We start from the raw sequence: 288,358 nt of genomic DNA on the forward strand, positions 1-288,358 counted from the left end.
TAGTTTGTCTTTCATCTTGTTCATAGAGTAATAGTGCTAAGAATCCTTATCTTCTCAATTACATGTGAGGTTCTTAATCCTGGCATGTGATTTCCTTTTGTTTGCTTTTCCTTTCAGTGTGATAATATTAGACCATCATAAGACTGCAGTTGAAGCTCTTTGTGGCAATGCTTCATTTGGCAAGAATGTGATAAAGGTTATTGATATGGATAAGAGTGGTGCTACAATTGCATTTGACTTCTTTAAAGAAAAGCTTTTAAAAAGAAGTGATACTTTGAAAGGTCTTGGAATCCACAACCATCAGGAGGCAAGTAAAAAAAATTTGTCTGGTTGCAAATTTGAAAGAGTACAGAAACTCTTTGAATACATTAAAGATGGTGACATATGGAGATCCGACATATGGAGATGGTGACAAATTTGAACTAATTGTGTTGTGGGTGATAACGCTTCCAATTGTTGGTTATGTAGATCCGATAGATTAGTATGAATGGATAAGAATTCAAGTCATAGTTGTGCAGTAAATAATCTTTTCATTTAAGAGGTCACTTAATATTTGATTTATCTCCTTTTATCTCACCTTATGACCAACAATAAAAGGTACTATTACTCCTTTGGTATTAATTGTTATACAGTAGAGTTAACAGACTATTACTGAGACTACCATAGATTCCCTAGGTAAAAGATCAATTGTATGCAGAATAAGTGAAGCCCGACAGAATGTACAGAAATGAATCAGAGATCTTGTAGCTACAAATTGATAGAGAGGACTAAAGCTTGGTTTGATATTTCAAACTAATAAGAAGACAAGTCAAAATTAAGATAGGTCAAAAACTTTTAATTGCCCATGGACTGAAGTTAGCAAACTCAAGACAATTACTCTTAAACACCTTTATACAAGCAATCAGAACTTCCTTGAACATTCAAAAAAAGGCCCTATTTATCAACGGTATCAACTATCAATTTCATAGCAATGGTAAATTAAAATATAAGAAGTATCTTGAAGCTAGCTAACAGTTTCTTAAATATATAATACATCCTATTTCACCATAGCAAATAAAAGCTACAAATATCCTATTTCCATTTGGCATGAATAGCATGAGATGTATTCTTAAAAATCCTAACATATGAAAATATCTCAAATGAATAAAACACAAACTAGTTAATATCAAATTGGTTCCAAACACCTTCCTCGTTGATTAAAGACATCACTGAATTAGTTTGTTTCAAATATAATCAATCAAATGACCTCCAGAAGATATGGTTGACAAATCCGTCAATATATAATGCAGTAGTAGCAAATCCGTCTATATCAATCTAATTTGATAAAATTTTAAATGATTTCATTCTTTCTTCGTGCTGACATAATTTTAATTGATTCCCTCCTATGTGAACTAATAATGCAGTAGTAGCAAATTTTAATAAATTTTTAAAAATAATGATACCCTTATTTAACTTTTCAAATGCAACTGAAAAATAAAAATAAATCAATAAAATTAGATTACATAATACTTACTTTTTTCTCCAGCATACATTTCGTCTCACCAGCCCTGTCAAAAACAAATCAATCATATTAATTAAAATAAAAATTAGAGAAGTTAAGAAACTATTAATTAATGTTGAAAACACTAATTAGGAGACATTTAATCAGCGTACATAATTAAAATCAGGAACAACCATCACCACCATCATCGTGATCATCATAGCCATCATCATCGTCGTCATTGGAAGGAACCTGACTTTGAGCGGAGGTCAACTGAAGGTGTCGCATGATAAATTCTTGCTGCCGGCGCAATGCTCTCATATCTTGCTCCATTTTCGCCCTTTCTTGGTCTCTTTGTGATATTATTTCCTTCAGATTGCTAACCTCATCAGTCAAGGTATTTACTTGGGTCCTAAGTGTTGTTGAGGAGGAAGATGATCCAACTATTCTTTGGGTTCTGCTCAAGGAACCCATTCCCAAAATCCTTCCCCCTTTTGGTCCTCCACTAGCCTCCAACCATAAACTCAAATTATTGCCAACAGACTCCTCAGACCCCTGACTATCGACACCAGCTTGTGAGCATGATTGGGCTAGCTCGAGTTCATCATATTTGTCCTATTTTTTTAAAAACATAAAGATATTGATTATATATATTAGAAACACATAAAATATTAAGACATCTACCTAGAGTACAATTAAGTAAATAAATATTTATTCAAGCCTTGACTGCTTTTGCTCTCGCCCCACTCCAAGTGTTATTTTTTTTTTTAAAAGTGCGGGTGAAAGTATCAATGAAAGTGGGCTCCTTCCCTAGCTCCTTGGTCTAAAAACATAATTACAAATAATGAAATAATTTGATATAAATAATTAATTTTGGAAGAGTTAAAAATTACCAATCTCGTCTATGTTCATCTATGTTAATGGAGCCTCCCGCATATATAGCGGATGAGTCACCTAATTGTGAGATTGATTCATTCTATTCAGGTCACTCCTTTGCTTACTCTCCTCCGTTGCCCAAAAGCGGGTGATCCTCTCCCAATTTTCTTTGGTGATGAAGTTTGGTTTTTTTCCCGATGCTTGGCGTGACTTAATACATGTCTGATGTGATCGCCACATTTTTTTTTAAATATTCTGCGGATCTCCATTTCATCATTAGGGTCCCAATTATTTAGCCGCTGAAATGGAAATTTTTTTAATTATATATTAATTTTAAATTTGAATTAAATTCAAGAAAATATACCTTGAACTCGCTCCACCATAGTTGTTTTGTGGCTGGTGGGGTGCTTGAATATGTCATCGACTCTCCTCCCCAATGGTTATTCACAATTCTATTAATCTTGCGAACAACTTGTACAGGATTTTCAAATCTGCATTAAATTACAAACAAATTATGTTAAATAATTAAGATAAATAAATAAAATATTTTATAGTACTTACGAATCTCCGATGGGGACTAAAAATTCTCTATCATTTCTAAACTCAGCAAATGAGCTTCTTGCAGAGTCAGGAAGATTTGTGGGGGCTGGTAAATGCGCTGGGGATGGTAATGGCAGCGGCGAATTTGAAGCCGGTGGAGATGGCACATGTGATGGTCCTGCCTGATCAGGGGGTGACATAGGTACACTGGCAGGTGATGAATTTGTTTGGTCCTGTGAACTCCGTCTACGCCCACCACGTCGAAATATATGCTGAAATTTCCAACAATATAGGATAAAGTAAATTATAGATATGATACATAAAAAAAGGACAATTAAAAACCTTACCATTTTTACGTAAAGCTTATAGAATAAGGAGGAAAAAATATGAGATAATCACCTCTAATGACCTGTAGGAACAAATACAATGTATTAACAAATAAAATAAATAAAATTATAAATGAGACACTATAAAAAAATTATGGTAAATTTCTTTAAATAATCTAACAAAACTTACCCATCATCAAAAATCAAAGTCATCATTATCGTTATCATCATCCTCCCCCTCCTCCTCCTCCTCCGACTCCTCTTCCTCTTCCTCTTCCTCCTCATCATCATCATCGTCAACATCATCAATTTCACATCTATCCACGTTTATCACTACACCGCTGGGATCTCGTAAAGTTGGAATAATAAATTCCTCAGTCTGAAAGGTGTTTGCAACTTCCTCTTGTTGATATGCAATGTTTTCCCAACGTGCCTCAATTTTTTTTCGTGCTTTGGTTTTACAAACAGCCCACCAATCAATCTTATCACGTTTTAAACTCGGGTATGCAGAATAAAATACTTGGATTGCTTGTTGTGCCAATACAAATGGTTTATATCTCTTATAAAATCTCTTATGATTTATTTCAACCAAATTATAATGTGGATGCACCTTCATCCCTCTAACAGGGTCAAACCAGCGACACATAAATAATATAACTTGCATTTGTGGCCCTGGGTATTCTACTTCTATAATTTCATCCAACAAACCATAAAAATCATTGCTTGGACCTCCTTCATTAGATGACGATACACACACCCCACTATTCATGGTATTCTTTCCCATTCCATATTCTTGAGTATGAAAATTATATACATTTATGAAATATGCTGGCCAAGTGCGTGCGAATGATTTTGGACCCCATGACAGATGGAATAGCCATTCTTGCTCAAGGTGAGCTTGATTACCTTGAACCTAAGGTCAAAACACCAATTGTTAAACATATGCATATGATTCAACCAAATAGATATTATTTACTTACATATGATTTGAACCATGCAGCAAATTCTTCTTCGCAAAATGTATCGAACTCTTGTGGCGACAATTCAGAATATAAGTTTTTGAAATATCCTACTTAAAAAAAAACATATTATTACACAACCAATTTACGGCATAAAAAGAATTAAAATATAAATATATACTTACTCGTAATACGACGATACTTCTGGACAATTTAGTAAAATATAGGTTTGGGCTGCCCACCATTCTTTACCAGTTAAATATCTTTGTTTACATGGTCCACTTGGTCGACCAAGGTAGTTAAAGATTGAAAATGAGTTGACATTTGGATCAATAGGACCCTCATCATTTCTGCCCGCTTTTCGCCTTTTGCTAGGGACATGAGATTCAAAATAATATGATGCAAAAGTTGTTACTTCCTCCACAATGTATGCATTAACAATAGAGGCTTCAACACGTGCTTTATTTTTCACTTTTTTCTTCAAATGATATAAGAATCTGTTGAAAATTTAATAAATTATGTTAACTATTAATACATAATCGAGCATAATTAGTAATATTTTTCCATTCAAAGAGTTCAAGTATAGGAAAAAAGAAATTTTACCTTTCAAATGGATACATCCACCGAAAATGGACGGGTCCTCCAACTTTAGCCTCATATGGCAAGTGAACCAAAAGATGTTCCATGGAATCAAAAAAAGAGGGTGGAAATATCCTTTCCAAATTGCACAAAATGATTGGAATGTCTCTCTCTAACTTCTCCATGTGTGAACGTCGTAAAACTGTTGAGCAAATATCATGTAGGAAAATACTTAACTCCGTAATCGCTCCCCATACAAATTGTGGTAAGAGTTCCTTAAAAGCAATAGGAATCAATCTTTGCATTATTATATGACAATCATGACTTTTCAAGCCAAATAATTTGCATTCTTTGATATCAACACATCTTCCAAGATTAGAGACATACCCATCTGGAAATTTCAAAGACTTCAACCATTCACATAGGACACGTCGTTGATCCTTATTTAATGTATAAACTGCCTTTGGCTTTGGTCCCCTACTATTTTCATCAACATCAAGAGTGGGTCTTTTACAAATGAGTCGCATATCTTTTCTTGCATTGAGATTGTCTTTTGTTTTTCCATTGATATCCATCACTGTATTTATCAGATTATCAAAAACATTCTTCTCAATATGCATTACATCGAGATTATGATGTATCAAATGACTAAACCAATATGGCAAATCCCAAAATATACTCCGTTTAGTCCATTTATGTGTATGCCCATAATCATATGTTGTACCATGAGGGTTTTCAATAACAGATGGAAAGTGAAGCACTCTATACCAAATATCTAGACCTGTCAATCTCAAAGGCGGAAGTGTTCGTTCAATCCTATTTTTAGTGAATTCATCTTTATTCCTTCTGAAATTATGATTTGTTGGTAAAAATTGCCTATGACAATCAAAATAACTTGGTTTCTTCCCATATTTCAATTTGATTGACTTTGATCTCTCCATACATATGGGGCATCCCAAGATCCCAGCAGGACAAAAAATTGAATCTCTCAAAATATTAATTAAAAATTATGGATGATGGTATATTTATGATCAGAACAATAATATGAATCCATATAAATTTATTTCATAAAATTCTGATATCTCTAGGTCAATATATAAACTCTCTGTGTTTTTTCCTTTTTTTTTAATATTTTCAATTTTGGGACGAATCCAAAATTCGTCCCAGATTTGGGGACGAATCTAGGATTCGTCCCTAAATTTGGGGACGAATCCAGGATTCGTCCCTAAATTTGGGACGAATCTTTTATTCGTCCCTAAATTTGGGACGAATCTGTTATTCGTCCCAAATTTGGGGACGAATTTAGCAACGAAATATTTTTCTGTTGCCAACTTGAAACGAAATATTTTTGTTGCAAATTTCGTTGGAATTTTGGGTCGATATTTATTTTTGTCGCTAAATTTATCCCAATTTTGGGACGAATTATTTTTGTTCCAAAATTTTGTCCCTAAATTAGTGTTCTTTTGTAGTGTCTCTCCATATTCTTTTTTCTACATGGTATCAAAGTCATCTCTTTTTATCTTCCCTCAACTTCTTGATGCGGAGATCCAATAAATGGCAAATCTTTTTTTTAGAGCAAGTCTCTTCTTCTTTCCTTATACGTATTTTAATTTTCTTATTTTCTCTATTTTCTTCCGCCGCTAATCCCTTTGTTTCTCTTTCCTCTTCCTTAATCTATGTGTTTCTCTTCTAAAAAAAAAAAAATTCCTTAACGATTCTGTCTTTATTATTTTTCTCCACGGTCGTTGACGACAAGGTAGAAGCTCTTTCTTGTGGCATCGTCCAACAGCTACGTACCGTTAGACAAGTTATTTTTACTTTAGATGTCAAATACTCAATGACATCAAAGAGAACAAAAGCAAAGTTTAGATCGATGTCAGATTTGTCACATCGTTGGTCATATTAGAAATATATGCCTTAAAAGACTTGATTGGTATCGAATAAAATGTAAAATTTGTCTCAGAATTGGACATTTTGATATTCAATGTCCTAGCCCATTTGTCTCAAATTTCATTAGTGGTCTTACAGCGTCAAGACAACCATCTATTTCACAAGTATATCCTAAAGTCATCTCATCTGTGCCTACTTGTGGTAAAACCCCAGAGTTTTCATCTACTGATTGATATATTGACACTCGAGCAACTCATCATTTCACATCAGATTATAATATCCTTACAAACGTAATGTCATATTATGACTCAGATACGGTTCAAGTAGGCGATGGTTCAGGTTTGCAAATTACTAATCTTGGAAACACATATGTTCATTTATCTAATCGAACTTTTCACATGCGCAATGTCTTTCATATTTCATCTATCACTAAAAATCTACTTTCTACACGTTAGTTTTGTCTTGATAACAATGTCATTTTTGAGCTTCATCATAATCATTATCTTATAAAGGATAGAGGAACAAATGCTATTGTGTTTTACGGGAGAATAAAAAATGGCCTCTACTATCTTCAGAGTTTTTAATCAAAGATTTTGTTGGTGAACACACAAATAAATCAGCTTGGCATACTCGGCTTGGTCATCCTTCCCTTCGTATTGTTCAGTCAATCATCAATAGGTATGATTTACCTACTTCCATTACCTCCTCTTCATCTCATTCATGTAGGGTCTACTTGGAATCTAAAAGTCATAAACTACCTTTCTCTTCATCTGATCATATTTCTAAATTTCCACTTGAAATAATTCATTCTGATGTTTGGAGCTCTGCACCTATTTTATCTAATCAAGGTTTCCAATATTATGTTACCTTCATTGATCATTTTAGTAAATATACTTAGCTCTATCTTATGAGAAGGAAATCTGATTTATTTGATATATTCTATAATTTTTAAATTCAAGTTGAACGATATTTTAATCGTAAAATACTCTCTTTTCATTCTGATTGGAGAGCGGGAATATCAAGTTTTCCATAGTCATCTTGTCTCTTGTGGAATTGTTCATCGAGTTTTTTGTACTCACACTCTAGAACAAAATGACTCTGCTGAGAGAAAACATAAATATATAGTTGAACCTGTCATAGCTCTTCTTCATCATGTATCGGTTCCGCGTAAATTTTGGGATGAAGCTATTAGCACTGCAGTATATCTCATAAATCGACTTGCTACTCTATTGTTTAATCATAAGTGTCTTTTTGAAAAACTTTATAATCAAACCTCTGATTACACTTTACTTCAAATTTTTGATTGCGCATGTTATCCATGGTTACACCCCTATTCTAAACACAAACTTGACTCTCGTTCACTACAATGTATTTTTCTTGGTTATAGCAATTTACACCATGGTTATCGTTGCTTGCATATACCAACAGGACGAATTTATATTTTATGACATGTTACTTTTAATGAGTCTCTATTTTCTTTTTCGGTAGCTTCTTTGATCTCTCCTCCAGATACAAGTGGCACCTTCTTGATGCCACCTAATATTGTCAGAAGTGATGACATCCTAGCTCCTGCTCTGGAACTCTCTAATAGCTTCACTATACCATCAGAATCACCTCAGGTTGCTGCTCCAATCTTGGAAGCCTCGTCGGTTGAAGATAACATGCTCTCTAGTTCTGGATCCTCGGATAATTCAAGTCCATCATCTACATCACCATGTCAGCCTATTTCTTCGTCTCCATCAACAAGTGATTCAGATGATAATGCTCATTGTCACATGTTTCTCATTAGTGACATTTATGAGCGTTGCCCACCAAATGCAACTTGATATCCCCTTCCACGAACTTTACTGGTCTCTTCAAAATCTATTGAATCAACTTGTTTTACACAAGTAAGGAAGGATACTGGCGTAGTGCAATGGCTACAAAATTTGATGCACTTCTTCGAAATGAAACATGGAGTTTAGTTCTGTACACTCCCTCAATGAATGTTGTGGGCTCTAAATGGGTATTTTGTCTTAAGCATCGAGCTGATGGTTCTCTTACATAACACAAAGCTCGACTTGTAGCTAAAGAATTTAGTCAAGAATCAGGTATTGACTTTAATGATATTTTTAGTCTAGTCATTAAAATTATATCTGTCAGACTATTATTATCAATAGTTGTTAGTTCTAATTGGTCTGTACAACAATTAGAATCATTATGTGCTTGGTGCTATATGTCAACGTCAAAATCCATATGGTCGACTCGTGGCTATACCTTATGGTCAACAATCAGGTAGGTGATTAGTCATTTAAAAATATATTATAAAATTTTAGATCCTAAAATGGAATAAGGATACCACTTATTATTATTATTATTATTATTATTATTATTATTATTATATAATCGAATTACATAGTATTTATTTTTAAATTTAGATTAAAAAATTTCACTATCTTTTATAATCTAGATTATATTATATTACACGTTTAAATTAAATTAAACAATATAATCAGCCTTGTAATATTATCCTGATTATATTACAAGACAAATTACATCCTATCACTACAAAAAATAAGGGATTTCGGGACAAAATTGGGGACGAATTTTGAAAAAAAATTCGTTGCAAAAATTTTTGCGACAAATTTTGGGACGAAAATTTTTTCGTCCCAAAATGGTTGATGCCAACTTTTGGAACGAATTATGGATTGTTGCAAATTTGGGGACGAATTTGGGGACGAATTTGGCGACGAAAAAAATTTTCGTCCCCAAATTCGTTGCAAAAAAGTATAGAAATTTGCAACGAAAACTGTTTTTGTTGCAAACCTAGGAACAAATTTAGGGACGAATTTATATAAATTATCCGCCAAAATTGTCTTGATTTTTGCAACAAATTTGGGGACGAATTCGGTGACAAATTATATTTTGTTGCCAAGTTTGTCCCTAATATTGCAACGAATTTGGGGACAAATTCGGGGACAAAATTATTTTTGTTGCCATCTTTGTTCCTAATTTTGCAACGAATAATAAATTTGTTGCAAAACTAGCAACGAATTTCGCAACAAAAACTTGCCAAGTTCATTGCACACCAGATAAATTTTCGTCCCAGAATTCGTCCCAAATTCTGGGACGAAATTTGTGGATTCGTCCCAAAATTCGTCCCAGAATCTGGGACGAATTTTGGGACGAATCCACAATTCGTCCCAGATTCTGGGACGAAATTTGGGACGAATTTTGTGGATTCGTCCCAAAATTCGTCCCAAAATCTGGAACGAATTCTGGGACGAAAATAATTTTGTCCCAAATTACGATAGAATGGGGACAAATAATTTTCGTTGCCAAATTCGTCCCTATTTCAAATAATTTTTTCCAGCTTCAATCTCTTTCTGCAATACAATCCAAATACATACAAACCAAATTCAAATAACAAATAATATGCATTCAACACAATTTAATTTAACATTCAACACATCCTAATTTAACATTCAACACATACAAATTTAACATTCAACACATCGATCAACTCATAATTCAAGAAGTATAAAGTTTGCAACAAAGTTTACAATATCCATCTTGTTCAAGCTACTAGAAAATATGATACAAAGTTCAACAACCCAATGTTTTATAAATCCATCATCCAACCAACAACACTAAGAATACATATAGTCATCTTCATGAGCCACAAAATCTTTGATCCCCATCAAATCTCTTTTGCCTACATAACAACAAACAAATAAACTAGATCATGTCTAACAAGAAAGATTGTAAATATTATACGATATGACCATGTAAAAAGAATAATTGGAAACAAAACATAAATATGAAATTCCTTAAACATTCTAATAAAAGGCCTAAATATAATAAAAGTCATATTTACCAACGATATGAATCATCTATGTCATAACAACGGTAAAGAAAATTATAAGAATTATTTTGAAGCTAAGTACATGTATCGTAACTACGATACAACCTAATATAATTGACACATCATATAGAGAAAAAGAGAGAGAGATATTGTGAAGTATGATATTAGGGTTTAAATTTTCTCACTTAGTTAACTTTATTTTTCATTTTAATTTGCTGAATTTATAGGTTTGTCTTTGGTTGATATTTAATGTAAACTAAAGGATGTTTAAAATAATTGTTCATTTCATTGTGTTAACTAGTTGACAATTTCATATGAATAAGTTTAGCACATTTTTAACAACTCTTTACAAAATATTAAGGTAGGAGGATGCATCGTTATCTAGTAAAGAATTTTAGAATAGTGTAATGTAATTCTAGATGAAATATAAAACTTTTATGTATCTATATAGTTTTGAAACTATACATAGATCAAATTCAGAACTTTTATGCATCATTATCATTGAAGATAAAACAAGAAAGAGTAACTTATCAAAAAGAATGAACACAATTAAACAACTATTTAAAGTTAATTTTAACATAATTATTTAAAGTTAACTTTATATAATTAAACAACTATAACATAATTATTTAAAGCTAACTTTATATATAGATCAGTCAATGCATATTAAAGAACTTAGGAATACCGAAAAGAGGTGAACAGCTGTCTTCAACTACACTGAGATCAGACCAACTTGAGACCTGCACAAACAACATTATCAAATCAGGAAAAAAATAAAGTCAGAGTATTAGAGACTTCATTCATATTGCCTAATTATGCTTTAATTTTGTTACTGGTACACAACTAAGAATCATATAGATTAGTCTACGTCAAAGATAAGTCATCTCATACATTGACAGTGGAACAGTGCAAGAAGACAACAGACTTAACCTACAAATGGCAGAGTTGAAAAGTTAAAAAACCATTGATTAATGTGTAAAGCAGTAAACATAAGAAAAAAAAATCATCATACATTATTAAAATTATCAAAAATCATCACCGCCATCATCGTTATCATCGTAGGCATCATCATCGTCATCATTGGGAGGATTCTGACTTTGAGCGGAGCTCAACTGAAGGTGTTGCATGATAAATTCTTGTTGTCAGCGCATTTCTCTAATATCTTTCTCCAAATTAGCCCGTTCTAGGTCTCTTTGCACCCTTTCTGGGTCTCTTTGCGAAATTATTTCCTTCAGATGGCTAACCTCATCAGTCAAGGTATTTACTTGGGTCGTAAGTGCTGATGTGGAGGAAGAAGTTCCAACTAATCTTTGGGTTCTACTCAAGGAACCCATCCCCAATATCCTTCCCCCTTTTGGTCCTCCACTGGCCTCTAACCATAAACTCAAATTATTGCCAACAGACTCCTCAGACCCCTGACTATCGATACCAACTTGTGAGCATGTTTGAGCTAGCTCGAGTTGATCATATTTTTCCTGTTTTGTAAAACACAGACGATATTGATTAGATATAATAGAAACACATATAATATTAAGACAATAATGGTAGGTAACTAATTAAATTTAAACCATATATTAAGGTAAAATAAAAATTAATTCCAACCTTGACTGCTTTTGCTCTCGCCCCACTCCATGTGTTATCTTTTTTTTTAAAGTGCGAGTGAAAGCATCAATGAAAGAAGGCTCCTTCCCTGTCTCCTTGGTCTAAAAAAACATTATTTCAAATAACGAAATAATTTGATATATATTAAAAATTTGTGAAAGAGTGAAACTATTACCATTCTCCGTCTATGCTCATCTATGTTAATGGAGCCTCCCGCATATATAGCACTTGAGTCACCAGAATTGTGAGATTGATTCATTCTATTCAGGTCACTCCTTTGTTTACTTTCCTCCGTTGCCCAAAATAGAGTGATCCTCTCCCAATTTTCTTCAGTGATGAAGTTTGGTTTTTTCCGCCGACTCTTTGCGTGACTTAATACATGTCTAATGTGATCGCCACATTTCTTTTTAAATATTCTTCGTATCTCCATTTCGTCATTCGGGTCCCAATTATTTAAGCGCTGAAATAGAAATTTATTTTATTATATAATCACTGTAAAATTGAAGTAAAGTTAAGAAAATTTACTTTGAACTCGCTCCACCAAAGTTGTTTTGTGGCTGGTGGAGTGCTTGAATATGTCAAAGAATCCCCTCCCCAATGGTTGTTCACGATCCTATTTATTTCTCGAACAACTTGTACCAGATTTTCAAAGCTGCATTAAATTACAAAATAATGATATTATATAATTAAGATAGATCTAACAAATAAAATATTTTATAGTACTTACGAATCACCGATGGGGACTAAAGGGGCTCTATCATTCCTAAACTCAGCAAATGAATTTCTTGCTGAGTCAGGAGGATCTGAGTGGACATGTAACTGTTCTGGGTAAGGTACTTGTGGCGGCGAATATGAAACCGGTGCAGAAGGTACATGAGAAGGGCCCGGCTGATGAAGGGGTGGCATAGGTACACTGGCAGGAGAATATGATGCCGGTGGAGAAGACACATGGGATGGGCCTGCTTGAGTAGGGGGTGGATTAGGTTCACTGGCAGGTGATGGATGTGTCTGGTCCTGTGGTCGCCGTCTACGTCCACCACGTCGAAATATATGCTGGAAATTTCAACAATTTAATAAAGTTAATTACAGATCTAATACATAACAAAGGATAATTAAAAACTTACCATTTTTATGTAAAGATTATGGAAAAGGATGGAGGGGAAATTTATAAAATGTGACCTCTGATGACCTGTAGGAATAAATGTTAGGACCTTGACGTCCGCTAGAGGGGGGGTGAATAGCGTCTCACCCAAAACTTTACTTCCTATAATGTTAGTGCACAGCGGAATACAAAAACAAACTAACAAATACAAAAGTTAACCTAAAACAAGAAAGAAGAAGACAACAAACCAAACACAAACCCTAACACAAGGTGTTTACGTGGTTCGGAGATAACTTGCTCCTACTCCACGGCGTGTCCGTAAGGTGGACGATCCCTCAATCCGTCGGTGGATTAGTCCCCGGCAAACTCCGGCTAGCTCAACCTCCTTGTGGGTGGAGAAACCTCACCACAACTCCAACCAAGATCACTTGGACACAAGAGATCCTTGAGCACTTTGGTGACTACTAATTAGGCTTTAACCAAGTCTAATTTCGTCACCTTGGCCGGTCATACCAAGCTCCTTCTTATAGAGCTTGGAACAAATCAAAACCTGATTTGCCCGTTACCAGTCGACTGGTCAATGCACCAGTCGACTGGTGCCAACGGCTCTCTGCTACAGTGCATCAGTCGACTGCTACAATCATCAGTCGACTGCTACAGTACTGCTACAGTAACGCTACAGTACTGCTACAGTAACGCTACAGTGAACCCTGATTTTAGAATTTTGCCTCGAGTACATTCACTCATCACTCGTTCTCTCCCGACCAACCTAGACCTAGCCTTCTAGCCTCCTCCATCAGCCTCGCGTCCCTCGGATGTCTCCCCATCCTTCACGTCTTGCCTTCTGGAGCTTCCTTCGGCCTTGTCCATATTGTCGGGTCTTCCTTTGCCAAGAGGCTCCTCACCTCCGGGGCTTCATCCATTGTCAAGTCACACTTGGACTTACGTTGCCAAGACTACATGCTTGGACTTACACCGCCAAGACCCATTCTTGGACTTTCCTCCTTTGCCAAGATCACACTTGGACTTTTCTTGTTGTACTTGTATCCTGCACACTCACAATGCATATCAAATACAACAATAAACCTAACTTAAACCTTTGCCCAAACATCAAAACCTAGGGCACCTAGATTGCTTCAACAATCTCCCCCTTTTTGATGTTTGGCAACCTGTTTAAGTTAGGGAAACATAAATGTAATACATATGCAAATAAATATGCAAATCAACTCATGCATAAATAATGGAACCTAAATCCCTAGGCTCCCCCTTCACCTAAGCTCTCCCTTGAGCTAGGATTTCCCGCAAAGGTAAACTTCTCCCCCTTTGCCTAAACAATCGCTCCCCCTTCACCTATGCTCCCCTTCGAGCTAGGATTTCTTGCAAAGGTGTATAGGTTTTCCATTTAAACCTTAAAATAAATACAATGTGTTAACAGATAAAGTAAATCAAATTATAAAAGAGACAGTATATACAATAAAATATGGGAAATTTCTTTAAATAAGCTAACAAAACTTACCCATCATCAAAAATCAAAGTCATCATTGTCATTATCATCCTCATCCTCCTCTTCCTCTTCCTCCTCCTCTTCCTCTTCCTCTTCCTCCTCCTCCTCCTCCTCCTCCTCCTCCTCATCATCATCATCATCATCAATTTCACTTCTATCTACGTTGATTACTACACCGTTGGGATCTCGTAAAGTTGGAATAATATATTCCTCAGTCTGAAAGGTATTTGAAACTTCCTCTTGTTGATATGCAATGTTTTCCCAACGTGCCTCAATTTTTTTTCGTGCTTTAGTTTTACAAACAGCCCACCAATCAATCTTATCGCGTTTCAAACTCGGATATGAAGAATAGAATACTTGAATTGCTTGTTGTGCCAACACAAATGGTTCATATCTCTTATAAAATCTCTTATGATTTATTTCAACTAAATTATAATGTGGATGCACTTTCATCCCTCTAACAGGGTCAAACCAGCGACACATAAATAATATAACTTGCATTTGTGGTTCTGGGTATTCTACTTCTATAATTTCATCCAACAAACCATAAAAATCATTACTTGGACCTCCTTCATTGGATGACGATACGCACACCCCACTATTCATGGTATTCTTGCCCATTCCATAGTCTTGAGTATGAAAATTATATCCATTTATGAAATATGCTGGCCAAGTGCGTACGCATGAATTTGGACCCCATGACAGATGGATTAGCCATTCTTGTTCAAGGTGAGATTGATTAGCTTGAACCTAAGGTCAAAACACAAATTGTTAAAAGTATGCATATGTATCACACAAATATAGATTTTTTACTTACATATGATTTGAACCATGCAACAAATTCTTCTTCACAAAATCTATCGAACTCTTGTGCCGATAATTCAGAATATAAGTTGGTAAATATCCTACTCAAAAAAACATATTGTTACACAAATAATTGAAAAAATAAAGAAATAAAAATAAAAATATATACTTACTCGTAATATGATGATACTTCTGGACAATTTAGTAAAATATATATTTGGGCTGCTCGCCATTCTTTACCAGTTAAGTATCTTCGTTTACATGGTCCACTTGGTCGACCAAGGTAGTTAAAAATTGAAAATGAGGTAACATTTGGATCAATAGGACCCTCATCATTTCTGCCCGCTCTTCGCCTTTTGCATTGAACATGAGGTTCAAAATAATATGATGCAAAAGTGGTGACTTCCTCCACAATGTATGCATTAACAATAGAGGCTTCAACTCGTGCTTTATTTTTCACCTTTTTCTTCAAATGATATAAGAATCTGTTGAAGATATATAAAATTATATTAAATATATATATATATATAAATAATCCAGGAGTAGAAATATTTTTTTTTCATTCAAACATTCGAATTATACAAATAACACACTCTACCTCTCAAATGGATACATCCACCGAAAATGAACGGGTCCTCCAACTTTGGCCTCATATGGCAAGTGAACCAAAAGATGCTCCATGGAGTCAAAAAAAGAGGGTGGAAATATTCTTTCCAAATTGCACAAAATGATTGGAATATCTCTCTCTAACTTCTCCATGTGTGAACGTTTCAAAACTGTTGAGCAAATATCATGTAGGAAAATACTTAACTCCGTAATCGCTCCCCATACAAATTGTGGTAAGAGTTCCTTAAAAGCAATAGGAATCAGTCTTTGCATTATGATATGACAATCATGACTTTTCATACCAATTAACTTCCATTCTTTCATATCAACACATCTTCCAAGATTAGAGACATACCCATCTGGAAATTTCAAAGATTTCAACCATTCACATAGGACACGTCTTTGATCCTTATTTAATGTATAAATTGCCTTTGGCTTTGGTCCTCTACTATTTTCATCGACATCAAGAGTGGGTCTTTTACATATGAGTCGCATATCTTTTCTTGCATTGAGATTGTCTTTTGTTTTTTCGGTGATATCCATCACAGTATTTATCAGATTATCAAAAACATTCTTCTCAATATGCATTACATCGAGATTATGATGTATCAAATGACTAAACCAATACGGTAAATCCCAAAATATACTTCGTTTAGTCCATTTATGTGTACTCCCATATTCATAATTTGTACCATATGGTTGTTCAATAACAGAGGGAAAGTGATGCACTCTGTACCAAATATCTTGACCAATCAATCTCAATGGCGGAAGTGTTCTTTCGATCCTATTTTTAGTGAATTCATCTTTATTCTTTCTGAACTTATGATTTGTTGGTAAGAATTGCCTATGACAATCAAAATAACTTGGTTTCTTTCCGTGTTTCAATCTGAATGACTTTGATCTCTCCATACATATTGGGCATCCCAAGATCCCAGCAGTACTCCAACCTGATAGCATACCATAAGCTGGAAAGTCATTTATGGTCCAAAGAAGAGCAGCCTTCAGTATAAACATCTGGTTAGAATGAACATCGTATGTAGGAACACCTTCATCCCATAGTTGTTTAAGTTCTGCTATCAGAGGTTGCATATAAATATCTATTAACTTTTTTGGATTTTACGGACCTGGTACAACCAATGTTAAAAACATATAAGGTGTTTTCATGCACATCCAAGGCGGAAGATTATACGGCATTAAAATAACTGGCCAACAAGAATAATTTCTTCCTGATTTACCAAATAGAGCAAATCCATCAGCACAGAGACATAATCTAATATTTCTAGTCTCCTTTGCAAAATCTGGATATGTTCTATCAAAATTTTTCCAAGCATCTGCATCTGATGGATGACACATTAAACCCTCTTCTGTTTGATGAGTTGCATGCCAAGTCATGTGTTCCGCAGTTGCCTTTGATGCATACAATCTTTGTAATCTAGGAGTTAAAGGTAAATAAAACAACTGGCTGTGTGCTTTACGTCGTTGTTGACTCCTGGTTGTCTTATACCTATCTTGATTACAGAATTTACAAACCTCTACTTCTGCATCATCTCCCCAATATAACATACAACCATCTCTGCAAACATCAATTCTTTCAACTGGAAGACCTAAATCTTTCACCAGTTTTTTCATACTGTAAAAATCAAGAGGCAAACTGTGATCACGTGGCAATGTATCGTCAAACGCTTGAACAACATCATTAAAACAATCTTGCGACATATTATGATCTGCCTTTATATTTAATAATCTGGATGTGAGAGATAATTTAGTCTGACTGTCACAACCGGAATATAATGGTTCATTTGCAACACTCAATACTTCTTGAAATTTGTAATATATTTCATCCAGACCTGGTACATCAGGCTCCTCCAACGGCAATGTATTAGTGGCAAACATTTGTTCACTTGTTGGAGGAAAACTAGAACTTGCACCAAGCGTCTCGGGAATATAATTCTGACAACTTGCATCAATTACCATCCTCTGATATGGATTGAATTGTTCATAATAACTCTGATCCCCACTAGCAGAGGCTTGAAAATTCCGTCCATAATCCTCATCAGATATGAACGGTTCGCCATGACTTGTCCAATTATAATAATTCGGAGTAAAACCAAATCTACAAAGATGTTCTTCAACTTTATCGGTGGATAAAAATTTCCCATTGTGACATTTTCTACACGCGCACCTTATCTTCTTGCCATCCATATACATAACTTGAGTAGATGCAAAATTTAAAAATTGCCTCAGTCCAGTGATAAACTCAGGAGTTAACCCCTGACGATTAGGCAAATTTTTGTTATACATCCAACTTCGCTCATTCTGCATTTTACCTGAATTCAACTGTTTAGTTAAACATTATTAAAAGTAACTATACATAAATCTTATCATTGAAGACAAAACAAAAAACAACAGCTAATTAAAAAGACGGAACGCAATTAATCAACTATAATAAAATTATTTAAAGCTAACTTTATATACAAAGTAAATGCATAATAACGAACTTAAGAATACCGAAAAGAAGTCAACAAATACAGGTCTTCAACTACACTGAGATCACGTCAAAATGAGATCTGCACAAAGAACATTATCAATTCAGGCAGTAATTTTCGCCCACGACCACCGCGTGCTGCAACGGCAGGCGGTGGTGACCGCCTGCTCGGACGTGGCAGCCGCCTACGCGGCCAAGGCGATGCTGTGCGAGGCCGACGGGGTCGTCGACTGGCGGCTGCGGGCGGACACCTGCGAGGTCTGCGAACTCGGCGAGCATGCGGCGTGAGGAGGCGGCGGCGGCAGCATGGCGGCGGCGGCGCTGCCAGCCCGCGCCTGACCGCGGCCAGCCCGCGCCTGCCGGCGGCCAGCCCGCGCCGGCAGGGAGTCCCGCGACGGCGAGAGAGAGAGATCCGAGAGCGTTTTGCTTACCAAACGAAAACCTTCCACCGCCGATCGTCGTAGATCACGCCGTCGTCGGTCGGAGATGTGGCCGAAACCTGGAAATCGCAGATGGGAAGAAGGGGGAACGGGGGAGAGAGAGGAAAGAAAAGAGAGAAGGGAAAAAGAATCGGGTTGGGAATTAGATCTAGGGTTTTTAGGAACAAATATTTTTTGTTCCCAATTTCGTCCCTAAATTTGGGACAAATTTATGGATTCGTCCCAAATTTTGGGACGAATCCAGGATTCGTCCCAAACTTTGGGACGAATCCAGGATTCGTCCCAAACTTTGGGACGAATCCAGGATTCGTTCCAAAACTTAAATTAATTTAAAATAAATTAAATCAAAGACCGAAAGCTTATATCTTGACCTAGATACATCGGAATTTGATGAAAAAAGTTTCTATGCGTTCGTATCGTTGCCTTGATCGTAAATATGTCACCATCCATATTTTTTAAATATTATTTTAAGTGATTCAAATTTTTAATACCAAATTAGGTCAAATTGGAATTAAAAAATTCCAAAAATAAATATATTTGGTAAAAAATATTTTTATGGATATATTTACGATCAGGACAATGATACGAACGCATAGAAATTTATTTCATCAAATTCTGATGTCTCTAGGTCCGTATATGACGCGTCCCATTTTGTTTTTTTTTTTAAGATAATTAAATTTTTGGGACGAATCTCTGGATTCGTCCCAAAACTTAAATTAATTTAAAATAAATTAAATCAAAGACCGAAAGCTTATATCTTGACCTAGAGACATCGGAATTTGATGAAACAAGTTTCTATGCGTTCGTATCGTTGCCCTGATCGTAAATATGTCACCATCCATATTTTTTAATTAATAATTTAATTTATTTAAATTTTTCATACCAAATTAGGTCAAATTTGAATAAAAAATTCCAAAAATAAATATATTTGTTAAAAAATATTTTTATGTATATATTTACGATAAGGACTATGATACGAATGCATAGAAATTTATTTCATCAAATTCCGATGTCTCTAGGTAGATATTTTTTAATACATATATAGGTTGCTATTAACTAAAAAGGTGTTGTGCAGTGAACGGTTGTAAATTAATGTCTGAAAACTTAAATATGGACCTACAGACATCGGAATTTGATGAAAAAAGTTTCTATGCGTTCGTATCGTTGCCTTGATCGTAAATATGTCACCATCCATATTTTTTAAATATTATTTTAAGTGATTCAAATTTTTAATACCAAATTAGGTCAAATTGGAATTAAAAAATTCCAAAAATAAATATATTTGGTAAAAAATATTTTTTTGGATATATTTACGATCAGGACAACGATACGAACGCATATAAATTTATTTCATCAAATTCTGATGTCTCTAGGTCCGTATATGACGCGTCCCATTTTGTTTTTTTTTTTTAAGATAATTAAATTTTTGGGACGAATTCCTGGATTCGTCCCAAATTTTGGGACGAATCCAGGATTCGTCCCAAAACTTAAATTAATTTAAAATAAATTAAATCAAAGACCGAAAGCTTATATCTTGACCTAGAGACATCGGAATTTGATGAAACAAGTTTCTATGCGTTCGTATCGTTGCCCTGATCGTAAATATGTCACCATCCATATTTTTTAATTAATAATTTAATTTATTTAAATTTTTCATACCAAATTAGGTCAAATTTGAATAAAAAATTCCAAAAATAAATATATTTGTTAAAAAATATTTTTATGTATATATTTACGATAAGGACTATGATACGAATGCATAGAAATTTATTTCATCAAATTCCGATGTCTCTAGGTAGATATTTTTTAATACATATATAGGTTGCTATTAACTAAAAAGGTGTTGTGCAGTGAACGGTTGTAAATTAATGTCTGAAAACTTAAATATGGACCTACATCGGAATTTGATGAAAAAAGTTTCTATGCGTTCGTATAGTTGCCTTGATCGTAAATATGTCACCATCCATATTTTTTAAATAATATTTTAAGTGATTCAAATTTTTAATACCAAATTAGGTCAAATTGGAATTAAAAAATTTCAAAAATAAATATATTTGGTAAAAAATATTTTTATGGATATATTTACGATCAGGACAATGATACGAACGCATAGAAATTTATTTCATCAAATTCTGATGTCTCTAGGTCCGTATATGAGGCGTCCCATTTTGTTTTTTTTAAGATAATTAAATTTTTGGGACGAATCTCTGGATTCGTCCCAAAATTTGGGACGAATCCAGAAATTCGTCCCAAACTTTGGGACGAATTCCTGGATTCGTCCCAAATTTTGGGACAAATCCAGGATTCGTCCCAAAACTTAAATTAATTTAAAATAAATTAAATCAAAGACCGAAAGCTTATATCTTGACCTAGAGACATCGGAATTTGATGAAACAAGTTTCTATGCGTTCGTATCGTTGCCCTGATCGTAAATATGTCACCATCCATATTTTTTAATTATTATTTTAAGTGATTCAAATTTTTCACCCTAAATTAGGTCAAATTTGAATTAAAAAATTCCAAAAATAAATATATTTGTTAAAAATATTTTTATGTATATATTTACGATAAGGACTATGATACGAATGCATAGAAATTATTTCATCAAATTCCGATGTCTCTAGGTAGATATTTTTTAATACATATATAGGTTGCTATTAACTAAAAAGGTGTTGTGTAGTGAACGGTTGTAAATTAATGTCTGAAAACTTAAATATGGACCTACAGACATCGGAATTTGATGAAAAAAGTTTCTATGCGTTCGTATCGTTGCCTTGATCATAAATATGTCACCATCCATATTTTTTAAATATTATTTTAAGTGATTCAAATTTTTAATACCAAATTAGGTCAAATTGGAATTAAAAAATTCCAAAAATAAATATATTTGGTAAAAAATATTTTTTTAGATATATTTATGATCAGGACAACGATACGAATGCATAGAAATTTATTTCATCAAATTCTGATGTCTCTAGGTCCGTATATGATGCGTCCCATTTTGTTTTTTTTTTTTAAGATAATTAAATTTTGGGACGAATCCAGGATTCGTCCCAAAACTTAAATTAATTTAAAATAAATTAAATCAAAGACCGAAAGCTTATATCTTGACCTAGAGACATCGGAATTTGATGAAACAAGTTTCTATGCGTTCGTATCGTTGCCCTGATCGTAAATATGTCACCATCCATATTTTTTAATTAATAATTTAATTTATTTAAATTTTTCATACCAAATTAGGTCAAATTTGAATAAAAAATTCCAAAAATAAATATATTTGTTAAAAAATATTTTTATGTATATATTTACGATAAGGACTATGATACGAATGCATAGAAATTTATTTCATCAAATTCCGATGTCTCTAGGTAGATATTTTTTAATACATATATAGGTTGCTATTAACTAAAAAGGTGTTGTGCAGTGAACGGTTGTAAATTAGTGTCTGAAAACTTAAATATGGACCTAGAGACATCAGAATTTGATGAAAAAAGTTTCTATGCGTTCGTATCGTTGCCTTGATCGTAAATATGTCACCATCCATATTTTTTAAATATTATTTTAAGTGATTCAAATTTTTAATACCAAATTAGGTCAAATTGGAATTAAAAAATTCCAAAAATAAATATATTTGGTAAAAAATATTTTTTTGGATATATTTACGATCAGGACAATGATACGAACGCATAGAAATTTATTTCATCAAATTCTGATGTCTCTAGGTCCGTATATGACGCGTCCCATTTTGTTTTTTTTTTTTAAGATAATTAAATTTTTGGGACGAATCCAGGATTCGTCCCAAAACTTAAATTAATTTAAAATAAATTAAATCAAAGACCGAAAGCTTATATCTTGACCTAGAGACATCGGAATTTGATGAAACAAGTTTCTATGCGTTCGTATCATTGCCCTGATCGTAAATATGTCACCATCCATATTTTTTAATTAATAATTTAATTTATTTAAATTTTTCATACCAAATTAGGTCAAATTTGAATAAAAAATTCGAAAAATAAATATATTTGTTAAAAAATATTTTTATGTATATATTTACGATAAGAACTATGATACGAATGCATAGAAATTTATTTCATCAAATTCCGATGTCTCTAGGTAGATATTTTTTAATACATATATAGGTTGCTATTAACTAAAAAGGTGTTGTGCAGTGAACGGTTGTAAATTAATGTCTGAAAACTTAAATATGGACCTACAGACATCGGAATTTGATGAAAAAAGTTTCTATGCGTTCGTATCGTTGCCTTGATCGTAAATATATCACCATCCATATTTTTTAAATATTATTTTAAGTGATTCAAATTTTTAATACCAAATTAGGTCAAATTGGAATTAAAAAATTCCAAAAATAAATATATTTGGTAAAAAATATTTTTTTGGATATATTTACGATCAGGACAACGATACGAACGCATAGAAATTTATTTCATCAAATTCTGATGTCTCTAGGTCCGTATATGACGCGTCCCATTTTGTTTTTTTTTTAAGATAATTAAATTTTTGGGACGAATCTCTGGATTCATCCCAAAATTTGGGACGAATCCAGAAATTCATCCCAAACTTTGGGACGAATTCCTGGATTCGTCCCAAATTTTGGGACGAATCCAGGATTCGTCCCAAAACTTAAATTAATTTAAAATAAATTAAATCAAAGACCGAAAGCTTATATCTTGACCTAGAGACATCGGAATTTGATGAAACAAGTTTCTATGCGTTCGTATCGTTGCCCTGATCGTAAATATGTCACCATCCATATTTTTTAATTAATAATTTAATTTATTTAAAATTTTCATACCAAATTAGGTCAAATTTGAATAAAAAATTCCAAAAATAAATATATTTGTTAAAAAATATTTTTATGTATATATTTACGATAAGGACTATGATACGAATGCATAGAAATTTATTTCATCAAATTCCGATGTCTCTAGGTAGATATTTTTTAATACATATATAGGTTGCTATTAACTAAAAAGGTGTTGTGCAGTGAACGGTTGTAAATTAATGTCTGAAAACTTAAATATGGACCTACAGACATCGGAATTTGATGAAAAAAGTTTCTATGCGTTCGTATCGTTGCCTTGATCGTAAATATGTCACCATCCATATTTTTTAAATATTATTTTAAGTGATTCAAATTTTTAATACCAAATTAGGTCAAATTGGAATTAAAAAATTCCAAAAATAAATATATTTGGTAAAAAATATTTTTTTGGATATATTTACGATCAGGATAACGATACGAACGCATATAAATTTATTTCATCAAATTCTGATGTCTCTAGGTCCGTATATGACGCGTCCCATTTTGTTTTTTTTTTTTAAGATAATTAAATTTTTGGGACGAATCCAGAAATTCGTCCCAAACTTTGGGACGAATTCCTGGATTCGTCCCAAATTTTGGGACGAATCCAGGATTCGTCCCAAAACTTAAATTAATTTAAAATAAATTAAATCAAAGACCGAAAGCTTATATCTTGACCTAGAGACATCGGAATTTGATGAAACAAGTTTCTATGCGTTCGTATCGTTGCCCTGATCGTAAATATGTCACCATCCATATTTTTTAATTAATAATTTAATTTATTTAAATTTTTCATATCAAATTAGGTCAAATTAGAATTAAAAATTCCAAAAATAAATATATTTGTTAAAAATTATTTTTATGTATATATTTACGATCAGGACTATGATACGAATGCATAGAAATTTATTTCATCAAATTCCGATGTCTCTAGGTCCGTATATGAGGCGTCCCATTTTGTTTTTTTTTTAAGATAATTAAATTTTTGGGACGAATCCTGGATTCGTCCCAAAACTTAAATTAATTTAAAATAAATTAAATCAAAGACCGAAAGCTTATATCTTGACCTAGAGACATCAGAATTTGATGAAACAAATTTCTATGCGTTCGTATCATTGCCCTGATCATAAATATGTCACCATCCATTATTTTTAATTAATAATTTAATTTATTTAAATTTTGTATACCAAATTAGGTAAAATTAGAATTAAAAATTCCAAAAATAAATATATTTGTTAAAAAATATTTTTATGTATATATTTACGATCAGGACAATGATACGAACGCATAGAAATTTATTTCATTAAATTCCGATGTCTCTAGGTCCTTATATGAGGCGTCCCATTTTGTTTTTTTTTTAAAGATAATTAAATTTTTGGGACGAATCGCGAGATTCGTCCCAAAACTTAAATTAATTTAAAATAAATTAAATCAAAGACCGAAAGCTTATATCTTGACCTAGAGACATCGGAATTTGATGAAACAAATTTCTATGCGTTCGTATCATTGCCCTGATCATAAATATGTCACCATCCATAATTTTTAATTAATAATTTAATTTATTTAAATTTTTTATACCTAATTAGGTAAAATTAGAATTAAAAATTCCAAAAATAAATATATTTGTTAAAAAATATTTTTATGTATATATTTACGATCAGGACAATAATATGAACGCATAGAAATTTATTTCATCAAATTCCGATGTCTCTAGGTCCGTATATGAGACGTCCCATTTTGTTTTTTTTTTTTAAGATAATTAAATTTTTGGGACGAATCCTGGATTCGTCCCAAATTTTGGGACGAATCCAGGATTCGTCCCAAAACTAAATTTAATTTACATTAAATCAAAGACCGAAAGCTTATATCTTGACCTAGAGACATCGGAATTTGATGAAATAAATTTCTATGTGTTCGTATCATTGTCCTAATCGTAAATATATCCATAAAAATATTTATTACCAAATATATTTATTTTTGGTATTTTTTAATTGCAATTTGACCTAATTTGGTATTATAAATTTGAATCACTTAAAATATTATTTAAAAAATATTCATGGTGACATATTTACGATCAAATTAATGATACGAATGCATAGAAACTTGTTTTATCAAATTTCGATGTCTCTAGGTCAAGATATAAGCCTTCGATATTTGATTGTCTTTTTTTAAAAATAATGTCATTTTTGGAACAAATCCTGGATTTGTTCCAGAATTTGGGACGAATTCTGAATTCGTCCCAGAATTTGGGACGAATCCAGTATTTGTCCCAAAATCTGGGACGAATTCTGAATTCGTTCCAGATTTGGCGACGAATTTAGCAACGAAATGTTCTATTGTTGCAAATTTGAAACAAAACTTTTTTGTTGCAATTTTCGTTGGTTATTTGGGTCGAAATTTTTTTTCGACCCAAAATTTGTCGCAATTTTGGGACGAATAATTTTCGTTCCAAATATTTGTCCCCAAATATATGTTTTTTTGTAGTGTATCGAACATAGCCTAAATGAAACGATATCCAAAATATATAATCAAGATCAATCAGACAACCAGAATTAAAGGATGAAGAGATTCGAACCCCTCATTTAGGGATCTGAAATGTTACGAGATAGTTTGATAAAAAAAATAATGATGACATAATGTTTAAATTTTATGTATGATTTTTATTCATTTTAATTATTTGAGTTATGTATAATTAATATTATAGGTATAATACGAGTACGACTGGAGCGGTGTTATGGTCAACAATCGAGGTAGGTGACATTCAAGTAGTTGCTTAAAGTATGTTGTAAAATTTTAGGTCCTAAAATGGAATCATGAAAGATACTGGTTAAAAATTCTACAACTAATAATAATACCTTTCTACCAAGAATACTTTTATTTCTAACACTATTCTAATAGAAGAGGATGGTAACCATTAGGATAGGTTTAGTTGGAGTCTTGGAGATTATTAATTTATGTCTACAGATCAGTAAAAAAGGTATGTAATTAAAAATAAAAAAAATTATCAAAAATATCTTTTTGATATTTATACTTTTGGGATAAAAATATCTTTAAAATTTTTATAATAAAATTTTTATTTAAAATTATAAAAATTAAATAAAAATATGTGATATTTTATTTAAAAAATAAATTTATTATTGAGATTCAATTAAAATCCCATCTTAATAAGATTTGGTAAAGATCATACATTTAAAAGGATATAATATATCTGTATTGATATAAAATTTTTCGAGGAGAGTCCAAGAACAAAATCATAAAAAACTATACCCAAAATGAACAATACCATTCTGGGATTGTATGGGGGCATAGATCTCACATCTCGATAGGGGTGTAAATGAGTCAAGCCGCTCGTGAGCTATTTGAAACTCGATTCGATAAAAGTTCGTTTGAGCTCGTTTAATGAGACTCGTTAAGATAAACAAACCAAGCTCAAACTTCATAATATTCGGCTCGTTAGCTCGTGAATATGTTCCTTAAGCTCATGAATCAATTTTTAAATAAAAAATTAATAGTTTTGATATTGAATTTACAGATTTTACACTCTACTTATGAAAAACATAGATAAATATAATAAATTTATTTATTAGAAAAAAATTATAAATTTTAATAAGAATATAATAATTTTTTAAAAATATATAATTTAGTTTTTAATGAATATTTAAATTTATAATTTATATTTATTAAGCTCGTTTAGGCTCGATAAAAGTTTGAATAAGCTGGTGAGCCATGAATATATTTGTTAAATAAAGCTCGAGCTCTATTCGATTATAAACGAGTCAAATTCAAACATCCAAGAATTCGACTCGGCTCAACTTGATTACACCTCTACATCTCGACACATGATTTACGGAGAAAAAAAGCCCTTTCAAATTAAAAATTATAAAATAGAATATTTTAATTGCCAAATCCAAAAGTTTAAAAATTTAGATGAATTTTAATTGTTTTTTAAATTTCACGGTCCTTTTATAAAAAAGCAGTTAAAGTTCAGGGTTTTTTAGAAAAAAAAAAAGAATGCAACGGGTGTGTTACGATCCCTTCTCTCTTCTTTGGTTCTCCAGTATTCCGCCTACGCTCTCGATTGCTCACTGATGGGAAGCGTAAGCCGCGGTCGCAATCTCGGTTCCGGTAGCGGATTACCGACGGTGCTTTGTGGAAGATCCCACAAGATCGGCGCAATCGTCCTCGTCGTCGCTACCTTCCTCGTCACTCGTGCCTTGGATCGCCTCTCCTGCGACTTTCCTTCCCCCTCCTCCGCTGCATCCCCCGCCCTCTTCGACCGCAGCAGTGGCTATCTATCCTGGCCCGAACGAAGCTACGGCTCCCGCCTCGACCTTAAGATCTACGTCTACGAGGAGCAAGAGATCGATGGCCTCCGCGAGCTGATGCGCGGAAGGGACGGCCGGATCTCCCCCGACGCCTGCCTCAAGGGACAGTGGGGTACGCAGGTATCCTGTTCTTTATTTTGAACACTATTCTAATTAGTCGTTCTATTGAGTTGTGTTACTAAAGTTGATGACTGGCCCTCGTCGCAATTTAAGGAACGATTCCCCACACGATCGAAGAAGTTCTAGTTCCATGTCAGAAATGAATTATTGAGAATTTAATGTTCGATTTCTTATGTTGGCAGGATTATAAGATGGAATCCCATTCATCTAGGTGTGTTATTCGATTTATCTTGTTTTTACTAATTAATTAAGTCACTGTGATGTGAAAATAAGCTATCAGAAGACTGCAGAAGCCTGCTAGTCACAAGAGCGTAGCTCTGACCTTAGTTGAGAATGTGGCTATAAGAGATTGAGCAGAGAGGAGTTTACTATGAATGTGGCTAGAGATTGAGCTGAAATGAGTTTGTCGAGACATGTTTAAGGTTAGGTTGGATGCGCCTGAACTACACTCAGTTCAGCTGAGGTAAGCAAGGTGTGAGATTCATCTTCCCTGAACTACAAGTAGTTCAATTGAGTTGAATTCCTGGATATGACTGGTCCGTCTTAGCAGGGACGTTGAGTTCATGTGGAGCTACGGGTCGAAGAGGTTTTTGAGAAAACATCTTAGGTGAGCTCAAATGTAGCCAAGGTAGAGGAACTTTGTGTCACCTTGTATGCCATTACTAAAAATTCCCTCAATGACTGAATTCTCCCTCCTTTCATAGGCTTCAAGATACCAACTCAACCTATAACACATAGCTTCAACATGTCCCAAACTTCCATAATAGTCAATCTGGTTCATAACTTTGATTTCCTCACTGGACCTTCCCTAAATTAAAACTCCATCGACAGTTTCGCATGGCTTTGCTCGAATGCTAAACATTTTCTTGGCCATTAAATTTTTTTTGGCTCTATATCCCCTCTATGCCCTTCCACTAAATCTTTTAACTCTATTTCCCCTCTGAGTTCTTCCAACTCCTCAATTTATTGAACAAAACATTGGCTCATGTCGAGCGAATGCATGTAATTTTTTGACTCCGCCTGATTTGTCTTAACTTGCCAACCCTTATTGGAGTTGGAAACTTTATGGCTTCGTGGTAATTGACATCACATTCTTAATTTTGCTCAAAGTTGACCTACTAAAAATTGCATTATATGCAAAAGGCAATCCCACAACTAAAAACCCAATGCATGCGCTCAAATGAATAACTCCTCCCTAAATCTTGCATTTGAAGTTATAGTTTCCGAATGTTGTCCTATTGTATTTTGCTTTCTAGATCTCGCCAATATACACAATTTTCAAAAAAGAATTGAGATGTACCACTTTGACAAAGTTATCCGTGTCTATAAGCACCCTTGCACTAGGCAATTAGCAATTTATGCTTAGATCACCATTGTATTAGGTCATCTCAGTTAATTCACTTATGTCTTCTTTGGAAATACTATATTCTCCATGCATAAGACTTTAATGTATTATATCTCTCACCACCAGATTTCGGTCCCTAAGCCACTATGTTTATATGCATTTGAACTGGCTCCTACATCACACTTGCTTCCTTTGACTCCTTAGCCTTTTTGGACTCGATAAATTTTCCCAAATAAACTTCAAATTATCTCCTTAATTTAGATCCTCAAGTGTATACACTCATCTATATCATATACCTATAACCCCAATGGTATCTATTGTGCTTAGGTTTGTCTTTATCCCCTTCTACCTCTTTATCATAGGAGGTCGTGTATCAAGGTTCTTTGGTGCTTGTCCTCCATTTGATATCTTCTTGGTTCCTTCACCCTATTTGGAATTCTGCCACCTTTGGCATAATCCTCCGAGTGGATTTTCAGACGATGAGTGAGAGACCCTTGAAGACCTTAAAGCAAACAAAAAAGTGGTCATCAAAACGGTTTGAGGCTTTCACTTGTCTACGTACTTCAATAAACTTACTCAAGTCTAAGAGCAGATTTGTTCCCACCCTACCTTAAACTCATTAGGTTGTCCTCACTTTGACCAATGCGACTGCTCCCCTCAAAATAGGCCTTAAAATCTCATATTAATTCCATGAAATTTGCACTCACTCCTAGAGACAATTTGGAGAACCACTAACGAGCAATTCCTCATAATGTTGTCTAGAAAACTCGACATATCAACACATCAGACCTTCCATATCGGGACATTCAGGAAATGAAAGTATGGACATGATTTAAAAGGTATGCACATTCATATGTATTCATATTCAACATATGAAAGTTCGTAGGTATACAAATTTTCAACACATCCAAGGCGAATGGAGTTTGGATTGTTGGTCTCCTCACCTTCATCTTTGGAGATTCCCCCTTCCATGGCTTCAATCCACTGCTTGGCCATTCCATATCTATCCTCCAAACTTCTTCTCCCTTGCCTGCACTTATTCCCATGTCTTTAAAAGCTTCATCTTTTCCTGATCCAATTTTGGGAATGGTCTTCCTGAAACCATTATTCTCAGCTATGAATCCAATATCTTCAAGTTTCTCTATCTACCACATTGAGTCCTTTTTGTTCTCAAAGCTTGAGATCCTATAACCAAAAGTTTTCATATATAAGTGAGAGATTGTAGGCTCTTCCCCACATTGTTGGGCTACTTACTCTTGAACCCTCTGCACGAGTGAACTCAACATTGCTCTATTCTCTTCTTTTTGCTCCATGCATATCACTGAGGTTTCTACAGAAGATGCTCAATCTGTAAAGGTAGAAATTTTAATAGTTTGCAGAAGCCTACTAGTCATAAGAGTTTAGCTCCGAACTTGGTTGGGAATGAGGATAGTAGCGATTAAGATAAAAGTTGTTCAATTGAGTAATAGTTAAGTTTGGGTTGGGTTTGCTCCAATCACACTCAGTTCAACTGAGGTAAGCTTGGTGGGATATTGTGAGATTCAACTTTCTTGGACTGCTAGCAGTTAGCCAAGTCAGGTTGGCTTGAGTTCCTGTCTACAGTGAGTGGATCTAGGTGGTGGTTAGGAGCTCAAGTGGAGCTTTGTATTGAAGAGGTTAATGTAGGTTGGCAGTATTAAGTAGTGAAAATGTTTGAGGTGAGCTCCAAGGTATCCAAACTAAAGGGACCTTTGTCACCTGGTATGCAGTTGCCAAAATCTCTCCGGTCATTGAAGTTTTTATCCTTTTGTATGCTTCAAAATATGAGCACGACCTACGGCTCCATGCCATGTGCATACATAGCTACCTCAAAATTAGATTGTTTCTTGTTGCAACACTTCCTCTCTAGTGGAATCTATCAAACCCAATTTGGCTTAGCTCCATTTCCACAGAAATATGATACTTTTTTAACAATTGGAATTTTCATGTGAATCCAATTCTCTATATCTTCTATTGCTGTTACTCATTTGAAAATTTATGTAACATCATTTGTTTGATGTTTTTAGGTCAAAATCCACCAGTTGCTTCTCAAGTCAAGATTTCGGACGTTGAACAAGGAGGAAGCAGATCTCTTCTTTGTTCCCTCATATGTTAAATGTGTGAGGATGATGGGCGGTTTGAGTGATAAAGAAATCAATAAAACGTATGTAAAGGTAATTAATTTAATTATATTTTGGGAATTATGAATTGAACAACAAGTATTTGTTGTAATGGCGTTTTCAGTTTTTGTTCTTTTTTCAAGTGAAGTGCTCCATTTTAATTTCTTTACCTTTATTTCTTTTGATGTGGTTCACTGTAACTTTATCTAGAAATTTGCTATTAACTATCATAATAGTTCCACTATAGTATCTAAAGAATTATTTATTTTAGCTAGCCTGCTCTATTATGAAGTGGCTCATGGTTTTATATTTGGTGATTAGATTCTCAGTCAAATGCCACATTTCCGATATTCAGGTGGTCGTGATCACATATTTGTCTTCCCTAGGTATTCTATTTATCATTTTTTTACTTCAATATAATTGTCAACCTAGCTGTTTATTGTGTCATCTGCCTATGTGTTATAATTAATTTAAATTATCTCACGAGAAGTGCAGTGGGGCTGGTGCTCACTTGTTTCGTTCCTGGGCTACATTTTTGAATCGGTCAATCATCTTGACTCCAGAGGTACTATTTTTGGTATTATTCATATGCATCTCAAATAGGGACAAGAAGGATGAAAAGTGTTTTTCCCTCATTTGTTCTTTTGTTTTCAATGTTATTTGTCAAAAAGGACTGCTATTTGTATTATTTAGCTTATTTACAAATCTTTCTTTATATTCCTCTTCTATGAATTAGTCTCCTGAATGCTATGATTATATATCCATCAGTTATTTTAAAGCATTGTTGTTTTAATTGTTTTTTCCCATTTCCTTAGGTTCTAGCTGAGTAGCTGATGGTATGCACTTAAATTTGTGGATGCTGTTATCGTGGTTACAAATAAGTATCATTTGTAATAACACTAGGATAGAACAAGGTCGAATAGTTCTAACATAGAGACCATTTAAGATGTTAGTAAGATTGTTGAGATAATTGAAATTCATTGTACTACAAACTGGAAAAGTTGGCTGAATGCATGATGTATGAAAGTGTTAAGGGTGATTAATGTATGGAACCCCAAGTCATTGTCACTGAAGCACTTTGTTGCTTCAGTTAATAACTTTATTTGGTTGCTGAATACTATTAGCTGCAACTAAATATTGATACTTTGTTAGGGAACAAGATTTTTAGTTTTATATTGTGCTCGAAGCAAATAGGGTTTGGAACCACCAAACCAGATAACTAGTAAGCAGTAAACAAAAACTGTTGAGAGAACATTATAAAGCAATCCATGAAATATAAGGTTCATATTGTTTGCATAGTGTGGTTAGTTAACAAAGTTTGTTTCTGGAATTAAAAAATAAACCGATTAGAGATGAGAGCAAGTTGTAGCAGGTTCCTTTTTCATTTGAATCAGGGACACGTCTCTGATGTCCTTTGCATCTGCTATCTTCTACTTTTTCTTCATGCATCAGGAGTGATCAAACTCTCAGCAACCTGGGATTAAAAAAAAATGTCTTATTTCGAGAAGGTGGCTGATCATTGTAAGCCAAATATATCAGAGCAAGGGTGCTATTATACATACATTTAAGCCATTTTAGCTTTCACTTCTGTCTTGCTAATGGATTTTTATTAATGTCTTTCTTCTTGTGAGTTGTGTTACATAATGAAATGAGGGAAAAGAAATTAGGGTCTATGCGAACATATCTAACCTTTGTGTGTGGTTATCAGCTTCCCCTCTGCATTTGGTTCATATCTGATTGAGAAAAATTGCATACATGTATTAAATATTGCAGCACTCACGCTTTAAGGTTCACACTCCTATTTTAATACTTGTTTATGTGAAGACTCATGTAGATGCTGCAAAATCTTTTTTTGTATAGGGTGACCGTACTGATAAACGTGATGTTACTGCTTTTAATACTTGGAAAGATATAATTATTCCTGGAAATGTTGATGATGGAATGACTAAGTTGCATGGCCCCAATGTGGTTCAGCCTATTCCATTATCAAAAAGAAATTATTTGGCAAACTTTCTAGGACGTGCTCAGGGGAAGGTTGGTCGTCTTCAATTGGTGGAACTTGCCAAGCAATATCCTGATAAGGTGAGTTTCTATTATCAAGTAATTGTTTTATTTATGAAACATATGTAATTTGTTTCCCTGAATTGATACCTGATTGTTGGAATGCTCATTTAACATTCAACATACTGTTAATCCTAACTTGCTTACGAATGACATATGAGCCATGGTTGAAGGTGGGTATTTCATGTTAATCATACATAATACCACTTAAATCTTGCAACGAGTTCTTTTATGATTACTGTACTACTTATTTGGCTATGAACTAAATCTGCATTGTTGTACTACTTATTTGGCTATGTACTAAATCTGCATTGTCAATGAGGTTTTCATTGAATTAATCTCATGCTGATTCACAACAAAAGCGATATCTTGTAACTTGTAAATACTGCCGAAAGATAGGTTGGAAGAATACAATAATTTTCTCTTGAGAAGATGCTGTAGGTATTATACCAGAATTGGCTTCACAAATTGCATGGCAACTTCAGAGAAACTTCTCATATGTCCCACCTTTGGCCAAGCTTAGGTTTTTAAGGAGGTAGCACATTTTTTTTCTTGATGTACGTGATAAAAAGAAAAGGACAGTTTTGCTTATTTCACTAAAACTGAGATGCTATACGTTATACTTCATGTTCATTTTGTTTATCATCGATATTATTTCCTAGCTCTCATGCAAATTGATTGATATACAGTTGGAATCTCCAGAGTTGCATCTCACAGGACCTAACAAGCTGGGAAGAACTGAGTACTTCAATCACTTGAGAAATGCTAAGTTTTGCCTAGCTCCACGTGGCGAGTCATCATGGACGCTTCGATTCTATGAGTCTTTCTTTGTGGTATCTCTCTATCTGACAGGACACACATTGCATATAGTTAACAAACATACAAATATTTGCAACCATACATGTGATCATAAAATTTCATAAATTAGTGTGCATGCACATTGCACAAGCAAGTAGATTCATGTGAGAATATCTTCGTAGTTTCAACTAGTGGCCGCTGTTGAAGCCTTGAAGGTCCAAATAATGAGCTTTACATGATAGATAAGTACTACATTATACTTGTTATTTTGCTTGCATTGAGATCTTTTAGCCAAATTCAATTGTTCTCTACTAAAGATGTTTTAAAAGTCGTAAGCAAGATGCAATATTATTGTGAAACTCCTGAATGCATTTGCTTAGATCATGCTGCTAGTTTATCTTTTTGAACTGTTGATGACATTGATGTGTTTGGAGATTCCTTTCACCTGCCATTTCATTTGGAATCTTGGAGGCACTTTGAACCTTTCATTTATTTTTTACCCATCTATCAGTTGATTGCAATAAAATGCCATCCAAGTTTGCAAGCAGGCATTTTCTGGGGTGTCTAATAGTGTGAGTTGCAAACAGGAATGTGTCCCAGTCATCATATCAGATCAAGTTGAGCTTCCTTTCCAAAATGTGATTGATTATACGCAGATATCTATCAAATGGCCATCTACTCGGATAAGCACTCAACTCTTTGAATACCTAGAAAGCATACCAGGTTAGTCTCAAAGGTTCCTTCATCATCAATTCCTTATATACCACTTTGACTCATTTAGCAACAAGCATAAGATACTCAAATATACAAATTGTCAGATGAAGTGATAGAAACAATGATAGCTCGAGGCAGACAGGTGAGGTGTCTGTGGGTCTATGCCTCCGAAGCTGAGCCATGCTCTGCTATGATAGGCATCATGTGGGAGCTTCAGAGAAAAGTGAGGCGTTTTCACCAGTCTGCAGAAACATTTTGGCTTCATAATGGCTCAGTTGTTAACAGAGACTTGGTTGAGTTCCATCGCTGGAGAACTCCTGTTCCCTTGCCTTGATCAGGTCCTACTTTGAACACTTTTCTTAGTAATCACAAGTCTAGTTGCTTCATTTCTTCATGTTTTGGTGGATTCTATACGTGAATTGATTTAGTAGCTCTATTCCAATTCAAGAAAAGTCTGATCATTTCATCTGGTTTCATCTAACTGTTCTGTGTCAAGTCTTGAACATGGATGTCTGATCATCCAGGCACGGGTGCATTTAGTTTTCTTTACTATGCCTGGATGATTATATCTCAGATACCTATTTGGTTTAGATTTTGTGTCTACAATATCAGACTTATTGTAAAAAACTACATTTTGTGTTCATGAATAACTAACAATACATGTGAATAAAACTTGCTTTCAAGCTTTTGAGCTGAGAATTGGGTACCACAAACTCTTCTTGTAAGCTTAAATAAGGTCTTGTGTAATCTTGATGATATTTTTGAGATTATAATCTGCGGTGACATGTGAGATATTAAATTATAATCATTTGGTTCGTGCAATCGAAGGTTCAGTTGTGGCGTGAGCTAAACATGAACAAGGTAACATTGTCTGTGCAATTTGCACAGTCAAAATCTCTCTACGTAAGTGCAGTCCCTCACTATTATCCTTCGACACCAAAACGGTCGCTTCTGTGTCTTTGGTCTCAACTCATCTTGATAGTACATTGCCTTCCTCATTCGCGGCTACTTGTAATTTATACATGTAAACTCTACTCCTGCATTCGCTATAGGGAACAAATTGTTAATGAAAACTTAGGGACGTGATAATTTTATTGTAGTATTGTGATTATATATAATATGCAAACGATTTGATATTGTTCTGAAGTGTATAATAAATTTATTAAAAGTAGTGAAGGGAATGATAAATTTAATTATTAGCCTATATAATTAGATTCTCTCCTATAAGTCTTATAAAGATCCTGCCATTTGATCTTATGTAGTGATTTTATATTCTATTGGCAACATATTTAGATCGACTAGTGTATGTTTTGAAGATTCTAACAAACGATATTAGACCAATCTTCAGCCCTAGAGATATTTATTATTCAACAATAATAGAACATTTGATTTGAAGACTTCTCAAGTTAGGTTCTTGTAATAACTACAATTTTATTATTTTTCATTCTTTTTCGTCGCTCCTTGAATGGTCGAATCTACTAAGCAGCGGGCATAAACTTGATAGATTACTTTGAGCTAACTTTCCCAAAAACTTTTCCGAACTCTCCAATCAGTAAGAAACCGATCGACAAGTTGAGTTCACCATCAAACTGATAACCTAGTATGCCACCATCATTTAAGGTGCCATACTAAGTGGTGCAACTGGAAGAACAGTTCACAACCTACAATAAAACTTAAATTTGTACCAAGAAGTTGAAGACCAGCCTACTATAGAAGATAATGTTCGACGCAATTTTGTCAAATACAAACACTCAAGAGTTTTTAGCTTCCTAATAGTTGCTTTCAACAGGAAGAACTAGCAACGAGCACCCGAGCAAATAATTCCCATGACTAAAGCTACTACAGAATCATAATTCGAAATGCATGATCCAACTAGCTTTTGTTTCAACAAAACCTAGCCCATTTGGCTAGGTTCGCCTCATGTTAAACTACACAAACACTGATCAGAAATACGGGGATCTCGCAAACATCAGACGCAACGAGATAAACTTTACATTATAACATAGTGGAAGAGACAAAACCCAAACAAGTGCAACAAAGATAGGCAATGTACAAACCCTCCGCTTCGAACCGCACGGCATCAAGCATGGATTGGTAGATCATTTGACTCTGCAGGCTGGAAGAGCACTTGAACATTTTGCACGCGGGCTTGGTCTACAGCTGACGACATTCTGTGCGAGCGGATGATGCATCCTGTTCTGTGCAAACCCGCTCAATGAGACCTCGTTTCCATTGCTCGACTGTAAAGGCTCAAGTGTCTCCACGACATCACTCATAAGAGGCCTTGCTTTTGGGTTGTGGCTCAAACAGTAGTATGCCAAGCTGCAAGCCTTCTGGGCAGCTCTCACTGAATACTGATCTTCCAGCTTGGGGTCGATTATTTGCAACAGCTTTCGCTTGTTGTTGAGTTTAGGGCGAGCCCAATCAACCAAGCTCTGCTCCTTAGATGGACGAGCCTTGTCCACAGATCGACGGCCTGTCAAGAGCTCAAGAAGAACAACTCCAAAGCTATAAACATCACTCCTGGCCGTCAAGTGTCCTGCACATGCCAAGGATATTAGTGATCGACGCTTCCAGTGATTACAAGCAAATTGGAAGTGTTGAATCATAGGCTGTCACTGAGACATCGGAAACAATGCACCTGTCATCACATATTCTGGGGCCGCATAGCCATAGGTTCCCATCACCCTCGTTGATACATGGGTCTCATCGCCCTCAGGTCCAGCTTTTGCAAGACCGAAATCTGAGAGCTTGGCTGTGTAATCCTATCAAGAGGAACAATTTGGATTCAAATGCAATAAGCCACTTGTGGTTCCCAAAGTTCATTATAGAAGAACATATAGTTACAATTTATAAATAATTAGAAAGGATTGATACTTAACAGAGTCCAATAAAATATTTGAGGTCTTAAAATCTCGGTAGATAACAGGTTTTTCAGCATTGTGAAGGAAAGCTAGTCCTTTAGCAGCGCCAAATGCGATTGACATTCTTGTCGCCCAAGATAGTGGTGCAGCTGTCTCTGAAAGCCTCAAGGAATATTAAGCCAGATTCAGATGAAAGATAACTGACATACAATAGTAAAAAATTGTTCATTGTATTGGTGAAGATAGATTACATAAGAAACTCGATGGGAGACAGTATAATTAGCACGAATAGTTAAAAGCGAAACCGACCAAAGCCCCCAATAGAACTGAAGTAATCGAAACAAGCCTTTTACAGGGAAAAAACAAATAAGATTTCAACTGAGAAATTGCTGGTTATAAACCTCCATGACAGAAATGTAAACTGATTATCCATAGACAGAATCAAAAAGCAACATGCATTATTTTTTAAAGCCACTGGCTTACAACAGGCCAAATCTTTTAAGTCTTAGTAGATGTCAAAGACAATGTCCAGCAGAAGCAGAAAGATCTTTTTTCAAGAGAAGATGCAAAGTCCTAAACATGTAAACCAAAGAGTGGAATGGCTGTTTCATTGTTCTTTTTGTCCAATATCATTTTGAGTTCCAAACATTTTCTGTAGCCAACAAAAAAAACTTCATTAAACAAGTTTGTCAGTGACAAACTTGATTAGGCACCTCATCTTTCATATGATGTCTCAGATTCATCAAGTCACATAACAAATCAATACTTTGGTGTGCAGCAATAACTTATTAGTTATTACTAATTATGCATTGAAATCAATATTTTTTCAGTGATTCTACTTATTTTAGCCAAGATTTGTTTCGATAATTTCACCATCTTAATATAAGGCCGTGACTATATTAGTCATAAGTTTACAATTGAAAATATATCACAAACATGAGTCCTTTTTGCACATGAGGAAATTGGGGAACTTGCACAGAAGGATAATGATGCCCAACTTCAGTTCAGATGAATATACTAAGCAACAAAAAATTAATTAAATGCTAAGAGTATCATACTCCGAAACAAGTGATTCTCAAGGCTTCCACGGAACATGAACTCGTATACAAGCAACCTATGATCATCTTCACAGCAGTAGCCAATCAACTTCACTAGATTAGGATGCCTCAGTTGTCCAAGAAAATTAACCTCTGTCTGGAAATTAAGAAATGGACACAAGTCAGACTTGTAAAAAAGTTAAAGTTCCAAATAGATAAACTTTTTCTGTTGATATGTAGTATATAAGCCTACATCAGGCCCCCAACTTTCAAGGATAATAATGCATGCATATTGCGTAGGATTCTGGCAACTACGACAATTTTTACCTGTTGAAGACAAACACATGATGAACATAAATTGTTGTAAAACAATCAAGAAAAAAAATTTGCACTCAATTGAAGGGAACAGCATGACAAAATTTTGTTATAGTTTTATGTTCAAAAGTGTAAATTCAACCTCAAAAACCTACTAGAGCAAAATGGTATAACTATAAGTTGGGTGCTGCAGACCTCTACATTTATGTGAACATAAATGCCGGAAGACAATAAGCTCAGTTCAATGGGAACACACAACTCAAGTTGTAAGTGAGCTGTTATGAGTTGCCCGAGAAGAAAAAAGAACTCCTTTACATTTGAACATTCTACATAAAGTGACATATGTTCACCATTAAATTAGTGCATGTTTTAAATGTTCCCAATCATCCTAGAAACAAATATATTTTCCAACTCTCCATATGTTGGCAAAATAAGTTAAATGTAAAAATATTATGTATTTTGTTGCTGAGTATCGGGCAATAAACCAAATTAACTATACAATTTTCAAATATTTAATATAGAAAAATTAATAAGATATCAGAAAAGAAAATCAACTTACAAGCCATTCCCTATGTCCCTGATGACCATCCTTGTTGAGAACCTTTACAGCAACTGGAAGTGATTTGAGACCAACTCTCACATTTTCATCTATATAACCCTTGTACACGGTACCAAACCCTCCTTCACCAAGCACATAATCCGCACGGAAACTTTTAGTAATCGTCTCAAGCTCAAACAACGTAAACGCAATCACATCGGTGTATATTGCAATATTTCTAGAATCCTCAAAGTGTCGGGGAGTCGAGGGGTCACTAACATCTGAGAAGGTACGAGTATGTTTTTTCTCTGTAAGAGCATTCTTAACAGGTACTTGGAACATTTGGAGTTGTTGAACTGCACCAACAACAAGGATTCAAAATGGCTAAATTGACAACTTCAAATAAAAGTTTTCATCAGTTTCTGATATCTAAGCTGCTGTTTTGTAGATTAAGCAACATTCAGAAGAGACATTACATATAAAATTTCAGCTGACCAGAGAAAACAAAATCATAGACGCTGACTTTCACACTGTCCCACAACATAAATATAAAAAAAAAAGATACGGTAGCAAGCAAGATCCCTAAATGTCGCATCTTGAAATAGACTAGTTTGCAGAATAAAGCTGGTTCTTAGCTCATAATCTGTACTTGGTTGCCTCTCCAAATCCAGAATGAAACAAGGACCAACCAAACATAATGGAACACAAATAAAACACCGAAAGGTTCATCAAAATCCCATCGATAATGAACAAGAAAGACAGGAGGCAAAATGGGAAAGATAAACCCCAATAAATTGACATTAAAAGACGGAAAGACCGAATCTTTGAAGAACCTCAGCACCGGAGGCCGATTCGTTAACAAGAACCAATCCTTTCCGGGGGAAAAAAATTAATCCAGATTAGACCTAAAAAAACAATGCCAGCGCACCCATCCGAAAACCAGCAAAAACCCTAGAGAGAGAGAGAGAGATGGGAAAAAAAAAAATCAAATCTTGAACCAGAGCAAGCTTGCGCAGTGCCCTTTCCGAACAATCCTGTAGCAATCCGGACCAAGCACCGGCAATGGCGCAACCCTATCACGAAGCTCAAGGGGGAATACACAAAAGGACGAAATTTGGGGCGAAAGGCGTCACCTTGCGCGTGAGCGGCGACGACGGCGTTCTCCTCCCTGGTTCCGCAGTTGCCCATCGTTGGAGCCGTCTCTCATCCTCCGGCGGCGCTCGAATCCTGCCTCACCCAGGCGACGCCAAGCTTCATGCGGCTGCTGAAACCCCGAGAAGAGAAAAGGTAGGATTAGAATATTTATAAGTCGGAGGAGGGAGATAGAGGATTGCGAGAAAGAAAGGTGACATCTTTTTTGCCCGCTTCCTCGGTTTCCCTTTTTACTTTGGGAGTTTACACAACGAGCAGGCCACCAACTCCACCACCCCCCAAAGATTCCCCCACCATGATTTTTAATTAAAGCGAGGAGGGAGGAGCTCCCTTGTGAGCAGCCAGTGACTGAGGTGATGTTTTTGAGTGCGAGCTCGCAGCAGTCTGTGGAGTGCTTGAGACATGGCAGGAAGACTCACATGTCATAGACCCTATACACCACTTTTATAATTTTATAATTGCCAAAACTCTCAAATTGTGCCTTGTTTTTTTTTTTTAATTTTCATTTTTTTCCTAATGTATTTTATATTGAATAAAAATTAAAAGACACTCATTTTTTATTATTTATTATAAAAAAAAACACCACATCCTACCATTTTGTATTGATAAAGTTAAATAGCATTGTTTAATATTGACTAAAAATAAAATATGAATAATTATATCATTGTTATCAATGTTATTAGTATTAATAAAAGTTAAAAAAATATTATTGATTATTTCTGGGATGATTGATCCAGTTTCATAGAAGTTTTCAGTGATTAACAGGATAAATTGGGAAGTGCACGTGATGGGTAATCCAAGAACACAGTATTTTTGATTGCGGCTCTCATTTATGTGAAGTGTTTTATTATAATAGTTATGTACTATAGCTATTAAAACACACTAATATCAATATTAATCATAATTGAAATGTTAATATCTATGATTGTGTAACAATTACGAGCACTAAAAATAAAAATAGTTTTGAAAAGTAAATTATACTTTTCAACTATCCCAATAAAATAAAAGACACTCCTTTTAAATTTTTGCCCTTTTATATTTTTTCCCTTTTGCAAAAAGCACCTTTTGGATTGTGAATAATCTTAACTGCCCTCTAAATTAATTTACCTATAAAAAAATTAATTATTTAGCTTAGTCCAACTTCTTTAGAAGTTTTAATTTCACTAGTTTCCCATATGCGTGAGACCGACACTAGGGGATCGTTAAGATAACGGATCTATCTTTTTTAATTTCACTAGCTTCACATATCTGATAATTTTAATACAAAAAGTTATCTAATATTTTTTTAAAAAAAATAAAATAACAAAATTTAATGGATAAATACACTCCATAAAATTATTGAAGCTAGGTCGCTTTAATTTTGTTTTTAAAAATTTATCAATCAATTAATTCAATCATTTTAAATTTGATTGCTCAAATTAATTTCGTTACAATATATATATTGAATTAAGAACAAGGCAGTACTGCAGTCGTGGAACTGTTACTACTACATACCTCTCTCTTCTCGTGTACAATAGATTGAATAAAACAACAGATTGTCTAGCTCATCATGATTCAATCCTTGTTCGTTTCCTATCATAACAAACTCATTTGGCTGTCGCCATTATTGAGTTTAAACTTTGAAGCTCGATCGGAGTTCTTCCCCGGCCCATTCTCGACGACGTAATATAAAGAAACATGTCATGAGCATCATGTTTCCTATTCGGCGGTTACTGTGCTATTAACTATGCTCAGTTATGGATTTAGAAAATTCAAATATGGAGGGATGATTTTTACATGAGATAAGAGATGATATCCCCTATCTCTATCTGTGTATATATATACAGCTAAAGCGTGATTTTACTGAGATGGGAGTGAATTTCAGACGAGGATGAGAAGCAATGAATTAAGTATGCAGTCTGCAATATGTGGAAGAATGGTAGGGCCTTCACATTGTCCACCGAAATCTAACAGAATCAAGTCTGACTGTTCATTAATAGTTACAGTAGTTGATTTTGATTTTTTTTTTTTTTACATTTATACTTATACCCAGTAGTGATTGAAGTCTTATCAATTAACACTATATATTTCTCATTAATATATTTTTATTTCTAATATTTTTTATATATTGTTGTACCAATTACGAAATACATATTTCAACATTAATAATATTGTTTTGTATTAGTTACAATACAGTATAAATACTTTATTTCTCATCAGACTGATAATATAATATCATTATGTTATATAAGTTACGACATAATACTTACTAGAATTATCTATTCTACTAACATTCTTTATGTTAGCTCTGAGACAGATTAACAAGTAGTTTATCAGACATATAATATCATTATGTTATATAAGTTACGACATAATACTTACTAGAATTATCTATTCTACTAACATTCTTTATGATAGCTCTGAGACAGATTAACAAGTAGTTTATCAGACAAATTAATAAGTCTAATATTCCCGGCCCACCAAGCGAAACCTGTGGTTTCTTGGTCACGATCAGCTAAAGTTAAAGTTCCATTAAAGAGCGTTTCCACGTGGTAGAACCTCCTCAAGCAATATAAGGTTTTCATGAGGCTGATCCTGAGTCGCCATCCAAGCACAAATACCTTCGTTTAAGAGAATATTTTTGGTGTAGAAAGTTTCAAATTCAGGATCTTCCGTTGCACGTATTTCTTGGGAAACGAAATCATAGGCACGTAGATTCAGAGCCAGACCAACTACCCCAATAGCACTCATCCATAAACCAATTACGGGTACAAATAACATAAAGAAATATAACCAACGTTTAACAGACATTGGAAAGAACATATTCATCTTTTGTCACTATCTCTTTTACTAATTTTATATTATAATAACTATGAATCATACTCTTCTATCTCTTTTACTAATATTATATTATAATAACTATGAATCATACTCTTCAACAACAAGATATGCTTGTGCTTCCAAATTTAACTTGATCATCAATAAAAAATTTCAACCGGATGGATCACCTCCCGAATTAATGGATTCTAAAAAACTAGATACTTGAGTTAGAGAGAAAAAAATTATGAATCATACTTATTGCTATTTAAACAATTTATTTCTAACTAACATTAATCAATGTTATGACTAATTTCTCCGAACTGCTGCACAACCGTCAAAAATAAAAATAGATTGAAATGGAAAATGTTATTTTAAAAACAAATTAAAAAAACTTTTTAACATTCCAATAAAAAAACATACTTTATTGCAATGTTTATTATAAAAATATAATATGTTTATATCAGGTCATTTGTATCTTAGAATTTTCCTTCAATCTAAACGAAACAAAATTATATTAGATACTGGTTGCTGAATCTACTAAATACAGACGATAAAATAATGTTCATTAGAAACAAAACAGCTCGGGCTGGAATAGCAGGATCAAAATTACTGATAAAGAGATACGCGAATCAAACAATTGGTGCCCCAAGCTAGTGATACACTGGCAACCTTCCAGCCTATTAACTGATTATGTGACTGCATATTGACCTGAAAAATATAAATTTAAAATGAACAAAATTCGAGCTGAGGAGGAACCGACTTGATATCGCGATCGCTGCTTCCAGATTCTGGAAATAACTTTTCCTGGTAAACGTTGTGCAGAGTCAGTCTCCAGAGACGTAGCTCTTGCTCTCGTAGTACTTCCTTTCACTAGCTTCTTTCTTCTCATTTCTTTTCTGCAGGTAGAGAAAGTAAGTTGGCATCATGAACCCACCAAAGAAAATAAAAGCAAAGCATGCCCACATAAAGTCCCACAATATCGAGATGTTCTTGCAATACAGAAGAGTGGATTAAAGCAGTAAGCAACGACCTAAAACTGGAAATGTGAAATACTCGGAACAATAGTTGAGAAAGATGTTTCTGACTGAGCAGATTTAGCAAAGGGTAAGATCAGCTAGTCGCGACTAGTAGCTGCTAATATTAAGACCAAGATGGCGACTGCTTGATTGACGCAAAATTAATGACACCTCCAAACATCATAGGGATCAGATGGCACAAACAACTTGCCTTTTCAAATTACAATGTAAGAAGAGCAAGAAGGATGGACAAGCATAAGCAACTTGGCTTGTAGGATAAATTAGCCAAGTGTGATTTGTCTATAGAATATGTGACAATCAGTTAATTACTCCAATTAAAGATAATATTTGAGAATCACTTAGAATATGATTTTTTTAAAAAAAAAACTAGGATGATAATAGGATGATGTTAAAAAATGAAAATAATAATTAAGAAAAAAACTTGAGAATACGATAGGGTCAAGACCTATTTGAACATACCTGATATGCTTCGTGGTTAGCAACAATCCTCTTTATGATCGTACTAGTTGTGATGCTCAAAGGACTTTGTAGTTGCTTGTAGATTCCCATAGCCATGGGAACAGCGTATGGATTTGAATCCTCCTACACAGACAAAAAAAAAGTGTGAGTAGCCCCGTTATCCAACTTCTGTTGGTGTTATGTCATTCAAAATCATAGCAGTACCTTTAGGAAATCCATATTTTCAGCTATAGTTCCATGAACAACCAATGAGATATTAAATGTAGTAATCTGTAGGTACACAAACAAGAAAGGTCAGCTTAATCTAGCAGCTACCACCACAAATGCTGGCCCATGCAGAATTTGCTGCTGAAAAGCAAACGAACGAAGCAAATAAATAGCCAACACTCATACAAGCATCCATATACTGAAAAATAATAAGAAAGATATTAATATATAATTAGCACCACAGCATTCAAGTTCATCAGCCAAATTCTCAGACTGACAATCAATCTACCTAATAGAAATTATCTGTATATTTAAAATTGTCATATAAATGTCAAAGGTTGGTGACTGCAACATACACACAGGTTTCTAACTCGTGGCATCAGAAATGAGTCAAAAATAGATCGAGAAGCAGCTGGTCATCAGCATTTTTTGAATCAGAGAACCATACAAAATTCCAACAAGAACACACAACCTGGGATATGAACAAACTTCATGAAAACATCCTTCAACCAAACTTATGATTATCAATGGAACCCATGTCTTTTACTGGGTAAATGCTTCAAATCATACAAAACTATGGGGCATATTGCATGATACGGTGGTAAAGGGAGACTACCAAGTATGAGTCAAAGGTGAGAACAACAACTGACATGGAGGTCAAAGTCAAGGCGGGCAAGGAATAGCTTGGTCACCAAAGTTGTCCGAGCGGGCGGTAACGAGCCGGGCGGGCTTAAAGGGTTCATTTGGCTGGGAGGCTCGCTTAGGCAAATCGCTCATCCGGCCCGATCAACTATAGAAAGGACATCAGAGGCTTAGGTGTGATGACCTTGCAAAGGCTAGTCCGATCGGACTGCATGGCCGGTCACGCGAGGAATCACCTACTGAGCTGAGAGACAAGAAGAACAGCTGAGATCGACCGGGCGGGGAATCCCGGCCGAGCGGCTCTATTGCTCGGTTAAACAGTGGGACCCTTTGCTTAGCTCATTGTATCCTTCTGGGAGTTGGTGTCTTTGACAACAGGGCATGGTCAATAGACAAATCGTGCGACGGAAGCTTCCATTGTTGTGTCAGGCCTGTTAAGGAATGGTGTCAGACACTTTTTTGATGTGTCTTTTCATAGGATAGTTGGAAAAATGTGCACGTGCCTTTAGAAGCATGCAAGTCTGCTATTGGGGGGATCCATGCACCGACGGAGGTATGCATTATCTGTGCTAGAGCTTTTGTTGTTGCTATAGTTCTTTACTGTCTTTCCACTGTTCCGGTAACTAACTTGAGCGTCGAAGGACCAACGTCGGGGACCCCTTTCCTAGCCTGCCACTGATGTTCTTGGTTTTACAGATCGGAGAGGAGTCTTCGCAAGGTCAACCGCTGAGCCACATCTCTAGCTAGCTGTCTCCACCGTTTTCGGACAGGATCATTGCCAAACTCATAAACTAATTTTAAATACAGTTGCATATATGAACTAATCAAAATTGAAGAAATTATCAAAACTCCAAAATTAAATTATTGAAGGGGGTGATGGAAAATTATCTAGGATGTCCATTCACCAAATTTATTCATAAATAAATAAATAAATAATAGAAATTCCTTCCTTACTCCATCTTGTCTTCTATTTTTTTTCTCCCCTCCTCTCTTGTAGCCAATCGTTTCCATCAAAGTCACTACTGTCAGAGTTACTATTGTCAGAAGCCAAGCGAGGTGGACAAAGCAGCACTTTTGTATAACATGTGCTACATAGAAGTCTGACCTCCAACTATAGCAACTTTGATGGCGATGAAGCCAATTAGTTTAGAGGAACAAAAAAGAAAGACGGAAACAAAATGAAGAATAGTAAGGTATTATTCTTTTTGATAGTCAAATGCTGACTAGGTGTCTCAGTTCGTCGCCTTAGGTCAGATTAATTTCCAGAGAGATCAAAATTATTCACTTATGAAAGTTCTAGTGCAATGAAAAATCGGTATATGCTGTAGCAGAAAACCCAATACTTATATATGATTTGAGGCATTTACCCCTTTTATATTGTCAATAACCATACAGATGAAGAAACATTAGGTTAGCTTCTTCATACAACCAAACCAAGGTTTTGATAAAGAGATCATTTTTTTGTTAGTGAGGTATATTCTAAAGACCTTGGGTCACACACAAGCAGTTTAATAGGCACTAACCATATCCTTCGAAATTTCCCAAGGGGCACCAATTATCACTTCATCTACATAGCGGCAAGCCAAAACACTCAAGCTTCTCTCATGGAGATTCATTATTGGACGATGATGTCCTCGAGTGGCACTACAAATGAAATGTATATACAATGATTATTTCTCTGACCAACTTTCCCAATTAATTGATAAATGAGCTTGAAACTGAGTAAGGCAACCTGATTGTTTGATCTGTATGAATTCCTACAAGAAGGAAATCTCCAAGTTCTCGAGCAAGTCGTAGGATCTGCACATGAAGACAATAGTCAGGGCAATGGTAGACGATATCTTGGCAAAAATAGATCAGTCCAGAAATAAAGCAATTAACAATTTTTTTAACAAGCAACTCTAACGGAAAAGGAAAATGCTGTAATACTTCCCAGTGCACTAGCTGGATGTTTGACCTTTTAGAGTGACAGCAAGGTTGCTATTAAATGTTACTTCAAAGTCCAAGACAAAAGAATTGCCTCAACTATGCTAGAACCACGACCATAACATAGAATATTTACTATCTACGACATAAAACAGCAAAGTAATAATTTTAATTGTTGAGAAATGAGAAATTAGTAGTCATAAAATGGATACATTACGGTGCAATCTTGAGAGGTGAGGGGGTGAGAAGTAAACCCAGCCTCCCCCCTTTGTCCACAGAGCAATATATTCAGGGTAGGCTGGTATTTCAGCATTCCAACACAGGAAATATTCATAGAGGTGGCAGCGACATGGGTTTTTTGGGTGCTCATAAGTCATAACTACCCAACCAGTGAAGGGTTCTTCTATACTGATTACTGCAGCAGTGACATTCCTCTCAACACAGCAAAGGTTTTTGCTGCTTGGCTTGGTAGCTTGGAAGTTGTCGGTTGTGAGGTGAGAAGGTTGAGTAGGCAACGCTTTCACTTGTTATTTTAAAATCTTCAGTCTTCTTGTTTCATCTCATTTAACTAAGAAGATAAGAAATGAGGACCACCTAACATCTTCAACAGTGAGGAATGAGGACCACACTCTTTGGTCTTCTCAATTCTCATATACTAATTATATATGCTGTAGCTTCTTTAAATTCCAACATTTTTTGTCCTTTTGTATGTAGATCCTATCCCAATACCTTGTAGCACCTATAATATATGCTCCATCATATTTTATTTATTCAACCATGGTATGTATTTTTTGTTTAACATTGTTTATTATTTAACATTATAACTTCATTCAAGCATTATTATTACATTTGTTACAAATATAGAAGGTTATTCAAAGCACATCTCATAATTTCTTGTCATATTTTGTTCCCCTTGATTGTTCATTAATGCACTTTTTTTTGGTTAAATGTTTATTAGCTTTATTTTTTTAATAGGTTGTTTGGAAAGTGACGACACCAGGAGTGGATGAAATTTGCAAAATCCGTACTGTTCAGACGAATAAGTGTACACATATCCATTAAAATCCAGTTATTACCTTTGAGGATGGTTCAGTGATGCGAATTTGCTACCCTTTAGGAAGATCCAATAGGAACTGCTTGACTTTTGGTCTATTAAGGAGCATGGTGTGTTTTTAGGTCTTTGGATTATGCTACTCATCGTGTTATGAACTATCCACACTGTAATTTAGTAGACAGACAGAAAATGGAATGATGACAATAATCAATAATGTCGCAAAGAAACCGGGATCAACTGATGACTAAACAACAGAGATCACTGCTATTGTATGAAGCATGCAATGCTACCATGTTAGTAACAAGACACAAAAGACACATCCGAACTTGTAGATTCTCAGCCTTGATCACATCAAGGAATGAAAGCCTTGAAAAGACACCACTAGGATGTCCTTATAGTATTTCAAAAAATTAGGTACCAACTCTATCCATTGTTATAAATTACTTCAAATTGATACTAATTAAATTAGGGCTTTTGCAATTGGTGTGATTAACCTTATTCAACTAAAAGTTTGATACATTAGGAACGGCAAAATGTTTCATATGAAGTTTCCCCTCTGCTATATGGAGAGAATCATAATGAAGCTATCAGGTTCCTAATTTCCGATGATGTTTCTCAATTGAAACATCCTATCTTTTTCTAATGGTACAAAAGAACTACTCAAAATCTAGGAAGCATGAGAATCTGAATGATGCAACATCCAATGATGAGCTTTAATTGTCCTGGAGTTGGTAATGCAGTGGACTTGTGTTTTGAATATTTTAAATAGCACAATTTTCCTTTTAAATGTCATGCATACAAAATGGAGTCATACAATTGCTGCAGTATAAACAGTGGAAAAGAAAGCATATCACACCTCCACATGTCCGGCATGGAATAAATCAAATGCACCATCCATGTAAATTATACGTGCATCAGGACCTGGACCCTGTATAAAAAATGGCGGAAAAAAATAAGGTAAGGACAAATACCATGACTAGACTTGAAGCCAAAATAATATATATATATATATATATATATATATATATATAAAATATATATATAGAAAAGAACAAGAATTTAAAATTACACTAACAATGCTTCAGATAGCTAGAGCTGTTAACTTCACACAGTATTTATAATGATTAAATTAAAAGACACTTCCTGTGGTAAGAACACAAACACAAGAACCTGCTGACTCAGCATATCTCCCAAGACACTTCCTTTGCATAGCTTTGTGTTTACTGATTGTTAATTTGTATCTCCCAAGAGTAACACAATGTCTGAAAACATAAAATTAGAATGTATGTCGCACACTGCAAGTGGTGTTGATATAATTGACAAAGCTCAATTACAACAAAGAACATTGTTATTCTTCAACAAAATTTGGTGAACTATTATTTTAGTACAAGACCACAAGCACATCCTTTTTGACAAACACTAACAAAATCTCAAAGTATTCACCAATGGAAAAGTGATGCCAATTGTCAAGAAATGAATTTTCTAGTTGGAATATAATTTTTAGTCAAAAGATAGTAGCAAATATGCCAACTATAATAATAGCATTTAATATAGAAAATGCTCTAGTATTATACCTTGCCATTTGAAAATTGCACTATTCGCCGAGATGTAGGCAAGAAATGGGATATCCGAGTTCCTGCAGCAGACCCTGTGTCGTCAACTTTCTGGTTGTGTCCATGGCTGAACTGCCTTTGCAAAGAAGAATGATTACTACCACCAAGTGATCTCTCCCTTACACAAAGTAGCATGCGACCTGTATATGCTAATTTCAATAGGTACCAGCATAGAATTCAAATGTGCTAAGAGTTTAATGGACTCTAGAATAAAAGAAATAAACTAAAACATTGATAAATGAGAAAACTGGACAATGTTAAATAGGGAATACAACCAGTGGTAGTATTAGTATTGATTTTGTCACAGGTTGTCTCTACATATTCATCCTTGGCATTGCAACTTTCAATCTCCATGACCATTGAGTAGGAATGGGCATCATACTCAATCTATGGCAAATAGAAATATTTTCTTATTCGTTGTAAAGGACAACCAAAAAGGAAAGAAGCCAAGTTGAAGCTAGAGGAAGAACACAAAACATCAATTTCTCATTGGAAGAGACGGCCAAGGAACAAGATAATAAAGATATTATAGTGCTTAAAGGACAAGACTCAAATAATGGTATTGTTTTTCCTTGCACATTGTAATGGTCAGCCCAATCAGAGATTCTAACATCTCATAAGTGGTTTAGTTTTACTCATTGGAGGAGAATGATGCACACAATCAAAAGACATTGATTCAAATTTTAATTCTCTAATTGATTTGGTAATTGCCGTATTTTAGGTGTTGAAAGTTTAATATTTATTAATTTGATTGGATTATCTTCTAATTTGAAAGGAGTCCTTTTGATTTACAATTGAATCTAGAATCTATAAAAGAGTTGTTGTTTCAATGTATTTTTTTCAATTTATAATTTATAAAATTTAGCTTTAATCTCTTCAGCTTGATATGCATGTGTTCTTTTGCTGTGTGAGGTAGTTATCCCTAATTTCATTAATTTTATGTTACTTTTCTATGTTAGTTGATGATTTCAATTTAGTGCTGTGTCAAAATAGAAAGCAAAAAAATATATTTAGACCACTATATAGATCTAGAAATTCCCAGATGGAGACAAATACAAAGGTAATGACAGTGATAGGCCAATGTGAAAACTTTGCAGAATGCAAAATGCAGATCTGCGTTGCCAGCACAGCACTTTACCTAGGGGCAAAAATCTTCCACATGGATCTTAATGCGGCAAGATATGCATTATGATAAAATTGAACAGGTAGTCACATGTTTTAAGATGAATGCAAGCCGATCATGTAGCAAATATTGAAAGCTGAACTGGATCAAATTCACAACAACAAATCAATTTATGCACTTCTACGATGGATGATATGAATTTGAAAATCTAAGGGATGCTGATAAGCAACTGAAGACCTTGTAATGAGGAATCTGTTGAGAGCATCAAAAAATATATTTTACGATCTGCTAACAAGATTGTGCTTGAATATGTTGTCACTTGTCACTAAAGGACAGCCCGGTGCACGAAGCTCCCGTCATGAGGGTCCAGAGAAGGATCCATTGTACGCAGCCTTACCCTGCTTTTTGCAAGAGGTTATTTCCAGGATTCGAACCCGTGACCTTTTGGTCATATGGCAACAACTTTACCGTTGCGCCAAGGCTCCCCTTCATGTTGTCACTTGTCACTAAATAATCTAAATCAAACTTAACAGGTACTCTAGCAAGAATTCCTATATTTTAATCCCACCGATTTGGCATTCGGGTTACAAAAGAATGCTAGAAATTAAAGGCAAATGATAAATTAAAGGGCATGATCAGTACCGACAATATCAGTGCTCGATACTCCTTCAGTTCTTTTAATTTGTTTATATCGACCAGCCTTCTTGGCCAGGGCATATGCATCAGTACCATCAGGAAGCAGACAAGGATCATCCCCATGGATAATATAATCTATCTGGTATTCAGTAAACAACTTATTCATGAATTCTTCAGTTATAGCATAAGGGGCATCTTGAATGACCTCATCAACCCACTTCACTGCACCCACCATAATCATCCTATCAAAATAGGAAATATGAAAGAATTACAAAAGTGACAATGTTTAGATCTTTATGTAACCATGAAGTGCAAAGCTAACCGATGTCACTGAAACTAAGACCATAATTGGCGTAATGAAGACTTTTACATAGACATAATAAGTTATTCTTAATTGGCCAATCCAGATGACTTGACAGTTACGAAAGAAGACTAAGAAAAAGGGAAAAGGAAAGAGGAGAAAGTGAAGCAACTGACAGATAGAAGGAAAAAAATTGTGGTTTAGTATAAACAAGAATGCATATGAGTTTGAGATGAGATGCACTCAAAGTGATTACAACAAGATATAATGCAACATCTTAAACTTTTATGGTTAATATTGCTACAATAATACAACTCACATGTTAGACCTGAACTCAGGCAAGAGCATCACACTAGACTGCCATAGTTTTTTCTTTATGAATCAATTTGAGAGGGGAAATCAAGGGATTGTTGATACCATCACAATCATATCTAGCATCAGATCCATATAAATTTTCTAACCTAGAGGGGAAATCAAGGGAAATGAAGGGATTGTTGATACCATCACAATCAAGGAATTGACTGAAATGGAAGCCGTTACTGTGTCCTTACATGTTTGAAAAGTTGGGATATAGTAAAGCATATCAACCTTAACAAAAGAATATGAAATAGCATCATGATAGTTAAAGTGTCAATTCATGTTTGGTGGTAAGCGGTTGAGGACATCAAAACAGCAACCTCTCAAATCAGGCATCCATCAAAAATTGAATCTGGAGAATTTGAATGATGAACTCATGGAAAAGAATTATAGTAGAAACAAAATTTAAAATTAACATGAAGGTAGTAAAAAATTTCAAACAATTGTCAATTATCAAGTGCTCAAACAAATTGGTCTTTATTTCTGACTTCTTTAGGGCGAACCTGAGAGCCAACACAACAATTCAAAGATAAGATTTGTATTTCAACCACTGAAATAAAAGGAAGTAATCATCATCAAATTGAAGTTTTTAATTACAGTTACTACTATTGAGGCAAAAAATCAATGCTAACCAGTGACAGAAGGATGCAGTAAGCCCTAATTATGAATTACTGTTTAGAGTCATATATTAAGAATACGGGTAAAGGGGGAAAACATCAGTTAACGTAGCGAAACCAAAGTCAAGACTACGAGAAAACGAAAGATTGACAATTAATTGACCTAAAAGTACACAATAAAACCGAGCAATTGCCAGAGCACTTTTTTAAAAAAGAAAAAGAAGTCAAAGACAAGTTACAGTTTAAAATCCTATACTCCATATCTCAGGTTAACCCTTAATAAGATGTCAAATGTCCACCTTTCATGGAGAGGAGTGACAGGCGGCCCCTTATTCGCCTTGATCTCTTCATCGCTCACCACCCCAACAACTAGCTGATCTCCGAGCGCCCGGGCCTGGCGCAGGGCATTGCAGTGGCCGTAGTGCATCATGTCGAAGCACCCGTCCATGTAGACCCTTACCGGACGCTTCCTCCGGCGGCGGATCCCGGGGAGCCTCACCCCGGGGAGAAAGGAAAGAGCGAGGAGGAGACCCCCTACAATGCACGCCACAGCGAATCTGGGGCTTCCGACGACCTCCATGGCGCACGCTCCGGATCCCATCAATCGGAGGAAGAGGGATGGATCTAAGTTAGAGCCTAGGGTTTCAGGTGGTCAGGAACCATCTTCGGAGCTCCACCAGCTTCCGCCGCAGACCTGGAGGGAGCACGGGTGGTTTTCCTCGGTTCTGGGGGCGCGTGGAGAAGAAGCAGGAGAGAGAGAGAGAGGAGGAGGAGGAGGCCGGCAAGAAATCGGAGGAGAAAGCCGGAGGTGATGGATTAAATCACGGCCGTCGGATGGATAGGCGATATAGCCGCCGTCATTACAGCGTGAGGCGGTTATTGAGGAACGAATCGAGTGGCTCCTTCAAATGGTATATTATTTTCACACCATAGAATATCTCGTTTTATTTCTTTTTTTTTTTAAAAAAAAAGAATGCAATTTTTTGTTTTTATATTTTTTTAATATCATCATATGGTTGTTAACTTAATAACATTAATAATTAAGAAAAAATATAAAAATTAATTTCTCTCTCTTTTTAATTTTTTTTAGGTATTTAAGAATACTTTTTATAATGGACTCCACATAAATTAAATATTTGATACCAATATATATATATATAACTTTGTTCTGATTTCACGTTCTTTTCTTAAAGCCAAAGTCACTTTGATATTTGCTAGCTAGTGGATTTCTATACAAGTTAAAAGTGTCAAATAAATTAGAAATTCTTTGTAAAGAAAGAAAACAAATAAGGAAAAATACCATAAATTTTTAGTTCAAAAAACACCTTTTTGCATAAATTATTCACAAAGTATTATTATTTCTCTAGTATTAGTGTATAACTAATTTTTTTTGCCTACATTTAATTTGTTCATACATATGTGTGTTTATATTTCTACAAGATAGTAGTTTTTGTTTCGAAGTGTGTTATTCGATTAAAATTATTTTATTGTCAGATTATTCGTAATTAATTACCCTAATTAAGGCATAGAGGGCACTTTATAAGCTTTTAGAGTTTAGCTATGATTTACAATAAAACAATTTAAATTAATATTGGCAGGGGCCGCGCAAGCGCGTACCCCCTCTGTCACAAATTATAACGTCCACTCTCCCACTTGAGGAGATGGTAAACCAACGCCCTTCCTTGGTGCAATGGAAGTCGTTGATCTAGGTCACAAGCCTTTCTGATCGCCCGTCGACCCCGTCCAGGTAAGTATGTTTTAATGTTGGACACAGCTTCTCTCTTATACAGTATCGCCTGCTTGACCCTCTATCGCTGAACGCTGTGGGACTAAAAACCGCTCTCATTGAGTATCGTGAGGGATCATAGCAAAACTAAGGGGGCGTTTGGTACGCGCGTTTTCCATTTTCATTTTCTGGAAAATGCGCGTTTTCTGGAAAATGATGTTTGGTTTGTGTTTTCCGCGCGCGTTTTCTAAAAATTTGGCTATCGTTTTCTAGAAAAACAGAGAATGACAAAAAGTCGTTTTCTGTTTTCTAGAAAACGCGCGTTTTCCAGAAAATGAAAATGAAAACGGTGCAAACCAAACGCACCCTAAATTCCTTCGTTTTCCTCCGCACTCGCCTTTCTCCTTTGAACCTGGCAACAAAGGTTCCTCTTGGTCGATTGCGAACAGCGAGACTTCACTAACGTACAGGCACTGCCCCCCCACTCCTCTTTTATCTCCATGATTTTGCTAGGGAAGCTGTTTTTTCATGGACGACTTAGAAGGGCATTTCAATTAGTTGTAAAATTTTGCCTAGGAAATTTCCACGGTCTTTTGGGTGTCAAATGTGCAGTGCTGTCAAACTAATAATTTATTCACTATCTAAATAATTAACACCTAACTTGGACGATAAAGGTATTAGGCAAGTAGTGACATATCATCCAAACACAAATCTCGAAAATGTTAGCAGAATAACATTTCATAGTTACTAAATTATAAAATTAAGGATACAACAATTTGGATTAGAAATATTTTGAATAAAATTGGCAGGGGCCGCGCAAGCGCGTACCCCCTCTATCACAAATTATGACGTCCACTCTCCCACTTGGGGAGATGGTAAACCAACGCCCCTCCTCGGTGCAATGGAGGTCGTTGATTTAGACCACGAGCCTTATTGATCGCCCGTCGACCCCGTCCAGGTAAGTATGAATCAATGTAGTACACCGCCTCTCTCTTATACAGTAGCGTCCGGTCTATCCCTCTAGTGTTGAACGATGTGGGACTAAAATTCGCTCTCATTGGTTATCATCGCAGGCTCATAGCAAACGTTTTCCTACTCACTCGCCTTTCTCCTTTGAACCGTGAAACAGAGCTCCTATTGGTCGATTGCGAACCAGAGCGACATCAGGTTTCCATCCTCAAACCAGTCTCCTTCTCGGTGTTATCTAGCATCATCGCCGCTGCTTCATGGTGGTTCCGCCGCAGCGATGCGCTCACTTCGCTAACGTACAGGCACTGCCCCCGCTCCTCTTTTATCTCCATGATTTTGCTAGGGAAGCTCTTTGTTTGCTTCATGGACGACTTATAATGGCATTTCAATTAGTTGTAAAATTTTGCCTTGGAAATTTCCACGGTCTTTTGGGCGTATTACGTTTTTGGACCAAGCGATAACTTGTTTGATGTTATGTTGCTAAGACATGAGAGTCCTACTTTCTGTCTAACAAGTTCCTCTTTTTCACTTTCTTAACCAAGTAAACATGAGTTATCAATACCATTGAGACGGAAAATTGGTGAAGTCCTTGTAGTTACAAATTTGCTGCCTGGGTTACTGGTAACATGCTTATTACAGAACAGAAGCATGCAGATATTTTGAACTATTTTGATATCACAAAAAAGATCCTTAGTTAAATCACTTCCTTATTTTTGTCTACTTGAAACCTTGCTTATTCACTATTAATCAAGGAACTACTCTTATGTTAAAGTTCACTGTGCATAAGTATTAGTTTTTTTGTGTGGTTTATTCCTAGAATTTTGTAAACCAAGTAATTCTATTCACTTTATCGTCAGACTGTATGTTCTAGTTGAGGGATTTGGTATTCCTAGCCCCATGCTTCAGTCTACTTAAATTTTTTTAATTTAGTGCATAAGTCACAACATAACTGCGTGATATGCAATGCAAATGCAGTATGTAGTGAGCAGTGAGCAGTGAGCTTTAACCATACCATTAAATTTTTCACCAAAATACCAAATTTCCTAGAAGATGAACAAGTTATAGGTATCAATTGATTTTTTTCAGCATCAATACTGAAATAGTGTTTCTATATGTTTGCAAAAGACTTTTGGGTGAGCCGACGGGTCGTAGGAGACTTCTAGTTCAAATTGATCCTATGTGATTCTTAACGAGCACCTCTACACCAGAGAGAAAGATAAAACAGCTTGATAAACAGTTTCAGGTAATTTGGTTGAAATTCTGCATATGGTATACTTTGTTTAGAGGGAACTCTTAATTAAATTTCAAGAACTGATGTATGGAAATAACTCAACGATGGCAAGATTACAAACTATGTTCTGACATATTTTTGATAATTGAATTGAGACTAGATATAACCTCCTCCACAAGAAAATTCCATAGGATCTAATCTTGTCTAGAGAAAAATTTTTGACTCTATGATGAAAAAAAAATCTTAAAAATGAATTCTTATCTTTTTCTCATTATAATTCATTGTTAATACTTGGTGAATGGAATGTAACACTATTCTAGTTATATTGCAATATTCATATGAAGGTGCTAGCTTACTGAGACTGCTACTAGGATTTTAAATTATTGCCCTTTATGATCAATGAAGGTATGAATCATTCTGTGAAATGCATTTTAACAAATTACCAACAGATTACTTTTTGCTATATTGGAACTTATCAAGTATCTCTAATGCATAGTATTTATGTTACAAGAAAATAATAAATTCTAATTTTAATTATTTTAACAGATCCTTGTTCAAAAATATACTTAGCTTGTCAACTGCTATTTTCCATTTTATAACTGCATAGTCTCTTAGTTCCATTAGTTTTTAAACTTGAATGAATTGAATTACAACTGAGAAAAAAAAGGCTAAGCTATACCAATGAAGAATCTCATTTGAATTGACAATACAAATAAAAAATTTAAAACAATATCATTAGTCCTTTGGTCTAGTGGTTTACCTTTCTAGCTAAAGATTTGGATTTATATTTGTACATAGGCATAGTTAGAAGAGACTTAGCCACGTAACTTTTGCAACTGTCTCTGACAACTCTTCTTCTCTCGGTTGGCACAAGCAAATTTCACAAATACTCGTGTGTGTTTTTTTGAATCTCAAAGTCAATTTATGAAGGATTGAAAGCTAATTGTTGTCAAGCCGCCACTCGAGCGAGAGCGGACTTTATGTGGAGGTGTCTCGCATACCGCTTCTTGACGGAGTAGACAGGGTCGACAGCATCCTCGCCATCGTATCTTGTCCAATTCTCATCAAGACTCAGCTTCTATGATCAATCAAATCTAATTTAGTTCAATGAAACGATCTAAATCCACAAAAATTTTGTCAAAAAAAAACTAAAAATAGATCTTTAATGGTTTGTATATATATCACACACCTTTCATCGAATGGTGAGCAGACTTCCCGTTTACGTCCATGAGCACGACCTCACCGGCACGGCCGGAGTCGTAGTTATCGACTCGAAAGACCAAATTACCTTCTTCATTAAAAACTGTGAAGCCGCTGCAACTGAAGAGTAGAGACTTCCTCCGCATTGTCAACACCCTACTCTTATCTTTTCCGTTGTTAGCGACCTTGACACCGCCGACTATGCAATATACTTCAGTTTTGGGATGAACGTTCGCCATGATCCACCGACTTCTGGTTTCTCGGGATGGCAAACTCGAAGAAAGATCTCTACTTGAGTCACTTCAACTTCAAAGCTAAAAGCAAGGATGGATCCCAGATTTACACGTGGATTGGCGGGTTGTGGCCCCCCCCAAGTGCCCATGTAAATCCGCCTCGGGTCTCATATAAGTTTTTCATCAGCAATAGGATAAATTAGGAAACGCATATAGTCCAAAAGCCCAACATCACATGATTACACATTTCATTGGAGGAAAAATTTCTATAAATGTATCCTAACTAGAGACCGTGGGTACTTGGGTGGCATTTTGGTGCTCTTTCGTTGCACTATAGCCCCAAGGCACTCAATCTTGCTTCTAAAAAAATAATTAACTAGGTTGGGTAACGTCGAGTCTGGGGTAACTAGCCTAACCCCACACAATTTTCCCACCGGTCACTAGGGTAAAACGGATAACACTTGCGGCGAACGGCCTAAAAATTCAACATCCTTTAGTTGCAAGTCCCATTTGGAGGAAACTCAATCTTGCATCCAAAAAAAATGATAATCCCAGTTAGCCTCATTGACTATCTCTAGGAGTGACCGGCCCGGCCCAACAGAAGTTTTCTACCGGTGATCAGGGTAAATAAGGAAGCGCACGCGGCGGTCAGCCAGAAGCCCAGCATCCTTTGGTTATGCCCCCCATTTGGAGGGAAAATTCTTGTAAATACGCCGTAGCTGGGATTCGAACCGCTGGTACCTGAGTGACAACCTGGATATTATACCGCCGCACCATGGCCCTGAGAACCTCAATCTTGCATCCAGGAGCTTGGGGTGATGGTCAAAGACAAAATATATTTCTCAAACAACTAGAATTTAATTGTTATATAGGAGCAACTTAAGGCGATTAAACTCTGGGATGGAGCCTCTCAAGGGTTGTCTTGGGTTATAGCCCAGCCCTTGAGTGGCTCCATCCCTGGTACAAGTAAGAGGGAAAAAAACATAAAGACCAATAATTCCTAAGTCCTGAGCATCAGGTAAATACTAAGTCAATGAAAAAAAACATAGGCTACTTTGTTTTCAATTATTTTCTTTTTATTAATTTAAAATCTTTTAATTTACTTATAAGTTGGAGATATGACCACACACAAAAAAAAAAAAAAAAAAAAAAAAAAATTGACATCCTATAATTTTATTTTTATTCAATTATATTTTTATTTAATTATTAACTTTATTATAATTATAAATACATATCTCCTTTTTTACGCCCATTCAGATTAAAGTTGTAATATACAGGGACGGAGCCAAAGAGAGGCGATGGTGACTGTTGTTCCCCCTTAATTTTTAAAAAATCCTCATTGTGGTCTAACAAGAGCTTTATAATTCATATTTATCAGACATTTAAATTTGCAGAATGAGATTAAAAGAGAGTCTAAAGTGATGATTTTGGAATTGTAGGAGCTGCATAGAGTAACCCCAGACTCCAAGCCGATACATCTAATCTATCCAAAGTATCACCATGTGATGAAGGATTGAAGTTTGTTTCACTTCAAACTGTAGGGAAGCAATCTACCTTGATTGTTGTTAGTAATCACAACCATATACCTTTTAGCTGATTTCTTTGGCATTTGAAAGGAAATGATTCCAATCGCAGTTCAATTAAATAATCTTCTAATTCTCTATTGTTCTCTGCTGCACACTTTTAGCAGGCATCCTCTCTGTAACCGTGCAGGATTTGGTAACTTTGAACATACGCTCAGCAACATTGAATTCTGAAGAAAACTCTGCAATAACAGATGGAAAAGCTCCATGAGATAAAAGCTACCAGAGCAATGGCAAGCGAAGTATGTAGAGAAGATAAAAACATTGGCAAGCATTGTGCTTCAGATACGAGAAGCAAATTGTTCATGCATTGTTTGTAGAGGTGCAATGCATCTGTTATGTTTAAAGAACTGTGCAATCCCTGCCAGTGCACTTCGAATTTATATAAGATTTTATTTTTGACTGCTTCCACGTTAAAAATATAAATTAACTTCTTCTTTCGAGAAATAATCATAAAATTATTCTACCAACATTTGGACTGGACATGCATGCACACTGCGACCTAACTACGCAATCTCCAAAGACAATCCACTGAACGTTGGCAAAGTAGATACAGAAAACGTGAAGTCATGCAAAGTTCCTGATGTATCCACAATTTGATTTATTAATAAAATCCTTAGTTAGGCCAAATTAGCAATCTATACTTGCATGATAAACATCTACACCATAATAGAAAATAATTTCTATATATATATATATATATATATATATATATATATATATATATATATATATATATACAAAAGACGGATAACGAGTGGACGACGTCGGTCGGCCGGGCAAATCATGCTCCGACCGAGGATCAGACTCCAACCCGTCGTCTTCAGCATGAGGAGCAATCAAACAATCGACGCTCATGGGAGATAGTGCGCAGAAGCCGAGCCGAGCGACTACCCCGTTCGGTAGGACAGCAGAGCATGACATCAAGAGTTCAACTTCGGCCGAGCGGCTATCCCGCTCGGCAAAACAACAAAATATGACATCGACATAATTCGACCTTGGCCGAGCGGCTACCCCGCTCGGCCTAACAGCATACTTGACATCAACCGAGCACGCGGACAGTGTACTTTCGGCCGAGCGACTATCCCACTCGGCCCAACAACAGAGCATGCAGACAGTGGATTTCCGACTGAGCGGCTATCCTGCTCGGCCCGACAGCGGACAGCACGTGGGCAGTGGAATTCCGGCCGAGCAGCTATTTCGCTCGGTTAAGCAGCATACACAACAGGATATCTTTCGACATCCTTTTGAGAGCTAGTGTCGCTGGTATACGGCATTAAATCGTACGGCGGAAGCTTCTACTGTCACTTCAGAGATATGCTCTGCCTGTTAAGGTATCGTGTCAGGGACACTTCACTGACAAGTCTTTTCAGGGGAAGCTTTGAGATGCGTACGTGCTCGTCTTGGTAAGCATGCACGCGCGCTACCGGAATCCTATATAAAGCAAGGGGGGGGGGTCCAAACATCGACGAGGGTATGCAATATTTACTGTTACGCTACAATCTTCTTGTTGCTTCGCTCTTTGCTTCTTCTTCTTCGTCGAAGACTGACTTGAGCATCGTAAGGCCATCGTCGGGATCCCTTCCCTGGCTCAACACTGATGTCACTTGTGTTGTAGGTCTGTACAGAATCCGCAAGAAGCCAGTGTGAACGCCACATCCTCAACATTCATCTCATCAACATATATATATATAGAGATATAGATATATATATAAAATTAATTTCGTACAAACAAATAGACCTTAGTGGAAATCAGACTACTTTAAACAACCAAGCAAAGCTGTAAAGTATGAAAGGGCAACAAGAGGTCCCTCAAGTTGTCTAGGGATAATAAAACTTAGGGTTAATAACTTTAAGCCCCCTTAAATTTTATAGCGAGTTACATTTTGCCCCCCTCTATTTAAAAAACTACACTCAACCCCCCTTGACATGAAGTAAAAAAAGAAAAAAAAAAAGTAAATGACTAAAATAACCCTAACCTAAATCAGATTTTTAAGAAGAAAATGGAAAAAAAAAAAAAAAATCCCATAAGATCATTGAAAGCTTAACCTTAACCAAATCTGATTTATATATAGGTCCAAAATTTCACTTGTTTCTAGAAAAAATATTTTCACAAAATTCATACATGCACCGGTATAAATTTACCTCCTTCGTGTTGGCCCTGGGACGGGTTGGCGGGGGTGCTGGGGCGAGCGCATTCGCCTTTTTCTTATGCCACAATACATGCACCAGTATAAACAACAGAAAAACAACAACTCTAAAAGTGTTAATCAATCAAAAACTCATTTTACCAAATAAAAAAGAGCTAAAATTCTAAATTAATGAATCAAAATTAAATGAAGATGGAACAAAATTTATCATTAAAAAAATAAAATGAAGACCCTTTGACGATTTAGAAAAAAAATCACTCTTTTAATTTTTGTCCAAAGGTAAATTTTTATTTCAAAGCAGCTAAAAATACTTTTCGTTTCAAAAAGCTGTTGTTTTGAAATGAAAATTTACTTTTGGGTATGATCCGGTAGTAAGAGCGGGCCCCCCCCTTCTCTGGCAAAGTCAACGCCAAGTGGAAGTCACCGGAACAGCCGCCCACCCAGAGGAGAGTGTGGTCCGACCGGACGGACGGCCATAGATGGTCGGTCCGACTGGACTGCCGGCCGGCCGATGGAATCGAGTACCCGGAAGGGTCCGGCCGGTTTGCACTTATAGTTGGTAGGCACCCTGTCAAATCGGGGTTCCGACGCTCAGTTAAAAAGGTCATAGACCGAGCTGACCTTTTGACCGATCACAGTCATAAAGCACCCCTGTTTGTTAGTCTCCACAAAGCACAAGTAAACCACTGCGGATGTCCGGTCGGATGTTTAGGTATCTTTCCGCTCGGACTACAAGTTTGGAGCAAAGGAAAGGGCCAGAGGATTTCTTTCTCTGACAACCTGTAGGTTTCACGTGTGTGTCATGCTCCAAATCTTGTGACAGGGGATTCTGCTGTCCCATCGAGGGCATGCTCTGACTGTAGCGATATGGTTCTGACAGCCGCGTACCTAGGAAAGGACAGGTAAGCTTTCGACAGCCGCATACCTAGGATAGGACCGGGGACACTTATGCACCTTGGTACGCGTGCCCAAACCTTTCACAGCTCTATATAAAGAACCTCGGGTTTCATCGACAAGGGATTACGGTATGTACTCTGAGACTTCTGGAGCCACCTTGTTCATCGTGATTTACCCGACTTGAGCGTCGGAGGGTCGTCACTGGAATCCCTTCCCGGCTCGACTTCTGTGCAGGATAGCCGGAGCATCTCGACACTAGTTGGAGACCTACATCAGCGAGCCTTGGAGCGTCACGTGCCCAGCGTCTGTTGACTTCGGTTCGGACAGGATCAAATTGGCGCCGTCTGTGGGAACGCTCCCGCATCCGAGCGGACGAGGCTGGACGGCAGCACACGGTGGCGCTTTCAAGGGAGGAACTCGGCGCTCTGGTCGAGATAAGGGCCGCCAAACTCGTGGAGCAAAGCAAAAGCATCCGCCGAGCGGAGGGAGCAACAAGCGACATGGTGGCCGAGCGGAAGCACCTCCGACCACCGTCGCATTCCACCGGGCCTTATCCCTGGAGCCACGCCACCCGAAGAGATATAGGATCTTCCTCGGATGAAATGCCAAGGCGGGGTGACAGGAAGGGAAAGCTCCCCGGACGGATCTCCCGAGCGGACCAACCGCCAATTTTCGGAAGCCATTCTGCGAGATCCTCTCAAGCACTACGTGCCCCCTACGATCGGCGAGTATAATGGAACAACGGACCGGATGATCATTTGGGTAAGTTTGATAACCGCCACGCTCCACCAATACACCGATGGAGTGAAGTGTCGAGTCTTCCTTACCACGCCTGGGATCGGCCCACGGTGGTGAGGTTGCCGGACGGATCTATCACAAGCTTCAGGACTTCCGAACGGCCTTCCTCCACCACTTCGCCGGTTGGCGTTATCGAAAACAAGCGTTAGCTTGTTCGCCATCAAGCAAGAACCAAAAGAATCGCTTCGAGCTTACATCCAGCGATTCAACCAAGTGGCGATGGACATCCCAACAGCCACATCGGAAACGATGATGAACGCCTTCACACAAGGCCTTGTTGATGGGGACTTCTTCAGGTCGCTCATCCGAAAGCCGCCCCGAGACTATGATCACATGCTACATCGGGCCAACGAATACATAAACGTGGAAGAAGCGCAAGCCGCTCGGAAAAAAGAAGCTCCAACCGAGCGTGCACTTGTTCATGCCGAGCGGAAGCAGCACTCCGCTCAGCAACCACCTAGAGGACCAAGGGCTGAAGCAATTCGATCTCCCCACACCAGATCGCACGTGCAAGAAGTGGCTGCCGCTCGGCCCAAGCCAAAGAAGAGGTGGACCCCAATGTTCTGCAAATTCCACCAAACGGATACGCACAACACGAGGGATTGCCGAAGCCTTCCCTTTGTGTCCAATCCTGTTCCCCGGAGAACCGAACGACGGTCTCCTCCCCTCAACACGAGGCAAAGGACCCAGGAAGCCGACCGGGCCCGCATAGAGAGGCGACATCACCATACGTCCGATCGGCATAGATCCCCAAGACAGGAAAGTCGCCGGACGTCCAGGGAACGGTCCCGACCATCCACTCGGGAGGAAGAAAACAGGAGCAATACTTCCCGGGGCGAAATCAACGTTATTGCTGGTGGGCCGACCGGAGGAGACTCCAACCGAGCAAGAAAGGCGGGCGTCCGGCAGCTGCAGATCCACGCGGTCGGCTGTAGCCTTCGGGCCCGGAGACTTGGAAGGAGTAGAAGTACCCCACGACGACGCGCTGCTCATTAAAGCGGTAATAGCAAATTACACCATTCACCGCATATTTGTTGACACAGGGAGCTCGGTCAACATACTATTCAAGAAGGCGTTCGATCAGCTGCAAATTGATCGAGCCGAGCTGCTTCCAATGACGACCCGCTCTACGGGTTTACGGGCAATGAAGTTCAGCCGGTCGGACAAATCCGGTTGGCCACCTCACTGGGAGAAGAACCGCTCAGGAGGACCAGGACAACAAACTTCGTGGTGGTTGACTCTCCCTCATCCTACAACGTCATTTTGGGACGACCGACGCTCGGCGAATTCCAGCGGTTGTCTCAACCTTCCACCAGAAGATAAAATTTCCCGTGGAGGACAAAGTTGGAGAAGTGCGGGGAGATCAACTAGCAGCTCGGCGTTGCTATATAGAGATGATCCGAGCAGAAGCTTCTTCCGCTCGGAAGGTCCCCCGAATCGAGGTACACGCCATAACCGAGAAACCTCCTGCTTTAATTTATGATGAAAAGGAGGAAGTTCAGATCCATCCGACCCGATCGGAGGCCACCACTTTCATCGCCTCAGATCTAGAGGAAAAACAGAAGAAGAAGCTGATCCAATGCCTCCAGCAAAATCATGATGTCTTTGTTTGGTCGACACACGAGTTGCCCGGAATTTCGCCAAGCCTAGCGCAACATGAGTTGCATGTCCGACCTGACGCTCGGCCAGTAAAGCAGAAAAAAAGAGATTTTAGCGCCGAGCAGAATGCCATAATCCGGGCGGAAGTAGAGAAACTTCTGGAGGCCGGCCACATACGCGAGGTGCAGTTCCCGAGCTGGCTAGCCAACGTGGTATTGGTCTCCAAGCCGGGCGGCAAGTGGCGAGTTTGCATTGACTTTCGGGACTTAAACAAAGCATGTCCCAAAGATTTTTATCCTCCTGCCGGATAGATCAGCCGGTGGACTCTCTACGGTGTGAGTTAATTGCATGCTCGACGCCTACCGGGCTATCACGGTACCGCCGAAGATCAAGAAAAGGTGAGCTTCGTAACGGCTGGCACATATTGCTACAATGTGATGCCGTTCGGATTGAAGAATCTGGGCCACCTATCGGCGCTTGATGAACAAGGTATTCAAGGAGCAGATCGGCGGAACCTGGAAGTTTACGTGGACGACATTCTTATCAAATCCGTCCGAGCGGCCGATCTTTTCAAGGATATGGAAGAAACCTTCCGAACACTGCGCAAATATGGAGTCAAGCTAAATCCCCAGAAATGCCTGTTCGGAGCTAAAGGAGGGCGTTTCTTGGGGTATATAGTGACCGAGCGGGGGATCGAAGCAAATCCCAACAAGGTGAAAGCTCTGCAAGACATGCTTCCTCCCAGAAACACAAGGGAAGTGCAACGGTTGACCGGTCGGATAACTGCTTTGTCCAGATTCATCTCCAAAGCCGACCGGAGCCTGCCATTCTTCAAGATCCTACGCAGAGCTACTAAGTTCCAGTGGAACGAAGAGTGTGACCGAGCATTTGAAGAGTTGAAAACATATCTGAATTCCCTGCCTGTACTGGCCAAGCCGATCGGAGGTGAGTCACTGTATATGTATTTGTCGTCAACTGAACATGCTGTAGGCTCAGCACTTGTGAGGGCGAGCGGCGAAGAGCAGCCGGTGTATTTTCTGAGCCATATTTTGAAAGATGCTGAATCTCGCTACACCGGGCTCGAGAAGTTGGCCTTGGCATTGGTTCTAGCCGCTCGGCGACTTCGACCGTATTTCTTGGCCCACACAATCATTGTCCGGACGAACAGTCCACTCGGAAGAGTCCTGTTGAATCCAGAAGCGTCCGGACGGCTTATCAAGTGGACGACAGAATTAAGCGAGTTTGACATCCAGTACCAGCCCCGCTCGGCGATTAAAGCCCAATCCTTGGCTGATTTTGTGACCGAAGTGCAGAGGCCCGAGCCGGAAGCTCTGTGGAAGATATATGTGGATGGGTCTTCCACTCGACTCGGAGGCGGAATTGGGATATTACTTATCTCACCGCAAGAAGAAAAGATGCACCTATCCGTCCGGCTGGACTACAAGGCCACCAACAATGAGGCAGAGTATGAGGCCCTTATAGCCGGATTACAGGCGGCACGACATGTGGGGGCCGGTCGGGTAACTCTCTATTCGGATTCACAGTTGGCCGCTCAGCAACTTTCCGGCACCTTTGAAATCAACTGTGTTCGGCTTAAACTCTACGCTGAGGCCTTTGAAAAACTCAAAGCTACTTTCCGAGAAGTGCTTATCCAGAAGATCCCGAGCGGAGAACCGGTGGCCGATGAGTTGGCCAAACTCGCGAGCTCAATACGCCGGTCGCCAGTGACCAATTGAAAAAACGCTGATGGTGGCGCATGTCGACCGGATGCAAGGCCTCGCGTTTCCAAGTGACCGGAGGACACCTATTATAGAATTCCTCCGTTCGGGCACCACACCATCCGATGAATATGCGGCCCGGCTCCTCGGAAGAAGAGCGGTCGGTTTACACTCATCGGAGATCAGCTTTACAAGAAAGCTTTCTCGCGTCCTCTGCTAAAATGTGTGAGCTCGGAGGACTCAACTTACATCCTCCGTGAAGTACATCAAGGATCATGTGGAGGTCATCCGGGCGGACGCTCGTTAGCCAAGAAGATCCTCTTGGCCGGATACTTTTGGCCAACTTTACAAGTAGATGCCGCTCGGACAGTATCTACATGCCTTTCATGCCAGAAGTATCACAACTTCTCCCACCGACCGGCAGAGGAGATGAAGGCATCAACCATCTCCTGTCCGTTCGATCGGTGGGGAATGGATATTGTGGGTCCATTTCCGATGGCGACCGGGCAGAGGAAATTTTTACTAGTGGCGGTAGATTATTTCTCCAAGTGGGTGGAGGCCGAGCCGCTGGCAAAGATCACTGAGCAAATGGTTAAAAAATTCATCTGGCAGCACATCATTTGTCGGTTCGGCATCCCTCGCCGACTGGTGTCCGACAACGGGCGGCAGTTCACAGGGAAGATGTTGGAGGATTGGTGCCAAAGCTACGGCATCGAGCAACATTTCACGTCCGTGGCCTATCCTCAGAGCAACGGTCAAGCTGAGGTCGCCAACCGGGAAATTCTTCGTATTCTGCGCGCTCGGCTCGACCATTTGGGAGGGAGTTGGCCGGATGAAGTGCCGAGCGTCTTGTGGGCTATCCGAACGACGCCAAAAGAAGGGACGGGAGTCACACCGTTCCATTTGGTATATGGCGGTGAGGCTGTCATACCGGTCGAAGTAGGCGTTGAGTCAGCCAGGATCCAGAACTATGATGATGACAACACCGAACGAAGAAACATAGAGCTGGACTTGGTAGAAGAGGAGAGGGCAAAGGCGTCCGTTCGGCTGATGGCGTACCGTCAGCGGATGAAGCAAAACTACAACCGGCGCGTAATTCCCAGGTCGTTCCAAGTCGGCGATCTCGTCTGGAAGAAAGTCAAGCCGGTCGGCGACGTCGGCAAGCTTGAAGCGCCATGGGCAGGCCCTTTCAAAATCATCGAGAAGCTCCGCTCGGGCGCGTATTATCTGGAGGATGAGGACGGACGGCAGCTAGATAGACCGTGGAGCGCGAACCACCTCCAGCCTTACCGGGCAGGGTGAAAGGTGTATCACTGTAAATCACCCTGTGTATTTCATTTTTCAACTAAATACTTGAAATGCAGAGATGAAAAGTCAAAGGAGCGAATATAAGGCATTATCATCGTAGCGCGAAGGCCTCCAGGCCGATCGGCCGGGAGGTTTATGTGGTTAGACTCGTAAGCAAATAACCCGTGCCGTTCGGCCGGAATTAAATTGGTCAAGCCGAACGCTCGAAGATCGAAGGCCCCGTACCCTTCGAACGGAGGTATATTATCCGAGCCAAAATACTCGATGAAGTAGATCCTGAGCCGTGCGGCCAGGAGGGCATTATCCAAGCTGGGGGAAAGGCGAAAAGCAACTCCGAACGGAAGTGTCAAAATTAGCCTTGACGGCCGTCTAGCCCAGACGTTAAACCGCAGAGCCACCGACCGGCTATAAATATCCGCGACGAGCACCGTCGTTAAAGATCAAGAGACGAGCCGGCGTCTATAAACCCTCGGGCGGAAGACCGACGAGCACCGTCGTTAAAGATCAAGAGGCGGCGTCTATAAACCCTCCGGCGGAAGACCGGCGAGCTCCGTCGTTAAAGATCGAGCCGCCGACCGGCTATAAATATCCGCCGACGAGCACCGTCGTTAAAGATCAAGAGACGAGCCGCGTCTATAAACCCTCCGGCGGAAGACCGCGAGCACCGTCGTTAAAGATCAAGAGACGAGGCGTCTATAAACCCTCCGAGCGGAAGACCGCGAGCTCCGTCGTTAAAGATCGAGAGCCCGCGACCGGCTATAAATATCCGCCGACGAGCACCGTCGTTAAAGATCAAGAGACGAGCCGGCGTATAAACCCCCGGCGGAAGACCGACGAGCACCGTCGTTAAAGATCAAGAGACGAGCCGTCTATAAACCCTCCGGCGGAAGACCGCGAGCACCGTCGTTAAAGATCAAGAGGCGGGCGTCTATAAACCCTCCGGCGGAATACCGACGAGTCGTCAAAGATCGAGAGCCGCCCCGATCGATATCCGCCGACGAGCTCCGTCGTTAAAGATCGAGCCGCGCCGACCGGCTATCCGCCGACGAGCTCCGTCGTTACAAATCAAGAGACGAGCCGGCGTCTATAAATAATCCGAGCGGAATATCGTCGACATTGCGATTATCCGTATTCCCCGCCGATTGTCAGACCGAAGCTATTTTCCGATCGGACTCGAGGTATAAAAGGTTCGGATCGGCTTATAGCGAGCGATTCTGGCTAGTAGCCCAGATTGATATTCGGCCGGACGGAAGAGCTGGGGAAAACACTTCATTCTGGAAGAATGCACCTCGAATGCCCAAGGTATGATGTGATAGAAGACGAGCGGACCGTACAAGTGTTAGCCAGGGAACAGTGCAAAAAGATAGAGTACACGAAAGGAAAGCATTTCATTAAAATTAGGACCTTAGGTCGAGTGGCCTAAGTACAAAAAGGTTCATGTTCAGCCGAGCGGCGAAATTACAAAAATTACTCGATGTAATCGTAGAGGTCCCTCGGAATGTTGCTCAGGAGCTCCACTTGATCGCCGGCTGGAATATTGGTGGACTCCGGAAGAAGGCCCTTCGACTTCAGATAGGTCATAGTGGCCGTAATTGCCAGGTCGAAAGCCGAGTACATCCGCTCGCAAATTTTCTCCGAGAACTCGGGCGATCGGATGTAACTTTGTCGGAGAGCGGCGACTCGGCTCGGCTCGGCATCCTGGTATTCCTTGAAGGTTGCCTGGGAGCTTGTCAGGGCCTCATTCAGACGTTCAATCTCCTCCGCATCGGCCGAGCGGCCTGCCTTCTCCCGATCGAGCTGCTCCGTCAGCTCCTTTATCTTCAACTCCAGGCCCCGGGCCTCCACGTTTTTCTTCTCCAGATCGGAGATGGCTGTGTTCTTCCGAGTGGTGGCCAGAGTTATCTTTGTGTCAAGCGACTTGACCTGTCGCTCGGACTCGGCTAGGGCGTGGGCCTGATCAGCTGTTTTCTTCTGCTCAGCAGCTAGCAGAGTTTGAGTTTTCTTCAGCTCTTTTTGCAGCTCGGAGTAGGAAGGTCCTTGGGAGCCGCTCGGACCACCTGCCGCCCGCAGTTGCCTTATCTCCTCGTCCGCCATAGCCAGACGGTTGGAAACTGCTATCTCTTCCACCCACCTCTGAAACGAGAAGGCGCAGTTGTTAGAAGCCGAGCGGAAATATTTTAGGTAAAACAAAAAACAAAAAACAACGAAGAACTTACCCCCGTAGCCGCTTGCATGTGGCTGTTGGCTAAGTTCTGGAGAGGGATCAGTGCTACGCGCGCCCGAGCGTCGGCCCACATCTCGGCGAGGGGCCCTTTCAAAGTAACAGTGTGCTCGGGCACGGTCGTCCGGTCAGCTTAGCAACTCTTCATCGGAAGATGAAGAGTAACCCGTGGGCCGTGCCGGATCGCCCCGGCGAAGGCGCGAAGACCGCGAATGGATGGTCGAACGTTGGGTGAGCAGCGGGGGAGAGTGTCGCCGGAGTGGCCTCGACCGGAGCGGTCGGCTCGTCCCCAGAAGGCGTCCGGTCGGATGAAATGGTCTCGAGCACGGTGCCTTCCCTTTCACGGCGGCCCGGTCAGAGGGTTGGACCGCGGAGGTAGCCGAGCGTAGCGGGGTCTCCACTCGGCGTCTCTTTTGCAGCGGTGATCCTCCTCCCGAACGGGGGCCGCTGGTCGCCTGTTGTTGAGAGGCCTGAGCGGCCGATTCAGCCTGGTGCCGCTCTCTCCTTCGTGAGAACCGACCGGTTGAATACCCAGCGCCTTCATTTCTTTGGTGCCACGACCTCCAGCCGCTGCCTTTCTCTTTAGAACGCCGGCCATCACCGAGTCCATGGCGATGTCACTGCATGAAGAGAAAAGAAATCGGTTAGCAATTAAAGCAAGTGCCAAAGCAAAGTTCTTACCGACGGTCGGAAGTGGGGTCCGTATAGGACTCAACCTGTACATCACTCCCTCGTGAAGAAGCTTGTTGATGTCAAGTCGTGGGCTAGTACATTTGCGTGAAGATAGTCGGTCGGTCTTGAATTTCTTGATTCGGGAGGGAGGTAGGTGACTTGCCCTGGGTCGGAAAGTTTGGTGTGGGCATGCGGAGGTAGAAATAATAGTCCTTCCAATGTTTATTGGAAGTGGGTAGTTTATTGAAGAAGACCAAACCGGGCCGAGCTTGGAACATAAAGGTGCGCTCGGCTTGCTTAGGATAATAGAAATAAAGAAGACCTCCGGTCGGAGGGAATGTTGTGAATCTTGAACAAAACGACAACGCCGCAGAGGAGACGGAAGGTGTTTGGTACTAAACTTCCGAGCGGCACGCCAAAATAATTGCAGACGTCTGCTATAAAAGGATGGACGGGGAACCGCAGACCGGCGGTAAATTGGTCGCGAAGACACAGAAACCACCGTGCGGCGGTCTGTGTGGCCGAGCGGCAGGACCAGCTAGGCGAACTTCGATATCCTCGGGATTTCAAAAATATCAAAATCCGTTGTTGAAACGAGATCGCGATGGTAGTATACCATGGGCTAGGATTGTTCTGGGATGAGAAGAACTGGCCATGATCGGGGCAGAAGAAATCAAAAGGAAGTTCCAAAGACGAAGGAATGGAATTTCAAAGACTCGAGCTAGGGGAAGAAATACGGATTAGATACCGGAAAGGAAGGAGGATAGATCTAAAACCTTACTGAGGGGAGATGAATCGAGGAAAGGCGCCGGAGAGCGTCAGAAGGCAGCAACAAGATCGCCGGAGCTCCACAGCGCAGAGAGCAACAGTAGAGGTAACGGAGGCGTGTGAAGGCGAGAAGGAAACGAAGAATTTATAGGGTGAGGGCCGGTCGGCCTCCACCGTCGGATCCAGGTCACGGGAATCAATGCATACATCTAGCCGTTTATTTCGAATTGCTTCGGTCACATCAAAATATCATGCAACCGCCTCCGTACTCTGATGGCATTGCTCCACGTGGCAGTCAATCATTCGGAGCATTTAATGAAGGTATGATCGACATTGATGTCGAAGATTGGCGCAGAACGCGAGGAGATCCGGCGAAAGCCATCATTGATTCATTCAAGGATAGCTCTGCCGCTGACCGGGCGGAGGAGATTAGCATGGAAGAGCCGTTCGGCTAGACTCACGATCCATCAGTCGGACTATCGCCTCCTTCGACTAGACTTGAAGGAAGGCAAGTGATCCGGTAGTAAGCGCGCCCCTTCTCGCAAAGTCAACGCCAAGTGGAAGTCACCGGAACACCCGCGAGAGTGTGGTCCGGCCGGACGGACGGCCATAGATGGTCGGTCCGACTGGACTGCCGGCCGGCCGATGGAGTACCCGGAAGGGTCCGGCCGGTTGCACTTATAGTTGGTAGGCACCTGTCAAATCGGGGTTCGCTTCGATTAAAGGTCGTAGGCCGAGCTGACCTTTGACCGATCACGATAAAGCACCCTGTTTGTTAGTCTCCACAAGCACAAGTAAACCACTGCGGATGTCCGGTCGGATGTTTAGGTATCTTTCCGCTCGGACTACAAGTTTGGAGCAAAGGAAAGGGCCAGAGGATTTCTTTCTCTGACAACCTGTAGGTTTCACGTGTGTGTCATGCTCCAAATCTTGTGACAGGGGATTCTGCTGTCCCATCGAGGGCATGCTCTGACTGTAGCGATATGGGTCAGGTAAACTTTCTGACAGCCGCGTACCTAGGAAAGGACAGGTAAGCTTTCTGACAGCCGCATACCTAGGATAGGACAGGGGACACTTATGCACCTTGGTACGCGTGCCCAAACCTTTCACAGCTCTATATAAAGAACCTCAGGTTTCATCGACAAGGGATTCTGGTATGTACTCTGAGACTTCTGGAGCCACCTTGTTCATCGTGATTTACCTGACTTGAGCGTCGGAGGGTCGTCGCTGGGAATCCCCTTCCCGGCTCGACTTCTGTGCAGGATAGCCGGAGCATCTCGACACTAGTTGGAGACCTACATCAGCGAGCCTTGGAGCGTCACGTGCCCAGCGTCTGTTGACTTCTGGTTCGGACAGGATCAGGGTAAAAATTAAAAAGATGATTTTTTTCTAAATCATAAATGGTCTTTATTTTTTATTTTTAATGATAAATTTTATTCTATTTTTATTTAATTTTGATTCATTAATTTAGAATTCAAAGTTACTATTTTTCTGTTATTTATGTTAGTACATATATGAATTTTATGAGGATATTTTTCTAGAAACAAAGTGAGATTTTGAACTTATATATAAATCAGGTTGAGTTAAAGTTAAGCTTTTAACGGTTTTATAAGATTTTTATTTTTATTTTTCATTTTCTTTGTAGAAGTCATTTTGATTAGGGTTATTTTGGTTATTTACTTTTTTTTTTCCTTTTTTTTACTTCATGTCAAAGGAGGGTTGAGTGTAGTTTTTTAAATAGAGGGGGGCAAAATGTAACTCGCTATAAAATTCAAGGGGACTTAAAGTTATTAACCCTAAAACTTAACAAAAACCATATACACAATAGGACATGCCTCAAGAATTTATGATTTTAAGTTTGTCACATAACCTAATAATGATTAATTAATTACATAATAGAATAAAACTTTGTATAACTTATTTAATTAAAAATAGTCTAGTATTATATACTAAGCAATTGTATATTTCCACTCGAATAAGCTACACTACTTTGGGATTGGCATAATTAGCACTCATTGCTCCTAGCTAATTATGTAGCTAATCTATGTGGTCAAGGGGGGTTAACATGTCCAAACATGTCGCCTACTTTCTAGGGGTTCAAGGAATTCTGCCTAATCACAAATAAGCACCCATTAGTTGGAGATAATTAACATTAAGTTAAACTATCCCTAATGTTGTTTTCTTGGGGTGCATTGATTAGAAATCCGAGCTAATTAACCACCTTTTAGGTAGAATCATTAGGGTGGTGGTAATGATTTTGTCTAGGAAAAGGGATGCATTTGCATCCTAATTTTTGGATTTTTGTGTAGACCAATATTTTTATTTATTTATTTATTTTATTTTTTTAAAATAAAAATTGTTATGGGGTGCAAGTTTGAGTGGTAGTAATAATTTGGTCAAGGAGTGGCGATGCAGCACGCCTTTGTGATTCATGAACTTTTGAAAAATCAAAGTGAATGTATGTGATTAATATAATTAATCCTGTCCTAATTTGGCACACTGTTTGGGTTTGACCATGTTGAGGTGGAGATTTTGCCACACATCTATGAACACATGAGTAGGTTATAGAAGCAAAATAGTCGAACCCTTTCTCGACTCGACTCATGATGTGGATTGAACGAGACAAGTAGAAGGTCGGTCCGATCGGTTTAAATGGAAAGCGATTGGCATGGTTCTAGCGAAACAAGTAGCTTATGCCATTAATTAACCATTAATTATGCTTCTTAAGAGCTAACATGATAAACCGAACCGGCCAGAGCCCCATAATTATTTTTATGCGTTCATTATCTGTTGTTTTCCTTCTTAAGCTCATTTAATTACTCGATTTCAAGTTCATATCTAAAAAATTCTTTGAAACTCATTGATGCGGTGGTAAAAGGAGTCCATAAGATGAGTCAAAGGTGAGAAAAGTAGTTAACGTAGAGGTCAAAGTTAAGATGATCAATAACATATAATCGTCAAGTTACCAGAGTTGACTGAGCGGGGGGCAACGGGCTGATTGGGCCTGAAGAGTCTGATCGAGCATGACCGCCCACTTAGTGAAAGGAGGGTCCAGTATCATAATGTCACCTGGAGGTTGGTTCGACCATATCGCTCATTCGGCTAGGCGATATGCATCGACCAGATAGTCAAACGACTAAAGAGAGGAGAACAGATATTCGTAACTGTGACGACTCTATATGTAATAGTCCAACCGGACAGTTTGTCCAGCCGTATGAGGAACACCCTATTGAGTCGAGCGATCGTGGAGAAGAACAACCCAGAGTGATGGGGTAGGGAATCCTGGCCAAGCGGTTCCCCCCGCTCGACCAAACAGTGGGATCCCTTGTTTAGCTGATTGTATCCTTCTGGAAGTTAGTGTCGCTGGTAGCAAGACATGGTCAATAAGCAAATCGTATGACGGAAGCTTCCACTATCATATCAGGGATTTACATGCCCTGTTACGAAATGGTGTCAAAGATATTTTTTTGACTTATCTTTTCATGCATAGGAAAAATGAGGAAACGTGCACGTGCTTTGATAGGCGTGCACGTATGCTACAGAGCCACCATATAAATAGAGGGTTCATGCATCGGAGGAAGTATACGTTATTCTGCGATCACACTCTTATTGCTACAATTTTTACTATTCTTCTACTATTATGGTGATTGACTTAAACGTCGGAGGGTCAACACCGGAACCCCTTCTCTAGCCCGACACTAACGTCTTTTGTTTCGCAAGGTAGAGTGGAGTTTTCACATGATCAACCACCGAATCACATTCATAGCCAGTTATCTTTATCGTTTTCGGACACGATCACTAATTAATTCATTAAAATCAACTATTAAATTCTAATTAAGATTTGTTTCTTGACCATCGACAATAATCTAAACTCATTAACTATTTTTAAAAAATTGGTAAGATATTTAGATGTACGTCTTACCGTTCAAACGTACAATTAATTGTAGCCACGTAATTTACACACGTGTCAGTAAATACCACCATTCCGAAGGGCATTTTTGTCAACTAACCTCTATATATTGCTGCTCTCCGACTTCTCAGTCCTCCCCCGATTCCTTCTCCTATAATCACTCTCCATGGCCAAGGTCCATCCCAACACGACGGCCGCCGCTTCGACCGACGGGCCACCGAAGACCTCCGTCGTCCCGAAGGAGGACGGCGGCGAAGTGTCGTTGACGGTGTGGCGGAAGTCGTTGCTGTTCGGTTGCAGCGGGTTCACCGTCTTCGACTCGAAGGGCAATTTGGTCTTTCGAGTCGACGTCTATGGCTCCGCCGTCGGTGCGCTCGTCCTCATGGACAGTTGCGGCAACCCATTGCTCACTCTCCGACGAAGGGTATTTACGTACATTTACGAAGTTACTTATTCGATCTAAATTATATGTTTAAAGGATAATTTTTCAGTGATTAATTTGCTTAATTTGTAGAAGATGAGCCTTGGGGGGACGTGGCTGATATTTAACGGCGAGGACGCCGTCGACCCGGTTTACTCCGTCGAGCGGCAGGTGAGCCTCCGCCACGGCGGGGTGCTAGCGCACGTGAAGCCCCGCCGCCTGCAGCAGGGCGGCGGAGGGTACGAGATCAGAGGGTCGTACGCTCGGCGGAGCTGCCGCGTCTACGACGAGCGGCGGCGGGCGGTGGCGGAGGTCCGGCGGAAGGAGCCCGCCGGCGGCGCCGCCTTCGGCGGGGACGTGTTTCGCCTCGTGGTCGAGTCGGATTTCGACGCGTGTCTCGCGATGGCCCTCGTGATCGCGCTCGATCAGATGTTTGGGTGATAATCGACGGCTGAGATCCGGAGAAGCCTTTTTGGTTGTCCATGGTTTTGTGTTCTTTTAGTATCGAATCATGGTTAATAAAAGGCTTGAAAAAAATAATAAAAATTGCGTGTACATATAAATATTTTCACATTTAAAATAATTATGTCTAGGGCGGTAAATAAATCAAGTATTCATGAACAAGTTTAGTGCTCGACTTAGTAAAAATTTATTTATGTTGATTCAATATATATAAGATTAATTAAATAAACAAACTTAAACAACTTGTTAAGATAAACAAACAAGTGTGTTCAGTTTATTAACGTGAATAATATTCACGAACCATATTTATTAATAAAATTCTTTTCAATATGTTAATTAAATAATAAAATAAAATAAATTAATTAAATTTATCAATCTTAATAATCAATCAAACAATTAAAAGTTTAACAATCAAACAAGTTTGAATTGAGAGTTTGATAACATCTAAACGAACCAAGCTCAAACCAAGTTCAAACCAAGCTTGAACCAAGCTTAAGTCAAGCTTGAATTGAGAGCTTGATGCTCCCAGGGCGTAGCGCAGATGGTGGACGCATGACATCTCTGACGTAATGGTCAGGGGTCGATTCTCAAGAACTGACGATTCTTAAGCTGTTTAATTTTGTATGATTTTTCTTATTTTGTGAGTTGGCAGACACCAAAGAAACGACTCCAAGTGTGTGGCTCTTGCAATAGCATGACGCGGATACAGGAAGATTCTCAGTTTACAACTCAAGAACTTTCCAAGATTTGTTTTGGTCGGAAACCAAAAATCTATGGTTAGAATTGATCATCAGGGTGAAAAAGTCAACTCCGTATCTGTTTCTTGGATGCGCCCATTTAGAAAGCTAAAATATCTTTTGACCGATGTGACCATTTTAAAGTCGACTTTACGTTTAGTAGTTGATTTACAGAGTTTCTGCTGCAAGAATGTATGATCATATTAATCTAAATGTAAATGAGCTAAGTTATTCGGAAATGATTCGATTCTCGATTAAAGTAAAAAATACAATCTACCAAGTTAACGAGTCAAGTTCGAGATTGATTTTGAAGTTAAATTCGAGTTTAATAATATTTGATATGTAAATTTATGATCATATTTATTTAGAAGCTCGTAAACATTTAAATATATTTTATCTTTTTTTTTTATTGAATTAGAACGGATTAATAGAAATACTAAGACGAATATAGTCATCTTTAATCACCTTGATGGACGTCCCAAATTAAACACGAAATATGGGCTCAACCAGCCCATAGATGACTTGGTTGGTTCGCTTCGTTTCCAATTTTTGTTACCCGTATCAGGATTTTTTTTTTACTATTATTAATATTATTTGGTTGGAGATCGTATTTAGTTATTTGATAACAATAATTTAATGTTCATTATTTTATCTGAGCAGGCCATTTTTGTTTGTCACAGGCATGCATAACTACGCCAGCAAAATAACAAAATAAACACTCGATTTGTATTGAAAAATCATGTGGATACCGCGCTTATGCAAGCCAGTAGGTGAATTTATTATGCAAACCGGTAGGGCATTTATTTATTTCTCATATCCATAAATTTTTTTAATGAATTCGTTATCGTAAAACAGGTAATTATGTTAATTTCATATATTTCTCACGGCCTCAAAGTTGATCCCGAGTGATTCTGTTTGAATCAAGAAAGATGGTACAGTAAGCAAGTAGTTTTGGTGTTGACTGTGAGAAGACTATGAGCTGAAATTAGAAGGCGCGTCGAGTGATCTTACGTGTCAAAAAAGAGAGTAGAGGAAAAAAACATTAGTAACGAGGCCAAGGAGGAGTTCCCAGCATAGATACTTCGACACTCTAATCAAACAAATGACCGAAAGTGAAAAGAAACATAATGAACAATAGAAATCGAAGTGTCTTAGGTTGCTTAGTATATTTTTTACGTACATGTGCCTGTAGATAGAAACCTCCTTGTATAGTGTTATTTTTATTTTCTACACAAATCTCAATACATTACCAAAAAAGGATTGACCCTTCTAACGTTCTGCCACCTTTTAGAAAATGGACCCACAATCACTGTGATTTGCAGAGTAGAAACTTCCTCATAAAGGATGCACAGGGAATAATCCTTTGTTTCTATGACAACAGTTACATAGAACGCTAAAAGAGAATATTAGGTCATTGGGTTAATGAACCCTCGATATGTTTTGTTGGCAAGCCGACTGCGTCCCCTTTATAGTCCGATCAGATCTCGTTTGTAGATGTGGTCAGATCAGATTAAAGAATGATGTCACTCTCAAGGATTTGACCTCCTCTCGGCCTATTCATTTGACCAAAGAGTCTCGTTCGGTCGAGCAACATGCCTAGCATGTCCGATTGGACCTACGATCTAATCGGCTGACCACTCGCCTTAAACACCTGACTCAGCTCTAAAAGGAACTAATGCAACTCAAGATTTCATCGGTCCTGAGGGACTCAGAATTCGATCGGACCAACAACGTAGATCTGATCAGCCAAATCACTCGGTCAAGATAGATGATCGTACTAGCCTCGAGTGTTGACCCCTACTTGACTTTGACCGCCACATCAATCAACTTTCTTAATTTCGACTCGACTTTAGGGGCCCCACGTTATTCACCGTATTACTAAGATTAGATAAAGAGAGGTAAATTATAGGTTAGTGTATAACTGACTGTTAAATTAAATTAACTAAGGGGAAGAAGATTCTTTTATTTTCCGAGTACACTTGTCGGTAGGAAATTTATTAATTAATTCATGAACATTAGTCACAAATAAATCAATGGTAAATTGGAGAAAAATCCCTAAATACAACTTTAAGTTACATATCGTCCTCATTTAAAAAGAAACTTATTTTTTATCTAAAGTTTGGTTTGCTTCAACTACCTAATGCAAATATAGTTATCTAATTACCACTCATAAAGTCCAAAAATGAGTATAATTATTTTAAAATTCAACACTTTAAAATAGAATCAAGTATATTTTTTTATCAAATTAAGTACGATTTTTTTCTTACTTAATATAATTACTCATAAATTTAGCACAATTTAAAGAGAATCTAGTATATTTTCTATCTAATTGAACATTATTTAAAAAGAATCTAATATATTTTTCATCCAATTGAGGTGGAAAAAGAGTCGTACTCAATTTGATAAAAAATAGACTAGATTTTTTTTAAATGATGCTGAATTTAGAAGGAATTATATTAAGTGGAAAAAAATCGTACTCAATTTGATAGAAAATATATTTGATTTAATTTAAAATATTGAATTTAAGAGGAATTATATTCATTTTTAGACTTTTTTGTGAGCATGATTTTTTCCCGCTTAATATAATTCTTCCTAAATTTAACATCATTTTTAAAAAATCTAGTATATTTTCTATTCAGTTGAGCACTATTTAAAGAAAATCTAGTATATTTTTTATTCAATTGAGGTGGAAAAAGAGTCGTGCTTAATTTGATAGAAAATATACTGAATTTTATTTTAATATGCTAGATTTAAGAGAAATTATACTCATTTTAAGACTTTTTATATCTAAAAAAAATATGAGGGCAATTAGGTAAATTGGAGAAAAATTCCTAAATACAACTTTAACTTTACATGCGGTCTCCATCTCCAACCAACTTTATTTTTACTCCTTACATACAAAGTTTTGTTTGCTTAAATTCCTTCGTGCAAATATCGTTACCTAATTACCACTGATATTTTTAGATACAAAAAGTTTAAAAATGAGTATAATTATTCTTAAATTTAACACTTTAAACTATAACCGAATATATTTGCTATCAAATTGAGCATAATTTTTTTCCCGCTTAATATAATTACTCATAAATTCAGCATCATTTAAAGAGAATATAGTATATTTTATATCCAATTGAACACTATTTAAAAATAATCTACTATATTTTTCATCCAATTGAGGTGAAAAAAAAGAGTCTTGCTCAATTTGATACAAAATATACTAGATTATTTTTAAATGATACTGAATTTAGGATGAATTATATTAAGTAGGAACAAAATCATGCTAAATTTGATAGAAAATATATTCAATTTTAGTTTAAAATGTCGAATTTAAGATGAATTATACTCATTTTTGGACTTTTTGTGAGTATAATTTTTTCTCGCTTAATATAATTCTTCCTAAATTTAGCTCTATTTAAAGATAATCTAATGTATTTTTCATCCAATTAAGTACTATTTAAAGATAATCTAGTATATTTTCATCTAATTAAGATGAAAAAACAATAGTACTTAATTTGATAGAAAATATACTAAATTTTAATTTAATGCGATGAATTTGAAAGAAATTATATTCATTTTTGAACTTGTTATATTAAAAAATATGAAAGATAATTAGATAAATTATGTTTAATTAGAGAGTGAAAACAAAATTCATTAGTAATGGATTGCGTGTAAAATTTAAATTATAATCTGGAAATTTCCCATAAATCAATCTCTATTAATATTATTTATTTAATTTAATAAATTATTCAAATTTATTTATTTGACTGTCCTTAATATTGCTATTTAATTAACACATGAATAAGCTATTAATAAGTTAAACATTAAACTTTTTACTAATTGATCAGTTTTCTATTATGACCCATATTATTTCTTTATCCACACCTCCGCTCCTCTCACTGCTCCTTCCCAAATTCCGTGGGCGATGGAGGAATATAACAGTGTAATTCTACAAAATAGGAGTGTGAATAGACCCTGGGGGAATGCTATCTTTATAAATTCAACACAAAGGTTCTCTTTTTATACTCCGCCGCCGGCTCCCTCCGCGAGGAAGAGTTCATCTCGCACAAGGTTCTTGTTTGTATCTCTCATTGTTCATATATTTTTGATATGGATTTGTCTGTGCATTCTTCAGTGATTTCTTTCTGGTTCTTTTGCTGAATCTCTGTATTTGTTTGGAGTTATTATTCGGTTTCCTCCAGATCCGATCGATTAGGTTGTATCGGGTTTTTCTGCTAATCGATCAGCCTTTTCTACTCTATCTGTGGTTTTTTCTTAATGAGAAGGGGGATTTAATTAAGTATTAGTCTATTTTTCTTCGTTTGGGATTTTTATGGAGAAGAGTGTTTTTTTTATCTTCTACAGATTTTGCAAATCAGAAGCGTTTGACGACATGGGAAGTTCCGATTTCTCTTGGAAATTGGAGGATCACCCCAAGCTTCCTAAAGGAAAGACTGTAGCCGTCGTTGTTTTGGATGGTTGGGGTGAGGCGAATCCGGATCAGTACAATTGTATTCATGTCGCCCAAACTCCGACTATGGACTCGCTTAAGACGGTATGTTTTCCATAGGAAAAGAAAAATCCATGCTTCTCTGTGTAATGGATATTTTACCATTTCTAGATCAGATGAAAAGTGACTTCTTTGCGTAGAACATTGCTCTGATTCAATTACGAATTTTATCGTGGCCTTTCTATATATAGCCTATAAGAAATGCATAAATTATGATAATCTGGTGATTCTCAAATGTTTTTGGTGTAAAATATAAGAAGAAGCTTATAATTGTGGGAACATGGAAAGGAATCATATTTCAGTTGCATATTTTTATTATACCTAGTTTCCTATTTGATATGCAAAAAAATTTGTTTTTTTTTGGGTTTCCTTTGAGGATGGCACTAGTTGAATGCCATTGACAACTAGGTTCCTATCCCTCTTTGTTTCTTTTATAAAGGGTGCTCCAGAGAAATGGAGGCTGGTAAGGGCTCATGGAACTGCTGTGGGGCTTCCATCTGAGGATGACATGGGTAACAGTGAAGTAGGACACAACGCACTTGGAGCTGGAAGAATTTATGCTCAAGGGTATAAGCTAAATCCATATACTTATTTTTATGACTTTTTTGTCCCTTAACAAATTATCCACCGGCTGCACTTTTATTTGATTTTCCTTGTAAAGTGTGATTGAAACTGCTGGATATGGTTATAAGTTTATCCTTTACACTGACAATTGGATACTAGAACACTGCTGGAGTTTCTGGCAGGCTTTGTAAATTTTGATCTGAATTCTCTTTCAAATCCAGTGCTAAGTTGGTGGATTTTGCTCTTGCTTCTGGGAAATTATATGAAGGGGAAGGGTTTAACTATATCAAAGAATGCTTTGATAAAGGTACCTTACATCTAATTGGGTTACTGAGCGATGGGGGTGTACATTCTCGGCTTGATCAATTGCAGGTATGAAAAAGCCATTCTGTTACATGCTGATTGCTGCTACATGTGACCAAGTTCTCCTAGTGACTGTGTAATCCTTGCAGTTGCTTCTGAAAGGATCTAGTGAGAATGGGGCAAAGAGAATACGTGTTCATATCCTCACTGATGGACGTGATGTTTTGGATGGTTCAAGTGTTGGGTTTGTAGAAACATTGGAGAAGGATCTTGCTAATCTACGAGAGAAAGGTATTGATGCGCAAATTGCATCTGGTGGCGGTCGTATGTATGTTACCATGGATCGGTACGAGGTATGTGAATATTTTTATGTTTTGGAAAGTAAGAAATCAGTATGTTGAAGGTTGATTCAGAACAATCTCAATTTTTTTTTTTTCATTTCACATTAAAAATCTGCAACACCTATTTTAAATAAATGGTTAGATATCAAATGCACATTTGACTCTGGTTTCTTTTGGGTTTAACTTTCTTTCACTTTACTTGGGTTTCATTTGAGTTGAATGGAAATCAGGAGTCATCTTTCCTTTACAGATACTTGTGTTTGTTTTCTTCAGCTTATTTTAACAGTTTTTATAGGATGATTCGATCATCTTCCTGATCGCTTTCTATTTACTTGTGTATTTTTGCAGAATGACTGGGGCGTTGTTAAACGTGGTTGGGATGCACAGGTTCTTGGTGAAGCACCTTACAAATTCAGAAACGCCATTGAAGCTGTGAAAACACTAAGGGAGGAAACCAAAGCTAATGATCAATATCTGCCGCCATTTGTTATTGTTGACGAGAGTGGAGAGGCAGTTGGTCCGATAGTTGATGGTGATGCTGTTGTAACAATCAATTTTCGAGCAGATCGTATGGTCATGATTGCTAAATCATTAGAATATGAAGACTTTGAAAAATTTGATCGTGTTCGTGTCCCAAAGATTCGATACGCTGGAATGCTTCAGTATGATGGTGAATTGAAACTCCCAAACCACTACCTAGTTTCTCCTCCAGAGATAGAGAGGACATCTGGTGAATATTTGGTGCACAATGGTATCCGTACTTTTGCTTGCAGGTATTGAGCTATAGCATCTCAAATTTGCATATGCTTAACAGTAGTCAATAAGCTTTAGTAAATCATCAAGAAATCTGATTGTATTTACCAGAAGGATAGGTTACTAGAAAACTTGAGAAATCATTTTCACTAATCATATTGAATGCTTTTTTTTATTATGTTTCTTTATTATCTGTGGAATCTACCTAAGTGTGTTACAGATACCATGATTGTTTATTGTAAGACTGCTTGGTCTTCAAGTTACCTATGAACTACAGTATGCTTGATGACCAAATTCTTTCTTGGTAGTTGACTAGTATAGCAATAATCTCGATCCAAATGTTAGACTACAGAAGTTACTACACAACAACCAAGCCTTATCCCATTAGGTGGGGTTGGCAGACTACAGAAGTTACTAAAATAAAAAATTTTGTTCGGAAGCTATATCCTTAGAATAAAATTACTTTCTAGCACTTTTTAGATGTTAACTATGGTTTGGAACACACTATCTTCATAGACATTGTGCAAGGAAAATGTAATTGTGTACGAGTTGATTCAGCTACTTGAACCTGAAAATTTACCTATTTTAGAACTAACAAGTTGAATCCTAACAACTGCTATTCATATTTCTTATGGCATTAAACAAGGAGGTGGTACTTTATAACTACACATTAGCTCGAATGGTTCAAGAAGAACAAAATGGCACCAAGCTAGATTATGAGACCAAAAAAGTCTAATATTTCTTTCTATTTCCTTTTTTTTGTTCCTGATTCAAATCATTTTTTTAGAAAAGAATTTTTTAATTCTTCAATTTCGAATTTCTACAGTCTTTTTTCATTAATGATTTTTGGCAGCACAATCTAATTCTCTGCTTTATTGTGGTTTGTCTAGATGCTTCAAGTTAACATTATCTTTCCTATTCAAGAAGAAAGAATTCCTCCTTTTGTTATTATAGGTATCAGATGTTATAGTAGTGTTTTTGGAGTTATGTAGACAATATTTTTAGGCAGATGAAGTAAAATGATAAGAAGTTATAGAACAAAAATTGGATAAAAAGTAAATAAGAATCCAGGGGAAAGAAACCTAGCTTATAAGGCACATAGAATAAATAAATTCAAACATTAGCAAAAACAAAGCTTAAACAGCTTTTTTTCACAGCTCTTCCTCTTCCTCCTTCCCATAACACAGGCTACTAACTTGACTATTAACTGCAATTAGATTAGCTCAACTCTCCTGGATGGTTTGCCATTGGTCGTGTTTTATTAATCTCACCTTGTATATGTTAATGTAGCTGGTGCCAGCTTATTAATAACTGGAATTGCCCGGCCCAGAGAATTCGAGGTTCTTAGCCCAATTCCAGTTGTACTATTTGATCTTTTCCAACTATGCTTAAGTAATTATTTACACTATCTGTTTTGCATCTATTACTAGTGTATTTAGGAAACCTGTTTGTATCTGTTCAACAGTGAGACTATCAAATTTGGTCATGTCACATTCTTCTGGAATGGGAATCGATCAGGCTACTTCGATCCATCCAAGGAAGAATATGTTGAAATTCCTAGTGACTCTGGAATAACATTCAATGTTCAACCCAAAATGAAGGCATTGGAAATTGCTGAGAAAGCGAGGGATGCTATTCTCAGTCACAAGTTTGACCAGGTAAAGCAATATGTTCTTAGGAGAAAAACAAGGAGTCTCTGTTTACTCTCTTGAACAGTTTCTATGTTCTTGCAGGTTCGTGTTAACTTGCCAAATGGAGACATGGTTGGTCACACCGGGGACATAGAGGCAACTATTGTAGCTTGCAAGGCTGCTGATGAAGCTGTTAAGGTAATTTGATTGATGTTCTTCTATGTCTCTATTATTGCATTTGATATTAGACCAACTTTCATTGTTGGTATTCCTCTACACAATGTTTGCCTGCTTTTAAGTTCCAATGTTCCATGGTCTCTTTATTCAGTCTGTTAGTTAATAAAAAAAATTCCTTTTGTCTTAAGATTACTCAATTCTTTGAAGGATGGATTTGTCCAAGTTGTGCATTAAAATTGTACTCTATATTCTTTGTAGCTTCTGAGATTTATTTTATTATCGCTCTTTGTTTTTAGTTTCAGTAACACCTATATAATTGTCTGTTTGAATAACTTATTTGCTTAATCAATTTTGTGGTATGGCTAACTTTAGATGCTGAGGCAAATATACAGGATAGTCTTAAGTTAGAAGGTAAAATACCATGTTGTTGCTTTGTTGTTGCAGTCAGTGATTGACATAATTGATTGTGGCTTGAAATGAGATAGTATGCCTCTTTCTTCAAATCATTTTTGAAAATCTGTTTGAATAACATATTTTCTTTACAACTTTTTTTGTATTGTATATCTAACTTTAGATGCTGCAGCAAATACACTGGTAGTTTCATATTAGAGAGTAAAATTTTGTGTTGGTGCTTGCCTTTGTGGTTCTTCCTTCTGTGATTGGAATGACTGATTAGGCATCAAATGACATCGTGCATCTCTTTGCAGATCATTTTAGATGCCATAGAAGAAGTTGGTGGCATTTACGTTATCACTGCAGATCATGGGAATGCTGAAGACATGGTAAAGAGAAACAAAACCGGCCAGCCATTACTTGACAAATCTGGGAATATTCAGATTCTCACTTCTCATACTCTTCAACCTGTAAGTACTCTTGAAATTATGTTAATTGTTTATCAGAGTTTAATATCTTACTATAGCTTTGTACTACACTAACGAGTCAGTAAACCTCTTTTTGTTAAATTAACTTGGAAACTAGTAAGTGTTGTCCCAGATTATATGCCAATCAATATTGTTATGTCAGAGTATTGAATCCTTTGAAATATGATTTAAAAAAATATTTTAGGGGAAATTTTATATCACAACAAATCATATCAATATATTATTACATGGTTTGCAATCTCGGCCAATTCCAATATGGATTGGCTGTGTTGGATTGTTAATGTCAATGATTCATTTGACATTTCCATAGAAATAGGCACTAAAATGAGGTTGGATGCTTGATGTAATAGGATGAAAATAGTAGTGTACTTCAATAGAAAGGGGATGGAATTAACTAAAAATTGGTGATAGTGTCGCAGAAAAGGTTGTTTTTTCTGATGAACTTTGCACTGCTCCAAGTGAATGCACAAATGTTGGGCTCCTCCGTTACTGCAATCATTGCTGATTTGCATGTGCCTGCACACACACATATACAGAGAGAGAGTGAGAGAGGGGAAGGGGGATGAGAGAAAGGAAGAGTTACTACTGAGTTAGTACCATTGCTACTACATATTAGCATATAATAAGATTCTAAAGGACAAGATAACATTTAATGTTTTAACATTAAACAAGTTAACATAACTCTTTAAAGAAGTGAATGCAATTTTTTTATTAATGTACAAACAAAGTTAACAAGCAAATAAATATTCATTGAATAGATCAATTTAAATTTTAAAGTATTGGGAAATCTTATTGAACATGTTATAGTAGCGTTATAAAATCAGCTCCTACATAACAATGTGTACACGTAAAGACAAGGTGAATACATCCCTTATTGATACGTGAAAATTTTACAGGTTCCCATTGCCATCGGCGGCCGTGGACTTGCACCTGGCGTAAGATTCCGCAAGGATGTGCCTGGTGGTGGCCTTGCAAATGTTGCTGCCACCGTCATGAATTTGCATGGTTTCATAGCACCAAGCGACTACGAGACAACCCTCATTGAAGTAGCTGACAACTAAACGCTTCTTTACAAGCGAGAATTTTCAACAATTTTCTATTGGTTACTCAAGTTGCTCATCTTCACGAGCCAACATCACAATTTTTGTTGTTAAACGCCCTACTTATTTTGAGCTAGAGCATATTTGAAATAAAATGAAATTGAATGGGACCATGAATGACGTGTTTGATGGCACGCTAATTTGATAATGGTGTTTGGATGGTTTATATGTATTTTTACTACTTTGTATTAAATTATCATTGGCGTATGAAATGGAAGTTTCAGTACTTTAGTTGCAATGTTTTCAATATTTTGTCCCTAAATCCATCATGATTTTGTAATCTTGTGATTCATCATGAGTTTTTATCTTTAACAAAGGTCACAATGTATGTTTTTTAATCTTGAAACCAATCTAGCATGAAAAAAAAATGTATGATTGAATCTATGGTTAATTCTTTTCAAGTATCAATAATAAATTGGATTGTTATTTTATTGATAATGGAAACATTAGAGGATTCTGTTGTGAATCTATTATTTGAGGAATCAAGATAGGAACATGAGAGGATTCCACAAGCCACCCAAATTTCACATTATTTGTTGTATTACCTTGCAACACACTATCGTAGCTGCTTCATGATGAGTGGGACTCCGAACTCGGGCTCTATAGTTAGTCGAAACGCAGGCGAATGCCGGTAACTTGGTGACAAAGAAAAGGTGAACCGAGAAAGAAGTGAGGAGAGCAATACTTTGAGCTCTACCATGGCAAAGGTCTGCCCTAAACATGTTCTCATTCCTATACCAAATGGTAGGTAGGTGTGAGGCAATCTGCAAGCACTAGCAATGCCGCGGGAGAATCTATTGGGGTTGAACTCATCCGCATCAGCTCCCCAATTGTCGTGATCGTGATGCAGCATCGATATTGTGGTCGAGGTAGTGATGCCTTTTGGCAGCTGAATGTCTCCAAGTTTAACACTCTGAAGTGTCTCCCTCACCACAGATGCAGATGGAGGAAATAGTCGAAGTGTCTCTTGGATCACCATTGTAAGCTGCAAAAGGAATTACAGTAAGAACAATTCAGTAAGCTGTAAATCCATGTTGCAGATGATCATTGAATAAATTTGATGGCGTTTCACATACCACTTTCAACTTGCGAATCATGTCGAAATCGATCTTTCTTCCTTGAAAAACCTCCAACACCTCGTCGCGGACAGAGTCTTGCCACTGAGGATGCGAAGCGAGCAACATCAAGCACCATGTAGCAGTCACTGATACGGTCTCATGACCAGCAAAGTACAAGTTCTTGCAATTGTCAACAATGAAGGTTTCTGCAGAACCAAGATCGGAATTCATGACAGCGGAACCACCCTCAATGATAGACTGTAATAGATCTTTTGCAGGCGATTCGGAGGAATGCTCCATGCGTTCCTTAACTATATTTGAGATCAGTGCCCTTATCTCTCGATTCAACTTCCATTCTTCGCGATTTCTTTTCAGTGGCAGGTACCTGTTGACAATGCTTTGAGTTAGATGACAAAAAGCTTAGCAATTTAGCAACATTGGGAGGAAGAACAAACAGAATTGAAGCTAAATGGGCATATGAACACCTTAATCCTGGGATTCCAATCAGCATGCTTGACTTGGACATTACCATCTGAAGCTTGCGAAGACGAGAAAATATTTCCTTGCCATCGGCAAAACTGCTTCCGAAACAAGCTCTCGAGACCACATCAGCTGAAAACCTTCTCAGTTCCTCATCAACTACTATTTCAGTGGCATCTCCTGAGTGTTCAAGAAGTGTTCCCCATGAATTCGACAACAGAATAGCTGCTTCTACCATTAAGCCAACCATGCCCTGCATGTATACCCACACATATAGAATTCATATGCACAAACCAAATAAAACTCTAGAACAAGATGCCAAATTCAAGTAAAATTATCTTCTGCTGCATAATATCAAACATGTGATATGTTCAAGAATAGCTGCAAAAATTAGAGAACCACAATGAACAAAATTTTACCTTGACCTTGTCCATGAACAACTCTGGCGCAATAACCTTCCTCTGATGAGACCAGAGAGCTCCATTGGACGTCAAGATGCCTTTACCAAGAAGAGCTCCACGGTCCTTCTGTAAGTAGGAAGGCTTCCCCAAATCCATGGACTTGCAGAGGCCTATCTCCTTAACAAGATCAGGATGGGTCACATGCAATATCTGGATGCTCCCCGTTGAGAACATAAAGATGGGACCTGGTTTTCTCAAAGTGAGTACACTATTAGTAAGAATTAGAACCCTAACAAGGAATCCAAATCATACCATATTTCTTTTTCCAGTAGGAAAGGTAAGGAAAGAGGGAGGAGGAGTAGTCAGCAGTAAGCTTACTGACACTGCCCTCTGCTTGAGCTTGCTTCAGCTTGTGTTCATGGAGGATGCTCCTCATCTCCGGTATGTTTCCATGGAGGAAGGAAGGAGGAGGGCCATGGATTCCCTGGCTCCTCAGCTTGTCCCTCAACCTTTGTGGCCGGATCCAGAGGATGAAGTAGGAGTACCACAAGGCCAAACCAGTGATTCCAGTAACAAAGACAGTGAGCAGTGCTTCGACCATGTCCTCTCTGTTTTCCTGGGCTGCTGCTGTATCCTATCCTCTCCTATGCATTTTATTATATTCGGCAAAATTGATCAGAACAGCCTTTTTTATATATGGTATTCTTTTCTATTTACGGGTGAAATCTGTAAAAGAATCTGACTGGGGATCTACGAATTTTGATGCGGTGGGTTGGGTTCTATTGGATTTTTTGTGGTCAGCAGACGAAGTTTACACGGGAAAGTTTGCTAAATCAAGCAATAATGATTGATGATAAGCAAGAAATAATTAGCTGCGCACTTGCAAGTATTTGATTGTGATGTGTCGTGTGTGCAATAAAAATTAGGATGGCAAAATGAATATGTCGATTGATCGGAAAGGATATATATAAAAAAATAGAATTAAGATTGAGAATTTTATGGTTGGGGTCAAATTCGGTTGGACTCTATTTTTTTTTTTAAATTAAATTGGATTCAAATGGATTCGGATTCATCTGAATTTAGGATGGAGATTTAGAACTTGAAATTTGAAAATTATTTTGGGATGATGGACAGCTTAATTTTCAATCGTATAATAAATAATTATTTTTAATAATTAATAATTTAGATAATTAAATTCTTAAATTTAAATATTTAAATTCATACAATATAATTATTGTATTTGGATGATAATATATAGCAAGGTGTGTGTGTATATATATATATATTCTGTTTGATCGTCCGGTAGTGATGTATATTCGGGACTAAGTGGTCGGGTATCTAGATGTGATTTAGACGTTCAAATGTATACGCTTTGGGGCATCCAGATCATTTTGAGGTGCTCCAACTACCTAGTCGCATACGGACAAGATATTAAATTCCTATATAAAGGAGTGATATTCTGCCCGTCTACGATGCACATCCGTAACTGAGTGGTCGAGACGTCAGGATCACATTTACATGCCCCGAGTGTATTCACTTTATGGTATCCAGATCACTTCCGACTGCCCTGGCAACTCAGTCGCGGATGCACGCAGGGCCGTCTCAAAGTTTCATGAGGCCCTAGGCCAAAAAAATTTAGATCTTTAATATTTTTTTAATAAAATTTTTCCTCACCATTTTTTATTCGGACTGGGGACCGACAATGGCGGGTTTAATTTTTTTTTAAAAAAATAAAATATTAATTTAAAAATATATTTTTATATAAAATTTAATTTTCTAATTTTTTGAGATGCAAAATTATTAATTAAAATTTTATATTCAAGTTTTGATAATAAATTTTTTTCAATCGATAAAATTGCTAGATTATTTAATCTTTCTTGAGACATTGTTGAACGTAAATAAGACTTTATTAATTTTAATTTTGAAAAACTTCTTTCTGCTGAAGTGACACAAACAAGTGTAGTTAATAATATTCTATAAGCTATCCATGCATTAGGAAAAGAATTTAATTTTTTTTATAAGGTTTAATACCTCAAGTGCAGTTTTTAATTCTGGATTTATTATTTCTTTTAAAACTTGTAACTCTAAAAAAAAAATCTAAACCATCAATATCAGATAACTTGTGTGTTAAAAGCTTTCTAGATTTAAACATTTTATTTTTAAAAACTCATTATCAAGCAATTTTAACTTGTCTACGTCATATAAAAAATTAAAATTATCTTCGTTAGAAAGTTATTGATCAATTTCTTTTTGTCCTAAAGTATTATCTTCGGGTAGAAATTCAATTAGTTTTTCATTTAAATTTTCAATTGTATTATTTTCTGAGTTTTGATTTTGATTATTAATAATAAATCTATCAAGTGCACCTTTTTAAGATTGAATAAATTCTTCTATTTTTCTTTTTTTCATACGCTTTATATATCCAGAATCATATTTTTTCACAGACATATTTATATTAAACTAATAATAAAAAAGAAAATATAAGTTCCTACTATTTTATCAAAATAAAATTACGTAGATTTACACCATGTAGTTTTAATTTGATGATATTTCAAACTTTGACTATTACCTGCACAAATATAATAAGAAAATATAAAATATTAAATTTTGATTAATTTAAGTAGTTAATAATAAACTGCACAAAACAAGTATATAATAAATATAAGTGCACATAAAGAGTATTAAAAATCTATAAATCATATTTTATGATTTTTTAAATGCATAAATCAGATTTGTGATTGTAGTAATTTGCTTGCAACAAAAAAGAAAAAATGGGAAGACAAAATTTCATATAATTACAAATAATCTATTTTTCCAGTGATATTTGAGTCCATTTCGTCTATAATTTATTATTTATGTAGAACAATAAAATCATTTCAAGAAAAGAAAAAGATCGAAAAAAAATATTACCGAACGATTGAAGAAGGCGAAGGACGTCTTCTGAAATTGAGAGAACTACTGACGAGGTGACGAGGAACAAAAAATATATTGGATGAGACTTGAGAAAATAAATGAGAATATGAGAAGAAGAATGTGATGAAAAAATTAAAATCCGGTAGAGCTGTATATAGGATTATAAGAGAAGATATAATAGGAATTATAATGAATGTATACATTGGAATTAATTGTTGTGGACTCTTGTACACGGATAACCAAGAGTCAAAACTTTAACAGTTGTTATCAGCTATTATGGCAGAAAAAATTTGCTGTTATGGCAGAGAATTAAATTTACAGTATTAACTCTATCAATTTTTTTTTTTTTATATTAGTGAGCCCCAATAAAATTGGGGCCCTAGGCATAGACCTTATGCCTTAAGCCGGGCCTGGATGCACGTGCAAATGAGCATGAGATTAAATTCCTATATAGAGGAGTAATATCCTACTCATTCATCAGTTCAGGATGCGCACCTGCAACTAAGTGGCTGAGACGCCAGGATCACATCTAGGCGCCCTGAGTGCATTCACTTTGGGATGCCTGTATCACTTTTGGGGGCCCCGACTACTCAGTAACAAATAAGCGGGATATCAAATTCCTATATAGAGGAGTGATATCTTGCCCAATCACTCGAGCACTTGGATCATAGAGATTGATTATGTTGGGTGCTTCCCTCTAGTCTGCAAAGGCTGGACCAATTCATAGCTCAGCCTTTGCATTGGTGGTAGACAATGAGCCTCCACCTATTAACAGGTGGGGGCCATTGTCTCCCACCAATCCCCTTGTCCTGGTCCAGAAGCGGACCAGGACAAGGGGACCAGAGGATCTGGTCCCCTTGCAAGCCTAGCATGATGGAGGAGGACAATGGGGCCCATGCGGGGGTGCCCCTCTCTATCACGCATGATGGGCACAAGAGAGATACCCAACACCATGCTTTTATATATATATATATATATATATATATATATAAGCATGGTGTTGGGTATCTCTGTTGGGTGTCGATAATGTGAGCGCATGTACGCACCTAGTATATTATTAGATATTTTAATTTTATTTTCGCTAATCATATTTTACCTTAAGAGTTTAAGGGTTGACTAATAGTATTAAGTAAAAAAAATATCAAAACCTTTTTATATATAACCCAACACTTATATATATATATATATATATATATATATATATATATATATATATATATATATAATGATTTATGCAACTATGGATCTACAAAAGAGAGTTCACACTTATGACTACTAAAAAACTGAAATTCGACAATCAAGAACTTCCTCAATTCTCCCGTAAGGGAGATACTTTTGACTTTCCTCTACAAGTTCAACTTGCTTTTGACTTTCCTCTACGAGTTCAACTTGATAGTATACAACAATGCTTAATTGACAATATTTGAAATATTCCTACTTCGCTTGGGATAGCCAGCCCAAAAATAGTCATTATCAATGCTATCTCTAATTACTTCCTTACAACTTTTAAAAAACCACTTGGGAAGAAATTTTTATGTTATGCTATTTTCTCTGAGCCTTATACTGACCTTTATGCTAACTGGAATGAAGTAAAAAAAGTCTTACTTTTAGAAGAAGACAAATCACCTTATAAGAGGTTTTATTCACTTAATGAAGCTTATGACTTACTACGAGATAAATTGGGTCCCAACTTTACAATAAGCCCATCACTTCACCTGGATAACAAAATACAAGAAGACAAAATGTATTTAATGGCGGCCACTTCTTCTGCTACAAGTCCAACAAGGCAAGATACAGATCTCCTTTCTATACCACTTAGACCACTACATTATCAGTCATTAGAAGTACTACAGGGCCAGAAGAAGAAAGATAACCTCTTTTCTCTAAAAGCCATTCCAGAAGACATCACTTTGTATTTACGTACCTTGGGAGACACTTCATCTTATAAAACTTTCTTAGAACTTGTAGATACTTTAAACTGGTTTAATCAAAACTCTACCCCAGGGATAATGATTACTTACACTAGAGTACTTAGACAAAATCCCATGTACAAAACAGTTTCCGCAATGCTTTAAGCTTACAGACTTAGGTTGTAGATGCCAACTTCTATATTCTATTAGACAAGGCAATGTGCATCTAGAAAAGTTTCAGAGAAAAAAATTATAGAGGAAGACTTATTAATCCAGACTCACTTATGACTTATGGGCTTTACATCAATTATGAATACACGAAGTAGACTCCATTCTCTTATTGTCAGTAATAAAACACAGATAAACGAAAAATTAGATAAAATAAACCACTTATTAGAGGAACTCAAATATAAATGAACAAACTAAAATATGAAAATACACATTATGAATATGCTGTAGAATACACAAAATAATTTTCTATCACAAAAGAAGACGGTTATTGTCACATCGATCTTCCAAAAAAAGGAGGTCAAATTCAAATATAATAAAATAATACTATTCTAGCTCTTCTCAATCAAACCTTCTCCACTTAAAACACAGTTGTCTGATAATATTGATTCTACTGATGTAAAAGAAGCAAATTTTCACTTCCTTCACATTTAGTAGTATCTATTTGGCTGTAAGTAGCGGTAGGTTTTCTTCACTTAGCAAGTCTAAGCCTTTAGATATTTGTGTCGTCTTTCTAGATCTCATCAGTGAGCCTCACATAATAGAGAGCCTCTAGAACCTTTGTATAGTTCTTGGTTTCTTATCCCAGCTTTTCAGGTTTTACTCTAACCTTGAAGCTGTTTTGCTTTACTTAGTCAACACATGTTTTACAGAACCAAAAACTAAAGTTCCATCTTCTCGATCTTAACTAGTTACGGATAAAAGCATCCGATAAAGACTGAGAACTATTGATCTAAATCAAACGAAACAAAACCCTAAGGCTTAGAAATAAAGAGTTACTCAGCCATAGAAGATAATACACACAACATAAAATTTAACTATTACAAACGTAATATCATTACAAAGAGTACTTACAATAGGAGTAGGGATTACAAGAAATAGGAGAGAGAGGGATTACAAGCTCTTGAGAACTTATTGCTTATCAGCTTTCGATGTCTCTTGCTTGCATAAAGACTCTATATTTATAGGAGAGAAGAGAAGGGATTAGAAGAGAGACGTGACAGATAAACTCTGAGCCTGTTGGTGTTGTATGAGCTCAGGACTTACGTTATTAAGTTTGCTGACGTCATTGCATCCATCATGAGGTAGTAAGTGTTTGCTGACGTCACTGCTTCCGTCAAGTGTCAGATTTCTACCATATTAATTAAGTTTGTTTCTTCTACATAGCTCATAGAAGGTGGAAGTGTAGAAATAGAGGCGATAGGAGTTTTCTGTTTATCTAACCATGCCAAATTTTTCTTTTGATAAAATTGACATAAGTTTTGATGTTATGTTGTATAAGCAAATGAGAAATGAACTGTCCCGTATGTTTTTGGTCAGTATATTTTTTCTGTAAAGGTTTCTCCGATCAGACTATATTCACTTGGATCTTGATAGGAATTCCATAGTAAAAAATTTTAAATCCTAAAGATAAAATCTGATTAGGATAAATGATAACTTAAAAAAATCAATTATATTAGGGGTTGATGCGATGTGCTATATAAGGTAGACATCATATCAAAACTAGATATCCATGCGGATCAAACTTCTGGGCCTGCCGTCCGGACCCGTCCATTTCTTTTATATATATATATATATATATATATATATATATATATATATATTACCGTTAAATTTAACATAAGATTTTATCTTTATAGGTGTTAGTTATAATATTAAGAAAAAAAATTATTTTATAAGCAGGCTAAAAATAAATAAATCCAGCGCAGAATAAGCATCGGGGAGTTCTCCTAGAATGATTTTAATCGCACTGAAATTGTATCTACGCCCAAGAATACCTTAGCAAGCGACAGGAAGTGAGCAGGGTCCCGCAGCAGGTGGTGCTACCGTTAACGCACGCGGTACAAAAGTACGTTAGTTTTGTATGACTGTCGTGCCTGCTCACGGTGAGCTGGCCCGGAGATATGGCCCCTCCCTTTCGTCCGTAAGATCTTGATCGGACGGATGAGAATAAGTCACTAAATGCCCCGGGTCGCTGTCCGGTCAAAGTAGAATTTTTCAGTTACCACCCGCAAAATCCACGAAATTGCGAAACGGAAAGGCGTGGAATCGGTCACGGGAATCAGAACGTTGGTGAAAGCCGGAAAGGGACTCGAAATGCAAAAGAAGAAGACAATAATTAAAAAAGGGAGGGTGTTTCGGGAATTTTAAAGATACCAGTGGGCTGTCCAGCAGATTTATCAACTATCTCTGGCCTTTCCATTTTTTCTTATAAGGTATTCAAGAAAATCATGAAAGAAAGTGCATTATATTGTAAAAATATAGTGCCATACGTAAAAACTAAAACTTAGGAGGGGCCTTTTGAAAATCTGCCGGATTTTATACATGTCTCGACTCTCCCGTACTTAATTTATTTATTGTTTATTTTTTCTTCACTTCTCTTCTCTCCTCTCCGCCCTCTCTCCCCCGTCGTCGATTGTACTACCAAAAGTAGAAATTCCCAGTGTTGCAGGCATTTTGGGATTCCGCGGAGGCATCTCCGTCGGATTGGAGTGCATTTGCCGTTGTAGTTGTTCGTGGCAGCGCGGTATTCGATACGTAGCCGTTTCAGCTCGTCCGGAGCTGTATCTTGACGCTGGGAAATCGGTTGCCTTTCCCGGTGAAGTTTCCTTGAAGGTTTAGCGCGATCTACATTTGTTTTATTCCTATTCGAGTTGTTTCTCTGGGAATTTCTTCTCCTTCTTGGCATTGCAAGGTCGGATTTTTTTTTCTGGCATGTACATTGCGGTCTCCTGTACGCAAGGGTCCTTCCAAAAATGGGACTTTTGAGGCGTATCTAACATTTTGAGTCGAAGAGTCTCAGGGAGCAGTGACATTGTTGAAATTTGAGACAACCTCCTCTGTGCCATGGTCTTCAGTATGCTTCAGGTACTCTAGCCGCTTTCGATCTCAGATTCTGTTGTTTTGAATGCGATTAGAAAGTTGGGATCTTTCTTGAGGAGGATCATATTTCTTAGACGACAGATGGGCATTAACACCTCTTCATAGTCTCTCCCAATTCTGGGTTTCCTTAGATCCTTCTTGTATTACAAGTAATCTTGATTGTGATACTGAACCACTAAAATCCATGGAGTCCATTGGCCGTTGCATTACTCTCCTTGTGCTTCTCGGGGTGTTATTCACAGGCCACTGTGAGGCCCAGTCACCAGGTTCAGCTACAGGTGATGCAAGATCGTTAGATACTCTCCTTCAGGACTATGCTTACCGTTCTCTTGTTCATCCCCGCACTGGATTTGTATATGATGGCACTGTCCCTTCCAATCTCACCGGCATTAGGATTGCAGCAATAAGGCTTAGAAGTGGGAGCCTGAGAAAGAGAGGAGTTGATAGCTACAAGGAATTTGGCATCCCATCTGACATTGTTGTTCAGCCTTATGTAAAAAGGTTGGTTCTGGTTTACCAGAATCTGGGCAACTGGTCTTCATTCTACTACCCTCTTCCTGGTTATACCTACTTGACTCCTGTGCTTGGTCTCCTTGCCTATGATGCCACAAATCTCTCTGCTACCAACTTGCCTAAATTAGATTTTGCAGCTACAAACTTACCCGTATCTATTAATTTCTCAAATGTTGTTGTTCCTGTGCCTAGTGGTGCAATTGCCAGATGTGTGTGGTTTGGTCTAAATGGCTCACCAGATTTCAGAGATTCGGAGTCAGGAAGTATGTGCACCGTGTTCCGCCAAGGTCACTTCTCCATTGTGGTCAATTCTAGTGAGATTGTTCTTCCTCCTGCACCAAGTGAAGGTCCAGGGCTCTCTCTAAATCCTGTTGTTTCTAGGAGTAACAAGTCCAAGCTATGGAAGATAATTGTCTCTGTGATTGGAGGGATTGCATTGGTTCTCTTGGCTTTACTTACATTTGTAATGCTCAAGTATACTCGAAACAAAAAGGTGGCAAAAATGGAGCAGCATGCAGATGCAGGAGTATCCTTGGATACTGCTAGCGTTGGAAATGCTCGGGTCCCTGTGGCTTCTGGTCTAAGGACACAACCGATCCTTGAGAATGAACTCGTCGCTTAACTTCAAAGATCGAGAGCAAAATACAAGAAGATTGTCGTTCGGGTGTTTTGTATGAACAGAACCAGCAGAAAACCATTGCAAATGTTACATGATATGGTTTAGGTTTTGCATTCAGCACCTACAATATAGACATTGTTTTTCCATATTTTATTCTTTTACGCCCAGATTTTCCACAGTTCTATAGTTTGCCCGAAGAATTGGCCTTGTTAGTAACTGTAACTGTTTCAAATTTTATTTGTTGGTTATGTTCTGAGGGATATTGCTAATAAAAGTTATAAAGCTGAGATTATTCATCCAGTCTTGCTTGTTCTGGTTTTACATACTGGTGCCTTGTTCTACATAACTACATTATCTATCAATGTGTTTCTTAATCTGAGATTCAAAGCATGCCAGTCCATATTGTGAAGTTACTATAAAGTTAATCAGAAGCTCCAGTTTATTACCATTTAAAAAATTGATTCTGTCACCATTCAAAATTTAAGTGTCTGCAACTCCTTCCCCTTGTAGCACACACTTGGTCTACTAGGAATTTTAGTTGAAAGCGAGTGTCGAGTGTCAAGATCACAGAACTGTTTTGAGATGCAAAAAAACGACAGCATTATGAGGAGCAAGAAACCATCACTTTGGTTGCTGAGAGGAAACAAATTAGAGAGAGGAGAATCCAAGATGCATCTGAGCTGTTCACGGGTAGAAGAATATTAACGTTACAAAGTGTAAGCCCAAGTACAAAGGAACAAACGACTCACTGTTTTCTAGGCACCTTGTCTTCTTCCTTTATGGGCCAGTGTATGGTTTCGGAGGATTCTATGTTGCAGGCATGAGGCTTATGCCTCACTGCGACATCATTAGCACTCGGGGATTGCTTTCAGAAAAGAGTTAATGGGACTGCAAAAGTAGCTAAATAAGAACACTTCTCAGCTTTAATGAATGACCAGATCTTCCGAATGAAATGACCTTAGAATTTATAGATCTTCTTTCTCATTTTAATCCCTACTGATGTTGTTTGGTTATTGTTATGTGATCGTTTGAGATCAATCAAAAGCCAATCCAATTAAGAATCGTTTATTAAAATAGTAAGCAAGTTAGATAGATCTCATCTTGATGAGCTCAACCCTTATAAATCTCTATAATTATAGATGCATAGGAGTAATATAGAGGAACAAAGCAATAAACATAATAGCTGTACTTGTTTCAAACAAAAATCTATAAATAATTTAAGGACAGGATGCTTTGTCTAGTTGAGAAGAGATACTATGGTTTGAATCCTAATGATGGGATCTACCAAAGCAGGGTTTGCTCCTTGTTAAAGGTTAATCCAAATCTTAATAGTTGAACGGCAACATGTCCATACCGTTGTCTCACTCACCTTTGTCTGAATGAGCCCTTGGATCAAGCTTGTTTGTGGACAAGCAGAGGAGTTTGTTCTAGTCTTCATGACTCTGACAAACAAATTTATTCAGCATTTTTTTTTTCAAAGGACATATTTAATTTTTTGAAATTTTCTAAAAGCGTATTATACTTTGATTTTTTTTTTTAACAAAAACGTATCTAATTCCTAAAATATTTTTTTCCATCTATTTCAATCCTAAATTTAAATAAAAATTTATTTTTTAAATAAAAATCTAATTATTACATCAAAAAAATTTCATACAAAAACCATTGATGATATTAAAAAACTCTTTTTTTAAAAAAAAAAATTACGTCATTAAATTAATCTTCTAACTTTATTCATATTTTTATTTTAGAAATTTTAAGATATAAACAAGTTAATAAAAACAATCTCCATCATAAACGTAGTAGTCTTTGTCTTCTTTAATATAATAATAATTATTATTATAAAATAAGAACAAGTTACTGTTCAAATTTTGTAAAAGACATCTTTTAATCCTACAGGACTGGACGTCCCCAGACAACCTACGAAGAAACCACAAATCGCTCCTCCACTAATTTGAGAAATTTCCAAATAATTCTCAAAATTAAAGGAAACATTAACCAAAACAAATCTAGTATAGATCAGGTCAGCTCGAATTGAAACATGCTCATATTTACAAAAGTACACATAGTGGAAGAGTGCGAATAACATTAATTTAATCATTATTCTAATCAACTTGCCCTCTGTAGTGGATTTGATGATTTTATTGAATCCCGTATACATAATCATCAAAATCGTACACTGCTTCCGTTCGTACCTGCATCTGTAGTTTTCACTTTGAAGAAAGGAAAAAACATTTTCTGAAGAAGATACCAAAATAAACATGTATGGATATATTAGCCTGTGGTGATGTCAACGACCTGTAACACTATGGGCGCCTGAACTTTCTGATGACAAAGATGAGCCTGAGACTATCTTACTATCTGTTGCCAGAGCTTCTTGTGAACTACCTGTAACACTATGGGTTTCGCTGCAGACAGGAGGTTCTGCGCCTGAACTTTCTGATGACAAAGACGAGCCTGAGACTGTCTTACTATCTGTTGCCAGAGCTTCCTGTGAACTATCATCCTCCGACAACATTTGCAGTACGCGCTCTAGCTCAGCAACCACCTCTGACATTGATGGTCTAGCATCAGTCTCGTCGGAACAACATCGAATTGCTAAAGAACCAAATTTTTCCATGCATTCTGAAGGATAAAATCCCATGCGGTTGTCGACGAGTGTGAACATCAACCCGGATTGACAAGCATTCCTAACCTGCAATAGCAGAATAAATGGAATGAAAAATATAGCAAATGTGTGAGAATCATCTGGTGGATCTACAAATGATTCCAGAGTCCAAACTGATTATTGTCTCCTGCAGTTTGCTCTGTTGTGTTAGTGTATGTGGTGTTGGATCAAAGATTAGTGAATATAGGAGAATAACGAGACAAGGCAGTGCAGCCAAATCCCTTGCATGGTTACAAACTCTGAACCGAAGAAAAGAGAACCATTTGTGATTATGGATAAACAACCAAGCTCATTAGGGTTGAATCTCAAACAGCTCAGGAAGATAAATGATGAAATTTGAATAAAATACACAATTTATGGTGGACACTTATGCACAAGAGTGATCTTTCTAAATGAAGGAAAATAAATATCACAGGAATGGAAATAACTAGAGTGATTTTTCTTCTGTATTTCCATGCTTCCTAGCTTTCCCTTCAGTTTTCATTCACTTCTCACTTCAACCTATCTAAACTCAAACTAGGGACATATTTGACATGGCTCCAGAAATATTTGACATCTAAGCACTGATGCATTGCTATTCTTAATTCACATTTGAATCAACAAGAAACCAAGCAGTATTCAGGGAGAGTATGTTTTTTAATTTTCAATGGAAATATTGGAATCATATAGGTCACAGTCATAATATCCATTACACTGAAATCCCAAAAAGAAACTTGATATAGATCATTTATTTTTCATCTCAAATCTTCTCAAGATAAAGCATTTATTTCCACATTCTTCAAGTTTTTCCCATTCTTCTTTTTGTCCCTTCCCGAGGTCTACATTTTATCTCACCATCCTTTACTTATATTGTGCATGATTTAAGATGAAATTAGTTTTTTTTTTTTTGAGGATTCTAAATTACTAGTATCTCTTTTTTTGTTGGGGTCAGAATTAACTTGGTCTCTCCTAACATATTCTCTAGAAGAGTAAGATAATTAACCATGCAATCTCCTTCCAGCATGTTTTTCATTGCAAAGAAGAGGATTGAAACCCGACTCTCCAACACTTCGTCTCTGTCAATTAAAAATTCAAACTGATGAATAAGTCTGTCCTCATCCTGAGTCATCTTTATTTGAGCAGATGTCACACTTATCATACTCTCGTCTCTATGATCCTTGCCTCTTCAATTACAATGGATTTTACTTTGTCTCTCTCCAGATATTAGCCGACTCCACCTAGTGGAATAAGGCTTAATTATTGTTGTTGCTGTCTCACCAGATATTAACTCTTCATTTTAAGAGCAGATGCCAATTTTCTATTCTATATTTTTCCTCTCTGCAACCTCTCATGAGTTGTCATTTAATCCTATGGCATCTTCAATTTGACATACAATCTAGGAACTTACCAAGTCATTTGAAAATCATTGCCAATTCAATCTTTTGAAGATCTATCTTAAAAGATAGTCATAAATTAGAATCTAATCTCCAGTCTATAACATTGCACTGCCAAGATTCTCAGTCATTGACCTTGTATCTTCATCTGCATCAGAATCTTTTCATTTTGAGAGTTTTCTATTTAATGTAATAAGCTACCATAAATCTAAAATTGGCATGCCACATTGGAAAGGGATCTAAACAACAGTCTTGAGAGCAAGTGCCGAAGACAAATGAGTGTCCTCCAAGGATGCATGGTGTGGGTGAAATTGCATAAACCTGCATCCTCCCATGAGAAATTTGAAGGAAAAACCCCCAACCCTAAACTTGTACCGAGTTCAGAGAAAAAAATATTGTATATGATATTCAAAAGTGAAATATTAATATTAAGATCATATATATAGAATTCGGACATGGCATGGCATACCCAATGACATAAATCTAGGGTGAAATCAAACATATATATATATATAAACCAATCAATTAACTCAAACAAGCCTACAGAAGAAAAGTTTGATAAAGCTGATAGCTATTCCAGTAAAAAGAACAATAGAAAAAAATGACAAATCTATAGGATCCTCTATAAAACCATAAGCAATAAACATAACATTGTTTTGTATTTGAACAAAGAACAAGCTACTATAGGAAAGAAAGGAAAATAAACTAGAAAAACTCAGAGACATCATATAAAAAGTTATGTACCTCTCTTACAATGTTTTTGCCATGTGAAATTGGCCGCATTCCGGTTAGAAGTTCTAGGAATACAACCCAGTTTAAGTTGAGTTCTCACTGCTGCAAATTGGAAGAAAGAAAATAATCTCAGCAGACATCTTCAATTAATCTATCAATTAACTGTAAACATGAGTTATGAGGATGTTCAATTCTTCGCGATTTACAAGCCTCTCTAATCAAAGTAATAAAATTATCATCCCAAATTGACAATGGGTCCAGTTCTTACACTATGACAATCATATAAGATAATTCTAAGAGAAAGTGTACAAATTTGCTAAATTTTGATAATTATTGTTTTTTTGTGAAAAAAAAGGGGAGAACCTAAGTTCATCTGACTGCATAAATATATAATATATAAAATTGATAACAGTATATTAGTAGGTTCAGAGGCCAAACAAGGAAAAAGACCTTCCAACCCTTGGTGGAGCAGATTGTGGAAGTGCTGATAAGGTTGCATTTTCCTGGAATACCTCTAGATCGATCATGAAGATATTCTCCCTCTGTTGGATGATGGTGTTTACTATTAAGAAGATTAATCAGGTAACTATTTTGGGAAATAGGCTAAGTTTCCACAATTTTATGTTCTTGTTAATCTGGATTGAGATAGGAGGTATGCAATTTTTTCCATCCATATCTTACAAAAATGTGCCTAATCTTTGTTATAAATGTGGGAAAATAGGGCATAAGAACTGTGTGGATAGGGTTTGTAGAGACAGGAGTACCTAAGCTTAGAGGTGTAGGTGCTAGTAATGAGTGACAGAACTTGGGTGTCTTATCCAGCTAGCTTGATGATAGCTATTTTTTGGAATGTGAGAAAACTAGGAAAGAAAGAGAGTTCTGAGCATCTCTTTCTGCATATAAGGAGATTTAACCTTGGTGCTGTTTTAAAAGTCTCATTTGTGAGATGGTAAACAGGTACGGAAGCTGTTGGTCTAGTGTTTGGTTACCTGTTGTGGAGGTTAGTGTAGTTTTAAAAGACAAGTAGTTTATATCGATAGTTGCTTCTTCTTGATGAAGTCAAAGATGGAGAACAAGTTGCGGCCCAACAAGGTAAGAATGGGGATCAAGCTAAGGCTATGGAAAGAAAGGAGCATTCCACTCTATATCTTTTCGATGATCCATTACACATCAATGGAGGCCCAATTACAAGTTCTAAGGCTAAAATGATGAAGGAAACACTTAATGTGCTAATTGAAGATATTAAGGTCTAAGCTACAAATGAAGCAGATTTGAAAAGGAGCAAGTCATGTTGCTTAGTCAACATAATTTGAGTCTGGGTTGTAATGGTGACTTAAGTCCAAACTAACTATGTAGTCTACCTAGGCTTTTACTAAATGGGCTTCATTTAGCCTTTTAGGGTTTTTAGGTCACCCTATAGCTATAAATAAAAGTGGTGGCAGGCACACATGTATCTTTTGCTTACTTTTCAATCCAAAGCATGGTGAGGCTCTCACTTGTTGGTTCTCTTTAATTTAGAGCTTATCAAGGCAATCCCTTGCGGCGTTCTTAGACTCATCAACCTAAATCCCAAAGTAGTAGTGTCTTCTACTTCAGGTTCGTGCTTCGTTAAGCATTGGGTCTAGGTTTTTATCATCCATCAATTTGTTGTGGGTTCATCAAACATTCTTCTCTTTGAGTTCACATCACATGATATGGTTGTCTAGTGTATATGTAATTTGCTAGCTCATAGAGATAACAGCGTTGAGATTGTTTAGTATCCTTCAGATGACTAACTATATTCATCAATGGTTGGAGATATCAATTACATTTTTAAAGTTACAGACAAGAAAGGAGGAGCCAGATTTTCTTGAGAGAGGTTTACTTCTAGTTGTGCTGATTTCATTGAAGGTGTTGTCTTTAGCAGATTTGAATTTCTTAGGAACAAAGTGTACCTGATGTAATAACAGAAAAGGAAGTGAGATGGTGTTGGCTAAGTTAGATAGTGTCTAGGCAAATCAAGCTTAGAAGAGATTGTCCAAGACTGCTAAGATCTCTCGCCTTTAGAGAATTGATTCTGATTATAATCTTTTGGTATTTGTGGTTGACGGTGATGAGGATAAGGCCAAGATTTAGTACGGAGCTTGTTTTTGAAAATCCAAGTAAAGGGTCAAGCAATGTTTTCTACCTTTCCTCCAGAAGCTTGATGTACTTTCTTTTTCTTTGAGTGTATTGTGTGTTATTGTATGAGTCACTTCAAGAAGGCCACCCAAAAGAGGTTAATTTCTGAGATACCACTTCATTCTCATGTCACTTCGTCCTTTTTGTTTATCTTCTCTTTGTTGATATGTTATATGAGCCCTATTACATCATTAATTGTGTGTTGATTAGAGGTCAAATGGGTTGTTTCCTGTGTGCTCTATCAACTATATCTAGAGCTTTGTTGATCTAACATAAGAAGGGTCATTGGGTATGTGCTTCATTAATTTCTTACGTTTTATTTCTCCTGTGTGCAAATATTATGTTTAGTTTCATTATATTCATATTCTTATTCTATATTTCTAAAGGAGTCTTGTTGCAACAATAAAGTTGTTGCCATGTGACCTGGTAGTCATAGTCATAGTCATAGTTTAGGTCACGAAAATAGTCTGTTGCAATGCAGGATAAGTTGTGTACAATAAACTATTCCCTAGGACCCCGCATTGGCAAGAGCTTCATGCACTGCCCTTATTCTATATTTCTAATTCATATAATAAGTTGGACATGAAAAGGACATAGATAGTAACTCTACTCTAGCTTAAAGAGAAGTCTTGAAGGTATTGAGTTTATTAGGTATTCGGTGTAGATATAATGAGTTAAGCTCCACAATAATGCTTCTAGGTTTATGACTTTATTACTAATCTATAGTTATTTCATAGTGGCATAGTAAAATAATTTCTTCAAATTTTCTTGCATCCAAAATATAAGTGCAACTTTAGCTGTAAACCTATATCCATGAGGAAAAAAGATAATATGCATACACACATAATTGACGGCAATATTAGGGGATCACAACAATTAGTTAAGTATATTAGGCATTGAAGAGAATATTAAGATGTAATTGTGTAGTTACCATAAAGGATAAAATTAAAATTACAAAAGAATTATCTAAGAGCAATTAGATTTAATTCAACAGGTGATAAAATGATAGAAAATGACAAATGTATAGATATGTTGAAAGGTGGCTGATAAATTCTATAATTAACAGAGTTAAATATATTAAAATGAAAGGCAAATGTGGTTGAGGGAGAAAAAAAAGGTATTAGTCAAACAAAAATTAATTTAATTAGTTTGAATATTACTAGGGATATAGCTTTAAATAGAGCTCCACATAAGATAAAATTTATATAGTTGACCAGGATAGTTTGGAAAAAGAGGCTTGATAACGATGACAACATATCAGACAACTAATCTGTTAATTGTTGATTAAACTAGATTTAAAACACGGCCTAGAAAACACAGCAAAATCTGTATAACATTGGTAGCTTAAGGTACTTTCTCAGAATTTATGAACTCACAAGATCTTTTCCTTGAAATGAAATAATATCCATGATGCTTTCTCATGATGATCACTGTTAACATCACAGATAGAGAAGCAGCACCAGCAATAACACCCAACAACATGCCTGCCAAAGCACCTTTACTTAACCTTGCCTTTGAAGAATCTGCAATAACCCATTGGCTTTAAGAACAACTCATCAAGATCTAACAATTCCAAGTTGAGAGATTCATGAGTAGTGAAAAAGAGATATGCAACCAAATCTTCTTGCAAGGTAATACATAATTTATAAGAATTCATGTTGAGTCAAAAACAAGATTTTAATTTCTTAAAAATAATAACACTAAATATTATAATTTAATGATCAATTCAACAATCTGAAAAAAAGCATCTCAAGACCATATGAAGTTGGAAGGGAATAGTGACGTAAAGAGAGGGAAATCAGACCTAAATGAATTTCATCATCATGTTTCTAAAACAAGGCTACCATTCTAAATAAGAGTCAAACATAGTTTATTGATGAAGATATATAATGATCAACTCTGAAATAGTGAACTAAATTGATGCCAATCTATCTTTTCCAAGGGTAGAGTAAATAGAAAGATGATCAATGGCATGCTCTACCTTTAATTGATGAGAGTGTTATCCAACCCAACAAATACTAAAGTGTGAACATAGTTGTAAATTTAAAATATCTCCTAATACGTTACTGAACTCTGATTTTCAAGAATTTAAATTATTTCTGATTCCCGTAAATATATTTCAAATTTAATGATGATTAGAAAAATTTCCATTTAAAAGTGGTTTATAATTATATTAAGTAAAATTGAAATTGAAATTGAAACTGTGAAATGAAGTTCCAACAGCACAAAAAGAAATGAAAAAAATAGAGTCCTAATTGTTGAAAAGATTTTATGAGCAAAACTTATATTAACAAGACTTTATATGATCTATTGAATTTATTATTCAACAAGGATAAGTTAATGAAGACATCTTTAAATTACTACCGACTATTTTTCACACAATATGGATGTACGTAAAGTTTGTCCAATCTTCAATTTTTTCAGTGTTGCTGCTTTTTTACATGTCAACATATGACTAGTAAAAAAAAGTACATCAATACGCAAAGATAGTTGAGAAGACTGACCACTTTCACGAGGTCCCCGCGAGAAATTAAGAAGCTCATATGGTCCATAAACATCTGAAAGTTGAATCTTCCATGAAGCTAGGGTGTCCGCAATACGAAAAACTTCACTGTTATTAAAAAGACTAGAATTACTAGGGAAAATTTTTAAGTGCATATGCAGCCTTGGCCCACTCTCCCATGTGTGAGAGTCAATGTATAATTGGTAAGGAAACAGCTTCAGAAGTGTGGTCAAACGGGTCTCAAAATCTTTCAAATATGGACGAAAATCTGATATTCCTGGACTTTTCAACCGATATCCAACTCCAAGTGGTAGTGAGCATTGGCATGACCTAATAGACGATGGATTGTGCTCATAAAATTGGTCCACTGGGCAAGGTGGACAACTATTTTCAGATGTTGTTGGATCTTCAAAAGCTTGGCCAGTAATCCTTGGTTGACATAAAGGGACTATATTAAGTTGGTTTGCATTGCTACATAGAGGGTTCCCATATAACCTGAATATAGTAGTTGCAAACAGAAGGTAAGAAATTATAGGTATAAATCACAATATCCAAGTTATCTATACTAAACAAAACAGAACTGTGAATATTCATGATAGAAAATATTTGGATTAACCTATATTTCATCTGCATAGAGAGTCTCTATTGTTGTATTTGAATGTTCATTTTCAGGTTTTAAGGATTATATAGATAGCATAATCATACATCAACATTTTAATAGGTTTTATTGAAATGATTAAGAAATCTAGGTAGAGTCATCTACCTATATATGTACCCAATTATGGATTTTTACATTATATTTCAATAATTACAATTTTCTTTAATAGTTCTGCACTACTTTATGCTTTCCATCTTTAAACTGTTCTCGGCCAAATCCTTGAAAATTATCCAACAATTCTTTGAGTCATCATTTAATTTTTAGTAGTTGTCTGACTTCACACCAATCTTGTGAACTTTTTGGTTTAAGGATGCTCAATATATTCTTTTGAAATGTTTCACACTTAACGTCTAATATACAATGCATAAAAAACATGTGCATCAGCATCAAAATCTCTGCAAAAACTAAAAGCTCATAAGCAATAAAAACAAATCCCTGGAGAATATTTGGGATTTGAGACTACACGAGGAGAGAAAAGGGTAGAAAAGCTAAAAACTAGGAAGAGCAAATCTGAATTAGAAAGCACTATCAAGTATCAACTATAAAGTTCGATAAAGAGAAAATAACATGACCGAAAGCAATAAACTAGAAAGGATGAATTTAGGAAAGAAAAAAAGGCTAGAAAATATGATTTAGACAAAGATTAAGAAGCGAAAAGAAAATTATAATTATTACACAAAAAAAGAACATCTACATTGCATCTGAAGACATGACAATCAAGAAAATAGCAAAGGGTTATTAAAAATAACATACAGTACAGTGACATTTAAAGGATGATAAGAAGCTGGTATATCAGTAAGAGAATTGTTCTGGAAATCCCTGCATGCAGCATATAGAGATTGTAAGATGATGACTTACAAAATATTAAAAACAGTATCTAATGTTAGTGTGATCATACAAGATTAAAGTGTCATTTGCATTGAAGGTTCTATTCTGCCAAATAGAGGGTGGAACAGAACCAACCAGCTGATTATTCTCAAGGGACCTGCATATTTTAATAGAATCAAATGCATACCATGTTGGGTCATTTTCAGAGTGAAAACATGACAAAATTTTATGATGGTTTGCTATATTTTGACTTACACTCTTTGGAGCTTCTGAAGTCTATTAAAGGTTGAAGGAATTGTTCCATTAAGGAAGTTGTGTGATAGATCGCTGTGCAAAGTCCAAAACATAGAACCAAAAGAATCATCAAAGAAAAGGATGAAACCACAAATTTATATATAGCATTCAAATTAAACTACTTTAGTTTCTAAGGTAAAATAGGGGAAGGTACATGTAATAACAGTGCAGAATTAGAATATAAAAAAATGCAGTGGAATCTCACATACATGGTTGTTATGTTAATTGCAAGATTAGATGGTACAGGTCCATTCAACATGTTCCAACTAAGATCCCTGAAATATTAAAAATCATGAACAATTAAAAGAAAGCCAAAGAAAAGCTAAAAGCATATTCAGTAAGTTGGAAAATTAACAGTGCTAGGTAATTTTCTGGCCTTGAGAAAATCAATGTGAGAATAAGATAGCGAGCATGCTAAAAGAAATATGATTTCAAATAGACGGTTCAATCATGTACGTGCAGAATAAGCCAGAATGTGTGGTTGCAAACATGTGTTAATAGCCTAGTTATTGATAACCAAGTAGGTGATTATTAAAGAACCTTGACATGAATCATGATAGAGGGCCTATGTTTCCAAAAACTAGTAGCCGCCCGTGATTTACCTCCTTCGTGTTGGTCCGGGACGGGTTGGCGGGGGCGCTGGGGGCGAGCGTATTCGCCTTCTGCCACAATGATAGAGGGCCTATGAGTCCCCTCGGATGGGTCTAGTGGCTAGCACATGAGATGTTGCCATCATGAGGTCTGGGGTTCGAATCTCGGCAAAGCCGAGGTAAATGTCTCTCTTATGTGCTAGTCACTATTCCAAAGGCTAGTAGCCGCTCGTGATTTACCTCCTCCGTGTTGGCCTTGGGACAGGTTGGCAGGAGGCGCTGGGGGCGAGCGTATTCGCCTTTTGCCACCATGATAGAGGGCCTATGAGTCCCCTCGGGACGATCTAATGGCTAGCACATGAGGTGTTGCCGTCATGAGGTCTGGGGTTCGAATCTCGGCAAAGCCAAGGTAAATGTCTCTCTTATGTGCTAGTCACTATTCCAACGGCTAGTAGCCGTCCGTGATTTACCGCCTCCGTATTGGCCCTGAGATGAGTTGGTGGGGATGCTGGGGGCGAACGTATTCGCCTTTTGCCGCCGTGATAGAGGGCCTATGAACTCTGAATCATAAGATCTGGTGATCCAACACAGTAATTAAGATGATATATAACCCAAATAGATACCTGAATCTGTAATATAACTCATAAGTTACAAGCTCAAATAAGAAAAAAGAATAATTTCTGTATATTGAAGCAAATTAGTTTTCTTAATAGCTGCATTAAGCTATAATATTAGTTCAGAAAATATTTATTTGCCATATAAAACCACAGAAGTAAAATTTAAACTTTATATGATAAAGAGAATATAATCCTACATTTTCTTGTTGGAAATTTGGGAGGAGAGCCTTGGCACAATGGTAAAATTGTTATCATGTGATCTTGAGGTCACGGGTTCGAGTCGCATAAACGTCATTTAAAATGCAAAGTAAGGTTGTGTACAATAGACCCAATATGATCCGACCCTTACCCGAAAGCCGCACTAGAGGGAGCCTCATGCATTGGCTGCCTTTTTCTTGTTGGAAATTAAGTAGAAGAATCCCAGATTGATGGGATTGCAATCTATTTTTAGAAGTTATTTTTAACCTATAGCATTTTCCTATAAAAGTGGGAGAGATACTTTATATTTAATTAACCAAAAAAAAACCTAGTAACTCCCTCTAGAACAATGGAATTTGAACAATTTATTCCCTAGATCCAATTCGTGTTTCAATTTTAAGGAAAAAAACATTAATTTTTCATTTAAGCCTACAAATATCTAGTATAAGTTTAGTCTAAATTCTATCTCGATAAAGAAACAACATACAATTTGTATTTGCCAAGTTTTTAACTATTGTACACCCTTCTGTAGATATGAAAGCAGTGGGGGTGTGATTGTAATATTCCACACTGAGGAAGATCAGAAGAAGATGCCTACTTCCTACAATGAAGCAATAGAAAGTTACAAGCGTTGCTCCAAGTTGGTCTTCCTATTCCAAGCAATGCTCACAAGCTACAACAACATCTTGGATGAGATACATCCCAAACTTTTCTGCCCTTCCTCAAGACGCCATCTCCCTCGCGCTTCAAGCTGCTCTTCTTGTTCTAAGCAACTCCTACAGGCCACCTCTAAGGGTGGTTCAGTAAGATATACCGAAATTTAAACCATATACGGTACTGAAAAAATCGGTATACAAAAACTCATTCCGATGCACTCGGTATACCGAAATTTCGGTATGGAATAAATCATACCGGTTATAGTAAAATTTCGGTTTCGGTGCGGTATACCAAAAATTTTGATATAAATCTTATACTGATACTGAAAATTTCAGTACAACATTATACCATATCAAAATTTTCGGTATACCGTTAAATCGTATATTTCAGTACAGTATATGCGGTAAAACCGACCAACTGCTCCCACTTCAGTAAACCTTCTAGTTCATTAAAACCTTCGAATTATGGCACACAATTTCAACCGTTTGGCAGATCAGGATGGGCAATATATTGAATAGCTTAGTTACATATTCTATACTTATCACATGGTTTCTCCTAATTTGTATGAATCTGAATCTATAACAATTAGAACTAGCTATCCCTCTTGGGCCGCCTCAGTTCACATATAGTTCATCAATCAAGGCTAGCTTGAGCACCTTAATATCAGTATTGTTGTGCTACTGAGATTCTCAAGTCATCCATGGTTGTAAGGAAACAGATGCACAATGTGTTGGTCTTTTATGACAGTTATCTATCTTTCATTGTTACTTCTCCTGTTATGAGACTTAGACACAAACAAGAGCTCCTTGTATGAATGACATCTCTCGTGCTTATTACATAATTAGTAGTATATTATATCGAGGCAACACTAAGATGTCTACTCACGTAGGTCACTTCTAGGCTATCATTACTAATCTTAGAGATATATTCTTGATCAATTTGGGTGGAGATATGCAGGATCGATTTAATAGATTGCTCACCATTATGTTTCTACACAAGGTCCAACCTAAGAATCAGAGAAGTGTCTATTCTTCCTCTATCTGACCTATAGATTCACATGTTGAGAGCCTCAGACACAATTCTACTATTGTTTAATAGATTGCTCAATCAATCTTCTTTGGCTATTAACTCATACTTTGTAGGATCTCATGGGGACCAAGGAGACTAAGTAGGAAGAGGTGGTCATTGTATGAGCCAAAATAGACCCAAGTGTTTGCACTATAGCATATTTGAACACGCCAAAAATGCTACTCTCTTCTTTTTTTGGATAAGTAAAAGTTGTATATCATATATCAAAATGTACAAAATAAGGCTTTGGGGGTTACTCATGTCAAGTATCAGATCTGAATAGGCACCTAAAGACTTATACATGGAACTGCATACTCCTATATATCATCTCAACATCTAACTGTCCCTCACTAAAAAACTACGGTTACGTTCCCTCCATACACTGATGACAAGGCCAAGTGACTGACGGGCCTTTGTCAACGTCCTGCTCCCACGATAGTGCTGGCTAAAAACTCCAAGCATTTGACAATATAAAGACATCTACGAGCGCATATAGAGTCGGCCTCGAATCCTCCGCCATAGCTCTGCAATAGGAAGGCACTGGAAGAACAAATGCTCCTATGTCTCAAGCGCCCGTCTGCAAAAAGTCCTCTAATTAATCCTGCCTATCTCAGGTGGGAGTCTCCGCAGTGCAAGCATCCAGAAAGTGACTACATGACTCATATGCAGATAAGTCTTCCACACCATCCAAAAATGCTACTCTCTTCTTCAATTCCCCCGCGTTATCCATCTCCCATTGCTTATGCCACAAAGTCTAATACTCAAATATATTCCACCATTACACAACCCAACAGAGTAGTACTGCCAGCTCCTTTAGAACTAAGATACTATCAATGCATCATCTCAGTTAGTTACCTATCTTGGATTGAGGGACCTTTGAGAATATTTCTGATAGCGCATCCACCTTCTCTCCTCTTGCATCACCATGTCCTACCAATGTCGTAATAGCTAATAAGTCTCACTCATTAGTTTAGGATATCAGCAATGCCTCCTACCAATTCTTCATTTGTTTATCATGTTTTATATTTCTAAATTCCTATTGAGCTTGTTATCTATTAACAATTTACTAAATCTTTGAATTGTTTAGTCATATTTAATATCATTTCTATCTCTTCTTAGGATTCAAGAATGGATGATTGGTGTAGGCATGAGCCTAATGGACTTTATCAGTTGAATGTGATTGCCCTGTTGTCGTCTGTTTTAGTTACAACTCCTCTCCAGATCCACATTCATCTAGATTTTGGTCCTTCAAGAATTGAAGTTAATAGTTCATGGTCTTTCTAGTTTTTAGTTTCTTGATTGTTAGTTCTGTCACTTAGGCAAGCATGTTAGGTAAAGAGTGTATAAGCATGTCTATGGACCCTTCAGTTCAACTATTCCTCTCCTTGATGCTATTTTCCATAATAACTTCAGCAACTTGCCATTAAGAATGCTTTCTTTATGGTGTTCTCTCTAAGTATGTTTATATGGAGCAACCTTCTAAATTGATTGTACGAGAGAGATTGATCTTGTGTAAAAGATAAAGAAGTCATTATATAAGTTACAACAATCTCCAAGAGTTTGGATCAAAAAGTTTAGGACAACTCTCCTTTAGCATAGCATCAGCAAAAGTGTTACTTATCACTCAATTTTACACCTCATATCTTAGTTAAGGAAGCATATTTTCTTATTGTGTATGTGGCTGACATTATCGTTAATGGTGATGTCACTAAAGGAGTTGCACGGCTAAAAGCTTATCTTCATCAATATTTCCAAACTAAGGAGAAGTAGCTCGTTTGGAGAGAGAGAGAGAACTACATTTCATAATGCAACTACGCAAGTATATACTAGATATGCTTGAGTGTCATGTAAGGGGCTAAGCCAATGGATACTTTCATAAATCCAATGTTAGGCTAATATCATATTAGGGGGTCCACTAACTAATCCATGGAAATATAAAAGACAGTATGTCATCAATTAACATGATCAATCAATTTCTAGAGAACCCATGCCATGACCATCAAGAAGCAAGCAACTACATAAATTCCTACAACATCTCAAGAGGGCTTCAGGAGAAGGTCTTTTGTTTTGTAATCAAGGTTATCTTCAGACAGCAAGGTACTCGGATGCAAACTAGGTAGGCTCTTATTCAAATAGATGATCCATATCTAGCTATTCTATTCTCTTAGGAGGTAATCCCATTTTTTTTAATAGGAAGAAAATAGATAATTGTCAAAAGATCAAGTACACAAGTAGAATACAAAGCTATGATAATAACCCCACAAAACCAATAAAGCTTGATTATGATAACACGCTCATGTTTCATTAAAGGATAAAACATATAAACATATAGAGATTAATTGTCACTTCATTAGAGAAAAAGGTTATATGGTTGAATACATTTGTAACAATATCAATTTCTACAATATATTCAAACTATCTTAAAGGGGTTATGGACCCTTCTTCTAAATATGTAAACAATGGAGGTGTTATTGGAATATTGCATACTCGATTAATAACATATTATATATATATATATATATATATATATATATATATTGGGAGTTTATCTAAGTTGTGTGTTAGAATAATTCTCCTTATGAAAATGTCATATGAATCAATTGCCCATAACCTAACCCAACCCGACTTGGTCCAATCACAAACATGTTGGGTCATGCCAAATTTGGCACTATATGGGGGTCCATATCGAGCATTTAGGTCATAGCCCATGAGCCCAAGTCATGCACAACACAACATGAGAGTGGGCCCGCATGGCTTGTTGGTCAAGTTTAGCCTCCCATTTTCTTTTGATTCATATTAATATTAATTATAGATATTAAAAATTTTTAATAATATTTTAAAATATCAATTTTAATATTATAGATTCTATTATTTAAAATATTTTATCAATTTTTAATAACTTCTAAAAATATTTTTTTGAAAATAAATATTTTAAAATAGTTTAGGCCCAACAGTATGACCTAGTTGACCCTAAGCTAAAGTTGTACTTGACCCCAACTCAAGACGAGCTAACACAAACCCGGCTTGATTTTGGACATGGCACAACAAATTTTAGGCTAAGGTTGGCCCAAGCTGTACTTGACCGTGGCATGGCCCATGACACCTCTACTCACATATCTTGTATCAAAACTAACTAATTTTGTAACTTTAAGCGAGAGAGGATGTGAAAAATTATATATAAACATGATTTCCTCTAGTCATAGAACTCTCTAAATTGATTGAGGATATCTTCATTCTTCCATATTAAGGATGTGCCCTCCTTTTTTCCTGTAGCTTTGATCAAGGAAACCATCCAGATTACTGACTAAAGGTCACCACAATTAATAGGGCAGCAGAAGACTCCTTCCCAATTTTTCTTTTCCTTATTTTAGCTTCTGTTTCACTTTTTTATTTTCTTGTTCAAAATGACAACATTGTGTTATGAACGATTGAGATTTACCAAGTTTGAAAAGAGTGACTACTGTAGTATTTGTTTTCAAACAACTAAATCTGTGGAATTTAGAAGAACAATCATACTATAGAGTACAATATACAAGATACAATCAGCATTTATCATGAGAGAGAGAGAGAGAGAGAGAGAGAAGGTTATGGGCTACCAAATTGACTTCATCAATTTTAACAAACATACTTGAGATCGATGAATTGTAGAATATTGTGATGCATATTCTACATCATCGAAAGAAACACAATGGACTTACAAATAGCCAAGTTGAGACATCCTGCTCAAATCAGGAATAGTTCCATGCAAGTTGCAGTTTCTAAGACTCCTGTCAGCCAAAAATGCGAACAACCATTATGACAAATACACAACACTACAGCTTGCTAAATAAACATATCACTATAATAAAATGCTCTGAATTATGGGAATATAGAAATGGCTAACAATTTCTCTCCAGAACAGAAGTGATAGTCAGCAGAGTGCTAAGTTGATTTTTTACTCCAAACAAACATGGAGGAAAGATTATGATTTATCTCTCTACCAATATGTTCTAGGCCTGAGAAGTTAAAAAATTGATACCAAACCAATACCCTAAATCTGAAAGTAAAGGTGGTGATTCAAAGAGGTTGCTCATGAGGGATGGAGTTACTTGTTTGTCTTAGTTGCAATCATCTGTAGTGGCACTGCCAAGGGTTGCTTTGTTCTAATAAGTATCAAATAGGAAAAAAAAAAAGGTTATCAATGTCAAGATGAAAACTATTATCAACTAAATCTAAGTCAATACACTAATGAGTTCTGATATAATGTAGTCAATTGATGAATAGCAATTTAATCAATCAGCGGCAATCCAATCAAGGAGTATTTAATCCAATCTTTCAAAACATCACAGATACGGATTCCAGGGTCAACCACAAAGGTCAAAAATGTTATACAATTAATTAAATTCAATTCAATTATCTCATTGTCTCAACTGATTTCGAAGAAAGGGACCAATAGGCAAAAGGTAGAGGGCAGCCAAACAGAGATGGATCAACCACAGCCTATACTGCTGCTTTGCTGGTACAGGATGGGACACATCAAGCATACCCACGCATGACCAGAAGCAAAGGTAAAGTTGTAGGAGGGTGTCCAACATGATGAGGGTAACATGCAAGTACATCTAAGGACATCTACTAGGCGAGATGAAGTTATTGCATCAATGCAAGGGGGGAAGAAGCAAGTCAATTCTGGACGGCCCGGGCCGTCTCAGGCTTGATGAAGATCGGCTCATGGAACATTCAAGGCCTCAACAAGGGCCTCAAGCAGAAAGGAGTAGAAGGCCTCTTTCGGAACCATAAGCTGAGAGTGTTAGGTGTGTTGGAGACAAAACTTTCGATCTTGGGATTTCAAAAATTGAAGATGCAAAGGTTTCAACATCACCAAGTGGCACAGAAGGACAACCTTGCAGGATTCTCTTAGTTGGCGACGACCAAAAGGTCAATCTGGAGGTGTGCAAATTGCATGATCAATATGTACACTGCTTGGTGACTTGCAAGATCTCTCACTGGGTATTTGCAATCTCGTTTGTTTATTGGACAGAAGGCCTCTCAATGGCTCAACCGAAGACAAATGTGGTGGTATTTTGATTTTTAAACTTTTGTGTCCTCTATGGGTTTGGACGATCTAACCTACACAGGTTGTAGGTATACATGGACAAATGGGCATATCTACAGCAAGTTAGATAGGACTTTGATCAATAAACCTAAGTGGCTTTGCAAATTTCATTCCACTGGACTGTCTATCTGATCTCACTTAGCCTGCATGATGTCTACTATGGATGGCGACAACCATCTTCCTAAGCCAGTCAAAGCATGATACTTTTCCACAGCTCGTTGAAAGTAGCAGTGTACAATCAGTGAATTTGTGGCACTGCTCAATTTCGTCTCGAGCAGATCTTGAAGCTTTTGAAGGCTGATCTGAGACAACTGAATGTAGAGCACTTTCAGCACATCACAGCAAGGGCGGCTGTTGCACGACAGAGGCTAATTGAGGTTCAAGAAGCTGGTTTGCCCCCTGGTGCACTGCCCGACAATTACAAAGAACTACAGCACTCGGTAGCTTGTTTGAATGTAGCGGAACATTGCTTTTGTACGCAGCATGCAAAGCTGGGATATTTCAAACAGGTGGACCGCGATTCCTCTTATTTTCATGCGCTTGTAAAACGAACTAACAAGAGGAATGATATCACGGTTGCGGAGAAGGTACATGGTCGTCTTACGAAGTTGTTTACTAAAGTTGTTCAGCCCTTCACCGACGATGGAAACTTGGGGCATGCTTTGTACGGAAACTTAGGGCTGATCAGCAAGATCCGATGGTTCGCCTCCCAACAATTGGAGAAATCAAGGCGGCACTCTTTTATATAGGGACAAGCGCAATAGAACCATGCTTTGATATCTCTTGTCCTGAAGTCAGCACATGCAAACAAAGTGATGGACTACAGGCTAATATCTTGTTGCATGGCTTTCTACAATGTTATTGCTAAGATCTTAGCGATTAGAATGTTTGGTGTTATGGATCAACTCCTTCACCAATCTCAAGCTGCATTTGTGAAAGGTCGACTCATCACGGGCAATATTCATTTGGCCCAGGAGCTCTTTTGAAGATACAACATGAAGCGAATTTCTCCGAGGTGCATCATGAAAATTGATCTTCGCTTTTGACTCGGTGCATTGGGCTTCCTGCATGAGGCCCTTATCGGGTTATACTTCCCGGATAGATTAGTTATGTGGATTATGGAGTGTGTGACTACCACGTCCTTCTCGGTAGCCATTAATGGGGGGCATTTGGGTTTTTTCGAGGTGTCAGGGACTGAGATAGGGACCCTATCGCCATATATTTTTGGTATTTGTGTGGAAATATTTGGGAGACAAATACAACAGAGTACAAGCTATCCTGGTTTCAACTACCACCCTCAGTGTGCTCACCTCAAACTAACTCACTTGCCTACGCAGATGATATATTTCTTTTTAGAAGAGGTGATGCAGATTCAATGGGTGTATTAACTGCATCTTTATAGGAGTTTGGTGAGGCATCAGGTCTTCAAATAAATAGATAGAAGTCATGTATCCACCTGGCAGGGGTTGATGATACGACACTTATGCGGTTGCTCACTATTACACGCTTTTAGGAGGGTTCCTTGTCGTTTAGGTATTTTAGGATTCCTCTGATTGTAATGAGACTTCGGATTTCTGATTACAACCCCCTATTGGATTCGCTAGGTAGACGGATTGATGCTTGGCCTCGGAAAACTATCTTATGCGGGCAAGACACAACTTATTACTGCTATATTATAGGGAGCGGAGTGCTTCTGGTTATCTATCTTACCATTTCCTATGGGTATTATTGATCTATCTACAATATATGTAGGTTTCATGTGGATGTCTAAGCACCTGCCGATCTCCTATTGATATGTGCAGACTAAAGGATGAAGGTGGTTTGGGATTTCATGATCTGCATGCTTGGAACTTAGCCCTCCTAGCTAAGGTATTATGGCAGGTGCAATCCAAGGAACATGCACTTTGGATAAGTGGATGCATCACACTTACATGAGGCGCACTGATGTTTGGTCCTAGGAGGCTGCTCACACAGGCTCCTAGCTGATCAAGCGGTTGTTCCATATACGAGATCTCCTTTCAGTGGCTGGGGCACCAATATGTTAGCGAATTGATTTTCTCAAGATGATGGCGTGACTCAGGCTTATGATTTCTTTAGGCACGCTAGTCCCAAGAAACCATGGGCCTGAATAGTGTGGAAGACTAATGTTCATGCAGTCACATTCTGGATGTTGGTATAGCGACGTCTTTCCACTAGAGACAGACAGGAGTACTTCGAGGATTGATAGTGCACCTTCTGTCGTTAGGTGATGCAGTCATAGCTCAGAAGCATTTGTTCTTTGAATGCCCCCCTGTTGCGAAGCTTTGGAAGAGGATCAGAGACTAGCTACATATACGACAGGAGATGTCCACATACAGGAGGATGATGCGCGTCTTGGGCAGATACTACCGAGGGAGTCGGTTGTTGACAAATGTCCGTTACCTGGCTTTGTCTTCTATGATTCACTGTGTTTTGGCGAGCGAGGAATAATAGTTTTTTGGGGATGAGCAAATAGATATTAAGTGGATACTCAGGGGTGTGCAAACACATGTATACCGATTACTAGGGATATATTCTGATCTAACGCTGTGTTAGACATAAGTAACCTTGGGATGAGGGATGGTTGATTATAGTGATTGAGCTTGCTCAATGATGGTTGTACACCTTTTTATTTGGATTTAATATATTTTTATTTATCTAAAAAAAGAGCAATGAAAGAAGGCTTAGACTATAGTCTACAAGAGTTGGACTAGCAGGAGAAGAATAAACAAATTTACAATGTGAAATATGAAGATAAGTTTTCACTGATGACAATGGTATCTATAGTCCATCTATGCCTCAATCATGTTTCATTGGTTGATTCATCGAACAAGTTAGAAATGCATTATGGAGATTTGCAAGAGATAAACATAGAGAAAAAACTATGTTGTTGTTAGTAGCTTTGGTGTCAAGTTGAAGTGAGGTCAACTTGCATCAATATGAGGTGCAAAAGGGTGTTGTGAATGGTAAAGCATTTACATACTAGTTGGAGATACTCAAAACAAACAAGGTCAAGTTTATATTTCATGCAAAGGTCAGTTCCCTCTGCAAGCTTGTAATTAAATAGTTCAGTGGAGAAATTTTTAAGCAAATCACACCAACTAAACTTGAAGTCATCATATACCCAATTCCCTCTAATTACTAGGTAATATTGAAGTAATACATGGCAGAACTTGCCTCTCAATATAGCCAACTTCCTACCAATTAATATGGTGTCACATGTGAGGATCTTAGGTTTGATTAACTATTATGGAATATATAGTAGCCTATGAAGAAATGGACTTCATGTAGGAACAAACTCAAGGAATAAGTTCATAGAACAGAACTTGGTGAAGAAGTATCGGGCATAACTAACTCCTTACAATTTTACAAGTGTCGTCATATTGCTGTATGAAGCTGGAATGCTGCCACTGAAATTATTGTTATCAAGCTGACTGCAGAAATAAAGAAAACAGTAGTGTCACTTGGAGTTAAACATTATTGTTGAATAAAAAGAGGCAGATTAAGATGAATATACTTTGAATTGTGCATGAGCTGGTTCAGTAGTTCAGGCATCTAATGAAAGCATAAGCAAAATGTTCTTTTTCTATTAGGTGATGGTATTTGTTGTGGTGTTCCTATTGTTAAGTCATCAATTTCCATGATGGTTTCATTCTCGAATACCAATTCTAATAAGAGATTATCTTTTATTTCTATAACTATGTTTTCATCTTAATCCTTTTCTAAAACATACTCCCATGTAATCTTCAAGTCTTCCTCTTAATGAGGTAGGCTTCACAAGTATTGGCCCAACCTTTCCTTGAGAAGGGGAAAAATATCAGCGTCAAATGCCCAATGTTCTAAGCTATTAGAGCAAAAATAAAGATCATTCAGCATACAATATAATATGACACACAAACTCATGCTTTTGTAGTAAGTACAACAATGCAGAAAACACCAAAATGCAACATCCTAAGCAGTCACAAGTATATCCCACGGTTCCGAGCAAAATATAGCACTACAGATATACAAGAAATTCTCACATGTTAGTTGGACAATTTGCTATCATGGGTTGGCTGATTAGACAAGACTAGCCTACTCTAAGCCTGCATGCATGGTAATTTAACGGCTAGCGAAGGCACCTTCAAAGGCTGGAAGGTGCCTTCGTATTGTTCATCGAAGGCGCCTTCCAGCCATGGAAGGAGCCTTCCACATAGCAACTCAGCTCAACGTTGATCTCTGTTGGACCCCGTGGATATTTTGATGTGATCAACCAAGTTAGGTTAGGTCCTGTTGTTATTTGATCCCTGTGTCTAAGTGTGCAGGAACTTAGGAGCGCAGGAAGTCGAGCGGAAAACGCAGCTAGCGAGAAGGACGGCACGGGAAGAGAGCCGACGGGCTCGGTGCATCCGAAGGACGAGAGAGCTGTGGAAGAATACACCGGTGGGCGAGAAGAACATGCACGACGTTCGAGGGACGTAAAGACGGGACGGAAGCCTGCTCGAGGAGAAGGCCGGAAATTGGGTTCGGGTGAGCCCTATTTCGGTTGGCCGGAATCACCCAAAAGAACGGAACTTCGGATGTTGAAGTAAAGAAGCGAGCGTGCTGGAAACACTGCTCAAGGCGCCTTCATCATAGCTTGAAGGCGCCTTCACCTTGAAGGCGCCTTCAAGATTTGATGAAGGCACCTTCATCTGGTCAAAAGTGACCGTTTGAGCGCGGATAAAGTTTTATCCGCTGACTTGGTTAGAGGCGCCTTGAACCTTGTTGGAGGCGCCTTGGACCCTCGGGATAGACTTTTCAGGAGCTATATAAAGGCCCCTGGAGTTGGGAAATATTCATTCATTCAAGCAATCAACTCTGTAATCAATTCCTAGCAGCTAGTGAGCTTTCTAAGTGTAAAAAGACTTCTCCGCCTACAGTAAAGGAGACTTTCTTAGTGCGCTTTTTCCAAATGTCTTGGATTAACAACCTTCTTGGTTGTAACCAAGTTAATCGCCGAGTCTTCCTGCTTTTCCTTTTATTTTATTTACTGTTTATTATTGCTGCTATATTTTTAAGTTGAAAGTTCTTGAGGAGGGTATATTTTTTAGTTGCAGGCAATTCAACCCCCTCTTGCCGGCCCCGCTGCACCAACAATCTCTTCGCGTAGGTGATTCTCCGGCTAACCGGAGTTGAGCTCACCCAAACCCAACTCTGACCTTCTCCTCGAGCAGTCTTCTTTCTCGACGTCTCGTTCCTTGAACGCTGCGCAAGTCCTTCTCGTTCGCCGGTGTATTCTTCCGCAGCATCTCGTCCTTTGGATGCACCGAGCCCGTCGACTCTCTTCCCGTGTCATCCTTCTCGCTAGCTACATCTTCCGCTCGACTTCCTGTGTTCCTAAGTTTCTGCACACTTAGACACATAAATCAAACACAACAGGATCTAACTGAACTTAGTTGACCACATCAAAACTACCCCGGGGTACTAACAAGTTGCATCTCCCTCAGAACTAGGGTCTAGTGTTAAATAGGCAAAAGTTTTCACACCATAGGTTAGATAAGAATAAATATTATAGGAAAACTAACAGTTTAAGATTTGGAACATGGAATATAGAAACTTGTTGGTCCGGATCGGCCGGTTGGAGAGGGTTGAGTTGCTTGAAACACTTAAAAGAATACCTTCTCGTTCTTTCAACTTAGGTTAGCAACAATTGCAAATAAAATTAAACAGAAATAGCAATTTTAAATAAAATAGTAAAAGACACCAGAATTTATTGGGTTACAACCTAGCTAGTTGTTAATCCAAGACAAATGACATCTCTTAAGAATCTCCTTCACTGAAGGCGGAGAAACCTTTTACACTCATTAATAGCTCAGACTATTACTAGAAAATCAATACAGAAGTTGTTGTTTCTTTCCTAGGTCCAGGAGTCTTTTTATAGCCCTTGGAAAAACTTATCCTCAGGTTGAAGGCGCCTTCCATAGGGCTGGAAGGCGCCTCCAACGAGACAAAGGATAAAACTTTATTCTTTCTGCCAACAGACAGGTTACCTGGTCGAAGGCGCCTTCCATCACCTTCAACCATTGAAGGCGCCTTCAACTCCTGTTGAAGGTGCCTCTAGCAGCTCCATAGCTCCATTCTAGCTCTTCCGCTGCTCTGGTCATCTGGGTGATTTCGGCCAACCGAAATAAGCTCACCCGGGCCCAATTTCAGCCTTCTCCTCAAGTAGGCTTCCGCTCTAACTTCTCGTCCCTCGAACGTCGCGTACGTCCTTTTCGTCCACCGGCATACTCTTCCACAGCGTCTCGTCTCTCGGACGCACCGAGCCCGTCGGCTCTCTGCCATGCCGTCCTTCTTACTAGCTACGTCTTCCGCTCGACTTCGTGTGCTCCTAAGCTCCTACACACTTAGACACGGGGATCAGAACATAACAGGACCTAACCTAACTTGGTTGATCACACCAAAAATAACCTTGGAGTTCCAACAATCTCCCTCTTTTTTGATATGAACAACCCAAGTTAAGTTAGGGTAAACAGAACATAAAGTAATATAAAGTAAAAAACAATAAATATTGCAATAAAGTGAAAAAAATAAAAATTTAAAGCTACCTCCCCCTAGACTTAATATTCCCTTCTCTCCCTTTGATCACAAAAAAAAAAATTGGGGTACTTTAAAAAAATCTAAGGGTACTTTTTCAAAATTAAGAAAATTTTAACCCTTAAAACATTTTGAAAGTTTTACAAGTTTTTGTAAAGGAAAACCGATAAAAAAAACTAAGTTAAACAGATGAGAAATTTTTTCTAAGTTTTACAAGTTTTGAAAAAAAATTGTAAGTTAAACAAATTTCCAAGCAAAAATATTTTTGAGAAATTTTAAAAATATTTGAGTAACTATTTAAAGAATTATCTAATTTCAATTTAATACTCTATTAGTTAGTCAATCAAACATTCTATTTCAGTACTTGGCTTCCAGGCTATGGCGAGGCACTAAGCCTTCTTGGTTATTGGAGCAACAACCACTTTCTAGACAAAGATTCATAAGGAAGTTAAACGTTTAATGTACTCTCTAAAAGCCCTAAGTCCTAATTAAACTTTAATTAAGACAAGTCTTTGGAACCCAATATAGGTTCCTTCCAACTGGGTTAATTAGGAATTTCTTTGGAATGTATTTCTAAGAAATTCTCGTAATTTGTCCTTTATGATATTTAAAATACCAGTTCAAATTATATCTTCTAATACTTGTACTATATGTGCATGTATGATTTTTCAAGTTTTTTATTTTTTTTAGCAATTTGTCATTTTCTAGCTTTAATTTATCAAAATCTTCTAATGGACAAGATTTTGCTAGAATTAATTTTAGCTCTTTAATTTTCTTTTCTAATTTGCAACAATCTTTAGTTAACTAATTTAACAAATTTAAATAACTTATCAGGAGGAAGAGATCGTACCTGACTTACCTTGTCGATCTCATTATCCGTAGCTCCTCCTAAACTGCTACTTTCTTTCGATGTAGCTCCCCCTTCATCGATGCTCTCTATACTCATTTCGGATGAGCTTACTTCGTGTTCATTTTCTTGATGACTTGTCATTAATGCAAGTCCGGAGAAAGTCTCAACTTCCGATTCGGACGACGTTTCGTCCCATGTCGCCTTTAGAGTATTGTACTTGTTCGTTTGGGCAGGCTTCTTTCCTTTGTCCTTGTTCCTTAACTTAGGGCAGTTGTCTTTAACGTGCCCTTCTTCGTTGCAGTGGTAGCATTTGATTGTCCTTTTCTTTCTACCAATGGTTAGTTTTTATTGATTTAAGTAACTTTTTAAAACGTCTTACCATCATTACCATTTCATCATCGTCGAGAGAGGATTCTGAAGTTTGTTCGTCCATCTTTACCTTAAGGGCAATATTGTGCTTCAGCTCCTTCGGATCTGCACATCTTGTTTCGTGACTTCAAAGGTAGAAAATAATTCTTCTAGCGTAGTTGAATCTAAATCCTTAAATATGTAATAGGCATCTACTAATGATGCCCATTCAGTACTTCTAGAGAATGTATTAAGCACGTACCTTAGCGAATCTCGGTTACTTACCTTTTCTCCGAGATTCGTGAGTCCAGTGATGAGCTCCTTGATCCTTGAATGAAGGTGTGCAACTGTTTCGCCTTGTTCCAGTTTGATGTTGCTGATATGGTTTCTGCGCAGATCCCGTCTTGCGAGTTTCGCCTCCGAGGTTCCTTCATGTAGTTCCAGGAATTTCTCCCAGAGCTCCTTCGCAGATTCGTAGACTCCGATCCGGTTGACTTCTTGTGGCGGTAGAATGCTTAGCAGATGGAACTCTTCTTTCCTGTTTGCCACGAAATCAGCTTGCTCCTTTTTCGTCCAGTGGTATTTATCTTTACCTTCGGGTGCTACAAAACCAAACTCCATTATTAGAAATAAACCGAAATCAGACTTGAAAAATACCTCCATCTTCTTTTTCCAGTTGACGAAGTCCCCATCGAACTTTGGTGGGTGGATGCTTGAATCGGCCATCTCGTGTGCTTCGTTCGGCGGTTAATCCTCCTAAAACTGTTAGGCTCTGATACCACTCGTTGGTTCGGGTCAGCCGGTTGGAGAGGGTTGAGTTGCCAGAAGCACTTAAAAGAATACCTTCTCGTTTTTTCAACTTAGGTTAGCAGTAATAACAAATAAAATTAAACAGAAATGGCAATTTTAAATAAAACAGTAAAAGACATCAGAATTTACTTAGTTACAACCTAGCTGGTCGTTAATCCAAGACAAATGACAACTCTTAAGAATCTCCTTCACTGAAGACAGAGAAGCCTTTTACACTCGTTAATAGCTAAGACTATTGCTAAGAAATTAATACAGAAGTTGTTGTTTCTTTCTTAGGTCCAGGGGTCTTTTTATAGCCCTTGGAAAAACTTATCCTCAGGATGAAGGCGCCTTCCATAGGGTTGGAAGGCACCTCCAGCGAGGCAAAGGATAAAACTTTATCCTTTCCGCCAACGACCAGATTGCCTAGTCAAAGGCGCCTTCCATAGCCATGACCGGTTGAAGGCGCCTTCAGCCATTGAAGGCGACTTCTGCCTGAAGGTCGCAGAGGCGCCTTCAACTCCTGTTGAAGGCGCCTCTAGCAGCTCCATAGCTCCATTCTAGCTCTTCCATTGCTCCGGTCGCCTGGGTGATTTCGGCCAACCGAAATAAGGCTCACCCGGACCTAATTTCGGCCTTCTCCTCGAGCAGGCTTCCGCTCCGGCTTCTCGTCCCTTGAACATCGCACGTCCTTCTCGTCCACCAGCGTACTCTTCCGCAGCGTCTCGTCCCTCGGACGCACCGAGCCCGTCGGCTTTCTCCCGTGCCGTTCTTCTCGCTAGCCGCATATTCCGCTCGACTTCCTATGCTCTTAAGCTCTTGCACACTTAGACACAGGGTTCAGAACATAACAGGATCTAACCTAACTTGGTTGATCACACCAAAAACAACCTTAGGGTTTCAACAGAACTCTCATTGATAAATCAATGCAGGTAGTAGATGCGATGATTAGAAGAATTAGTATTTTGTGGGTACAAAAGATAAAATAAGTAGACGAGAAGGAAAAGATGATAGAGAACTCGGGTTTTAAGTTATGGTACACAGGAAAGAGTAAAACAAGAAATAGAGTGGATATTGTTGTAGATAGTTTGTTACAAGATGAAGTTGTAAATGTAGTTGAAAAAGGGAGCAGAATTATAACCCTTAAGATAATAATGACGAAAGAAACTATGAACGTAATTAGCATATATGCACCACAAGTAGGATTAGATGAAGTTACCAAATCAAGATTTTGAAACGACCTAGATGAAATATTATAAAACATTCAACCAAATGAAATAATTTTAATAGGAGGTAATCTAAATGAGCATGAGGAATATAAGAGGATATATGGGAGTTATGAGTTTGGAACTCGAAATAAAAAGGGAAAACTATATTGGATTTTGCGATAACATATGATCTTATATTAGCTAATACATTTTTTAAGAAAAGAGAATAACACTTGGTCACGTTCAAAAGTGGAAATAATAAATAGGAAATTGACTTTCTTATGGTTAAGAAAAATGATGGAAAGATTTATAAAGATTGCAAGGTCATCCCCGGAGAAAACTACTCAGCATAGGTTAACATAATATCAATAGAAAGAAAACACATATTACTCCTAAAATTAAGTGGTGGAAGTTAAAGAATGGGAAGCAAAATATATTTAAGAAGAAGGTAGGAGTGCAAGCATTAGGTGAAATATACGGTGACTCTAATACGACATGTGATAAGATGATATCAAAGTTGAAAATAGTAGCTAAGAGTGTACTCAGTGAGTAAAAGGGAAATGCACCACAATGTAAGGAATCTTGATGGTGGAATGAGAAAATACAAGAGAAAGGGAAGAAAAAATGAAAAGCTTACCCTCCATTGATCAGACTTTTTTTCATTTTCAATATCATGTTAAATAATTTTGTAAATCATTCAATACCTTGTTTCTGTAGTCTATACCTCTATCGGAATATCATCTGGTTCAATGATTTTTTCATTGTGCATCCCATTTAAAACTTGTTCTACTTTTGATATTTAAATTCTATGATAAAAATTTAAATTTCTATGCTACCTACTTAAATTACCTAATTTAAGTTAGTCACCTGAACCTTCATTAAAAAGTTGATAAAAATACCTCTTCCACCGCTCTTTTATTTTTCTATCATTTACTAGTACTACATTTTATTTGGATAAAATATCTTGTCTTCCTTTCTCTCACTTTAGTTATTCTATAAATGTCTCTTTTACCTTCTTTTGTATCCAATTTTTGATATAATCATTCAAAAGTTTTATTTTTTGCTTCATTTACTACTTTCTTAGCCTCTTGTTTAGCTATTGCATATTTTTCTTAAGGATATATATGAGGATGTACGACTAGAGTAAAAACTTCAGGTAGAGTAACTGAAGCATTTCCAATAAAGATAGGATTACATCAAGGATCAGGTTTAAGTCCCTAACTTTTTATGCTAATTATGGAGAACTCACTACATACATTCAAGATACAGTATCGTGGTGCATGTTATTTGTAGATGATATTGTTTTGGTAAAAGAAACACGTAAAGGAGTAAATGCTAAGCTAGAATCTTGGCATGAAACACTAGAAGGGAAAGGTTTTAGGCTTAATAGAATAAAGACAAAATATATAAAATTTAAGTTTAACAGTATTAGACGTAATGAAACAATTGTTAAGATAGGAGATGACGAGTTGTTTGGAACTGAGAGTTTTAAATATTTAGGATTTACAAAACGACGGAAGGATTGAGAGAGATGTCTTACATATAATTTAAGTAGGATGGTTGAAATGGAAAAGAGCGTTAAGTGTTTTACACGATCGTAAAGTACCTCTAAATCTTAAAGGAAAGTTCTATAAAATCGCAGTTAAACCTGCTATGTTATATGAAGATGAATGTTGGACTATGACTTAGCACATAAGCAGAAGATGAGAGTTGCAGAGATGAGGATGTTAAGATAGATGTGTGGGCATACGGGGATGAACAGAATAAGAAATGAGATCATTAGAGAGAAAGTCGGAGTTGCATCTATTGAGGAAAAACTCTAAGAGATACGTTTAAGATGATACAGGCATGCACTTAGACGACTAATAAATGCTCCAGTTAGGCGATGTGAAACTATAACAAACACGCACATCAAACAAAGAAGAGAAAGACAAAAAAAAAAACTTAATTAGCAACAATAAAACAAGATAAAATTTATTTAAAGTATAAATTATGATATAGTAGGGGATAGAGCCCAATAGTATAAAAGGATTGATAGACGACTAATAAATGCTACAGTCAAGTGATGTGAAACCATAACAAACACGCACATCAAACGAGGAAGAGAAAGACCAAAAAAGACTTGGTTAGCAACAATAAAACAAGATAACATTTATTTAAGTATAAATGATGATATAGAAGGGGAGCCTTGGCGTAACGGTAAAGTTGTTGTTTTATGACCAAAAGGTCACATGTTCGAATCCTGGAAACAGCCTCTTGTAAAAAGCAGGGTAAGGCTGCGTACAATGGATCCTTCCCCGGGACCCCGTATAGCGGGAGTTTCGTGCACCGGGCTGCCCTTTTTTTTTTAATAAATGATGATATAGTAGGGGAGCCCAATAGTATAAAAGGATCGATATAGCCGACCTCACCTAGTGGGATAAGGATTAATTGTCGTTGTTGAACTCAACTTAATACAACTATTATACCTATGGAATATATTAATGGCCATTTAATATATGCATACCATCTAAATCCATTTTTTTTTTTATTTTTTTCCATTTTATTATTTTTAAACCTAGAAGGGGAGCCTTGACGTAATGATAAAATTGTTGCTTTGTGACCTAAAGGTCACGAGTTCAAATCCTAGAAATAGCCTCTTGCAAAAAGCAGGATAAGACTGTGTACAATGGATCCTTCCCCGGAACTCCATATGACGGGAGCTTCGTACACCGGGCTACTTTTTTTTATTATTATTTTTGAAGCTAAAGTAAATTACTCGAATAGTAGTATTCATACACTCCTTTCCAGTAAAACTGTTAGTATCGTCGGATCAAACTACTTTTACCCTAACTATTTAGAGTCGACAACAAAAAATCTATCATCCATCCAGTTCGATGCAAAGCTATATTAACTTGCTAATAAAACAAAGCAAACTAATATTCTAAAAAAAACAACTTTTACAATGATTCGAGCATGTAAACAACGCACAGGATTTTTAGCTTTGACAGCAACCAAAGTTCTGGGGGAAGCAATCCAGATAAGTTATTGTTGTCCAATAGACTGCAAAGTTCACAAAAGAAAACAAAAGTAAATTTAGAAAATAGATGACTAGAATAGAAGTTGCAAAACACTTACAGATGTACAATTGGCAGTGTGAAGAGCTCACGTGGAATTGGCCCACTCAATGAATTATTGTTCATGTGTCTGAGGGACAAAATGAAGCAAATTAATGAGAATCCTCCACAAAATGGCAACTAGGAGCAACAAGGACCTACTCACAAATGTTTTATTTTTCTCAAATTAGCGAATGATTTGGGTACTGGCCCTGAAATATTATTTTCGTCTATCTGTAACCTATTTAATATAGGAAGATTGCCAATCTCATCAGGTATAGAGCCAAATAATTTGTTGCCACTTAGAAGTCTGCAGATAGAAGATAAAGGGCCAACTGTAAACATATCAATTAATGAAATATTAAAGAAATGAAATAATCTAAACAATACTAATAAGGCGGCAAGAATTGCCAAAAGCCTAAGTTCAAGACAAAAGCAACACTTTAAGTTGGAAAGTTTTAGATTGGCAATCAGTTGACATTTGCACGCAGACAAAAACTGAGAACTCCATGGGTGAAACTTAAACCAAACAGAATATGCAATATGGTAGATAAACATATATCAGCATGTCGATCAAGCACAGAAACATTACCTTTGCAATTGTCATGCGAACATGACATAAACTCCATCAAGCTCTTCAAAGTTCCCAAATTAAATGACTTGAAAAACCACAAACTAGGAATGATCATTTTTTCACTTAGTTGAAAGGAAAATTTCTTGTATTTACTTAACATCTCAAAGTTCAAACACATAATTCAAGTACACAAGCATCAATTTTAAATTCACAAATTTAGTCAAGTTTCCATTGTCTTTTGGACTGCTCACGTCCAATTTATTATCAAATCTGATAATTGTAAACTAAAAGAAACCATATGTTGCCTGAATATATAATTCAAGTTGTCTAGGGCTAAAGACACTAAAACTCCTCCAACCCCATAAATAAAAATAGGCTTGCCATCACCAAGAAAGTGGTGATGGACTCAGACTGAATCCTGAATGCAAGCATCTAGCAAAGAATGGAGATTCTTAAATGATATTTCAGTGGTTTAAATAGCTTGTAGCCAAAAAACCCAGCTATGTTACGTTTGTTGTGGATAAGATTAATAGGATGTTATAGGTAATCTAAGATTTTCCTTGAATAGTTAGCTTGAGATTCCGATGCTAAGCCTCGAAAGTTTGAAGATATTGAAATTGCTTGAAAAATAGAAGGATAAAAAGGGTAAAGATATCTATATTATATAAGTCATATTACAATGAAACAATCAAGTTAGCGGGTACTATCAGAGAGCCTGTAAAAAAATTTGCACTGATCCACTTTAATATTTTCTCAGACTAAAGATTCATGATATATGATATATTACAGTATTTCTTCACATTAGGATATAGCACATATTATTATAAAAAGGAAACTAAGAGAAGAACATGCAATATATGACATGGAAGAAAGATAACATTTACATGATTACTAATCTGTAGTTTTGGGTAAAATCTTACAGAAGCTTCAAGGATGCAATATTGCCTATCTCCTTTGGGATAGTTCCACTTATCGCATTCCACATAAAATCCCTATAAAAATGGAAACAAACTAATCAAAAGGACAGTAATTGGAGTAAGAAAAAAGTGTTCATCTAATCCAGCTCTATTACATATGAAAAACATAATTCAACTATATTTCAATAAAATAATAGTATGTCCAAATTTCATCTTTCAGCAATCAAACTATATAATGACTCACATGATTTCCAAATGTGACAAAAGCCCAAGCTCACGTGCCAGATTTCCAGAAAGATTATAATTTAACAATTGCCTTGGAAAAAACAATGTGTCAGGATGAAGTCAAAAGGTGCATATACATCCCATTATAGTAACTCAAATTAATACAACTAAAATTAGAGAATAAGTTGATTCACTACTAAAAGGATTGGAAGAATATTGAAATTGGTGCTATTGCATATTTGCATATCAAGCAATTCTTTTGATTAACCAACACAATGATTCTCTAAATTTTCTAAATCTCTATAACATTTTGACAAGTCAAGTTTGAGTTGGTCTACCATAATCTCTATAACATTGGAGTAGAAAGTTATTGAGCAAAGAAAACTCATAACCCGAATCCTTTCTGTCCAAGTCCATAGATAATTAGGTTAAGTTTGTACCTATCATTTTAAGAGAATCTGAGAATGCCAATTGTTTAGCAATCCATTACGAATATTCATTACAGTTTCTACATACATTTCTTTGATTATCAAGCAAACATATGGTTCATGATTGTCTTCTATGTTTACAATTCCCAATCAATAACAGAATTGGATATGGCAATCCACTTAAACAACAGATTCTATTAGAAAAGACTTTAAGCCGGTACATTTCCTGTTCAACAACAGAACTGCAAATGGCAATCCACTTAAACAACACAACCTATTGAAATTGATTTAAGCCAGTACATATTTTGTTTTTAAAGCAAACTAAGGTAGCTGGATGGAAAAATGCAGCTAATATAGATCATTCAACATAGGGGAAGCCATCTCCATTCAACAAGATATGATCCTGTACTGCTCATGTCCAGAAACATTCCCACAGCATTGCATTGAAACAATACTTCAAAGTCCCGCCTAGGGTGAGTGTTATCACCTTTGCCACATAATACTTCAAAGTTGAACCTTAAACTTATTCTACCATGAGCAGGAAAGTAACAATAAGAATGAAATAGTTAGATCAGAACTGAAAAACTACATTTGTATTCCCTCTTTCTCCATGAAACTCAATAGACAAAAAACTAAAAGGAATGCTTGAAAATAGAAGGGAGAACAAGAAAATTTTATATAAAATAAGAATGTACTATTGTCATATTTGAAAATGTAGAAACAAAAGGCATAAAAAGAATTTCAAAGCGTTTAACATACAGTGCTTTTATGTGCTGGTATTCATTTTTTTGTGTACAAATAACGCCTGTCCAATTTGATGTACATGGATCTCCATTGTCCCAATTTTTAAGGCTTCCCGTAGGATCGATCAAATTTCTCTTAATAATCCTTAATGAATAGACTGCATAAAAAAATAAAAAAGCATTATCATTCCTGAATAAGAAATACAAATTCTGGCACTGACTCACAGGATATGGCACATCCTAAACATAGAATAGCATGTAATAAATGAGTTGTCTAATAAAATTCCAAAGCATGAGTGAAGAAATATTACAACTTTTCACCTAGGTACTATGTCATACCTAAGGAATAGTTAATTACTGAAGAGCAAGTCTATGTCATATATTCAACTTCAGTTCTACTTAACTTAAAACCTTTAATTTCCAGAACTTTTCTCCACAATTCACATAAGACTTAGAGCTGGTCCATACTCCATAGCAAGGTTTAAAATTTAGACCCGTGTTGAGGTTTCGGTTCTGGATCGGAACGATACGGTTTCTGTACCGTATCGTGTCATGCCGATATAGTTCTCAGTATTTTCTAAATATAAAATATATTAGTTAAAAAATAAAATATTTAACATAAATATTTAAAAAATAAACAATATAAAAAATAATCTTAAAAAAAAGAAAAGATATGAAAATAGATAAATAAATAAATAAAAATTTTATTATAATTTTTAAATTAAAATAAATGAAATATAAAATTAATTAGATAATTTTATTAGGGTTTAATAAAGTCTTTTTAGATTATCTCCATCATAGCTAGGAGTTAGATTAAAATAATTAACTTAAATTTAATTAAAAAAATTTGAAATCCGACACCACTCGCGAGCTCACGCGACTTCGGTGTTGCCGCAGGGTTGCATGACCCCTGAACCATGGCCACGGGGATCGCGTGACTCCTCACACGACCACGGTGGTCCCTTTGCAACGGCTGCAGGGTCGCGCGATGCCTCCGCGGAGGAAACGGAAGGGTTACTGCTGTTGTGGGGTCGAGCAACCCCTCCGCTGCGGTCACGGGGTCGCGCAACATGTCGCAGCTGTTGCAAGTCTGGTGCTGAGGTCATGCCGGTGCCGGTCGCCAACCGGAACGAGATGTTTCGCCCGTTTCGACCATCTCGGCACGACACTTAACCATGCTCCATAGTGTAAACCTACAATTATAGGAAGTCATTTCTCACAGCGAGTGGCTATAAAACTGACTACTATATTAACATATATCGCATTATCAAATAAATATAATTACTAGATATTTCTTTAGTTTCTAAATAACATTATCATCGGCAAGAACATTTCAATTTTCTATCTTTAGTGCACCTAACATTACTAAGATTTTTATAACTTTTTTACCAGCTTTAGCAATTCTATAGGATTTCTCTTGTCAATCATGTTTTCTAGATCATCATAGAACATATGATATTCTTAAATTTGCTACACTTATTAGTTTTCTGCCTAAATTTTGAATCCTTTATATCTATTCAAAATTTCAGAATTGTCATAACTTCTCTGATGCTTAAATATGCCATCTTCTAATAGCCTTTTGTACTTTCTCAAACCAATATCAACTTTCTTTATATATACAATTTTATCTTAAGGCTTTCCAAGAATTGATGTAGCAACAGTTTTGGTATTATTTGCCATTAAAGTCCATTCATTTCCTATTCTGAACTGAATCTCTTCATTTTGGTTTAGAATGTCCTCTAGCTAGACATATTATAGTTGAAAAGGGTTTCTCAACATCCTGGGTATTTTCTTTACAAAATACACCCTAGCCCCTCTAGATCAATCAGACTTGTACTCCATAGACTTAATTCCTTTTCTACCACAAGGAAATATGTTTTGCAACTTTACCTGAATTACCAATACCTGCCAGTTACCACCAAGCAGGAGACTATTCTGCAACGCTTTCTCTAGCATCAATAGTGTTTGAAGAAATTTTTTTGCAACACAACCAGCTAACTTTTATAACAGACTCATACATTCTCACTGAGAATCTTCAACTATAGCTATGAATGGTTAATTTACAGTGGACAGGGATCATCTACCAGTCTAGATTAATACATGAGTATGCCTGAATTCCCATAGTGCTACACTACTAAAATTTACTATTATATATTAAAAAAAAAACACAATGCTCTCAGATAATTGATTAATACCACAAAAGAGCATTTTATCTTTTACATAAATCCAAAATAAGTTTCTTGCATACCCCACTCCTATCAGTGTAGAATCCAATTAATCTGATATTCAGAAAAGTTCTTCAATATAGCTTCAAATCTCGAAAATTCTCGCCAAAAACTATAATAATGAGCTACTGCATTTAGTCCTTGTCAAGATAAACTTTGACGGCCAGGTGGATTTCAAACAGAAGTCATTTAAAGATTTAGCTATATAGGGTAAATGCCATATGATATGATATATTAGCATAAAACTTAAAGAAAATGGTTTCCATCAAATTCTCATATGTTATGACCACAATAAACCATATGCTACCATATACCCTGCACTCATGTTCATTTTTCTTTCTACATCAAGTTTATCAGTAGTTTCCTTTTAGTGTACAAATAAAGTCACTAGCAAAATTAGCCAACAAACTCACAGCCTATCATTAAACGGCCATAAAGGGAGAAAGGGATTCCTTCCTAAAAGATACTTTCTTTGATCTCTTCAACCAATAATTATAAACTTTAATACTATTTTTTTCCCTTGAATTAATACATTTTGCTAACAATTGTTGCCACAATTTGGACAACCCAATAGGGAATCGTTTCTGTGCTTGTGTTTATCTGTAACTTCTCTGCCTCCCTTCTTCACTGATTCCAAGTTCCATGCAATTTATTAGATATGTCACTATTTTTCTTTATTCTTGCGAGTTATGCATGAAAAACTAAACACTTAAGAAACATATCTATTGATATCAAAGCCCTGTTTCCTACAAAGGAAGGAAATAGCTAGGAAAAGCAAGGGTAGGAAAAAAATAAAGGTTGTGAAATATTTTCCATCCGATTGTTTCCTTTAGCAGGAGGGAAGAGGGAGGAAAAAACTTTGAAACTTTACTCATCAAAGATTCAAAAAAAAATCCAAATTTTATAACTTATAAGTTTGAATTTGAGCTCCATTCCATGCAAAAGTAAATTTTATGCCCAAATCAAACGGAAGCAATATTGAAGAAATCTTAGAAAAATCTGTTGTCATGTCCTTCCCTCCAACTTTTTCACTACTATAACAACAACCAAGTCTTATCTCACTAAGTGGAGTATGCTATATGGATCATTTTATGTCATTGGGCTCTATCACTTACTATATCATCATTTATATTTAAATAAATTTTATGTTATTTTATTGTTGCTAACCAAGTCTTTTTTGATCTTCCTCTTCCTCGTTTGATGTACACATTTGTCATAGTTCACATCGCCTAACTAAAACATTTATTGTTCTTCGAAGTGTATGTTCATACCATCTTAAATGCGTCTCTGAGTTTTCCCTCAATAGGTACAACCCCATTTTTTCTCTAATATTTTCATTTCTTATCCTATCCATTCATATATGTCCGCACATCCACCTTTACTTCCTTATTTCCACAACTCTCATTTTTTGCTAATGTGCTTAAGCATATCCCAACATTCAGCTCCATATAACATAATAGATCTAATTGTCGTTTTGTAAAATTTTTCTTTAAATCTTAAAGGTACTTTATGATCCCGACGCTCTTCTCCATTTCAACCATCCTGTATTCTATGTCAATCATCTCTCGCAATCCCTCCAACTTTTTCACTAAAGGAAACAAAAGAAAAGTGCAACTAGAAAATTTTTTATGATATAAAAGCAACAATTGAACACGGGAGCACCATCACTACTAGCTTTTCTTGTAACTTAACTTGGCCTCCTTCCTCCACTCTCTATGAGGTCTTACAAGGACGCAAGCACCCACTACCAACCTCTATTAGCAACTAACAACCTATTGATGATGACTCGAGCACTACTGCTACAAAGTACCAACCTCTACTTACAACCTAACTCTCTACTTACCAATAGTTGTGCTTCATGCAAACATAAGCACTACCACTAATAGTCTCTACTCATATCCCGACCAGCTGTGCCCTCCATTAAGTTTTATTTTGCCTATGTGTGAATGTTATCTTTTATATTTGTGAGAGTTTCTCTAGTTTATATAATAACTAAATATAGATAGTATCCATTCTCAAGGTTGAGAAGCTTGAGATGTATTATGAGTTTAAGTTAATAGAGTTATTCAACTAATGGGTTTAGTCCCACATTAGTAATTCTACATTTAGGATTTTACCATGAAGTATATACATATACAACAGGTTATATGGCTATTCATTTATAAAGCAGGAGCAATATCATATTTTTTCAATCCCTAAATTTTACACATCAAAGATTGATAAAAGCATTCATGTTGTTAACTATAATGTCAAAGAAAAGAATGCTAAGATTTAACATCTATGACTCTGAATTTTGAAATTTACCTTCTGTTGGATCAGTACTTGTTGCCTGGGTAACATGCAAAGTGCAAGTACATGACATGGCCAAAACAGCTCCATAAAATATCAGGAAAACTCCAACCATCTTGAGAGACCAAGTTACCAGCAATACTCTGACTCAAAAACTGCAAACTACTTAGAAATCAAAAAATGACTTCCTTTAAACAAAATATTAGCAACTTGCAACAACATCAGCATGAAAGCTAGTTTAGAGGTTAGCAAATTGCAAAATAGTTTCCACGCACTATTCTTACTTCCATGTTGCAGAAGCATCTCAGATTCTTAGTACAAATTAAAAGAAATATGTAACTTTATGGCCATTAGAATTTGCCATAAATATCATCTCCTTTCCTGAATCACAAATGTTATGGAATGCATACAAGCTAAGAATTATCATGTCAAGGTAACTGGAGTGAAACCGTAATAGCAATTAACAAGGTTAAAGGGGAACATTCAAAATTGTGCCAAAACCAAAGAAGTTGCATAGGAGGAATGAGCTAATCTGAAATTGCATAAAACAGTTCAAGGTGGATTTGACAGGATATATATATATATCCAAAACTCTCTAACAAATTTTATTGTATGCCATCATGTGAATGAAATAAGATTCTTCCCATAATAAGCTAGTTTTAGACGTCCGGCCCCCACAATACAAGGGCTTAGTTAATACGAGAAGATCATTTGGCAAGTTAAGCCAAATGGACATATGCGAGTCACATATAACTATTCTTGTTAGAGACCTAATTCTAAAGAGTTAGGTGCCTATTATAAATATATAAATCACAGGCATGTATATGCAGAGTGATAATACATATATGCATACAAATGACCCTAATAATTTTCACCAAATAATATGATATTAAAGCAAGGGAATCCTCACTCTAGGATTTCTTTGTTCGTGCTTAGATCACAACATCTTCATCCCCCTCCGTACAACATCTCCACTATCAGCCCTGATGAGTTACTAAACTGCGCAAGCTAATATGATATTAAAGCAAGGGAATCCTCACTCTAGGATTTCTTTGTTTGTGCTTAGATCACAACATCTTCATCCCCCTCCGTACAACATCTCCATTCTCAGCCCTGATGAGTGACTAAACTGCACAAGCTATAAAAGAGACTCGTTCCAACTTCAAATATTGGAGTATGAATTGATGGATCTTTCACTTGTTGGTGCTGGAAGGTGTTTCACCTAGAGCTCTATATTGCCAAATTGGACAGGGTTTGCTTTAGTATGCATGCAAAAGGTCTCTTTTCTTCTTGCATTGTGGAGGTGACCTAGTCTTTTGTCTAACGATAGTCCTCTGCTGTTGAAGCGTTGAATGGGGTTTCTTTAATACTTCTATTCTTCATTTTGAGAATGGATGATTACTCCATTCTGAATTTCCTTTCATAGTTCATACTTGTTGGCGACAAGTGGATCTTAGGTGCATATCTAGTTGCCCAATGTCACAGGTTTGGATTACCAAGCTTAGAGAACATAGGAAGTCCATTGATCATGGGCATCCTCTCTTTATCGTCGACTCTCTGTCAAAGAACTTTCTCACTGAAGGGCTAGCAAAAATATACCTCTTAGAAGAAACTGGGGATCCCTCTCATGCCTATCATGAAAACTAGATACTCTTTCCTAGCTCAGTTGAAGCTCATCAATTATAGCAATGAAGTTCATTAGAGTCAACATGTTAAGGCTCGTTGCGCCAACTTTAGGGATTAAAACACTAGCCATTTCCACAAGATTGGAATTGGCTGCAAATAAACAATTTGGGACCTATTGCATCTAGGATGGTGTTTCGGGATTCAAGAGTGGCAGAGAGGTTATATAGGCTTTCACTAATCACTTTCATACTATCATGGGTCCTTCTCTATTCCTAAGATTGGGCTCAACCTATCTCTTTTCCTTGACACTATTCAGAATTCGGTTAAACTGAACTATTCAACAAATAAAGCATAGTAAATTCAGAAATCATTTGATTGTCCACGTAGTAGTCGACTGATGTTGCATCTTATTAAAAAAAAGTCCAGGTAATCAATTCGGTTTGTTTGGTTTTAGTGGTAAATTTGGTTCGGTTTGTCCTAAAAAATTTGATTTGTTATGTTTCGGTTAGTTTGATTGTTTGATTTTAATTGAATGATCATTCATATGCACAACCCAACCAATCTCAGTGAGTGGTGGCATTAAATTTGAGGGTTTGTGATTAACCACTCCTACTTTTGCATATCTTTCTGGTCCCTTAAGGAGCCAAATGGGACTTTATCATCGCATACCTAGAGGTCCCTTAATGTCCAAAACTTTTGCACTTTAGCATCATCCAAGGGATTACTCACTCTAGCACGGTATCTTTTTGGCATGGTAGGTGGTGTGCAGTGAACATGCAGCAATCCATACTTGCTGAGTTATTTTAGAAGTGCCTCATGAAAGCCATATTGATCAAAGACCTCTCCTTCAAGAACATCACGCGCTTTTCCGCCATCCAGTGACTTTTGGGGCTCTTAATGTAAGTAGTAGCAATTGCACAAGTTGGCGGTGGATCTCATTAGGCTCCTTCTTAAGATTCCAAAACAACACTAAATAACCCATTCTGTTTTGAACTTTTGAAAGAAATCAGTCGAAAACATTCCAATAACCGCTGAGCTAGGTCATGCATATATTTTTCAAATCAAACACTACCAAAATCCACAAAAAGGAACAAATAAACACGAAGGGAATTTCTAAGATCACAGATTACAGAACCCGCGATTAAACCCCCGATGATCAACAGAACCAAAATTTTACAAGTCCAAGCTTACTTACTTCTTACCAAGAAACCACAATGCTCAAAGGCGGAGAACGCGCATGGCGACCGCCGACGCAATCGTAGATCTTCCGTAAAATGGATCCGGTCAGAGCGTCGCAGAAGACCGAAGCACTCGGAAAATAGCCAGCACTTCCTAAAGCGGACACGGGGAGAATGGGGAGAAAAAGCCACTTCGCGATACAGCTGCAGCATCGTTTGGTGGCCGCTTCGTTCCTATTTGTTGACTGTAGAGGGAAAACGACCAGAAGGCGAGGCCGAGTGCGGTGAGAACGAACGAGAGATTTTTTTTTTTTTTTCTCTCCTTGCATAGTGCGATGTGACCAATACTAACCGGGAATAATGTCGGTTGTGCACCCGACGTGGCGTCGGGCTCGCCGAGTGGAACCCGTGGCGTGAGAGGGAGAGGAAAGTGGGCGGAGCGGAGGAAGGCGGGTTTCGTCATCGTCGGTACGCGGTGGTTGACTAGTGTTTTTCGCTCTTTTTTGGGATTTTTTTATTAATTAATTATTTAATCAGTGAATGGTTGGATGCCGAACTGAAAGGGGGACGAACAAGCACCACTCCTCCTGATTGTTCAAACAAAATACTGATGTCATCCTTGACGACATAATTATCGAAATATCGTAAATAAATTTTAGGAATAGTTGCTAATTCTATCGCCTTCAAGTATTTTGATAAAATTAAATAATTAAATTATCTCAACTAAGAGTTTAAACATAAGTTTAAATGACGTTCACATAGTCATGTTTAAAATTCTAACTTCAACTAATTTAATAGATAAAGTTTTGGGAGATTGATTTAAAAATATTAAACTGATAGGTTATTCATTGTAAATACTTCTCCATTATTTTAATATCCAGTGAAAAATTCCTAAAATCGGATGTCATCTTTAAAATTAATCAGTGATCCTGTCCGAACCAGAAGTCAGCAGACGCTGGGCACGTGACGCTCCAAGGCTCGCTGATGTAGGTCTCCAACTAGTGTCGAGATGCTCCGGCTATCCTGCACAGAAGTCGAGCCGGGAAGGGGATTCCCAGCGACGACCCTCCGACGCTCAAGTCAGGTAAATCACGATGAACAAGGTGGCTCCAGAAGTCTCAGAGTACATACCAGAATCCCTTGTCGATGAGACCTGAGGTTCTTTATATAGAGCTGTGAAAGGTTTGGGCACGCGTACCAAGGTGCATAAGTGTCCCCTGTCCTATCCTAGGTATGCGGCTGTCAGAAAGCTTACCTGTCCTTTCCTAAGTACGCGGCTGTCAGAAAGTTTACCTGACCCATATCGCTACAGTCAAAGCATGCCCTCGATGGGACAGCAGAATCCCCTGTCACAAGATTTGGAGCATGACACACACGTGAAACCTACAGGTTGTCAGAGAAAGAAATCCTCTGGCCCTTTCCTTTGCTCCAAACTTGTAGTCCGAGCGGAAAGATACCTAAACATCCGACCGGACATCCGCAGTGGTTTACTTGTGCTTTGTGGAGACTAACAAACAGGGGTGCTTTATGACTGTGATCGGTCAAAAGGTCACTCGGTCCATGACCTTTAACTGAGCGTCGGATTGACAGGGTGCCTACCAACTATAAGTGCGAACCGGCCGGACCCTTCCAGGTACTCGATTTCGCCAGTCCAGTCGGACCGGCCATCTATGGCCGTCCGTCCGGTCGGACCACACTCTCCTCTGGGTGGGCGGCTGTTCCGGTGACTTCCACTTGGCGTTGACTTTGCAAGAGAAGGGGGGGGCCCGCTCTTACTACCGGATCACTTGCCTTCCCTTCAAGTCTAGTCGAAGGAGGCGCATAGTCCGACTGACTGGACTGTGAGTCTAGCCGGACGGCTCTTCCATGCTAATCTCCTCCGCCCGGTCAGCGGCAGAGGTATCCTTGAATGAATCAATGATGGCTTTCGCCGGATCTCCTTGCGTTCCGCGCCAATCTTCGACATCAATGTCGATCATACCTTCATTAAATGCTCCGAATGATTGACTGCCACGTGGAGCGATGCCATCAGAGTACGGAGGCGGTTGCATGATATTTTGATGTGACCGAAGCAATTCGAAATAAACGGCTAGATGTATGCATTGATTCCCGTGACCTGGATCCGACGGTGGAGGCCGACCGGCCCTCACCCTATAAATTCTTCGTTTCCTTCTCGCCTTCACACGCCTCCGTTACCTCTACTGTTGCTCTCTGCGCTGTGGAGCTCCGGCGATCTTGTTGCTGCCTTCTGACGCTCTCCGGCGCCTTTCCTCGATTCATCTCCCCTCAGTAAGGTTTTAGATCTATCCTCCTTCCTTTCCGGTATCTAATCCGTATTTCTTCCCCTAGCTCGAGTCTTTGAAATTCCATTCCTTCGTCTTTGGAACTTCCTTTTTGATTTCTTCTGCCCCGATCATGGCCAGTTCTTCTCATCCCGAAGAACAATCCTTAGGCCCATGGTATACTACCATGCGATCTCGTTTCGAACAACGGGATTTTGATATTTTGGCTGACAATTTCGAAATCCCCGAGGATATCGAAGTTCGCCTAGCTGGTCCTGCCGCTCGGCCACACAGACCGCCGCGCGGTGGTTTCTGTGTCTTTCGCGACCAATTTACCGCCGGTCTGCGGTTCCCCGTCCATCCTTTTATAGCAGACGTCTGCAATTATTTTGGCGTTCCGCTCGGAAGTTTAGTACCAAACACCTTCCGTCTCCTCTGCGGCGTTGTCGTTTTGTTCAAGATTCACAACATTCCCCTCCGACCGGAGGTCTTCTTTTATTTCTACAAGCCGAGCCGGGCACCTTTATGTTCCAAGCTCGGCCCGGTTTGGTCTTCTTCAATAAACTACCCACTTCCAATAAACATTGGAAGGACTATTATTTCTACCTCCGCATGCCCAGTCAGCCAAACTTTCCGACCCAGTGGCAAGTCAGTCTACCTCCCCCTCCCGAACTGAAGAAATTCAAGACCCGACCGGACTATCTTCACGCCGCAAATGTACTAGCCGGTCTACGACTTGACATCAACAAGCTTCTTCACGAGGGAGTGATGTACATTTTTGGGCTGAGTCCTATACGGACCCCACTTCCGACCGGCTTCGGTAAGAACTTTGCTTTGGCACTTGCTTTAATTGCTAACTGATTTCTTTTTCTCTTCATGCAGCTGACATCGTCATGGACTCGGTGATGGCCGGCGTTCTAAAGAGAAAGGCAGCAGCGCTGGAGGCTGTGGCGGCAAAAGAAATGAAGGCGCTGGGTATTCAGCCGGTCGGTTCTCACGAAGGAGAAAGCGGCACCCAGGCTGAATCGGCCGCTCAGGCCTCTCAACAGCATGTGGACAGCGGCGCTACCCCCTCCAGGGAACCAACGGCCCCCGAGGAAGGGTCCGTTCGGGAGGAGGATCAGCCGCTGCAAAAGAGACGCCGAGTGGAGACCCCGCTACGCTCGGCTACCTCCGCGGTCCAACCCTCTGACCGGGCCGCCTCGACTGCGAAAGGGAAGGCACCGGTGCCTGAGACCATTTCATCTGACCGGACGCCTTCTGACTGGGACGAGCTGACTGCTCCGGTCGAGGCCACTCCGGTCGACACTCTCCCCCCCGCTCGCCGTTCAGTCCAACGTTCGACCATCCATTCGCGGTCTTCTGCGCTAGCTTCTGATCCTGGTCGGGCGATCCCTGGTCACGGCCGCACAATACGGGTTACTCTTCATCTTCCGACTGAAGAGTTGCTGCCAGAAGCTGACCGGACGACCGTGCCCGAGCACACTGTTACTTTGAAAGGGCCCCTCGCCGAGATGTGGGCCGACGCTCGGGCGCGCGTAGCACTGATCCCTCTCCAGAACTTAGCCAATAGCCACATGCAAGCGGCTACGGGGGTAAGTTCTTCGTTGTTTTTTGTTTTTTGTTTTACCTAAAATATTTCCGCTCGGCTTCTAACAACTGCGCCTTCTCGTTTCAGAGGTGGGTGGAAGAGATAGCAGTTTCCAACCGTCTGGCTATGGCGGACGAGGAGATAAGGCAACTGCGGGCGGCAGGTGGTCCGAGCGGCTCCCAAGGACCTTCCTACTCCGAGCCGCAAAAGGAGCTGAAGAAAACCCAAGCTCTTCTGGCGGCCGAGCAGAAGAAAACAGCTGATCAGGCCCACGCCCTGGCCGAGTCCGAGCGACAAGTCAAGTCACTTGACACAAAAATAACTCTGGCTACCACTCGGAAGAATACTGCTATCTCCGACCTGGAGAAAAAGAATGTTGAGGCCAGAGGCCTGGAGTTGAAGATAAAGGAGCTGACATAATAGCTTGACCGGGAGAAGGTGGGCCGCTCGGCCGACACGGAGAAGATTGAGCATCTGAATGAGGCCCTCACAAGCTCCCAGGCGGCCTTCAAAGAATATCAGGATGCCGAGTCGAGCCGAGTGGCCGCTCTTCGACAAAACCACATCCGATCGCCTGAATTCTCGGAGAAAATTTACGAGCGGATGTACTCAGCTTTCGACTTGGCCATTACGACCACCATGACCTATCTGAAGTCGAAGGGCCATCTTCCGGAGTCCACCAATATTCCAGCCGGCGATCAGGTGGAGCTCCTGAGCAATATTTCGAGGGACCTCTACGACTATATTGAGTAATTCTGGTAATTTGGCCGCTCGGCTGAACATGAACCTTTTTGTACTTAGGCCACTCGACCTAAGGTTCTAATTTTAATGAAATGCTTTCCTTTCGTGTACCCTATCTTTTTGCACTGTTCCCTGGCTAACACTTGTACGGTCCGCTCGTCTTCTATCACATCATACCTTGGGCATTCGAGGTGCATTCTTCCAGAATGAAGTGTTTTCCCCAGCTCTTCCGTCCGGCCGAATATCAATCTGGGCTGCTAGCCAGAATCGCTCGCTATAAGCCGATCCGAACCTTTTATACCTCGAGTCCGATCGGAAAATAGCTTCGGTCTGACAATCGGCGGGGAATACGAATAATCGCAGTGTCGACGATATTCCGCTCGGATTATTTATAGACGCCGGCTCGTCTCTTGATTTTTAACGACGGAGCTCGTCGGCGCGGATATTTATAGCCGGTCGGCGCGGCTCTCGATCTTTAACGACGGAGCTCGTCGGCGCGGATATTTATAGCCGGTCGGCGCGGCTCTCGATCTTTAACGACGGAGCTCGTCGGCGCGGATATTTATAGCCGGTCGGCGCGGCTCTCGAACGGAGCTCGTCGGTCTTCCGCTCGGAGGGTTTATAGACGCCGGCTCGTCTCTTGATTTTTAACGACGGTGCTCGTCGGTATTCCGCTCGGAGGGTTTATAGACGCCGGCTCGTCTCTTGATTTTTAACGACGGTGCTCGTCGGTATTCCGCTCGGAGGGTTTATAGACGCCGGCTCGTCTCTTGATTTTTAACGACGGTGCTCGTCGGCGCGGATATTTATAGCCGGTCGGCGCGGCTCTGCGGTTTAACGTCTGGGCTAGACGGCCGTCAAGGCTAATTTTGACACTTCCGTTCGGAGTTGCTCTTCGCCTTTCCCCCAGCTTGGATAATGCCCTCCTGGCCGCACGGCTCAGGATCTACTTCATCGAGTATTTTGGCTCGGATAATATACCTCCGTTCGAAGGGTACGGGGCCTTCGATCTTCGAGCGTTTGGCTTGACCAATTTAATTCCGGCCGAACGGCACGGGTTATTTGCTTACAAGTCTAACCACATAAACCTCCCGGCCGATCGGCCTGGGGGCCTTCGCGCTACGATGATAATGCCTTATATTCGCTCCTTTGACTTTTCATCTCTGCATTTCAAGTATTTAGTCGAAAAATGAAATACACAGGGTGATTTACAGTGATACACCTTTCACCCTGCCCGGTAAGGCTGGAGGTGGTTCGCGCTCCACGGCCTATCTAGCTGCCGTCCGTCCTCATCCTCCAGATAATACGCGCCCGAGCGGAGCTTTTCGATGATTTTGAAAGGGCCTGCCCATGGCGCTTCAAGCTTGCCGACGTCGCCGACCGGCTTGACTTTCTTCCAGACAAGATCGCCGACTTGGAACGATCTGGGAATTACGCGCCGGTTGTAGTTTTGCTTCATCCGCTGACGGTACGCCATCAGCCGAACGGAAGCCTTTGCCCTCTCCTCTTCTACCAAGTCCAGCTCCATGTTTCTTCGTTCGGTGTTGTCATCATCATAGTTCTGGATCCTGGTTGACTCAACGCCGACTTCGACCGGTATGACAGCCTCACCGCCATATACCAAATGGAACGGTGTGACTCCCGTCCCTTCTTTTGGCGTCGTTCGGATAGCCCACAAGACGCTCGGCACTTCATCCGGCCAACTCCCTCCCAAATGGTCGAGCCGAGCGCGCAGAATACGAAGAATTTCCCGGTTGGCGACTTCAGCTTGACCGTTGCTCTGAGGATAGGCCACGGACGTGAAATGTTGCTCGATGCCGTAGCTTTGGCACCAATCCTCCAACATCTTCCCTGTGAACTGCCGCCCGTTGTCGGACACCAGTCGGCGAGGGATGCCGAACCGACAAATGATGTGCTGCCAGATGAATTTTTTAACCATTTGCTCAGTGATCTTTGCCAGCGGCTCGGCCTCCACCCACTTGGAGAAATAATCTACCGCCACTAGTAAAAATTTCCTCTGCCCGGTCGCCATCGGAAATGGACCCACAATATCCATTCCCCACTGATCGAACGGACATGAGATGGTTGATGCCTTCATCTCCTCTGCCGGTCGGTGGGAGAAGTTGTGATACTTCTGGCATGAAAGGCATGTAGATACTGTCCGAGCGGCATCTGCTTGTAAAGTTGGCCAAAAGTATCCGGCCAAGAGGATCTTCTTGGCTAACGAGCGTCCGCCCGGATGACCTCCACATGATCCTTGATGTACTTCCTGGAGGATGTAAGCTGAGTCCTCCGAGCTCACACATTTTAGCAGAGGACGCGAGAAAGCTTTCTTGTAAAGCTGATCTCCGATGAGTGTAAACCGACCGGCTCTTCTTCTGAGGAGCCGGGCTGCATATTCATCGGATGGTGTGGTGCCCGAACGGAGGAATTCTATAATAGGTGTCCTCCAGTCACTTGGAAACGCGAGGCCTTGCATCCGGTCGACATGCGCCACCATCAGCGTTTTTTCAATTGGCTGCTGAATGGCGACCGGCGTTATTGAGCTCGCGAGTTTGGCCAACTCATCGGTCGCCTGGTTCTCCGTTCGGGGAATCTTCTGAATAAGCACTTTTCGGAAAGTAGCTTTGAGTTTTTCAAAGGCCTCAGCGTAGAGTTTAAGCCGAACACAGTTGATTTCAAAGGTGCCGGAAAGTTGCTGAGCGGCCAACTGTGAATCCGAATAGAGAGTTACCCGACCGGCCCCCACATGTCGTGCCGCTTGTAATCCGGCTATAAGGGCCTCATACTCTGCCTCATTGTTGGTGGCCTTGTAGTCCAGCCGGACGGATAGGTGCATCTTTTCTTCTTGCGGTGAGATAAGTAATATCCCGATCCCGCTTCCGAGTCGAGTGGAAGACCCATCCACATATATCTTCCACAGAGCTTCCGGCTCGGGCCTCTGCACTTCGGTCACAAAATCAGCCAAGGATTGGGCTTTAATCGCCGAGCGGGGCTGGTACTGGATGTCAAACTCGCTTAATTCTGTCGTCCACTTGATAAGCCGTCCGGACGCTTCTGGATTCAACAGGACTCTTCCGAGTGGACTGTTCGTCCGGACAATGATTGTGTGGGCCAAGAAATACGGTCGAAGGCGCCGAGCTAGCGAGATTCAGCATCTTTCAAAATATGGCTCAGAAAATACACCGGCTGCTCTTCGCCGTTCGCCCTCACAAGTGCTGAGCCTACAGCATGCTCAGTTGACGACAAATACATATACAGTGACTCGCCTCCGATCGGCTTGGCCAGTACAGGCAGGGAATTCAGATATGTTTTCAACTCTTCAAATGCTCGGTCACACTCTTCGTTCCACTGGAACTTAGTAGCTTTGCGTAGGATCTTGAAGAATGGCAGGCTCCGGTCGGCAGTTTTGGAGATGAATCTGGACAAAGCAGTTATCCGACCGGTCAACCGTTGCACTTCCCTTGTGTTTCTGGGAGGAAGCATGTCTTGCAGAGCTTTCACCTTGTTGGGATTTGCTTCGATTCCCCGCTCGGTCACTATATACCCCAAGAAACGCCCTCCTTTAGCTCCGAACAGGCATTTCTGGGGATTTAGCTTGACTCCATATTTGCGCAGTGTTCGGAAGGTTTCTTCCATATCCTTGAAAAGATCGGCCGCTCGGACGGATTTGATAAGAATGTCGTCCACGTAAACTTCCGAAGATTCGCTCAGAACGCAAGGAGATCCGGCGAAAGCCATCATTGATTCATTCAAGGATACATTGTGCCGTCGGCCGTTACGAAGCTCACCTTTTCTTGATCTTCGCGGGCGAGCGGTACCTGGTGATAGCCCTGGTAGGCGTCGAGCATGCAAATTAATTCACAGCCGGCCGTAGAGTCCACCAGCTGATCTATCCGGGGCAGAGGATAAAAATCTTTGGGACATGCTTTGTTTAAGTCCCGAAAGTCAATGCAAACTCGCCACTTGCCGCCCGGCTTGGAGACCAATACCACGTTGGCTAGCCAGCTCGGGAACTGCACCTCGCGTATGTGGCCGGCCTCCAGAAGTTTCTCTACTTCCGCCCGGATTATGGCATTCTGCTCGGCGCTAAAATCTTTTTTTCTGCTTTACTGGCCGAGCGTCAGGTCGGACATGCAACTCATGTTGCGCTAGGCTAGGCGAAATTCCGGGCAACTCGTGTGTCGACCAAACAAAGACATCATGATTTTGCTGGAGGCATTGGATCAGCTTCTTCTTCTGTTTTTCCTCTAGATCTGAGGCGATGAAAGTGGTGGCCTCCGATCGGGTCGGATGGATCTGAACTTTCTCCTTTTCATCATAAATTAAAGCAGGAGGTTTCTCGGTTATGGCGTGTACCTCGATTCGGGGGACCTTCCGAGCGGAAGAAGCTTCTGCTCGGATCATCTCTATATAGCAACGCCGAGCTGCTAGTTGATCTCCCCGCACTTCTCCAACTTTGTCCTCCACGGGAAATTTTATCTTCTGGTGGAAGGTTGAGACAACCGCTCGGAATTCGCCGAGCGCCGGTCGTCCCAAAATGACGTTGTAGGATGAGGGAGAGTCAACCACCACGAAGTTTGTTGTCCTGGTCCTCCTGAGCGGCTCTTCTCCCAGCGAGGTGGCCAACCGGATTTGTCCGACCGGCTGAACTTCATTGCCCGTAAACCCGTAGAGCGGGGTCGTCATTGGAAGCAGCTCGGCTCGATCAATTTGCAGCTGATCGAACGCCTTCTTGAATAGTATGTTGACCGAGCTCCCTGTGTCAACAAATATGCGGTGAATGGTGTAATTTGCTATTACCGCTTTAATGAGCAGCGCGTCGTCGTGGGGTACTTCTACTCCTTCCAAGTCTCCGGGCCCGAAAGTGATTTCCGGTCCACTTGCCCGCTCTTGGCTACAGCCGACCGTATGGATCTGCAGCTGCCGAACGCCTGCCTTTCTTGCTCGGTTGGAGTCTCCTCCGGTCGGCCCACCAGCAATAACGTTGATTTCGCCCCGGGAAGTATTGCTCCTGTTTTCTTCCTCCCGAGTGGATGGTCGGGACCGTTCCCTGGACGTCCGGCGACTCTCCTGTCTTGGGGATCTATGCCGATCGGACGTATGGTGATGTCGCCTCTCTATGCGGGTCCGGTCGGCTTCCTGGGTCCTTTGCCTCGTGTTGAGGGGAGGAGACCGTCGTTCGGTTCTCCGGGGAACAGGATTGGACACAAAGGGAAGGCTTCGGCAATCCCTCGTGTTGTGCGTATCCGTTTGGTGGAATTTGCAGAACATTGGGGTCCACCTCTTCTTTGGCTTGGGCCGAGCGGCAGCCACTTCTTGCACGTGCGATCTGGTGTGGGGAGATCGAATTGCTTCAGCCCTTGGTCCTCTAGGTGGTTGCTGAGCGGAGTGCTGCTTCCGCTCGGCATGAACAAGTGCACGCTCGGTTGGAGCTTCTTTTTTCCGAGCGGCTTGCGCTTCTTCCACGTTTATGTATTCGTTGGCCCGATGTAGCATGTGATCATAGTCTCGGGGCGGCTTTCGGATGAGCGACCTGAAGAAGTCCCCATCAACAAGGCCTTGTGTGAAGGCGTTCATCATCGTTTCCGATGTGGCTGTTGGGATGTCCATCGCCACTTGGTTGAATCGCTGGATGTAAGCTCGAAGCGATTCTTTTGGTTCTTGCTTGATGGCGAACAAGCTAACGCTTGTTTTCTGATAACGCCGACTGCTGGCGAAGTGGTGGAGGAAGGCCGTTCGGAAGTCCTTGAAGCTTGTGATGGATCCGTCCGGCAGTCTACGGAACCACCGCTGAGCCGATCCCGAGAGCGTGGTAAGGAAGACTCGGCACTTCACTCCATCAGTGTATTGGTGGAGCGTGGCGGTATTATCAAACTTACCCAAATGATCATCCGGGTCCGTTGTTCCATTATACTCGCCGATCGTAGGGGGCACGTAGTGCTTGGGCAGAGGATCTCGCAGAATGGCTTCCGAAAATTGGCGGTTGGTCCGCTCGGGAGATGAGTCCGTCCGGGGAGCTTTCCCCTTCCTGTCATCCCGCCTTGGCATTTCATCTGAGGAAGATCCTATATCTCTTCGGGCTGGCGTGGCTCCAGGGGTGCGAAATAAGGCCCGGTGGAATGCGACGGTGGCTGGAGGTGCTTCCGCTCGGCCCCACGCGGACGTTGCTTGTTGCTCCGCCCGCTCGGCGGATGCTTTTTGCTTTGCTCCACGAGTTTGGCGGCCCTTATCTCGACCAGAGCGCCGAGTTCCTCCCTTGAAAGCGTCACCGTGTGCTGTCGTCCAGCCTCGTCCATTGTATCCTGTCCGAACCAGAAGTCAACAGACGCTGGGCACGTGACGCTCCAAGGCTCGCCGATGTAGGTCTCCAACTAGTGTCGAGATGCTCCGGCTATCCTGCACGGAAGTCGAGCCGGGAAGGGATTCCGACGACCCTCCGACGCTCAAGTCAGGTAAATCACGATGAACAAGGTGGCTCCAAAAGTCTCAGAGTACATACCATAATCCTCTGTCGATGAAACCTGAGGTTCTTTATATAGAGCTGTGAAAGGTTTGGGCACGCGTACCAAGGTGCATAAGTGTCCCCTGTCCTATCCTAGGTATGCGGCTGTCAGAAAGCTTACTTGTCCTTTCCTAGGTACGCGGCTGTCAGAAAGTTTACCTGACCCATATCGCTACAGTCAAAGCATGCCCTCGATGGGACAGCAGAATCCCCTGTCACAAGATTTGGAGCATGACACACACGTGAAACCTACAGGTTGTCAGAGAAAGAAATCCTCTGGCCCTTTCCTTTGCTCCAAACTTGTAGTCCGAGCGGAAAGATACCTAAACATCCGACCGGACATCCGCAGTGGTTTACTTGTGCTTTGTGGAGACTAACAAACAGGGGTGCTTTATGACTGTGATCGGTCAAAAGGTCAGCTCGGTCCATGACCTTTTTAACTGAGCGTCGGAACCCCGATTTGACAGGGTGCCTACCAACTATAAGTGCAAACCGGCCGGACCCTTCCGGGTACTCGATTCCATCGGCCGGCCGGCAGTCCAGTCGGACCGGCCATCTATGGCCGTCCGTCCGGTCGGACCACACTCTCCTCTGGGTGGGCGGCTGTTCCGGTGACTTCCACTTGGCGTTGACTTTGCAAGAGAAGGGGGGGGCCCGCTCTTACTACCGGATCAATCAGTATAAATTAAATATCTGATTTCAATTAAAATAAATAAATCCTGTTAGCATAAAACTTAAAAAAAACACACAACTCAAGTTAATTTGAATATGATTTTAATAATTTATTTAACTTTAAACTCGGATCAATTTGATTCAGCTAAATTTATTTATAACTTTTATTAGTTTGTTAGTAACATAAACATCACAACTTTGGTAACATAGATATCACACTCCACAAAAATTAAAATTGTCAAAAAGAAAGAGTTTAAAAACAATGATGCTTATATTTTAAATTTAAAACAAAGGTTAGATTTGTTTTTTAAATATTTTTTAAAATCTCCTGGTATGAATGGTAATATTAACTTTTCAATTAAAATTTCTCCTGACTTAGTATATATTTGTTTTTACTTAATTCTGCGCAAAATGAAAATAATTAATGTTCAACTACCAACTACCAACTATTAATGGTTTGACCGTGCATCTTGGCTCGTATGGAGTTGGTATAGTGATTTAACAAAGTAGCTTCAATGAACAATTTAACGAAACATGTATCAATATTATTTATTTTACTACAAAATAAATGAACACTGAAAATAAATAAATTACAATGAGAAAGTTAATAAATATAGATTTTAGCGCATGAGAAAAGCTTTACAGTGAAAAAAAAAACCTTTAAAGGTATATAAATTTTATTTTATGAATGCGACTACCTAAATAATTTATTTTCCTATTAAAAATAATGTTGCTTTGTGTTTTAAAATTTTGCCTAGTTAAAATTACAATCGATTCGCTAAGTCTACAACAAAAGTTTAAAATTCTATAATGTATTTTATGGGAAATGGTCTTTTTTTTTATTTTATTATGATGTCATTTAGATGTTTGCATGAGCAAATCAAACTTTGGTGATTGCCGTAGTTGCTCTCCAATGTCGCAATCCCAAATTTGGAGAAAAGGAAAAGCCGTTGGTTTGACAAGTAATGCAGTAATGGCAAGAGTGGAAAACGTTAGGCTGCGTTTGGTTTGATATTTTCCTATTTTCATTTTCTTTTTTTTTGGGAAATAGTTGTTTGGTGTGTGTTTTATATTTCCGTTTTCTGGAAAATGAAAAGTCATTTCCTAGAAAAATAGAAAACGCTATTTTATCATTTTCTAACGAAAATGGGAAAATGCGCTCAAATATCAGAAATGAGAAAACGCGCACTGCCTCCGTGAGAAAACGCACTGCTGCAGCGCATTTCCTTTTCTTTATTTCTTTCTCCCCTCTCTCGCGACGGCGATTACCCTTTCCCCTTCTTCATCGCGGCGCCGGCTACGCTCGACTCGCCGCCGGCCGAGCCTCCTTCTCCCCTCCCTTTTCTATTTCACCGTGCCCTAGTTTTCCCTTTCTCCACCACGCCGGCTTCCCCCTAGCGACGCCGAACCCTAGCTGTCTCCATCGCCGCCTCTCAGCACCGACCCGAGCCCTCTCCGTTCCCCTTTCTCCTTCTTCATCGCGGCGCCGGCGACGCTCGACCCGCCGCCGGCCGAGCCTCCTTCTCCCCTCCCCTTTCTATTTCACCGTGCCCTTGTTTTCTCTACATTGCGGCATCAACTTACTAGAAAAGAAGTTCTCCAGAAACGCATTAACAGAGGAAGAAAAGAAGGCTTTCAAGGTAATTTGCTTTGGAAGAAAAATGTCTTTTTTGTGTGCGACTGGAATTTAGATGAGTAATAGAATGGACACTGAATCGTTAAATTTAATTTCCTGCAGAAACTATTGAAAAAAGATGGCTACTATACGATCAGATTGTCATCTAATGTGTTAGATCCTCCGGGAAGAGATTTTGTTGTTTCATCAGTCAGAGTTGTGAGTAAACAACCCGTTGATTTTTTGATCCTTCTGTTTAACTTCAAATTTTTTCCACTTGTTCTATTCACTTTTTCATTCTAATTTGAACCTGAAAGGCCAAATAATGTTTCTGAAAATGCAATTTTGTTTTGTAAGCACCATATAGTAAAAAGATAGTGTCAGATCTTGAGGCCCAGTCTTATAATATGAAATAGTAAAAATAAAGTTCATTATAGAGGTATGCATGAATTACAAGTCAATGACATAAGACTTGGATGTACATACCAATTTTTTTTCTCTACATGCTTTAACTTGTTTAGGGTATTGCTTTGGGTATTACATTTTCTAATATATGTTGCTCTATATTTTTATGTCGGCTTTAATATTGGCAATTTTTAGAGATTACATTATGGGAGGGCATAATCCAAGTATCGAAATTGAGAAGTATGATTGGTCAAAGACAAATGTTGCCATGTTTGTCGATATCATTTATGAAAAAGTGAAGCACAATAAGTTACAAACATCTACCTTCACTAATACGGTTTGGGAGGAGATCAACAAAGAATTATATCAGGTTACGAACAAGAATTATGGTGTAGAAAGGCTCAAAGGTAAATGGAATCGTCTACGCACAAGACAACGTCTTTTTGCAGCATTGCTTGCGCATACTGGTGTGACAATGGATCCTGACACCAATAAAGTGAATGCTCCAGAGGAAGTGTGGGCAGAATTTTATCTGGTAAATACTTATATCTAATCAAATATATAATTTTATTGTATGTTTATGTATAATAAAATGCATTTTTTTGTAATCAATGGAACAGAAAAATAAAAAGGAGTATAAGTCAATACGAAAGGAAGGATGTGATCATTTTCACATTCTTAGTGAAATTTTCGGCGGGACAACTGCAACTGGTGATATGCATAGAGCTTCTACTCAATTACCTCCCACATCTGATGAAGAGAGAGAGCTCGAAGAAGCATTCATTAACAGAGGTGTCAGCTCATATGTTGAAGTTGTCGATGACGAGAATGAGGACGTTGGAGGGGAACCTAACAATCGCCGACGTCGTAGTACAGAATCAACTGAGAGTCATCGACGTAAAGATCCTAAGCGTTCAAAAACTGAAAAATATGATGCTTATATGGACAAGTGGAGTGATACCTTGCAACACCTGAGTCAAGAATCTATTGCTAGGCAAAAATACCTGGATTTGAGGGCTACTAAGTTAGAACACGAACAAGAAATTTCTTCCTCTACTGGAACGAGCGGGTTCAGTGATCCTTACTCTATAGATATGTGCATGCAGGTTTTAAATCAGATGGATGACTTATCAAACCAAGTGTACACAAAAGCTACAGAAGCTTTCGGTAAACCTTGGCTACGAGAGGTTTTCATGAAAATTCCATCAAATAGGAGAGCTGGATGGTTGGATTGCCTCAATCTCGACCGTGTGTAGGGTCATATGTTGACAAGTTCATGGGGATTGCTTTTATTACCTAGCCGGAGACTTTTTAAGTAATGATGGTTTTTGATTTTGTGACTTGAATGTGTAAACTGTAAGACATATTTGCTATTTTGTGGATTAAATGTTTAAGACATATTTGATATTTTGAAATTTAATGTTGATGACTATGTCATGCTTTTTAAATTTTAATTGTTTATTGGTTTGCCTCAATTCATAATTAATTTATACATGTGTGCTGAGTTTAATATCGATTTATTGCATATCATGTCAAACTCTGATGATGAATCTGATGACTATGATGAATTAGGCCCAGATATCAATTTGCTTCTTATTTTGAGCCATGCAAATGATTTTTTTCATGAAATGACTCAGTTTCATAGATCTATTGATCGGATGCCTTGTCGAACGTCATCTCTTACTGGGAGGATGTATATTCAAGAAATACTTGATGGGCACCCTCAAGTTTGCTTTGATAATTTTCGTATGTCGAAACATGTGTTCGTGAATTTTTGTAGGACATTAAAAGAGATGAATCTATTACAAGATGGAAAGAAAGTTACTGTTGAAGAAGGTGTCGCTATGTTCTTACTAATCATCGGGCACAACACACGACATCGAATATGTGCAGATCGATTTCAACATTCATTGTACACTTGTAGCAAGTGGTTCAAACGAGTTTTACGAGCTGTTTGTACATTGGGCACACATATTATTCGACCATATGAACACAATGGCGTCCATCCTCGCATATTGCATAATCCAAAGTGGTTTCCATATTTTAAGGTATATATTTTACCCTAATGTATCTAGTTACATTAACAACATATCTTTACTAAGACATTGTGTATTTTTAGAATTGTCTTGGAGCTATTGATGGAACTCACGTATCGGCATGGGCACCGACATCAATTCAAACATCTTTTCGTGGTAGAAAGGTTATTGTCACACAAAATGTGATGCTTGTATGCGATTTCGATATGCTTTTTACATTTGTGTATACGGGCTGGGAGGGGACAAGAAATGATTCAAGGGTGTTCATAGACGCTTTGACTAGGCATGAAAATCATTTTCCTAAACCTTGCGGTGGTAAGTAATAGAAACAATTCTCTATATATATTCATTTATGTAGGTATTTTACATTATTAATTAATATGATAATACTATCACAGATCAATTTTATTTGGTTGATTCTGGTTACCCAAATATGCCGGGGTTTCTTGCTCCGTATCGAGGTCAACGCTATCACTTGAGAGATTATCGACGGCAAGGCAGACCAAGGGGGAAGGAAGAGTTGTTCAATTATAGGCATAGCACATGTCGTAATATTATTGAGCGATGCATTGGGGTGCTTAAGGCAAGATTTCGAATTTTAAAAGATATGCCAAACTATCCAATTACTAGCCAAAGATTAATTCCACTTGCATGTTGTGCGGTGCATAATTTCATACGTCGGCATCATGCAATGGATAATTTATTTATGGAGTATTCATCTGAAGATATGCTCATGTCTGGAGTTGAAGATAGTTTTGGTGATCAAGAGCCGATTCCAATTGATCCAAGCCAAACAGCTCAGATGGGACATATACGTGATGACATTGCAAGTCATATGTGGAATGATTATGTGGAGCATCATCCGTAATTAGCTAATGTCTGGTTTCAGCCTTTTATGGCTCTTGATTTTGTTATGAATGACTATTATAATTGGCTGTTTTTTGTTTTAAATTTTGGTTGGGAAGCTTTTTGTTACAATTTGTAATTAGCTCAGATGGGAAGCTTTTTGTTACAATCTGTGGCTCTTGATTTTTGTGAAGGAATAGAAAAGATAACTTTACCCTTGAATATTATGTTACAATCTATTTTATATATGTTTTATAATTTCATTGTTCAATACCATTTCCTTGCAAATAACTGCTACATCTAGATTCTTATTTGTTACTTTCTAATTTGTGTTTCCAGTTCTTTCCTTTACTTCTAAAGCTGATTGTGTGGAATGGGAAGAGGTCAGCATTGTCACTCATTTGATGTTATGATATGTAATGCTTTCTCTACGTTATGTGATATTTTTTGAACTTTTTTTATATGATGTTAAAGTTTTGTAATGTTAAAAGCGTAAAGAACGCAACAGTTTGTTTTTATAAATAGCTAATGTCTTTTGTAATTAACTTTCCAGATTGGCGAATGCATTTATGATGCTTTTGCCAGCAATGATGTCAACTGGATGATATGTAGAGTTTGGTTCAATCTAAAGTTACTGTGATGAAGGTATACACAAGTTATCATCACAGTAATTTTTCTTGTACATTTGGTCATTTGGTCATTTGTTATCAGTTATTCCAAGCATGTTTTTTTCTTGTACATTTGGTCGTTCGTGATTGCCACTAAAATTTTGTTGAAATGTATGCAGGCACTTGAGGATCTAGGTTCATCTTTCTTTCATAGATAAGGATTTTGCCGATACAAATCACAATCGCGTAGAACGTGTCATGTACTAGAAGAAGACCAGGAGAAACTACAACTGTTTCATGCTTATTGCAGAATAAGTGAACTTTTTCCCATTCCAAAGTTCTAAAGGTCATCAAAAGTCATGTTGGATTGTTTTGTGAAATGCGAATATATTTTTATCGCAAGTGGTTCTCAATTATTACAAATACATTTATCCAACTATTACAAATACATTTATCGCAAGAATAGGATCATCTCCTTGGGTTATATTGAATTGAGTAATGTGACTCAATGAGATCAAATGTTAGTCGAGTGGCATGTAGAGAGCTCGATTGCTGAGCTTGACAGACTCTATAGATTGATGACTTGAGATAAATAACATTTATATAGAAGTATAAAATAACATTTATATAGTTTAAATAATTTAATTTCAAAATTTTCTATTTTAATAAAATTCTTAATTTTATTAATTTTTTTACATTTTACTATATTTTTTTTTAATTTTCAATATAAACGTACCAAACGCATTTTCCAATTTTCTTTTCCAGAAAATAGAATTCCAGTATATCATACCAAACGTATTTTCTGTTTTCTGAAAACAGAAACAGAAAATAGGAAAACAGAAATAGAAAATAGAAAATAGAAAATAGAAAATATTTTCCAAACCAAACGCCCCCTTAATTTCTATTTATTTTCCACTTTGAATTCTTTCCTTTTCCTTGGTAGTACGCTATCATTATGGTTAGTGTCCAATTGTCCATCAATCTAAATCTAAGAATTAATTGTTTGATTAAACATAATTTCAATTTATTTTTCAAAATTAATAAGATATTTTTATTTATTAAAAAATAATTTGGTTTAAAAAAAAATAACTTATTGACTACCTTGTAATTATCTACACAATGAATTTTGACAAGTCATATATTTCATGGTATTTAATTATTCAGCAATTTTTAAGTAGAGAAAAACTCTATTTTAGGGGATAGTCTGGATATATCATCTTAGGCTAGAAACTAATGATAAATGATCGTGCTATAATAAGACATTTAAGTTATCACTCAAACATCTATGATTTAATCTACACTGTATATACTTTTCGATTTATCTTAGTGGTCAGTGAAAAATTTTTATATGATCAGATTGATCACCCCAAGGATAATCAATGAGCCCAACTGAAAATATCACCACCATATCGATAAAGTTGAGAAAAAAAATTTTCTATACTAATTAACTTGGGTGAGAATTCGATTAATTTGATATTAATTTTGTATAAATTATTTTTATTGTTATTTTAAATAAATTTAATTAATTGAGTGTTAACTGAAATTAATTTATGAATTAAATTAATCGAATATTCACTTAATTTTGTATAAATTATTTTTATTGTTATTTTAAATAAATTTAATTAATTGAGTGTTAACTGAAATTAATTTATGAATTAAATTAATCGAATATTCACTCTTATAATTAATTATAATTTTAGGATGACAAATTACACATAATATTCTCAGATTAAAGAAATAACAATTCTTGATGGATCAAATGAGCCGGATTCGGACTGAAATTACGAGCCGGCCCAACTACTTAAACCTACCTTCTTGATCAGCAAGGCAACTTTTTTATCACATGCATCGCACGTGATGGGAATCATGTAGTTCCTCTGGCACGCCGTCGGGTCTCTTAGCAACCCGATCGAACCCAGCGAACAATTTCCGCACTCCACCTCCCTCATGGCGGCGTCTGCCTTGGTTCTCGACCCCGTGAAGTTCCCCGCCTCTGAGCCACCGCGGAGCTTCCCTGCCTCCCGCACCGACGTCCTCTTCGCTGCTGCATCCGACGAAGACGATGACCTCTATGGGCGCCTCAAGACCCTCCAGCGCCAGATCGAGTTCATCGACATACAGGAAGAGTACGTCAAGGACGAGCTCAAGAACCTCAAGCGCGAACATCTTCGCGCCCAGGAGGAGGTCAAGCGGATCCAGTCGGTTCCCCTTGTCATCGGCCAGTTCATGGAGATGGTCGATCAGAACAATGGTATCGTCGGATCCACCACCGGGTCGAATTACTATGTACGGATACTTAGCACCATCAACAGGGAGCTTCTCAAGCCGTCGGCTTCCGTAGCGCTTCACCGTCATTCTAATGCCCTTGTCGATGTGCTGCCCCCTGAAGCCGATTCGAGCATCTCCCTCCTTAGTCAGTCGGAGAAACCAGACGTAACGTATAACGTAAGTTTTGCCAAACTCCAACGCCTTTTGTTTCTCTTCAGAAATCTCTTTCCTGACATAGTGTCTGTCTATACCAAGATGCTAACATTAAGAGTTAGGGTTCCGGGATTTCATTCCTCGCGCACCCAGATTATCAAAATTAGCGTATTTCTTAATTTCATAGGAAGTAGCAATTTGTTATTAAATTGTTTATTGTTACGATCTCACATGGAATATGTCTCCAAGGGGATCAAAATAGGACCATCTGGATAAGCCTTTAAAGGGATCAGTCTTGCGAGACTAAATGAAACAATGTATTTGTCAATAAGTAGATTAAATCGTTACTTTAGGCCAAATTGGCAGTCTATTAGATGAGAGCAAGTGCACCTAATAATGACATCAACTAGCAATAAACTTCTCTCTCTCTCCCTCCCCATATTGTTTCAATATTCTTGTTGGCTCTGGGACGGGTTTGCGGGCCGCCGGGGAGCGAGCCTAACTTCAATTTCTTGATGTTGCTCCATCATTGCACCTTAGCTCGTCCACAACTCGCCCCTTCTATCTTTATCTAACTGCTTTCCCTTGTAGAAGGTGGCTCCTTGAAGGAAAAAGAGGAGACTCTTGTGGATTCAAGGCAATCACTCGTATGCACCCATAACAAATTGATATCAAAACTAACCGTGGGTGATGATATCCTACATTTTGCATCCAAGCAAACAATTGAGGACTGGGTGAAAATTAACATTAATCTGACATGTATGAGAGGAGTAAGATCAGCTATACATAAATGTCACATCACTATTGGCCCTCAAGACAATTGAAGAAGATAATCCCCGTACAACACAAGCACTTGGAGCCTTGGAGGGGCATGATCTCATGAGTCATCCTGTCTTAGAAAAAAAACAAATTAAGAGTTAGCTAAGCTCCACTAAACACACTTAGTCATGGAGCATTTATGAAAGTTCAATAAACTTGCTCACATAGGAACCTTGATTGATACCCACAAGGTAAATCTTTTTTATCTCCGGAAACACAAATACATAAGCCAAGACATGGGGACCTAAAATGCTTCAATTATCGCAGTCAACCAATAATTGCCACAAAGACATGGGGACCTAACCGAGGCTCACCACCAACTATCTGACACTAAAACCAACACCGAGACGGCAAAATGACGCACAAGGGGCCTCAACTTCAATTGCGACGAATCATTTTAGCCTGGCCACAGGTGCTAGTGGTTGTTTATGTTGGATGCATTGGATGAAGATGATGAGGCAAGAAGGTCTCCTAAACATTCGCTAATGACAGATCCAAGGAGTTCCTCAGTCTTAAATATTCTAAGTTGTTGACTCAGGAAGCACACAACTTTATTAGTGAATATCTTGTCACTAAACTAAAGATAACACGAGATGAAATTTAAAAATTTTCAATCATAATTGCTAATTAGGAATGTCTACAGGGGCTCTCCGTTTCCCTAAAGCTTCACCTATTGTTAAGTATTGAAGGTTTAATACCTTAATGACCATGAAGATATTGTTGTTGTACTAGGAACTAGATGACTAAGCACACTGGTTTCCATTCTCTTGAATTTTAATCCATGATCATGAAGCTCACAAGTGAAGGAAGAGAAGGTAAGCCATAAGAAACTAGACAAGGGCCATAATCAATATCTTTAGTGGATAAATAAAAATTCATACATCAAATGAAAATATTACTAGTAGACAATGATCACCTACTTTGAGAACCAAGGTCGATACCAACCAAAGACTCATTAATGGATGAAGCCAACAAATTTAATTATAAGACAAACCTTGTTCATGTTGACAAACACAACCTTGATGGGTGGAAAATTTTAAATGATCAAGATAGAGTTGTAGCTATGTGTGCTACAAATGGACTGACAAGGGGAATTGAAGTAATTGATATGGGAGCTTCTCTCAGCACTCCAGTTGGCAGAGCCACAGCTGAGATGAATTCTCAATGTTCTCGAGGAGCCTCTTGATAATTTAGGTCTTGCAAATACTAGCGCAACATCTCCTATTCATAGACCCGCACTTGCCTTCATGGAATTGGATACAAAATTATCAATCTTTGAAATAGGAAGTAAAGTAGTGGATCTTTAGCTTATTGCGGTGGAGGAAAAATAGGACTATTTGGAGAGCTGGAGTAGGTAAAGTTGCACTCACCGTTTAAAAAAAATGGAATAAGTCTTCAAGGGCAGAAATACACTTAATGAGATAGCACTTTGGTTCTCTTTGATGATGCTCAACCATTGCACTGTAGCTTGTTGCCAAACTCTCTTGCTTTCCAACTCCAAACTGGACCCAAAGCTACTTGTCATATCCATACCATTTATTTCTTCTAGGTTTTATTGTTACCAATACTTCATTGGGAAAGTTGTCCGTTCCTTAGGCTGTCTCTCTAGTGGGTTTGAAGTTTTGGGGAATGCTAATTTTCCCAGATAACAAAACTTAGCCTTGTGTCTTTCCTTAAGTGAGTAATCTAGCTATTTTTGTAAGGGCTTTCCCTCTTTTAGATTGTCATGGTGTAATTTTACATCATCGATTGGATAATAATGACCATGGCATTTTGTGATTTCTACAGTGAATCTTTTTCTTTTTTATTCAGGTTGATTTAGTAAAAGTGACATTATTGTTATTAGGATGATATGCATGATGATTATCTGAAGGAAGTCTGAAGATATCCTTATCTAGAGCTCACATGTGATATGATTTTACTGCTGTCAACAACTGCTTTATTCTTGAATGGTTGGAATCAGTTATTCCTAAATCTTGTGATTTTTTTGTCATGATGAAGCAAATTGTTGTTATGTGTATCTGTTTGATATTGTTTTGGTTTAACTATTATGGATGATTGTTGTTCGTTAGGTTATCTTTTCAGTTTGATGTAGTATTTGTTAATGTTGATCTCCTAGGTTAGGAAGGTTCATCTCTTGTTATTGCTTTTGTTTGAATTTAGAGCCTGTTTGGTAATGGTCTGTGATTATTTTTTTTGTCAGTTTTTCCATTTCTATGAAATGGAGAATGTGAAAAGTTTCATTTTTCAAGAATTTGAAAATATGAAAACTTGGTTGGTCTAATAAAATTATAAAATCGAATTATTCTTAGAGATAGAAATATGAGAATTTTTTTGGTTGATTATTAACAATATAATATAATACAATATTAATTTTATTATATACAATTCAACTAAACTTTAATATATTATATATTATAATATTATATTATGTTTAATAAGATTTTATTATATTGTATAATCCTTGTAACCATATGTTAATATAATATTGTTATATTATTATTGGGCTATTATATAAAATAATAATAATAAATAAATATAATAGTTAATTATGTAATAGTGAACAAAAGTAGTAAAAATAATTGTAAAATGTAATAATGTTAGACTTTATTCGCATAAGTTTGTTATTCTTATAAGTTTGTTATTCTTATTTTAACATTTTAAAAATGAAGCTGTGATTATACAAGACTAATTTTGTCTACTATTATCTGTTAGCTGGCTTTCAAGTTTCACTTTTGTAGCTTCTCATATTTTAAAATCTTAGTTCAATGGAATCAACTTACTAAACACTGTTTTCAGAAACCTTTTTCTATGGTCCAGAAACTGAAAAATCGAAACTTGGTGAAAATGGTCCAACTAAACAAGACATTTTTATTTGTGAAAAGTTTTTTGTTCTGCTGTCCTATTGTGTGAGCCTTACATTGCTGAGACATGGACAATTACACAATGGATACAATCTACGGTAGCAGTTTCTGAATATCCTGCCACAGTTATGCTTGTTTCTTTTGTGGAGGCCTTATTTCTTTTTCAACTGATACTGTGAATGTGCTATTGCATTTCTAGCAAAATGGTTGTATCCCTGAGTTGCATTCAGAATATTCCATTATTCTTATATATGATGATATCCATATGGAGAAACTCAAGAGTTTTTTTTATGAACACTTAGAGCTCATTTGTGGTGTGTCTTGTAGATGTTACTTTTTCATTCTCGGATGACCAGAATCATTATGAGCAATTTTTTCAGCATTCTCTTTTATCTGATTTTGCTAAAATTGTAATTGTGAAACAATTTGCAATGTTCTAGTAACTAAATATACTTTGTACAAACTGTACTGTTGAATTTGTTGATAGTTACAATCACTTTTCTTTTGTTGATTATGTAGAATCAGTTTTTGTTTATGTTATTATAGTTTTTAAGCATTAGTTTAGTGATTGAAATGCGCTGGTACATAGATTTATATACGAGGAGTGTTCTTATAAGCAGGATGGGAAAAACTTATTTGACATGCGTGTGATAAGTAATGGATCATAATGGTTATGCCTACTTTTAAATAACAAAATGTAGTATTTAGGAAATGCTAAGTGATTTCTTTTATTTGTTAACACAAGCATTTTGTTAAACATCACCTGATGCAGTAAACCACACTCAATGAAAACTCACGTTTGGATTTTTGCCAATGAAAAACATATTGCAGGACATTGGGGGTTGTGACATTCAAAAGCAGGAAATTCGAGAAGCTGTTGAGTTGCCATTGACACATCATGAGTTGTACAAACAAATTGGTATAGATCCACCAAGAGGTGTACTTCTGTATGGTCCACCTGGGACAGGAAAAACGATGCTTGCCAAAGCTGTGGCAAACCATACAACTGCTGCTTTTATTCGAGTTGTCGGGTCTGAGTTTGTTCAGAAGTATTTGGGTGAGGTATTGTCGTATAAAATTCACAATTAAATCTTACATTTATTCTTGTATTAATTTTTTCCTATCTTCACCCAATCCTTTACAGGAATTTCATGCAGAGATTTAATTTTGATAAACATTATGTAATTTTGGGAATTAGATCTCATTGTATCGAATGGTGTATATATATATTTTCTTTCATGCTAATGGGCATTAACACTACTGCCTCCTACCAATATGCCATGAACCTAGTCGTCAATCATTGATCACTTTGCTAGTATGCCATGGGTTGATCTTACAAAAAAGTAGTTTGTGTGTGCAAACTTGCTCCTAGTGTGAAATAAAAAAACATCAGTGGCTCATGAAATTCTCTATTCGATTATCAAACCTTCATTTTGAGGCATTTATTCTTTTCATTAAGTTGCAATGTAAAATCTTTAGTTTTAACATGCAATGCTCACTTTCTATCTATGGACTTTTGCATTTCATCATATTTGTTCTCGGTACATTATTTATTTTACCAAATTTTGCAAGTATATATATATATCATAATTTAAAACATTATTTGCCTCAGGGACCAAGGATGGTGCGGGATGTTTTTCGTCTTGCTAAAGAAAATGCACCCGCAATTATATTTATTGATGAGGTTGATGCTATTGCTACAGCACGCTTTGATGCACAAACAGGAGCTGACAGGGAAGTTCAGCGTATCCTCATGGAATTATTAAATCAGGTAAAGGGACGTTAAATTAGTGGGTTTTCACTTGAATTTTAATTCAATTTCCTGTGACTATAAACAAATATTACAACTCAGCTTAAAGGAAATGTGACACAGCAGGCAGTATGCCTCAGTGAACAATATGTGCACTAAGTTTTTTTTTCTTCTGTCTTATCTATGACTAAATACACAAATATCTATGATTAAACAATTTGTAAATGAAGTGAATTAACATAAAAATATCTTTATTTTTTTATTTTTTCTATTGACTGCTGGGATTTGAACCCAGAACTAGCCAGGTGGAGTAAAATAGTTTTCCTTGTTATAATAAGTAAAAAATCTCTCCCAAAATGTGCTTGAATTTGTCCTTGCGCATGACTTTCCCAATGCATACATATAAAAAACATCCTTAGATGAAAGTAAAATGTAAATAGTAATTTTTACTACTGAGTTGATTCAAGCAGGATAGTACTACATGAGCATTTCAGGATGATAATTCTCTGAATATCTTTTCTCTTAATTTGTAAATATAAATCATTTTTACATTTCTGTTAGATCTTTTATTTACATTGTATTATCTTGTAATATAAACCATTTACAAGGTCATTGATATGGATAATATCCAAATACCAAGTATATTCTCTATATGATCAAGAAGTTATTTTTGATAGGATCAAAGAAATAACTTGTTCTTCTTGGTAAATAATTCTTCTAATAATTCTAAACTTAATCTTTGCAAAAAAAAAACTGTTCTTTGAACTTTTGTCTACGAGCCAAAGTTCTGGTACATGGCATACAGAAAATATTACAGTAAATTGCTTTCATTTGTGGATCAGATTTTGCATCTTGATGAAGATATCATTAGTAAGATAAAGACAAAATAGAATAAAGAATAAGTGGGTGAAACAAAGATAATCATTTTGATTTTTGTGTGATCATTGTGTCACTTAAGCTAAAAGGAAAATTTTACAATGCTGTTATATGACTAGCAATACCATATGGATCATTGTTTTGGGCTATTATGGTGCAATAAATAAAGAAATTAATATGATGGAGCTGAAAATTGGAGATAGATGTGTGGTGTTAACTAGAAAGATTAAATAAATATACTAATATCCAAAAGTAATTAGGTTGAGAAGATAGAAAATGTTCAAAGGTTATAAGGAAAATCTATAGTTAGAAGAGTTAAATCTATTAGATTGGAACATCTAAAATAGAGGGAGACTAAAGAAATCATTAGTCAATATAATAAAAAAATGAGTTAGTTGATTAAAATGTTACTAATACTATAGTACTATTAGCTTTCACAGAGCTTAGTGGAGTGATAAAATTTGTGTACTTGACTTTTTATAGATGTGACAAGCATGCCTTGAAATAAGAAAATAATATTGCAAAAGTGCTTCAAATAAAAGAGTTTATTTTGACGTTACAAGTGTTTCCCAACTTTTAAATTCAGGAACTAATTATAGATAAAAGACTGAAGTGACCTTTGTGGTTATGCTAACAAATGAAACGACATTGGTTGAATCTGGTGCCCTCAATCAACAATATCACAGAGAAAATTTTGTTAATGCCAAACTTGTCCCTAGAAACATATATTGTTTACAATTCAGACATAATTAGACACCAAAAATAATTGCATCTAAAATAGTTAAACCAAGTCAAACAAGGAACCCTGAAGAAATAGGCTAAAATGCAAGTTAAAATAGTTGCAATTATACCCAAAAAATCTAAACTTCATTACAATTTAATTCTTGCAATGACTTCCTTCTGCAGTGAGTTCATTGATTTTAGTGTTATTCGTTAACTTAAGTTGAATAATTACATTGGTGTAGGAATCTAAAATGGTGAACACCTCTTTTCTTTGGTATTGTCATGAGAGTGAGTGCAACAATTTAGAGATTTACATATAATATACAATACAATTGATTTGGTTGGTTTTCCATCATCACTTCTCTCAACAGTGACTTAGCCTCTTAAGATGATTGAAACACTGAATTACTATGAGGGTTAGAATCGTTTGAGAAGTTCACCAAAGACTTAGCAATGGAGTAAGTTAAATAGAGGACAAATATTTTGGATCATACACCAAATATTGAATCAGATATTACTAGCTATGATCATTGTGTTTAATTGATTTCCTTAGTTTATTTTAGATAATTTCCATTAATCCCATCCTTTTGCAGGTCCGTAATTATTTTCCCCCTTTATTCACAATTCTATGATGGTTTTTTTAAACTCTTAAATATTTGTTTCTGAAAAGCACAGAAAGGTTGTCTTGGAGTAGAATTCCCTGAGTCAACTACATGGTGATCTATTGTCTGATTTATCTTTTAGAAGCACATATGGAAAAAACATAGTCCATGCCATGTTGGCTCACAATATGTGGTGATTGTCATGGAATGCAGTTAATTAAAGGGTGTTACATATGAGTTAAGGCCTAAAATCCAGAGAGAAATTTTATAGCAATAAAATTGCGTTACATGTACCATCCTTAGGATCTTGTTTGGCACCAATTCTCAAATAAAAAAAAAATATACATTGAAAATGAATTCTTAAGAATGAAATCCTGAATCTTGTGCTTTAAGGAATCAGAAATGAAGTTCGATTTGCTAGTCAAGTTAACTAAATGTAGAAAAACTAGTTGTGTAGCCACTTGTGTGGAATTTGTAACATGTTGAATGCAATTAGGAAATCTCAAATCTTTCATATTTAACTAGAATTTTTATGATTCCAAGAATGATTAAAACTGTAGAATTCAATTCCATATATTTCTAAACAAGCTAAGTTGTACGAATATTATGATGAAAATCTATGCTTCAGAGTTCATCCAAATATGTTTTTCACTCAAAGCTTGCATGCTCATGTGTAGTGATATTAATTGTTATCATTGTATATGCAGATGGATGGTTTTGACCAAACAGTGAATGTTAAAGTAATAATGGCGACTAACCAAGCTGACACTTTAGACCCTGCTCTTCTTCGTCCAGGTAGGCTCGATCGTAAGATTGAATTTCCTTTGCCTGACAGGAGACAGAAGAGACTAGTATTCCAAGTAAGTACTAACACTCCTATTACTCCACTTTTGAATATTTTTCTCAGTCTTTTGAAGATTTCAGAAGAATATTAATCCCTTTTCGAATAAAACAGTTAAGCATTCTTGACTAAGAATCTTATTTGGATCTGTTTTAGAAGGGGGAAAAAATTGTAAAATTTGCTAATTAAAACACCTTTGATGTGTATTTGATTGTCTTTGTTTTTAAGCTATTTTTGCTGCTTACAATTTGTTTCGAAAATTTCTGGCATATTCCATATTATGATTGAAGCAGGAACCTGCAATTTGTCATTCTTTGTTCAACATCCACATGATTACTCCTTTTTGGAGTATCATATCCTTATACCTCTCAAAGTTGGTGGGATTTTCACTCCATATGTGAACAGTATCATGTCTGGTCAGCGATCCAATGTACAATAATTATGTTATTTGATGAAGTTGTATGTTGGAATGATATTGATTTGTTAGCAAAAGATGTCATCTGTGACAATGCAACAGGCTTTCAGCTTGTCACTGGTGGCTTTAGTTGCATGCTAGTTAGGGTTGGAGAGCTTCATATCCTTATATGGTTTGATTGATGACTATGTTTTGGGAGAGTGGAATTACGTGGATTCATTGCCAAGGTGGTCAATGTTTTGAGGATTCATGACTATATTTTGGGAGGGTAAAACAATGAGGATTTCATTGCTAAGGTGATAAACGTCTTAAGGATTCATGTGTGTTCAATATGCAGACGGACCTTGTCATAATATAGTTATTGACTCTTTTGACTTTTGTTGTTCAGCCTTAATAATTTTAAAGCTCAGCCGTTGCTAAATTCTTTATCTAACTCCATCTCTGTTGTGAGTCGTATCCACTCATCTTTGCTTCCGGACAGTGAATAACCAGAACATAATGATATACATAATGCCATTCCAGCTAACCTCCCATGTTGTATTCATGTGTAGTGAATTGGTCTATAAGTTGATGGATTAATGGCTGCAAATACTGCATGTAGATCAACAATAATTAAGGAATAAATTCAATGATATATATTCTGAGAGTTTCATCATTTTTATAAAATATTTGCTAGCATTGGTATGCTTACAATTCAGTTCTTCTGTGCCTTATGGCAAATGTGCAATGCGCACAAATCAGAGCATTAATGAGTGATAATTTAAAATCTTAGTACTCATAGCAAAACAAAATGTAAAAGTGACTTTTGCGACTGAACATGTTGAATTATTGTCTACTCTTTTTTTTTTCTTCTCTCTTGGTTCATGAGAGGTGATGCTTAATTTTCCTAATGATACTTCTAACTAAATGCCCTCGTGTGTTTTGTTCTTTTTTCTTCTTCAGGTCTGCACGGCAAAAATGAATCTGGGTGATGAAGTTGATTTAGAAGATTATGTTTCCCGGCCAGATAAAATCAGTGCAGCTGAGGTCTGTTTCCATTACAGTTATTGGTTCATTATTACACCTGATCTCTCTCTCTCTCTCTCTCTCTCTGGTTTTGGTTTTGGTTTTTTTTCTGCATGAATATCAATATTATATTAGTTGGTAATGCTGACTTGTCTGAGTCATTTTATTTCTCGTTTTGGCCCCTGGTGACTTCCCAAATACTATTTATATATTTACATGCGATTCTAATTTCTCAAAAGGGACTTTAGTTAAAATAATTGATACCTCCAGAAGTTTTAACATGCTTATCTCTGAATGCGATGTAGAACTTACATAGCCATGATCTATCAAGTGGACTGCTTTCCATGGGATAGATTTGAAATTTTGTTGGCGTTTCAGTTGTTTGTAGTTAGGACAAAACTGATCGTTATCGATGTGCAGATTGCTGCCATTTGTCAAGAAGCAGGGATGCACGCAGTTAGAAAGAATCGATATGTAATTCTTCCCAAGGATTTTGAGAAAGGCTACAGGGCGAATGTTAAGAAGCCAGACACCGACTTTGACTTCTACAAATAGAGAGGGACGTGGGGTTGCGAATTTTTCATGCTGCTTTTGGGTTGGCCATTGAGCATCGTCGGTTGCTCTAATGTTGATGAAACCTTGAAGATGAACTTGGCATTTGGAATTGCTCTCTTGTTTGCAAACTATGCATTGGAAGTTTATCTATTTATCATCACACATTTAGTTGTGCCAATCTGTAAAATTTATCATTACATGTACCTCAATTTGTTTAGACATTTTAGTAATCTGAACTTTATTTTCTGCTATTCAACAACTATTTATTAGATATTAACGGTTATATGAATCAACAATTCTTGTTCAGTTTTCTATTGAATGTTAAATGAATCCGAGCGAGACATGATTTTTATTTATGGTGGCCAAAGATGAATACGTTCGCCTCTAGCATCCTTATCAACTCGTCCCAACACATGGAGGAGGTAAATCACAGGTAGTTATTAGTTCTGGAAATAAGTATTAGTACATAAGGGAGATATTTATTTCAGTTATGTCAAGATTTGAATTGTAAATTTTATGATGATAATATTTCATGTACTAATCACTAGATGGGATGAAATGATTTTTATTTATATTTTAATGTCTGCTGAGCACACATTTTCACTTGTTTTATCTTGCTTAGCAGCTGTGGTCATCTTTATTATACTAATATTAAAGTGATCCTGATTAAGTCGTGATAAGTTTAAATAATTTTGATCATGATAAAAAAATTATATAATAATATTTTGTGCAATAATCTTGATTAAGTTGGATCATTCATAGTTGTTATGTATGGATGGAATAGAAGTGTTTTAAGATAAAAATAAGATGTCAATAACTTGTTTGAGCTCCAACTTATTAAAGATTCCCTAGGATATTTTAGTGTTAGGATTCATTAGCCAACAACTATCCAAAATTCATTTTAGAATTTTTTTTGAAAAGATAGTTCCACATTTCTGTTTTTATATAGAAATCCATAGGATGCAAAAGGAATTATTTTTTTTTACAAACTGCACTATTTGAATTTGTAGATCTACTTCAAGAGAGTACTTCGTATGTAAAATCTGAGAGATCTCCTGGATTTTTTTTTTTATGGTCTAGGGATTCACCACTCATATTTGCGATCAGATCATGGTCGCAATCCGATTGTAATTTGTTGTGATTTCTTCCTGGGTTCATCGTCCCTATCAGGTTATAGTTTGGTTCGGAGCGGACGGCTGGAGGCTACCCAAAGGCCTCTGGTGATGGATAAGTAGCCAGGTTATTGGGCGCGGAGCAAGGGTATCCTCCGGGCAGCCTCCGACCGTCCGCTCTGAACCAAACTATAACCTGGTGGGGACGGTGAATCCAAGAAGGGATCGCAAGCAATTGCGACCGGATCACGATCATGATCTGACCACAAATACAAATGACACATCCTCTGGACCACAAAAAGTGGTCCAGGAGATCCTACCTCGTAAAATATGTGGAGTAAAATAGCTTGGATGATAATAATAATAATAATAATATTATTATTATTATTATTATTTTTTTTTTTTTTTGAATCTTCTAACAATTTTATGAAATAGTTGGCCGAAACCAAGCATTGTGTAGAGGTGCTAAAATTAAACAATTTGCATTACAATTTAAATGAGCCATGAAATGCTCGATTATTGGACACCAAGACAAACGCATACTTGAAAAAAAAAGACAAGAACATCAATACGAGTTCATGTTTAATTCAAAGCAATAGAGCAGGGAATATTTGGTGGTGTTGTGTCGCCGGCTGTTTCTGAGCTTTTCGGCAAGATCGCGCTGAACAATCCGACACCAGAACGACGATTGGGGAAGGGGTCGCTGACAGAATCGCGGTGAAAAGATCTCCTTAATGGCGATGGAATGGGGATCTGAAGGGGAAGCTATGGTTTCTCTCATAAAGGGGGACCACATATTACACAAGGAAAAGATTGGATTCGAGAGGAGAAAGGCCAAAAAAGGGGGAAAAGATCCCACGAACCCGGTTGATGTTAGATCAGTTCATCATTCAGTTCGTGTCTCCGACACATTTCTGGCACACTATCGATTCACGCCAGTTCTAATGGCAGCGCCAGTGCTTCATGGGTTTGATTTCCTGTTCAGGGACATCGAAGATGCCTGGATTCCTCTCCTTCCTTCTCCGGCTTCAGTGCAGCCCTACAAGTATCCAATTAGAAGATCGTCTCCCTTTCTTCCCCGGAGATCATTATGAATTCTCGACCGGGAGAGGTATGTCTTCGCTTTTCCCCCAAGGATCTCTGCCTATTGCATTCGTCGTCTGTTACTTCATATTCTGCCGAAGAAACTCGAAAAAATCATATTTTTTTAATAGAATAAACAATCGTTTATATATATAAAATATTTTTGCTTGTGTTCTCATAGTTGCGCGTTTGGAGTCAATTGCCAACATAGAAATAGTCAATGGAGATAACAAGGTGAGACTCTCTTCCTTGAAAAGTGAGATCTTCCCCAATGATCTAGTGTATTTTAATCGGAATGCTTCTTTTAATTAAGCATATACGTCTCTATGGTTTGGGTAGGTTAACACGCACCAGGCTGGCCGATGCTGTGCCAAGCCATCGATTGCTTAGTCACTTACCGTTTCCAAAGCTCCCAAATGTCCTTTGCCGTCGTTGTTAAGAAGAAAACAAGCCAAGGACAAAAGACATCAATCTGTTCCAGCTTTTGTATTGGTGGTTTCCTTAAGAACCTATGATTCCTTTTTTCTTGAAAGTCAATTCTCATTTTGCTATTCTAGTTCAGTATACGTTTCAAGAATGTTAAGGATTTGCTGGAATTCTATGTAGGTTCCTCTGAGTGGTTTGCTTTTCTTTCCTTTATTTGTGGAAATCTCTTAAGTGGGTTTTCTCTTTTTTTCCTCTTCAGAAATGCTGGTGGTTCACATTTGGAAGTTTTATGCCATTAGCCTTTGAAATGGTCGCAACAAATTATAAATTGTGCATTCTTCAGTGTTCATTAATTACAAGAATGCTAAGCTCGCTTGAATTCTAGGTAGGTTTCTTATGAGAGCTTTGCTATTCATTCCTTGGTTTTATTAAGGTTTTCTTAACCAATCTTTATCCATTTTTTAGACAAAAGAGAACTATGTATTCTTTCATCCTCTTCAGAAATCATGGTGCTTTCCAAGTGTCATGCCATTAGCCTCTGGAGATAATTGCAACAGCTCAAAAACTAATGCAAATTGCATGAATGAAACTATCAAAGTAGAGTAACAGAGAACACAGTGAAAATATCTTTTTAAGAAATGGTCATCTTGAAATAATTGTGCATTATAGGCATCTGTTTTGTTGTCCATTAGAAGTAATCAAATAATGCCTATTAAGTTATTCGATTGTTTAGAGCAACTCATAGGAACTAAATTGTTTTATTTTTATTTTTATGATGAGCCAAAATAAAAATAAAAACTATAGAAGAAATAGATTGAGGATCCTCAATTTTTTCACATTTTATGAGCAGATGATTTTAAATTTATAAGAAAACTTTAAATGTGGAATGCTGCTAACACTAATTTTTTGCTTCTCCCTGGATTTAGGTAAGCTTCTGATCAATTTTGTTTAATGATTCAATATGAAACTTAGTTTTTGGCTATGATGATTATAAGTGGTAGATGTCATTAACTGTTTCTCTAATTTTGCAATGTGTTCTTGACATATAAATTTGAATTTGGTGACAACCAAACACTTACTTTTCCTCGTCAGGCAGTAACTCGTTAATTATGCATTATTTTTAAAAAATGATAGGAGATCGAATTTTTTAGCCTTGATGAGCTTTCTCTTTTTGTTTATAACTCCCTTTCCATACATTTAGTGGATGAAGAAAACAATCATTTGATATTCCTTATCCTCGGTTTACTAAACAACTACTCTTTGGTTTTTTTTTCCTTCTTTTTCTAGTGCAGGATTATAAAACTTATTGATGTGCTTCTTGCCATCTTTTATCATGTTCTTTTACTAATCAACAAACAGTTCTGCAGAGACTCAGGCGATGATCTTCAAGTCACTTCCATTGATTTTCTTTGTGCTATGCTTCCATTCCTTTACCACTGCTGACTTGAATTCTGATGAGGAAGCACTCCTGACCTTTGCTGCTTCAGTATCTCATATCAAAAAGCTAAATTGGAGTCATCAGAAATCAATATGCTCATCTTGGATTGGAGTCCGATGCACCACTGATAACACCCGTGTAAGGACCCTCAAGCTTCCAGGATTTGGGCTTAATGGCTCTATCCGTGCTGATACACTTGGGAAGCTTGATGCCCTTAAAGTCTTAAGTCTCAGATTTAATTACCTCATTGATCTCCCTCCAGATGTCTCAACCATTCCTTCTCTCCGTTCTTTGTTCCTTCAACATAATAATTTGCCTAGAATCATGCCTTCTCTTTCTTCGCGCCTTAACATTCTTGATCTCTCTTATAATTCATTGAAAGGAGCAATTCCACAGGTATTTGAAAATCTTACCCAAATTAGATCATTGTTTCTCCAGAACAACTCTCTCTCTGGACCTATCCCCGATCTTCAACTTCCCAATCTTAAACATCTGAATCTGAGTTACAACAACCTCAGTGGTGCAATACCATTATCACTTCAAGGGTTCCCGAAGGAGTCATTCTTGGGCAACCCTTTCCTCTGCGGTACTCCTCTACCCCAGTGCCCAGAAACTCCAGGACACAAAAGGAGTATCTGGAAAACAGAGGGGGTCACTATTGCAATTGCTTCTGGTGTTTCAATAATTCTGATTCTACTAGTAATTTTAATCTTGGTATGTTTTTTCAAGAGGAAGCATAGGCAACAAAGTAGCAGGGAGCCAGGACAAAGTGGAACGATTGAGAAACCTGAAGGGAACAGTAGTGCTGAAGAACCAGAGAGGAGAGGGTTGGTTTTCTTTGATAAATCTTCCCATAATTTTGACTTGGAAGATCTGTTAAGAGCTTCTGCTGAAAGTATTGGCAAAGGAAGTCATGGTACTACATACAAAGCTTTTCTAGAGGATGGTACCACTGTTGTAGTGAAGAGATTGAAGGACGTAGTCATTAGAAAACGAGAGTTTGAACAACATATGGAAATGATTGGAAGGATCAGACTGCACCCCAATATAGTACCTCTTCTAGCTTATTATTACTCCAATGATGATAAACTTCTAATATATGATTATGTTCCTTCTGGCAGTTTCTCCTCCCTCTTGCATGGTATGCCCATCTCTTCTACATTGTTTTTCTTAAAGAGGCAAAGAAAACTATTATACATTGTTGAAATCCCTGATATTCATTTATTTCAATATAATATGAAAAGAACAAATGCATGAAATTGCGAATATAGTTGATAGAACAACTAAGTTATTCAAACTATGCTCTCTGACCAGACTGTGTCAGATATTTTGAGTATCCTGCAATTTATGATTTGGAGGCGCATGCCAATTGGTTTTACTGAATGCTTAGCCATATAGATGAAGATATTTGAAAGGAACCTGTTTTATATTTGAAGCAGAACTCTATCATTAAACAACCATATACAATCTTTTAGTTCCTCTAGAAAAATTATTAACTATTGGATTTTCAATGTTTCAAAAGGCTCCACCCTTCTATATGCTGTTTCAAACATTGGGTTCTTGCTTTCCTAGACACATTAGCATCATAAATTTGCTAAAAATGCATTAATTTATAAATTAATTTCAGATGCAAGCAAAATTAAACTGTCATTTAGGCTGGTAATGGCTAATTAATCTGGATGCAATCCACTCAAATGGATAAAAACGTGATCTTAAGGACATGCTGCCATACATATTACGTTAGACTGGTTTATTGACTTATCCAAACAACATAAGGAAGCAAATGGAATAGCTAAATTATTAATCTAGAGTTAAAATGCACTCAAAATTACATATAGCAAGATGCCTGTTATTACGGATTACTTTTTCTTGTCGACAATAAGTGTGAATTATTTGATAGGCAATGAGCTTTGAGCAGAAGAAAACGACTCTGCTATTGGATTCTTTATATCATTGTATCATTTAGTTGTTTAAAGTGAAGCATACATTCCTTGGATTGAAATGAGCAGGGAGCAAGGTTGCTGGATGTACTCATACGAGCTGGGAATCCAGAGTCAAGGTGGCTCTCGGAGCAGCTCGAGGCATAGCTCATATCCACATCGAAAGTGGTGGAAACCTTGTCCATGGAAACATTAAGTCCAGTAATATCCTCCTAACCCCGGAACTTGATGCTTGTGTCTGTGATTATGGCCTTGCGCCACTGTTTGGCTCTGCAACTGCATTGACTCCATCCAGGATTGTGGTCGGTTATTCTTCGCCTGAAGTGATCGAGACAAGGCAATATACATACAAATCTGATGTCTACAGCTTTGGAGTCTTGCTTCTCGAGATGCTCACGGGTCGGGCTCCACTGCGATCTCCAGGGCATGATGATTTAGCGGACCTGCCAAGATGGGTGCAGTCTGTGGTCCGGGAAGAGTGGACTACTGAGGTCTTTGATGCAGAGTTGATGTTGAACCGAAAGGTGGAAGAAGAGATGGTTCGGATGCTTCAGATTGCAATGTCATGTATTGCAACTACTCCAGATCAGAGGCCTACAATGGAGGAGGTGATGAGAATGATAGAGGGCATTCGACGTTCGGACTCAGGACAGACCGTCCTTGGAGAAGAGCAAGCATGAGCAGGTCTCAGTCCTGCAAGCAGGGACAGAAAGCATGGCATACGTTGGCTTTGATGTAGTTATTTTGCAAAGGATTTTATGTGTGTTAATTAAATTGACACTCTTACTGCAAAGATGATGTTTTCAATGGACTTCCATATTTGTAAGAGATTCGTTGACCTTCACTTGTTTTCGATTAATTTTTATACCCTAAGGGTTGATTTACTCAGACTCCGGTGTTTTTTTTCTCTTGATAGAAATATGACGTCGTTATGTTCTGATCACCGATATCATTCTATTTTATATATATTCTTTATTTATTAGTTACTTCTTTATTTATTTTTTTTATAATCTAGGTGTTCAGTTTTTTCTGTCAAATTAATTTTAGATACGATTAGGTTGATCCTATAAAAATTTCTTATCAATCTTCAGGATAAATTATAGAAATGTGGTAGTAAATAGTACTCACATAATTTTCATTATTCGTGTAAAATTGTTCAATGCTGAATCATTCTTAAGAAAATAAACTCGTGAAATTTTTTCCACCTATGGATACTTTGGTCCATGACTATCATTCTTGCTCCAGGGCTATTTTATATATATTCTTTATTTATTAGTTACTTCTTTATTTGGTTTTTTATAATCTAGGTGTTCAGTTTTTTCTGTCAAATTAATTTTAGATGCAATTAGTTTGATCCTGTAAAAATATTCTATCAATTTTCAGGATAAATTATAGAAGTGCGGTAGTAAATCGTACTCCCACAATTTTCATTATTCATGTAAAATTGTTCAATGCTGAATCAATATTTAAGAAAATAAACTCGTGAAATTTTTTCCACCAATGGATTTGGCCCATGACTATCAGTCTTGCTCCAAGACTATTTTATATATATTCTTTATTTATTAGTTACTTCTTTATTTGTTTTTTTATAATCTAGGTGTTCAGTTTTTCCTGTCAAATTAATTTTAGATGCGATTAGTTTGATCCTATAAAAATTTTCTATCAATTTTTAAGGATAAATTATAGAAGTGTACGATTAGTTTGATCCTATAAAAATTTTCTATCAATTTTCAGGATAAATTATAGAAGTGTGGCAGTAAATCGTACTCCCACAGTTTTCATTATTCATGTAAGACTGTCTAATGTTGAATCAATACTTAAGAAAATAAACTCGTGAAATTTTTTCCACCTATGGATACTTTGGCCCATGGCTACCTAACTCACGTTTTTCTCTAATCGTGATAATTTCTTTAGTTCCACTATGACTTAATATTGTAGCAAAAGATGAATACGTTCATTCTCAGCGCCTTCACCAACCCGTCTCAACATGGAGGAGGTAAATCACGGATGACTACTAGTCTTTGGAATAGTGACTAGCACATAATGGAGATATTTACTTCGGCTTTACCGAAATTCGAATCTCAGACCTTATTGTAACATCTGATATTGCACCATCTCGGAGGGCTATCTTGGAGCTATTATGTTATGGTAAGAGGTAAAATTAGCCCGTTAAATAATGATGGTTCAAATCTCACGTATGATAAATATAATTATATCCGGAGAATGTAAACAGTTTATGATGTTGAGTCGTTTACTGGCTCAATTAAAATTATTGGAATTTATGAAAATGGGTTTAACGTTGTGAAATTTATCATAAAAAATTTATAATCGTTACTATAATAGTTTTATGATAAATTTGATCAGGGTAATTTTGATAAATTTTATTTATTTATTTTTACATGTTATAGACATCCTTTGTTTTGAAATAAAGTATCTTCCTTTTTAATATTTTTTCCTCATGTTATTACTTCAAGATTTGTCTTTCATTTTTTTAAAAAATGATGTCAATGTGCTCATTGAATGACAACATGGAGATGAAAATTTAATTCTAAATGTATTTTCCAATTAATTTAAATTTAAAGCAACATGGAGAAGAAAAAACCTAATGTCTCTTTACATTTGTATATTTTCTAAGCTCCAGGGCTGAGCGAACGGGTGCCAAATTAAATTATCACTCAAATATTTATAGTTTAATTTTTAACTATGATATGTTTATAAATATTTTCCTCTAAATATGACTTATAATTATAAGATACTAATCTTCTAGATCGTGCCATAAGTACTTTCTAATTCATCCTGGATAAAAAATTTATATGAGACTAGGTGAATCATCGCAAATTTGATATTATCTTGTTCGACACTTGTGTATGCCAGTTAACATTTATTTTGCATTGTTTTTTTAAGAAAACTGTGTCAATTAATTTTTCTAACTACCAAAATAGCCTCAATTAAGTGGAAAAAAAAGGAGTCTTCTGTCTTTACCATTCAAATCTCTTCTTTCCCAACTGGTCTCGACCTCATTTTATGTCTCTATACCCGAAATAAACTTGGTAAGCAATCGTCGACCTCATGGAACTCGACCATTTTTCTTCCTCTTCCTGCGAACTACGAAGCCCTCATCATGTTTTTTCTCCTCCCTCTTCAACCTGACTCGTTGGGGAGATACATTTTTTTTTATTCCTCGTCTCTGTTCCTTGGCATTTCCCCTCTCTTTAAGGAGGTTCAGGCATCAATTTTTTGTCATTGTGAATGGGAGACAAGAGTTTAGTTCATTGCTCTCTAGTAGTAGTAGAGGTTGTCTATGTTTCAATTGGAATGTGCAATTTTTGTTGTTATAGATGGAAAAAAATTGATTTTGGTTGCTTGTCTGAAGAGGTTTTTGTGTATATGTTTTTTTATGTGGAATAGAGGATTTTATAGGGATTATTTTTGGATGCTTGGTTGAAATAGACACATTACTTTCATTTTCTAATGAATATTCACTTTATTTTACAGGAAATAAGGTGATAATATTGTTGTACAGTTTCAATTGGAATGGGAAATTGCTTCGAAAGGGTTAGTGATTTTCTCCGTTTTGATTCTTACATTCTGGACTATTTTCAATGTATTTCATGATTTTCTTTTTGCAATGAAAAAAGTTGCAAGCCTCTTTTATTTTTATTGTTGTAATTTTAATATCCTTTGGTAGTTTTTTTTTTTTTTTTTTTGTGAAACTTACAATTTTTATTGTTGAAAACTCCACACAATTAGAAATTGTGATTGCTTTTATTTTTGAAGATGATTCATGAGCTAAGCTTTGTAAGCCCCCTCAACTTAGAGATTTCTAGAAACTAACTGTAGCTTTAGATGAAAATATTAATTTTGATTTATATGGATTTTAGTTATTTTTCTTAATATTATTAAAGACTAATTTTTCTTTATCTACCCGTTATCAAATCAGAAAACATTAGAAATATTCATTTGATTGCCAGGTAGAACAGTGCAATTCATAATTAATAAATTTATCATACAGGTTGCAGATGTTCATGATTCTGGATTATTATATGGAGAAAAGGTTCACAAGATATACGATGAAGACCAATTAAACAAGAAGATTTTAGAATCTAAAATAAATGGCAAAAAGGTAAGTTTGATGAACTATAGTCAAATATGTTTACAAACATGCTTAAATTAATCATCCTAATTAATAAAGGTATGGCATACCTGAATCCATGGTTCACCTTTGTGGAACTAAAGCCAAATCAAAGTAATTGTTATAGTCGATGTCTTCTAACTCCTAAAAATCTAAATGTCTCAAATGCTAGAGGATGCACAAAATATAATCAACTATAGAGTTAAGAGATCCTCCACTTTCATTTTGTCCTTTCATTCCAAGGGGCTGGCTTAATTTTAAAATGCTAGTTGGCACACTCCCTTCCACACACTGTGATGTTATTTAGCTGAACCTAAGTGAACTAAACCTTAAGTATCCCAATCAAATTTCTATAACCTTAATTTCATGCTAGAGGATGCAGTACTGGTTTATCCTTATCATATGATGAAGTTCATGCTGAAACTGAAATCAAATTTCTATATCTCCTGTCAGCGTCTACATGCACATTAAATAATTCTGATACTTTCTATATGTATCGTCAGGTCCTTGTGAATTTTAGTGCATCTTGGTGCGCCCCTTGTAGAACAATGGCCCCTTTTTATGCTGATCTATCTGCAAGGCACCATTCGCTTATTTTTCTCGCAATAGATGCCAATGGGCTTTCAGTGTGTACTTCCCTTCCCTTTCTGTCTCTTGATATATGTCAATGAGCTTTTATGTTTGTGAATTGATAATAATATTTGCAAACTAAGGTTTGGAGGAATGCCCTAAACTGTGTTCTACGCATGGTAGGATCTTTGTTCAGCATGGGGAGTCGAAGCAACTCCGACGATCTTTTTCCTGGAGAATGGACAAAGGGTGCAGAAGCATGTTGGCTTAGACAAGGAGGAGCTCGAGGAGAAATTAGCCAAGTTTGTAAATTAATATTTGTACAAATTGAAATATCTTGTAAATTAATAATTAGTTACTTGTTTTTTTGTTTCATTAAGATCGTATAGCAAATGATATATTTCTAGCATGCTATGGGTATGATTTTTGTTTTTGATAATTCAGGTGTTCAGATCTTCCGCGACTATTTTCATAAACTTGACCTTCAGTTTCTGAATTTGTCTCGGTTTTGTTGGCAGGGAGATTTGATTTTCAACTCTTTCTTAAGTTATTTATGGGGTAGACAATGACTAAGATATGTCTTGAGTAGGAGGGTAAACAAGTCGAGCCGAGTCGAACTCTTGAATGTTTGAATTTGACTTGTCTATAATCGAACCGAGTTCAAATTTTATTTAACGAATATATTAATAGCTCACGAACTTATTCAAATTTTTATTGAGCCTAATCGAACTTAATAACTATAAATTATACATTTAAATATTTATTAAAACTAAATTATATATTTAGAAAAAAATTATAATACTCTAATTAAAATTTATAATTTTATTCTAATAAATATATTTATTTATATGTTTTATAAATAGAGTATAAAATATATAAATTCAATATTAAAATTATTTTTTTTATTTAAAAATTGATTCATGAGGTTAACGAACATGTTCAAGAACATCTGCAATGCTTTTAACGTTCAAATGCGTTAATGCTTATTTTTTATTTTTTTATTTGAATATGTAGCATTAACGCGTTCAAAGATTTGAACGCGTTAATGCAATAGTGTCAAAAAATCTGTCCACGTCGGTGTTAATGCCACAGACATTAACATTGTTATGGATGTCCTCACGAGCTAACGAGCCGAATATTATGAAGCTTGAGCTTGATTTAATTTGTTTATCTTAACGAATCTCATTAAACGAGTTCAAGTAAGTGATTTGGTTGATTTAAGTCCCTAGTCTTGAGTGTGTGTAATCAAATTCAGTTTTCAAATGCGTTGAATGGTGAGCTGTGTCGGCCAATTGACCGATGATATCTGAACGTATTCGGTCAACGAAAATTTTTTCAAGTTTTGACCGATTGGTCGAACAGTCAACTGTTTTGATCTATCAGTTGACCAATTCTGCAGGCGTGCATGTATCTGAACAAATGGGTGGATGAAACAAGGTGAGAATCTAGATTTACGCGTTTCCTTCCGGAGAAAGAGAAATAGGAGAGTGAAATTATTCTAATTTAATTAAAACTATTATCAGTAGAATAACTCGATTAAAATTATTTCAAAATTATATTCAAATGCATTTATTCTACAATACTAAATGGAGTTGTCAAAGTTCAAACCACGTTCTCTCTAAATTTCTAAACCATCAGAAAATTCAAATCTATTTCACTATTCGAACCTTAGTTATGGTGAATTTATAAGAATTTTTCCTCTAAATAAGACACACAATTAAAAGATACTGAACTCCGTGAAGTCAGTTCGATTATCCTAGGTTCGAGATTATCCCGTCTGATTAATTATTTATATCAATTTTATTATTTCTTTCTCTTCTTTATAATATTTAAAATAAATTTTTTTAATTATTTAAAATTTAAGATAAAATTTTTAAATAGGATTTATGTAAATTAAATATTCGATCCGTATATAAATAGGTACGAGGATGAATACAGGCAGGCGGAGTGTAATTGTCAACGCGGGTAGAGAGAACAAGTTTCCCGTAGTTTTTCTTTCAGAGAGGAAGCGTGGACTGCAAATCTTCTCCAAAGTCTTCCTCCATGCCTCCATGCCTCTCTTCTCTCTCTCTCCCGGCACTTTTTTCTCCCCCAAAGAGGGGTGAGAGAGACGTCTATCAACAATTCAACCTCCTGCCGTAGCCAACTTGCCGTGAGGAAATAGCAGTCTCCGTCCCGCAGAGGTAACTTTTTCTCTTTTCATTTTGCAATCAAAGATCTTTCTCTCGTCCTCTGTTCTCGGTCAAAATATCTCTTCTTTCTATCTTTCTTTCTTTCTTTCTTATGCGGCGTAAATCCTTGTTTTTTTAAACCTTTTTTGTTCGCAATAGATTGGATCTCAATCCATTTTTCATGTTGATTCAGAAAGAGGATTTTGAGTATCCCCACAAAATTCAGGCCAACTTTCCGTCAGCTTGCTGTTTTCCTACTTTCAGAGGATGGCCTGAGGTTTGTTCATCTCGAAGGAACCACCACCATCGCGTGCGTCGCTGAAAAACCATGGCCAGGCTCGTCAGATGCCCCAAATGCCAGAAGCTTCTCGTGGAGTATCCCAACGTCTCTGTCTTCCAGTGCGGTGGGTGCGGCATCACCCTCCGCAGTAAGTCTCATCGATCGTGCCATCAAACTCTTTATGTATTACAAGAAAGAATTCAGTTTAACAGTGCCTACAATTCTTGTGGTGCAGCGAAGGATCATCATGTTGCTTCAACAGAAGCGAATTTGACTGCTGAACCTTCTCAAATCAACCAACCTGAGAGTCATTCAGACCGCGGTTTCTCAGATTCTGAGTCAATCTCAGGCCCTCTGACCTCCTCCAACAAAGAGCAGCAAGTTGACTCTGTGGAAGTTGTCGGCAGGGTTGAGGATGAATCTGTCAAGCTAACCGGAAGCTCCCTCGCATACTACGATGGCAACGTCTCTTCTTCAGATGAGGCACGCAGTGTACGGACGTTGGGGAAATCTCGAAGGACTGTGAGGGCTGCTTCGAACACTGATCTGAAGCTGCATTCTGGTTCTGTTCGGTCTACTTTGCCTGATCGTGCGTCGTCATCTAAAGGCTCGTCTTTTGACTCCGACGAGTTCCATTCTGCGGCAGAGTTATTGGCATTGTCCAAAGGCTCATTCAGCGGCGAGATGAATGAGAAAGTGGCGATCTTGAGGGAGATTGACCGAGTGAGAGAGCAACTTGCAAGGATTTGTGTTCCTAGCGAAGGGAGACAGGGGCAGGCCACCATCCACAGATGGCAGAGGAAGCAAATGCACCACTGTCGACCCGTCTCAGGGGCTGCTCCTTTTGTCATTTGCGCCCACTGCAACAAGTTGCTCCAACTTCCGGCGGAGGATTTCCTCGCGCCGAGGAGAAGATCGTGCAAGTTAAAGTGCGCCGGCTGCGATGCGGTTCTTGATCTTGCATTTCCCGCGAAAGTTCAGAGTTTTACAGAGGTTGATCTTTTGCATGAAGACGATGAGAATGACAAAGGATATGCGAAGATGGAATCGACTGGGAAAAGAGGAAGTAGCTCTGCGTATCGTGGAGATTTCAGACCTGGAATTCCTCGCCCTCCGGTGATGGATGAACAAGTATTAGCTGAAGAAGTGTGAAAAACTTTTCATACAGCTGATGGCAAAGTAAATGGATTATTTGATTATTTGAGTTGATTATCAATTGCATTTGCCTCTTCTTCTTCATCATTAATTCTTTTCGCCTACATGAAAATTTAAAGATTTTACTTGTGATCTCTTTTTCAAATTGGTCGTCAATTCTACTAACAAAAATATAGATATGTTACATTAACAGCTTCCCTAGTATCGGCATCATAAATATGGAGAGAGGTATATTCAGGTACATCGGCGCCAGATCAATTCTACTGACAAAAACATGTTATTGCTATACCCTATTCTACTACAAGAACATGCTATTGCTATTCAGGTACACAGGCACCATGAAGTGGGTGTGGAGTTTTTGTATGTCAAACCTACAAGTTTGATGTAGAAATCATGCTCATTCAATTTAGGTCATATCGTTCCAATCAAAGTGGTCGTCTTTTTCGATGGCCTAATTGAGAAATATGTTTTAGTCGGCGAGTAGGATTTTTGTCCTCTATTTCAGCATTCAGTCTAACTCAGTGAATAGTTTCTATGTCTTGTCTAGGTCTTGGCTTAAGTCTAGGTTGTTGGTGCAATCATCTTTGGATCAAGCTTGACTTATTTAACTAAGCTTGAGTTGGTTTAAATTTTGATATTTGATAATATATGAAAGAGAAGTAAGTCAAGGGGAGGACCGGATACTTGTCAAAAATTCTAACTAGAGGTTAGTTAACGGGAAGTTCTAACGGAGCTAGGTAGTGGAAGTCCTAGATGGCTAGACAGTGAAGACCTAGTTAGGAACTAGGCAGTGGAAGTCCTAATAGGGTTAGACATTGGTGTCCTACTTGGATGGAAGTTAGGTAACAAAAAATTCTAACTGGAGGTTAGACAACGAGAAGTTCGAGCGAGGCTATGTAGTAAAAACCTAGTTGGCAACTAGAAAGTGGCGGTCCTTGCGGGGTTAGACAATGAAAACCTACTTGAGAACTAGGACGATAGAAGACCTAGTTGGGGAACTAGATAATGGAAGTCCTAGTGGGGTTAGGCAGTGAAGACCTAGTTGGGAACTAGGCAATGGAAGTCCTAGTGGGGTTAAGCAATGGAAGTCTTACTTGGAAGTTATGCAATGAAAAGTTCTAACTGGATATTAGGCAATGAGAAGTCCTAGCGAGGCTAGGCAGTGAAAGCTAGTTGGCAACTAGGAAGTGGTGGTCCTAGCAGGGCTAGACAATGAAAACCTACTTGAAAACTAGATGATGGAAGACCTAGTTAGGGAATTTGACAATAGAAGTCCTAGCGGAGTTAGGTAGTGAAGACCTAGTTGGGAATTAGGTAATATAAGTACTAGCGGGGCAAGGAAAAAGTCCAAGTGAGTCAAAGGTTGATTGAATAGTTTGTGATTGAAAGTCCAATGAGAGTAGGTATGAGATGAAAAGTTCAAGTGGATCAAAGGTTGACTGAATACTTAGTGAAAAAGCCCTAGCAAGTCAAGAGTGATCAGATGCTAGACAATGGGAAGTCCCAACAAGTCATGAATGACTTTAGAGTTGGGTAAAGAAACTTTAAACTCAAGTTTAGAGTTTAGGGTTGGGCAATGATTAGCCCAAGTTGCCTAATCGATTGAGAGGTTTTTGCGAAGCATAATAAGACTCTGAATCGATTGGCTAATTGATTAAGCCTTATATTAATTGATTAGGACAATCAATTACGGACATTTTTACATGAGAATAGAAGGGCTTGGAAATGATTGGGGCTATCTATTGATGCTTCACCAATTGATTAGGGTATTTATTGAAGCATGTTTGCAAGAGCACAGTAAATGCTGAAATCGATTGAAAAATTAATTGAGAGATTCTCGCAAGAATAGAAAGCTTTTGAATTGATTGGGACAATTGATTAAAAGTTATCAAATCGATTAGATGGGTGAAAAAAGTCATTCTGCAAGTTTTGAACGATTAAGCTAATATGATAATCGATTAGGGATAAGCCAATCGATTAGGAGACGACAATGCAACCATAGAAATGAGGTTTTCACGAAGATTTAAAGCAGACTTATTTTCGGCTAGTTCTTGGGTGTTTGAAGAAAAAGTATTATTATATTTTCCTATTATTATATTTTCCATCACCAAGAGGCAATGCAAAGAGAAGAAAAAAAAGATAAACAAAGCAAGATATATGTTATAAAGCCATTTTCGATTTCCATTATAACCGAGTTTGTGTTTCTTGGTTATTTTCTCGTGCTTGAGCTTGTACGAGACTTCTCCACCTCCGAGAAGGAGGTTTTTATAGTGCATCTGTGAGAGTAAAGAGTGAATCCTTAGATTAGTCATTTCAAAAAGGTGAGTATCAAGTAAAACGAAAATATTAACATTACTTTAAGTTTTCTACTACAAATTAAATTCAAAGAAGTGATAAAAAATATTCATCCTTTCTAGCTCTCTATATGTCCTAACATTGGTTAGGTTTGAGTTTTCATTAGGTGATCATCTTTGTTAAGAAGAGAATGGTAAATCCATGTAAAGGATGCCTAGGCAATCTTAGCTTGGAGCTATTTGTGATGTTTGGTTACTAGTATCATCTTCCATAAACTTACACCTACAATCTTATTTATCATAATGGCGATGTGAAGATTAAATAAATAATTATTAATATAAATTTAAGATGCATAATAATTTAAAAATAATAATTAAAAAGTAAAAAAATCAACAATTATAAAGCAAGTAGACATAGATTAATCAAGAAATAAGAAATAATGTCGAAACATGTGGGTACTCATAAAAAAAATGAGAAAATAACTTAGGAAATTAAATGATGAAAAATAAGCAGAAGAATAAAATCTATGAAAAAAATAGTCCACAAAATTCATTGAATGTATTGGAATAAAGTTTTACACGTTGCCATGCGATTGAACATATTGTGGCCACTCCTCTCTTATTTATGAGCAAGGATCCTTGGTCCATTTTTTTTAACCAAGAGATGTAAAAACTTGATAAGTTAAAAAGATTCATAAGAAAATAACAATTAATATTTAAGGGTGTATGAAACAAAATCTAGAGATAAATAGATAAGAGCCATTTTATAATTATAGAGGTTTGGGATACCAATCTTAAATCAAGAAGGATGTCTCTTCTTATCATAGAATTTCATATAGTCATAAAATTAACTCTAGATTTAAGGGTCAAGTTAAGATTACAAAGGAGGTCATCCCTAAAGTTAAGCTTGAAAAGACCAATGTGACTAAGACTTTTAAGAAGTCTAAGAAAGTCACTAAGAAGGTCAAAAGGGAAGTTCTCCCTAGAGTTAACATAGAGAAGTCCAGCATGACCAAGGCTTCTAAGAAGTCTAGGAAGGTCATTAGGAAGGTAACTAAGGAAGGTATTTCAAGTGAGTATCTAGAGTATTCAAGGAGCACCAATAGATTTTGGGTTCCTAAGAGTGTGTTCTCTACACCCTAAATGAATTTAGAGAGTGTCAACTCTAATTGGAAGGGTACTTAATCCAACCTTAGTGAAGTTATTACTTTGGGATATTTTTAAGATATTGTTACACCTTGAAAATGAAAGTTTAATTGGTTACTTTTTGGAAGAGTAAAATGCATCAAAATTTAAATATTTGAGTTTAATTAAATTGGCACACTTAGGATATAGGTAAAAGAAATGTCAAGTTGGGATTTGACATTTTCTTGGGAGATGAGGGTAACCTAGGATTATTATTTTTGACTTAGCAAAAATAGATTAAGGTTAGTTTTACTTAGATAGATATGTATGGTCTCATAGTATTAAGGAAACCCTATTTTATATCTCACAAAGACCATAAGTTAGCTTGTATGTGTCTTGATGCACCTTAGATACAAGTGAGATATGAGGAGGGTGAACAAAACTCAAGATGTTGATTTAGTGCATATTTTTTAAGTTTTAATTTCATTAAAACATATATACTATGTGTCGTCTAATCATTGGAAAAGCTAGTGTAAGAGTTATTGGAGTAATCTAGCCTCAAGATGGTCTAGTGTAAGCATGGATTTTGATGGTTTGGGCAAAGGGTAAATAGGTTCACCCTTATATTTAATATGTGTATATGAGTGTGCATGCTTATAAGATATATATATATATGACTCAGTTTGATGGCTTCGGGTCTGATGAAGGATGGAGCATCCGAGGGACCATGGACAAGGCAGCAAAGACAAGGGCCGAGGGAAGCGACTTCGAGACATAAGCGAAGGATGACATTGGGGACAAGCTGCGGACTTAGATGCATCCGAGGGACGAGAACCAAAGAAAGTAGGCTTGAAGGTAAGAGGTCAAAGCTGCAAGGAAGAGTCAAGTGAGTCGTAAGAGTGAGAATCCGAGTACTAAGAGATTGTACACAGGGTACCAGTCAACTGATACTTCCATCAGTCGATTGAGCAGTTGACTGGGAGCGAACAGAATACTTCTGTTCGCCCGGCCAGTGTGAAACAGTCGACTGATACTTTCACTAGTAGACTGATATCGAGCCGTTGGGATGTAACGATCGAAATTCCATAGAGGGCAGTCGATTGACACTTTCACCAGTCGACTGGTAGGCGGGGTTTAGCAATCAGTGGTCTATATAACCAAGACTTGGGAGCTTGGTTAAGGTTGTCGAAATAGAGGTGGTTAATCCCTATTAGTAGTAGTTTACTAGTGCTCTAGCTTTTTAAGAGTTCTTATGAGAGTTGTGATGAGGTTTCTCCACCCACAAGGAATTACGTGAGCTAACCAGAGTTTGCTAGGGGATAATCCATCAACGGATAGAGATCGTCCACCTTACGGGCAGCCGTGAAGTAAGAGCCCTAATCTCTGAACCACATTAAACAACGTGTTCATGTGGTTTACGTTTCTTGTCTTTTAGTTTATCTTTTCTTGTTTATATTAGTTTGTATTTACGATGCGTAACTAACATTCTAGAAAGAAAAGTTATTTGAGGGCACCATCTATCCATCCCCCCTTTAAGTTGGCCGCCCAATCTCCAACAAGTGGTATTAGAGTGAGCTTCACACTTCACCGGACTAACCGTTGAAAGAGCAACTTTAAGAAGATGGATGGCTTAATAGCTCTGTCAAAATATGGCGGAGGGAGCTTATGGGACATCATCTATTGGATGATGAAGATGGAGGTCTTCTTCGAAATGGATTGGAACACCATGATGGTGGTTAAGGAGCCATTAGAAGTCCCAAGAGACAAGAAGGGAAAGAGACTCTGACCGCATTATTGGACGGAAGAGCAAACTTTATGATCAAAGGTAAATTCTAAAGTAATATCAATATTAAATGATATTTTACCTAAAGATGTGATGAGTTGAGTAGGAGAATACGAGAACACCCACAATTTGTGGTGCAAAGTGAAATTGGTTCTAGGCAAAGAAATTATGCCTACACAAGAAGAAGAAAAATATGAAGAAAGAGATGAAATGGCTCAAGTGGAGGAGGAGCAACCGGAAGATGACATGTGTTTAACTTTTGAGGAGAAGGAAGATAAGGAATCATCAACATCCTCAAGGGTTGAAGAAGAATTCAAGACAAGTGAAGAGGAGGTATTGGAAGTCAACCTAGTGTGCATCTCCATCGAAGAGAAGTCAAAGGACCACATTATTTGCTTCGGGTGCAATGAGAAGGGACACTATAAGAGTAGATATCTATTGGATAAGAAGAAGTAGCTCATAAACCCATTCAAGTTAATTTAAACACTAATATGAGTTGTAGGAATGAAGAAATCCCAAAGAGGAGAATGCAAATTAGATGCTTCAAGTGTGGGAAGAAGGTGTTGAGACCGAAAAGTAGCTAGAGGGGGGGGGGGGTGAATAGCTCGTCGCGTGCTAGGTGCTCGTCGTTGCTTGTTTCTTCAAAGATGCGCAGCGGAAATACAAGAAACAAACCACACAACGCTAACAAGGTTGGTTTACTTGGTATCCACCTCACAAGAGGTGACTAGTCCAAGGATCCACACCTACTCACGCACCCTCCACTAATAAAACCCTCATTTATGGTAACTACCAAAGGCGGAGAAGCCCTACAAGACTCTCAATACAAGAAGAAGGGAAAGGTAATGAAATACAAGCTTACAAGCTTACAATGAGTGCATAAACCCTAACTCTAGCTTCCTTCCTTCGCCTCTTGACTTGGACGTGTCTCCAAGATCCTTCAAGAACTGGCGTTGAGAGCTTGGAGAGAGCTATGGAGTTGCTGGTGAAGATTCGTATGAGCTCTGAGATGAATCGGTGAAGATCTCTACCGAAGGAGACGCCCGCCTGCAACTCAAATACGACGCAACGGACGGATCCCGATCGATTCGAAAAATCCCAATCGATCGGGGAGGCTTTGGATCGATCCACGGATCGATCCAGAGCGTCTCTTTGCTCTAGAAAAACGACTGGATCGATCCACAGATCGATCCAGCGCTTATCGCGCGAAGCAGCAGCGTCCCAATCGATCCACTGATCGATTGGGACCTCTGGATCGATCCACTGATCGATCCAGAGGCTTTCTGTGCGCTGGGAAAAGCCTAGATCGATCCACTGATCGATCCAGAGGCTTTCTGTTTGCTGGGAAAAGCCTGGATCGATCCACTGATCGATCCATAGACTTTCTGTTTGCTGGGAAAGGCCTGGATCGATCCACTGATCGATCCAGCTCTTGGTTTTTGCCCAAAACCAAGTCCCAAGCCTCTCAAACAAACATTCGGTCAACCTTTACCTGTTGGTATATCATGCCTAGCATCTGGTCACTCCCTTGACCTGCCAGGACTCCCCACCAAGTGTCCGGTCAATCCCTTTGACCCACTTGAACTTTTCTCTTCGTGCCAAGTATCCGGTCACTCCCTTGATCTACTTGGACTTCCACCAGATGTCTGGTCAACCTTGACCCATCTGGATTTCCTCATGCCAAGTATCCAGTCAATCCTTTGACCTACTTGGACTTCCCAACACCAGATGTCCGATCATCCTTGATCCATCTGGATTTTCCCTTGCATGGCTTCACTCACCAGGACTTTTCCAATTGCCTAGCTTCACTCACTAGGTCTTTCACCTAGGTTCACTCACCAGGATTTTCCTCCTGCCTAGCTTCACTCACTAGGACTTCCTTCTGCCTAACTTTACTCACCAGGACTTTCCAATTGCCTAGCTTCACTCACTAGGTCTTTCACCTGGCTTCACTCACCAGGATTTTCCCAATTGCCTAGCTTCACTCACTAGGTCTTTCACCTGGCTTCACTCACTAGGATTTTCGTCCTGCCTAGCTTCACTCACTAGGACTTCCTCCTCTGCCTAACCTTCCAGTTAGGACTTCCCAGTCAGGTATCCGGTCACTCTTGACCTACTTGACTCTTCTTCATCCACATTGATCAATCCCTGATCAGAATTTCCCCACATGAGCAACTGTACCTGCATTGTCCATGTGTCTACATGTATTGTCAAACATCGAAACTCAAACTAAGACTCAAGCTTGGTCAACCAGGTCAACCTTGACCTAAGGGATATTACACCAACAATCTTCCCCTTTTTGATGTTTGACAATACCACAATAATACTTACAATACCACATGTAAGTTAGGCTAATCTCATAGCCTCATTCTTCTTCATGCCACTAGGTAATGAACACATAAGTTAAGCCCTTCATTCTCCCCCTAAGAGGGCAAACTCCCTCTAGGTAATGAAAGCCTAACTTACTCCCTTTCATTCTCCCCCTATTGGCACACATCAAATCATGCCCCATTTTTGGGCACACATCAACAAATTCACTTGTTGAAAACTCTCCCCCTGAAGAGTTGCTCATCGTTGTTCACAACTTCACTCGTTGTGATCAACACGATAATGAAGGTCTCATACCCTTCATTATCCTTAACCCTACATTCTCCTCCAAGGTAGGCAAATGCCCATCCTTGAGCATTATCCACTTGAAACCACTTGAACAATGAGGATATCCACTCCCCATTAAAGTTCAAACGCTCAACCTTGAGCACGTTCTTAACGGAAGGTTAACCACCTTCCAAGATGCATGAAAAATAATTTTCATGTCTTTAAAGAGTTCCTCCCCCTAAAGACATGGTGGTAACTTCTGTCATTGCACCAACAATGACTTGGAATCCCTAAAACTTTAGGAAACCTAATTATAGAAGTTTTGAGGTTCAAATATTCAAAATTTGAAACAAACCTCAACTTAAACTTCAACTTAGCCTTCCTTAACCAATCCATCCTTATTTTCCACACGAAAACACTCTTTTTATGTATACAAATATATTTTCAGGGGTTTGGAATGATTACCTAGACTAAAATAGGTTCAAAGATGCTGAAATCAGACCTTCCCAGCCAAAATCAGCATCTTCGATCGATTGGAGTTGGGTTTCAATCGATTGAACCCTGCTGAATCGATCCACTGATCGATTCAGTATTCTTGAATCGATCGGATGATCGATCCAGCGAGCTTCTGCTCGTGAGAAATGCCTTCTCAATCGATCGGCTGATCGATTGAGGCACTCCAATCGATCCACTGATTGATTGAAGGTCTGAAATTGCTGAAATTCAATTTCAGCCAATTTCAGAAACCCCTAGAAAATTCTACAAAATTACAAAAATCGTAAAAATTTGTGTAGACATTATTTAGGGTATAATTTATCATGGAAAAACAGTTTTCTATGAAAATACATCATATTTTCAAAGATTGACACAAACTTGAGAACTTGCAAAAACTTTAGTGTTTTCTTCAAGTTTGTGTCTAACTATTCAATGGTGATTACTATCAAAAGATAGCCTTCACCAAGGTTTTCCAAAATTATTTTAAAAACTTTTCCAAAACCAATATCCCACCATATTCCTTGGGCTTAATGCACATGACTTGTACATTAGCTTTCCCAATGATGGGAAAACACATAACTATGTGTTTTAATGAACTTAAAACTCAAAAGAATGTACTAATTCAACATCTTGAGTTTTGTTCATCATCCTTACATCTCACTTGTATCTAATGCGCACTAAAACACATACAAGTCACCTTATAGTCCTTGTGAGATGTGAGATTTTGATTTTGCCCTATTCTAGGGATCATGCATATCTATCTAGGCATTTTGAGTGATGAACATCCACCAAGGATGTTACTTGTTGATGATCAATTGTTGGTACCACTTGTTGGTAACCAATAGTTGATAAATGCCTTTTATCCTTAATTTTAGGGAAATAAAGCGATGCATGATGATGTTATGGCATACATCAAAAAGAGATATCTTTCAAAAGAAAGATTCCTGTAGCTACATGATGTATGTATGACATGACATGGTATTTTTATATTTTTCATAATAAATCATGAATGCAAAATACAAAACTAAATATGATGTCATGGCATATAATGAGCAAACAATCATGACAGGGTTTAGCATTAATAAAATACCTAGATTTCCTATCTAAGTATCCTTAACCACTTAGCTAACTCAAAATATACAACTTGTTTTATCTTAAAATGTTAAACCTAGATTGCCCTAAATGCTTCAAAGAAATGCCAAAACCTAAATTGACATTTTTATTTCTCTTGATTTGTTTATGCCACTTAAAAATTAAGCATACCCTCAAATGTTGGCATATTCCATTTTCCCTCAAGAGTAATCACATAAATCAAGGCCCGGATTGCCTTAAATTTCTAAGAGAATACCAAAATCCCAACTTGGTATTTCTCTAGGTTTTCCCAATATATGCCATTTTAAGATAGGATCAATTTTCCACCATTAGGCACATTTTACTCTTTCAAGGAGTAAATAATAATTCCTTTTCATTTTCAAAGGTTAATAAAAACCCTGAAAAAGCTCCTTGAGTGTCAATTTCCTCAAAGTTGGGTTAACTACCCTTCTAATCGGAGTTGACACTCTCTAACCCATCTATGGGGTAGAGAAGATGCTCCTAGGAACCCAACACCTATTGGTGCTCCTTGGATGCTCTAGGTACTCACTAGGGATAACTTCCCTAGATACCTTCCTAGTGACCTTGTTGGGCTTCTTAGAAGCCTTGGTCACATTTTCTAGGTCAACTCTAGAGATAGCCTCCCTTGTGACCTTGTTAGTGACTTTCTTAGACTTCTTAGAAGTCTTAGTCACTTTGGTTGCAAAGATACTTCTAGGGATATCTTCCCTTGTATCCTTGACTTGACCTCTAGACTTAGAGTTTGTTCCATAACTATATGGAACCCTATGATAACTAGGCACATCCTTTTTAGCTTTGGGTTTGTATCCCAAACCTCTATGGCCATTGGATGATTTTTGTACCCCTAAACCTAGGTTATGCTCATTTTGTCCTAATAGGATATTTTCCAATCCTTTTAGGGTCTTTTCTAATTTATCAAGTCTTGACCTCAAGACTTGGTTTTCTCTCACTAAGTCCTTAGTATTTGATTTTTCATTTGATCCATAAGCATTTTTATTCTTGGGCTTGTATCTATTATCCTTAGTGTTCTTGCCCAAATATCTATCTACCTTCCTAACATTAGGTTGGGTAGTCTTGGCATGTAGGGCCACATGTTTTTCCTTAATGCCCTCATGCTTTCTATTCTTATGGTAAATTGCATTAAAATGATAAAAATTAGAACTATCATGCTTTTTACCATAACGTAAAGGGATAGGCTCAATAAATGTTACCTTCTTCTTTACCTTGGAGGCTCCCCCTTGACTAGTGCCTCCTTGAGCCTTAGCCATCTTCTTCCCCTTGGGGCATTGACTTCGGTAATGCCCTTTTTGTTGACACAAGAAGCACACAATGTGCTCCTTGCTCTTCTTTGTCCCGGGGTGGTCTCCTTGGGCTTCTCCTTGCCCTTTTGTGTCACTTGACCCTTCTTCTTGGCCAAGTTGGGACACTTGCTCTTGTAGTGCCCACTTTCCCTACACTCAAAACATATTATATGATTTTTATTTTTAATTGAACTATTTATAACTTCTTGTGTAGGGGTGGCACTTGCTCCTTCATTTGACTTGGAAGTAGAGACTTCCTCTTGATCCGAAGATGATACTCCTCCATTTGGTTTTGCTTTACTTGTGGAGGTGGCATCGTCTTCTTCTTCTTCACTTGACCCGGATGTGGAGGCCTCTTCTTGCTCCGGGTTCATTGATCTACACTCCCCCTCAATCCTAGAGGTGGAGGCTTCATCATCTTGTACATGGAACAAGGAGTATGCTCCCTCCTTGTTCTCTTCATTGCACTCCCTTGAAGATGAAGCTCTTTCTTGGACTTCTTCTTCAGAGGTTGAGCATCTCTCAACCTCGGAGTCCTCCTCTTGGTCTTGCTCCAAAGAGTCACCCTCTCTGGATTCTTCTTGCTCTTGTACAGTGGAGGGGATCTCTTCATGAAGCTTGGCCAATTTACTCCATAACTCCTTTGCATCTTCAAATTCTCTAATTTTGCAAAGGATGGTGCTTGGCAATAGATTGACTAAAAGCTTGGTCACTTTGTCATTGGCCTCGCACCTTTGGACTTGCTCTTGGCTCCACTTGCTCCTTTTGAGAACTTTGCCCTTTGAGTTTGTTGGAGTCTTGAAGCCTTCCATAAGAGCAAACCATTGCTCTATCTCCATCATAGGAAAATTTTCGATTCTTGATTTCCAAGAATCGAAGCTCGTGGAAGTGTATGGTGGAGCCACCCTTGTGTCGAATCCGAGCCCATCTCGGAATTCCATTGTAGAAGTTGAGCTTTTGAGTTTCTTCAACTTTGGCACTTTTGCTTCAACTTCTTCACCCTCTAACTCTTCTTGTTATGCTTGACCCTTCCGGCGATGATTTCGGTGAAGAGCGGCCTTGCTCTGATACCACTTGTTGGGACCGAAAAGTAGCTAGAGGGGGGGTGAATAGCTCGTCGCGTGCTAGGTGCTCGTCGTTGCTTGTTTCTTCAAAGATGCGCAGCGGAAATACAAGAAACAAACCACACAATGCTAATAAGGTTGGTTTACTTGGTATCCACTTCACAAGAGGTGACTAGTCCAAGGATCCACACCTACTCACGCACCCTCCACTAATAAAACCCTCCTTTATGGTAACTACCAAAGGCGGAGAAGCCCTACAAGACTCTCAATACAAGAAGAAGGGAAAGGTAATGAAATACAAGCTTACAAGCTTACAATGAGTGCATAAACCCTAACTCTAGCTTCCTTCCTTCGCCTCTTGACTTGGACGTGTCTCCAAGATCCTTCAAGAACTGGTGTTGAGAGCTTGGAGAGAGCTATGGAGTTGCTGGTGAAGATTCGTATGAGCTCTGAGATGAATCGGTGAAGATCTCTACCGAAGGAGACGCCCGCCTGCAGCTCAAATACGACGCAACGGTCGGATCCCGATAGATTCGAAAACTCCCAATCGATCGGGGAGGCTTTGGATCGATCCACGGATCGATCCAGAGTGCCTCTGTGCTCTGGAAAAACGCCTGGATCGATCCACGGATCGATCCAGCGCTTATCGCGCGAAGCAGCAGCGTCCCAATCGATCAGTGCATCGATCCACTGATCGATTGGGACCTCTGGATCGATCCACTGATCAATCCAGAGGCTTTCTGTGCGCTAGGAAAAGCCTGGATCGATCCACTGATCGATCCAGAGGCTTTCTGTGCGCTGGGAAAAGCCTGGATCGATCCATTGATCGATCCAGAGGCTTTCTGTTTGCTGGGAAAGGCCTGGATCGATCTACTGATCGATCCAGCTCCTGGATCGATCCACTGATCGATCCAGCTCTTGGTTTTTGCCCAAAACCAAGTCCCAAGCCTCTTAAACCAATATTCGGTCAACCTTTACCTATTGGTATATCATGCCTAGCATCTGGTCACTCCCTTGACCTGCTAGGACTCCCCACCAAGTGTCCGGTCAATCCCTTTGACCCACTTGGACTTATCTCTTCGTGCCAAGTATCCGGTCACTCCCTTGACCTACTTGGACTTCCACCAGATGTCTGGTCAACCTTGACCCATCTGGATTTCCTCATGCCAAGTATCCAGTCAATCCTTTGACCTACTTGGACTTCCCAACACCAGATGTCCGATCATCCTTGATCTATCTGGATTTTCCCTCGCCTGGCTTCACTCACCAGGACTTTTCCAATTGCCTAGCTCCACTCACTAGGTCTTTCACCTGGCTTCACTCACCAGGATTTTCCTTCTGCCTAGCTTCACTCACTAGGACTTCCTTCTGCCTGGCTTCACTCACCAAGACTTTCCAATTGCCTAGCTTCACTCACTAGGTCTTTCACCTGGCTTCACTCACCAGGATTTTCCCAATTGCCTAGCTTCACTCACTAGGTCTTTCACCTGGCTTCACTCACCAGGATTTTCCTCCTGCCTAGCTTCACTCACTAGGACTTCCTCCTCTGCCTAACCTTCCAGTTAGGACTTCCCAGTCAGGTATCCGGTCACTCTTGACCTACTTGACTCTTCTTCATCCACACTGATCAGTCCCTGATCAGAATCTCCCCACATGAGCAACTGCATCTGCATTGTCCATGTGTTTACATGTATTGTCAAACATCGAAACTCAAACCAATACTCAAGCTTGGTCAACCAGGTCAACCTTGACCTAAGGGATATTGCACCAACAGAAGGGACACTACCACACAAAATTTCCTAAGAAGAGGGAGATCAAAAAGTTAGCACATTTGAAGAAATGGGAGAAGAAGAAAATCTCAAGTCAAGGGGGAGCTTCAAGGGTAAGAGAGGTATACCCTAATTTGAATTGTAATTCAAATTGTCATTTTCTCATGCATGCTAGGAGAAATGATTTTATTAATCATAGTATATCCATGCATAATTTTAGTTTTAAATAATGATACAAATGCTAGGATCAATTTGTAGCTAAAGTGGGGTGAATAACTTGTCGCGCTTGTTGTCTTGCTTCGTGATGATGATTTGCAGCGGAATAAACAAGAAACAAGACTCACAATGCTAACACAAGGAATTACTTGGTATCCACCTCAAGAAGATGTGACTAATCCAAGGATCTAACCCTCACTCACTCATCCACTATAAAAATACTCCTTTTCGATAACTACCAAAGGCGGAGAAGTCTTGTACAAACTCTCACACAGACAATACAAGAAGAAATAAATACAAACTAATACACTATTAAATCTTACAAGATTTACAATGAAGAAACCCTAGCTTGCTTCTCCTTCTTGTTTAGAATGTCTCTTGACCTTGGAAGTGTAGTAGCACTTGACTCCAAGACACTTTCAAGAACTAGTGTAAATATGTGAAAGATGATCGCAAGGAGTGGAGTAAAAGCTACCAAAACGCTGTGAGGAAGAAGGCTTTTGTGTGCTTCCTTCGCAACGGTTATATCCCAATCGATTGGAGAGACTTTAATTGATCGATCGATCGATTCAGAGTACCTCTGTGCTCTGTTAGAAAAGGCATGAATCGATCGCCCAATCGATTCAGCGTTCCTCACATCGCGTCGCACGAGATATCCAGCCCCCAATCGATTGACCGATCGATTAGGGACCCTTCTGTGCTCGCGACATTGCTTCCCAATCGATCCAGCGATCGATTTGGCCAGCCTTCACTCGCAGCACATTTCCAATTGATCGGTTGATCGATTAGATTATGGTTCAATCGATTAACCTTCCTTTGACTTGCTTAATTCAAGTCCAAGGTTCCCAAACCCAACATCTAGTTAACCGTGACCTGTTGGAACTTTTTATGCCCATCCGGTCAACCTTGACCTGCTGGAACTTCTTCGCCAAGTGTCCAGCCAATCTTTTGACCCACTTGGACTTTTCTCCCAATCGATCAAGCGAACGATTGAGAAGAAATTGTGTGAGCACAGAAGACTTTCCAATTAATTAGTAGATCGATTGGGCTACTCCAATCGATCATTGGATCGATTAGAGATGGTTTTCTCGAGATGGCACGAGGCAGGTGGAATTAATTGGCCAATCGATTTCGGGGTCTTCCGTGAGAGCACAGAGACACTTTGGATCGATCCAGTTGCTCCAATCGATTGAATTATGATCGTTTGCACAGGTTGTGAGCTTTGGACGATTGAGATCGTCTAGATTTGACATGACAATAGATTGAAAGTAAGTCCAATCGATTGAGAGCCCTAGATAGTGAAAAATAAAGTCGTTAGTGAGGTTCAAATGTAACGATGCATACATGATTCCTCTCCACTACTGCTAGCCAGACTTCGAGCTTGGAAGACAAGTGTTGTTGCACTTTCCAACTGGTCCAGAGGCATCTTCATTAACAAGAGATCAAGTAAGAAGAGGTTCTCATTTGTATTCTTGTATTTACTTCTTGCTTCGAGTTGTATCTTTGTTATTGAGTTGCACGAGATTTCTCCATCTACGGATTATTTTGAGAAGGAATTATTTTCATAGTGGAAAGTGTACTTGAGTATGGATCCTTGGATTAGTCACCTCATCTTAAGGTAGATACCAAGTAAACCCTAGTGTTTGCATTGGTGGAGCATCACTTGGTGTTTTCTATTGTAAATCATTATCGACGAAGCGATATGAGTTATTCACCTCCCTCTAGCTCCCCTTGGTCCCAACATAGCTGACCGATTGTATATTATTGTCGCAGGTTGATATATAAGAAATATGTTGAGTCCTATAAGGACATTCATCTTTTAGGGCTACCTGGATATATGTCGTGTGACACTAGAGATCTAATTATGCAGTAATAGAGAACCAAGTCCCCTAGGTCTGGATGATTCTATAATCGACCGACCATATGCAATGATATTCGCCTCTAAAGAATGGGGAACTGAGCTCTGTAAATTTGATTAGAATTATAACTAGTCATCTACATAAAGGAGTACGAATGCCTGAGCATTGAAGGCCTTTCTGTTTGACTGATCGACTATTGGGTTGTCCAGCCATATATTGCGTCGTACTCCGAGAGTGGAAGGATGGGTCCATTAGATACATCTCGGCCGAACATTTGTCAGGCCAGTCTTATGGTAGGTCGGTCTTGTCTCAAACGCGAGTGGCTCCTTAGATGATCAAGTATATACTGGGTGTGTTAATTGGCCCCGGAGTGGAACAATAGGTCTCTTTGGTCCGGCCCGCTCATGGGTCGATCGTCCTTGGATTGGGGTCCTAGCACTAGGTGAGGAGTAAAGGTCCTGTCGAGAGTGACACGTTAACTGTTACTTCTCCTTGATTTTGACTATCATGTCTTCTTAACTTTAACCGCTACATCACTCCGGGGTCCGCATGTAATATCCCGTATCATTATTTTTAAATGTCTCTTTAGTAGTTTTGATAAGTTTACAATATTTTTTTTTTTAAAAAAAATTTATTTGCAAAAATAGCTCCTGCGTATATTAAACTTAAAATTCAGACGGGTAAAATGATAATTTTAACGGTGGTCGATTGTGTTTTGAACAAAAATGGTAAGAAAATTAAGAGACAGGTGAAATTAATTATATATTCTGGAAGGATCAGCTGGACCACATCATTGCTGATAGCTACAACTCATGATCACAGGAAGGAAGACTTAGTTTAGCTGGCCCTTAGTACCAGAAGTGTAAAATACGATAATAAATAATAATTAAAAATAAGATTATTTGAGAAATAATTTTAACGAAATTTTTAGGAATTTTTGGAAATTTTTCTAGATTTAATCGGAGTCCATATGACGAGTTTAAGAGGGGTGAATCGGTTAAGTTAGTTAAAGCCTGTTTAGAATACCCGGAGGCGGGAGTTGATTGAAAAATTAATCTAGGGTTTAATTGGAAAGCCCCTAAGTTATAAGTTGGAATTGCCTCGTGCCCTAGCTCCCAAACCCGCCGATTTCCTCCTCCCCGAGCCCTCTCTCTCGCGTGATTTCCTCACCAAATCACCTTCTGATCTCAGCACGAGATTGTGTCGCCGAGCCCTCCTTTCCCTCACACGGGTACCAGCCGACGATCTCTCCTGTGGATGAGCTTCCCCGGACGCCGACGCCCTCTCCTCATGCTAGCACCCGAGACGAGTCCCAGTCGCCGGTCTCCTCCCTTCCTTGCATGCGAGAAGCACATGCGACGACCTCTTCTCATTGCCCTAGCGCCAGCCGCCCGATCTACTGCCACCTCCGGCCACGACGAGAGCTTGCTAGCAAGTACACCTTTAGGTTAGTATGATTTCCATGAGGTAAGGGCTAGATGCTTAGGAGAAGTGGGATATGCCGATTGGGATGATTGTTTGGGTGGGTTGAGATGTGATTCAAGGTCTTCATGTTGCTCTTGCTGGTTCTTGCGGCGCGATTTGGATTCCAGTATCAGATTTTGGGGTTGGTTGCAGTCTAGGCTTTTGTTTCCCAAAATTTGTTGTGGAATTGGCATGATTTTAGCTTGATGTAGTTCCGAGTTTCAAATGCTACTCCAATGTCTGGTTGATGGTGTTCAGCAGTTTGTATGATTAGTGTGTTTTCATGCATTTGAATTTTTCCTGAGCTGTTGTGGCTGTTTTGCGAAGTTGGGTTCAAATTCTGGAATAGACCCAAGTAGGCTGTGTATTTTGATTCCTGCACCATTGTGATAGTATCAAATTTCTAGTGAAATTGGGATATAGTTTATGGATTTCAATACAATGCTGTAATTCGATGGATCTTAGTGTGTTTCCTTGGTGGTTTTGTGATCTCCGTGAATGTTGGGATAACAAGATTGGATGGTTGATACAGAGGTTGATTTGATGTTGACCTTGGTTTTTTTTTTATTCCGCTGCAAACTTTGTGATTGAATGGGTTTGTGTTTTGGCTTTTTGGTGGTTTGAAATATTGGGTAGTGCAGTAGGAATTCTACAGGATTGAGTAAGGATGAGGAGCTAATTGAGATCTGGAATTTTTGGAATTAAGAACTTGGGCTTGCATTACTTCTAGCTTTTATCCTTTTTGTACTCATTAAATGTCAGACTGATTTGGTGAATGGATTTGGGATATTTTGAGTCGAGTTTGAAGCTGCTCTTGGTATTGACTCTTAAAAGGTAGTTGGGAATTTTGATAGATTTGGGTGAATCAAGGTTCATAATTGGATTAGGATTTTTCCCTAATTAAGTTGGGTTTCAGTTTAGCTAGTGTCATTATGAAATTAGCTAAATTGTACATCACGTGATTTGCAGGACGTTGATTGAAGACGGTTGACACGATCTGCATATAAAGGCGGGTACTTCTTGCTTTGTTTTCTTTTAGTACTTTGACCTTAGTGCATGAATTATTTTTGGATAAGGACTGTTTTTACCTTAACTCCACTCTTATTTTCCTGCGCTTGATACTTCTACGCAATCTTTGAGAAATTCGTCTCCACATCTATGCAGTCTCTTTTGTTGTCCATGATCGGTAGCAGATACTAGATACCATGTTTGTATGTTTTGACTGTTGCTTATTTATGTACGATATTGAGCATGCTGGCTTCATGTAGCATATATATATGATGACTGTTGCGTTGTTTGCATCATGTCATTGCATGCATGCCGCATCCTCGGCCACTCGAGAGAGTGGTAGCTGGAGTTGATGTCGCTTGTCCTGTCGTGCCGCACTCGGCCACTTGCAGTTGGTGGTAGCTGGAGTTGCGAGCAGCAGGGACCCCCTTCGCTGTGTAGCTAGTTAGCTACTCAACACCTGTCCATCCGGTCACTCGCGGGAGTGGCGGCCTTTGGGTGGTACAGTTGTCATTGATCCGGCCTCTCGATCATACAGGGGTCATGGTGCAGAGAGGTGGGCGGGGTGACCACCCGTGCATACGCTGTTATTATGCCTGCTTTGGCTGCTACTGTTTACTTATGTTGTTATTGCTTACTTATGCTGTTGTGGTATATTTATGTTGTCGTTGCTTCTTGCTGTTGTTCACTTATGCTGATATGCAGTCTTATGTTAAGATATGCTCGTGTTGTAGGTGGTTAAACCTTGATTTAGTAATTGGAAATGTTTATATACCTTACTCATTACCTCTGTAGTTATGAGCAGTACTGTAGCAGATTAGTATCATTTTTGACTTTCTATATCTAGCCTAGGATATCGTTCCAGGTATGGACCTTTATCATGGTTTTATTTTTTGTATCTGCTATTCTCTTATGAGACTGTATTCCTTTTGGGTATTCTTTATTGGTTGATTATGTTTATGCACTATCTCTTTCCTTACCCGCTGAGTTCCAATACTCACCACCCCGTAAAATGGTTTTCTTTCGCCAGGTAACAGATAGATGAGTCATAGATGCTTGGAGGGATGCCGGCTGCCAGTCCTGGGTCCCGCGTCATATTCAAAAACTGATTTTGGTTCTGTTTCTCTTTACTTGCATTTCGTATTCGTTGGATTTGGTGTTGTGAGAACTATGTTTTGATACTTGTTGTGTGGACTTGGTATTTGTGATGTTTTGATAACTTTGCAATTTGTGGGTTTTCTCTTCGTTTTCTTTCCGCTGTACTTATTTTATCTTTTGTCCAGTTGAGTAGGCTGAGTGTATTAAACTGCGTGGTTGTATTGTTTCCATTTTCTATGGTATATATATTCCAGCCGAGTGTGGCTGATGTATATTTTGTATGTAGTAATGCTTCAGATTGTCACCCGTACAGGGGAGATGTTGCCGAAATTTCTTCTGGCAAAGACTCCTCTGGAGGCGTGACAAGAAGACTCACAAAATAAGTGAATGGGACATCCAAAACTATCGGACCTGATATTGTTGACCCTAAACATATCCAGAAGGTTATTAATGGGGTACATGTGGCTGAAGAAGAATTTACTTCCTCGAAAACAAAGGAGGAAGACGATTGATCATGTTCGAATGTTCGAAAGTAGGAGGATGAAAAGTTGAGGATGCGATGATTTTATAAACTTTGTTCTATTTTGTAAAATAACTAATGTTAATGTCGAATTAGGGAAGAGGTCCTAGCATTAGTTCTTCGATACTCAAGTCAGTCATCGGAATAACGGAAGAAAATAGAGCAACAAATAGTGAATAATACGTATCTCCACTGTGATGGACCCCCTTTTATATAGAGTCCTGGTGTGCGACATGCACACTCCTTGAAGCATGGATACATTATCCAATATGTCTTATGAAGAGACCTATCAGGGAAGCACATCTGACATCATACTTTAACAGGGCATGCATATCCCTAACAAGACAGTAGAAGCTTCCGTCGTACGATCCGTTTGTTGTCCATTCCTAGTGTCAGCGACACTATCTCCCAGAAGGATATTGATGGATACGACAATAGTCCTGTTATTTGGCCGAGCGGGGTAGCCGCTCGCCGGAACACTTCCGCTCTGTTGACCTCAATTACTCTTCCCTGTGGTGACTGTGTAGTAGCGTACGCCTCCCGTTCGGACAAGCTCTCCGATCTCCTTGGCATCTTGTTGCTCCACATTTAGCATCTGATTATCTTATCATATTATCCCGAGTTGGACAGGTGGTCCGCTCGGACATGTCTCCCATCGGTCAGGCACTGACTGTCCCGTTCGGCCATTACAATTGTCCATCTTGACAGAGATAGCGTTGTCCATCATGGTCATGGCCTCATATATGGGTGTAACATTTGTTAGAAGGTAGATGTCAATTCTTGACGTCTATGCAGGCGGAGTCTTGCGCCTTATTCAAAGTAGCTTATTCTTCTTCTGTGCATAATTCTATGCAAGGATTCATACCTTGTCTCTATGCTCCAATCTTCTTCTTGTTTGTTGGCATTTATGTTAACGGCTAAAGCTAGTTCCGAAGCCAGAGACTGGAATTTATTCCATCGGATGCAAATTGTTTGCAAGTTGTTGCTAGTCGGCCAGTTCAATTCAATCTTTACCTCCCAAATTGGATCTCCTTTTACTTGCCCAGCGAGCTTTCTTTAATTTGTTTCATTAGAGACAAAGTATAAGCACAGAATTCATTTCGCCGACATATCTGACCACAGATTCTTCCTAGCTAAATACTTCCATATATTATATATGACTAGACTCACATGATCATTGGTATCTCTCTTTTATTATATTTTTATTAAAAGAACGCCTCATTCCATCAATTTTTATATAGCTATCATTAAATACACGGTTTGATATTGTTATCGATCTCTCAATTCATGTATTAAATACTAAATTAGTTGGATGGATTTGACTGGTTCAATAACACATACGAGTTTTTCTTATTTACCGACATCCATATTGTATCTAGTAGCTACAATGTAGATTTATTTTATTCATACAATTAAGTAATACATTTATATATTTAGTAGGATGTAATCTGCCTTGTAATGTAATCCGGTGGTAAGAGCAGAGGACTCCGTTCTGTGGAGTCAACGTCACGTGGGAGTCAAAAGGGCAGGTGGCCGGCCGGAGAGAGATGGGTCTACCGGCCGGCCGGTGTCTAGTTGATGGTTAAAGGCACCCTGGTGAAAGTCAGAGTTCCGGCGCTCATCGGACAATATCACAGAGCCGAGCGGATGGCACGCTCGGCCGAATACATGAGGTAGCCTACTGCTAACAGTCCCCATAAAGCACATGATTGAGAATTTCCCAAGTAAACCATCATATATGTCTGGCCGGATGTCGGCGGAGGCTGGCCGGCCGGACGTCCGGCAGAGAATAAAGGCAAAAGGACAAGGGATATCTTTTTCTGACAGCGGCCATGTGCTGCGTTCAGGCCATACTCAAAATCCTATGACAGAAGGATCCGCTGTCCCATCAGATACGTGCTCAAACTGTAGCAGTATGGGGTCAGGTAAGCTCTTCTGACAAGTCCACACTGGGGTATGGATAGAGGACACGTATGCACCTCGGTACATGTGCCCGAGCCTCTTCATAGCTCTATATAAAGGGTCCTCGTCCTTCGTCGGAGGTACGCATTCTACAATTTCTGGAGTCACTTCTTCACTGTTCGCTTGCCTGACTTGAGTGTCGGAGGGTCGCCGCCGGGAACCCCTTCCCGGCCCGACTTCTGTGCAGGTTCGCCGGAGTTTCGTACGACCCATCGGAGATCTACGCCAGCGACTCGGAGAGCGCCACGTGCCCAGCGTCCGTTGATTCAGCTTTCGGACAGGATCAATTTGGCGCCGTCTGTGGGAACGCTCCTGCATCCGATCGGAAGCAATGGACGAAGCTGGACGACAGCACTATGTGATGCTCTCCACAGAGGAGCTCGACGCTTTGATCGAGACAAGAGCCGCCAAGCTTATGGAACAGAGACAAAAGTCACAAGCCGAACGGGCAAAGCAACAAGCAACATCAGCATCAGGCGGCCGAGCGGAAGCACCTCAGGCCACCGTTGCATTCCATCGGGCCCTATTCCGCACTCTTGAAGCCGCAGCAACTAATCGGGATCGGGGGTCATCTTCAGATGAAATGCCAAGACGAGATAGCAGAAAAGGGAAGGCCCCCCGAGCGGACGCATCGCCCGAATAGGTCAATCGTCAGTTCTCAGAGGCCATCTTGAAGGACCCTCTGCCAAAGCATTATGTGCCCCCGGCGATCGGTGAATACAATGGAACCACCGACCCGGACGATCACTTGGGTAAATTCGACAATACGGCTACCCTTCACCAATATACAGATGGGGTGAAGTGTCGAGTTTTTCTGACCACCCTCTCTGGATCGGCTCAACGGTGGTTTCGGAGGCTGCCGGACGGATCCATTACAAACTTTAAAGACTTCCATATGGCTTTCCTCCACCACTTCGCAAGCAGTCGGCGCTATCAAAAAATCAGTGTTAGTCTGTTTGCCATCAAACAGGAAGCCCGCGAATCACTCCGAGCCTACATCCAGCGGTTCAACAGAGTGGCCATGGACATTCCAACGGTCACCTCGGAGACCATGATGAATGTCTTCACACAAGGCCTCGTGGATGGGGATTTCTTCCACTCACTCATTCGGAAGCCGCCCCGAGACTATGACCACATGCTACATCGGGCCAACGAATACATCAACGTGGAGGAAGCCCAAGCGGCCCGGAAAAAAGAAACCACAACCGAGCGGGCTCCTCCGGCCGAGCGGAAGACCGTCGAGCTCCGACGTTAAATATCGAGAGACGAGCCGGCGTCTATAAACCTTCCGAGCGGAAGACCGTCGAGCTCCGACGTTAAATATCGAGAGACGAGCCGGCGTCTATAAACCTTCCGAGCGGAAGACCGTCGAGCTCCGACGTTAAAAATCGAGCGTCTATAAACCTTCCGAGCGGAAGACCGTCGAGCTCCGACGTTAAAAATCGAGAGACGAGCCGGCGTCTATAAACCTTCCGAGCGGAAGACCGTCGAGCTCCGACGTTAAATATCGAGAGACGAGCCGACGTCTATAAACCTTCCGAGCGGAAGACCGTCGAGCTCCGACGTTAAAAATCGAGAGACGAGCCGACATCTATAAACCTTCCGAGCGAAAGACCGTCGAGCTCCGACGTTAAAAATCGAGAGACGAGCCGGCGTCTATAAACCTTCCGAGCGGAAGACCGTCGAGCTCCGACGTTAAAAATCAAGAGACGAGCCGGCGTCTATAAACCTTCCGAGCAGGAGAGGCCAACAAAAGGTGCTGTAAATGTCCAAAAAACTTGCCGCCAATATCGTTTAAACTTCTCTACGTTCCGCTCGGCCCGATACCCAAAGGTACTTCATAGGTATCTAACGAGCGATCTCTACTATCAGAACGAAATGTTACGTATTCGGAATATTACATATTTGGCTGAGCGGAAGGATCACGCTAAATACTTCGTAAAAATCCCTTTCAAATACTAGAAATGTGATAATAGGCGAGTGGACAACACACCCATTGGCTGGCAGAAGGACAAAGTAAAAGGAAGGAAAGCATTGCATTGAAAATAAACCGTCAGGCCGAATGGCCTAAGTACAAAAAGGAGCATCTTTTGGCCGAGTGGCCTAATTACATGTAGACTCCTACTCTAAATATTCATAAAGCGTCATGGGGATGTTGTTGAGAAGAGCCGCTTGATCTGCGGCCGGAATGACAGCGGACTCGAGAAGATGCCCCTTTGACTTCAGATACGTGGTGGTGGCAGTCATAGCCAGGTCGAAGGCCGTGTACATCCGCTCGCAGACTTTCTCCGAGAATTCGGGCAAGCGGATGTAGCTCTGTCTTAGGGCAGCGACTCGACTCGGCTCGGCCTCTTGATATTCTTTGAGAGCTGCCTGGAAGGCAGTAAGGGCCTCATTCAGATTTTGAAGCTTTTCCGCGTCGGCCGATCGGCCCGCTTTCTCTCTATCGAGCTGCTCCATCAAATCCTTCACCTTCAGCTCCAGGCCCCGAGCCTCCACGTTCTTCTTCTCCAAGTCGGAGATGGCCGTGTTCTTCCGAGTGGTGGCCAGGGTAAATTTTTGGTCGAGCGACTTGACTTGCCGCTCGAACTCAGCCAGATGGTGAGCCTGGTCGGCTGTCTTCTTCTGCTCGGCCGCCAGCAGATCTTGAGCTTTCTTCAGCTCCTTTCGCAGCTCAGAATATGAAGGGCCTTGAGGGCCGGACGGACCAACCGCCGCCTTCAGTTGCCTTAGTTCTTCATCTACTAAGGCCAGGCGGTTGGAGACAGCAATCTCCTCAACCCATCTCTGACAAAAGATAGAAGTTGTTATTGGCCGATCGGAAGGAATGCATACAAAACTCGGAGAAAATAAACTTACCCCCGTGGCCTGCTGCATATGACTATTGGCCAAATTCCGAAGAGGGATGAGCGCGACGCATGCCCGAGCGTCGGCCCACATCTCAGCTAGTGGCCCCTTCAGGGTGATGGTATGTTCGGGCGCTGTCGGTTGGTCGGCCTCTGGCAGCAGCTCTTCAGTTAGAAGATGAAGAGTGACTCGTATTGTGCGGCCATGACCTGGGGTCGTCCGACCGGCATCCGGTAGAGGATCAGAGGCCAGCGCCGAAAACTGAGAGTGGATGGTTGAACGCCTGACTGGACGAGCGGGTGGAAGGGTGCTGACCGGAGTAGCCTCAATTGGAGCAGCCGGCTCGTCCCATTCAGAAGGCGTCCGGTCAGACGAAATGGCTTCGACCTCTGGCGCCTTGCCCCGAGCAGTCGCAGTGACCCGCTCGGATGGTTGGACCGCGGAGGTAGCCGACCGCAGGGGAGTCTCCACTCGGCGTCTCTTTTGTAGAGGTTGTTCCTCCTCCCGAGCGGAACCTTCCTCAGGGGCAGTTGGTCCTCCGCTAGGGGTGGCTCCGCTGGCCACGTTCTATTGAGAAGCCTGAGCGGCTGACTCAGCCTGAGTCCCGCTTTCTCCTTCATGCGATCCGACCGGCTGGATACCAAGCGCTTCCATTTCCTTGGCTGCCGCGGCTTCGAGCGCCGCCGCCTTTCTCTTCAAAATGCCGGCCATTACCGACTCCATGACGATGTTCGTTGCAAAGGAAAAAAGAGAAATCAGTTAGCAATTAAAGCATACACCCAAGTTAAATTCTTACCGAAGCCGGTCGGAAGAGGAGTCCGTATTGGACTCAGGCCGAAGATGTACATCACTCCTTCGTGAAGAAGCTTATTGATGTCAAGACGTAGACCGGCTAGCATATTTGCAGCATGAAGGTATTCCGGTCGGGTCTTGAACTTCTTCAGCTCAGGAGTGGGGGGTAGGTCGACCTGCCACTTGGTCCGGAAATTTTCCTGATCGGGCATACGAATATAGAAAAAATACTCCTTGCAATGTTTATTGGAAGAAGGCAGTTTGCTAAAGAAGACTAGCCCGGGCCGAGCTTGGAACATGAAGGTGCCCGGCTCGGACTGCTTGGGGTAATAGAAATAAAAAAAGACCTCCGGTCGGAGGGGGATGTTGTGGATCTTGAACAAAACAACTACACCATAGAGAACGCCGAAAAAATTACAGACATCTATAATGAAGGGATGTACAGGGAAACGCAGACCGGCAGTAAACTGGTCGCGGAAGACACAGAAAGCTCCGCGCGGCGGCCTGTGTGGCCGAGCGGAGGGACCAGATAAAAGAAGTTCAAAATCAGTGGGGATGTCAAAATTATCGGTCAGAATATCAAAGTCACGCTGGTCGAATCGTGACTGCATGGTAGTGTACCATGGGCCGAGAGACTGGTCTTCGGGATGAGAAGAACTAGCCATGGTCCGAGCAAATGAAACCAAAAAAGATGACGGGATGAAAACAAGAAGAGGGTACCGGAACAGTACCCGGGAGCGAAAACTGGGGAGAGAAATGTAAAGAAAGCACCGGAAACAAGAAAGAAAGGAGGAGAGCCTTACAAGAAAAAGGAGGATCGAAGGAAGAACACCGGGCATCGCCGGAAACAGGAGACACGATCGCCGGAAACAGGAGACACGATCGCCGGAGCTATAAAATGCGAGAGACAACCAGGGGCACGCGAAAGGAGAAGTGAGGCGACGGAAGAGAAAACGAAGGCTTTATAGGGTAAAGGTCGGACGGCCTCCACCGTTGGATCCAGGTCACGGGAATCAAAGCGCGCATCGCGCCGTCCATTTCGAACCGCCTCGATCCCGTCAAAGCACCACGCCGCCGCCGCCGTACGATGACGACGGTGTGCCACGTGGCATTCCGCCATTTGAAGCATTTAATGCGCGCATGCTCAACCTTAATGTCGAAGATTGGCGTAGAATACGAGAAGGCTAAAGAGATGTTGTTGTGGAATAATCTTTAAGGCCATCCATGCGGTAGGCCGAGCGGAGGATAAGGGCACGAAGGTGCCGCCCGGCTAGACTCGTGGTCCAGTCAGTCGGACTAATTGCCTCCTTCGACTAGACTTGAAGGGGAGGCAAGTGATCCGGCGGTAAGAGCAGGGGACCCCGTTCTGTGGAGTCAACGCCACGTGGGAGTCAAAAGGGCTGGTGGCCGGCCGGAGAGAGATGGGTCGACCGGCCGGCCGGCCGGTGTCTAGTTGATGGTTAAAGGCACCCTGACGAAAGTCAGGGTTCCGGCGCTCATCGGACAATATCACAGAGCCGAGCGGATGGCACGCTCGGGCGAATACATGATGTAGCCTACTGCTAACAGTCCCCATAAAGCACATGATTGAGAATCTCCCAAGTAAACCACCATATATGTCCGGCCGGATGTCGGCGGAGGCTGGCCGGCCGGACGTCCGGCAGGGAATAAAGGTAAAAGGACAAGGGACATCTTTTTCTGACAGCGGGCATGTGCTGCGTTCAAGCCATACTCAAAATCCTATGACAGAAGGATCCACTGTCCCATCAGAGACGTGCTCAAACTGTAGCAGTATCGGGTCAGGTAAGCTCTTCTGACAAGCCCACACCGGGGTATGGATAGAGGACACGTATGTACCTCGGTACATATGCCCGAGCCTCTTCATAGCTCTATATAAAGGGTCCTCGCCCTTCGTCGGAGGTACGCATTCTACAATTTCTGGAGCCACTTCTTCACTGTTCGCTTGCCTGACTTGAGCGTCGGAGGGTCGCCGCCGGGAACCCCTTCTCGGCCCGACTTCTGTGCAGGTTCGCCGGAGTTTCGTACGACCCATCGGAGATCTACGCCAGCGACTCGGAGAGCGCCACGTGCCCAGCGTCCGTTGATTCAGCTTTCGGACAGGATCATAATATAATCAGGATTATATTATAAGGCTGATTATTTTGTTTGGTTTAACTTTAAACTTATAATGTAATATAATCTTGATTACAAATTGGTTTAACTTTAAACTTGTAATGTAATATAATCTCGATTACAAAAGGTAGTGAAATTTTGTAATTTGGATTACAAAGCAAATACTATATAATCCTATTACATTACGAGATCACTGTTTAACCAACATTTAAATATCAAATATACCCCTAGTCAGTCGTCGCCCGTCGACTGCCCGCCGCTGACTGTCGTCACCGGTCGTTGGCCATCGGCCGACTGTCGCCGCCGCCGGTTGCCAACGACCGCAAGAGGTGTGGCGGTTGCCTGTAAAAGTCGGAGGATATTTTTGTCATTTTATAATAATACGAATTACATTCCTTATAAAAAAACAATGGATACCAAACAAAAGAATACAATCATCCTTGTAATCAAATATTACATATATTATATTACCAAACGTATTAATGTAATCAAGATTACATTATATTACAAATTCGATTACATTATAATATGTAATATCAATTACATTATACCCAACCAAACGTAGTTTAATTAGGGTATATGGAATGAATGTGAAAGATAAGCTGACACCAACAAGTGACGACTTAGAATCACGTCATATTCAACAGCCTAATCTTATTCCCTAACTACGTGCTCATGTACCCCAACTCCGGCTATAAGTATCAAAGCGACGCTCTCCTCCGGACCTTCACCAAAAATAATTTAAAGCTAGCAGAGGTGGCCGATCGATCGATCGATCATGCAGTTCAGCAAACCACAAGCAGCACGTGCCGCCGAGCCATCGGTGGCGCCGGAGGATTCATGGCCGTGCGGGCATGGCGTGGCGATCCGAGACATCAACCGAGCCCATGAACTGATGACCCAGCTGCACGCTGTGTTGCTTCAGTTCCCCGCCGGCTCCACCTGGTCGCGATTGGGCGGCGACATCATCAAGGACATACTGAAGCTCACCACGTCGGCCCTCGCCGCCCTTCAATCCGGCGAGCGGCTCGCCGGCGAGAAGAGGAAGGCTGTTGCTGCCTCTACTACTACTTGGGGCACAAAAGATCATGAGCCCGATGGAAGAAAGATCAAAAGGCAATTTAATTAATTAATTAATTAGTTTATAAATTTGATTAATTATTTTATATATTTGGAATTGACCCAACGACTAATTAGTCAAGAGCAGGAAGGAGGAAGATAAATGGGCAGTAGTGACGACGGTGCCCTACGAGGATGGTCACCAGTGGCGCAAATACGGACAGAAGTTTATCACCAATGCTGAGCATCCGAGGTAATTAATTAATTAACATGATCCAGAAATTCAAATACAGAGGGATAATTTTTATACGGAATAAAAAGGTGATATCCTCCATTTCACCGATAGAACCGTTAGGTCCATCCCTGCTAATTAATATGTTTACAATTATAGAATTAGACTCTCACTAATTAATAGCTAGATCTGCTTAATTAATTAATTAATTAATTAACCATCCATGCAGGAGCTATTTCAGATGCACATACAAAGAGGAGCAAGGCTGCGAGGCCAAGAAGACGGTGCAGCAAGAAGACGGCCATGCCAATCCATCAAAGTTTACCGTGGAATACACCGCTCGCCATACCTGCAAAGGTCTCCCTTTTCAAAAGCCCTCTCGGCCGCCGCTGACCTCTGATCGCCTGATCACGTCCTCTTCGTCATCGTCTTCTCCATCGCTTGTAGCTGCTAGTACCGGTGCTAGAGTCGACGATCAGAGCCCTGAGAAGGGCTTCTTCAATGGGGATCTTGATCTGCCGCGGGTGTGCACACAGGTGTATGATGAAATGCTTGACGATTGGGATTGGGAGTTGGATGATTTGCTGGGCCGGACAAGTAGTACTCTGGAGCTGGACAAGTTGTTTGGAGATGATTACCATGAATGGTATTAAGTGCAGTGAGAAATGGCAAGGCATGCAGCTGTAGCTTTATATATAAATATAGTATTTAATTTGATTAACAGTTAAAAATAAAATTGCTACTGCATTTAGAAAATTCTTATTCGACAATGATCTTGTTCGGAAATTGAATCAGATAAAGGTCGAATGAGATATCACTGATGTTGACAAAAGAGAGACTAAGATGCTACGATCGTGCAGGCTTAGGCGAACAAACCCCCACGCGGCCTAGCAGGATTGTTGGGCCTAAACCGGTGGTACTAGAACACTACAAAAAAAACCTGGTTTACCGACGGAATTTTCCGTCGTAATTCCATCGGTATTGTTGCTTAGTGACGGAATTACGACGGAAAATTAGTTGTCGGAAGATAATTTGTCGGAAACAGATATACCGACGGAATTTATATTCCGTCGGTAATTACCGACGGAATTTATATTTCCGTCGGTAAATCATGCCAAAAACAGTGCTTCCGGTAGTTATGGTTACCGACGGAAACATTGTTTCCGTCAGTGTTTACCGACGGAATCCATTACGATAATTGCCAACGGAATACTTATTCCGTCGATAAAATAAAAAAAATTACAAGAAAAAAATTATATTTCTTTTTGTACCTTATTTACAATCCATATATACACTAAATCATCACAGACGATGACATTTCATATAATATACAAACACATACAAACAATCACATCCATACAAACACATACAAACAATTACTTTCACACCTACAAACACATTTCATATATCCTAATAATTCATACAATTCATACAAACATAAATAAACTATAACATCTATACAACACAAAGTAATACAAATAAAAACAATCACAATCATCTAAAACAAATAAAATCTAAACAAATCACAATAATAGAAACAAACTAAACTATCCAAATTTCCATATATAAATCCAAATTTATAGAATCAGATATTTAAATACATATCATGATAGAAAATACTCCAAATTATACATCTGCATACAATAGAAAATCCTGCAGAAAGTAAAATGCAATAGAATATGATTATTTATGAATAAGATAAAATTTTTGTAGTGATTTATATATAGCTAATTTTGATACCTGGATATAAATGAGCATATGATGATGACGATGACGATGACCACGACGATGATGATCAAACATACTAAAATATCATAGAAATGTGTAGATTAAAATATCATAACATAATAAATATAATTTTGTAATACTATAATGAAATGTTGAAACCTAAAAAAGAATGATGCATGCCTCAACTATTCATGATTAGATCTTTCAAAAATACACAAACAAACAAAAGGTTAATAATTAAAACTAAGTAGGAAAAACTACTTACAAAAGGATGATCCCTCCAAAACTCTGTAAAGACTTCCTCTAGAAATTATTACAATGGCACTCGTTAAATATGCAAGAAAAGAAATGAGAGCAATGCACTAAAAAAGTATAATGTTTAACTAATTTTACATGTCAACGAAAAAAGATACCTAGATCATATTTTGGATATCTACTGATGCTGATGAATTGTTCCTGAGAAAATGTAATACAATTAATATCATATTTTAGAGGTGAGCAGATTATAATTAATACCAAAATAGAATAAATATATTTTGCATGTTTTATAAGCGATAAATAAAAAAAGGTAAGTTATAGTTATACAAACCTAATCAGAGTCTTGTGGGTCTTGAGTCTCTTGTAGAAGAAAAACTAGGACGAGCCCTGGCTCTTGGATCTTCATATGATTTAGAAGTCTTGGAAATTGATGAACCTATTTAGTTAGTTATAAATTGACACTATCCTCTGGAACAATTTTAGATTCAAAAGCTACTAGATTGTTCTGTTGGGAGAAGGATAAGATGAAAATATTCTTACAAAGAGATGAAGGTGGAACGAAGCAAAAGAGGTACAACATTGAATATGCAACAAATTTTACAGATATGAGCGCTTTGCTATCACATCTGCAAAATTTGTTGCATATTCAATGTTGTACCTCTTTCGCTTCATTCCACCTTCATCTCTTTGTAAGAATATCTTCATCTTATCCTTCTCCCAACGGAACAATCATGTAGCTTTTGAATCTAAAATTGTTTTAGAGGATAGTGTCAGCTTATAGCTAACTATATTGGATATTATATTGGTATAGTACCTAGTTTGGATTTTGGCTGCATTAGAAGATGTGGTAATGAATTAAATAAAATCAAATAACCGAGGCCATAAAGGATTTTGAAGTTGAGGTTCAATAGCTGATTGATGTTGGAACCCCAACGTTGTTTTGGTGTGAACAACAAGTTAAGTTAGGTCCTGTGTGTATTTAACCTTGTGTCTAAGTGTGCAGGAGCTTAGGAGCACAGGTACTCGAGCGGAAGACGCAGCTAGCGAGAAGGACGGCACGCGGTGCGTCCGAGGGACGAGGTGCTGCGGAAGAGTACACCGGCGGACGAGAAGGAAGCGCACGCGGTGGTTCCGAGGGACGAAAGCCGGAGCGGAAGATTGCTCGGGGAGCAAGAGACGCAGCTAGCGCGAAGGTTGGCACGGAGTGCGACTGAGGGACGAAGACTGCGGATGAGTACGCTGGTGGACGAGAAGGAACACGCGGCAATTCCGAGGGACGAGAAGCCGGAGGGAAGCACGCTCGAGAAGGTCGGAACATGGGTTCGGGTGAGCCCTATTCCGGAAGGCCGAAATCACCCAAGCAAACGGAGCCGGAGTGAACAGACCCGGATCGAGATGAGCTGGATCGAGACGAGCTGAACCGGAGTCGAAAAGTCAACTTATGTTGACCTTAGGGCTCCGGGCGCCCGGTGTTGGGATCTTTCGTACTCGGCTAGAGAGGGGGGGTGTGAATAGCCGCCCCAAATCGATCGCGTTTCTTCCTACGATTAGGTTAGTGCAGCGGAAATACAAATAGAAACGAAAGGAGAAGAAAATCAAACCTTAACACAGCGATGTACGAGGTTCGGAGATGATACTCCTACTCCTCGGCGTGTCCGTAAGGTGGACGAGCCCTATCAATCCGTCGGTGGATGAGTCCCCGGAGAACCGGCTAATACAATATACTCCTTGTGGGTGGAGAAACCTCGCCACAATATTTGCAACAGCAATAGGAGTACAAATAGGAACAAGAAAACAAGAACAGAAATGTAAACTACACTTGCTTGCCTTCTTGAAGTCAGCAGGAACCCTGGGGAAGCAGCAGCTTCTCGGATCCAAGCCTAGCTAGAAAACCAGCAACAGGAAGAAGCTCACGCGAAGCTTTAGCACCCAACGAGCTCAACAAAGCTCGAAGAAGAATGAAGCAGCAAGAAGAAAACTCCCGAAGAAGAAGCAAACCCCTGAGAAGCCCTCACCCCTTTATACCGCGAAGAAGAAATGAAGAAACTAGCCGCGGTCTAGAACTCGATCGGTCTACGGACCGATCAGGGCCGATCGGTCCCGACGCATCGACAACCGCGTAACCTTCGCAGGCGATCGATCGTGCGGACCGATCAGACATCCGATCGGTCCACGCATCGATCCCAACTCCGCCGTGCTTCGCGACATCGTCTCCTGATCGGTCCCCCATCGATCAGGGCCCGATCGGTCCGTGGACCGATCAGCCTGCCTTTCTTTTCGCCTCTGTTGCCGATCGGCCACCGATCAAGAACGAACAGAGCTTGTTGTATCCGATCGGTCACCGCACCGATCGAGCAAGCAGTATCACCGGATCGTGTCGGTGACCGATCCAGCTTGGTTTTGCCCAAACCAAGTCCCAAGACTTCCAAACCAATATCCGTCAACCTTGACCTATTGGTACTTCATCCCTAGCATCCGTCACCCTTGACTGCTAGAACTCCTCGCCAAGTGTCCCTCAATTCCTTCGACCTACTTGGACTTTCCAACACCAAGTCCGATCATCCCCGATCCATCTGGATTTTCCTGCCTGGCTTCACTCACGTGACTTTCACCGGCTTCACTCACCAGATTTCCACACCGCCTAACATCCTAGTTAGGACTTTCTCACCGCCTTGCTTCACTTACAGTGACTTTCCCACCGCCTGCTTCACTCACCAGACTTTCCACACCGCCTAACATCCCAGTTAGGACTTTCCCATTCACCTAGCTTCACTCACTGTGATTTTCCCGAATGCCTGGCTTCACTTACCGGGACTTTCACCTTCACCTAGCTTCACTCACTAGGATTTTCACCGGATTCACTCACCGGATTTCCACCGCCTGGCTTCACTCACGTGACTTTTCCCGTGCCAAACTCCCTGTTTGACTTTCCCGTGCCAAGTCTCCATACTTGACTTTTCACGTGCCAAGCTCCCTGCTTTTCCGTGCCAAGTCTTCATACTTGGACTTTTCCTAAATCAGGTCAACCAGTCAACTTTGACCTACGGTTGCACCAATAATCTCCCAAACATCTATTCTTGTCCCACATCAAGAATAGAACTCTCTCACGAGTGTCAAACATCAACATGCAACACAACTAGGTCAACCTTGACCTAAGGTTGCACCGATAATTTTCCCAAGTCAAACATCAAAATACAACTCGAGTCACGTCAACTCGAGTCGGGTCAACCAGGTCAACCTTGACCTAAGGTTGCACCAACAATCTCCCCCTTTTTGATGTTTGACAAAACTCATAATCAAGTTAGGTTAACCCGATAACCTAACTTAGGTTTCTCCAATAATTCTCCCCCTTTTTGACACACATCAAAAAGAATTCCAATGTTCTACCTTGAACATTCCTTGACATTCTTCCCCTAGCTTAGGTTAACCCGATAACCTAACTTGGGTTCTCCAATAATTCTCCAATGAACACTCTCCCCTTTTTGACACACATCAAAAAGAAAAAGGAGAGTATCAAGGTCAAGAGTTTCTTCCTAATGAAAGTCCCATACCTTTCATTGAAACTCTTAATTTCCCCCTTGATACTAAACTCAACAATCAACTTAGTGATAACCCCATATCACTAATCCTCAAAAGTCTTAAGGAGTAAAAACTCCTCCTAAAAGTCAACTCCCCCTTGACCATTGCACCAACAATGTCTTGGAGAGTTTCAAACCCTTAGAAACCTAAACCACAAACTTTCACAGCCGGAATTTCAGATATACAGTTGAAATTCAGCTTTTGGCACGCCCTGATCGGTCACCAGACCGATCAGGATCCCATTGGATCGGTCCCCAGACCGATCCACATTCACTGGGATCGGACTGCCTCTTACTGGATCGGTCTCCGGACCGATCCACACTTCCCTGGATCGGTCCAGTGACCGATCCACTCCTTTCTGGATCGGTCCAGTGACCGATCCAAGATCCCTTATCAGAATTCCTGAATTTTTACCCGAAATTCAGAAACCCATAAACAATTCCAGAAAATTTCAAAAATTATGAAACTTTGAGGATACACTCCTCATAACATATACTATCAAGGAAAAATAGTTTTCTATGAAAATAACTTCCATTTTCAAATCTTGATACAAAATTCGAAAACTTTGAAATAGTTCAAAGTTAACTCAACTTTGTATCACAATGTTCAATGATGAAAGCAATCACTAAGATGACTTCATCAAGGTTTTCCAAATCAATTTCAAAATGATTTTAAAACCATTTGAATTTAGGACCATAATCTTAGAGCTAAATGTACATGACTTGTACACAAGCTTTCCCTATGATCCTCCTTTTCTTGAATTAGGCTCATCTAGGTACAAAAACTATGCACCTTGATCCTAACTCATGATCCTAATATCTCACACACATCTAAGGTGTATCAAACCACATTCAAGTCAATTTGATGTGAGATATGGGTTAAGGTCAACTTAGGCTAAGTTCTCATGCATTTTCTAAACATCAATTTGATCTCAATATCAAATTATATGTTTGTCCTTAAATCAATTTCATTGATTATAATGCAAGAGATGATGACATGGCATATAATGATATCATAAGTAAAAACATGTGCCAATGTCATGATGTCATGGCATAAAGTTTGAAACTAAACTAACACATGACACATAGATAACCTAAGCATTATCATGACATATCAAATGATAATAAAATGAATATGATGTCATGGCATGGCATATGGCAACCAATCATGGCAAGTTAGCACAAATAAAATACCTAAATCCCTATCTAAGTATCCTTAGCCTTAGCTAACTTAAAATCTAACCCTAGATTGCCCATATATCCCTAAGAGAAAACCAAAATCCCAATTATGGTATTTCTCTAGGTTTTCTCAAATTGTGCCACTTAAGATTAAAAATGATATTTCCACCATTAGGCACATTTAGCTCTTCAAAGGAGTAAATGATAATTCCATTTCATTTTCAAAAGTTCTCAAAACCTTGAAAATACTCCTTGAGTGTCAATTTCCTCAAAGTTGGGTTAACTACCCTTCTTATTGGAGTTGACACTCTCTAACCCATTTATGGGGTAGAGAAGATGCTCCTAGGAACCCAATACCTATTAGAGCTCATTGGGTTCACTAAATATTCACTAGGGATAACTTCCCTAGCAACCCTCCTAATGACCCTCTTAGGCTTTAAAGCCTTGGTCATTTGGATCTCATCAAGGTCAACTATAGGGGTGACTCCCCTTGTGACCTTGGTAATGGTCTTCCTAGCCTTAGGTTTTGTTCCATAATCGAATGGAACATTATGATAAGTGGGCTTGACCAATTGGGACTTAGGTTTGTGACCTAAACCTTTCTTGTCCTTGGACATTGGTTTTTGACCCTTAAACCCTAGAGATGACTTCTCTATGTTTTTAAGAGCCTTTTCCAAATTATCAAGTCTTGACCTCAAGACTTGATTTTCCCTCTCTAATACCTCAAGTTTTAATTTGTCATTTTCTCTTGAGATATTCCTAGGCATATGTCTAGTCTTCTTGGGATTTCTACCTAGGTTTTCCTTAACTTTAGAAGCGTTAATCCTAGGGTTGGTATTTCTAGTGTTATCCTTACCTAGGCTAACATGTTTAGCTCCTAAGCACATGTATTGGTTCCTAAAGTTAACATGCTTATCATTATTAACAATTGCAACAAAACTACTAGCATGAGTTTTATTAGAATTGCAATAATGAACCTTAGAGGTTACCTTAGGATTTGCCTTAGCTCCCCCTATCGTTGTGCCCGGTCTCTTGCCCTTGTGAGGTTGCCTCCCCCTCGGACAATGGCTCCTATAGTGTCCCCTTTGCTTGCATTGGAAGCACACGATGTGCTCCTTGCCCTTGCGTTTCGGGACTCCGGCTTCCTTGACCTTTGGCGCCGGTGGAGTCTTTCTTACCCTCTTTGGACACTTACTCTTGTAATGTCCATGTTCCCTACACTCAAAGCATATTATATGTAACTTATTTGAAATTGAAATGCTTGAGTTACCTAGGTTTGGGGATGGGTGTGAGCTCTCTTCCTCATCCCTTCCGGAGGTAGATGTCTCTTCTTCTTGCTCCGAACTTGAACAAGAGGAACTCTCCTCCTCTTCTTCCTTGGATGTTGAGTAGCCCTCAACTCCCAATTCGCTCCCTCCATGATGTGAGCTACTTGGCTCACTTAGCTCCTCTTCATGGCTTGAATTTGAGCTCTCCTCATGGAACTTTGCTAAGTTGTTCCACAATTCCTTGGCATCGTTGTATCTACCTATCTTATGCAAGATATCACTAGGTAATGAAAATTCAAGAATTTTCATTACCTCGTCGTTGATTGTGGATTGGTGGATTTGCTCTTTCGTCCACTCCTTCTTCTTGATAGGTTTTCCTTCCTCATCCATCGGTGGGGAAAACCCTTCTTGTACACAAAACCAATTTAACATATTAGTCCTAAGAAAATACATCATCCTTACCTTCCAATATGTGAAGTTGTCGTGAGACTCGTAGAAGGGTTGAATCGTGACATCTTCTCCATAGAGATCCATCTCTAGCCCGTGCTCCCCCGGGTGTTGATCCGTCGAAGAGCGGCCTCGCTCTGATACCACTTGTTGGGATCTTTCGTACTCGGCTAGAGAGGGGGGGTGTGAATAGCCGCCCCAAATCGATCGCGTTTCTTCCTACGATTAGGTTAGTGCAGCGGAAATACAAATAGAAACGAAAGGAGAAGAAAATCAAACCTTAACACAGCGATGTACGAGGTTCGGAGATGATACTCCTACTCCTCGGCGTGTCCGTAAGGTGGACGAGCCCTATCAATCCGTCGGTGGATGAGTCCCCGGAGAACCGGCTAATACAATACACTCCTTGTGGGTGGAGAAACCTCGCCACAATATTTGCAACAGCAATAGGAGTACAAATAGGAACAAGAAAACAAGAACAGAAATGTAAACTACACTTGCTTGCCTTCTTGAAGTCAGCAGGAACCCTGGGGAAGCAGCAGCTTCTCGGATCCAAGCCTAGCTAGAAAACCAGCAACAGGAAGAAGCTCACGCGAAGCTTTAGCACCCAACGAGCTCAACAAAGCTCAAGAAGAAAATGCTTCAGCAGAAAACTTCCGAAGAAGAAGCAACCCTGTAGAAGCCCTCACCCCTTTATACCTGCGAAGAAGAAACAATGAAGAAACTAGCCGTTGCGTCCTAGAACCCTGATCGGTCTACGGACCGATCAGTCAGGCCGATCGGTCCCCGCATCGACACACGTAACCTTCAGGCACTCGATCGGCCGTGGACCGATCACATCTGGATCGGTCCACGCACCGATCCCAACTCCGCCGTGCTTCATGACATCGTCTCTGATCGGTCCCCAGATCGAGGACATGGCCTGATCGGTCCGTGGACCGATCACCGCTTTCTTTCGCCTCTGCTGGCCGACGGTCACTGGACGATCAAGAACCGAACAGAGCTTGTTGATCCGATCGGTCACCGCACCGATCGAGCAAGCAGTATCACCGGATCGGTCGGTGACCGATCCAGAGCTTGGTTTTTGCCCAAACCAAGTCCCAAGACTTCCAAACCAATATCCGGTCAACCTTGACCTATTGGTACTTCATCCCTAGCATCCGTCACCCTTGACTGCTAGAACTCCTGCCAAGTGTCCGGTCAATTCCTTTGACCTACTTGGACTTTCAACACCGAAGTCCGATCATCCCCGATCCATCTGGATTTTCCTTGCCCGGCTTCACTCACTGGGACTTTCACCGGCTTCACTCACCAGATTTCCACACCGCCTAACATCCTAGTTAGGACTTTCTCACTGCCTTCACTTAGGACTTTCCCACCGCCCGGCTTCACTCACGTGACTTTCCACACTGCTTAACATCCCAGTTAGGACTTTCCCATTCACCTAGCTTCACTCACCAGGATTTTCCCGAATGCCTGGCTTCACTTACCAGGACTTTCACCTTCACCTAGCTTCACTCACTAGGATTTTCACCTGGATTCACTCACCAGGATTTCCCGACTGCCTGGCTTCACTCACCAGGACTTTTCCCCGTGCCAAACTCCCTGTTTGGACTTTCCCCGTGCCAAGTCTCCATACTTGGACTTTTCACGTGCCAAGCTCCCTGCTTGGACTTTTCCAGTGCCAAGTCTTCATACTTGGACTTTTCCCAAATCAGGTCAACCAGGTCAACTTTGACCTACGGTTGCACCAATAATCTCCCAAACATCTATTCTTGTCCCACATCAAGAATAGAACTCTCTCACGAGTGTCAAACATCAACATGCAACACAACTAGGTCAACCTTGACCTAAGGTTGCACCGATAATTTTCCCAAGTCAAACATCAAAATACAACTCGAGTCACGTCAACTCGAGTCGGGTCAACCAGGTCAACCTTGACCTAAGGTTGCACCAACACCCGGAACCGACCGGGACGCCTGGAACCCTTCCGGGCGCCCGGAATCGACTTTTCAACAGGATCGAGTTTTGACTCGATCCGACCGTTGGGGGATAAAATTTATCCCCCTAGGGCGCCCGGAACCCTTCCAGGCGCCCGGACCAAGACTATAAATATAGCCTTGGTCCAGAAGCTTAGATAGAACTCACTGATTGTAAATCCAGTGCTTGCACACTCTCTTTTAGTCTAAGCTTCTGTTTTCTGCACTTCAACGCTGTACGAGGCTTCTCCGCCCGAAGGAGTTTTATTGAGCTTAATCTTCCTTGGATTAACAACCACATCGGTTGTAACCAAGTAAATCTTTTGTGCCTCGTTTTTCTTTGCTTTTGATTTATTTGCTTAACTTAATTATGCAAGTGTTAGTCTAAAGAGTTCGAGGAGGGTTTGTTTTCTTTTTGTGTTAGCAGGATATCCAACAACCCCCTCCTAGCCGGCCCAACGGTCCTACAAGTGGTATCAGAGCCGAGTACGCCTCAGAAGGACTAACCGCCGTCTAACGCAACAAAAACGATGGCCGGAGCTAGCGACTACCCACCTGCATTCGAGGGGGAGTTTTCCATCTGGAAACAAAACATGGAGGTATACCTTAACTCAGATTCTGATATTTCTTTAATAATGAAATTTGGTTATGAAGAACCAAAGAACACGAACGGAGAAGGACTCGATCTACGCCTCTGGAACGAAAAGCAACGTGAGGAGTCTATGGCAAATGGGCGGGCAAAATATTATCTTCTGAATGTAATACCAAAGGAAGATTTCAAAAAGGTCGCAGATTATGAAAGCGCAAAAGAACTTTGGGAAAAGTTCTTGCAGCTCTACGAAGAACCTTCAGAAGCTGACACCTCAATAGACACCGAGCCACCGACAGAAGAGTCCGAAATCGAGGTAAGTACTACAACAGCCGAAGTACATCCCGAGATCGATGAAGGGGAGAATCTTCGAAGAAAGCAACTCGATAGGGGAGAATCAATTCTGACAAGGTAAGTCGTATGGACTCGAACCTCTGATCAATTGAATGATTCAATCGAAGAATTGCCTGAAAATTTTTGCGAATCATCGAAAGAGTTTTTTATATTAGAAAATCAATTGTCAAACTTATCCTGCAAATTTGAAATATTATCGAAAGAGTTCTTCGAATTTCAAAATATCTTAACAAAAGAAGTTTGCAAGTTGGAAACTTTGCTAAAAAACTTTTGTGAATCACAAAGAAGTTTTTCGAAAGAATTATGCAACTTATAAATATTATCGAAAACTTTTTTTGGTCCTAAAAATTTGGAATTACAAATTATTTTATTGAAAAAGTTTTATGAATTAGAAATTGATTCATCGAAAAATATTTTCGGATTAAGAAACCTATTATTAATAGATTCCTGCAAATTCTTATTGTTAAAAAATTCTGGCAAATTACAAAATATTCTTTCAAACAAATTTTGCACATTGATGAAAGATTTTTTTATATTATTGAGGAATTTTATCAAGTTAGAATTTATGCTATTTGAATATTTTTGTGAAGTTGAAATTCAAAAAATAATAGAAATTAACATGATACAAATTGTTGCATGTTTAATATTTGTGGCTTTAAATTTGAAACAGTGTGATTTAAGAAGTTTTGATAAATTAAAATAGAAATTTAAATCCTGTTGATAAAGAGCATTAGAACAACAATTAAATAAATGCAAAGAAAATTTTTTACGTTATCAATTCTGATAAATTTTCTTGCATAAATATTTGGGCTTAGAATGATTTTTTTTTTTGTGAAAATTACTGCAAAATTTTCAAAGTTCTCGAAATTGCTCTTAATGACTTAGAAATTCCTTTTTGGTTTAGAGATATTTTTTTTCTAAGTCTTTAACCCTTAGATTGTTTTTCTTGAAACCCCATTTTTATTGTGATCAAAGGGGGAGAAGAGAAAGTATAAGTCTAGGGGGAGGTAGATAAAATTGAAATTTTCTATTAAATTCTGTTAATTTAATTTTTTCTATCATGTTGCATGTTATTGCAATAATCTGTTTAATTTCATATCTATTTTTGTCCCTAGCTTAACTTGGGTTGATCACACCAAAAAGGGGGAGATTGTTGGAACCCCAACGTTGTTTTGGTGTGAACAACAAGTTAAGTTAGGTCCTGTGTGTATTTAACCTTGTGTCTAATGTTGGTGCAACCTTAGGTCAAGGTTGACCTGGTTGACCAGACTCGAGTTGACTTGACTCGAGTTATGTTTTGATGTTTGACGAGTTATGACGATGTTTGACGTGAACAGAAAAGTTGTATCTTGATGTTTGACAAGGATACAAGCTTGGGAGATTGTGGGTGCAACTCGTGGTCAAGGTTGACCTGGTTGACCCGAGGTGAGTTGACCTGACTCGGAAAAGTCCAAGCAGGGAGCTTGGCACGGGAGAAAGTCCAGGTATGGAGACTTGGCACGGAGAAGTCCAAGTATGGAAGCTTGGCACATGGGAAGACCGGAGAGGGCTCGTGAGCTCGCTCTCCTGACCGTGGTCGAGAGGGCCTCGGTGGCTGCTCTCCGGACCGGATGTGGAAAGTCCGGTGAGTGAAGCGTGAAAATCCTAGCGAGTGAAGCTAGGTGAAAGTGGAAGTCCGGTGAGTGAAGCCGGGCATTGGAAAGTCCCGTGAGTGAAGCCAAGCGGTTGGAAGTCCTGGTGAGTGAAGATTGGTAAATGAGTGAAGCTAGGTAAAACCCTAGTAAGTGAAGCTAGGTGAAAGTCCCGTGAGTGAAGCCGGAAGGAAAATCCAGATGGATCAAGGGTGATCGGACATCTGGTGTTGGGAAGTCCAAGTAGATCAAGGGAGTGATAGGATACTTGGCACGAAGAGGAAAGCCCAAGTGGGTCAAAGGGATTGACCGAACACTTGGTGGAGAATTCTAGCAGTCAAGGGAGTGACCAGATGCTAGAATGATGAACCAACAGTCAAGGTTGACCGGATGTTGGTGTAGAAGCCTGAGGTTTAGGGTCGGGGAGTTTGGATCGGTCTGGGGCCGATCGATACATCGATAGCCCGATCGGTCACCGCATCGATCAAGAACCATCCAAGAGTTTCATCGAGGTTATCTCGACGGCCCGAGACCGATCGCATAACCATCGTGAGGCGCAGAAGTTCGGGAGAGAAGCCTGATCGGTCTACGGACCGATCAGGACCTGATCGATCGGTGGACCGATCAGAGGTTCCTGATCGGTCCATGGACCGATCGACCGATCAGGGAGGGAATGGATCGGTGCGTGGACCTGCGAAGAGATCGACGGTCCACAGAAGAACTCTAGCCGTTGCGACGCAACGGCTAGATTTCTTCTTTGTTTCTTCATTTTCTTCGCAGGTTATAAAAGGAGGGCTGCTGTTGCGAGCCTCGTTCTACTACTACTTCTTCTTCTTCCTTGGATTGAAGCTTCTGCTTCTGTGCTCTGAGGTTCTGAGCTTTGTTGAGCTTGCTTCCGAAGCTTCGCGTGAGCTTCCAGTCGTCGATCAGCTGCTGCGTTTGGGTTGTGAAGTTGCTGCTTCATCGCCTCAGATCGACAGAGAAGGCAAGCGAGTGTTGCATTCATATTGTTGTTTGTATTTGCTTCTTGCTTTCCTTGTACTCCTTTCTTGTTGTTACAAGTATTGTGGCGAGGTTTCTCCACCCACAAGGAGCATTTATTAGCCGGTTCTCCGGGGACTCATCCACCGACGGATTGATAGGCTTCGTCCACCTTACGGACACGCCGAGGAGTAGGAGTTTATCTCCGAACCTCGTTACATCGGTTTGTTTGAGGTTTGTCTTCTTTCCCTTTCGTTTCTGTGTTTATTTTCCGCTGCGCTAACACGTTTTGTAGAAACGCGACGATTTGGGGTCGGCTATTCACACCCCCCTCTCTAGCCTCCGTACGAAGGATCCTAACATCTAAGTGTGCAGGAGCTTAGGAGCACAGGTACTCGAGCGGAAGACGCAGCTAGCGAGAAGGACGGCACGCGGTGCGTCCGAGGGACGAGGTGCTGCGGAAGAGTACACCGGCGGACGAGAAGGAAGCGCACACGGTGGTTCCGAGGGACGAAAGCCGGAGCGGAAGATTGCTCGGGGAGCAAGAGACGCAGCTAAGGCTCAGACGGAGTGCGATCGAGGGACTAAGATCGGATGAGTACTGGGTGACGAGAAGGAACACGCGCAATTCCGAGGGACGAAGCCGGAGGAAGCACGCTCGAGAAGGCGGAACATGGGTTCGGGTGAGCCCTATTCTAGAAGGCCAAATCACCCAAGCAAATGGAGCCGAAGCAACTCGGACCGAGATGAGCTGGATCGAGACGAGCTGAACCGGAGTCGAAAAGTCAACTTATGTTGACCTTAGGGCTCCGGGCGCCCGGAACCATTCCGGGCGCCCGGAACCGACCGGGCGCCCGGAACCCTTCCGGGATCCGACCGTTGGGGGATAAAATTTATCCCCCCAGGGCGCCCGGAACCCTTCCAGGCGCCCGGACCAAGACTATAAATATAGCCTTGGTCCAGAAGCTTAGATAGAATTTGTTGGTTGCTACTCGGAAAACCTAGAGGTTCCACTGTACAAAATTTTTGTACAAAGGTCTAAACCTTTTCCTAGCTACCATGTGTTCTTTTAAATTAAATTTTGGATCGCCTGCGGAACTTAACACGTTTGATCCAAAACTTAATCTATTCGTTCTTTTAGGTTTTGACTTGGGTGTCCTGCGGAACTTAACACGTTCGACCCAAATCACCTTAAGTTATTAATTCCATTAAATATTAATTTCCATAATTGGTTCCCAGTACTGACGTGGCGAGGCACATGACCTTCTTGGATATGGGAGCAACCACCACCGACTAGACAAAACCTTTTATAGAAAGCTAATATTTAATTTCCTAAAATAACTTTAGGTTAACCAAAAAGAACAATCAAATCACAAGGAAAAAATAAAACAAAAGAACACAACTTCGAAAAACATATTCGAAATACTAGAACGTAAGCCTCTTGTATTTGGTATTATTTCCATAAATAACTAGTATGATGCGGAAATAAAAATTACTAGTTATACCTTGTAGAAAAATCTCTTGATCTTCTATCGTATTCCTCTTCTAACCTCGGACGTTGTGTGGGCAACGATCTACCGAGATGAGAAACCACCAACCACCTTCTTCTCCTCCAAGCAAGGTTCGACCACAAAGGAAGAACTTCACCAAAGAAGAAAACCAAAATACTAACTAAGCTCCAAGAGATGCTAGCTTTCTCTCCTTCTTCTTCTTCTTCTCCAAGTAGTATCCGGCCACCACAAGAACTCCAAGAGGGATGAAGTATTCGGCCACCACAAGAGGAAGAGAGGGAGAGGATGATGGCCGGCCACAACACCAAGGAAAAGAGGGAGAGAAAACAATAGAGGTTGTTCCATGAAGCCACCCTCACCCCTTCTTTTATATTCCTTGGCCTAGGCAAATTAGAAAATTTAATTACAATAAAATTTCCTCAATTTCCTTGTCATGATTTAATTGAGAAAAAATAAAATAAAATTTCCCTAATTACAATCTCATGGCCGGCCACATCATTGGAGAACAAATTGGACAAGTTTTAATCAACAATTAAAACTTCCTAATTTGTTTCTGGAAATTTTAAAAAATAAAATTTCTCTTTAAAAATCTCTACATGGTTAATAAAAAGAAATTTCCATAATTTTAATTTTACAATATGTGAATAATTTTTAAAGAGAAAATAAAATATCTTACCAATCTACAAATAAGGAAAGAGATCAAATATCTTTCTTTAATCTTTTGTAAATTTTACAAGAGAGATAATTTTAATTTAAATTCTCTTTAATAAATTATTTCTTCCACATAATAAAAATTAAAATTAAAAATTCTTTTTAATTTTATTTTGGCCGGCCCTACTAGCTTGGGTTCAAGCTAGGGCCGGCCACCCAATCTTATACCTAGGCCGGCCCTAGCTTGTTTCCCAAGCTAGCTTGGCCGACCCCTATTGGGTGGGTATAGAAGGTGGGTATAGGTGGGTATATAACTCTATAACTAAGAGGCTACGATAGGGACCGAGAGGAGGAATTGGTTTTGGTCTCCCGATAAAATTAAACATCCCGTGTTCGCCCCGAACACACAACTTAATTTTATCAATAATAATTCATTCCACTAGAGAACTATTATTGAACTACCGCACCAATCCCAAATTACATTTTTGGGCTCCTTCTTATTATGAGTGTGTTAGTCTCCCTGTGTTTAAGATATCGAATGTCCACTAATTAAGTGAGTTACTGACAACTCATTTAATTAATATCTTAGTCCAAGAGTAGTACCACTCAACCTTATCGTCATGTCGGACTAAGTCCACCTGCAGGGTTTAACATGACAATCCTTATGAGCTCCTCTTGGGGACATTATCAACCTAGTATCTCTAGGACACAGTTTCCTTCTATAATCAACAACACACACTATAAATGATACCATTTCCCAACTTATCGGGCTTATTGATTCATCGAACTAAACCTCACTCATTGATAAATTAAAGAAATAAATATCAAATATATGCGCTTGTTATTATATCAGGATTAAGAGCACACACTTCCATAATAACCGAGGTCTTTGTTTCTTTATAAAGTCAGTATAAAAGAAACGACCTCAAATGGTCCTACTCAATACACTCTAAGTGTACTAGTGTAATTATACAGTCAAGATAAACTGATACCTAATTACACTACGACCTTCTAATGGTTTGTTCCTTTCCATTTTGGTCGTGAGCTACTGTTTATAATTTATAAGGTACTGATAACATCATCTTCTGCATGTGACACCACATACTATGTTATCTACAGTATAAATTAATTGAACAACTACAACTAAATGTAGACAATTTGACCAAATGTGATTCTTTATTCATAATGAATGTTTACAAAGCTTAGGCTTTCAGTATACACTCCAACAGAACTCACTGATTGTAAATCCAGTGCTTGCACACTCTCTTTTAGTCTAAGCTTCTGTTTTCTGCACTTCAACGCTGTACGAGGCTTCTCCGCCCGAAGGAGTTTTATTGAGCTTAATCTTCCTTGGATTAACAACCACATCGGTTGTAACCAAGTAAATCTTTTGTGCCTCGTTTTTCTTTATGCTTTTGATTTATCTGCTTGACTTAATTATGCAAGTGTTAGTCTAAAGAGTTCGAGGAGGGTTTGTTTTCTTTTTGTGTTAGCAGGATATCCAACAACCCCCTCCTAGCCGGCCCAACGGTCCTACAATTGATACTTAGTTCATGAGTCAATACAACATCTTATTAATTGAACAAAGTGTAACAAAAATTAGAATTCACAATCAACTGCATAGCCTCATCTAACTACCATGTAAGTCCCCGTATAGGGGAAGATGTGTTGGTTCACACATCTTAATTAATGAAGTGTGAAGTGCGAATTTCGTGGATCATGCTGCACCAAAAGCATTTGAGTGAACTATGTCATTCACAAGTAAAAAAACACAAAAACAAACTATTAGTACTAATAATTTATGTGGTTGATCATCTCTTCGATCGCATATATATATATAATGTTTGCACAAATTAACCCAACTTAATTTGAACCACAATTTTCATTTTCTATAAGGAAATTAAACTGATTAATTAATTAATTAATAATTTTTGGGTTAAAGAGGCGACACTAAGAAATTAAAAACCACCCATGAATACCTAATACATACTATATTTTCCAAAAGTACATAAGTTGGATTAAATCTTATCAGAATTTGGTTTAACACTGACAAGATTATCATTTTATATCAATCATGTAGATGGTACACTCCTATCCAATGTGTTGAAGACATCTTCAAACAATTTTCATATATATGAAGACCCTGCCCATCCTAGCTAAAATCTCTAGTCATGAGGGACAACCTTATAATCGTTATTAACAAAGGTACACAAACTAAAATTTTGAATTTTTTGAACCCCCATTTAATTAGTTTAAAAGATTGGATCAATACTAACAATTGGATCAATTTAACTAGTTAGCTTGAGTCATTTCTGTATTGGTTAGCTAGCTAGCAAGTTATATAAAATACCAAGTCATCTGTTGTCTCCTCCATCAATTACTCCATATATTCATATAATATTCCCCATTTATTTTGTGTCCCTACACAATAGAGGAAAAAATTGTAGTATAAACCACTTGTTGGCAGCCAACATAGCCATCGGCCGCTTGCAAGCGCTCGACACAGCTGCCGTTCACTTGCAAGCACTCCGCACAGTCGTCGACCACGTGCTAGCAGCTGGACGATCGCTTGCTAGTAGCTGACCGGCACAGTTGTCGGTTGTTTGCGGCCGGCACAACCATCAGCGGTCGGCACAACCATCAGCGTGCGGCTTGCGCCCGGCAAAGCTGCCAGCCGTGTGATAGCGACTGGCGGAGAGGAGAAAAATGGAGAGGAGAGGAGAGAACTTACCTGAAGATCATCGGAGAGGAGAGATCACACCGAATTGTCGAAAAGGAGAGATCGCGCCGGAATCGCCGAAGAGGAGAGATTGCGCCGGAATCGCAGGAGAGGAGGAAATTAAGCGCACGAGAGGAGAAGGGTCGGAGCCCTAATTTTATTTTCGGGATTACCGACGGAATCTAAATTCCTGATATTTTTGTTTTTATTTCAGGATTACCGACGGAAATTAGATTCCGTCGGTAATTACCGACGGAAATTATATTCCGTCGGTAATCCTGATTTTCCCCGTTAATAAATAGTTCCCATCATTGTATCGACGGAAATTTAATTCTGTCGAAAAATATTACCGACGGAATTTTAATTCCGTCGGTAATATTATAATTTTACCGACAGAATATTAATTCCGTCGGTAATATTTGAGATTACCGACGGAAATTAGATCCCGTCGGAGATTACCGATGGAAATTAGCTTCCGACGGAATATTATTCTGTCGGTATATTCCGTCGGTAAACCTGATTATTTTTGTAGTGACTGCGAACACTCAGACAAGTACATGGAACGTTAGAGACCCAGAATCAGGGAAAAAGTCCCTGGAGCAGGCCCTCCAACGCTCAAGTCAGGTACTTTTTTCCCAGAAGAACAATGTACGAAGGAAGAAGAAAAGTAGACAAGTGTGCGCATGAGCGTACCTGTGCAAGGGAGAGGACATCCTTTTTTATATGACAGTATGTATCTTTTGGAGACTGACTCCTGTCAGAGGATGTCAGATGTCAGGACTTGTCGAGTGGTGGAGGACACGTAGCCTTCTCCTATAGACTGGAGGAAGGTTTTACTGGCATTCTAATCGCTGGAATATTCCCTGACATACAGCAGATATTCTTTGATAGGTGGTTACGATTCCCCGACCTGTTACGATTCCCTGACCAGGGTTTAGCGTCGTCGCTCGACGATTTACGAAGACTATGGTTCAAGGTCACCTCTCGACCCTTGGTGAAGACCAGGGTTTAACGTCGTCGCGCGACGATTGGCGAAGACCAGGGTTTAACATCGTCACTCGACGGTCGGTGAAGACCAGGATTTAATATCGCCGCTCGATGATTTAAGAGTCCAGGGTTTAACGTTGTCGCTTAACGGTTGCTTTGCGTAGACAAGGGTTTAATGTCGCCGCTCGACGATTGACGAAGGCTTGGGTTTAATGTTGTCGCTCGACCATTGATTTGCGTAGACAAGGGTTTAATGTCGCCGATCGACGGTTGACGAAGACTTGGGTTTAAAGTTGCCGCTCGACCGTTGATTTATGTAGACAAGGGTTTAATATCACCGCTCGACAGTTGACGAAGACTTGGGTTTAAGGTCGTCGCTTGACCGTTGATTTATGTAGACAAGAGTTTAAGGTCACCACTCAATGGTTGATGAAGACTTGGGTTTAAGGTCGTCGCTCGACCGTTGATTTGTGTAGACAAAGGTTTAATATCGCCACTTGACGGTTGAGGTAGACATGAGTTTATAGTCACCGCTCAACTTTTAACTTGGCCGATCGGTACAAGAGTCTGGAATACTTGGGATTTTTATTCATTCTCTTTCTGCATCCACAATACATACACTTATACAAATACATCTGAATTTATCCACGCACCTCTCACCTAGCCCTATATGGTTCGAGATGATTCACACTCCAAGGCCGATCGAGTTTTCTTCCTTCCTCGTCCTCCAAGTAGTAGGCTCCCGAGTGGAGCTTCTACACGACCTTGTAAGGTCCCACCCACGAGGCTTCGAGCTTGGTCATGTCGTCGATCGGCTTTACTCTTTTCGACATTAGATCATCGACCTAGAAGTACCTCGGGATCACCCTCCGGTTGTAATTTTGTTTCATTCGCTGCATGTATACCGTGAGCCGGATGGCGACCTTATCCTGAGCTTCATCCACCAAATCGAGTTCTATGAATCTCCGCTCGACGTTCCCTTAGTCGTAGAGTTACACCCGATCGGATTCTATTTCGACTTCCATGGGGACCACTGCCTCGCTACCGTACACCAGCTAGAATAGTGAGACGTCGGTCGCCTCCTTTGGTGTCATGCGAAGAGCCCACAGGACACTGAGGAGTTCAGTGACCCAGCTATCTCCTGCATAATCGAGCCGAGCCCATAAACCTCTGAGGATCTCCCAGTTGGTGATTTCCGCCTGGCCGTTGCTCTGGGGGTAGGCTACTGAGGTGAAGGCTTGCTGAATGTCATAACTTTCACACTACTCCCTGAGCCTCCATCCGACGAATTGTCTCCTGTTGTCCGAGACGAGCCGACGAGGGATGTCGAACCAACATAAGATGTTCTGCCAGATAAACTTGATGACCATCTGTTCGGTTATCTTTGCCAACGGCTCGACCTCCACCCATTTTGAAAAATAATCCACCATGACAAGTAGGAATCTTCGCTGACTGATCGCCATTGGAAATGATCCAACGATGTCCATGACCCATTCGTCGAATGGGCAAGACACCGTGGATGTTTTCATCTCCTCGGTCAGTCGATGCGGGATGTTGTTATATTTTTGGCATGATAGACAGGTGAACTGTCCGATTGGCATCATCTTAAAGCGTAGGCTAGAAATATCCAGCAAGGAGGATCTTTCGGGTCAGTGATCGGTCGCGCTGATGACTTTCACAGGAGCCTTGATAAACTTCCTAAAGGATGTATTCCGTGTCCTCAGGTCCAACACACTTAAGCAAGGGCCTGGGGAAGGCTCTTTTATACGGCTGATCCCCGATCAGGGTGAACCGTCCGACCCTCTTTTTTAGTAAGCGAGCTGCCTCCTGATCGGCAAGTATTATGCCTAATCGGAGAAACTCTATCAGTGTTGTCCTCCCGTTGCTCGGGAAAATTATTCCTTCCATCCTGTCAATGTGCGCCACCAATGAGACTTGCTCGATCGGCTACTGTATCATGATTGGCGACAATGAACTAACTAACTTAGCCAATTCATATATGGCCTGATTTTTCGACCGGGGAATCTTTTGAATCACCGCCTCTTGAAAAGAAACTTTCAATTTCTCAAAAGCTTCTACATATAGCCTAAGTTAGGAGCTTCTTATCTTGAACGTCCCTACTAGCTACTGGGTGGACAATTGAGAGTCCGAGTGGATGAGGACTTTTGTGGCTCCGACATGCCGAGCTGCCTGTAAGTAGGCTATCAAGGCTTCCTATTTTTCGCCTGATAATTCAGTCGAACAGACAGCTGCATCCTGTCCTCCCGCGGCGATATCAAAAGAATGTCGATATCATCGACATATACCTCCATATTGTGGCCAATCTACCGTCGGAACACCTTGTTCATAATCCCCTGGTAGGTGGCGTCGACGTTCTTCAATCCGAACGACATGATGTTGTAGCAATAGGTTCCGTCAGCCATTATGAATCTGACCTTATCTCGATCTTCTCGGGTGAGCGACACTTGATGGTATCTTTGGTACGCGTCGAGCATGCAGATCAGCTCGCAATCCATCGTAGAGTCCACCATCCGATCTATCCTGGGCAGTGGATAGAAATCCTTCGGGTACGCCTTATTCAAATTGCCGAAGTCGATGGAGACCCGCCACTTATTGCTTGGCTTAGAGACCAGCATGATATTTGCGATCCAACTAAGGAATAGAACTTCCTGGATGTGATCGGCCTCTAACATTTTTTTTTATCTCCGCACGGATGATCTGATTTTGCTCGGCCCTGTCATCCCTCTTCTTCTGCTTCACAGGTCGATTGTCCAATCGGATATGAAGCTCATGTTGGGTCACGCTCGGTGAGATGCCCGAGATCTCGTGCATCGATCAGGCGAACACATCGTGGTTTCGCCTAAGCCAAGCGACCAACTTTGCCTTCTTCTCTCTTTCTAGGTCAGCGACGATAAACATAGTTACGTTCGACCGACTGGGGTGGATTTGTACCTCCTCCTTGTCTTCATAGACCAACGAAGGAGGTTCCTCTCTGATAGCATTCACCTCCAGGCGTGGGTTCTTCTGAGCGGCCCTTGCTTCAGACTTGACAATCTCGACTTAGCATCATCAAGCGGCCAACTGGTCACCATTGACTTTGCCCACCTCTTTGTCCATCGGAAAATTAATCTTCTGGCAGAAGGTGGATACCACCGCTCAGAACTCGTTGAGGGTCGGTCGGCCAAGTATGATGTTGTAGGTGGATGGTGCGTCCACCACAATAAAGTTCGTCTTCCTTGTCCTCTTCAGTGGCTCTTCTCCGAGCAAAATGGTCAACCGTATCTGGCCGATCGGCAACACTTCGTTGCTCGTGAAGCCATAGAGTGGGGTTGTCTTTAGTTGTAACTCGCTCTTGTCGATTTGCAGCTAGTCTAACGCCTTCTTGAATATAATATTCACCGAGAAATCTATATTAACAAAGGTTCGTTGAATAGTATAGTTAGCGATTACTGTTCGGATGATCAGGACGTCATCGTGAGGGATCTCCACTCCCTCTAAGTCTCTGGGGCCGAATCTTATCTAAGGTCCTTCGGTCTTCTCCTTGTTGCATCCAACAACATGAATCTCCAATCGTCGAACATGTGATTTCTTTACTCGGTTGGAATCACCACCGATCCGCCCATCGACGATCATTTCAATTTTTCCCCGAGTGGCCTTGCTCCTGTTCTCCTCCTCTCGAGCTAAGGATTTGTTCTACTTGGTAGGAACTCGGGTGGGGCTTGTGTCGTTCCTCCAATGAGGCTGACGATGGCGGCGCTCGGACACCCCTCTCTTCCTCCCTTCGGCTAGTCGATGGCGTCTGTGATGTCGATCAGGTGATGGTGACCTACAATGATATCCTCGTGGAGTTGGTCGGCTTGTGATCGGAGTCAGATCATAGCAGTCACGCATGTTGTACGTCGTCGACTGATGGAAGAAGCAGAATAATGGAGTCCATGCCTTGCCTTTTGTAGCTTATGGGCGACTGGCTACTACATCTGCATGCCATGCATCCTAGGCTCTTGGTGTTGCTGGGCTCCTCCCAATCGGGGCCCCTTTGGGGCTGATGGCTGTGCGATGAACTCCGCTCGGGTGTTGCTATGGGCTTGTCGGGTGTCTCCTTTCTTCTGGTTGTTTCGGCTTCCTCCACATTAATATATTTCGTGGCTCTCCTAAGCATATGGTTGAAGTCCTTCGGCAGATTCAAGGTGAGCGACAGGAAGAACTCCCCCTCAGTGAAGCGCTGTGCGAAGGTGTGCACAAATACTTTTGCAGAGATAGAGGGAATATCCATGACCACCTAGTTGAAGCGCTAGATATGGGCCCTCATTGCCTCCCTGGGCCCTTGCTTCAAGGAGAATAGATTGATGCTTGTCTTCTGGTGGTGGCAACTACTGGCGAAATGGTATAGGAACACTACTCGGAAGTCCTTGAACTGTGAATGGATCTGTTCGACAATCTTTTGAACCAACATTGTGCTGATCCAGAGAGAGTGGTGAGGAAGATCTGACACTTCATCCCGTCGGTGTACTGATGAAGTGTGGCCGCGTTGTCGAAATTTTCCAAGTGGTCATCCGAATCGGTGCTTCCATTGTATTTCTCGATCATCAGCGGGGTATATTGCCTGGGCTGAAGGTCGTCTAGAATCCCCTGTAAGAATTGTTGATTGATCCGCTTGGGTGAATCATCGTCCCTTGGTGTCTTCCCTTTTCGTGTGTCTCGAACAGGTGCATCGTCCGAGGAAGATCCCTGATCCTTGTCCGCTCAGCCCCTTTCCTTTGATGGAGTCTGGAACATCGCTCGATAAAAAGGGATCGGTGCATTGGGCGCCTCCCCATATGTAAAATACGGTAATAAAATAATAATTAAATAACAAGGTTATTTGACAAATAATTTTATTAGAATTTTTAAAAATTTTTCTGAAATTAATCAGAGCTCGTACGGCGTATTTAATGGGGATGCATTACTGGGCTTGAGAAAAACTTGTTTGGAATACCTATTTATTAGGGAGTTGATTATTTTAATTAACATAAGGTTTATATTAATTACCATAAGTTTTATTACCGAGCCCTAATCCTTCCTTCTTCCTCCCGATTCTTTTCTTTCCCCCTCACCTCACCGTCGCACATCTCCTCTCCCGAGCCCTCTCTCTCACGAATTCCCCTCTTCCGATCTCGTCGCGCCTCTCGATCGTTGGTCGTCGCCGGTCGATCTCCAAACTTCTGTGCACCCTCGACTTCTCTCTGATCGTGAGCAAGAAGTTGTCCCGATCTCCTAGCCGTCCTCTCTGATTCCCCGTGCCCTAGCTTCACCGCTGCTCTTCGCTGGAGTCACTCTAATCGAAGCCGCATCGACGTTGCTGCCCTCAAAGCCGATCTTATGCCGTTCGCGCTGTGCCCTAGCTCCGATGCATCGCCAACGTTGTCGCGCCATATCACAGTTGCTGTTGCCCTTCGATTGTGCTGAGCACCCGAGCCAGTAACAACCCTTACCAACTCCACTGTCCTACTCGTGTCGCCATCACCATGTGTCGACCACCGGTGTTGCCTTTTGACCACACAAGCAGCCAACGTTGAGTGTGTTCAAGCTAGATATCATCGAGAGCAGATTAGCTTTGTGCTCTTATGCTATTGAGCTGTCAGTTGTAGATTCGTTCATCAGGGCAGCCCAGATCCTTCATCGAGCAGTTACAAAGCTAGATTGTGGTAAGTTTGGGAAGGTGATCGATTAAGGTGAGTTTTGTTTCTATTTTCCAGGATTTTTTGTAGACCTAATTGCTCTATGAATAGGATCTGGATTGATAATTGAAGTGGATGATTTACTGTTGGTGTTGGTATCAACATAGCAATGTTTTGTTGAGGTTTAGGCATTTGATCATTTCCTGCATTATCAGGGTGAGTTTTCATCAGTGGTTGTCTTTTGGATTCCCTATTGTTGATCGGTTCTATTAGGATTGCTAACGAATTGTTAAATCATGTTCGGCTTGGATCACATAGGGATATGTGGAAGGGATTGTTGAAAATGAATTGATGGCAGATGAGGTGTGTTAACAAGAAATGTTGATTTTCATATGGTGGGATGAGAGTGGGATTGAAGTGAAGGAATTGTGGGTTTAATTAAACCTAATTAGATTAAGGATTTAGGTTAATTATTGCGATTAGGGTTTTATCTATGGGTTTGGATCTTTGGGTTCAGCTAATTGTCGCTTATGTAGTTAGCTAAACTGTATATTATATGGTTATGCAGGACGTTGATTTGAGACGAGCGCCTTGACGCGGGTATTGTTTACTCGATCTACATTTAAGGCGGGTACTTCTTATTTTATTTTTTTAGTATTTTGACCTTGGTTCATGGACTATTTTGGATAAGAAACTATTTTTACCTTGAATCCACTCTTATTTTCCTACGTTTGATACTTCCACATGATCTTTGAGAAACTGGTTTCCATATCTATACAGTCTCTTATTGTTGTCCATGATAAGTAGCAGATATTAGATATCATGTTTGTATGCTTTAACTATTGTTTGTTTATGTATCGTATTGAGCATGTTGACTTCATGTAGTATATCTAATTTCTACTTATATTTGTATGATGATTCTTACATTTGACGCATCATATCATGGCATGCATGTCAACGACCAATTATCCCTTGTGGTCGAGAGAGTCGTTGACCAGGTCCACATCCTCGGCCACTCGAGAGAGTGGTAGCTGGAGTTGATGCCGCTTGTCCTGTCGTGTCGTACTCGGCCACTCATGGATAGTGATAGCTGGAGTTACGAGCAGCAGGGACCCCCGTCGTATTTGTAGCTAGTTAGCTACTATGCAACTATCCCCTCGGCCACTCGTGAGAGTGGTAGCTGGAGTGGTGTACAGTCTATCACTGACTCGGCCTCTCGACCATACAGGGGTAATGGTGCAGAGAGATGGGCGGGAGTGACCATCCGTGCATACGCTGTTATTTATTATACTTGCTTTGGCTGCTGCTGTTTATATATATGTTGTTATTGCTTACTTACTGCTGTTGCTCACTTATGCTCTTATGCTTGGTTAGGTTGAGATGTACCCTCGTTGTAGGTGTTTAGTCCTTGGTTTACTTATTGGGAGTCTGTATATACCTTACATATTTCCTCTGTAGTTATGAGCACTACTGTAGCAAATTAGTACTACTTGTGACCTTCTATTACCTAGCTTAGGATATGGATTCAGGTACGAGAATATATTATAGTTTTATTTTAGTATCTGCTATATTCCTTTATGAGGTTGTACACTGTTGACACTCTCTACTTGGATATTATGTTCATGCACTATATTTCCTTACCCACTGAGTCTCTGTACTCACCACCTCGCAAACTAGTTTTTTTTCGCCAGATAGCAGTAGATAATTCATGGATGCTTGGAGAGATGTCGGCTGCCAGTCCTGAGTCCTGCGTTATATCAGTTTTATTTCTGTTTTACTTGTGTTTTTAATATACAACGATTTTGGTATTGTATGAATTGGTCTGTGTTTAGAGTTTGATTCGTGGTGTTTTGCTTTTGTGCTCTTGTGGTTGTGTAAGCCTAATTGGCTAGTAGACTTTAGTTGTGGATTGGGGGTTTTCTCTTTGTTTTTTCGCTGTGTTTTTGATACACCCGTGTGGGCTAAATATTAACTGCGTAGTTGTTTTATTCATTTATGTCCAGCCGGGTAGGCTGCGTATATTAACTACGTGATTATGTTGTTTCTATTTTTGTTCCAGTCGAGTAGACTGATGGTTATATTATGTTGTTTGTATATGTATATTGGTCCTAATTGTCACCGGTAGAAGGGAGATGATGTCGGTTTTTTATCTGGCAAGGACTCCTCTAGGGCGTGACACCATATGTGCCGGTCGGCTTCTTGTTTAGTCTCCAAGCGGATGCACGCTCCGTTCGGTCTCCATATTCAGCTTGATGCCCTGCTGCTGATGTTGCGGGCTCCTGCGCTTGACGCTCGACCAACGCTTGTTGTTGTTGTTGCTCCATTATCCTTGCCACTCGGGCTTGTATAAGCATATTGAGCTCCTCCTTTGTCAACGTCGCTGTGGTGAGTCGTCCAGCATCTTTCATCTTCTCGTTTCAAATGTAGGTTACATTCCCATAGATGTCGCCAAAATGATCCTGTCCGAAAATAGGGAGGTGGAAAGCTGAGGATGTGGCTGCTATGCTGACTAGTTGTAGACCGTGTTCGCTTTGCAACATAAGTAACGTCAGTGCCGAGCCAGGGAAGGGGTCCCCAACGTTGGCCCTCCGACACTCAAGTCAATCACCGGAAATATAGAGGAAAGTGGAGCAACAGTAACGCAAGCGCAAAATAGTAATTACGCGTACCTCTGCCAGTGATGGACCCCTCTTTATATAGAGCCCTGGTGGGCGACGTGCACGCTCCTCAAGGTGTGGACACGTTCTCCAATATGTCCTTGGAAGGGATCTGTCAGGATAGTACCTCTGACACCATATCTTAACAAGACATACATATCCCTGACAAAACAGTAGAAGCTTCCGTCGTACGATCCGTCTATCGACCATATCTCGTGTCAGTGGCACTATTTCCTAGAAGGATATCGAGAGATACGACAATGGTCTCGCTGCTTGGCCGAGCGGCTCAGACTCCTCCACTCTGTTGATGGCCAGGTTCCGTTGCTTGGCCGATTGGGGTAGCCGCTCGGCCGGGACTCCTCCGCTGTGTCGGTATCAACTGTTCTTCCTTACCGTGACTGAGTATAGTAGCGTGTCCTCCCGTTCGAATAAGCTTTCCGGTCCCCTTAGCGTCTTGCTGCGATATATACTGAGTGTCTAGTTGTCTTACCATATTATCCGAGTTACATAATTAGCCCATCCAAACACTTATCACCAGACTGACCTTTTGTAATTACTCCGATCAGTCATTGTAGTCATGCTCTAGTTGGGTAGATGAGCCTTTTGATATTTTGATATTGATCATCTTAACTTTGATCTATATATATCTGTGTCAGATGAGCCCCTTCTATTACCGTATCAGGGGTACATGTGGCTGATGAAGAATCTGCATGCTTGCTCAAAAACAGAGGAAGAGTATTAAAATTGATCATGCAATTTGCGGGAATGTGGACAATCATTTAATTTCTATAAGCTTCTAACAGATCGATGGTGTATATCTTTATAGTGGATGGCGTTTGGAAGAACTTGATCTAAAATTGATTTCATCAACTTTAATTACAGTCTAAGTAACTACCTGCATAATAAATATCATGACATAGATAGCGTTGTCCATCATTGTCATGGATGTAACATTTGTTAGAAGTTAGATGTCAATTCTTGACGTCTATGCAGGCGGAGTCTTGCGCCTTATTCAAAGTAGATTATTCTTCTTCTGTGAATAATTCTATGCAAGGGATTCATACCTTGTCTCTATGCTCCAATCTTCTTCTTGTTTGTTGGCATTTATGTGAACGGCTAAAACTAGTTCCGAAGCCAGAGTCTTGAACTTATTCCATCGGATGCAAATTGTTTGCAAGATGTTGCTAGTCGGCCAGTTCAATTCAATCTTTACCTCCCAAATTGGATCTCCTTTTACTTACCCAGCTAGAGCTTTCTTTAATTTGTTTCATTATAGACAAAGTATATATAGGCACAGAATTAATTTCGCCGCCATATCTGACCACAGATTCTTCCTAGCTAAATACTTCCATATATTATATATGACTAGATTTACATGATCATTGGTATCTCTCTCTAAACCCTCATTCCATCAATTTTTTCTATAGCTATCATTAATTACATTGTTTGATATTGTTATCTCTCAATACATGTATTAAATACTAAATTAGTTGGATGGACTTGACTTGTTCAATAACACATACGAGTTTTTCTTATTTACCGACATCCACGTTGTATCTAGCAGCTACAATATAAATTTATCTGTTCACGGGATTATGATATAACGGTAAGATTATTTAAATTATTATTCAAACACCCACGATTTGAATCCTAAGAATTTTTCTTTCAAATAAGGTCCAACTAAAGGATACTGAACTTCTGACCTACCCGCTGCGAGCGCTTTTCGATTTACCTTGATGGTGATGAGAAATTTTTATGGGACTAGATCGATTACCCAGACTCAACAATAGTCAACTTAATTAATCATTTTTTACAATATAAATTTTTCTTGTTCATACAATTAAGTAATGCATTTAGGGTTTAATTAGGGTATATGGAATGAATGCGAAAGATCGGCCGACGCCAACAAGTGACGACTTAGAATGACGTCATATTCAACAGCCTAATCTTATTCTCTAACCACGTGCTCATGTACCCCCAACTCCGGCTATAAGTATCAAAGCGACGCTCTCCTCCGGACCTTCACTAAAAATAATTAAAGCTAGCAGAGGTGGCCGATCGATCGACCATGCAGTTCAGCAAACCACAAGCAGCACATGCCGCCGAGCCGCCATCGGCGGCGCCGGAGGATTCATGGCCGTGCGGGCATGGCGTGGCGATCCGAGACATCAACCGAGCCCATGAACTGATGACCCAGCTGCATGCTGTGTTGCTTCAGTTCCCCGCCGGCTCCACCTGGTCGCGATTGGGCGGCAACATCATCAAGGACATACTGAAGCTCACCACGTCGGCCCTCGCAGCCCTTCAATCCAGCGAGCGGCTCGCCGGCGAGAAGAGGAAGGCTGTTGCTGCCTCTACTACTACTTGGGGCACAAAAGATCATGAGCCCGATGGAAGAAAGATCAAAAGGCAATTTAATTAATTAATTGGTTTATAAATTTGATTGATTATTTTATATATTTGGAATTGACCCAACGACTAATTAGTCAAGAGCAGGAAGGAGGAAGATAAATGGGCAGTAGTGACGACGGTGCCCTACGAGGATGGTCACCAGTGGCGCAAGTACGGACAGAAGTCTATCAACAATGCTGAGCATCCAAGGTAATTAATTAATTAACACTGTTAATTAACAATGACGGATTCAGAAATTCAAATATAGAGGAATGATTTTTATATTGAATAAGGGGTGATATCCACTATTTCCATAGATAGAACCGCTAGATCCGCTCCTGCTAGTATTCAATTATAGAATTAGACACTCACTAATTAATCACTAGATCTGTTTAATTAATTAATTAACCATCCATGCAGGAGCTATTTCAGATGCACATACAAAGAGGAGCAAGGCTGCGAGGCCAAGAAGACGGTGCAGCAAGAAGACGGCCATGTAGATCCACCAAAGCTTACCGTGGAATACACCGCTCGTCATACCTGCAAATTATACGAGTCCACAGCAGGTCTCCCTTTTCAAAAGCCGTCTCGGCCGCCTCCGACCTCTGATCGCCCGATCACGTCATCTTCTCCATCGCTTGTAGCTGCTAGTACCGGTACTAAAGTCGACGATCGGAGCCCTGAGAAGGGCTCCTTCAATGGGGATCTTAATCTGCATGAAATGCTTGACGATTGGGATTGGGAGTTGGATGATTTGCTGGGCCGGACAAGTGGTACTCTGGAGCTGGACATGTTGTTTGGAGATGATTGCCATGAATGGTATTAATTAAGTGCAGTGAGAAGATGGGGCATCCGGCGTGTTTGGAGATCAGGCATGGGTGGGAGCGAGAAGATTGGAGGAGATGGGGGATTCGCGTGCTAGTACCGGTACTGTCTATGTCCAATTCCTGTAATTCACTTTACAATTTCGCAAGTATGGTAAATTAATTTTGGTCCTTAAATTAGGGACCCTAATTTAATTCCGATCTTGCACATACTTCAGCATTAAATAGACATTTAACTATAAATACAATTAACAAAAAAAATACAAAATTAAATTATAAATTAGACCTCAACTTTAAAACATAAATATAATGATTTCTAAATTCACGATAGTAATTAATTTTGGACCATAATTTAAATAATCATTTGCAATATTTATTGAGGTCACCAGCACCACACCACATTAGTGAGCTAAGTAGGAAATTAAACCTCTTATATATGTCTAGCATCCATTAACTTGGCAATCTTTGCTTGAATCACCTGGTCCTACTTTAGTAAGAAATTTCACATCTTTTGTAGTCGAACTTCCTGTTGGTCCCTTTGGAGGCCGACAAGAGGGGAGAGGTGAATTGTCCTAAAAAATAAACCAATCCTTTCTCGGCTTATAACTAAATAAAGAAAGCAATGAGACTAATTAAAAGAAAGTAAACACAAAGGAGTTACTTAGTTTGCAATCAAAAGATTACTAATCTAGGGAGAATATGACACACTATCTGAAGATCTCCTTCGGGCGGAGTAGCCTCTTATAACGTTAACAACACAGACAAATAAGTATAGCACAGAGAATTGGATTACAAGTGAATTCATTTAACTGTGAAAAATCAGTGCTATATTTATAGCATTGTTCGGGACACCTGGAAGGGATCCGGGCGCCCTAGGGGGATAAAATTTTATCCCTTTCGCACGGATCGCGGTTTGATAGCGATCTGGATAAAAACTTGATCCGAGCGCTCGGAATGGTTCCAGGCGCCCGGACCTCCAAAGTCAACTTCAGTTGACTTTTTTCGTCCGGGACCTCTGCTCCGGTTCAGCTCGCCTCGGTCCGAGTCTTCCACTTCGGCTCTACTAGCTTGGGTGATCTCGACCATCCAGAATAGGGTTCACCCGAACCCAACTTCCGGCCTTCTCCTCGAGCAGTCTTCCTCCCAGATTTCTCGTCCCTCGAACGTCGTGTACGGTCTTCTCGTTCATCGATGTACTCTTCCACGGCACCTCATCCCTCGAACGCACCGAGCCCGTCGGCTCTCTCCCCGTGTCGTCCTTCTCGCTAGCCGCGTCTTCCGCTTGACTTCTTGTACTCCTAAGCTCCTGCACACTTAAACACAAGGGTTAAACCAAACAGGACCTAACTTAACTTATTTGATCACATCAAAACATCTTGAGATTCCAACAATCTCTCCTTTTTGATGTGAGCAACCCAAATTAAGATATGGTAAATCAAACATAATGTAGAAACAAATAATTTTGCAAATTAGGGTAAGTAAGATTTTTTAATGAAAAATTTTGAATACACCTCCCCATAGACTTAACATTCTTCTCCCCCTTTGATCACATAAAAAAAATGGAATTCTTTAACAAGTCTAAGGTTATTTAAAAAAAAAAGAATTTGTAATAAATTTGAAAATTTTAAGTGTTAAAAAAAAATCTAAGTATGAAAATTTCTAAGTAAAAAGAAATTTGATTTTCTAAGTTAAACATAACATTTTGTGCAATGGAATAACATAATTTAACAGAAGAAATTTTAATAAGTGCTAAGAGTTGCAAAAAATTTCTAAGTAAAAAAAATTCTGAGTTAAAAATAATTTTAAAAAATATGAGAAAATTTCTCTATGTTTTTGCAAACATAAATATTTTTGAGAATTGTCTAAAACAAATTGAGTAACTCTTTAAAACATTTCAAATTAATGCTTTTTCAGTTAGTCAATTAAACTTTTCATTTCAATGCTTGACTTCCAGGCAGGTTTTCTTGGTTATTAGAGCAACAACTTTTTAGACAAAGCCTTATAAAGAAATCAAATGTTTAATTTTCTTGCTTAAAATGCTAAATATAATTTTAAATTTAAATTAAACAGGTTTTTGGAACTCAATATAGGTTCTTTCCTACAGGGTTAATCAAGTATTTTTTTAGGAATATAAGCCTTTGATATTTTTTTGATTTGGCTTTTGTGAAACCTATAGTACAGGTTTAATCCTCTATAATTTTTAAAAGAAGAAATATTTGAACAACCGGAATTTTTCAAGTTTTCTATTTCTTCTTTTAATTTACCATTTTCAAATTTTACCTTTTCAAAGTCTTCTATTAGACAAGATTTTGCCAAAAGTCTTTTTATTTCTCAAATTTTATTTTTTAATTTGGTATTTTTACTTTTTAACTTGAACATGGATTTTGCCATATACTTAATTCCAAAATAAAGTTGATCACGAGGTAAGAGGCATACCTCACTTACCATATCAGACTTGAAGTCTGACTCTCCCCCTGTTTCGCTGCATTCATCTGAAGTCGCTTCCCCTTCATCGATGTTGGGTTCCAATGTACTTTGCGTTTTATAGCTCACCATCAGTGCTAGTCCGGCATATTCTTGTACTTCGGATTCAGATGATGAAGTGTCGTCCCAAGTAACTTTTAGATTTTTATGCTTCTTGGGTATCTTGACTTTATCTTTCTTGAGTTCTGGGCAATCCTCTTTTAAGTGTCCTTCCTTTTGATACTAGTAGCAACGAACCCTTCTTCTATTTCTTGAATTCTTCTTATTATGCATTTCTTTAAATTTATTAGGTCGAAAGAATTTTTTAAAATTCCTTATCATATACACTTCTTGATCTTCTTCTGAGTCTGACTCGGGTTCATCCTTCTTGATTGCGTTTAGCGCCATAATCTGGCTTGATTCCTTTGTTGTCCATGCACATATGGTTTCATATAATTCAAGAGGAGAAAATAATTCCTCTAGGGTACTAACCTCTAGGTCCTTTAAAATGTAGTAGACGTCGATTATCGAGGTCCATTCCGGAGTTCTGGGAAAGACGTTGAGTGCGTAGCATATGGTGTCTCGATTGGTTACCGTTTTACCGAGGTTCTTGAGTCTGGTAATTAACTCTTTTACCTTTATGTGTAGATCAACTACTTTCTCACCTCTTTCCAGACGGATGTTCGTCAATTTGTTCCGAAGTATATCTCTTCTTGCGAGCTTGTCTTCAGATGTGCCTTCGTGGAGTTCCAAGAATTTTTCCCAAAGTTCTTTGGCCGACGAGTAGCTTCCGATGTGGTTGACTTCTTGAGGCGGCAACATGCTCAGCAAGTGATACTTCGCTCAGTTATTCACTACAGAATCATTTTGCTCCTTCTTCGTCCAAAGACATTCTTCTTTTTCTTCTCCATTTTGATTCGTCGGAGCTACAAAATCATATTTTATTATTAAACGAATTTCAAAATCATTTTTCAGAAATAGCTCCATACGACGTTTCCAGTGTGCAAAATCTCCCTCGAATTTTAGTGGAACGATGCTTGGTCCGACCATTGGTTCCTTTGCTTCGGTCGGCGATTAGTCCTTTTGAAGCGTCCTCGCTCTGATATCACTTGTTGGTCCCTTTAGAGGTCGGAAAGAGGGGTGGGGTGAATTGTTCTGAAAAATAAACCAACCCTTTCTCGGCTTATAACTAAATAAAGAACACTTGTAAATAAAAAGCAAAGAGACTAATTAAAATAAAGCAGACACAAAGGAGTTACTTGGTTTGCAATCAGAAGATTGCTAATCCAAGGAGAATATGACGCACTATCTGAAGATCTCCTTCGGGCGGAGTAGCCTCTCACAGCGTTAACAGCACAGACAGAAAAGTATAGCACAGAGAATTGGATTACAAGTGAATTCATTTAACTGTGAAAATCAATGCTATATTTATAGCACTGTTCGGGGTGCCTGGAAGGGTTCCGGGCACCCTGGGGGAGGGGGGATAAAATTTTATCCCTTTCGCACGGATCGTGGTTTGACCGTGATCTGGATAAAAACTCGATCTGGGCGCCCGAAAGGGTTCCGGGCACCCCGAACTGTTCCGAGCGCCTGGATGGTTCCGAGCGCCCGAATGGTTCTGGGCGCTCGGACCCTCAAAATCAACTTCAGTTGACTTTTTTCATCCGGGACCTCTGCTCTGGTTCTGCTCGCCTCGATTCGGATCTTCCGCTCCGGCTCCGCTAACTTGGATGATCTCGGCTATCTGGAATATAGCTCACCCGAACCCAACTTCCGACCTTCTCGTCGAGCAGCCTTCCTCCCTGGTTTCTCGTCCCTCGAACGTCGCGTATGTTCTTCTCGTCCACCGGTGTACTCTTCCACGACACCTCGTCCCTCATACGCACCGAGCCCGTCGGTGTTGGTTGCTACTCAGAAAACCTAATGGTTCCACTATACAAAAATGTTGTACAAAGGTCTGAACCTTTTCCTAGCTACCATGTGTTCTTTTAAATTAAACTCGGATCGCCTGCGGAACTTAACACGTTTGATCCTAAGTTTAATTTATTTGTTCTTTTAGGTTTAGACTTGGATCTCCTGCGGAACTTAACACGTTCGATCCAAATCACCTAGGTTATTAATTCCATTAAATATTAATTTTCTAAATTGGCTTCCAGGACTGCATGGCGAGGCACATGACCTTCTTGGATATGGGAACAACCACCACCGCCTAGACAAAGCCTTTTAAAGAAAGCTAATATTTAATTTCCTTAAATAACTTTAGGTCAACCAAAAGGAATAATCAAATCACAAGGAAAAGAAAAATAAAAGAACACAACATCGAAAACTAATTCGAAACCTAGAATCACATGCCTCTTGTATTTGGTATTTTTACAAAGAAATAAAACTAGTATGATGCGGAAAACAATTACTAGTTATACCTTCCTTTGTGAACTTTTAATGACCTCTTGATCTTCTACCGTATTCCTCTTCTAACCTCGGACATTGTGTGGGCAATGATCTTCCGAGATGAGAACCACCAAGGCACCTTCTTCTTCCTTCCTTCAAGTTTCGGCCAAGCAAAAACTTCCAAAGGATGAAGAACTTTTTCCACCAACCAAGCTCCAAGGGATGCAAGAAACAAGCCTCCTTTCTCTCCTTTTCTCCAAGCTAGATCCGACCACTTTTATGTCTCCAAGAGATAATGAAGTCTCGGCCACAAGAAGGAGAAGAGAGAAGAAGAAGGGGAACCTCTAGGGGCCGGCCACACCTAGGAAGAAAAGAGAGGAAGAAAAAGAATAGAGTCGTTCACATGAAGGCACCTCTACCCCCTCTTTTATAATCCTTGGTCTTGGCAAATAAGGAAATTTAAATAAAAACTTCCTTAATTCTTTTGCCATGAAAAGGAAAATTTATTTAATTAAAAATAATTTTCTCTTCTCTAATTTATTTGGCCGACCACTCTTCTCCCCAAAACAAGGAAAGTTTTAATTAATTAAAACTTCCTAATTTGTCTCCAGAAATTTATAAAAAATTTCTCAAATAATTTTTATTCCTTCATGATTGGTTAAAAAGGAAACTTTATAAATTAAAATCTTTCTTTTAAACATGTGGATAATTTTCAAAAAGGAAAGTTATCTCTAAAAATTAAAATTTCTTTTCAATCTACAAATAAGGAATGATATCAAATCTTTTCTTAATCTTTTGTAGAAACTAATGAAAGAGAATTTTTAATTTTTAAACTTTCTTTTAAATTATGAACATGGTTAAAAGGAAAGTTTTTACCAAAATTAAAATCAACTTTTTAATCTATAAATAAGAAAAGAGATTTAGCTCTTCTCTTAATCTTTTGTAGAATCTTATAAAAGGAAGGATTTAAAATTTTAAACTCTCTTTTAAATCATGTTATCCACATAAGAAAAAATTTTAAAATTAAAATTCCTTTTTATTTTAATAGGGCCGGCCACCTAAGCTTGAGTTCAAGCTAGGGCCGGACACATTAATTTACCCATGAACCAAGCCATGGCCGGCCCTAGCTTGGTCTCCAAGCTAGCTTGGCCGGCCCCTATAGGATGGGTAAGAAGGTGGGTATAAATCTCTATATACAAGAGGCTACGATAGGAGCTGAGAGGAGGAATTGGTTTTGGTCTCCCGATGAAATTAAGCATCTCGTGTTCGCCCCGAACACACAACTTAATTTCATCAATAATAATTCATTCCACTAAAGAATTATTATTGAACTAACGCACCAATCTCAAATTATATTTTTGGGCTCCTTCTTATTATGAGTGTGTTAGTCTCTCTGTGTTTAAGATGTCGAATGCCCACTAATTAAGTGAGTTACTGACAACTCATTTAATTAATATCTTAGTCCAAGAGTAGTACCACTCAACTTTATCGTCATGTCGGACTAAGTCCACCTGCAGGGTTTAACATGACAATCCTTATGAGCTCTTCTTGGGGACATTCTCAACCTAGATTACTATGACACAGTTTCCTTCTATAATCAACAACACACACTATAAGTGATATCATTTCCCAACTTATCGGACTTATTGATTTATCGAACTAACACTACAAAAAAATAAACCTTTAGAAGCGGTTTTAAGACACCTATAGCTACGGTTTTCACCCGCTGCTAAATCTATTGCACCGGTTCAAAACCGTTGCGGATGTTGGCGACACTAAAGCCAACATATGCGGTAAAGTTGACCGGTGGTTTATGACTAAGAGCCGATTCTGATGGGTACCTATAGAAGCGGTTAATGACCGATCCTGATGGATACTTATAGAAGCGGTTAATGACCGATCCTGATGCATACTTATAGAAGCGGTTAAGGATCGATCCTGATGGATACCTATAGAAGCGATTAATAACCGATCCTGATGCATACCTATAGAAATGGTTAATGACCGCCTTTATAGAATTTTCCAATCTAGAAAACTGTCCTTTAGAAGCGGTTATAACCGATTCTAGAGGTCTAGTTATAGGAACGGTTAAAATCGCTGCTATTATTGAATTACCAATTTTACAAATATATATATATATATATATATATATATATATATATATATTCTCTTATACTTGTAGAATTCCAAATCAAATGCTCAAATTAAATCAATTGACAATATTCATATTTCATTTCACAAACCTAATTTATTTCTATAACACATAAATATAAATTGGATTACCAAATCAACACATACAATTTGTATTTCATTTCAAAATATTAATAACATATAATATTTAAGTCCACACGATAACACAAACACAATATTTTCTTCAATCTCCAAAATATATATTGTTAGGACCTTCGGATAGTGGCTAGAGAGGGGGGTGTGAATAGCCGACCTTAAATTTGCGTTTCTTTCTACAAATCAAGTTAGCGCAGCGGAAAAATAACAACAGAAACGTAAATGGAGAAATCAAACCTCAAGCACAGCGATGTAATGAGGTTCGGAGATGAAACTCCTACTCCTCGGCGTGTCCGCAAGGTGGACGAAGCCTATCAATCCGTCGGTGGATGAAACCCCGGATAATCGGCTAATATGAACTCCTTCTAGGTGGAGAAACCTCGCCACAAAGTCTTTGCAACAGCAAAACAGAGGAGTACAACAATAGAGGAAACAAACAAGAACAATAGAAATTGTAAACACACTTGCTTGCCTTCTCGTCGGAGTCCGTTGATGAAGCAGCAGCTTCACGGCTCCAGCAGCTAGAAAACCAGCACGAAGCTCACGCGAAGCTTCAGCAAACCGAGAGCTCAGCAAAGCTCAAGTCGCAGTTAGGAGGAAGAAGAGTTCTTACTGTAGAGGCCCTCGATCTTGATATATAACCTACGAAAAAGAAGACAGATAAACTAGCCGTTGTCGCGAACGGCTTAGGGCTCGATCGATCGGCACACTCGATCGGTCCAGAGTGTTCGATCGGTCTTGGGACCAATCAGCCTTAGGCTGATCGGTCCCTAGATCATCGACCTACTCAGAGTCAATGAGCAAATCTTTTGTTGGAAGTTCAATATGGATCGGCAACGGACGATCCCTCTTCACTTCTCCATCTTCTTGGAATTAAGTTGCTTTCGTGCAAGTAAACACATCGTTGGTTACCGAGGCCATTCAACCACTGTATACTGGATCAGTCACCAGACCGATCCAGGTTTAGAGCTCCCATCCCTAAACCCTACCTAGTCCGGAGAATGAGCTACCGAGCCCTCTCCGACTTCGTCCGGTCCAGAGAACGAGCTACCGAGCCTTCTCTGACCTAGTCCGGAGAACGAGCTGCCGAGCCCTCTCCGACTTCGTCTGGTCCAGAGAACGAGCTCCCGAGCCCTCTCTGACCTAGTCTGGAGAACAAGCTGCCGAGCCCTCTCCGACTTCCCATGCCAAGCTTCCATACTTGGACTTCTCCCATGCCAAGTCTCTATACTTGGACTTTTCCCGTGCCAAGCTCCCTGCTTGGACTTTTCCGTGCCAAGTCTCCATACTTGGACTTTTCCCGTGCCAAGCTCCCTGCTTGGACTTTTCCATGCCAAGTCTCCATACTTGGACTTTTCCCGTGCCAAGCTCCCTGCTTGGACTTTTCCGTGCCAAGTCTCTATACTTGGACTTTTCCCGTGCCAAGTCTCCATACTTGGACTTTTCACCAGATGTCTGGTCAACCTTGACCTATCTGGATTTCCCTTGCCTGGCTTCACTCACCAGGACTTTCCAACTGCCTGGCTTCACTCACCAGGACTTTCCAACTGCCTGGCTTCACTCCCAGGACTTTCCCTTGCCTGGCTTCACTCACCAGGACTTTCACCTGGCTTCACTCACCAGGATTTTCCGAATCAGGTCGACTCACCTCGGGTCAACCAGGTCAACCTTGACCAAAGATTACACCCACAATCTCCCAAGTTTGTATTATGTCAAACATCATAATACAACTTTTCTACTCTCGTCAAACATCAGAATAGAGATTTTCTATTCTCGTCAAACATCAAAATACAACTCGAGTCAGGTCAACTAGGTCAACCTTGACCTAAGGTTGCACCAACATATACAACCTTCAATAACAAGTTTTCTCCACCAAAAAAATATCAAAAGGCATGTGCTCCAAACACCAAAAGACATGTGCTCCAAATGACAAAAGACATTTGCTTCAAGCAACAAAAAACATTTGCTCCAACCTTCAATAGCAACCTTCAATAGCAGCACCAAATTATATTCTATCAACATATTTCAATATATAATGAAAAAAATATTTAACAAAAGATTGTACTAAATTAAAAAGGTTGAATTAAAAAGGTGCTCCTACCCACCTACAACACCAACCCACAACTTTCACAAAACAAAAGGAAATGAACCCCATCAAAGAAAATAGCATGCTCTGAGTTCAACCAACACAATCGAAGCAGCTTAACTGATTATCGAAAGCTATGAAACTATCAACTAGACAAGAAATGCTGAAGAAATAGTGGAATTGTGGAACTTGTATGATTACACTTCAATGGTACAAGATTCTGTTCACAAAACATCAAAATCTAAGTAGATGGCAGTTATGTTGTCCTCTGTTCTCAAGGTTCTAGCTTCATTCAACACATTGTAAGAGACAAGTTAAACAAAAAGACAAGTAATTGTGTTGATCTTACCAAATTCACAAAAAAGTTACTGTCAATTGCAATTAATTTTGAGGACATGAATGTGGACATGGCATCCTTACTTGCAGAGGAAATTGAAAATTGAACTAGTACTTAGAAAGTATACAATATTGACAAACTAATTAATAGGTTCATACCTTTACATAAAACTTTTCTTCAACATATTTGCAAGCCTCTCTCATTGCACGCTATCAAGAGATATTGAGAAACATTAATTGGCAGTTTCAAAAAAGGAATTAGTTATCAGAAGAGAAAATGAAATGAAATGAATTAATTATTAGATAGATATAGATCAAGTAGTACATGTACAATCAATTCTTAAAGAATATAATTAAAGTCGAACCATATGTAACAACTTTACAAAAATGAAATGAAATTATAAGTAAATTGTTACCGAAATGTCTCCTAATGGACTTTCAGTGGTTGTGTTCCTTCAGGTTTATCTTGGAGGAGAGGATCTACAGCCTCTTTAAGTAAATTCTAACAAGAAATAAATTTTTCTATAAATAAAAAGAGTTCTAGTCAATTGAGTACCACATTTCCTATAATAATCCACAAACCAAGAAGTTTCTTTACAAGAAAAGTAATGGGAATCTAGAAGGAGAATTCTATATCTACAACCCTATTTGAACTTGCACAATATCCAACAAGTTTTTGAAACAAACCAATCTAGTGAAGAAAAATAGATGCAAAAAAATTGAAGTTGCATACAAGTGTGGAATAGGAGAAGCTTTAACTGAACATGCAAAAGAACAAAGATGAGAAGAAAATTTTCAATCTGTTTAGTTAATTTCATCAAGCATTTGGTTCTTACAGTAAAGAAAAAGCCATAATAAAAAATGTAGGAGTCAAACCACAACAAAGAGGTCAGGAGAGAAGAATCAATTGAAGTCGCAGCTCTACTTCTCCTGCAGCATAGGGCACCTTGGCGGCCAATGGCATGTCCCCCTCGGCACCCTGTAGAACAACACCTTCGGCTAGGTGGTGCAACAGATGCACACCAGGCCCTCGTGCCAAAGACTCTGAACGTGGGAATAGTTGTGGTAGCACACTAACACAAACTTCTGGCACATCATTTTCGGAGTCTATCAAATTCATCGAAGTCCAATGTTTCTCCCTAAAACCTGTAAACTTAAGCACAAAGACAAAACTAAGCAAAAGTATTCACCTTGTAAGGTGATCTTGGCACCTTCGTCGACGCCCTGCGAGAACCTTAGAAGCCCATACCCAAACTGCACAACAAGGAATCGCCGATGCACGTTAACCTTGTATCGAAAAATATTGCTACTGGGTGTCGAAAACGCCGACGAAGACGAAGAGGGCGTTGAGGTAGATGAGGAACCCCTCCTAACCGCCCCCGGCGAGAGTTCGAGCATGGTGGTTGATCTACTCCAAAGAGGCCAACCCTTAGGAGAGAAGCGTAGGCTCCAAATCCGTCCTCCTTCCAGCGTCAGATGAGGCGACGGAAGGTGCGGACGAGACGCCGAAGAGGGCGAACTTGGATCCAGCACAGCTAGGATGAATTGATCACTATAGACGGTGCGGGGAGGCAACCAGAGGCAGTGGAGGCAATGAATCTACCGCTCTTGATTAACATGGGGGGGGGGGGGGGAAGAGATCGCCGAAGAAAAGAAAAAGAGGTCGCGATCAGGGAAAAGGAGGTTGCCGAAGGAAGAAAAAAAAGTCGGGAGAAAAAGAGGTCGCGCGCCCTTAGGTTTCACAGAGTGGGGATCAGATGGATAAATAATAACTTAGACAAAACATAAGACAATTTTTTGTTAAAAAATATTTTAAAAAAAAAATAAATATAAAATGTGAAAAATTGTAAAATTATTACTTAGACCAAGTTTAAAATGCGTCGCGGAATGATCTACCTATCTTTTAGCGACGTGTGAACTCTTTTACGTCGGAAAATGATCCAACGGATTATCTTTCAACGACGCATTCACTTTGTTGTGTCGCTAAAAGACCCAAAATAATGATGGAAAATTTTCCCATCATAGTTCAATCATTTGGCAACGCAAGTATGTTAAACATCGCCAAAAGGTTATATTTAGCAACGTGTGTTGCACTATGCATCATAAAATGTTACTATTCTTGTAGTGAAATTACTTGTCTTGCAAATCATTTCGGAAATTACATTCTAACCATGCCATACAATTGAGAATTACTTGGGCGTTGGCCATAACTATCTTCTCTTCAGTTCATTTTTTATTTCACTGTTCAATATCAACATTAATATATAATTAGAAAAAAATGATTGATCATAAAACAATAAATGAAGCTTAGCATTATAGACACACTGTAAGTGTTGGTGCAACATCCCTCAGGTCAAGGTTGACCTGGTTGACCAAACTTGAGTCTTGGTTTGGGTTTCGATGTTTGACAATGCAAGGTTGATTGAAGAAGAGTCAAGTAGGTCAAGGATGACCGGATACTTGACTGGGAAGTCCTAGTGAGTGAAGCTAGGCAGGAGGAAAATCCTGGTGAGTGAAGCCAGGTGAAAGACCTAGTGAGTGAAGCTAGGCAATTGGGAAGTCCTAGTGAGTGAAGCTAGGCAGGAGGAAAATCCTGGTGAATGAAGCCAGGTGAAAGACCTAGTGAGTGAAGCTAGGCAATTGGAAAAGTCCTGGTGAGTGAAGCCAGGCAAGAGAAATCCAGATGGGTCAAGGTTGATCAGGCATCTGGTGAGAGTCCAAGTAGGTCAAAGGGATTGACCGGATACTTGGCACGAGAAAGAAAAGTCCAAGTAGGTCAGAGGGACTGACCGGATACTTGGCAAGAAGAGAAAAGTCCAAGTGGGTCAAAGGGATTCACCAGACACTTGGTGAGAGAGTCCTAGCTGGTCAAGGGTGACCGGATGCTAGGTCTTATGTACCAACAAGTCATGGTTGACTAGATGTTGGTTTAGGGGGCTTTGGACTTGGTTTTGGGCAAAAACCAAGGTTTGGATTGATCCGTGGATTGATCCAGCGTTGGATTGATCCGTGGATTGATCCAAGTGTTGGATTGATCCGTGGATTGATCCGAGTTTGATTGATCCGTGATTGATTCAAGAGATCTGGATCGATCGGATCGATCCAGAGATTTGGATCGATCCGCCGATCGATCCGGTGAGTCCTCGCGAACAGAACCGATCGATCGGGTGATCGATCCAGAGGTCCCAATCGATCAGCGGATCCTTTGGTCGAGATCAGAAACTGGATCGATCCGTGGATCGATCCGCGCTTTTCCGAGAGGAGGCGCCTCGAATCGATCCGTGGATCGATCCAAAGCCTCCCGATCGATTGGGAGCAATCAATCGATTGAGATTCGACCGTCGCATAGGTTCGATGGCTGCGGTACACCTTCACCGATTCATTCCAGATTCAACACAGCTCCTCCCCAGCACTCTCTAAGCTCCTCACCGCCAGTTCTTGAAGGTTCTTGGAGGTTCATCCAAGTCAAGAGGCGAGTTGCAACGAGAAGAAGAAGAAGCTAGGGTTTTTACTGCATTTGTTGTAAGCTTTTGCTTATTCTTTACTACCCTTTCTTCTTCTTGTACTGAGAGTCTTGTAGGGCTTCTCCGCCCTCGGTAGTTACCGAAAAGGAGTGTTTTCATAGTGGAGGGTGCGTGCGTGGTGTGGATCCTTGGATTAGTCATCTCCGTTGGAGGTGGATACCAAGTAAACTCCTAGTGTTAGCGTATTTGTGTTTGTTTATGTATTTTCCGCTGCATATTCTTGAAGAAACAAGCAACGCCAAGCACCGAGCAAACGCGACGAGCTATTCACCCCCCCTCTAGCTACTTTTGGTCCTAACAGTAAGCAATCTACAATAATAAACTTGAAAAATAATATGGATAACTTGTAGAAAAAGACAAATTAAATTAAGGGATTCATTGAAAAAATTTACAAATCTATCGGTCAACACAAATTAAACCCTAATCGATTATAATTTTTATCACCATTAACATATAAAAACATTGTTACCATACGAAAACTAAACCAAGAAATTGCCTCAAAAAATAAAATCAAAGGCGATTTATGATGTGGATGTCGAAGGATGATACTATGGTGCAATTAATCTGATGGGTCGCTAGAATAGAGAGGATCGCTGGAACATAGATGGTCGATAGAAAAGAGAAGGTCGCTGGAACAAAGAGGATTGCCGAAATAGAAAGGTTTGCTAGAATTGTGAAAATAATATGAGATGCGAGCATGTTTTTTTATTAATCTCGTATGTATCCTTTTAGAAGCGGTCGTATATAACCTTTAAAAGCAGTTTAGAACCACTTCTAAAAGAAACTTATAGGAACGGTTCTAATAACCGATTTTATATGCGTCCAATAGCAACGATTTACAAACCGCTTCAAAAAAACTCAATTGAAGCGGTTTTAAGAGCGGTTACACTTGACCGATTCTATTGGGTATGCTTTTACAACCGCTTCATCAACCGCTGCTAATATTTTGGTCCTAATGTCCAATTTTTTTGTAGTGTAAATCTCACCCATTGATAAATTAAAAAAATAAATATCAAATATATGTGCTTGTTATTATATCAAAAATAAATATCTACAATAATAAACTTGAAAAATAATATGGATAACTTGTAGAAAAAGACAAATTAAATTAAGGGATTCATTGAAAAAATTTACAAATCTATCGGTCAACACAAATTAAACCCTAATCGATTATAATTTTTATCACCATTAACATATAAAAACATTGTCACCATACAAAAACTAAACCAAGAATTGCCTCAAAAAATAAAATCAAAGGCGATTTATGATGTGGATGTCGAAGGATGATACTAAGGTGCAATTAATCTGATGGGTCGCTAGAATAGAGAGGATCGCTGGAACATAGATGATCGATAGAAAAGAGAAGGTCGCTGGAACAAAGAGGATCGCCGAAATAGAAAGGTTTACTAGAATTGTGAAAATAATATGAGATGCGAGCATGTTTTTTTTATTAATCTCGTATGTATCCTTTTAGAAGCGGTCGTATATAACCTTTAGAAGCAGTTTAGAACCACTTCTAAAAGAAACTTATAGGAACGGTTCTAATAACCGATTTTATATGTGTCCAATAGCAACGGTTTACAAACCGCTTCAAAAAAACTCAATTGAAGAGGTTTTAAGAGTGGTTACACTTGACCGATTCTATTGGGTATGCTTTTACAACCGCTTCATCAACCGCTGCTAATATTTTGGTCCTAATGTCCAATTTTTTTGTAGTGTAAATCTCACCCATTGATAAATTAAAAAAATAAATATCAAATATATGTGCTTGTTATTATATTAGATTAAGAGCACACACTTCTATAATAACTGAGGTCTTTGTTCCTTTATAAAGTTAGTATAAAAGAAACAACCTCTAATGGTCCTACTCAATACACTCTAAGTGTACTAGTGTAATTATATAGTTAAGATAAACTAATACCTAATTACACTACGACCTTCCAATGGTTTGTTCCTTTCCATCTTGGTCGTGAGCTACTGTTTATAATTTATAAGGTACTGATAACATGATCCTCTGTGTGTGACACCACACACCATGTTATCTACAATATAAATTAATTGAACAACTACATTTATCATAAATGTAGATATTTGACCACTGTGATTCTTATTTCTAGATAAATATTTATACGAAAAGCTAGACTTTTAGTATACATCTAGGGATGGCAACGGGGCGGGGCGGGGCGGGTTTGCCATTCCCATCCCCGCCCTGTTCTCATTTTTTCGGGTTAGGGGATTCCCCGAACCCGAACCCGAACCCACGGGTTCGGGGATTCCCCATCCCCGCCCCATTTCTAAATTTAATTTATATTATTATTATTGTTTAATAATAATTATTAATGATAATATTAATATTAATATCAATATCAATAATATTATTAATAATATTTTCAAAATTTTTAATATTAATATTAACACTATTATTAATATTTTTTTAAAAAATCATATTATTATTTATTAATATTAATAATAATAATATTCGGGGCGGGTTCGGGGATGGGGATAGTATTCCCATACCCGCCCCAAACCCGCCCCATCCCCGAAAAATCGGGGATCCCCATCCTCATTTCGGGTTTTCCCCGCGGGGCCCCAAACCTGCGGGGAAAATTGTCATCCCTATATACATCCTAACAGTCGGCTCTCTCCCCGTGCTATCCTTCTCTCTAGCCACGTCTTCCGCTCGACTTCCTGTGCTCCTAAGCTCCAGTAACATCTTCAGTCAGTGAATCATTACAGTTGGGGAAACTCCTATAACGTCTTTCAATGACCAGACGAAGACACCATGATTGCATGAGAAGTATGTAATTAACTCTTGGTTAAGCTCTGGATGGAGGTTGGTAGCTATTCGAGTGACCCCGTCTAGCCGGGATAAACTTACACAATCTCATGATTCTTTTCCGGTGGGAATACAGGTGCCTCTTGGATTCCTTAGATAGTAGTATATTGAGTTCGATGAAGCTTATGTAGGAAGAAATAATCTGTTGTCGGAGATTTATGGGATATTAACTGAACTTAAACTATACTGAAGTAAATTCAACTTACAGTCGAGATGATCTGAGCGGATAATCTCAAGTTGCCAGTAGGAGCTGGTTTTTGCTACAAGCCGAAGCAGACTAAGTCGCTGAGCGGGAAGATCGACAGCTTTCGAAGCAAACCGAGCGAGTGGCTAGCCGAGCGGATTGATCGGGTAGTTCAGCTGATCGGGCAGAGCAGCTCGAGTAGGCGTAGCATCAAGAGAACATTGTGAGTCATCGACAGATCACAAACTCCGCTCATTCAGAGCAGTTATCTTATTAGATAGGCCGACCGAGCAATATGATTGGGCGGGTAGAACGGCTGACCAAGCGGGCAGAAAGAGGTTGATCGGACAGTAAGGCTGAGCAAGTTCGACCAGATAGAGAGCTGATCGAGCAAGTAGGTAGACCGAGCTAGGCTGGTCGGGTGAACAAACAGGGAGGTCGAGATGGTGTCGGTCGGGCGTACAGTGCAGACCGGGCAAAGATGCCGAGCAGAGAGGCTGACCAAGCAAGTTGTAACGACCACCCTTCTTACTACTACCACTCTCTAAGGATGACCGTTACTTAACTACTAACTCTACTTAACCGGTATGATCAAAGTCACAAGGAATCCCTACCGAAAAATTTCGGCAGAATCTCCCCTAGACCTTAAATTGAGATACAAACATAATATACATCAGTCACAGGTGGCTGGAACATATGTCAAACACACAAAAGAAATAACATCACCACGCAGTTTAATAAAATCAAATCATGCAAATAATGAATAGTGGAAACAAAATAAAATGCAGCTTCTTACTCCAAAATTTTCTATATCAACCTATATACAGAATTACTCTAACAAATTCTTAAACTAAGTCCCAAGGCTTCCATAGTCTTGGCATCACACACCATCCGCGCCACCTTGTCGCCTTCCTTTATCTGCAGTAAGAGGAAATGCAATTTATAAGCAAAATGCTTAGTAAGCGCTATCTAACTCACAAAAACTCGATATGCATGTGAATATACTAAAAACTAAAACTGAATGCTCAAAAGGAAAACTACTCATGCTCATCTACTAGTAAATAAACAAACACACTGAAGTGATAAACATGTAAAGCTACTCATGCTCTTCTAATAGCAAAGAACAGTAAGCTAATCTAAATAACATGCTAGCATAAAAGGAAACTAAACTTGCTGATTTTAAAACAAAGTGAAACTTAATTCATTTGTTCTAAACTTATTATTTTATACTTTTATACTTATGTGAAACTTATTTTGTTTGTTCAAAAACTTATACTTATAATACTTCAAAATAACAATCAACTTCTTCTTGGGCCCAGGCTTAGTACCATCTTATGCGCATTCCCTAATTGGTTGGGGTAGCGAGCCACCAATCCTAAAAGAGCAGACCTTGGTCTACCAGGGCCAAGACCTTGGAATTGGACACCTGGATTTGTTTAACGATAACCTTGTGAAGTCGGGTACTAGCCTCTTCTTAAAAGTAAAATACTTATTATCTTATTTACTTCTTCTTTAAATGCCTTGGCATTTTAATAAGCACCTTGTGTGCCATAAATCCCTAAAGTCTTGACTTTGGGATCTACTTAAGGCCTTGGTTTTTTTTTCTTTTCTTTATCTTTCTTATACTTTTCTTTATCTTTCTTATACTTTTCTTAAACCCAAAATATTGTTAGGGTATCTTCCATATGCATCTATAAGTGAAACTAACTAGGTAACACGCAATCATGCATAGAACACGAAAGAAATCTGCACATACAATACTTAACAAAAATCTACACTAATGCTTAACAGAAATCTGCATACTAGCTTAATAAAAATCTGCATACTAACTTAACAGAAATCTACATATTGGCTTAATAAAAATCTGCATACTAACTTAATAGAAATTTGCATACTAGCTTAATAAAATCTGTACAACGAAGGGATCTAAACTGCATTAAAATTCTGCACTACAAGGAGATCTAAACTTCATTAAAACTTCCAAATTGATTTCCAACTTTGTTCTGTATTCTCTTCCCACGTTAACTTAAGAGAGTAGGTCCTGGATGCTTAATTTATCTCTTTCACTTCATCTTTCCTAACTTAATGAAGAAGATTACTCAAAATACTCTCAATGTTTGAAGATCAAATCAAATAATATCTTCAACTTCAGGTCTAACCATTAACTCCTTTGGAAACCGAATTTCTACCTACAAAAACAGAATCAATAACTTGCAACATGTAACTGAAACATGTAATTGAATGCCAACTAAATGCTTAACATATACTATCATATATGGATCAACAGCAAGGATAGGAACATAATTTAGAGATTCACTTCCGTGGCATTCAGATTTGACAACTGGACTTCTATATAGAAACAACTAAGCCACTGTTATCTAACTAAACACTTCCAGAACTAAACTAGAAATCTGCTACCATTTAAATCCTACATAAAGGCTTGAAAAGAAATAAATCTGCATTGGCACTATAGACTGTTCTAAGCTCTAAATAGAGCTTTGCGTTTCTGCAGCAAACACAAAGAAATATGGACTGGAATGAACTCCAAAAAGGGGTTGTTCTAAGCTCTAAACAAAGATGATCACGCCTACAGAAATGCAAAAAGGAATGTGGCTGCTCTAAGCTCCAAATGAAGCTATTCGTGCCCCTATTGTAGCGTAAATCAACCCAGAACTTGCTGGAAAATTAGAACCTAAACCACATGCTCAAAAATCTAAACCATCACAGGTTCATTGCCTGGCAGCAACAATATCCGAATTGCACAGCAAGCCCCAAAGGGAACTGCTCGTGCCCCTTTCCCAACTCAACCGAACTCCACAGAACACTTCAAGAGAAGTTGCTTTTACCCTTTTCATTGCACAATACTAAGTTATGCTTACTGGTTTGTTTTTAAAATAAAACCTATGCAAAACTTATTCAATCTTTGAGCATGCTACCGCAGAAACACAAAGGAGGAATCAATTCTCAGAACTACACTTAACCCTCTAGCAAAAACTCAATTCTGCACATCACTCCGGAAGCAAAGAAAGAGATCAAAATCCCTAGCAAATATGAATTCGGCACAACACAATCCGAAACAAAAGAAGGAAACTAAAACTCGAAACAACTCTTACCGCAGGTGAGTAGCACTTACCTTGGGTTTCTTGAACTTACAATCCGAATTAGGTAGCTAGGCTTCAGTAGAACTCGAGCTCTCGACCTCTCCTTGCGCCCACTTGCTCTTCTCGACGAGGGGATCACGAAGGTGAAGGAGATCCTCGGAGTTAGCCACTCGTCGGCGCCGGAGACGTGCCCTAGCCTTTTCTCTGTTTCCGCCCGAGCCGCCATCATCGCGCGAGAGAGGTGAGGAGAGAAAATTAGGTTACGACAATTAACACCTAAGTTCTCCTTTTAATACTCTCATGTTTTTGTTAGCTATACTACTTAAATATATTTCGATATAGGTTTAGTTAAGAAAAGTTTGGCTGGTCTGTTGGTTAAGCGAATCTCTACTTAACTCGAGGTTTCCGGTTCAAACCTCAGCTTGGACATAATTTTGTCAAAATTTCTTTCGTTTTGTAAAAATACCAAACGATCTCCAAAAATTACATAAAAATACTCTAAAAATCTCTAGAATATTTCTAGAGTATTTCTAAATATTTTTAAGAACTTTTAGAACTCCTAATGAGGAAAATTAGGTCGTTACAAAAGTGGCCAATCAGGCTTTGAGCAGCGGACTGAGGCCTGCGATTGACGTAGTTTCCTTGAAACAGATTCGCTCACCTCCGAATGTGCTTTGAGGCTTACCAGGGTCATCTATTTTCCAGGATACAACGGTTGACCCGAGTGGCACCTGATTACTATTACGGGCATTCTACAGAGTAGGAGTTACACGACAGAGGAGGGGAATAAAGATGGAGAACTTCTGTTTGTGTTACTGTGTGTTCTCTGTCTGTGATCGCAGTCTCCTTATATAGTAGCTTAGATCAACGACAATGTTAATGGTCGATTCATGACCATTACTCGTCGAGCAGTGAAACGCCCACCATTCACAACAACAAAAGGTTTACGTGGTAAAATGCAAGTTGTTTCACTTAGGTAAATTTTGCTCCGACCGGTCAGACATTTGGCGTGCATAGGTCGTGCCCACATACGAGTCAACATGGTTCAGTGCAATCAAAGCCCTAGATTTGCACCCACGCGTGAGAGAAAGTCTCTCCCCATGCATTTGTTCACATCCTCAATGCATGTGAATGAATATAAACCAACCAATATGCCAAGAAACTCCCAATGTGGGATTAAAATTCCATTCACAATGGAGCTTCTAGCCTCTTCCACCTCTTCTTCATTCACACATATTCAACAATCTCCCACATGAATGGAGATAGAGTATCTGATAAACCATCAAAAATTTATTGTTTTCGATAAAAAATAAAAACTACCGCTTATACTCAATGCCCGCCTCCTTAGCATGAGGTAGAGACTGTGTTTACTATAATAAAGGAAATGACTTAAACAAACTGTTGGTGTGGTTAGTACTAACGGTCTAACCCATATTTTGATGAATGACAAAATAGGTTAAGTTAGTTTTGTTTGTGGTCTAACACTCTGATCGAGTGTGCAGGAGAAGTCCAGACAGGTCGACGAGCTGACCGGACGTCTAGCACGAAGCCCAGCTAGGTTGACGGGCCGACCGGATAGCTGGCACGAAGTCCAAATGGGTCGACGGGCTGACCACATTTGGCATGAAGCCCAGCTAGTTCGACAGGCCGACCTGATAGTTGGCACGAAGTCCAGCTAGGTCGACGGGCTGACCGGATAGCTGGCGCGAAGTCCAGACGGGTCGAATGGCTGATCGGACGCTGGTAGGTAAGAGAAGGTAAGTCACTAGAGGAGAATGACTGCCAGGATGCGTTCTCGAGAAGGGAACTTAGGCTTCGATCTGACTTAGAATCATTTCGGAACTCTAAGTCGAGATCTTGACTAGATTCTGGTCTCGATGAGACGGAATCTAATTAATACTCTCCTTGTTGATTATAACTATGCTAACATTTTGTTTTGCAGGGTAATTTAAATTGCACTTTGTCTCGGACTAATCATTTCTTGCAGGAGAATGACTTACTGGAGAAAGAGTGGTCCGAGCACCCGAAAGGGATCCGAGCGCTCGGAAGTGATCCGGGCGCCCGGAGTGCAAAAATTATCCATTTCGTCGCCTCGACACGTGGAGCTTCCTGGTTGGCTTGGCTTCGTCACTTCAGGGCGCCCCGAAGGGCTATGGGCACCCCAAACCTCCTATATAAGGAGGGTCAAGGCTGGAACTAAATCAACAACGACAAGATCTTTCATTGCTTGCTCTGCCATGCTCCTGCGACGCTGCGACCGACAACGTGCTGTTTTTATTTTTCTATTCTATTGTCGGTATTTCTTTTTCCAATAGTTCTTGTACTTTAATCTTATAATTATATCTTCAAACTGTTAGTGGATTTCCCAACAAAAATACTCAATGAGTACGGGTCTTGGAGTAGGAGTCAACACAGGTTTCGAACCAAGTAAAAAGAACTTGTGTTAGCCTTGCTCTTTTCTTGCTTATTCTTTTTCCGCTGTGCTTAACTCTTTTCAATGAAATTTTAAATCGATATTCACCCCCCTATCGAAATTCATGATCCAACACAAACGGTCTATTAAAATTTAAAATACGCTTGGAACTGGCTATAGCGGTCGTTGAGCCGACATCGTCTGCGCCCTCTCCCTTCCTCCTCTATCTTGTTTTTTCCCCCTCGCTGACCGACCATGATTTCCTTCTGTTGTGCGCAGATGTTGATGAGTTGTACGCCCAATGCGATCCTGGTTGGTCTTCTTCGACCTTTCCTACTCAGATCCGGGGGTTGGTATTTGTTCTTCCTTCTTCTAACCCGATTCATGGACAGTAGTTGACTCCGGTCAATTTGCAATTGATCGAAGGTTTTCCTGTATATGATATTTACTAAACTAACTGTATCAATAAAAGTTCAATGGACTATATAATTGGAGATTAGTAGATTACCGCTCGGATGATTAATGCATCGTCGTGAGGGACCTCCACTCCCTTCAAATCCTTAGGGCCGAATTCTAATCTCGGGTCCTCAGCTTTTTCTTTACTACAACCAACAGAATGTATCTCGACTGCCAAGAATGCAACTTTCTTGCTCGGTTAGAATCTCCACCAGTTGGCCCGCTGACGATCATTCCTATCTCTCCTCGAGCAGCATTACTCCGGTTCTCTTCTTCCCTCGTGGATGGTCTGGTTCATTTGGAAGAGGCTTGGGTAGGGATTCGGTCCCTATAGTGGTGGCATGGCTCGACCATCCTCTCCTTCTTTTGTTCTACAGATTGGCTTTGATGACGTCGAACTGGAGGCGACAAACGGTAATGGTATCCATGTGGAATCGACCTATTAGTTGCCATGTCATAGCAGTCCCTGGTATTGTGCATTGTTGACTGGTGGAAATTGTAAAACATTGGTGCCCACCTCTTACCTCTTGGACAAGTGGCCGCCACTTGCTGTACGACATGTGGCTTAGTCTCCTGGTGTGAAGGGGCTCCCATCCGAGGTCCTTTTGGTGGTTGGCGACTGCTTGATTGACGCCGCTCGGATTCCATTGCGGGATTGGCGGTCGTTTCTTTCTTCCTTGCCACCTGGGCTTCTTCCTCATTAATGTACTCGTTGGCCTTCTTTTAGAGATGACCAAAGTACTTCGGAGGCCGTCGAATGAGTGATCGGAAGAACTCTTCCTCGATGAGCCCTTGGGTGAAGGTGTTCACCAATACATCTGAGGAGACTGATGGAATGTTCATTGCCACTAGGGGTGAGCATTCGGTCAAAACCGAACCGACCGAACCGAATAGACCAAAAATCGAATAGACCGAATTTCTTTTCAACCAACCGAACCAACCGAATTTCCCTATGAAACCGGACCGACCAAACCGATAAGATATCGGTTAATTCGGTTTTCGACCGAATTAACCGAATTTTAAAACCCTATTCGGTTTTACCTTTAAAAAAAGATTTTATTTAATTAATTATATTTTAAAATAAAATTTAATTAAAATAATATTCTTATTCGGTTTAACCAAATTACAAAATTCAAAATCGAAACCGAACCGAATTAATCGAAAACCGAACCGAATTTTCAAAAGAAAATCGAAAACTGAATTAATCGAACCAAATTTCTAAATTCGTTTGGTTCGGTTCGGTTAATTCAGTTTTTCGAAATTTTTGCTCACCCCTAATTGCCACTTGATTGAAGCGCTGGATATAGACCCTCAAGGCCTCTCGGGCCTTTGCTTTAGTGAGAATAAGTTCACTCTAGTCTTCTGGTGGTGGTGACTACTAACAAAGTGGTGTAGGAATACTGCTCGGAAGTCCTTGAAGCTATATATAGAACTGTTCGGCAACCGCTTGAATCACCGTTGCGCCGATCCAGACAAAGTAGTAAGGAAGAGTCTGTTGATGCAATCGACCTAGGTTTGATCGGTACGATCATGGTTTTGATGTGTGTGTCAAAGAGTTTAAATTAGACTTTCATATGTGTTTGATATGCGTGGTTGAGTCTTGCAGGACTTGGTGAAACATACATAAGGAGCTTGGTGTAATTAAGCTTGGGAAGCTCATCCTAGGCCTCGGATCCTTGAGTCGGTGAAGGATGGTGTGGAAGGCATCCGAGGGGCCGCCGGACGAGGAGCAACGGAGTGGAGCCAAGGGAAGTGGATTTCAAGGTAACGTGAAGGATGGCACGGAGAGGAGCCGCGGGCTCAGGTGCATCTGAGGGACGAAGGCCAAAGAAGAGGACTTCAAGGGCGACTCCGGAGAGGATGAGTGAGAGTGTGTAACAAGGTGCAGTCCAGTCGGTTGTAACTTTTAACAGTCAACTGCACCAGTCAACTGCATCAGTCGACTGCACCAGTCGACTGGCAGCGAACAGAAGAATTCTATTCGCTCAGAAAATAACTACCAGTCGATTGCTAGTTTTAGCAGTCGACTGGTAAATGACCGTTAGTGCTGGAAAGTAGCTGTTGGCTACCTTTAACGGTAACACCAGTCGACTAATGGTTTTGTCAGTCGACTGGTGTCGGGATTTGAGTTGATTGTTGATCAACTCTCTCCTCTTAGTTAAGAGATGCTTTGGGGGCTTGAAGAAGGTTACTGGTGCTAATTGTAAACCTTCTTAGTCTTGCTCAAAGCTTCCAAGTTCTCTTCTCTTCCTCCCAATCTAAACTCCATCTTGTAAAGAGGAAGAGATCATTTTGTGAGAGGTTTGCTTCACAGAGACGGAGAAGCTTTAGCCGGAGATTGCCGGGGACTGATCCACCGAAGGATCAAGGGCTTGTCCACCTCAAGGACACGTCATGGAGTAGGAGCATCATCTCCGAACCATGTTACATCGAGCATGTTAGCGTTTGTATTTTTCCTTGATTGCTTTCATTGTTTTGTTTAGTGTATTTCGCTGCGTACTAACCTTCTTGTAGAGAAGAAATCGATTTGGGGTGGCCTAGCTATCCAACCCCCCTTCTAGCCGGCCACCGATCCTCCAACAAGTGGTATCAGAGCAAGGTTGCCCTTTAACGGACTAATTGCCAAGAAGAGCACTCATCAAAATGGTCGGCTTAAACATTCATCCACCCAAATTCGAAGGCGACTTCTCTTGGTGGAGGAATAGAATGGAGGTATTTTTTAATACTGATTTTGACATTATGCTAATCATGAGAAGTGGTTTTGAAGAGCCCAAGGATGAACACAATGATACAATCGACATAACAAGATGGACCAAAAGATAAAAAGAAGAGCATCTAGCAAATGCCAAGACAATCCATCATCTACACAATGTTCTTCCCCAACAAGAAATAACAAGGGTTGGAACCTACTCAAGCGCCAAGGAGTTATGGGAAAAGCTAGTGGAGCTTCATGAAGGGACATCGGAAGCAAAATTGGCAAGAAGAGACCTCCTTCGAACTCAACTCAACAACATCAAGTTTGAGAAAGGAGAAAAGGTATCAATTTTACATTCTAGAATTAAGGAAATTATTAATGGACTAACAAGTGTAGGTGAGACACTCTCAAATCGAGACATGATGATGAAAGCCCTAAATGCTTTCCCAAGAACCACAACTTGGAGCTCCATTGTAGATTCATACTACATATCAAAGGACCTAGAGAAATCCTCTCTAGATGAACTCTTCTCAAGAATGGAGCTCCACGAAACAAGAGTTGAAGGATTAGATGAAGAAGCACATAGATCAAGAGGAGTAGCCCTTGTGGCAAACAAGGGAAAGGGTAAGAAGAAGAAGTCTTCATCCCTACCATCCTCCGACTCCAAAGAATCAAGTGCCTCAATAGATAGTGATCAAGAGGCGTATATGGTGAGAAAAATGAGAAGGACATTTAAAAGGTTTTCTACTAACAAATCTCATGCTAGGAAAATCTCAAGAAGCAAAAGTAGAACAAGGAGGGTAATTTGATACAATTGCCAAGGAGAGGGACACATAAGAGATGATTGCCCTCTCTTGAAGAAGAAGGAAGGGAAGAAGAGGGAGGAGAAGAAGACAAAAGAAAAGGGGAAGAAGGCTCAAAACCTAAAGGCAACATGGGATGATCCTTCATTATCATCGGAGGAAGAAGAGCACCATGTAGTCAATTTTTCTCTAATGGGAATTAATGATGTAGCCTCCACCTCATCCGAAAATGAAGAAGGAAAGAGCTCAAGTGAAGACAAAGAAGGGAGCTCAAGTGAAGGGGGAGGTCAAACATCGGATTTGGACATCTCGGTAAGTGAGGTACATAATCTTCCTCCTCATATTTTAATTAAAATTATTTCAAGCACAAATGATGACTTGTTCAAGGTAAAAAGGAAAAACAAGTCTTTAAAACATAATATTAGCATGCTTGAAGAAAAATTAGAATCCATGTCTTCTAAGGACAATGATATGCATGCTTCTTCTTCTTCAAGTTCAAATGAATCATGCTTAGAAGAAGAAAATAGGAAGTTAAGGAAAAGGTAGAATACCTTACCAATGCCCTTAGGAAATTTGAAATTGGCTCTAAAACCCTAAATATGATCATTGGGAGTCAAAGGGCAAGTTTTAAGAAAAATGGGATAGGATACAATGAACCAAATAATGACAAGACCTACCATTGTCTACTTGCTAGGGGGCAATCAAAAACCAAGACCATAGAACGAAAATGGATCCCCAAGGAATATTTGGTTAACCCAATTAGAAAGAATTTCTATTTGGTGCCAAAATCAATCCTCAAGGGTTAGAGGATTTTGGGTTTAGTCAACCAATGAAATCATAGTTCAAATCCTTGAAAAAATGGTTGACTTGAGACCTTAAGGGGGAGCACTTAGCCTTGATAGAAATTCATGATCAAGGGGGCTAAGTAGAGGTTACCATTATACCTTATCTCACAATGACTTGTATGATTTTCCAACCATAAATGTGAGATAATGGGATGATAATAATAAGTCACTTATGCTTATGGAATTTTGATGAGTTATGTGATGTATCAATTTTTAGTGATCATAGGTCAACTATGGGGAAAGCAAATGTTTAATTAATGGACATCTTACCCATAGATCATAGTTGGACATTTCAAATGTTCTGAAAATAATTCTATGTTTCATTTACAGTGCGTAGTTATTTTAAAACATATGAATTCAAAACTAGGGTTTAATTTGATACAAACTTGAGTGTTTTTCAAGGTGTTTGAGTTTTTATCAAAACTTCAAAAATATGATGAATTTTCATAGAAGAATATTTTTCCTTGTTAAATAACATTATAAGAAATATGTGTTCAAAATTTCATGATTTTTTGAATTTTCTGGAATTTTTTATGCATTTCTGAAGTTGGCTTCAGAATGCTGAAAATCGATTTGGGTTTATGCCAGTCGACTGCGACAGTTAGCAGTCAACTGGTAGCTCTTTTCTAGCACTGTCCAGAGCTGGTTTTGGGTCATTTTAAGTCAACATTGAAACCTTGGTATGTGTACATGTTTGGTACAATTTTTGATGGTGTCAAAGAGGGAGAAATGGGAAGGTTTAAGTTAGAAACCTAATTATGTGCAAAACTTGAAAATTAAGGTTGAAGAGCATATGTTAAGGGGGAGCTTGGGAATTATGCTTCATGTTTACATATTACTTTTAATTTTCATGTTGTTATTAATGTCTAACTTAAACATATTGCCACACATCAAAAAGGGGAAGATTGTTTATGCAATCGACATAGGTTTGATCGGTACGATCATGGTTTTGATGTGTGTGTCAAAGAGTTTAAGTTAGGCTTTCATATGTGTTTGATATGCGTGGTTGAGTCTTGCAGGACTTGGTGAAACACACATAAGGAGCTTGGTGTAATTAAGCTTGGGAAGCTCATCCTAGGGCTCGGATCCTTGAGTCGGTGAAGGATGGTGTGGAAGGCATCCGAGGGACCGCCGGACGAGGAGCAACGAAGTGGAGCCAAGGGAAGTGGACTTCAAGGCAACGTGAAGGATGGCACGGAGAGGAGCCGCGGGCTCAGGTGCATCTGAGGGACGAAGGCCAAAGAAGAGGACTTCAAGGGCGACTCCGGAGAGGATGAGTAAGAGTGTGTAATAAGGTGCAGTCCAGTCGGTTGCAACTTTTAGCAGTCAACTGCACCAGTCGACTGCATGTTTTAGCAGTCGACTGGCAGCGAACAGAAAGATTCTGTTCGCTCAGAAAATAGCTACCATTCGACTGCTAGTTTTAGCAGTCGACTGGTAAATGACCGTTGGTGCTGGAAAGTAACCGTTGGCTACCTCTAACGGTAACACCAGTCGACTGATGGTTTTGTCAGTCGACTGGTGTCGGGGTTTGAGTTGATTGTTGATCAACTCTCTACTCTTATTTAAGGGATGCTTTGGGGGCTTGAAGAAGGTTACTGGTGCTAATTGTAAATCTTCTTAGTCTTGCTCAAAGCTTCCAAGTTCTCTTCTCTTCCTCTCAATCTAAACTCCATCTTGTAAAGAGGAAGAGATCATTTTGTGAGAGGTTTGCTCCACCGAGAAGGAGAAGCTTGATGGATCGAAAGCGCTAGAGGGGGGGTGAATAGCGCTCGTGGCTATTTCGTTTTTCGAAATCGTAAAAGCTTGTTCAGAAATAACGCAGCGGAAAAGTAAATAAAATAGACACGAAGGATTTACTTCGTTCGGAGCCTGTGACGACTCCTAGTCGAAGGCCCGCGATCCTTGATCGCTTCCGGTGGGCAACAACTATAATTCGTAAAATCTATTACACGCTAAGTACAATTTAAACAGAAAAGAATATTGTACCGACAATAAAAAGAATAAAGCTGAAGCTCCGAATTGTCGTTGCAGCACTTCTGAGTCGAGACGTTTAGCAGCTTGTCGCACGGAGAATGCTTAGAAGATCGTTGTATATTGAAGCTGCACCTCAACCCTCTTTTTATATGAGGTTCCGGGCGCCTGGGACCTTTCCGGGCGCCTGGAGTGTGACGTGGCCAGCCAACTAGGTTGCTCCACGTGGTGAAGTCGCGCAGGGGACAAAATTTGGTCCCGGGCGCCCGGACCTCCTTTTTCCAGGAGCCGCTTCTCCTGCAAAACAAGGTTAGTCCGAGCAATTTCATACCTTGCAAGACAATGTTAGAATCTGATAATTCATAGTAAAGAATAACTGACAGTTTTCGGACTGTCCGAGTCTGACTTCGAATTCCCAACCGGAAATCCTAGGTCGACCCGACGCCTACTGTTCCCTCTACGGGGAACGCGTCCTCACCTACTCCCATCAGGAGAGATTACTTGATGCCAGTCCGGTCCTCCAGACCGACTGGACTTTCCGCCTAGGGTTACCACCCCCTAGGACCTAAGGTTACCGCCCCTTAGGGTTTTTCTCCACCTAGGGTTACCGCCCCCTAGAGTTTTTCTCCACCTAGGGTTACCGCCCCCTAGGACCTAAGGTTACCGCCCCTTAGGGTTTTCCTCCACCTAGGGTTACCGCCCCCTAGGACCTAAGGTTACCACCCCTTAGGGTTTTTCACCTGCCTAACCACAGGTAGGACTTTCCTGAGACACTCATTCAAACATGTTAGATCACACACTAACTTAACTTTGAATCCTTTGCCATTGTCAAAACTCAGGTTCGATCGTCGGATGCTTCCCGCACCAACAAAGCTTTAGCCGGAGATTGCCGGGGACTGATCCACCGAAGGATCAAGGGCTCGTCCACCTCAAGGACACGTCGTGGAGTAGGAGCATCATCTCCGAACCACGTTACATCGAGCGTGTTAGCATTTGTATTTTTCCTTGATTGCTTTCATTGTTTTGTTTAGTGTATTTCGCTGCGTACTAACCTTCTTGTAGAAAAGAAATCGATTTGGGGTGGCTTAGCTATCCAACCCCCCTTCTAGCCGACCACCGATCCTCCAACAGAGTCGATATTTCACCCCATCCGTGTACTGGTAAAGGGTGGCTGCATTGTCAAACTTGGTCAAATGGTCATCGGGTTCGGTTATTCCATTATACTCTTTAATCGTTAATGAGGTATAATACTTTAGCAGAGGGTCATTTAGGATCCCCTCCAAAAATTATTAATTGATTCACTCAGGCGAGTCGTCTTTCCTCGGCGCTTTTCCTTTTCATGCATCCCGAACGGGTGCCTCATCCAAAGAAGATCCCCGGTCTCTATCCGCTCGGCCTCTTACTTCCGAGGGAGCCCATGATATCACTCGCGCGGTTAAAGGGGACCAGCGCATTACAGGCGTCCTTATAAGAGCCGATCGGTCTCCTATTTGGCTCTCAAGTGAAAAGTTGGTCCGCTCAATCTTCTCTTTCTCTTTCCGCCTGTTGACCTACTGCAGAGGCAGCAGGCTCATGCATTGACCGATCAGCCAACACCTATTGTTGTTGCTCCAGTATTTTCGTCACTCGAGCTTGTATGACTGCATTGAATTCTTCTTGTTTCAATGTCACCGTTGTGAGTTGTCCAGCGTCTTCCATCTTCTTATTCAGATACAGGTAACATTCTCACAGACGATACTAAATTGATCATGTCTGAATAAAGGAAGCTGGAAAGTCAGGAATGTGGTGATTGCTGACGAGATAAATACTTCGACCCTGCGAAATAAAACCAAAACCAAGGAAGGATTTCTTGGCGTTGGCCCTCCGACGCTTAAGTAAAAAATCAGGAAGAGAGAATGGAGTAATCAACCAAATGGAAAATCTTACCTTCCTTAAAATTGGCGTCCTCTTTTATACATTTTTCTGTGATCGTTTATCTACCCTTATTTAATGATATTAATTGCCAGAGGAAGACTTATTTGTCTTGACTTCTGTGCATTAATGATAAATATAGTCTTCTTTTTTACCTTGGTTTCTTTGTATTTAATGATACATGACATGTTCCCTTTTGTTTTCTCGTTTCTTCCTGGATAGCATCATTCCTTACGTCAGACGGGCGGTCCAAACGGCTTGTTTCACTACCGATCAGTTCATGATGCCCCGACCGACCAAGTGATGTCCGCTCGACCACTCTTTTACTAATCAAGATAACTATAAATTTGATATTAACCACTTTGATTTTGATTTACATTGTGTCAATTGATCCGTTATATATATATATATATACATATATATATATATATATATATATATATATATATATATAAAATGCAGATAATATTATCTTTTCATGATTTTCCTTGTCCAGCATAATATTCATTGTTAATTATTCAATATTATTTCATTAACTTACTCATATATTTGTAACCTGATGCACAGCAACATTTTATTAAATTTACATAAATAAATCAACAGAAGTTTCCACTCGGTGCCCTACGTGGTTTCCTTTAGTAGTCAGAATACAGTAATATTCTGACTACTAAGGGAAACAATATAAAATATACTATATAGTAGTCATATATACTATATGAAAATATATTAAATCATATCGATGTATTAGTATTTTTAAAGTTTTTGATGGTATCATAATAAATTTTTGAGTATCAATATATCACATATATGATATTGATATTGAAATTTTAATATAAATAATATAAAATTTATATCATATTAAAAAATCAGTACATGAAAAATTTTGATATACTGAAATTTTAATACAGTAGTATTGGATGTGATTTTTTTTTTATACCAATTTTTCTATATGATATACAAATTTAGAGTTTCGTATATCTATCAAATCACCTCATTCATCAAGAAGCAATGTTAGTGTTAAACTTTGTCATCGTGCAAATTAAATTTGACAATGATCTCTTAAATTTGTATGTGGTAGAAATTTTAATCATTTTTTAAAAGTAAATTTGTTCTGTCTCTACAATCGTTTACCTGGTTAAGTGCCTAAATATTCAATTGACAGAATTATTATATTTGGCACTAAATATTAATGATTTTATTCATAAATCGGCTTGTGATTAAATTTTTTATTAAAATAATTTTTTATAAGCAATTTCGATGTCCGCTCAAAGTGCATATTTTCTTATTTACTTTTGTGGCTGTAATTTTTGAATCAATTTCCCCCTCTCCCAAAATAAAAATTAATTTCATGACAAATTCATTTAGAATAATCTTGCTTTAATATATCAATATGCAAAACTGTCACTGCTAGAGGGATGGTTCGTGCATGCTAATTTTTTTTATTATTTTTTCATTATTTTTTTTATCTCAACAGGCCTCAGGTTGATTGGACCTTACACTCGCATATAATATTGTCACACATCGCCCATAATTATTCAAAGAGAAAATCTCATTCATTTTAAATTAGTAGTTGATTTATTCTTAAAGGAATCATTGCAGTTTAGAATATCCGAAATAATTACTTGATTTGAAAATTGGCTCTTGGTAGAATCTTTAATTAAATTTTTCAAAGAAAACTTTGAGTAAATTTGTTTTATCCCCCTATAATCGTGTTGGTAATCTTAAAGTGCTTAAGCTTTCAATTACCATCAGAATTATCATAGTTGACCCTAGGATTATAAACAAGTCGAGTCACATAGAATTTTAGGATATTCAAGCTTGTTTGATAAGCTAATCAAATCAAGCTGAGTCGAGCTTAAAATGAAATAAACTTTTGAAATGAGTGTTCAAGTTTGACATGGTTTAATTTTTATAAGATTGAGCTTGTTTGAATCTTGACTTGAGTTTGGTTCATTTAGAGATTATTAAGCTCTCAATTCAAGCTTGACTTGAGCTTAGTTCGTTTAGATGTTATTAAGCTCTCAATTCAAACTTGTGTGATTGTTTAAAATTTTTAGTTTTTGATTGATTATTGAACTTGATCATTAAAATTTATTTATTTATTTTATTATTTATTTAACATATTGAAAAGAATTTTATTAATGAACATAGTTCGTGAACATTGTTCATGAACATTGTTCACGAATATTGTTCACGAACGTTAACGAGCTGAACACATATATGTTCAAGCTTGTTTGTTTAGCTTAACGAGCTGTTCAAACTTGTTTGTTTAATTAATTTTATATATATTGAACGAACATAAATAAATTTTTACTAACTTGAACACTAAACTTATTCACGAACGCTTAGTTTATTTCCAACCCGAGGACTTACCCTAAATATTAGTGATCTTATTTGTGTAAATTAGCTTGTGTTTAAACTTTTTATTAATTTTTTTTTTATAAAGAACTTTGATGTCTCTGTGCGGTAATTATACATTATAAGCACAAAGTGGCTGTTTTTTTGGGGTATACTTTTGGACCGTAAGATAATTATTGAATCCGTTTTATTTGCACCATTAAAAATTGCATGACAAATTCAGTTTGCTTTAAAATCTTTTATCTAAAATCTTTTTTTAATATCTCTTTAGTAGTGTTGATAAGTTTAAAATGGTTAATTTTTTTTTAAAAAAATAAATTTATTTGCAAAAATAGTTCAGAGTATATTATGGGTGGTCAACATTTTGGCATAAATTCAGTGATTTGAAAAAGAGGTAAGAAAATGAATGAGACAGGAAAAATTACTAATTATTTTATTCTGTAAGGACCAGCTGGACTAGGAACGGATCTAGAAACTTGAATATAGAAAAATGAATTAAATATCAAATACAATTAAATAAATTAATTTTTTATGTTAAATTATAGACTATAAAATATAATTTATTTTTTGAATAAGATTATTTAGAGTATAGGACAATCCTAATAGGTTAAAATGAGTTGAATTTTTTTTTCAATATACAGATATATATATATATATATATATATGCTATTTCACAGTTAATGAGATTTATTTATTTTAATATATATGATTAATTTGACTTAATAAATTCTTCTTATTTATTCTTTGGTATTTTATTCATTCATTAATATAATAAAAATATATAATTATAAAAAAATCGTTTTTATAACGTTTTAAATTAAAAATAATAATAATAAAAATACTTGATTAAATTTAAATAATATATGAGGTAGGGATAATTAATGTAAAATCTTTCTCAGGCATGATTTGTTCAGGGTAAATGATTTTTTTTAATTTTCTGTAGTATTTTTTGTGATTTAAAATAGATGATTAAATATGTAAAAAAAAAATATTAGGCTAGCCTATAGCCCAGGACGGGCTGAGCTGGACCACATAAATGCATAATTGCTGATAGCTACAACTCATTAATCTGATCACAAGAAGGAAGACATAACTTAGCCGCCCACACTACGAGAAGACTAGCTATTAAGAACGCCAACTAACTGTCCGGAAGGTTAATTTGTGGCAAAAGGTGAATACGTTCGTCCTCAATGTTTCTGTTAATCCGTTCCAAGTTAACACGGAAGAAGTAAATCATGGACGATTATTAGCCTTTGAAATAATGACTAGCACATAAGGGAGGTATTATCTCAGTTTTATCGAGATTTGAACCCCATATCTTATTATGATAATACCTCATACGCTAGTCACTAGATCCATTCGAAAGGACTGACCAAAAAGTTAATTTGACTAGAGAGGTGCTAGGTAAATGGTTAGATGTGGCCCTCGGGTTACGGTGTAGAAAACGTCTGATATTAAATAGGATAAAAATTATCTTATGGGTTAATGCAAAGAAGTCACTTTTAAAATTTTAAAAGAAAAATATGTTACTCTTTGAGTTTTCTCATAATAAAAAAAAAAAGATAATTTTTCAACCTCTATATATAATCTGATCCAAATAAAAAAATAAATTATAATTAATAGATCTTAATTTTAATCTTGTAAAAAAGAAAAAGATCTTTTACCCAAAAGAAAAATACATAACTAAACGATCTTAACTCAAAATAGGATGTGAATCAAGATAAATCTTCTCCTATAAATACCAAGAATATTAAAATTGTCCTAAATGTCCTAAAACTAAAAATTATCGAAATAGCAAAAAAGACTCTTAAAAGAATTTAAATGGTAGAATTTGAGGTCAAAACTTGGCTCATCATATTGATAACATTTGATATAGTTCTTAGAATAAACTTGTGGTGATCGCTGTGATGGTCGCTGCGATGGTTGATGTTGTGAAGGACGAGAACTTTGAGAGCGAGTTGGTCGACTATTCTGATCGCTTCTTCTTTCTGGTGTCCGATCTTGTTGTTTTTCAATCGCCAATACACGCTAAAAGGTCCTTGACATTGTTGAAAATGAATGAACACTAAAGACATCTTGCAAGGCCAAGTGTAGACCTCTAAGTATATATCGTGCTGCCTTCTGCTCCTCCATCTCGGATAGATCGTTTCAGTCCACAAGCAGGAAAAACTCATCTATATATTCGTCGACCCACCCTATTTGAACGAGTAAAGTCGCTGGAATAGAGTTTGGGTGTAGGCAAAGGAAAGGAAGTATTCATTAATTTTTTTGTTTCATATTCTCTCAGTCAGTTATTTGAGATTTACCTTGTTTGTTTCGAGCTTATTTGTTTCAAGAGCGCTGCATCTATCCCTACTATGTTGATGCTCGTCCCTTGAGTCCGATGGTAATTTGTTGGTGCAACCTTAGGTCAAGGTTGACCTGGTTGATCCGACTCGAGGTGACTTGACTCGAGTTGTATTTTGATGTTTGACTTGGGAAGATTGTCGGTGCAACCTTAGGTCAAGGTTGACCTAGTTGAGTTGCATGTTGATGTTTGACACTTGTGAGAGAGTTCTATTCTTGATATGGGACAAGAATAGATGTTTGGGAGGTGGTTGGTGCAACCGTAGGTCAAGGTTGACCTGGTTGACCTGATTCGGGAAAAGTCCAAGCAGGGAGCTTGGCACTGGAAAAGTCCAAGTATGGAGACTTGGCACTGGAAAAGTCCAAGCAGGGAGCTTGGCACGCGAAAAGTCCAAGTATGGAGACTTGGCACGGGAAAAGTCCAAGTATGGAGACTTGGCACGGAGAAGTCCTGGTGAGTGAAGCCAGGCAGTGGGAAAGTTCTAACTGGGAGGTTAGGCAGTTGGAAAGTCCTGGTGAGTGAAGTCAGGCAGTGGGAAAGTCCTAACTGGGAGGTTAGGCAGTTGGAAAGTCCTGGTGAATGAAGCCAGGCAGTGGGAAAGTCCTAACTGGGATGTTAGGCAGTTGGAAAGTCCTGGTGAGTGAAGCCAGGCAGTGAGAAAGTCCTAACTGGGATGTTAGGCAGTGTGGAAATCCTGGTGAGTGAAGCCAGGTGAAAGTCCTGGTGAGTGAAGCCAGGCAAGGGAAAATCCAGATGGATCAGGGATGATCGGACTTCTGGTGTTGGAAAGTCCAAGTAGGTCAAGGGAGTGATCGGATACTTGGCACGAAGTGAAAAATCCAGATGGATCAGGGATGATCGGACATCTGGTGTGGAAAAGTCTAAGTGGGTCAAAGGGATTGACCGGACACTTAGCGGGGAGTGCTAGCAGGTCAAGGGAGTGACCAGATGCTAGGCATAATGTACCAACAGGTCAAGATTGACCGGATGTTGGTTCGGACTTGGTTTGGGCGAAAACCAAGCTCGAGACCGATCGATCGATACGTTTGTATATCTGATCGGTGCGGTGACCGATCGGGCGTGATAAAAAGCTGATTTTCGACTGGGGCAACAGGCTCGGGAAGGAACAGCTGATCGGTCTCCACGACCGATCGGGACGCAGACGATAGGATGTTGCGTGATCGATCCATGGGCCGATCGGTCCACGGACCGATCAGGAAACGAACAGAAAGTTGGGCAACTTTCTATGGAGCAATCTGATCGGTCTAGGGACCGATCAGCCCAGGGCCTGATCGGTCCCCAGACCGATCAGAAGGGTCCTGGACCGATCAGGGTGGAACCTGATCGGTCCGCATTCGGCCGTTGAGTCACAACGGGTCGCTCCGTCTTCTCCGCTGGCTTCTGTCTTTGCTGTGCAGGTTCGCAGGTTATAAAAGGAGATCAAGGCTTTGGTGCTTTCTTCTTCTTCTTCTCCTTCTTCCTGTCCCTAAGTGCTGCTGTGCTTGAGCTTTGTTGAGTTCCTCAAAAGCTTCGCGTGAGCTTCCGGCTGGGTTCCTGCTGTTGTAGGCGTCGCTTGAAGTTGCTGCTTCATCCAGCCGACAAGAAGGCAAGCTAGGGTTATTACATTCTTGTATTGTACTTAGTTTCTTGCTGTATTCTGGTACTCCTGTTTATCTTGCTGTTGCAAGACATTGTGGCGAGGTTTCTCCACCCAGAAGGAGTTTGATTTAGCCGGTTTTCCCGGGGACTCATCCACCGACGGATTGATAGGCTTTGTCCACCTTACGGACACGCCGAGGAGTAGGAGTATCATCTCCGAACCTCGTTACATCCTTGCGTTGAGGTTTGATTTCTTCTCCTGTTTTCTTTCTGTATTTAGTTTCCGCTGCGCTAACCCTAGTTTGTAGAAAGAAACGCGAAAGATTGGGGTCGGCTATTCACACCCCCCTCTCTAGCCGTACGAAGGATCCTAACAAGTGGTATCAGAGCGAGACCACTCTTCGTCGGATTCACACCCGTGGGAGCAAAGCTAGAGAATGGATCTCTATGGAGAAGACGTCACCATTCCACCCTTCTACGAATGCGGTGACTTCGCGTATTGGAAGGTAAGGATGAAGTACTTTCTTATGACTAACATAATGAATTGGTTTTGTGTACAAGAAGGTTTTATTCCTCCGGTGGATAAGGAAGGAAAACCACTTGAGAAGAAGGAGTGGACAAGAGAACAAATTCACAAATCCGAAATCAACGAAGAGGTAACGAGAATAATTGAATTTTCATTGCCTACTAACATCTTGTGTAAGATAGGTTACAATAATGCCAAGGAATTATGGGATAACTTGGCCAAGTACCATGAGGAGAGCTCCACTTCAAATCATGAAGAGGAGACAAGTCAGTCATCAAGTAGCTCACATCATGGAGGAGAGGAATTAGAAGTTGAGGGTTACTCAACATCTAAGGACGAAGAGGAGGAGAGTTCTTCTTCAAGTTCGGAGCAAGAAGAAGAAGCTTCTACCTCCGAAAGGGATGAAGAAGAGAGCTCGCATCCACCCTCAACCCTAGGTAACTCAAGCAATTTAAGTTCAATTAAATTACACATTATGTGCTTTGAGTGTAGGGAACATGGACATTACAAGAGTAAGTGTCCAAAGAGGGTAAGAAAGACTCCACCGGCGCCAAAGGTCAAGGAAGCCGGAGTCCCGAAACGCAAGGGCAAGGAGCACATCGTGTGCTTCCAATGCAAGCGAAGGGGACATTATCGGAGCCAATGTCCGAGGGGAAGGCAACCTCACAAGGACAAGAAGACGAGCACATCGATAGGGGGAGCTAAGGCAAACCCTAAGGTAATCTCTAAGGCTCACTTTTGCAATTCAAATAGAACACATGCTAGTAGTTTGATTGCAATTGCTAATAATGATAAGCATGTTAATTATAGGAATCAATATGTGTGCTTAGGTGCTAAACATGTTAGCTTGAATAAGGACAACTCTAGAAATGTCAACCCTAGGAATAACTCATCTAAGGTTAAGGATAATCTAGGTAGAAATCCCAAAACTACTAGACATATGCCTAGGAATACCTCAAAGAAAAATGACAAATTAAAAATTGAGGTATTAGAGAAGGAGAATCAAGTCTTGAGGTCAAGACTTGATACTTTGGAAAAGGCCCATAAAAATTTAGAGAAGTCAACTCTAGGGTCTAAGGGTCAAAAACCCAAGTCCAAGGACAAGAAAGGTTTGGGTCACAAATCTAAGTCCCAAGTGGTCAAGCCCACTTATCACAATGTTCCATTCGATTATGGAACAAAACCTAGGGCTAGGAAGACCACCACCAAGGTCACAAGGGGAGTCACCCCTAGAGTTGATCTTGATGAGTCCCAAATATCCAAGGCTTCAAAGCCTAAGAGGGTCATTAGGAGGGTTCCTAGGGAAGTTATCCCTAGTGAATATTTAGTGAACCCAATGAGCTCAAATAGGTATTGGGTTCCTAGGAGCATCTTCTCTACCCCATAAATGGGTTAGAGAGTGTCAACTCCAATAAGAAGGGTAGTTAACCCAACTTTGAGGAAATTGACACTCAAGGAGCATTTTTAAGGTTTTGTGAATCTTTGAAAATGAAATGGAATTATCATCTATTCCTTGGAAGAGTAAAATGTGCCATTATGGAAAAGAATGATTTTAATTGGCACAATCTGGGAAAATCTAGAGAACTCTCGAGGAAAAATGAAACATGCCAAGTTTTGAGGATAAATTTGATCTTTAAGTGGCATGAATTAATCTAGAGTTCAAGAAGTGTCAAAATTAGGATTTTGGCATTTTAGGGCAATCAAGGGTTAAATTTTAGGTTAGCAAAGTGGTTAAGGATACTTAGATAGGTAATCTGGGTATATTTATTTATGCTAAATCTTGCCATGATTGTTTGCCCTCACATGTCATGACATCATGTTTAGTTTTATTATCATTTGAAATGTCATGATAATGTTTAGGCTAGTTTATATGTCATGCTTTATTTAAGTTTTCAAACTTTATGCCATGACATCATGACATTGGCACATGTTTTTACTTATGATATCATTATATGCCATGTCATCATCTCTTGCATTATAATCAATGAAATTGATTTAAGGACAAACATATAATTTGATATTGAGATCAAATTGGTGTTTAGAAAATGCATGAGAACTTAGCCTAAGTTGACCTTAATCCATATCTCACATCAAATTGACTTGAATGTGGTTTGATACACCTTAGATGTGTGTGAGATATTAGGATCATGAGTTAGGATCAAGGTGCATAGTCCTTGTACCTAGATGACCCTAATTCAAGAAATTAAGGATCATAGGGAAAGCTTGTGTACAAGTCATGTACATCTAGCCCTAAGATTATGGTCCTAAATTCAAATGCTTTTAAAAGCATTTTAAAATTGATTTGAAAAACCTTGATGAAGCTTTCCTAGTGATAGCATTCATCATTGAACATTGTGATACAAAGTTGAGTTAAACTTGAACTATTCAAAGTTTTTGAACTTTGTATCAAGATTGAAAAATGGAAGTTATTTTCATAGAAAACTATTTTTCCATGATAGTATATGATATGAGGAATGTATCCTCAAAGTTTCGTAATTTTTGGAATTTTCTTGAATTTATTAGGAGTTTCTGATTTTCCGGAAGGGGAAATCAGAAGTTCTGATTTCAGTGGCTGGATCGGTCCGGGGACCGATCCAGGGAAGATCTTATCGGTCCGTGGACCGATCCTGATCGGTCTGGAGACCGATCTATGGGGTTTCTGATCGGTCTGGGGACCGATCAGGGCGTGCCGAATTTCTGATTTTTTAGCTGTTGTCTGAAATTTCAGTTATGGAAGTGGATTTTCGGATTTCTAAAGGTTTGAAACTCTCCAAGACATTGTTGGTGCAATGGTCAAGGGGGAGTTGACCTTTAGGGGGAGTCTTAACTAATTGTCAAGGGGGAGTTGACTTTTAGGGGAAGTTTTTACTCCTTAAGACTTTTGAGGATTAGTGATATGGGATTATCACTAAGTTGATTGTTAAGTTTAGTATCAAGGGGGAAATTAAGAGTGTCAATGAAAGGTATGGGACTTTCATTAGGAAGAAACTCTTGACCTTGATATTCTCCTTTTTCTTTTTGATGTGTGTCAAAAAGGGGAGAGTGTTCATTGGAGAATTATTGGAGAACCCAAGTTAGGTTATCGGATTAACCTAAGCTAGGGGAAGAATGTCAAGGAATGTTCGAGGAAGAACATTGGAATTCTTTTTGATGTGTGTCAAAAAGGGGGAGAATTATTGGAGAACCCAAGTTAGATTATCGGGTTAACCTAAGGGGAGAATGTCCAGAGAATGTTCAAGGAAAGAACATTGGACAATGGAAGATGGTTGGAAAACCAAAGTTAGGTTATCGGGTTAATCTAACTTGATTATGGGTTTTGTCAAACATCAAAAAGGGGGAGATTGTTGGTGCAACCTTAGGTCAAGGTTAACCTAGTTGATCCGACTCGAGGTGACTTGACTCGAGTTGTATTTTGATGTTTGACTTGGGAAGATTGTCGGTGTAACCTTAGGTCAAGGTTGACCTAGTTGAGTTGCATGTTGATGTTTGACACTCGTGAGAGAGTTCTATTCTTGATATGGGACAAGAATAGATGTTTGGGAGGTGGTTGGTGCAACCGTAGGTCAAGGTTGACCTGGTTGACCTGATTCGGGAAAAGTCCAAGCAGGGAGCTTGGCACTGGAAAAGTCCAAGTATGGAGACTTGGCACTGGAAAAGTCCAAGCAGGGAGCTTGGCACGCGAAAAGTCCAAGTATGGAGACTTGGCACGGGAAAAGTCCAAGTATGGAGACTTGGCACGGAGAAGTCCTGGTGAGTGAAGCCAGGCAGTGGGAAAGTTCTAACTGGGAGGTTAGGCAGTTGGAAAGTCCTGGTGAGTGAAGTCAGGCAGTGGGAAAGTCCTAACTGGGAGGTTAGGCAGTTGGAAAGTCCTGGTGAATGAAGCCAGGCAGTGGGAAAGTCCTAACTGGGATGTTAGGCAGTTGGAAAGTCCTGGTGAGTGAAGCCAGGAAGTGAGAAAGTCCTAACTGGGATGTTAGGCGTTGAAAATCCTGGTGAGTGAAGTCACAGTGAGTGAAGCCGTGCAAGGAAAATCGAGATGGATCGGGGATCGACTTACGGTGTTGGAAAGTCCAAGTAGGTCAAGGGAGTGATCGGATGCTTGGCACGAAGTGAAAAATCCAGATGGATCAGGGATGATCGGACATCTGGTGTGGAAAAGTCTAAGTGGGTCAAAGGGATTGACCGGACACTTAGCGGGGAGTGCTAGTAGGTCAAGGGAGTGACC

At 39.1% G+C, this 288,358-nt stretch overlaps 16 protein-coding genes and 2 non-coding genes across 24 annotated transcripts; 10 read left to right on the plus strand and 8 right to left on the minus strand.

Moving 5' to 3' along the window:
* Nucleotides 1–27,874: 27,874 nt before the first annotated feature.
* On the plus strand, nt 27,875–36,043 carry LOC121969207 (probable beta-1,4-xylosyltransferase IRX10). Its single transcript, XM_042519165.1, has 8 exons — nt 27,875–28,304; nt 31,695–31,841; nt 32,109–32,173; nt 32,283–32,352; nt 33,648–33,869; nt 34,538–34,681; nt 35,234–35,369; nt 35,465–36,043. The coding sequence occupies exons 1-8, from the start codon at nt 27,948–27,950 to the stop codon at nt 35,692–35,694; spliced, it is 1,371 nt and encodes a 456-aa protein (XP_042375099.1). The 5' UTR covers nt 27,875–27,947; the 3' UTR covers nt 35,695–36,043.
* Nucleotides 36,044–37,038: 995 nt separating this feature from the next.
* Nucleotides 37,039–41,672, minus strand: LOC121969209 (probable serine/threonine-protein kinase PBL8). 4 transcript variants are annotated; one of them, XM_042519171.1, is made up of 7 exons: nt 41,501–41,672; nt 41,248–41,375; nt 40,136–40,470; nt 39,283–39,418; nt 38,243–38,379; nt 38,002–38,125; nt 37,039–37,899 (listed from the first exon to the last, which is right to left on the minus strand). In XM_042519171.1, exons 2-7 carry the CDS (start codon nt 41,300–41,302, stop codon nt 37,460–37,462), a joined length of 1,227 nt encoding a protein of 408 aa, XP_042375105.1. In that variant the 5' UTR covers nt 41,303–41,375; nt 41,501–41,672; the 3' UTR covers nt 37,039–37,459. The 4 variants fall into 4 exon arrangements, with proteins under 4 accessions (XP_042375105.1, XP_042375104.1, XP_042375102.1 ...); XM_042519170.1 differs by having other exon boundaries at nt 41,248–41,378; XM_042519168.1 differs by having other exon boundaries at nt 41,465–41,672.
* Nucleotides 41,673–44,560: 2,888 nt separating this feature from the next.
* On the minus strand, nt 44,561–54,925 carry LOC121969208 (ethanolamine-phosphate cytidylyltransferase-like). Its single transcript, XM_042519166.1, has 9 exons — nt 54,337–54,925; nt 52,769–53,004; nt 50,965–51,143; nt 50,247–50,318; nt 48,143–48,210; nt 47,934–48,054; nt 45,766–45,831; nt 45,562–45,684; nt 44,561–44,961 (listed from the first exon to the last, which is right to left on the minus strand). The coding sequence occupies exons 1-9, from the start codon at nt 54,636–54,638 to the stop codon at nt 44,890–44,892; spliced, it is 1,239 nt and encodes a 412-aa protein (XP_042375100.1). The 5' UTR covers nt 54,639–54,925; the 3' UTR covers nt 44,561–44,889.
* A 706-nt stretch (nt 54,926–55,631) lies between these two features.
* On the minus strand, nt 55,632–55,792 carry LOC121974121. The gene has a single exon (XR_006109967.1). It is a non-coding gene; the product is annotated as a U1 spliceosomal RNA (small nuclear RNA).
* A 776-nt stretch (nt 55,793–56,568) lies between these two features.
* Nucleotides 56,569–56,729, minus strand: LOC121974110. The gene has a single exon (XR_006109963.1). It is a non-coding gene; the product is annotated as a U1 spliceosomal RNA (small nuclear RNA).
* A 2,183-nt stretch (nt 56,730–58,912) lies between these two features.
* LOC121969092 (protein LURP-one-related 8-like) lies at nt 58,913–59,402 on the minus strand. The gene is made up of 2 exons (XM_042519016.1): nt 59,151–59,402; nt 58,913–59,041 (listed from the first exon to the last, which is right to left on the minus strand). The coding sequence occupies exons 1-2, from the start codon at nt 59,400–59,402 to the stop codon at nt 58,913–58,915; spliced, it is 381 nt and encodes a 126-aa protein (XP_042374950.1).
* Nucleotides 59,403–77,161: 17,759 nt separating this feature from the next.
* Nucleotides 77,162–78,065, plus strand: LOC121969210 (protein LURP-one-related 8-like). The gene is made up of 2 exons (XM_042519172.1): nt 77,162–77,444; nt 77,535–78,065. The coding sequence occupies exons 1-2, from the start codon at nt 77,187–77,189 to the stop codon at nt 77,880–77,882; spliced, it is 606 nt and encodes a 201-aa protein (XP_042375106.1). The 5' UTR covers nt 77,162–77,186; the 3' UTR covers nt 77,883–78,065.
* Nucleotides 78,066–82,586: 4,521 nt separating this feature from the next.
* LOC121969204 (2,3-bisphosphoglycerate-independent phosphoglycerate mutase) lies at nt 82,587–89,141 on the plus strand. The gene is made up of 10 exons (XM_042519161.1): nt 82,587–82,705; nt 83,000–83,189; nt 83,584–83,711; nt 83,930–84,080; nt 84,161–84,364; nt 84,701–85,125; nt 86,571–86,763; nt 86,839–86,934; nt 87,621–87,776; nt 88,691–89,141. The coding sequence occupies exons 2-10, from the start codon at nt 83,028–83,030 to the stop codon at nt 88,853–88,855; spliced, it is 1,680 nt and encodes a 559-aa protein (XP_042375095.1). The 5' UTR covers nt 82,587–82,705; nt 83,000–83,027; the 3' UTR covers nt 88,856–89,141.
* Nucleotides 87,961–91,504, minus strand: LOC121969205 (cytochrome P450 714C2-like). Of its 3 annotated transcripts, XM_042519163.1 has the most exons (6): nt 91,146–91,503; nt 90,852–91,078; nt 90,438–90,685; nt 89,971–90,337; nt 89,440–89,879; nt 87,961–88,310 (listed from the first exon to the last, which is right to left on the minus strand). In XM_042519163.1, exons 1-5 carry the CDS (start codon nt 91,432–91,434, stop codon nt 89,451–89,453), a joined length of 1,560 nt encoding a protein of 519 aa, XP_042375097.1. In that variant the 5' UTR covers nt 91,435–91,503; the 3' UTR covers nt 87,961–88,310; nt 89,440–89,450. The 3 variants fall into 3 exon arrangements, with proteins under 3 accessions (XP_042375097.1, XP_042375098.1, XP_042375096.1); XM_042519164.1 differs by lacking the exon at nt 87,961–88,310 and having other exon boundaries at nt 89,341–89,879; nt 91,212–91,504; XM_042519162.1 differs by lacking the exon at nt 87,961–88,310 and having other exon boundaries at nt 89,341–89,879.
* Nucleotides 91,505–98,951: 7,447 nt separating this feature from the next.
* On the plus strand, nt 98,952–99,902 carry LOC121969093. Its single transcript, XM_042519018.1, has one exon. It carries the CDS (start codon nt 98,952–98,954, stop codon nt 99,900–99,902), a length of 951 nt encoding a protein of 316 aa, XP_042374952.1.
* A 1,984-nt stretch (nt 99,903–101,886) lies between these two features.
* LOC121969094 (probable LRR receptor-like serine/threonine-protein kinase At1g06840) lies at nt 101,887–142,665 on the minus strand. Its single transcript, XM_042519019.1, has 18 exons — nt 142,423–142,665; nt 139,617–139,756; nt 135,104–135,245; nt 133,936–134,007; nt 133,695–133,766; nt 132,367–132,510; nt 132,223–132,291; nt 132,076–132,147; nt 122,715–122,786; nt 117,941–118,009; nt 111,322–111,387; nt 111,074–111,145; nt 110,889–110,975; nt 110,744–110,809; nt 109,334–109,827; nt 108,183–108,352; nt 104,682–104,765; nt 101,887–102,591 (listed from the first exon to the last, which is right to left on the minus strand). Exons 2-18 carry the CDS (start codon nt 139,714–139,716, stop codon nt 102,187–102,189), a joined length of 2,256 nt encoding a protein of 751 aa, XP_042374953.1. The 5' UTR covers nt 139,717–139,756; nt 142,423–142,665; the 3' UTR covers nt 101,887–102,186.
* Nucleotides 126,982–128,604, minus strand: LOC121969211. The gene is made up of 2 exons (XM_042519173.1): nt 127,394–128,604; nt 126,982–127,234 (listed from the first exon to the last, which is right to left on the minus strand). Exons 1-2 carry the CDS (start codon nt 127,832–127,834, stop codon nt 127,220–127,222), a joined length of 456 nt encoding a protein of 151 aa, XP_042375107.1. The 5' UTR covers nt 127,835–128,604; the 3' UTR covers nt 126,982–127,219.
* Nucleotides 142,666–155,980: 13,315 nt separating the features above from the next.
* Nucleotides 155,981–157,511, plus strand: LOC121973043. The gene is made up of 3 exons (XM_042524639.1): nt 155,981–156,030; nt 156,412–156,751; nt 156,837–157,511. Exons 2-3 carry the CDS (start codon nt 156,422–156,424, stop codon nt 157,470–157,472), a joined length of 966 nt encoding a protein of 321 aa, XP_042380573.1. The 5' UTR covers nt 155,981–156,030; nt 156,412–156,421; the 3' UTR covers nt 157,473–157,511.
* A 4,076-nt stretch (nt 157,512–161,587) lies between these two features.
* LOC121969213 (26S proteasome regulatory subunit 6B homolog) lies at nt 161,588–172,828 on the plus strand. The gene is made up of 6 exons (XM_042519175.1): nt 161,588–162,151; nt 166,642–166,872; nt 167,423–167,581; nt 170,469–170,621; nt 171,960–172,043; nt 172,443–172,828. Exons 1-6 carry the CDS (start codon nt 161,654–161,656, stop codon nt 172,575–172,577), a joined length of 1,260 nt encoding a protein of 419 aa, XP_042375109.1. The 5' UTR covers nt 161,588–161,653; the 3' UTR covers nt 172,578–172,828.
* Nucleotides 172,829–174,191: 1,363 nt separating this feature from the next.
* On the plus strand, nt 174,192–179,400 carry LOC121969212 (probable inactive receptor kinase At5g58300). The gene is made up of 5 exons (XM_042519174.1): nt 174,192–174,800; nt 174,954–175,006; nt 175,112–175,583; nt 176,558–177,777; nt 178,646–179,400. The coding sequence occupies exons 4-5, from the start codon at nt 176,577–176,579 to the stop codon at nt 179,254–179,256; spliced, it is 1,812 nt and encodes a 603-aa protein (XP_042375108.1). The 5' UTR covers nt 174,192–174,800; nt 174,954–175,006; nt 175,112–175,583; nt 176,558–176,576; the 3' UTR covers nt 179,257–179,400.
* Nucleotides 179,401–185,221: 5,821 nt separating this feature from the next.
* Nucleotides 185,222–186,971, plus strand: LOC121973044. 2 transcript variants are annotated; one of them, XM_042524642.1, is made up of 3 exons: nt 185,222–185,461; nt 185,643–185,877; nt 185,965–186,971. In XM_042524642.1, exons 2-3 carry the CDS (start codon nt 185,778–185,780, stop codon nt 186,879–186,881), a joined length of 1,017 nt encoding a protein of 338 aa, XP_042380576.1. In that variant the 5' UTR covers nt 185,222–185,461; nt 185,643–185,777; the 3' UTR covers nt 186,882–186,971. The 2 variants fall into 2 exon arrangements, with proteins under 2 accessions (XP_042380576.1, XP_042380575.1); XM_042524641.1 differs by having other exon boundaries at nt 185,714–185,877.
* Nucleotides 186,972–215,100: 28,129 nt separating this feature from the next.
* Nucleotides 215,101–216,266, plus strand: LOC121969095 (probable WRKY transcription factor 70). The gene is made up of 3 exons (XM_042519020.1): nt 215,101–215,438; nt 215,530–215,634; nt 215,843–216,266. The coding sequence occupies exons 1-3, from the start codon at nt 215,101–215,103 to the stop codon at nt 216,264–216,266; spliced, it is 867 nt and encodes a 288-aa protein (XP_042374954.1).
* A 29,589-nt stretch (nt 216,267–245,855) lies between these two features.
* Nucleotides 245,856–247,107, plus strand: LOC121969096 (WRKY transcription factor 55-like). The gene is made up of 3 exons (XM_042519021.1): nt 245,856–246,156; nt 246,274–246,388; nt 246,599–247,107. Exons 1-3 carry the CDS (start codon nt 245,856–245,858, stop codon nt 247,002–247,004), a joined length of 822 nt encoding a protein of 273 aa, XP_042374955.1. The 3' UTR covers nt 247,005–247,107.
* The last annotated feature ends 41,251 nt before the right edge of the window (nt 247,108–288,358 follow it).

This window comes from Zingiber officinale, chromosome 4A (genome assembly GCF_018446385.1).
Source record: "Zingiber officinale cultivar Zhangliang chromosome 4A, Zo_v1.1, whole genome shotgun sequence".
In the NCBI taxonomy this organism is placed as follows: Eukaryota; Viridiplantae; Streptophyta; class Magnoliopsida; order Zingiberales; family Zingiberaceae; genus Zingiber; species Zingiber officinale.

Excerpts from the sequence above, each read along its gene's own strand:
- LOC121969207 (XM_042519165.1), top strand. The coding sequence starts at position 27,948 with ATGGGAAGCGTAAGCCGCGGTCGCAATCTCGGTTCCGGTAGCGGATTA. Across the intron at positions 31,842-32,108 it reads TCAATAAAACGTATGTAAAG|ATTCTCAGTCAAATGCCACA; the intron begins GTAATTAATTTA and ends TTTGGTGATTAG. Across the intron at positions 32,353-33,647 it reads CAATCATCTTGACTCCAGAG|GGTGACCGTACTGATAAACG; the intron begins GTACTATTTTTG and ends TTTTTTGTATAG.
- LOC121969209 (XM_042519171.1), bottom strand. The coding sequence starts at position 41,302 with ATGGGCAACTGCGGAACCAGGGAGGAGAACGCCGTCGTCGCCGCTCAC. Across the intron at positions 38,380-39,282 it reads TGAGAATCACTTGTTTCGGA|AGACAGCTGCACCACTATCT; the intron begins GTATGATACTCT and ends TGAGGCTTTCAG. Across the intron at positions 37,900-38,001 it reads CCCAGAATATGTGATGACAG|GACACTTGACGGCCAGGAGT; the intron begins GTGCATTGTTTC and ends TGGCATGTGCAG.
- LOC121969208 (XM_042519166.1), bottom strand. The coding sequence starts at position 54,638 with ATGGGATCCGGAGCGTGCGCCATGGAGGTCGTCGGAAGCCCCAGATTC. Across the intron at positions 51,144-52,768 it reads ATCGAGCACTGATATTGTCG|GTCGCATGCTACTTTGTGTA; the intron begins GTACTGATCATG and ends TAGCATATACAG. Across the intron at positions 48,055-48,142 it reads CATACAGATCAAACAATCAG|TGCCACTCGAGGACATCATC; the intron begins GTTGCCTTACTC and ends TTTCATTTGTAG.
- LOC121969092 (XM_042519016.1), bottom strand. The coding sequence starts at position 59,402 with ATGGCGAACGTTCATCCCAAAACTGAAGTATATTGCATAGTCGGCGGT. Across the intron at positions 59,042-59,150 it reads CTCACCATTCGATGAAAGGT|AAGCTGAGTCTTGATGAGAA; the intron begins GTGTGATATATA and ends GATTGATCATAG.
- LOC121969210 (XM_042519172.1), top strand. The coding sequence starts at position 77,187 with ATGGCCAAGGTCCATCCCAACACGACGGCCGCCGCTTCGACCGACGGG. Across the intron at positions 77,445-77,534 it reads TGCTCACTCTCCGACGAAGG|AAGATGAGCCTTGGGGGGAC; the intron begins GTATTTACGTAC and ends CTTAATTTGTAG.
- LOC121969204 (XM_042519161.1), top strand. The coding sequence starts at position 83,028 with ATGGGAAGTTCCGATTTCTCTTGGAAATTGGAGGATCACCCCAAGCTT. Across the intron at positions 83,712-83,929 it reads GGAAGAATTTATGCTCAAGG|TGCTAAGTTGGTGGATTTTG; the intron begins GTATAAGCTAAA and ends TTTCAAATCCAG. Across the intron at positions 86,764-86,838 it reads TCAGTCACAAGTTTGACCAG|GTTCGTGTTAACTTGCCAAA; the intron begins GTAAAGCAATAT and ends ATGTTCTTGCAG.
- LOC121969205 (XM_042519163.1), bottom strand. The coding sequence starts at position 91,434 with ATGGTCGAAGCACTGCTCACTGTCTTTGTTACTGGAATCACTGGTTTG. Across the intron at positions 91,079-91,145 it reads CTACTGGAAAAAGAAATATG|GTCCCATCTTTATGTTCTCA; the intron begins GTATGATTTGGA and ends TGAGAAAACCAG. Across the intron at positions 90,338-90,437 it reads ATTGGAATCCCAGGATTAAG|GTACCTGCCACTGAAAAGAA; the intron begins GTGTTCATATGC and ends CATTGTCAACAG.
- LOC121969093 (XM_042519018.1), top strand. The coding sequence starts at position 98,952 with ATGGAGTCCATTGGCCGTTGCATTACTCTCCTTGTGCTTCTCGGGGTG.
- LOC121969211 (XM_042519173.1), bottom strand. The coding sequence starts at position 127,834 with ATGGCCGATTCAAGCATCCACCCACCAAAGTTCGATGGGGACTTCGTC.
- LOC121969094 (XM_042519019.1), bottom strand. The coding sequence starts at position 139,716 with ATGGTTGGAGTTTTCCTGATATTTTATGGAGCTGTTTTGGCCATGTCA. Across the intron at positions 110,810-110,888 it reads GCAAATGACACTTTAATCTT|GGATTTCCAGAACAATTCTC; the intron begins GTATGATCACAC and ends TGCTGCATGCAG. Across the intron at positions 102,592-104,681 it reads GCAAAAACATTGTAAGAGAG|GTTAGGAATGCTTGTCAATC; the intron begins GTACATAACTTT and ends CTGCTATTGCAG.
- LOC121973043 (XM_042524639.1), top strand. The coding sequence starts at position 156,422 with ATGGGAGGGCATAATCCAAGTATCGAAATTGAGAAGTATGATTGGTCA. Across the intron at positions 156,752-156,836 it reads TGTGGGCAGAATTTTATCTG|AAAAATAAAAAGGAGTATAA; the intron begins GTAAATACTTAT and ends TCAATGGAACAG.
- LOC121969213 (XM_042519175.1), top strand. The coding sequence starts at position 161,654 with ATGGCGGCGTCTGCCTTGGTTCTCGACCCCGTGAAGTTCCCCGCCTCT. Across the intron at positions 170,622-171,959 it reads AGAAGAGACTAGTATTCCAA|GTCTGCACGGCAAAAATGAA; the intron begins GTAAGTACTAAC and ends TTTCTTCTTCAG. Across the intron at positions 172,044-172,442 it reads ATAAAATCAGTGCAGCTGAG|ATTGCTGCCATTTGTCAAGA; the intron begins GTCTGTTTCCAT and ends ATCGATGTGCAG.
- LOC121969212 (XM_042519174.1), top strand. The coding sequence starts at position 176,577 with ATGATCTTCAAGTCACTTCCATTGATTTTCTTTGTGCTATGCTTCCAT. Across the intron at positions 177,778-178,645 it reads TTTCTCCTCCCTCTTGCATG|GGAGCAAGGTTGCTGGATGT; the intron begins GTATGCCCATCT and ends TGAAATGAGCAG.
- LOC121973044 (XM_042524642.1), top strand. The coding sequence starts at position 185,778 with ATGGCCAGGCTCGTCAGATGCCCCAAATGCCAGAAGCTTCTCGTGGAG. Across the intron at positions 185,878-185,964 it reads GTGCGGCATCACCCTCCGCA|CGAAGGATCATCATGTTGCT; the intron begins GTAAGTCTCATC and ends CTTGTGGTGCAG.
- LOC121969095 (XM_042519020.1), top strand. The coding sequence starts at position 215,101 with ATGCAGTTCAGCAAACCACAAGCAGCACGTGCCGCCGAGCCATCGGTG. Across the intron at positions 215,439-215,529 it reads GATGGAAGAAAGATCAAAAG|GAAGGAGGAAGATAAATGGG; the intron begins GCAATTTAATTA and ends AGTCAAGAGCAG. Across the intron at positions 215,635-215,842 it reads ACCAATGCTGAGCATCCGAG|GAGCTATTTCAGATGCACAT; the intron begins GTAATTAATTAA and ends CCATCCATGCAG.
- LOC121969096 (XM_042519021.1), top strand. The coding sequence starts at position 245,856 with ATGCAGTTCAGCAAACCACAAGCAGCACATGCCGCCGAGCCGCCATCG. Across the intron at positions 246,157-246,273 it reads TGCCTCTACTACTACTTGGG|TCAAGAGCAGGAAGGAGGAA; the intron begins GCACAAAAGATC and ends ACGACTAATTAG. Across the intron at positions 246,389-246,598 it reads AACAATGCTGAGCATCCAAG|GAGCTATTTCAGATGCACAT; the intron begins GTAATTAATTAA and ends CCATCCATGCAG.